The sequence below is a fragment of the Arvicola amphibius genome, chromosome 10 (assembly GCF_903992535.2).
Source record: "Arvicola amphibius chromosome 10, mArvAmp1.2, whole genome shotgun sequence".
NCBI classification, from domain to species: Eukaryota; Metazoa; Chordata; class Mammalia; order Rodentia; family Cricetidae; genus Arvicola; species Arvicola amphibius.
In genome coordinates, this window is record NC_052056.1 from 6,391,631 (window position 1) to 6,630,843 (window position 239,213).

A 239,213-nucleotide genomic window follows, 5' to 3' on the forward strand; every position below is an offset into this window, starting at 1 on the left:
TGTTTTGTTGCTATTCATAGGAGACCCCCCCTTTCCTAAACAGAAATGGAGGAGGACTTGGGGGGCGCAGAGAGGTGCTTGGGGGAGGGGCTGGGAGAAGAGGAGGGAGGGAAAACTGAAGCTGGAATGTAAAATAAACAAAAAATAAAATATAATTCGATGAACAATAGCATTCAGAATCTAAGTAAGCTTGCTCTCTGTTGGGGCCAAAGCAGCGTGGGGAGGACAGGACTGTGATGTCACCAGGACCAAAGCAGCATGGGGAGGACAGGATGTCCGGATCACAGTTCAGCACAAAGAAACGTCACAGAATGAACAAACTGAAGCCCTGAAATCGCTGCTTTCTAGATGGCTGCCCACTCAACCTGCTTTCTTATTCCATCTGAACCACTGGCCCAGGGTGGCCCCGCCTACAAGGGGCTGGGCCTCCCACATTAATATTAATCAAGAAAATGGCCTACAGGCCAATCTTACGGAGACATTTTCTTAATTAAGATTTTTTTTTCTACCCAGATGATCCCAGCTTGTGTCAGGTTGATAAAACACTATCCATCAAACTCTGTGTATATTAAAACTGAATATTTATATAAAGTCTTATAATAACTAATGCCTTTCATTTTTAATATGAATTTTTAATTCATAGCTGTAACATTAAGATATAAAAAGTGTTATCCATCTGTACTTCAAAAAGAGGGTTTGTTCTTGTTTTCATTTGAAGATTTTATCATTTCCAATTTAAACAGAAAATAGCAAAACACCAATAAAACAAAAAAAAGTAATCGTTTTAAAATCAAACTGTCGGTTCCTGCCCTGACCGCATAAAGCCGTCAGATTGGGCTCTGTCTTTAAAATCAAAGGTCTTTAAATTAGATTAAAAGTCATGTCTTTAAAAGCACAGATTTAAGATTAGGGGTGATTAAATCTATTAAAATCAACAGTCTGATCTAAGGCCCACAAATTCTTTGCTAATCTTTTTAAACTGTTCTGCGACATGGCTGTGAAGAAGGACACTAAAAAGTAATCCCACACTAGCTCAGAATTGAGTATAATAAAGGGTTCTTTATTTAGGGGTAGACTCACAGATCACAGTCCTCCGCATGAATGGGGAACAGGAATCAAATCATGCAGCTGGAAGAGAGGGAGACCCCGCGCTTAACATCCGGCGTTTATAACGTAAGAGGCCATGCCCAAGTGGGCGGGTAACTAAAAGGCTACTGGCGATGGGAATTCCAACAGCACCGCTGAATTTGTGTGTACTGTCTGCATGCGGTTATGTTCTTATCTTACACGGTTTATAAGTAAATGGCCAAATTATTATAAATGCTGTGCCTACAAATTCCTTTTAATCCATAATATAACCAAAACTTTAAGCCACAGAAGCCAGAAATGTCTATGTAAGTAAGCGGTCTTTGTCAAATGTCATTTGGTTGGTGACTGGCCCAACCACAATTCTACACATGGCCTAGAGAAATCTCTATTGCCTGAGGGAAATTATGTCATGCTCAGGACATATTGGCTCTTCCTCCAGGGAACAGCCTCACAATCATGGACAGTTATCCCCATCTGGGGCGAGATCCTCAAGGCTCTGCTATCCCTAAAATCTAAGGACTGGAAGCCTGATTTATTTAGCTCTGTGCATTCAGCTCTCCTGAAGTAATTAGTGAGTTTACAGAACAAAGATTTTCTGTTTTATCAAGCTAATTGCTTATAATTTCTACTGAGTATATCAAGCTTCTACCTAAAAACTGAGTCTTAAGAAAGTCTCATTTAAAACCCTCTCTGTCGGGCTTTATCTCCCTGTTCTAGGACAGCTGGACTTTAAGGCACAGTTTCTTCTTTAACGCTGATGGAGCTGACGTGCCGGGTGTTCAGTAATTGTGCTCAGAGGACAAGGCAATGAGGATAGGGGCTGTTCAAGAACAGCCAATCTGGTGGTCCCTGTCCCCAGATTGTCTGGGTCCCAGAGGCTGATGGGACATTTCATACCAGACTGTAGATCCAGTGAGTCACCTGACTTCTTGGACTGAGGGGTCATGGAGACCTCAGGGCATATGCTTCCAAGAGGAGGGTCAAACCTGAGGCAAACGTCCCTAGAGCTCACAAGGGAAGACCTGTGGTCAGCAAGACTTTGTAGCCCATCCCAGCAAAAGGCACAGCTGACAGAGGAAGACCAGAGGAGCCCAGGGGAACCCCAACTGACCTTAGCAAAAGCAACAAGAAAGGCTAAATTCTATCCAAATGACCTTAAACACACAGCACAAAGTATAGCGGTTTAGCAGAGTGGCTGGTAATCCCACTGCCTCTTCAACATTGTTTCTTGTTCTTTTCCTTCTCCCCACATTTACAACCAACCCCCACCCCACAGGGTTTCTCTGTGTAGTCCTGGCTGTCCTGGTACAAGCTCTTGTAGACCAGGTTGGCCTCAAACTCACAGAGATCCACCTGCCTCTGCCTCCTGAGTGCTGGGATTAAAGGTATGCATCACCCTACCACGCAGCCTCTTGCTACATTTTTAATCTAAAATCATCTGTCTTAGTTAGGATTTCTATTGCTGCAACAAAACGGCAAGACCAAACACTAAACAGCAAGCTGGGGAGGAAAGGCTTTATTTGACTGACACTTCAACATCACCGTTCTTCACTGAAGGAAGTCAAGACAGGAACTCAAGCAGGACTGGAACCTGGAGGCAGGAACTGAAGCTGAGGTCTTGAAAGGGAGCTGCTTACTGGCTTCTTTCTCATGGCTTGCTCAGCTGTTTTCCTATGGAACCCAGGACCACCAGCCCCGGGATGGCACCACCCACCATGGATTGGCCCCTTGCCCACTGATCACTAATTGAGAAAATGCCTTACAGCTGGATCTCATGGAGGCATTTCCTCAACTGAGGCTCCTTCCTCTCTGATGACTCTAGCTTGTGTCAAGTTGACATAAAACCAGTCAGTACACCATCAGTGGGTTGTTTTGGTTTTGATTTTGTTTTTTTAACAGTTCAAGGGGCCACACGACTAACAGCAAGCTAACATAGACATGGCCATGGTGCTCTTTGGTTTTGCCCTTTCTGGGGCCACCAGTGAGCATCATCATGTCACCTAGCTTAAATGTTATATTTTTAATCTTGTAAAATTTGTGTCTTCTAGCATAAATGACAACTCCCAACTAGATTTCTTGTTGTGCAGGGATTCCAGTCACCTACTATAACAGGCAAGCTCATAGCACTAAGTGCCTCCATCAAAGAAAAGTGGAGAGATCTCCTGATAGCAACTTAACCACACCTGAAAGCTCTAGGACAAAAGGAAACAAACTCGGGGCTGAAATCAATAAAGTAGAAACAACAGCAACAAAAATATAGTCAATGAAACAAAAAGTTGGTTCTTTGAGAAAAATTATTAAGATTGACAAACCCTTATCTAAATTAACTAAATGGTAGAAAAAATATCAAAATTAATTAGATTAGAGATGAAAGAGATACATAACAACAGACACCAAGGAAATCCAGAGACTCATGAGGACATACTTTAAAAACCTGTGCTCCACCAAATTGGAAAAAAAAATTTTTCTCAATACATAACAGTTGCCAAAGTTAAATCAAGATCAGATAAGCAATTTAAACAGACCTACAACTCCTAGTGAAATAGAAGCAATAATTAAGAGTCTACCAACCAGGACCAGATGGTTTTAGGACAGAAGTCTGCCAGACTTTTCAAGAAGAGTTCATGCCAATACTCCTCAAATTATTCCACAAAACCAAGCAAAAGGAACTTTGCCCAATTTGTTTTACAAAGCAACTGTTACTCTGATACCAAAATGACATAAAGACCCAGCAAAGAAAGATCAACAAATTACAGACCAATTTTCCTTAGGAACATAGATGCAAAAAAATCTCAATAAAATAATTACAAACTGAATACAAGACTATTGTAAAACTACATCAAAAAAGATCATCTACCATGACCAAGTAGGCTTCATCTCAGAGATACAGGGATGATTCAACATGTATGAATTGGCAAATGTACTCTTGAAAGACAAAATCCACATGATCATCTAATTAGATGCAGAAAAGGCCTTTGACTCCCAGCTCCCCTTCATAATAAAAGTCCTGCAGAGATTAGAGATATGAGGGACATACCACAACAGTTCACAGAAAATCTAAGCATCAACTTAAACAGAGAGAAACCCAAAACAATCCAACTAAAATCAGGAACGAGACCAGGCTGTCCACTCTCTCCATACTTTTTCTATAGAGTACCTGAAATCTTAGCTAGAACAATAAGACAATTGAAAGAGATCAAGAGGATTCAAAATGGAAAGGAAGAAGTCAAAGTATCTTTATTTGTAGATGATAGAATACATAAGTGACCCTAATAAGTCCAGTGGGGAAATTCCTCCCTGATAAATATGGTCAACGCTGCACCTGGATACAAAATTAACTCTCAATGAGAGTAGCTCTCACATACGGAAATGACGAATGGTCTGGGGAAGAAATCTGGGAAGCAACACCTTTCAAAATAGCCTCAAGTCATATAAAATATCTTGGGGTAACTCTAACCAAACAAATGAGAGACTTGTATGACAGACACTTTAGACATTGAAGATATTAAAGAAGATACCGGAAAGGAGGGGTGGATCTGGAAGGGAGGGAGGAACTAGGAGAGTGGAGGGCTGTACTCAGGATATACTGTGTGAGGAAATTCTATGTTCAATAAAAGAAAAAACTCAATAGCTAAAATTGAGGGAGTGGCAACTGTTAATTCATAACTATTAGCTTCTAGGCATCTTTTCTTAAAAGGTGTTACTGTATTATATCATGAAGAACTGTGTCCAATACAGAAATGTACTTGTTCATTTTATAAAGAATACCCTTTTTAAACGGTCTCACTTTAAAAAAAAAAGATAATTTATGTAAAACTATAGGCTGGTTCCCTGGACAAATAGAATAACAAGACTATCACATTGAGTTCTAAAGCTTATAAGAGGGTAATTTATGTAAAGCTTTAGGCTCAAGCCTTCTGTGGAGAACATCCTGTTGTATTGCTTTTCCTGGTCTACCTGGGAGTGAGGCCGGGCCAAGCTGAGTCTGGTGAGAATCCTGGCGGTTGTCCCGGCCTCCTCCCCTGCTTGAGTCTCTCAAGCTAGCTCCTCCAAGCGGACTCTCCAGACCACGTGCCTCCAATCACCCCAACAAGTATCTAACTTGTGGCTACCTGAGCCCTGGCGAGTCTACAGAACACTGAAGCTTGAGACGGTCTCCTTTAAACTTGCCTCAGAGGGTGCGAGGTGCCTTTCTCACAGAAAGTGGGGTGTCTAAAGGGCAATGGGAATAGCAGAAGGGACCTAGACCTTGGGATGAGGGGGCTGAGACCGGAACCTGGCCATCCCCTTGCCTCTGGAAGGGAGCAGGTAACACCTCCCTCAGGAGATCACTGCAAAGAGCAAGCAGAATTGTAGAGCCGGGTAGATGTCTTCTTCCGTTTATCACTAAAGTGTGGTGGTTCTAACGTGTTATTGATGTTCCAATGCCAAGAACCTAAATATAGAGTTCCTATTTGATGCTTCCAGAAGACGACCACGTGGGCTGACGATTTCCATAATAAAGGACATCATTCCTGAGCGCTCATCCATCCATTCGTTAATGAGTACTTATTGGATGTCAGTGCTCTGCCAGGCACTGCGCTGGCCGCTAACCAGGGAACAACACGGGCTCGTTTCCTCACCTCTTCCAAAGGGCTCTGAAACACCCAAGGACAAAGAGGGGACAAGGAGAAACTTGAAGTTCTCAAAATTCTGGAGCTATGAGATCACCTTACTGGATCTCAAGAGCCGAGCGGGCCAAAGCCCCTTAGGACTGCGCCGAGGAGCATGGGACTGGAGTGCTGCGGCCACCTCCCACCCCAGGAGTCCGGGAACCTTCCTAGGTTCTGGGAATAGCTCTTGCTTTTCTGTTTTGCCCTTTCCCGAACCAAAAAGGCAAAGAAGCGGAACAAACGTGAAATTACTCGCCGTGTGGGAATGAATCACTCCAAGTCAAAGGTGGCACAATCCTCCCCACCTAACACCGCGCCACAGAAGTTCCATTGCATTTCAAAGGGGGCTACAGAGCAGTGGCGAGCAGGGTCCTTTGTTATAAATAATGTGTGCACCCGGATTACCAAGAGAATGCCCCCTGGGGCCCAGAACTGAGGGAGCCTTTTCTTGTCTTCTTTATACATTCTTGGAACTTTCTTGGAAATTTCTAAATTTATAACGAACAAAGCATGATTTCTCTAAAAAACTAAAAAAAAGGTGATTTCAAAAATAATGTTTGCTTCTCTCTGTCTTGTTCAAAGTCAATGTGTTTTGTAAACCCAATCTCCTGAGAATTTTCTGGAATTGAATTATCCAAAATACACCCAACAGTTAAACCCAGTCTTTGTCTTCCAACAGAAAGCAGAGAACTGTTCTCTTTCCGGAACCCCTCCCGGCACAGCCTAGCTGGAACCCCTGAGGAGAACTAATACTTCCACAGATATTCCTGGGTCCCTGCCTCTCCACAGATATTTCTGGGTCCCCTGCCTCTCCACAGATATTCCTGGGTCCTGGGCCAAGTTCCAAGCCCCTCTCTCTTCTCTGGGACCGGAGGAAGGGCCTATTAGGCAGGACATGACCTTGATCACACCTGTGATTGGCCACCAGCACGGACACATACAAAGCAAAAGCCATGGATGAAAAGGCCATGTAGAGGAGCAGCGTGTGCTTGGCCGCTGCGGAAGGTGTGTTGTAGGAGCCGACCGGCAGCGGAGTTGGGTGGCACGCCTGAAGTTCAGGGTCCAGTGCCATTGGGACAGAGTTCAGCGCTGCATTAAATCTGATACTCTGATTTGCCAGAAGAAAATGTTCATCTTAACTATTTGAATATGAAAAGAATGGGATTTGGAAACGGGTGGGGAGGATGCTGATGTTCCTGGACAGAAGCAATGCTGTCTTCATCTGCACCAGCCGTTGCTGGCATTCTGTCACAGCCAACCTTTCCACAAGTTGTGGGGTACTGTTGGGGTAGCCAAAAATACGGCACTTCCAAAAGAGTGTGTGACTTGAAGTGGAATCTTTGGGGTATCTAAATCTGTTCCAAGGATTAGCAATCTACCAGCAAAGGGGGATTGTGGATTCCCAGGCAGGACCAAGGCCACATCTCAGCCTGCTTTTCAGTCTGTCAACAACCAATTCAAATCACACATAGCCCGGTTTCAACTCTGTTTCTCCTGTTCCCACAGTCTGAGCCATTAATTTCTTTATTGTATTTTTATGAGCTGAAGAAAAATACATTAAATGCCACTGAACTACCATTGTTCACAGCACAATATAATTCAAGATATCCCTTGTCTTTTCCTAAATCAAATTGTTATAAATAAAGCCACTCAACCATCTATCCAGTTGACATAAGTCCTTTAAGGTCAAGGCTTTCTAAACGAAGGAAAGGGATAAAAATTAAAAACCCAGCTGTAGATTTTCATCTTGAACCACTTAATATAATTTTAAAATTGCATTAAAACTGGGGGGGTGGGGGAAGAATGGATTCTGGTTTTTGTTTGTTTTGAGTGCTGGGGGTCAAAGCCAGGGCCTCACATACGTTTTCAAGGGCTCTGCCACTGAACTGCCCAGCTTACCACATCCATCCCTGCCCTCACCCCCCTGGCCTGGAGAAGGAAGGCTTAAGGCTGAGAGCTTTATCACCAAGACAAAAAATTGTCAAGGACCTACTATGTGCCACAAAGAATCTATAGTCTTTCCCATTCCTATTTCCAATGAAGACCAGAGAGACAGCTCAGCAGTTAAGAGCTTGTCTTAGGCCATGTCCTCTTGCTGTGAAGAGACAGAATTACAGCAATTCTCATAAAGGAAAGCATTTAATTGGGACTGGCTTACAGTTTTGGAGGTTTAGGCCATTATCAGCTCAGTGGGAAACATGTTGGCATGGAGGCAAACAAGGTGCTGAAGAAGGAGCTGAGAGTCCTACATCTGGATTTGCAGGAAGCAGGAAGAGAGAACCACTGGTCCTGGTTTGGGCTTCTGAAACTTCAAAGTCCACCCCCAGGGACACAGTTCCTCAACAAGGCCACACCTCCTGATCCTTCTAAGTAGTGCCACCCCCTAAGCATTGAAATGTATGAGCCTACGGGGTATCCTATTCAAACCACCACAGAGCTCCTGCAAGGAGGCCTGAGTTCAGTTCCCAACATCAGAGTAGGATACCTCAACACGTGTGATCTATAGCTCTAGGGATCTGATGTCATTCTGGCTTCCTTGGGTACCTGCCTGCAGTCATGTACACACGAGAGAGAGAGAGAGAGAGAGAGAGAGAGAGAGAGAGAGAGAGAGAGAGAGAGAGAGATAGTTGAAAAAAGCCCACTTCAGAATCTAACATGTGCTTTGGCTTTCTAGGAGTGATACAAATGTTCCAGAATTAGAGAGTAGTCGTATTTGCATAACCTTAAGGATATATATTTTAAGAAGTCAACTGGTGTCAGGCATAGTAGTGCATGCCTTTAATCCAAACATTGGGGAGGCAGAGGCAGGCAGGTCTCTGAGTTTGAGGCCATTCTGGTCTCTATACTTAGACTCCGTCTCATAAAGAAAAAGAAAAGGCCATCTCACAATTCACTTTAGAGTGTATACAAGTGTGGGGCCGTAGGCCTCAGGTAGAGCACTTACCCAACATGCATGAAGCCACTGCAGTCCAGCCCAAGCACTGAAAACAAATTAAAATAAAATACATAAATTTTAGGATACAGGAATTATCTCAATAAAATAGACAAGTTGAAATGATATTAACTTATTAAACATATCAGAATATGTTTAAAAAGCGGCTAAACACACCTGGAGGGGGGTGTGAAGAAGAGGGCTCTTTAAAGAGATAGACACTGCTAAGCAGAACCTGCAGCTGTTTTCCTGTCCTGCCGGCAGAGCCCAGAAGTTCTCCATGACTGATGGCCACCGCCAGACTCAGTCTTCCGAGCCACGGGTTTCCCTCGTTCAATTCAACAGACAGCCCAGACCACAGGGTGGCTCCAACCACTTTGCCCCAAGGATATTTCTCAACAACACTGCCTGGTTTTCCAGAAACGTGCTTTGGAAATACGCTGCTGGCTGTGTTTTATGCGTTCTGGGCAGTGTTTATAACGTTGTGCTAGGCTGGGACCATGAAGGACACGGCTTCAGAAGGTTGAAGTGAAATAACAAGTTGATACCTGAAAATGTGCTGTCGAGCAGCCGAGACACCAGCTGCTTGCCCGGCTCTGGTCAGTGTTTGGGCACCCTAGAGAAAACCACACAGTTGGAGCCCCCATGGTGGCTCCTGGTGGGATCGTGCGCGTGGACCCTGGCCTCTCTAACCCCCATCTCCTCATCTACAAGATAGGCAAGGTTGTCATTGTCGTTACCTACAGCTCTGGGGGGCTGAGATGAGTAGATGAGTCTGAAGTGAAAGCTCTTAGAAAAGGATGGAAGCTTACAGAAGGCTGGGCTGGGCTCTTGCTTGTCACCTATCCTTGGGAAAGAAGGGAGGGAGGGAGAGGAGGAGGAAGAAGGGAAGAAGAAAGGAAGGAGGTATTTGCCACACCTTATCTCCATGGATACTGGCTATAGTATATCATCAACCCGTTCAGGTGCCCCATTCTCAAGCCCAACACTGACCAAAGAACAGGGGTCTAGAGACACTCTAGGGGGATTTGCTTTCATGACAGAACTAGCCAGCCAGGCTACCACAACCTGCCAGTTCTCGAAGCTTGAAGCAAGGTAAACACAAACACAGGGTCCTCACAAGACCTCAAAGAACCACAAGAGGTGTAATGTGTTTAAAACAGGGAGTCTCAGGGCCGACAAGATGGCTCGGTGGATGGAGGGCTTGCAGTGCAAGCATGAGGACCTGAGTTCAGATCCCCAGCACCCACATAAAAAGCCAGATCCAGCTGTACACATCTGTAAAGCCAGACCCAGCTGCACATGCCTTTAAAGCTGGATCCAGATACACACACCTGTAAAGCTGGGCCCAGCTGCACACACCTGTAAAGCCGGGCCCAGATACACACACCTCTAAAGCCGGGCCCAGATACACACGTCTGCAAAGCCGGGCCCAGCTGCACACGCCTGTAAAGCCAGGCCCAGAGGCACACGCCTGTAAAGCCGGACCCAGATGCACACGCCTGTAAAGCCAGGCCCAGAGGCACACGCCTGTAAAGCCGGACCCAGATGCACACGCCTGTAAAGCCAGGCCCAGATGCACACGCCTGTAAAGCCAGGCCCAGCCGTACACACTTACAGTTCTGGTGCCAAAAGGCGTTTGTCTTAGGGTTTCTGCTGCTATGACAAAACACCATGACCAAAGCAGGTTGGGGAAAAAGGGTTTTTTGGCTGACATTTCCAGATCACCAGTCATCACTGATGGAAGTCAGGACAGGAACTAAAGCAAGGCAGGAACCCAGAGACAGGAGCTGCTGCAGAAGCCGTGGAGGAGTGCTGCTTGCCGGCTTGCTCCCCATCCACAATGGACTGGACCCCTTGTCAGTGATCACCAAGATGGTGCCCTACAGACTTGCCCACAGTCCCAGCTTATAGAGGAATTTTCCTTTCTGTTTTTTGAGACAGGCTTTTTCTGTGTACCCCTGACTGTCCTGGATCTCACTCTATAGACCAGGCTGGCCTCAAATTCATAGAGATCGACCTGCCTCTGCCTGGGATTAAAGGTGTGCACCACCACCGCCTGGCAGGAAGCATTTTCTTAATTGAGGGTCCCTCCTGTCAGATGAGTTTAGCTTGTGTCAAACTGAGATAAAACAGCCAGTACAACTGACTCCTTGTCAGCTCAACACACAAACACATCACTGCTAAGCCACGACCTTCCTCTTCTTGTTCTTCTCCAAGATCACACATTAATATAAACATTACAATATAAAAATTCCAAATTTTAAGAGTTCCACATTCTTTAAAAACTCAAACACTGCTCACAACCATATATAATACACCTGATACCTTCTTCTAGCATGCAGGCATACATGTAGACAGAACACTGTATAGATAATAAATAAATCTTTATAAAATTTCAGTGTGGTGATTTAAAAGAAAATGGCCAGCCACCAAAGGGAGTGGCACTACTAGGAGGTGTGGCCTTGTTGGAGTAGGCATGGTCTTATTGGAGGAAGTGTGTCACTTTGGAGGCGGGCTTTGAGGTCTCATATATGCTCAAGCCACACCCAGTGTTTCAGTTTACTTCCTGTTGCCTTTGGCTCAAGATATAGGATTCTCAGCTTCAGTACCACGTCTGCCTGAATGCTGACTTGCTTCCTGTCATGGCAACAATGGAATAAACCTCTGAACTGTAAGCCACCCCAGTTATATGTCCTCCTTTATAAGAGTTGCCACAGTCATGGTGTCTCTTCGCAGCGATAGAAACCCTAACTAAAACATTTAGTCTCTTTAAGATCGGCAGCCTCTTTTAAAATCCAAAGTCCTTTAAACCTCAAAGTCTCTCGACTGTGGGCTCCCGTAAAATCAAAAATAAATTAATTACTTTCTCACTTCAAGAGGGAAGAACCAGGGCATGGTTACAATCTGAACAAAACTGAGAAAAACCAAACTCCAACAGTGTAAATAACTTAATGCCCAACATCTGGGATTCACTCGCCATCTTCTGGGCTTCTCCAGGGCCTTGGGTCTCTTCTCTGCCTCCATCCTCTGCAGCGCACACGGATTGTCTTCCATGCTCAGGCGGGCTCCACTCCACCGCTGCTGCTGTTCTCGGTGGTCTCTCCATGGTACTGGGGTCTCTGCTGCAGCTGGGCTACACTTTTACACCAACAGCCTCTCCTGAGCTCTTTTCAGGGAATCCCAACCCTGCCACATAGTGCCAAACCTCAGCTGCTCGCCATGACCCCTTCATTCCTTTAAGACCAGTACCACCTAGGTGATTGTTGACCATAGGTGTGCTGACCCCGAGGAAACACTTCCCAGAAGCTTTCACCTCCGTGATGCTGGCCCTCCTCTTAATCACTGCTGCTTTCTTAGCTCAGCTGAGCAGCAGCATCGTCCCAGTAATGCAAAGGTTGCACACCAGTGATTCTGGTCTCTCGTTATTCACGGTTGATTCTTCAGCTCCTACTGGTCAGAACCACAGAGTCTCTACTCAAAATAGCAAATAACTCTGATGGTCTTTACACCGACTCCCAAACTTCACTCTGGAACATCACGAGCCAGGCCTCCATCCTCTGCACTGCTTTCAGCGTTCCTATCTTCCAAGCTCCTACAGAGCAGCCCGCTGAGCCCTCAACACTCAATGACTTTTCTAACCCAAAGTCCTTCCACAATCCTCCCCAAAACATGGTCACTTCTGTCACCGCAACAACCCACTATCCTGATACTAACTTCTGTCTTAGAGTTACTATTGCTCTGATCAAACACCATGACCAAAGAAACCTGGGGAGGAAAGGGTTTATTTGGATTTATTTGGCTTACACTTCCACAGCACTGTGCATTGGACACAGTCAGGGTAGGAACTCACACAGGGCAGGAACCTGTGGGAAGGAGCTGACACAGAGGCCATAGAGGGGAGCTGCTTACTGGCTTGCTCCTCTTTGGCTTGTTCAGCCTGCTTTCTTACGGAACCCAGGACCACCGGCCCAGGGATGGCACCACCCACAATGGCCTGGGCCTTCGCCATCAATCACTAATTAAGAAAATGCTCTACATGATTGCCCACAGCCCAATCTTACAGAGGGATTTCGTCAGCTGAGGCTCCCTCCTCTCGGATGACTTTAGCTTCTGTCAGATTGACATGAAACTGTCTAGCACAGCACTGAACTTGAGAAAGTGGATATCCAGAGTCCGGCACTAGAATGGCCAGCATTGAGCCTATGGAGAGACCTTAACACTAGATAAAATGAATGGCAAACTGTAATGGCTTAACAAAAGCCAAGAGTGGATGACACAGTCAGGTACGTTTCCTTTCTTTGCCCCTTCTTAGGGTGTTCCTGAGGGGAGATAGTTAACATCTACTGAGATCTTAAAGCAGAACCAAAGCAACATGAGATCCATGCTCAAAACCCAGGGGACACAGAGAAGCTGAGAGAAAGCCACTGCCACCCTCAGCAGCCTATAGCCTTTTAGGACTTATTTAACTCTGTGTGTGTGTCTGTCTGTCTGTCTGCCTGTCTATCTATCTGCCTGCCCGACTGTGGGCATGCTCACGCATGCATAACCTATAGAGGCTGGAAGAGGATGCCAGAACCCCCAGAACTGGAAATGCCCCATGTGGGTCCTAGAACTCAGTTATTCCCCACTAGTAACAACCATCCTCACTAGTAACCACTTCTTCGGACTTCTTCTGAACTGTGTGATGCACATAAACACCTAATTATCTTTTTCAAATCATCAAATAGCTGAGCAGTAGTGGTCCATGACTTTATTCCCAGCACTCAGGAGGCAGAGGCAGGGGCAGATCTCTGAGAATTTAAGGCCAGCCTGGTCTATAGAGCAAGTTCCAGGACAGACTCCAAAGCTACAGAGAAACCCTGTCTTGAAAAAAAAAAACTTTTTACATGCTGAGTATTTTAATCCTGATATATTTTTGGTTAGCAATGGATTATGAATATTTTCTCAAATCAAAATGGCAGCATAATATTTCATCCTAGATAAACCAAGATTCATCTAACCCATGTCCAGTTCTTAGATATTCAAACTCAATACTTAATTTACAAATGGAGCCTGTGGAGTTGATCCCAATCCATCTGCCTTGGGTAGACAGCTGTCATGTTTCAAGTTCCACGGTATATTTCCAATCAGAAGGCCGGACCGACCGATGCCTACAGTGAAAGATTACTTCCAGAGTGTTCTCAAGAAATCTTCAGGGTTGGAACACAAGTAAGAAAAACACACAGGCTTCAAGAACACCAGCGAATTCATTCCAAGGTGAGCACTGGGGCCACAAATCATGACTGGTGTTCCTGTCAGTGCCACAAGTGGACCCATTTGATTCAGGGCCTGGGAGATTCTGCAGACTTCATTGCTGATGAACAACCTCTTTGAGAATGGCATGGTGATGATCTGCCAGCTGGGATGATTTATTATTCTCGTTTTTTTTTTTCTTTCATGCTTCAATGGGTTGCCAAGATATGACAGGAGTTGCTGTCTGTTTGGGACTCAGGTGTGGGAAGAAGTCCTCCAAATTTAAAGACATATTCAGGAAAACTCAGAGCTAGTAAAATTAGGTGTGGTTCATTTTGATGGCAGTCTATTGTCTATTCTCTCTCTCTCTCTCTCTCTCTCTCTCTCTCTCTCTCTCTCTCTCTCTCTCTCTCTCTCTCCTCTCTCTCTCTCTGTCTCACCAGGTTGGCCTCGACCTTGCAGAGATCCACCTGTCTCTGCCTCCCAAGTGCTGGGGTTAAAGGCAAGCACCACCACTGCCCAGCTTATATAGTATCTTTTAATGGCAGGATAAAGGAAAGCTGTGGGGGGTAATGTACATGTGGGCACATGCACTGTGTGTGCAGGTGCATGTGTATGTACATATGGTAGACAAAGGTCAATGGTAGGTATCCTTTGTCGCTCTCTGTATTTTGAGACAGGGTCCCGCACTGAAACTGGGGTTCGCCCCATGCAAGCCTTGCTGGTCAGTGAGCTCCAGAGGTCCACCTGTCTCTGCCTACGCGGTCCTTAGATTAATTATATGCATGTGACAGCTCACACTCAGGTCGCACAGGGACCTGAAATTGGGTCTTCGTTCTGCCAAGGCAGCCACTTTACCAGCTGTGCCTGCCTCTTAGCACAAGGGAGGGTGATCTTTAAAACTGAAACGGATTCAGAAGAATTTGGTGACAGCTTCCTGAAGGCACGCAGGTCTTGGTTGCCTGCCTGTTCCCTGGACTCTGTCATGGTCTCCTAAAGCACGAAGGTTCTGTGAATTCATGCCAATGCAAAGGCAAGAGGCATTGAGTCGGAGTGGGGTGCTCCTCTATCCCCCTTTCCAACCATGAAGGGCCCAAATTCCTCTGTTTCTTGCAGAGCTGATCTTGGACTTTGAAAACTACCCACTGAAAGTCCTATCATGGCTAAAACTCTCTAACTAGACAGAGCCTTTACCCAGTCAGCCCTTCGGAGGTGTCCCGTGGAGTGCCAGGCACCATCTTCCTACTTCCAGGTCACTCTAACTCACTGGGGTGGCCTTCAAACCCTGGGGTAGCTAAAAGCCCCCTGTATTCTCCCTTCTTCTATCTGGGTCGTTCCCAGCTCTGGTCTCCATGGTTTCAGCAGTGACCATGACACTCACTGTATCCCCTCTGCCAATCACGGCCTCACGCTCCAGCCTCATTCCCCAGACATGGAAACTGTCTACAGAGGACACCTGCTTCTGACCCATGTGGCTTTGGCCCTCCCCACAATCAGGTCCCGTTCCAAATGGGAGCTGTGCCCAACTCTCAGGAGAGCTCGGCCCTCTCTCCCAAGTTCTGCGCTATACAGCCCAGTGAAGAGGAAAGAACACACTGACATTGCATCTTAAATGGTCCTTGTCTGTGTTCCTCTCTCTACAGGAAAACAGCAGCTAGAAAACCCACTGTCTGCAGAGGTGAGAGGAACTCAGGGCGCTCCCCCTGCCTTCCAGGCTGAAAGGATATCTCCAGTCTCCACAGAAGGAACCTGAGGCACAAAATTGATTCAGGCACACAAAGCCTAGGTCACTCCAGCAAGAACAACCAGTAGTGACCAGACTCCAGGGGCAGGGCTCCTCAGGCCTCTCAGTCCATTAGAAAGGCGCCTGCTAGGAAGTTCACGTCCGGGCTCTCCATTTACGATCAGTGTTATGATTCAAACAGGTGTGTCCCAGAATGTTCTGCTCCATACCTCCCCAAAGGTTTAGCGCTTCCCCTGACCTAGCCCCACCCCACCGCCCACCCCAACAAAGGACTATGCTCCTGCCCAGTGAAGCAAGATTTGGGTTGCTATGGGAAGTCTGAAAGCCAAGGATCGGGATAAGATGGTTTCTAGGGTGTTCCATGCCAGGCTTCAGCTGGGGTGGCGAAGACTGTCACTGAAGCTATCTGGATGGTTTGTCCTCTCAATGATTTGATTCTCACTGGCGAATTGTGAGCTGGACACAGCAGTTTAGACGCAGAAAGCGCTAGAAACTGTTTGAAGCATAAGGAGATGGCTCCCCCTAGTGTCGGCAGCATCTTGCAGGAACCTGAGACCAGGCTCTTCATGGTGACCTTGAGAACAGAGCAGGTGGCAGCTTCAAGGTGGGCAAAACCACCACCCCCCCATGCCGCGCGCGCGCGTGCGCGCACGCTAAAAGGTGCGCTAAAGGCCTGAGCCACAGGGTGGTGAAATTCAGGACCTTCCCTTGGCCCCTTTCCAGATCTATGTATGCTGGTGGGGTAGCTGTTGCAGGTCTTTAATCCCAGCATCCAGCATCCAAGACTTCGGTAGAGGCAAGTAAATCTCTGGGTTTGAGGTCAGCCTGGTCTGTATAGAGTGTTCCAGGCCAGACAGGACTATACAGGAAAAAGAAAAAAAGCCAGGCGGTGGCGGTGCACGCCTTTAATCCCAGCACCCTGGAGGCAGAGGCAGGCGGATCTCTGTGAGTTTGAGGCCGGTCTGGTCTACAGAGTGAGTTCCAGGACAGTCAAGGATACACAGAGAAACGCTGTCTCAAAAAAACAGAAACAATAAAGTCTCCCCCTTGTGTACGCAAGCGTGCCTATGTGTGGGTATGTCCGTGTGAGTGTGCAGGCACCAGCAGAGTCCAGAAGAGGAAGTCAGACTCCCAGAGCAGGCGTGACAGGCACTTAACCACCACCTGGGCTCTGAGACCTGAACGGGTGTCCTCTGCGAGAGCACAAAGTCTTAACTGCTGAGCTGAGTCTCCAGTCCCACCACCAAACTCTTAGGAAATTATTTACTGTCCCTTTCCTCTGAGCACGTGTACCAGGTCTTATAAAGAGTTTCAGTTTATGTGGCCATAGTGCCTTCTCTTTCCTGGCCAATGCCTGATCAGTTCCCAAAATACAGTCCCTGTAGCCAGCAAGATTTGTGTAAAATGCCAGGGTTATTTTTTCATTCTGAAGCCTTAAAGAGAAAGGGGTCATGTGTGAAAGATCTGCCCAATGCAGGCCACCACCGTGTCCTCAAGACACACATGGCTCTGGGCTGCAGTAAAGGGCTTATGCACACACAGTTCCTTTCAAGACAGGGTTTCTCTGTGCAGCTTGGGAACCTGTCCTAGTACTCGCTCTGTAGCCCAGGCTGGTCTCAAACCCACAGAGATCCACCTGCCTCTGTCTCATGAGTGCTGGATTGAAGGTGTGCACCACCTCCACCCACATACACAGCGTTCTTAAAACAAAGAGAACATCAGAGAAGAACTTACTCCAACAGGAATCCACAAACAAGGCAAGCACTCCTGAGTCCTGTGGGCGCAGGAAGAGGACTAGAGAAACCCTCTTTGCTCTTTCCCTAGATAGCACACCTGCAATGGGATCTACAGACACATCTCCAGGCCAGGGAATTTGTGTGAAGCCGGTGTAGGAAAGGACCTTGAGCATCCAACTCCTCCACACTTAAGATACTCAACTTGAAGTCGTTGCCACGTGTGCCAGAGTGAAGCGTGATTAGGAACCAGAGCATACATGTCTCCTCATGAAGAGCTAGGCAGTTAGCTAGTTGATGACGGACAGCATCGTCCAGTTTTGTTTTTTCCTGGTTATGGTAAGTACCACATGATCGTTGTAAAAAAAAAAAAATTAGGTTCGCAAATGTTTAAGGTGTTTACGCTAGATCTCTTTTGTATACTAAGGTAATTTTTGTAAATTTACTTGGTTATGGTAAGTACCACATGATCGTTGTAAAAAAAAAATTAGGTTCACAAATGTTCAAGGTGTTTACGCTAGATCTCTTTTGTATACTAAGGTAATTTTTGTAAATTTACTTTACTTATTTAGATTTTTTTAGTCTTGCTCTATAGCCTGATTGGACTAGAGCTTCCTATATAGAACAGGCTGAACTTGAATTTACAGTCATCTGCCTGCCTCTGTCCCCTGAGTGTTGGCATTACAGGGGCACACCACTATGCCTAGCTTGAAAACCTCGTTTTAATGGCCACATAACATACCATTACAAAAAGTCACTCCCCTATGTTGTAGAATATTATTTTAACTGGACAAAGATGTGCTACATTTGTTTATACTGCATTTGTTTAATTGTGTAAAGATGTTTCACCTTGCCTGCCTAACACACCTGATTGGTCTAATAAAAAGCTGAACTTCCAATAGCTAGGCAGTAGAGGCATAGGCAGGACTGATTCACAGAGAGAATAAATAGGAAGAGGAATCTAGGCAAGAAGGAGGAGGAGGAGGAGGAGGAGGAGGAGGAGGAGGAGGAGGAGGAGGAGGAGGAGGAGGAGAAAGAAGAAAATGAGCGAGAAAGAGAAGGACAGGCCTGGGGCCAGAAGCCAGAGTCACCAGCCAGACAGACATGACAAGCAGTGAAAGTAAGATCTACAGAAGGAAAGAAAGGTAAAAAGCCCTGAGGCCAAACATAGATGAAGAGAAACTGGTTAAGTTATAAGAGTTAGCAAGAAACCTATGGCTGAGCATTCACAACTAATAAGTCTCCATGGGAGACTTTATTATTCCATGTTTAAGTGAGTGCAGTGAAGAATTGGGACATTCGGTTTCTGGCAATGAACTAGAGAAATTGTTCCTAAAAGTCTGGCCTTTTCATCTGGGTTTTCTGGATAGCATAATTTCAAAATAGTTCTTTCTGGATTAAAGAGCATGTCACTTAATTTAAAGACAAATCCAGGGGCTAGCAAGATGGCTCTTGCCTTAGAAGCCTGATGAAGGTGGAAGAAGAGAACGAATTGTACAAAGTTGTCCTTTGACATTCGCTTGCACCCTGTGGCAAGGGCATCCCACCCTCCCATACACACACACAAACACACACACACACACAATAACAATAACAATAAATAAAGCACACACGGTACCACTGAAGGGCTTGTGATACCATGCTGCACACACGGTACCACTGAAGGGCTTGTGATACCATGCTGCCACCCTGTGGCAAGGGCATCACACACACACACACACACACACACACACAAACAATAAATAAAACACAGACGTTATCGTTGAAGGGCTCGTGGAGCCAAGCTGCTGTTTTCTGTGTCTGTGCTTTGTGCAGAAGACAAAACAGTGATCAGTGTTTGTCTTGAATTGGAAGCCAACATGAAACAAGACAGATAAGGCTTCTCAAATATCTGGCCTTCACTCCCACTGTGGCCCTGCCCTTGGGCAAGTCTGGTCATTCTATTGGCCTTGACTGTGTGTGATGTAACTAATTTTTTAATAATCTAAGTCTGCTTTGCCACCCACAAAATAGCGACATACCAAGCCCACTTACACCTGCGAGACACCCTGAGGAGACTCAACATGCAAGCAAACTTTGACATTCAATCAACCTTAAACTACCATTTTGGAGTTCTGGCAGGAGCTAGAGTGGAATGAACAACACAAAATAAGTAGAAGGCATCTTTTGCTACAGAGCCAACAATGGTATATTTAAAAAATCCAATGCAGTAGATGGTCTAGAACTTCCCAAGTGCATTAGAGCTCAGAGCTCTTGCTTTCTATTTCACCTACTGATACCCAGATTACATTGTAAAGTCGAATGTGCCTGTACTTCAGGAAATACAATGTTATAGTTTGTTTTACATAGTGCAAGCTTGTCTCCTAATTTGATTTTTTTTCTACTGTAATAAGACACCAAACAAGCTGGGTGGTGATGGTCCTTTGAGTTTGAGGCCAGCCTGGTTTACACAGTGAGTTCTGGGACAGTCAGAACCACACACACACACACACACACACACACACACCAGGGAACAAAAACAACGTGGGGGAAAGAAAGGGTTTGTTTCAGCTCTCATTTCCAGGTAACAGTTAATCACAGAGAAGTCAACAACAGAGTCACTCCAGGAAGAACATGAGGCAGTCACCGATATACTGCTTACTGCTTTGCTTCCCACGGCTTGGTGGCCTGCTTTCTTATACAATCCATATTGGGTGGCACTGCCACCAGTGGGCTGGGCCCTCCCACATCAATCATTAATCCAGAAAATGATCCACAGACTTGCCTACTGACCAGTTTGAGCGAGGCGGTTTCTCAGCTGAGGCGCCTTCTTCCCAGGTGTCTCCAGTTTGTGTCAAGCTAGCCAGCACAGCCTGTTAAGGCAAGCAGGCTGATCTTTTTATACCTTGCTGCAGCTTGAGATATAAAACAGCTGCCTACACATGGGAGGTCTAATAAAATGTGCTCAGTGGTGAATAGGCTTTTCATTAGACTGATTTAAAAATAAACTCTAAAATTAATTTGGAGCAATGTGGTGTAGGAGGTTCTTCTGTCTCTGTGTTGCTTTCATTGGTTGAATAAAAAACTACCTTGGTCTTTTGATAGGGCAGAACTTAGATAGGCAGGGAAGAGAGAACTGAATTCTGGGAGGAAGAAGGGCAGACAGAGAGCCACCATTGATATGCCAGGTCAGACATGCTAACTCATTCCCAGTAAGCCACGACCTCGTGGTGATACACAAATTACTAGAAATGGGTTAAAGCAAGATATGAGAGTTAGCCAATAAGAGGCTAGAGAGAAAATTGGCCAGGCAGTGTTTAAATGAACACAGTTTCTGTGTGATTGTTTCAGGTATAAGCTAGCCAGGCAGCAGGACGCAGCCTGCCGCTCCTCTTACTACAAGTTTGGTGCCTCAATGTGGTTGACTGACTCCATGTAAAATCTGAGAGAGCTTCAAAAAGAATACAGAGTTTAGCAGAGTTTTTGCTGTTTGCTGGCAGTGTGCCGCATAAAGTTTTTCCTGACTCAGTAGCCATACCAAAAAAAAAAAAAAAAAAAAAAAGCCGTACGGTTTTAAAATGGGGCTTCCTGGGCTGTGCCACCAGCACAAACTCCAGCTATGAAGGATTTCAATGGCTTTTGTGGGACCAGATGTTTGTGTGCCCGCTCGGAACCAGGAAGAAAGTACTCTGAGACCATGCCAATGGCTTGGTGGTGAGTGGCAGGATCAGGCTTAGGTAGGCGGGAGAGCATGGCGGATTCCCACCACCATACACAGAGATGTTTCCAGGCTGCACAGTGCTCTACGTGGCAGATTTGGCTGTAACCCAAATAAAACGAGCTTATTGCTGCAAGCTCATTATCAGAGTTAAAGTGCTGATTGCGGCTCCTACCTGGCAGCCCCAGAGCTAGCAGAAATGGTCTGTCCACCATTTTGAAATTGGAGAGAGGTGGAGCCAACATCCAGAGCAGCTGCAACAAAGCTGGTTAGCATTTTAAAAGCTCTTCAAGACAGTAGAGAATTACAGACAATGCAATAAGACAGATTCAGACATAAGCGACCTCTAAATGGGTCACAATGCTGGATAAATGCACGTAGGCTTGGGAGAAAAAAATAAAAAGAGTATATAGAGTCATAAAATAAAGTTAATGCTTTTAAAAATGGGTAAAGTCTTTAAAGAGACAGAGTAAAGTGATACAGTAAAAATAAGCCACGTAAAAATGGAAAATTCACAGAGTCTGGATTCTGTGTATTATTGTATTTTCTTTGAATTTCTTGACTGTGAAGGAGCTAAGTACAAAGAGACATTTCATTGTATGGGCTAAGCTAAACCAGCATGTATATTATAAAGGTATTATGACTTCAGAATTTGGGTCTAAGGATACGATGCTTTGGAAAAGAGGTTCTTTTTTTTTTTTTTTTTTTTTTTTTTTTTTTTTTTTTTTTTTTTTTTACAGAGGATGAGACCCTGTGGATTACTTCTAGACCAATATGGTATGATAGACCATGTCCTCCTGAAAGGTTGCTGTTAACACTCTCAAAAACTTACTTTGCTCAACTGCTGACTGAGATAAACCCAACAAACAGGATACACTGTGAAAGACCTGATTAACAGCGCCTCCATACAGCACGAAGCAGTTTGGAGAGAAAAAACTGCACCCATATCCCCAAATATTGTTTATAAATGTTCTTTTATATTTAAAGGGGAATATGATATAGATATGAATAATTTACATTGGTATAAATTTTGTAAATTTTGCTTTATTGATATAAATTTAAGGTCAATCTTGTTATATGTATATTCTGCTCTTGATTAAGGTATTGTGATTGTGTAGTTCATTTTAAAATGTAATGTATAATTAGGAAAGATAGGTTGTTAATGGATAATCATCGATAATAGTTAAGCTTATAGTCATGTTAGTTAGATTTTCTAGATCTATAGAGATACATTTCAGTTAGGTAGGCATTCTTCATATCTTTCAAAGACTACAGACTATAACATTTAAATGTTTTAATAACTTAGGGCTTTTCATGACAATGAGACACATCTGCTCCTGGCAACACCAAGCTACTTCCTGAGGAAGATGGGCATCGAAGAGGTTCCTTATGGAGTTGGTTAGTCATTTGGGCAAGAAACTGCTCTTTCCTGGACTGCTTCACTGGACATGCACTACCCACAGAGAGAGGACTTCTGAACTTGCCAAAAGGTCAGATGATGCTTCAGGGTTCGGTCTGCAAGACATTCTGCAGGATACAAAAGAAAGTGACTAAACTGTCTTTGAATTTTCTTGCTTCATGGAAATGTCTGCTGGATACTACAGGCCTGTAGGCTGAAGATGGATGCCCCAATGGTACAAAAAAACTTTGGGTGACTGTCCAAGTAGCAAGATGTCTCTGTCATTTTTAGAATTTTGGAAGTTACCTACTTCTTCTTTACTTAGGTAATATTATATCCTTCTGGAGTCTTTGATGAAGTTGAAGAATAGATAGATAGTTATAGTTATAGTTTTCCTTTGTTATGATAAAAGATAAAATAGATATAACTATTATAACTATAGTTCTTATTTGATACCTGTTTTGTTATGTGTAATTTTACTATGTTAAAGTTAAAGCCTTTCTGTTTAAACAGAAAAAGGGAAAATGGTATAGGAGGTTCTTCAGTTTATGTGTTGCTTTCATTGGTTGAATAAAGAAACTGCCTTGGCCTTTTGATAGGGCAGAACTTAGATAGGCCTGGAAGACAGAAATGAATTTTGGGAGGAAGAAGGCAGTGTGCCAGACGCCATGAAGCTCCTGCCTGAGATTGACACTGGTTAGAATCTTTCCTGGTGAGCCATGACCTTGTGGTGTTACACAGACTGGTGGAAATGGGTTAGATCAGGATGTGAGAGTTGGCCAAGAAGAGGCTAGATATAATGGGCCAGGCAGTAATTTAATTAATGCAATTTCTGTGTGGTTATTTCAGGGGTTAATCCAGCCAGGTGTTGGGATGCAGCCCACCGCTCCTCATACAACAGCAATGGAGTAAATCAAAAGTATCCACACCCCGCTAGAGAGAATGTAAACCGAGTAAATCAGAAGTATTCACACCCCGCTAGTGAGAATGTAAACCAGGAAAAGTGGCTTCGTTTCTGTGCCCATCAGCTCGTGCTCATTTGCCAGCTGTGCAATTCTGAAATTCTACTCTGTAAATTGTCCAAAATATGAAGAAAAAAAAAAGTATGTCTAAAGATACCTGGAAGATGTAGAATTTTTAAGTGGACAAAACGTTAGTATTCAGGCATCTGTACTGGCCTACCCTTGGGGTCCTGACAGGATATGTCCTCAGCTGCAGCCACTAAGAGCTATGCGCATTTGCTACAATCCCTTTTTAAAGGTAGGTCTTGCCCACCTCCTTTTCTCTCAGCCTCTCCTGGAGCTCCTGTCCCCAGAAGTGGATCTCCCCTCCCCGCTTTTCATTTCACCCCCCCAAAAAAAACCTCTCCACCTGAGCTCTGTTGCATGGCATCTTTCTCTCATGCACTGCTTTTGGAGAGATGGCTCAGTGGTTAAGAGCATTGCCTGCTCTTCCAAAGGTCCTGAGTTCAATTCCCGGCAACCACATGGTAGCTCACAACCATCTGTAATAAGGTCTGCTGCCCTCTTCTGGCCTGCAGGCATACACACAGACAGAATATTGTATTAAATAAATAAATGAATAAATAAATAAATATAAATAAAATTTCAATACAAAACAAATGTAAACCATGTGAATTATGCTGAAAAGCCATACAACCGTTAAGTTACAGAATAAATATGGATTATTCTGCAGCTGTGGACACATCTCTAAAATATGTCATCACTTAGAAATTTGAGCACCCAAACTGTATTCATGAAGCTGAAGAAATGGCTCAGTGGTTAAGAGCACTGCTCCTGCAGAGGGCCCGTATTCAGTTTCCCGCACCCACAAGGCAGCTCACAACCACCTCTATCTCCAGTTACGAGGAACCCAACATTGTTTTCTGATCTCTCAGGCAATAGACACACACATACATGACATACATGGCACACAAACACACATGCAGGCAAATACTATTACACATAAAATAACTTTATAAAGCTGTATTCACAACTCATATAATTCTGTATCCATTTTTCCCTCACATTAAGGGGAAAGGCAAAATACTAAGTTATATATGGATTGTGACTCTGTGCATAAAAAAACAACAAAAAATAAAGAACTCTGTCAACTATGTACTCAGCATATGTGTTAACATGAATAAATATTCATTTTCCTAAGAGTGTAAGGCGGTACTGCACTACTATAATGACTTTATAGCTAAGAAAATGGAGGCACGAAGAAATTGTGTGATTAACCAACCTCACAAAACTATTAAGATTCAAGCCTGGGCAATCTAAATCTGCAACCTAAAGATATTTTGGTAAACAGTTCACCACGATGTTGACAGCAGAGGCCTCTGAGTGGTAGAAGAGACTGATTTCTCCGACTTCCCGCCATTAAAAAAAAAAAAAAAAAGTAATGAAGAAAATATTATACCCTAAAAGGGGCAAATCAACTAAATGTATTCCTATACTAAATCTAAGCAGAAAGCGTTTTCTTAATTAATTCCTGTATTAGAACCAGGAAACCTGTTGTTGGATGGGACTGTTGACTGTCTTTGCTGTGGAAAAGAAAATTAAGGGCATTGAAAACGTGTCGGTTGTAAGAATGCAGAGAAACCGGCTAAGGCTCATGCGGACTTTTAACTTTCTACGTCACCTTTGATTAAAACCTGATTCTAGTTCTGATCTCATTCTGTCCTATTCTGAAAAGCACACACCGCCGAAATCTAGCAGGTCCAGGCTCTAGTAAGACGAGGAAGGAGGAGGGGGAAGAGAAAACTGTATCCGGCCGAGGAAGCCTCGTCATGTGACCCTGGGAGGTTCACTTGTGCTTTTTGTATTGATTTGTTTAGCAAAGCATGAATCATTAGCACCAAAGCACGCTTTGGCAGACTACGGTTCTAGACGAGGCAAAGGTATTGACGATGAATGTGCAAAGAATCTAAATGTAAACCTTAAACTAAAGGGAACCCATCCACTCTACACTAAGACCCGCTCAGCCAGTAATATAAGATTTAATTTTCAGATCTCGTTCAAGAGTCCAGCCGCACCACGGCTCCTACGGACTACAACTCCCAGCATGCAAGAGGTCTCTACCCATGTACCCTGGAGCCCGATGAGCACATTTCCCAGAAAGCCGAGCGGTTACACTGGCGCGCGCGTGCGCTGTGTCGCCTCTGGGCTCCGTCCCCACTTGGGTTTGACCTACACCCGCCCGGAGAAAGATGGCGGCGCCAGCAGCGTCCGGGCTCTCCCGGCAGGTAGGCGAAGCTGGCGGGAGGTCCCACCCGGGGTGGCCGATCCCCGGCTCCCAGCGCCGCGTGCGAGGCCGTGACTGAGGGGTCAGCTCTCCCACGAGAGCCGTGGGCCTGCGACTGCGGACAGCGTGGGGCGGATGGGGCTTCGGCCCCGCGGGTCGTGGGCGCAGGGTTGCGCTGTCTTGACCTTGACATCCGGGTTCACCGCGCGGAGGAGCAGCCGGCTAGGGTCTGGGAGACGGAAGAACCTTGAATTGGGTGGGGAAAATACACGCCTGGATCATCTGCCGTGATGCTTTTCGTTTGCAACACCGTAGTTTTTAACTCAGCCAGTTCTAATCTGTGCATTCCAGAGTTGGAAGTATAAATGACCTGTGTCCTTGCGAGGTGTTTCCTAAGCTGTCGCTTCCAGGCTTTTCCCGTGACAGACAGTGTCATCTCTTAAGACCTGAAGCCTGGTGCCATATCAAGTATACTCAGTTTTTGGGCTTGGGTAGTGTTTCAGTTCCTAAGCAAGTATATTTGCTTGAATCGTAACTGAAATCCTCCTACTTTCGTTAAAATTTTCTTCAAAGGTGATATAACTATACATATTCCACTTTCATATAAAATTCTTATCGAAGGTGATAGATTTCCTTTTTGGAAAATTAGATTTTGGAAAGTTAGCATTTTCTCTCTCAGCCATCCAGCGGGGAAGATGGTAGGGAGGCTGTTTCCAAAGCAATTGGGATGGTTCAATAGGGAATTTATTCGTAGATAAAGAGCAGTTCCCATTCATATAACCTATGTGGTAAGAGAATCAATGCGCTTATATTATTTTAACACACTGCTAAGTAATGCAGAAATCCTTCACATAACCCTGTTTTATCTCTGTGTTCTAAAGGTACGGAGCTTCAGTACATCAGTGGTCAGGCCCTTTGCCAAGCTTGTGAGGGTATGTTGACCTACGTTCTTTCGTGGTGGGAGTTAAACAGAAATGCAATTACTAACCTTTTCTCAGCAAGATTAGCGGTTTCCAAATGAGTTCGGGGCGGAGGGGGTCAGCTCATCCCTAGCCTCTAATGTTTTAAGAATTGTTTTGGGCCAGCAGGAGAGCTCTGCAGGTAAAGGCTCTTGGTAGCAAGCCTGAGAATCTGAGTTCAATCCCTGGAAGCCATATGGTGGAAAGAAGGGCCATGCAAATTGTCTTCTGTCCTTGGTTCTCCACATGTGTGTGTACACACGCCCACACATGCACACACAAAGAGGGTATATGGGTAAACGGATTTGTTTTCCCAGTAGTCCTCCATAAACAAGCTAGCCATTTGTTTTCTTTCTATGAAGGAACTGTTTCTAACTAAAGAAAATAAAGTGCCCAGATTCTTCTTTTTTTCCCTCCAAAGACAGGGTTTCTCTTGTAACAGCCCTGGCTGTCCCGGAACTCACTCTGTTGACCAGGCTGGCCTTGAACTCACAGAGATTGGAGTGCTGGGAGTAAAGCCGACCACCACCCGGCTGTTGCCCAGATCCTCAGAGTTGTTACAGGAGTTGATACTGTATCGCAACTCCGGGTTACTTCTTGACACTCTGCACCCTTTTTCTCCAAACAAAATCAATACTGATGGGTCCACTCGATTGGCTCCACTAGGCACCAGTAGTCCCACCTTGCAGAGGTCTGCCAGCCCCTTTCTTTTTAAACCAGAAGTCTGACTGATGCAGACAACTCCAACGTGGTTACCCGATACAGACTGAAGTATGGGTGAATGTACATGGATTATTTTGTAACTCTAATTACTAGTTCATGTGTGAAGGATCCATTCAGTTTTCTTAGCTTACAGGTCTAAAGATATTCTGGGTGTCATATGCTCTCCGGTGCCCAGGCCAGTCAACTGTACTTAAACTCATCTTGGGAAATAGCAGAACAGAATGTATTAGGAACGTTGGGGATGCAGTAGGAACTTACAGAAATATATTCCACCTGTCTCAACAGAAGCTAAATCCATGAGACCTCTGAATAGAGGCATTTTATTCATCCTGAGAGCTTCCTCAAACACTGTAACAGTGATTGGGGAGTGTGCACTTGGGGAGTTCCCACACGCTGGTCCCGCTTCGCCTGTCTTCAGAGCTGTGAACTGTTAGTCCTTGAACCCTCCCATGCTTAGAACCTGCCTAGTACTGAGTTCAAGGAAGGGAAAGCTCAGACAGTTGCAGGTGGGTAGAGCCGGAAGAGACTCGGGACAGCGGAAGTGAGATGTTCCTCGTGTGTGAGTCCTCATGTAGGACTGCTCCTTGGTGACGTGCTTAACCGCTGTGGCGATGGGAGCTGTGGTCTCTAAGTCATAAATAGTTGTACTCCTGGCTGAACTCTTCCTCCCCTCCCTCTTTTCCTTCCCAGCCCCCCGTGCAGATATATGGCATCGAAGGTCGCTATGCCACTGCCCTTTATTCTGCTGCTTCTAAACAGAATAAGCTGGACCAAGTGGAAAAGGAGTTGCTGCGGGTGGGGGTGAGTAGCTGTCCTGGTGGTGCCTGTTCTTGTCCTGCCGTTTTGCCTTCAGTTATTTAGCTGTGCGTTCCTAGTGGGATATAACCTGTAAACAGAGCCACTGGAAACTACAAAACATGCTTAAGAACACTCGGCCATGTTAGAAAATCAGGGTTATGTTAATGTCTTTTGAATTTATTTTCACATTACTGAAATTACATTTCTTCATGACAGTTTCTTCAGGAACTTCCCAGATTTTAAAAAAAATTCTTTAATTGTCTTTCCTCATTTTGGGGATTGGGGAGTGTTGGGCATGTCTGGTGCGAGTCCTCTACCCTGCTAGCTCTGGGGAGCAAACTCAGGTCAGCAGCTTGGCAGCCAGTGCTTTGCCCACTGGGCCATCCTGCCCTTCCAGGGCATTTGTAATTACTCTGTCCCCAAGATGTGAAAGAAGAATGGCTGAGCAGAGGCTGCTGGGTAATAAGACAGAACTGATAGGCCCAAGACTGCTCAGGAAAAAAAAAATCTCTCTTTGCTTTTCCCTCTGAAGGCAAAGAAAGGGAAATCACTTTTGAATTAGGAGAAACCAAGTGTCCGCTCTCACTCCATGGCCAGTGTGGTCACCTTGGTTTTTCCAGTTAGATGTTTTAAGAATGGTGTGTGTTTCCTAATCCACATCCCTTAGATGTCCTGTGTGGTAGGACCACTGCACGAGCTGCTCATCTCATTCACTCGGCTTAAGCTTTACTCCGTGTATAAAACAAATTTAGCCACCCTCCCTCCTTGTCTGCAGATAACACTGAGGCACCTGGGCCTGGCTTCCTGCCGGAGACCCTGTAGAGAGGCATTGACTGGAGCAGACAGGCCCTGTGCTGGTCATCACTGTATGTGGTGGTCAGTTAAGCTCTCTGAGCCAAGCAGTCCTGTTCACCGTGAAGGTGATGATTTTGGTGGTGGACATTAGCTTGGGGTATGGACAGATAAGATGTCTCCTCGGGTAAGGGCACGTACCACCAAGCATGGCATCTGAGTTCACTTTCTGAGACCACGTGGTGTATGGCGGAGGAGGGGAACCAAGTTGTTGTTGGACCTGCACACACTCTCCGTGCCATAGTATCTCCCCTCCCCCCCGTGTGTGTGTGTCTGTCTGTCTGTCTGTCTGTCTCTCTTATGTTTCTAATTACTTTGATTTGCTTTTATACAACCCAGAAGTCAGTCCTAGAGAAGAAGGGAGACAGTTATCTGAGGTTTTGAGGGGCTGGGGCAGGGGTGGGATGGTAGGAGGTGTCACCTTAGATGTCTGCTGCATGGTGCTAGCAGAAACATGTGAAGGTGGGTAGCCCAGGTTCCGGGGCCATATCTGTAAAGGCGGAAATCCTAGCGTGAAAATCAGCACTGCTTGACAGTGGACTGAATTCCAGCCAGGAGTCAGTGGAGTGCTGGGGAGCAGCTGGCAGGTGTGGAGATGTGTAACTGGAAGGTACCTGCCCAGGGGGAGCCACTGTGGGTCCTTGAACTCTGGTCTGATGTTGAGGTCAGCGGGTGCTGAAGCTGCAGGTGGTTACTAAGTTCGTGTTTGTGGTTTAGCAAAATGGGGATAAAATGGATTCGCAACATGGTTGTGGTTCTTGTTCTCTTCCCCTCTCAGTCTGGAATCTCATAGTTATGTTTGTCTGGGGCCTCTGAGAGAGAGGCCTCTCAGTGTAGCTGGGGGAATATGTGCTGAGGAAAACGGACTTACCATGTCACATGTGGTAGGATATGCGGTGAGACTGCAGCTGCTTAATTTTGTGTGATTTCTTAACATACATGTAAGGAATTCATAAGGTATTTCTGAAGTTCTTTAAAGTATGTCTGTAACCCCATGTGAAGTCATGAACAAAGTGTGCACCAGCTGACTCGTGTGTGTGCTTACAGCAACTCCTGAAGGACCCCAAGGTGTCTCTTGCGGTTCTGAACCCCTACATCAAGCGCTCCATCAAAGTGAAAAGTCTGGCTAGTATCACAGCCAAGGAAAAGTTTTCTCCGCTGACAGCCAACCTCATGAGTGAGTGTGGCCATGTTCCCAGTTGGGTTTTCTTAGATAATTGTTATAACTGTACAAGGGTTAGGGTTAAGAGGGGGAAGGGACCAGAGGGAGAGAGAAAGAACTTGGTGCCCTAGGAAGTCAAAAGAAGGCATCTGATCCCCTGAAACTGGAGTTGTGGGTGGTCATGAGCCAACATATGGGTGCTGGGAGCTGAGCCTGGGCTCTCTGCAGGAGCAGCTCCCGTGCTCAGAGTCACTGAGCCGTCCCTCCAGCCCCCATTCGCGGTCTCCAAGGACTCTGATTGTGGTGTTTCCCGGCTACAAATTGACTTTGCTCTGAGTGTGACTCAGTGAGTTCCTGTCACTTCCCCAGATTTGCTTGCTGAGAACGGACGGCTAGGCAACACCCAGGCGGTCATCTCTGCCTTTTCCACTATCATGAGTGTCCACCGTGGAGAAGTGCCGTGCACGGTGACCACAGCATCTGTAAGTGGCCCTTGCCGCTCACTGCGGAATGTAACTTGTCACTAGTGAGGTTCCTGTGAGCCTCCACCTGGAAGCCCGCGGTTAGTCATGGGGATCCTGGCTGCATTTAAAGTACATCTAAGTGTTTTATGAAATAACAATTTAGGTCCTGTTGTGGCCTGGACTCTTAGATGCAATGTTAAGTTCCAGACTAGGACTGTTTAACCTATGGCCTGCTGCAATGCAGTGCAGTAACTACCACCATTTATTGGCGCTGCCATCTGCTGGGGACCTTGTCATCTGTTACTATCCTGTGATTGTCCTTATTTTATGGTCAAGAAGGTGAAGCTTGGATGGGCTCAGGATCACTCGGGCCTCTTCTCTCAGAAGTCTGCACTCTGTGTACATTATATTCCCATCCTACAAGTATTTGTATTTTTTCCCTCTCTCTAACTGTGGTCCTGCTGTTGTACTCTGTTTAAAGGGTGATCATTCTTTTTTAGCCTTTAGATGAAGCTGTTCTCTCCGAGTTAAAGACCGTGCTGAAGAGCTTCCTGAGTCAAGGGCAGATATTGAAACTGGAGGTTAAGGTGGGTTTGATCCTTCATTGTCTGACTCAGCCCCGGCTGTGGGCAGTGTTGGTGCCGAGGCAGAGCTGAAGCTGAGTCCTGATCCCAGCAGAGTTCCCGTCTGTGTTGTGGGTGGTCTGCCTTTCTAGAGAGCCTCCTCAGGATTTTGGTTGTTTTTTAATCTACACACCTGATGGGCGAATCCTGTGTTTTCACATTCGCAACCTGTTTTATTTCCTAGACTGATCCATCAATCATGGGTGGCATGATTGTCCGAATTGGGGAGAAATACGTTGACATGTCTGCGAAGACCAAGATTCAGAAGCTCAGCCAGGCCATGCGGGAGATGCTCTGAAGGCCGTCGCCTGTGTGAGCGCTCATCCTGGGAGCAACAATAAACCACTTCCTGAACAGAGGGTGCGGCTTCTTGTCCTTCAAGGGATCTGCAGTGCAAGGTCTTTATCCTCCTGTGGGCTCCTCTAATCTTGAGGTTAGAATGCCCTTGGGCTAGAGGATTTGGTTTGTGTGTTATTCTTAGGGATTCCTTGATTAAATTAACATTGTATCTACATATACAGCCTACCAAAATCTCATGTCTTCGAGGGCTGGCTGAAGGAGGCCTCTCTACTGAAAGGTTTTCTTGATCCTGACATAAAACCCCTACCCGTAGTCAAAAGGTGAAGCTTAGGTGGGCTCAGGGTCTGAACTCTCAAGGGCACTTTGTGCCCCTCATGGGAAATCTAGCAATCTTGTGATACAGTAGAACAGGTACCTCTCATTTTACACATGAGATTTGTTCAGGGTAACATGGCTGAACCACAGAGTCTGGTTTGCAATCCCCATCTCATGCTTGTTCCCCTTGTGACAGATGGCACACTGACCACGGCTGGAGCCAGCCAGTCAGGCTAACACGCAAGTCCCCATTTCCCTTCTCACGGTGCCTCTGAGAATGCTCCCAGTCCACCTGCAGCCAGACAGCTCCCACATGTTCTTCCCAGAGTTTGCCTCTGAGGCCGCTGGAGCTCTCGGGGTCACCAGTAGCCCCTCCTGGGCCATGCCCAAGAGCGGTTGCCTCACAGACAGCTGGTGACTTGTGTTGGCCAGCCTCCTTTGAAGGGCCTTACCCCAGAGCTGAGTCTTAGCAAAGGGGAAAAGAAGAAGTGGGATGTGTCCGGGTACCCTTCACTACCCGCAGCCTGGCAGTCTGCAGGTAGTTTCTTCCAACTGGATACAGATTAGGTGGTGGGATCCAGAGCAGCCAGGCGGGGGGCAAAAGCACTGTCACCCCGGCTTGTATGACAAGGGAGAAACTAACCCCTGTTGCTGAGCACTGCTGGGCTCGTCTCTCCTGCTGAGCATGACCTCACCATTCACCTTCCCAAGATTCACTGCTTGCCTTCAGCTTGCCTCTGAGGACCAGGATAGCCTCGCATGCTCACTGCAAGGCTCACACAAACAGCAGCACTGATGCAGATTATCCCACAAATCCCTGAGAGCAGCACACAGAATAGCACACGAGGTTACCAGAGATGACCCCAGAGCCTTGCCCACGATAATCTTGTGCTATGAAGTACAATATCCTGGAGCTGAGTTGAGGCTGGCCATGGGTCTGAGGCAGTGTTGTACCTCTGAAGTGCTGAGATTCAGTCGTGTGCCACCTCTCCCAGCTTCACAAGGAAGCCCTTCCTAACGCCTTCAAACAGAACAGCCTAGTGTGGTGGCATGTCCCATAATCCCAACATTCATGACTGAGGCAGGAAGATACTGATTTTGAGGTCAACCTGGGATACATATCAAAGCCTTACCTCAAAAAGCAAAAGTCTGATCCAGCACTTGGGATGCAGAGGCAGGCAGATCTGAGTTGAAGGCCAGCCTGGTCTACAGAGTGAGTTCCAGAACAGCCAGGGCTACACAGAGAAATCCTGTCTCGAGGAAACAAAGCAAGCGGAACAAAATATCAAAAACAGTTGGAACAGTGACTCAGTGGTTAAAAGCACATACTGGTCTTCGAGAAGTCCTGAATTCTGATGCAACACATTCATCAGGCAGCTCACAGACACCTGTAACTCCGGGAGAGCAAACACCTGTGGCCAGTGCAGGCCGAGTGCACTCGTGTGTACGTGCCTGCCCCACCACCATATAATTAAAAGGTTTAAGTTATATATATATATAAATAAATGTAGCCATTTGGGTCTTAGAAGAAATTAGGATAAATGAAGGTATAACTAAACAACTCTCAAAACCACACTGGAAGACAAGCTGACGAGAAAAAGCAAACAACGCAAAGGTTTCTTTGAGTTGTGCGATTGAACAGACAGCCCTTGTGCATGGGCATGATGATGTGTGTTAATTATTAAGTAGGATACACGTAACATTCCACGCTGGGTGCACAGAAGACAGCACGTGAAGGACACCCCAAGTTCAGCACTGAAGCCAGTTGTGCATGGGGTGTGAGACAGGATCGGGAGTTCAGGCCGGCCACAGGTGTGACCCTGTCCAAAAAGAAAAGCCCTCTCATGTGGAAGAGTCCAGCAAGTTTTGCTGGGCTTGCTAGGTTTCCTTGGCGCCCCTAACTGTTCTCAGCATTTCTCTTGTTCTCAGGAATACTCAACACAAGGAGTCTGTCTCCAAGCTGACTATCCGAGGACACAGGAGAGTTGGGAAGGTAGAGATTGCCATAGTTCTTAGTTTTATTTTTACATCATTTTTCTTGTACAACTTCAACCTTATCTCTGGGAAATAGCCACAGGAAGAGATTCATATTCAGGGCTGTAGGCGTCCTGTGTCAGCAAAGAAGTGGAGGAAGAAAAAGCTCAGAATAATCTGAGGTAATGAGGATGGCTGTTCTTGTTTTATTTATGAGCTTATGTGATTTAGACCACACAGGCCAAAGTGACCAAAGAATGGGATGCAGGGCCTGGCGATTCCTACTGATGTTGCCACTGTACAAAGAGAGTAGTCAGTACCCTATTGCTGGAAACTGAGCTGGTAAAACATTTCACATGTAATAAGGTGCCAAAGGGTGTTCAGACATGAAAAAACAAACTAAAAACACCTTTTAAACAAATGGAAAAGAAGCTTTATGAGCCTGCTTCGGCAGGCCTTGCACAAATGTAGAAGTCTGTAATTTATAACAATGTCTAATAATCTTTAGAACTCTATTAATGTTATAAAGCAGACACTATAATCCTTTCATGAAAATACTGTTACTTAGCAACAAGTACACATTACAAGAACTGGACATCCATGGGGGAGTGGCTTAGTTCTGCCACTGCCGGCTGTGAAGGAGCTGCATGCTGCCAGCATCGTGGCCCACTACAGAGATCACAAACGCTAACAACCAGTGCCGTGGGGGAGGGCCCCGCGTTCTCTCATTGGCTGGCTGGTGTATCCTCACAACCTGTGGCCACCCCAGCCCAGCACTCATCATTCCAGGAGAGAAGAAGCGGGCTCTACGCAGACAGAGAAGCCAGAGTTTGTTCTGCACGCTGGCCTGACACGGCTTTCCCAGGCTGCATCTGAGCAGAGCTAAGTGGCCCCGTCTTTGAGACTAGAGGCAGCTACAGAATAATCATTTTTAGCCTTAGAGTCCAGAAAGCATCCTGCAGTAAAGCTGCCCACACCTCTGTATGGCTTGACCCCAGCATGCACCAGAGTGGGGTTATTAAGACAAAGAGCTGGCAGTATTAAGAGGCACACAGCTTAGTGAAAGAAGTGCTGGCCCAACACACGCTCGTGCTTGTCCTTTTAATCACTGGACCCTGGACCTCCTGCAGTGATCAGTGCTCACCTGTGTCACCAGAAACTGGCTCTTAATCGAGAGGCATTTCTGATCAGGTGGCAAGGCTGGACTCAGAGTCACCACTAACTAAAGTCATTTGTAGACGCTCTCTTGGGGAGCAGGGGCTGGGGAAAGAGGTTAGACACAGTTTCACCAGCCTCCCTGGGTCACCTGAAGGAACATTCCAGCGATGCTCAGCCTGGGCCTTCAGGAAGCTGCATGGGGTAACTGTTTCCCCTGCCTACAAACAGCTGAGCCTGGAAAACCCAGGCTTGGCCTCCCCCCACCCTCACCCCATCAGCTTCTCAATGTGAGAGAAGCTGAAGCCGGGTGTGGCCTCTCTGAATGCTCCTGAGTTCTCTGACCAGGCCACATTCCTGACTAGAGCCCATGTCATGTGGCACCAGACTGTTGGAAGACGGGCTGTGTGTCTCACTCGAGAATATGACATCTGTGGGAGGCAACCTGTAGTGTAACAAGGTCTCACCCCAGGCCATGGCTACATGGTCCCTCCCATTCTGTCACGCCTCCCCCCACTTCACTAACACCATGTCCCCTGCAAGGCAGAAAAAACAAATTCACACTTTTGAATTCCTAAACATTCAACTTGGATTTGTCTTTTAATAAAATTTAGTTGGGTTGAACCCAAGTGATCCGATCAGGCATCGCTACTCCAGGAGTATGGTTTCAAGTTTCTTCTATAGTTTATGCACTTAAATTAGATTCCTAAAATACTCTCATATACATACAGAAAAATAATCTCTCAATGAGAAATCACATTTTACAATAACAAGTTAAATATTCAGACTAGAGAATCTGTTAAGTTTACGCAACATTGGGCAGCATAGCCTCTTACATACGGTATATACATATAATCGTCATTCCCCAAAAACATACAGCAGAGATTTCATGACGAACCACACACAGAGCACAGTTGTTTCACATTATGCAGTGGATTGCTGTCTTTGTCTTGGTTGGAAACTGCATTAGATGCAGAAACCTAGGAGCTGTGAGCTGTTAGACGCAGGTCATTTGGTGGAGGTTTCTCGCCTCTGTACAGGTGTGTATGTTCCCCATCGGCGTGTGTGAAGAGCTAAGACAGTACAAACAGGTGAATGGCAGCTCACTCCCCTGTACGAGGAGTCGTGCACAGGGGCAAGGACTTGGGCTCCAGCTTGGGCTGTGTGGACCAGATCTGAGGCTGATCTCTCAGTTCCAAGATACTTAGGGCCATTAACAAGTGCTCCTTTAAATGCACGTCTAACCATTGAGAGTTTGGAGAATGCTCAGCAAGTGATGGTTTGAGAATGTTGATTGATGAAGTGTGTTCTAAAACAGCCATTAAAATGGATGCAGATGCCGTAGTGGTCAGGTGCCTCTACGGAGCGTGGCCCATGGAAACAATCTGCTTTCCTTTAAGGTGACTTAAATCCATGACAGGCAGACCTTCTGTCTCTTTTCTCTTCCTGAGTTTTCGTGGTTTTAGTTTTGAGATAGGGTCTCATGAAGCCCAGCCAGCCTTGAACTCCTCTACAGCTGAGGTTGACCCTAAATTCCTGATCCTCCTGTCTCCATCTCTGGAGCTAGGATTACAGGAAGGGAATCAGGAGACTCAAGAAGGATTATTGCTCTGCGTGTGTAGACTTGGGACTACATCTGCAAAAGGCAAACAGAGCCTCCAAGGGTTTAGAGCATTCAGTACAATGAAAGCTATACAACAGAGCGACACACACAGCGGCGAGGGGCAACTCCATGCCTGCTGGTCCTCCTGGAGCCCTGGTCTTCAAGAATCAGGGGCTAACACACAGCAGGCTTTCTCCTTTGCTAACGTCACCCAAGAGCCACTCACAAGCCACAAGGGGATCTAGCGTGTGAAGGCCCTGCCTCTCAGCAGCAAAATCTCAGACTCTTAGCCTCTTGGGCAGAGGTTCCTAGTTCCAACCTCTCCTCCTTTCCAGAGAGTGGTAGTTTAAGGAGCAAGCATCCAGTCACTGTGGGCAGGGAGAGCGGCCCCTAGTGCCTGACTGTGGCTAAGGGAAAGGATTTATTTCAAGGTGGAGAATTCACTTTAGAAGGCTCAACGCCACTTGCTATCTAGTTACACAGCCCGAACTGGGACCTGAAAGCATCAACCATCCATTGACAACCCCCTGTCCATTCAGGGGTGCTTGCGATTGTGAGCCAGGGTTCTGCGCTCTCTAATTATCCCAGACTGTTTGTACTTTCAAGAGATAAAAGAACGGCGTGTTGAAAAATAGATCACTTTCTGAGCATGCATGAGGCCCTAGCTTTGATCCTTAGCACTACAAAGAAGATAAAAGAAAAAAAAAAAAAAAAGGAAGGGAGCCGAGAGGAAAGGAGAGATGGCATTACTACCCCAGCTCTACACAGCCTGCCAAAGGAAAGAGACACAGAGAAGCCCTTCTACATTTACAGTGTAATCAAGGCAGATCCAGGGTGTTGGGCCTAGACAACTGCATGCCCCACACTCAGCAGGACCCAGACAGCTCAGTCTCTGCCGTCACTACTGAAATCCCCAATCATTTAGGATGGGGAAGACACAATTTTTATTTTTGCACCTGGCCCACACTGGTCCTGAATGCAGCATGGGGAAGCGTGGCACAACGCATTACCTATCTCCTTCAGCAGGACAGACAGCCATCCCTATGCCTGGCACACAGCCATATACACTCACTCACAGACACACACCATGCAACCAATGACTACATCTCACCAACGTTTGCCAATTAAAATATCGGAAGTTGAAGTCTTTGGGTAGACACTCTGCTATCCAACTGACTTCTAGAAGTCCTGTGGGGACAGAGGCCTCCTTCGGGCAGCCAGCCCTTTTCTGTGCAGACTGAATAGCAAAGTTCTCCTTGGAAGTAGACACAGAAAAGGTAAGGAAGTCAAGGAGGTACCTCTGGCAAGTCCCAGCCCCAGCAGGCAGGAAAACCACCTCACTGTGCCTAGAAGCTTTGGGTTCATGCCAGCTTTCAACACTCATCGCTGGACTAGGAGGGCTCACTCACCTCGAGGTTCTAGCCTCTTCTCTGCTCTTCTCTCTAGTGACTTCCTTGAGTCACACAGGAGCAATGCTGTAAGGTGGCAGCAGGAGGAGCCAGCACCCCGGGGCCTGCCATAGATCCATCTAGGAGCGGCAGGACCCTGGAGAAACTGCAAAGGGAAAGGCAGCTTCTGCCACGCGAGCCACCACACTGACGTTAGCTCCTATGTTTCTGGGGTCCCCACTCTGTTTTCACCAAGAACAGGATGAAATTAGAAATCCGAGTTTGAGACGAGAACTGCGAGAGTATCGCTGGAGAGGCAGAAAACCACAAGACGGTAGTCTCGCGAATGGTAATTAGAAGAGTGTTCTAGAAGGAAAAAGGCATCTCCATGGCGCAAAAAGGAGCCTTGGTCCCTGATCAGCTCTCCAGAAATCGCAAGGGACGTGGGTATTTTGAAAGCTGACAGAATAAGCCCACTTCTGAATGCAGCTCTCCTCGGTGGCCCTTGAACACTAAGAGATACCCACCACCGTGCTGACAGCGAGCATCCAGGCTGGCCCAGAACATGGAACAGAATCCTATTAAAATATAAAAGCCCTGACAGAGCAAAGGGGCAAGTTACCCTGCAACTGACAACCACACATGGTACTGGAAGAATTATATGCCAAAATATAAATTATTAGCTCCTTTTAAGGAAGGACCCAGTTAGGTCTATGTAGAACTGAAGTAGTTATTTGGAGGTGAGCACTAATGCTTCTATGCGTGCATGCGTGCATGCATGTGTGTGCACGTATGCGCATATGTAAGTTCAGGAGCTCTTGCACACGGACCCCAGGTCCCAGCACTGTCTTCCCCATAGCTCTGCACCTTATCCTTTAAGACAGGGTTTCTCACTATAACTCACCAGCCACTTCGGCTACCCCACTAGGGAGCAAAGCCAAGGCTCCTCTTGTCCCGGCCTTCCCAGCACTGGGATTACCAGTACATATTGCTGCATCTGGCGTTTTTACATGGGTGTGGGGATCAAATTCAGGTTCCCGGGTTTGCACGGCAAGCTCTTTACTGACGGAGCCATCTCCCCATTCACGGAACATGAATTTTATGTTATTGAAATGACTTAAAATTAGATTTACATGTTGACTTGAAAGCCAAAAAGTTGGCTTCTCTCACTCTCATCCCCCAGGGCGTACCCTGGACAGGAAGGGGGACCCCCATGAAGAAACAACACATTTTTAGCATTGCTGACTGCATTAGTGCTCCTGATTGTAGGCTGGGCCGTGCGCTGGCATCTGAGTTTTAATGCTCTCAAGTTAGAGCACCTGAGATCATGGCCATCTTTCTCACGGACAGAACCTTTCCTGGCTCTTACAGAGGTGAAGTTATTACACATCATAGTTGACCCTGGTGACCTACAAACAGGAACCTCATGCGGAGCCTTGGGAGGAAGTGGCCCGGAACTAGGAACTGCTTTCCAGGTATCGGGGAGCAGGACAGAAGAAGCCCTTGGCAACCAGCCAGTGGTTTATTACAAGTCAGAGCTGCCAGGAAGTATTTATTGTTTCCTTGACTAGCCCACCACAGGGCAACGTTCATAAATAGGGGTCGTTCAAAATAGAATAAGATGCCCAAGAGCTCACAGGAACTTGCCGCTCAGAAGGCAGCTACACCAGAGGTATCAGCAGCCTCTATGACGAGGAGAGAGAGCTAAATCACATCTTCAGAAATATAACTGCCTGGCATGTGGGGGTGGCAGGGGTCACGAGTCTCCTCTCCAAAGATGTGGCCCTTTAACTCCTAAAAGGAGCACGTGGCAGTGGGTGAACCATTAACCTCCAAGCAGCTCTCACCTGGCACCATAGCCTGAGAGGCAAAGGTGCTTAAAGAGCCAGAGGAAGCTCGCTCCAAGATCTCTTTTGACTGCTTGTCCCTCTTTTCCTCCTCCTCCCTCCTCCCTCTCTCCCTCCTTCCTTCTTTGACCCCTTGGACCTTGCATCCCTGCCCCCCTGTGGGTAGGGACTCTAGGCGGGTAGGTAATTAATGTAGTTGGAAAAAGTCAAGCACTGGCCCTCCTTAAAGGGAACAGTGAACAAAAGGTGTAGGGGGGCACAGGTTGGCAGCTTCAGTACCCACACCGGATGCCTTGCTGTTGCCTACTAGTCCAGCAAGGTCAGGGCTCTCTTAAGGAAATGTCCATCACTCATAGAAACCAACTTCTGCCGTGAGGTCTATCCCAGTACAGCGTCCCCAGACATGTCATCGTCAATGTGTCTTTGGGGAGAACAATGGAAACAAGAAAAAATACAAGAATTCAGCCCCAGGAGAGAGGAGGAGGAAGCAGGGACACCAGCTCTACAGCAGGCCTGAATGCCGGAAGGAAAGGCAGAGTGAAAGATTCTAACACACTTTCAACCTCTTCTAGGACACAAAACAGGCCGAGCGGCTAGACCACAAGTCCTTGATGTGCAGACTGACTCTCTTCGTCTCTTCATTGTGGTCTCAGCCAGCTCAGGTACTTCAGCTTTCAAACAAAGCCAGAAAGACCCCGTCCGTTTGCCCTGGATTTCAGATGCATGAGATTCTGGAACCCCCGGACGCTCTGAGGTCACTAAGCTCTACTTCTGCCCAGCCAGCTCCTGCAGAGGTCGCTGTTGCATCACCTAGGAAGACCAGCCTGAAATTACCAACGCCCTTGGCCTCCTGGACACACCTCTAGGATTCAGGTTGGCACCAAGTCAAGATAACAAATACAGGGCATGGTGGCGCACACCTTTAATTCCAGCACTCGGGAGGCAGAGGCAGGCAGGTCTCTGGGAGTTTAAGGTTAGCCTTGGCTACAGAGTGAGCTCCAGGACAGCCGGGGTTACCCAGAGAAACCCTGTATTGGAAAACAGGCAAACAAAAGAAAGGTAACAAGCGGTGGTCGTGATCCGCTGATCCGCTTTCTCTTGGGATGTTTGTTTCCAGTGCAGGTCAGTTCTCCCAGGGGAAATCAAGTCCCCTTATATACAGAAGTCATACTTTTGTTTATAAAAATGAAGACAGTTGAGCACAATGGTACACAGTTGTAATTTCAACACATAGGAGGCTAAGGCAGGAGGATCCTAAGTTCAAGGCCGGCTTGGGATATGCAGTGAGGTCCTGTCTCAAAACAAGGAAGAAAAATGCCCATTTCCCATTAGGGGTCTTCTGGAAGAATGGTTTTTGTTTGTTGTCCAAGGACAGGAACATATTATAAAAACAGTTGATGACGGCATCCTCACCCAGTTTCTCCAGAATTCCGGGTGGCTACAGTCTAGAAAGATCTCTCTTGTTCTAGCCAGGGCAGACCTAGACCTGAACAAATCACATATGTCTCCAAACTCTTGTGGACACAGCAAATCTGGTCCCAAGAGATAAAGCTATCTGTCCACCTGCTAGGGGGACAAAATATCAGTCCTGCCTCAGAGGTCAGATTTGACCCCTTGGGACAAGTGGTTCGTGAAGAAAGCCCAGCTTAGGAGCTTTGGTCTCAATGCTCTCAGGAGAGTTCTCAGGGTCAGAGCATAGCCACTTTCCAGGAGAGCCCTTCCTGAGGGAGAGGAGGGCAGAGTGTGGGAGGTACTGGCAGTGTGGCTCACAGAAGGAGAATGCCTGGGGTGGAGGGGGTTTGAAGGGCTAGCATCAGGATGCCAGGAGGCATAGCCTGGGCAAGCACTGCATACAGCTGGGGTTCAGATCCCTTGTTGGCGAGGACATGCCATTTGTAGGAAATGTAGCCTGGCTCTTCTAAAAGGGAGAATCAAGGGTCTGTGGCTCTGTCACCCACAGATCACAGCAGGACTCCCCACAGGACTCTGGAGTCATGGCTGGGTCTGAGGGCCAGCCCACCTCATCCAGAGGCACACTCATGACAAATGACAGTAGCAGATGCAAGGACACTAATCCAGATTTGTCAAGCCCCAGGATCACCCCCAAGGATGCCCAGTAGAGTCACCTGGGGGAAAAGACCCACAGACTGCATTTGCATGCTACAACCAAGGGATTCTGTGCAGAGGGCCCACCATGCACGCCTCATTCTTCCTACAGGAACATGGACGTTCAACATTAACCTGAAAATAAAGTCAATGAAGGGAAAGGGGGCTAAGGGACAGAAGGGAAGGTCAACAGAATGGTGGCTCAACCCTGGGCATATGCACACTGAACACTTGTTTTTCACACTATGGGAACATGTCCTTCATCAATACATCAAGCAAAGCCTCCTGGGTATAGAAACAGGGAAGCATGAGTTATGGATCCATTTACACGTTTCACTTAAAACAGTTTCTTAATAACATAAAAAGCATGAACGTGAAGCGTTTTGAGTGTTTTCTGCTGGGAAGTGGTAAGCCAATACATGCCTGAAGCTAACTAAATCTAGCTCATGTTCGGCTAGCAGGTGCTAACTGAAGAGTTTATTGGTGTGTTTAAAAATAAAATAGGTATGTCTGTTGTTCTTGATACAAAAGTCAAACTATCTCCAATAAATAAATAGTCAGTGTTTCTCGGAAGTATGAAATGTAAACCTTGTTGTCCTTTCTCACATACATTTTCTGAAAAATCACGTGACACACACACACACACACACATGGACAGGGGCCTGTAGGCGTGAGGTCACATGAAGCGTTCAATTTTCAGCAGAGTAGTTATTCTGGCACCGGCACACTATCACTTACAAGAGACTTCTAGAACAATCCTGAGGACCTACCACAGAAAAGAAGACCCCCACCTAGCCTGGGAGAGCCTGCGGCCAGAATCCAGAGACATGCAAAGAACACTCGTGACCACAGACTGGGTCACGAGAACACGACCACGGGAACAAAACTCGGCCCACATTTTCCATCAGCAATGTAAGTCATTATCTACTTAGCCAACCTGTCTCTTAGCATTTAAGGAAAAGAAAACCTGAAGCGCTCAGACGAAAACCTTGGTCTATACACCCTGACTCTGGCAAAAAGCACATGTGTTTCTATTATTAAAAAACTGGTGTGTGCCCAAGAAAGCTCAGGGGAGAGTGTCCCGTCTTCCTACCCCATGTGTGGGGCCCACGTGTTCCCAGGGTCTTTCCCTCTCCCCACACCAAGTAATAGATTTTCTTAGCATCTCCCAACATCTCCCAGTTCCATCTTGAATCCTCTCTGTTTCAAACTTCATCCATGTAAGGCATGACCTCCTGGGGTGAGCAAAACAGTCGGGATCCAGTACACCCATACACAGAATCAGCTCAGGCGGCTCACCAGACAGAACTTCTCACAAAACATCACAGGGGGTCCAAGGCCAAAGAGAATGTCCCAAGAATAGCCAGCAACCAGGACTCAATAATGTCATCGAGCCTTCCAAGTGCCCCACAGTAGATCACGCTCATCAGGGCAGAACTTCGTAGGTAAGGAACTTCCATGTCATCAAGCCTTCCCGGTGACCCAAAGTGGATCTAACTCATCAGGACAGAACTTCATAGATGAGCTTCCAGAACCATTCTCCAAGCACATCTTGAACCATCCCATAGTGCACCAGTGCGTTTTCACTGGTAGACACTAATCGAGGTCTGAACAGCTCTAATGCACACTCGAGAATCTTCCAGTAACAGCCTTTCAGGGAGCCAAGCCAGTGCCTGCCTCAGGAGCCATTATACTGAGCATTCAATCCCGGGCCCGTTTCCCAGTGGAGGTTGGACTCCAAAGCAGCAACAATTCCATCATAATCGGACTAAACGCACCACACACGGGGCTTCATAGGCCAGGGAGTCTGCAAAGGGGCTGCTAGAGGTGGGAAATAGGAGACCTACCCAAGTTCTCCAAAATACATCCCCTGCGTTTATAAATCTACTCTGTAGTAGCCAGACCCACGCCTCCAGCCTGGGGAAGAATCCCGGCTCCCAAGGGAACCTAGTTGAAGGTTGTGGATTTCTGAGACTCTAGAAGCCATGATGGGACCCATAGAGAGGACCAAGGAAAAGAGAATTTGGATTCATAAAATGGGACATGGTTTGAAGGGCAGGATTGTCGAGAACTACTCCTAGTAGCCTTGAGGGACTTTTGTCTTTGCTGTCCCCGTTGCCCCGTGGCTGATCAGCAGACCGCGTGTGGGGCCTTGAGAAGGAAGTCCTCTCTGATCATCCCGGGACTGCTATGGTTCATCAAATAACTGCAAGTCAAGGCGGACCACAATCTCTCCCGTGGGGACCTCATGCAGCAGGAGACACTTTGTAACTGGCCCCTTGGAGCCCTGGTCTTTCTTGATGTCAGCCACTCTGATCTCTGTCCGACCCAAAAAGTCTGAAAGAAGAAAAAGCAAAGCATGCTCAGAAAAAGTTCCCTGTTTCCAAGGTGCACGCTCGGTACACTGGGACGGGTCTATGGCACAGCAGGCCCCGCCTCCTCTAGGACCGCTGAGAAGACCAGCACTAGCCTCTCCCATTTACTTCCTCAATGGAGTCGTCAGTGTGCCATGATAGGTCACTGCTAAAAACCCATAAAACAAGATAATATATATTCAAGGTGATGGGTATACCAACAACTCTGATTTCTTGTTACTCATCACATACTTTTATTGTAATAACCCACAAATAGAATATATTCTGCATCTACTTTAAAATATATTAATAGAGTCAAGGAGATGGATCACTCAGTAAGAATACTTGCCTTGCAGGCACAAGGGCATAAATTCTATCCCCAGGGTCTATACTTAAAAAGAAAGCCAGTGGTGGGCTGGAGCGATAGATAGCTCAGCAGTTAGGAACACATGCTTCTCTTCCGGAAGACCTGATTTTGGTTCCCAGCACCCACGTGGTGGCTCACAATCACTTGTAACTCCAGCTCTAGGGGATCCAACACCTCTGCTGGTTCCCATGGGCTCCTACATGCATGTGGTGCACACAAACTCACGTAGGCAAACACACATACACTGTTTCCAAAGCTGTGCAGGAAGCTAGAGGTGTAGCTCGGTAGAGTACTTGCCCAGTATGCATTAGGCCTGGGATTCAGTTGCCAGCATCATATAAACTGGCTTGATGTGGTTTCATGTAGCCAGCCTGAGCTATATGAAACCCTATCTTTAAAAAAAGTAATCCCAACACCGAGGAGGTAGAGACAGTATGGACAGCCAGACAAGCCAACCAGTGAGCTCCAGGCCAGTAAGACAGTCTATCTCAAAACACAAGGCAGACAGTTCCTTAGTGGTTATATCCAAGTTTTACACACACACACACACACAAACACACACACACACACACACACACGGAAGGGGGCTCAGTGATCAAAAGCACTTGCTGCTCTTCCAGAGGACCTGAGATTCATTTGCCAAGTACCCACGTAGAGTACCTTACATCCTCTACCTCCAGCTCCAAGGGCTATGACACCCTCTTCTGGACTCCACAGGTACCTACACACATGACATACACACATATACATGACATACATTCACACACACATACACATAATATATATGTACTTAATTTTTTTTGAAACATGGTCTCTGTGTTGCCCAGGCTGTCCTGGAACTTGCTCTATAGACCAGGCTGGCCTCAGACTCTCAGAGATCCATCTGCCTCTGCCTCCCAAGTGCTGGGATTCAGTTCAGTGCCAGCATCAGACCCTCACTCAGCCTGGTGCTGGCTCGGCTTATTATCTTCCTCTGATAATGGCTGGGACTTTGAGCTTTAAACTCATTCTCCAGTTTTGATTTGGCTGAGAGAGTGTGGCATCCTGGATTTGCCGGCCAAAAGTCACCACGGAAAGAGAGCCGGTGGAAGGAAGGATGTGCCCAACACCACTGAAGCTTCTTAGGTCTCCTGTGGGATAGCAGCTGATTCCAAGACACCTATGTGGGCTAATATTCCTCTTCCACTGGTCAGCCTATCCCACATCTTCTACATTTTTCACAGGGTCTCCTTATGTAGTCCTGCTTCCAGCGCATAATTCCTGACTCAGCCTCCTGAGTGCTGGGATGATAGGCGTGAACCACCAAGTATGGCTATCTCATTGCTTTGATAAACATTTACTTATCTGTATATATATATATATACACACATATATATGTATATATACATATATATACATACATATATATGTATGTATATATATGTATATATATATATATGTATATATATATATATATATATATAGTGTGTGTGTGTGTTTGCCCACATGCACATGTGTTGAATCAGAGGCCAAAAACAGGAACCCACTATGTCAGCCCCAGGGATCAAAGTCAAGGCTTAGCAGCAGCAAGCGCCTTCACTGACCTAGCCTTGATGATAGCCAAGGACAGAAACACAAACCAAACTCCATCGAGGTCCGTAGGCATGCCCTTCCTCACAATGCTTATGTTGGAAAGCAGACCACTGCCTAGGGAAGTAGCCAGCCCAAGAGCGTCCTTCCACGCCCAACCAGGGGGCTCCAGCAGTTCCTCATACTATGCCACCCTGATCTCTCAGGAAATCCCAAGGAGTGCTGGGTAAGGAAACATGTACCCCTGAAAGACGGTGGGGCAGGACCAGGGGTGCCCTGAGGGCCATTGTCCACTCACCATCCGGTGAGAACTGGTCCCTCTCGAACACAGTGATGCAGAGAACTTCCTGCTCCAGGTCTCTGATGAAGAACTGGCAGTTGGAGTTCCACTTGGGGTTCAGCGTGTCCTGGATCGTCTTAGTGATGTGGCACTGGGAGCCCATGGTCACCTCACAGTACGGGTTGCTCTTTCCTGAAGGAAACAAAAGCCCCTGCCAGGTGGGACACATCTCATTTCCACCCCCTCGACCTTTGAGATTAACAAGTGGGAAATCTGGAGGACACACACATAGTTTGGTATCACATCTAGAAAAACAAATCCATTAACAGGGCTCAAAGTCAGATGGTTCCTATCTGTGCATATATGTCATATGTACTGTATGTCACATGGACTATGAATGAGACCTCTCAGGTCTCCCTGAAAAGCAGGACAATAGAAAAGAATTTAGAAAAATTATGTGTGTGTGTTTGTGTGTGTATAACTCTTTGACAAATGCTAGAAAAACAATGCGTAAGAATATCATAAATGATGTCAAGTTCATTGGGGAGAACACCCCAATACTCTAGAGTGCTTGAGTGGAATTCATGCCCTTACCATGTGACCGACAGGGCTTCAATTCAATGCCTTCTACAACGTTCACCATCAGCCTTCCAATGCCGGTCGCCCGCTGGGAACGGACTAGACCACAAGGAAACAACACAAAATGTTTTGTTTCGCATTTGCTGTGATGCCCTTCTCTCCCCAGCATGCCCACAGTCTGTGCTGTGCGTCTGCCCCCGCTAGAAAGCAAAGTCCCCTCCCTCCTCCCGCTCTTGGCACCTGCCCTTCATCCACCACCCTGTGCCCCACTTTGCTCCCACCACTTCTGCGCATGCACGTGTCCCAGTCCCCGCCCCCCCACCCCCCCTCCCCCGCCGTGTCCACGGGGATGGACTCGGTGACCCTCCCGCCCCAGTCTCTTGGGCCCTGTGCACATTACCCAGGTATGCCTTCTCGCGCTTCTTTTTCTCGGTCTCTATGTAGAGCTCAGAGGCAGCTTTGATTTTCTGCACCCAGGCAGTCCTTGGACGGGAAAAGACAGAATGTTGCCAACAGATCGATCAGCACAGAACTGGCTTGGGGTCTGCTCAAATTCTGTTTTCGGGACTCTTTTTACTTGGTGTATTTGAATCTAACAACAATCTATCAACAATGTCTCAGAAAAGAAAGACTGATTCTGTATTTGACCGTGCTAATATTTATCTGTCATCAGAAAGAAAGACTTTTTTAGCGGGGTGAGGGCTCATAGGTTAGTCGGAGCTGGTAGGAAACTCACTAAGTAATCAAGGGCGACCTTGAACTTCTTTTCCTGCCTCCGCAGTCTGAGTGTTGGGATTGCATGCACACACTTCTGTTACTGGTTTAGGGGGTGCTTGGAATCGAACCTGGGGTTTTGTGCACTTGGGCAAGCCAGCACTTTATTACCCGTGAGCTAAGATCTCCTTCAAGCTCCCTACTCCCATGAAGAAAGTTTGATTAATGCTGGGGGAGGGATAGGCATAGGGCTCCTCTTCCTCCCTCACCACCAAGCATCGCATACTTGGTGAACCCCGGGAGACAGGAGGTCTTTCTTTCAAAAGAAGAACCACATCGCACATAGAAGAGCAAAGACCACACGGCAGGAGGCGCTTTGGCGCGCGGGTTTTCTCTGGTGCCATATGCACAGTATCTTTAGCCAATCTTCTTGCCTGGCAAGAGTGTTCTTGGGAATGTTGTTGGCCTTGTGTCAAGCTCGCCCCTCAGAAAGGGATCTGTTCCATTTGGCTCCAGAAAGGTCTAAGACACGACTGAAGCAAAATACCCGCAATCCAAAGACCCAGAATGCCTGCCCGGGGGCTGGGGGCGGAGTTAGTCCCAAATCACTTTCTATTGGCTTCTACCACCTGAGAAACTTGGGGCGATCTAAGCAGTTCAGGATACCTCAGAGGCTGCTGAACATTTCTAAAAAAGAAAAGAAAAAAAAAAAAGGAGAAAGCCTCGTGCAAAGCTGGTTTCAGTCCATTTTATTTTGAACTAGATGTCCAACTTTTGAGAAGTTCTAAAATATTGTATAATACTTCCCTCCACACAGAGGTGACAGAATCGCGGCTGGGGAACGCTGGGGCAGGCTGACAGGTAGCCCTCAGCCGGCAGTAGGGAGGGCTCGGGCTTACCTTTCATTTATGCTCTCTGCTCGGAGGGTGTAGACTCGGTCAATGTGGGAAATGTGGAAGACGGGCTCGTCTCCAGAAGGGTCGGTGGGCAATTTTACTAGGACCTCATTTAAGAAAATAGGCTGCAAAGTAATAATAAAAGGCGTTGCAGAACAAGGCAGGGCCTCTGTGTGTTCACAAGCTCTGTATGTCTGCAACGTGAGCATATATGTGCGTGCATGCCTGCCTATCGATGTCAATAAGCTACACTGAGCATGCGCATGTGTGTGACCCAGTAATCAAGTGAAGGATGTGTGTTCGAGGGTGTAGTTCGGTACACAGACTATACCAGAATGCAGATTTTATGTTAAAATAATGTATACGGGTGTTTTGCTTGCATGAATGTCTGCGCACCGAGTACGCAATGCCCACAGAGGCTAGAAGTGGGAAGGGGTCAAGTCACCTGGAACCTGGATCCTCTGTAAGAGCAGCAAGCGTTTCTAACCCCTAAGCCGTCTCTCCAGCCCCATTAGCAGTGACGTTTATATAAAGCTTTGGTCACTTAATAGGTACCTTTGAAATCCCGACAAGTAAGCCCTAACTGCTCCGTTTTCCCTGCACTGCAACCTAAACAGCCCGCATCTAAGAGTCTCTCCCATGATTTCATACAAAGGCTCTAACAACACTCCACATAATAACAACACTTTCTCCCAAAATAAAGCTAACTGCTGCTCCCGTGAGAACCCTTGAGGAAAGACACCCCCGCAGAGACGAAGTTAGAAAAATAAAATCTCCCATGGCGTAGCAACACACAGTCCTGCATACACGGGACTTAGCGTTCTGTTCAGAGAAACCTTCCACGCGGAAGGTTTCAAACCACTGTGAGAGTTTGTCGGGCATCTGGGGCGGTATGGGCAGTGGATGCTCGGACTGGCCATGCTGCCTGTTCGCTTGTAAGAAGTGAGCCATGTCTTTGTCACGTGGGAAGTGGGGATTCCCCACGAATTGTGTGTTACTGGGGACAAAGGTGGGGCATGGACAGCCCTCTACTCTGCCAGTTCCTCCCCTTACTGTATCTTGGCTCCTCCTCTTACTTTATCCTAGCTCCTCCCCTTACCCTATCTTAGTTCCTCCCCTAACCCTATACTAGCTCCTTCCCTACTCTGTCGTGGATCCTCCCCTTACTCTATCCTAGCCCCTCCCCTTGTCCTACCTTACCCCTCCCTCACCTATGTTGGCCACGCCCCTTACTCTATCCTAACTCCTCCTCCTAGCCCCTTCCCTTACTCTGTCCTGGTCCATCCTTTACTTTAAGCTCCTCCCCTTTGCTTTCTCCACACTGTTGTACCAAACCCTTCAGAAAAGGACTTCTTTTGGACACTCCCTCCTCTACCTGCGACTTAGCTTGAACCTTACCGTTTTGTACATTTTATACTGCAAGTTAGATTTGGGGCTGAAGACTTTGTCGGTGCCAGAAGAGCCTAAGGGCTTTGTGATTTGGGTCAGCAGAAGGAAGTCGTTGAAGAGGAAGCCGTAGAGCTCCTTGTTGCTCTTGGCCTTGTAGAGCTTCCCGCTGTGCAGAAACTTGCGAGGCCCCAAGCAGTTGGTCACCGAGTTGAACACCAGTTGCTAGAAGAGACAAGCAGACAGGAAGAAGGAGGGATGAAGGGAGTTCCCGCTCTTGTCTTTGTTCCTCTGTCTCAAAGTATGAACGCTGGACCCCAGCAGCCCTGAATCCCCACATACAAATGAAGAAGGGCTCTGAGGAGTTCCGGCAAAAGGCTCTGGGGTTTCAGGTACCCGGATTAGTCTTGGTTAAATTCTCGAGGCCTTTCTGCTGGGGCTTCACTCTGCTATCAGGGTGTGGTGGATGTGCCTCTCCACTTCGTTTATTGAGAAGTGGGACACAAGGAAGAAAGCTGGCTCACTAGGTCCCCTCTTGGCTATCTGCGCCATGTGGGGTGCTACACTGGATTCGCAATAGCAAGAACCAGCTCCAACAGGAAATCCTCGCAGGGCTCAAAGAGTGCCCAGGGCTTCTGGAAAGTGGCAGAACTCATGAAAAAGTTCGTGGACAAAAGCTACTTTCCCACATGGAGAGTCCAGACCCTGGGACTAGAGGAGCTGCAAAATTCGGGCATACCAAGTGACCCCTCGAAGCTCTACATAGCAGTGTGGTGCATGCTGAATCTCACCCCACTTACTAGTTTAGAAACTGTGCAGGGAACGGCTGCCTTCCTCCACTCACAGTTGAGGGGCAACTGTGGATGCTGATGCCCGACCCCAGCATCTCCCTGGAGGCTGCAATCTCCGGCCAGCCTATGGCCCACATGACCTCATGTGAGACAGACTCTTTAACTGCCTTCAAGAGAAAGCTCTCCAGATCATGATGGTAACACACTTCTCTGACAAAAATATCTGGGAAGAGGCTATGGAGCTCACAATAATGTCCCCTAAGAGATGTTGGTGGCTACGCGTCCACTTCCCATGTGGGAGGAAAACCGACAGTGATTTGGTGACCAGAGAGAGACCTAGAGGTGACAAGAAGAGTCCATTCTACTTGACTCTTAGGTCTAAGGATGGAGGACCTCTAATCTCCTGTCTGAGGCTCTGAGGGAGCCTGGAAGGCTGATGGAGACAGCCCAACAGGAGGTCTCTTGATGGGCAGGAAGAATAGATTGATCTCTAGGCTCCTAGCACAAGGCAGATCACAAACTCTCCAGATGGAGGGTCACACTTTCTGTTTTTTAATGTGTATGAGTGCTTTGCCTGAATGCGCATCTGTAAACCACATGCATGCCGGTATCAGTGAAGGTCAGAAGAGGTGTCCTCTCTGCTGGAATTGTAGTTATAGGTAGCTGTGGGTTTTCAAAACTGACCTGTAGGTGTTCAAAACTGACCCAAGGGTCCTCTACTAGAGCAGCCAGTGAGTGCTCTCAACTGCTGAAACCCTATGGGTCCCAATCTTTCTTTCTCTCTCTCAAAATTGCCTTGGGATTGAGTTCAAACAATGGCATGTGAGCAGATAATAAATGGTTCTTCGTGCATATAAATGAGTGAGCCAGCCAATCAAAGATGTCCCTGGGCTCTCAAAGGAGAACCCACAGCCATCTCTTCAGCGTCTGTGGGGCTGCTGATAAGTTGGTGCACACTTACACTGTGGGTCTGGGAGGATAGGGCGAGGGTGGTCTCCATGCAATGAGAAACCACAGGGAAGGGGGGTGAGTGAGACACATTCTCCCTGGGCGTTTTGGGAAATTCTAGAAATCTGTACATATACATGTATGCATGAGTGTACATGTATGTGTCTGCACACCCATGTACTCCGATACAGAGAGAACACAAGCAGAAGGAATGAGAGCAAAGGTTACATGACAGGGAGAGCGTGAAACCCAGCAAAGACGAGTGTGTGGATCCAGATGACTCACCAACACAGGCTTTTTAAAAAGAGCAAAATACAAAACACCTTGAAAATGCAAGCTGGTCAAAAAAAAAAATCGAAAAGAAACGAGCAGATTCTCAAAGCAGAACGGAAACAAGATCATTAGAGGACCAGACTTCAAAGGCAGAGTTAGCCCTGAGCGCCCTTTGGACCTGTTGGCACTGAGGCTCCACTGGGTGGCAGGGTAACAGGAGATGAATCCAAGACTGAGGTGAAGGGCTGGGCAGAGCGACGGCGCCTGAGTCGATGAGTAACTGGCAAACTGAAGTGCAGAAGAAATAGGCAAGGGAACTTTGCTGGTTCCGGCTTTGGTACACGGAGGTGAACATACTGCCTGGACTCTGACTACTGGGCAGCTCTCATACAACACCATGGCTGTAATTCACCTGTTCAATGTGATCCCCAAATTCCATCTACATAACACATAGGGTGGCCTGGGTAGTAATCCACTCAGGGGAAATGCAAGTTCAAGCAGCAAAGATAGGCACAGGGGAAGTTTCAAAAGAACAAATAGTTCACGGTCAAAATTCACAATATAGGAGCCGAGAGTGTGGCTCAGCAAAAGAGCATTTAACTGTCATGCAAGAGACCCTGGGTTTGGCGGCTAGTACAGAAAAAAAAATCACAGAACAAATAGAAAAATAAGGCATGCTGAGTGAGCGCTATCAGAAACAACAGACAAAAGAATATGACCCTTAGATACTGGGATGATCAGATGTTGAAATACACACAAATATGTTTTAAGTATGTTAAGAAACAAACAAGAAACATGAACACTTAAACAAGGAACAAGACACACAAATGAAACTAGAACATTTGAAAAAAATAAATTTTTGGCAGTGGAAAATATAACGGAAATTAAAAATACGCATTGAGAGGAGAAGAGAGGCAGCTGTGATGTGGAAAAGAAAATGGTCCATTTTCTCATCCCTTCTGTGCTTCCTGCCCTCGCTCAGCTGAGAGTGGTCCAGGTCCCACCCGCCCTGCCCCGCCCCACCCCGCCCCGTAGGCACCTACCTCAGAAAGGCCCTCACACTGCACGTGGGCTTGGATCCACTCCAGCCGGTCTGAGTTCTCCTTCTCTCGCACCCCCTCGTTCACCTGGGAACACAGCTCTTCTGCCTTCTCCAGGGCGTGCTTCAAGTGGCTGTGGTCGGGGTGGTTTTCAGGGGTGTTTTCTAGGATCTGTATGGGAGAAGGAAGGACAGCAACAGCCTTGTCAGGCCGCTTTCCACAGTGGACGGACCTGGTTCCATCATTATGGAACCCAGTGCTTTCCTGCATGGTGCCTACCACAGCCATGACTCGAGTGTAAAGACCATTCTGTGTTGGCTCCATTGAGTAGCCTTGGACTCAGCAGGGCCTATACTTGCTGCAGGAAGGTGGTCCTGCCCTCGAGCCTAAAGGCTCAACCTCATACCCTTGAGCAAACTGTGATCTTCCCGGCAGAATGCTGGCCTCCAGCATGAACGTCCAAACCACACACGTAAACACCCCAGATCCATGGTGGCTACAGAACAGTGCAGCTAGAAGGGACTCGGGATTTCTGTTCTAAGAATCTTCACTATAGTTCACAAAGGAAGAAACTCAGCCAGAGACCAGGAATAGAAGCCAGGCTTTCCTGCTGGCACCAGCAGCTGCTCTTCCTCAGCTCCCCCGCCTGAGGGAACCAAGGACGGAATCGTGTGTTGGCACTAAACAGGCTCTCATGAACTCACAAGTATGTAGGGCACCTTACGGTGGGGTGGGGCGATGCCATCACCATACACTCGTGACCCCTAGAGAACATGCATAGCTGTATGTACCTGTGTATCCTGGAATCAATTCGGATGGTTCCCCTGAGCAAATATGTTTATTTTATGTATGTATGGAGACACACGTGCATGTATGTGCATTCGCTAGTGAGTGGAGGCCGGAGGGCACCTCCAGCTGTCATCCCTTAGAAGCCAGCTTCCTCGTTTATGAGATAGCAAATAAAAATCAGTCTGTGAAAGACTCAGTTATCATACTTTTCTGGATCTCTGTGCCGTTGAGGCAGCTTTCGGGTCTTAGATGCTCCGTGGAGCAGCAACAACTGTGTTCTGCTAATGCCAGTGTGTGTTTTCCTGTTAAAAGTTAGTGCCTCTTAGCTCCTGATTTTTAGTTTTCTCCTGGCTGGTGAAAGCCACGTCAAAGGCTTATTTCCAGTATCAGTGCATGGCTACACAGAGAGGGCAAGGAGCAAAGACAGGAAGACACTTCGCAGATGAACGGACTCGGGGAAATGTGCTACTGTGTGGTATAGCCGGAACTGGGTCGGTCTGCGGCTTAGGTGGGAGGGAGATGGGTTACACATGGGAAGCCTGAACAAATGTATGCACTTCGTGTGCGTTTACACGTACACACACGTGGGGAGGGGCACCCATATCCCAGAGTAGCCATGAGCATGCCTGCTCCTACAGTTAGGTTTCTAAATGCTACTCTCAAATAAAGGAAACAAATTTCTACCTCCCTGGGGAGCCAGGCTTCCTTTCCCTCCGGCTCTATGGCTCAGAGGGCGGTCGAGCCTGCTGCTCATTTCCCGGTATGGACACTGAACTACTTCTGTTTTCTCTGGAACTGGCTTTCTCGAAAGACCAGGAGGAAAACAGGTGTCTGGTATTGGGAGGGAACATCAGGGAACGACCTTCCCGAGACAGACGCCAGGAATTGCTTTCTCTCTCTTTGTGGCTCCAAACGCTGTGCCAGCGCTGGGAACGCACTGAGAACAGAGCTCTCATCCTCTGCCTCCGAAGCCACTTGCTTGCCATCTGAGGGCTACGTTTTATTAGTTTTTATCTTTTCCTCCCAGTTACCAAGCAGATGGCTTCAGCACCCTGTGAGCATATGACTTCCACACGCAACCCCCAGGTGCACTGGCTGGGAGATCCACCCTGTCTCCAGCCACCTCTAGCAACCTCCAGCTGCCTCCAGCCTTCCTCCGCCTGCAAAGGCACAAGTGGTGGTACTTACATTTTTAATGATCAGCGGGTATCTCGTGACGCGCTGCATAGGCTTCAGGATAAAACTGGACAGTGGCATCCCTTTGCACCGAGGGTCCATTGCCAGTCTCTAGAAGAGGAGAAATTTTTTTTAAAAATGTGCATTAGAAATCTGCAAAATCTACAGTCAGTCAGTGACATTGCGCCTGTCACTTAGGACTCTCTGGCCATTACCAATCCATCTGGATAGTAACTGAGAAGCCTGGAGCTGGAGCATTGTCCAGCTGTCATGGTCCAGCCTGAAGACATTTGCAGAGGGAGGACATTGTGCTGGTTTTAAAGAAAATGGCCCCCAAAGGGAGTGGCACTGTTAGGAGGTATAACCTTGTTGGTGCTATGGGAGAATGCTCTTGTACACTATAAAGATTTGTCACTCTTATTGGTTTAATAAAATGCTGATTGCCCAGTTGCCAGGCAGGAAGTATAGGCGGGGCGACCAGACTAAGAGAATTCTGGGAAGAGGAAAGGCAGAGACTCAGTCACCAATTGGACAGAGGAAGCAAGATGAGAATGCCTCACTGAGAAAAGGTACCAAGTGACACCGCTAAACATGGACAAGAATTATTGGTTAACTTAAGTTGTAAGAGCTAGTTAATAATAAGTCTGAGCTAATAAGCCAAACAGTTTATAATTAATATAAGCCTCTGTGTGTTTTCTGAGGGGCAGCAGAACTGGGCAAGACAGAAACTTCTGTCTACAAATGGCACCCAATGTGGGGCACAAACATGCGACCCTGAGATTAACAGTCTCATGCTCTACTGAGCTAGTGAAGCCAGCCGCCAAAGCCGCATCTTTAATCCTAGCCATATTGCTTAGCAGATTAAAGACTCATGTGTTCAGAAAAAGATAGAGATATACAGTCAAGACAGATTCAAATTAAAAAAAAAAAAACCTCTAAAAGGTTTACAATGTGCTTAAAAATATACGTAGACTTGGGAGGGAGAAGAAAAAGGATAGAAAAAGTCCTTAAAAATAAAAAAAGGAATAGAGTAGTGAGTAGAGGTGCATGCCTTTAATCCCAGCACTAGAGAGAAATATAAAACAGGAGAATTCATATTTCACACACAGTCTCATTCTGAGGATTCCTGGAGGCAGGATCACCATTTCAGACTAAAGTAGAGGTAAGAGCCAGTGGTTGGTTATTCTGCTTTTCTGACCTCCAGGTTGAACCCCAATATCTGTCTCTTGGTTTTTATTAATCATGCTACATGTTGGAGTAGGTGTGGTCTTGTTGGAGGAAGTATGTCAGTGTGGTGTGGAGGCGGGCTTTAAGGTCTCACATACGCTCAAACCACACCCAGTAGTCAGACCACTTCCTGTTTCCCTCAAGTCAGAGATGCAGGACTTTCAGCTCCTTCTCCAGCACCGTGTCTGCTTGTACACCATCATGTCCCACCACGATGATAAGGAACTAATCCTCTGAAAATGTAAACCACCCCAATTAAATGCTTTCCTTTATAGGAGTTGCTGTAGTCATGGTGTCTCTCCACAGCAACACAAACCCTAACTAAGACAGATGGAGACTCTCAGATGCGGGCTCTCCACACCCGGCCTCCAGACTCAGTATACCTTCTCTGAGAGCAGATTCTAGCTTCCGAATTTCTTCCAGATATCTGAGAACCTTGGCGATATCCCAGGGGCCCAAAAGAGTCAAAACCCCACTGAGTGCTAGGGGAACCAGAAAGACATATAATTGTCTCATTTCAGATGTATATAATTCCCGAGCAGGTTTCAGTGAGTTCCGGGCCGGGCCAGATGGTAGAGTCAAGACCTGAGGACTACCACTCCAGTCTGGGGTGGGCCCCACCACGTGTCTTCACCTCTTGGCGTCTTTCCTCTTACCACTTTATTTTTAAAAAGCATTTATTTATATGTGTGTGCATGTGTGTTTTGTGCATTTATGTGTGCCTGTGTATGTGTGTATGTATGTGTACATGTGTGGGGATGCACATGTGTGTGCCCTTGTGTGTTTATGTGTCTATGTGTGCCTGTGTATGTGTGTATGTATGTGTACGTGTATATAGGTGCACATGTGTGTCCCTGTGTGTTTATGTGTGCCTGTGTATGTATGTGCATGTGTGCACATATGTGTAGGTGGGTGCACACGGAGGTCAGAGGGTGACTTTGAGAGCTGGCTCTTGTCTACTTTTCCGTAGGTTCTGGGGCTGGCACTGCTTTACCCTGGATCACCTTCCCAGCCACCCAACCTCCTGCTACTCCTGCTAACTCTGTCAACCTCTCCAGCGGACAGGAATTCTTCTACCACAAAAAGGTAAAGATGTCTGGGGTCCAGTTTAATTAATGCCTTAGGCATAGACATCTAGAGTTCTGGCACCCGGGCCTGGTATCAGTCACCATCATTTTGGAAGCATAGGAGGCAAAACTCCCATCAAGCGAGCAACAACAGTGAGAAGGGCTGGGGGGAGGGGCGGCAACCCTGCCTGGGCTGCCATCAGCCTGCCCTGAGTTAAGGCAGGATGGACTCATCCAGCCTATGGCTGGGAGCTGAGCTCTTGGCTGAAGTTACAGCGGCCTGTGGTGCTAGCAGCCTGGCATCTACCCTCATCTTCATCTCAACCTTGTCTCACTTCTTAATCTTCTTCCCCGCCGTGGCTGTCCTCAGAATGCCTCATTCTCCAGCTAGCACAGCAAAGTACGTGATGCAGAGAAACACCAGAGCAGAGGACATTGCGTGTGGAGGCTCTGATGACGATGCCTCAGTGACACATCACTGTGACGATTCAGTGACACATCACTGTGACGATTCAGGGAGCATGATTCCCGAGGTGAGGGTGACCCCCCATACACACCAAAAGCCGGGACACAAAGACATGCAGCTCCTTCTGCAAAAGATACTTGTTTCCGGGAAGTCACTAATTCTTCCTGTTTTCTTTCTTTCTCGCTGCTTGAGGGCCTCTGTGACTAGTATGGACCCACTCTGAGGCACACCGAGTACCAGGGCTAATAGCCTAGTGCAGAGACCTCTGGCAGCCTTGGCATCAGCTCCACAAATGTGCCCTGGTGGATGCAGCTCTCTAGACTCTGCTAGCCCTACAGCAGAGCTGTGTGAGTCCCATGGGCTGCCCCAAGCTCAAGTGCTGTGGGATACTGTATACTGTGAATATGTGTTGCTCTCATTGGTTGATAAATAAAGCTGCTTTGACCTATAACAAGGCAGAATAGAGCCAGGTGGAACATCCAAGCAGAGATACAGGAGAAGAAGGATGGAGTCTGGGAGACACCATCCAGCAGTCCAAGGAATAACATGCCAGCAGACCAGTAAGGTGACAACCATGTGGCAATTCGTAGATGAGTAGAAATGGGTGAATTTGAATGTAAGAGCTAGCTAGTAATAAGCCCGAGCCATCGGCCAAACATTTAATATTAAGCCTCTGAGTAGTTATTTGGAAACTAGTGGGTGGGAGAGAAACCTCCGATTCACCCAAGCCCATGACTTTCCAATGGAAAGGAGTGGTGATGGCTGAGCTTGTCATATCTGGGGAAAGGGACCCTCAGTTGAGGAACTGTCTCCATCAGATTGGCCTGTGGGATATTTTTTAAATTGCTAATTGATGTATAAGGGCTCAGTGCACTCTGGACAGCACAACCCCTCAGTAGATGGACCTGGGCTGTTTTTTAAAAGGTAGCTAGATATGAGCCTGAGAGCAAGGCAGGAAGCGGCATTCCTCCAAGATCTTCGGTTTCTGCCTCCAGATCCTTGCTGTGAGCTCCTGCCTGGTTCTCCACAATGACAGACCATTACCTGTAAACCAAAACAACTCTTCCCTTCCCCTTTGGTCAGAGCGTTTTATCCCAGTAACAGGAAGAAAGCCAAAACTGGGACCAAGGTGCTATGGGGACCTGGGTATTCCCTCTGAGCCCGGAAGGCAGAGGCTGGCGGAGAACTAGGAATATTGATGCTAAGTGAAGGGGGCTCCTATCTGCATGAGGCCAGAAAATGAAATAAGGGAACTAGACATGCCTCTTAAAAATGCCACGAACACCTGGAAAACATATCTCTGAAGCTATTTCAAAGCTTCCAAGCCCAAGGAGGACTCTCCTGTCCAAGCACACCCTTTGGGTGTGAACCACACCTGCAAGTTTAATGCCCCCCACGACTTCCACTGATCCTCAGTGGCCTTTGGTGGAAAGCTGCTTGCGGACTTTTGATGAACCCCTTACACATCAATATGGCACTCTGGAGAGGGTCCCCAAGTCTCCCGGTAGCCCCGACTCCCTTACTTTGACGAACTCCTTGAAGTCGGGGCCCTCGTCTGTCTTCTGCTGGATGAGGGCAGCCCCATTGAGCTGGCAGCTGCAGAACCGGATATAGGGCTGCATGTGGGGCAGCTGGGCACTCAGGATGTCGCCGATCATCTTCACTGGCATCTTCTCTCCGGACATCTTCTTACGGACTCTCAGAGCTCTGCACGGAAACATGGGAGATGAGCTGCCCCCCTCACACGGCCTGACACACCCCACACCTCCGGGTTGCAGAGATATGGATGAGCGGGAGGGACACCGATCTGAGACCTACTAACACATCTATTTGGGAGACAAGGGACAGAGAAGGACATGGGCTTAGTACGGTGGAAAGGGATCGCCTGGGTGGTTTTCTTCAGCGTGGTGGCTGTTACATTTTCTTCTTTCCTTAACTCAGAGAGGACCCCTGTGTTGTTGCCCCCCTGCATTATCTATGGTGAACGCCCCAGTCTGAGCACAGAGCCCACTTCTGGGACTCTAATCTTCTGAGGGAAGTGACGTCACCATCGGAAGGAGAGACAAACTTTCAAATCCATTGCCACAATCTCAGTGTGTTTCTCAAAGTTTCCCAAAGTTAGATAAAAATGATCACATGAAATATTTCTCCTGTCCACGGCTTCATTGATGTGTCTAATTTAAAGCTGACCAGGTAAATAATCATGAAAAAACAAACTCAAACAGTTTCCACCCTGAAAGCTGGGAACAGCTGCTAAGGGACAAGGGAGCGTCCATTCCTGGATCTACCTGCTGCATGCAGCATTCAGGGCCACGGCAGCCAGGATGGAGCGTCCTTCCTTCCATCTCTAAAGTGTGCAGTCTTACCACATGGAAGATGCTCAACTTCCACACGGCGAGGGTAGTAAGACACTGCTGGGGCCAGACCACGCGTGAGACTGCGTGTTCAACCGCCCTAAAGACACACGAGGGTGTGGATGGAACAGTATGGGATTTCAACACAAGGCTGGAAGGTATCCCTCTGAATCCTTGTGACTACTTTCATGGTCATAGTGGGGAAACCATGAGGTGTGGGCAAGACTACGCAATTCCAAGGAGGCTCCACCATCCAAGTCTCCAGCTTTAAAAACTGCAGAACATCTGCTTTTCTTTATCCTTCATTTTTTTTTTTCAGCTAAAGAAATTTTCTTCATCTGAGGAAAACCAAGGAAGAAAAGTTGGGACAGCAGGTCACAGAATCAATCAGCAGTTTCTGTTCTGGTGCAGGCTCCCGCAGGTAGGCAGTGGCAGCCTGGGCGTGAGAAGGCCTGGGGTCCTCGGGATGGCCCAAGGACTCTGTTTCACTGGAGGGATGTGGGGAGTATCCCCGAAGAACTTTGCTGCAGCATTAGCCACGGGTAATTTTGGAGGCTGAGAAACGAATGACCACCTCACAACTTGCTAAGAACCCCTCGATCCCTTGTTTCCTCAAAAGCAGCTTTTCTGGGAGGATGATACAGGGATTTCCCTCTTTCTCCTCCTTAATGATGGGGGAAGATGAGAAGGGGGGGGCAAAGCTCATCCGCTCATGGTCACCATCTCAAGGATGTTGTCATCCCTGGGATCTGATAGAATCGAGTTGTCTAACCAGGAAGTCAGCTTGAAATCACGGCCTGGCTTACCACTACTAGGTTCAACTGAGAGTCTCTTCCTAGAATGTTCTGCATGAGTCAGAGGTGAAGTAGAGGGTGAGCCAGTGAGTCAGCTGTTGCAACCACAGTCCTGAGAGTACCGAGACCTCTAGTGAGGGGCTTCCTCATAGAAAGAGCTGCATGTGAGAGGCCATGATCCGCAGTGGGGAGCAGTCAGCTAAGAATGTCCAAGTTACAAAGCATTCACCAGTGGCCGACGATGCATCAGTGGCTCCAGCTAATGTCCACACTGAGTGGGCAGTGACAGTCAGAATCCCAGCATCTGTTAATGCTCCCTCGCACTGAACACTTTCCTTCCAGGCCAGTCATTATCGTAGGTCACAGGGTCCAAGGTCAGATAAGACTGTTGGTAACTCTTCTCCCCCGGTACCATTACACAGAACCTTGTAGCACTATGAAGCTGGCCTGTATTATAGGTACACCCTGATTTCTCTACCCTGTGACTCGGGTGTGTGCTGTCGTCAGTGATAGGGTCTTATCATCAGATTCTGGGGGATGACCATGCTGGACAGTTTTATATCAGCTTGATACAGGCTGAAGACATCCGAGAGGAGGGAACCTCAGTTAAGAAAATGTCTGGCCATTTTCTTAATTAGTGGTTGATTAGGGCAGGCCCAGCTCACTGTGGTTAATGACATCCCTGGGTTGGTGGTCCTGCGTTCTATAAGAAAGCAGGCTGAGCAAGCCATGATGAGCAAGCCAGCAAGCAGCACCCCTCCATGGCCTCAGCATCAGCTCCTGCCTCCAGCTGGCCTCAACAGGACTTCCTCAGTTGGTTTCTGCTACATACTGTGAGCAGCTGCTTTGATGAAGTTCTGTTACCCTCATCTCACATTCTTTCTGAGTACCTACCTGCCTACCTACCCACCTACCAATCTACCCACCTACCTACCTACCTACGAACCTACCTACCTACCAACCTACCTACCCAGCTACCTACCAACCTACCCAGTTACCTACCTACCCACCTACCTCCCTACCTACCAAACTACCTACCAACCTACCTACCTACCAACTTATTTACCTACCTACCAACCTACCTACCTACCAACCTGCCTACCTACTCACCTACCTACTTACCTACCAACCTACCTACCTACCTACCAACCTACCTACGTGCCGCGCACCGTGCCACCCTGTCTGCGCTCTATGCGCTAGAATCCAGTTCGCGAGCTTCGGGCAAGGGTCTGGAGGTTGAGGAAACACACAGAGAGACAGACAGACAGACCTTCCATCACTGGTACAAAGCCCCTCTTTAATAGCGCCATGGAGGCTTAAATACCCAACAGTCAATGGTCAACAGGTGAAAATCCTATCCTCTGATCCTCTAGGCAAAGCACAGCTTTTAGTAACTTCAATTAGAAGGCTCTAGCAAGGAAGAGCAGCTGAAGGCCAGGACTCCAATCAGTCCCAACACCTACCTACCTACCCACCTACCTACCTACCTACCTACCTACCTACCTACCTACCTACCTACCTATCTACCTACCCACCCACCCACCCACCCACCCACCTACCTACCTACCTACCTACCTACCTACCTACCTATCAACCTACCTATCTACCAACCTACCTACCAACCTACATACCTACCCACATACCTACCAACCTACCTACCTACCTACCAACCTACCTACCTCCCTCCCTACCTACCTACCTCCTGCTCTTTATTCATTTACCTTGGCTTGTTACTTAATAGATTCATAATTCGGGACCAAAAGCACAGCTGCGCAGCACCTTTGAAGAGCCTCTTAGGGCCCTGGCTAATTCCTTTCAGAAAAAGCTGTTACAGAAGAACAAGTCAGACCCCAGTCTCTGGTTTCCTGACTTGTCACATGACCTCTCCTTTATTATTGGCCACGAGGCCTTCACCTAAAGGCTGCTGTGCTAAATAAACATTTTTTCTTTATTTATGGAGATAACCTCAGGTTTTTGTTATAGCCACAGAAAAGAGTAAGAAAACTGCCATTTTACAGATGTGGACACAGAGGCCAAGAGATTGACTGTAAAGCCACTCAACCAAAGACATAGAGTCAGAGGATAGCAGCGAGAAGTGAGCCCAAGAGTCGGCCACCCCACCTATGCACAGAGAGCTTCCGCAGTGTGAGCCTAGGCATGGAGGGAGCAGACACCACGCTTATTCCTTCATGCTCGCTTCTCTAAGTCTCCTGGCTCCCTCTCCCCAGCTACTCCAATTACAGACCCAGGAACCTGCCGTTACCTCTCGAGTACACAGGGACTGGGTTCAGGACATGACAGCTTCCACAAGGATGGAGCCAACCAGCAGCCAGAAGCCAAGACTGTCCTAGCTAAGGAAAATCTGCCACTATCGTCAGGGCAGAACCCACACGCACATGCAGTTCATGCCCCACTGTGATGACTCCATACTGTATGTCCAGGAGGGATGAGAGCATAGGAGGGTGATGGCACTTTGAGAGGCAATGAGCTGGGCTGGTATGGGGGCAGAAAGAAGCACAGGGCGGCATGCGTGAGGGACAGACGGACTACACAGAGCTGCGGGTGCACATGCCAGGGAGGCGAGAGGGAAATGCTTACTTCAGCAGTTTGATATTACACATGATCAGCTCCTTCCAGTTAACAAAAATCATAGCGACCTCTTTTTCTGTCAGCAGCTCAGACTCCATCAGAGGTTTCTGAAAGACCTACAGGTGTAGAAAACGAAGCCATTCAGAAAGCAAACAGTTAGCTCAACACACACACACACACGCCACGCACACATGCACACACGAATGAACGCACACACACACGCATGCTTGCTCAGCTTCATTTAGCACGCACAAGGGAGAGGACTCAGAAACTGCACCTTCTCCTGAGAGGACAAGTGTTTGCCAAGGGGAGCCCAGGAGAATCTCCAAGAGGAGACTTGATTCCGCCAATAGGAAGCTAGGAGGTTAGTGGACCAGCATGCATGCAGGTAGGGCTGCCTCACCCCTTCACCGTGAGGACATGGGAGTTTGAGGATGCCTGTGGAGATGTGTGGCCCCTCTTTACACCCAGACAAGCCACGGGCATTGTTAGGAAAGCACGGAGCTGGAAGCAGGTGGTATCGAGAGGACGATGTCAGCCTCTTCCTGGGCTCTGGATGGGTGGGCAGGTAGCTCATAGCTAACCCCAGATCTCGGTGGGACTCCATGTGGTTGAGCCCCTTGCCCACAAGGCAGTCCTTAGCACCTGGGCAGAGAGTCCTCCGAAAGTTCTTGGGTCCCAGAGACAGCTTGTCTTTGTAATGAACTTGGTCTGTTGTGGCTGATCCTTGGGAGACTCATTCTGCATGAGCCATTAATGCGATGGCGAACTGGGTAATATCCACACAGGATGCCACATCTAAATGGGTGACACTCCTACCCTACACACTCTGACCACATATTTAAGAGCAGGCATATGTCTTGAGACAGCACAATTGGGATCCCCTCCTCGGGGGCTCATTGGGAAACCCCTGTGGGCTGGCATTTTAGCCCGAAACTCTGATAACATCCAAGAGCCGAACACGATCCCTCCGGGATGTGTGGGTAACATCACAATTCCGTGCCATTTGCTGGGTTACAGGCTTACAATCCAAGACAGGACTTTTCATGTTGAAGGTGACCCTCGGGTCCAGCTCCGCAAACCTGCTTCCCAACATGGTGATGTTCACTGGGTATGGGTAAAAGGTTACAAACTCCATTGCCTCATCCTTTCAGAGAGCACCAAGACCTTCACTGGCTGCCCACAAGGGCAGCCCATCATCTCAGGCCAGCAGTCTCATGGAACCATGGGAGAACATATCTTCCTGCTCAGCCACAATGGCAGATTTTCTCAGGAGTCTATGGGGGCACGAGAAATAACTCAAGAGACTTCTTGCTAGCCTCTGAGCTCAGGAGCCAACACTGAGGGTCAGGGATGTCATAGGACTTGATGACATCAATCAACTGGTGGCCAAGCTGCAACTTCTCTGATTGGAGCCAAGAGTCCCCCGTCACAGCCCACACACGCTCCTCTATAAGCCATTAGTTTGGGACCTGTGTGCTCCTAGCTTTGGCCCTGGGTCTCTCTGACTCACAGGGTAGCCCCATGGAAAAATGTGACCATCTTGCCTCCTGGGTAAGACCCGTTTCATTTGCTGTTCAGCTATCCCTTGTATACAAGAGATTGCCCCAGGCTCAGAGTCAGGACACAAACCTCCTCAGCAGGGCCTCCATCTCTTTCCCAGCCCCCACTGCAGGGCCACCCCCAGCTACCCCCAGCTTTCCAGGGCTGATGGTACCTCCGTGACCAACTGCAGGTCATTCACGTAGTTCTCCTCTGTGACAATGAGTTCATGGATGTAGCCTTGTCGTTTCCTCTCAGTCGGGGTCAGCATATCTAAGAGATGTAAGTCTGAGCACCCTGGAAGACACAACCATTTAGGAAAAGCTGAGTGCAAGGCTGGGAAGGCCTACAGCTCCACAGTGAAGATGCCCCAGGTCCCTGGGACTGCGGCCGGTGGGTGTCACGGCCTCATCAGCTCCGAGTTGCGTGTTTAGCTGTAGAGACCGGAGTAACACGAGCAGAGATCTCCGCAGGTCGCGGTCAAGTCTAGCAGCGTAAGAGAAAAATGCAGCACAGAGTTTTCCGGAGGAGCCGTCCCACCCACTGACTTCAGACTTTCTGCCCCAGGACTGTAAGAGGGATAAGTTCCACTCGTCTTAAGCCACCCAGTTTGTGGTCACACACATGGGGTGCACACTCACGCTCCATCAGAACCATGGAAAGGGTTAAACGAGCTGCTAACCCCCAGCCAAGTCTTCCATGTCAGGCACTGTGCCAGGAGCTTGGGGCTGACCCCTGCCTTGAGCGGCTCTCTAAAGTTCCAGAGTCAGTTTCGTGGCACAAACAAGGAAACCAAAGCTCAGAGAGATAAACTCTCCCCAGGTCCTTCCCCTCCCCAGTGATAAGGAGCCCGGTCCAAGCCCTTTCCGGTGGGCCCAGAGGCTGTGTGTGCTAAGACTCCATTGTCCACACCAAGCTGAAGGAGGGCGCGCAGTTATCCCGGTTATCCCAAGGCCGGCTTTTGGAGGCTGCGGTAACTGTGCCCAGACTCCTGGTGAACATGAGAACCAGGTAGGTGCATCCAGACAGGACCGGAAGACACTCCAGGCCAGGTCTCGGCAGTGTATCAGTGGAAGGTGAGCAGCAAGCCTCAGGCACGTTGGAAAGCCCTGCCAGCTGCAGATAGCTCTCAGGACAGTTCCACCCTGCCTTTGCAGAGGCCAAGGCTGCCGGAAGGAATGACCCCGAAGCTGCCTCGAGACAGGCCAACCCTCAGCTGTGTTCACTCAGCTTGTTATTTGGAGTTCTGTTCACATGGGGCCTTTGTATCAGTACCGCCCATCCCCGGCCTCGGCAGCACCCACTCTCAGTAGTGAGCCGGGCCCACCTTTTTTTATACATGAAAGTGTTCCCACACATCATATACTTCTTTTTATTAGACGGTCTTTATTTAATCACAGAACTTGAATTGGTAAAATACATACTCTGAGAACTGGGGGTGATGGGTGGGGCTGAGTCCCCCTAACTTTCATTTCCCATCCTTCCTACCACTTGCCACAAGGGGGCGCGATAGAACACTGTGCGTTCCTCGCTCGGAAACCAGCTATGTGTGGTCCCTCCACCACCAACCACTCTGGCAGAACCTGTAAATAAATGATCAGAACTTTGCCAAATAGACTCTCTGGGGGAGCGGACCAGGGCACTTCGATTTAATAAGCCCTCTAGTGAGTCTTCAGGTTTGAGGAGGCTGCTAGGGATTACCAAGGGCTCCTCGGAGATTCCAACTCCCGGCAAGGGGGTTTATTTAGGCTCAGGACTGACAGAGTCTACATGTAGATGCTGGAAGCTTCTGTGAATAGAATCATCCATCTGGGAAAGTGTTATGATGAACTTCTTGGGGAACTGTTTTTCTGCGCCAGACATTACCCCTTAGGGTTACTGTCCTCGATTCTGCTCCCTCCCCTGGCCAATCGCCCTTTCTGACTGCTGTAGTTTCTCATGGGCACAGAACAGCAGGACAGCCAAGGTGGTGCCAGGAAACCAGCAGGAGGAAGCTATCATTACAGAGACACTCTCCACGCCTTTCCATCCTGGACTTTCCCCAACCGCTGTGGGCGGCCGAGCTGGACCTCAGAGCGGCAAGGTGAGTGTGACTCTGAACTTAGTCCTCCTGCTAACCACCCCTGTGACTCAGCTCTTCTGCCTGCCTGGGGTGCTAGCTTCCCAGAGAGTTTCCCCAGCAGCTGGGTGAGCCCTGGATTGTAGGAAGCAGAGAGACTCCTCTTCCCCTAGGTTTCTTTGCTCTATGACTTTTCTTGCGGGAATCACCTAGGGAACACTTTGAACCATGGTGGAGGGGGGGCATATCCAGTCCCTGTCCTATCTTTGCCCACTGTCCTAAGAGTGAATCCAAGGGCCCAGGCCATTTCTTGTTCAATGGCTGAGTGTGGCCCCTTCATTTGGGGCTGGGCTTCTCTTGGACGCAGCCTCCTGGTGCTTCCAGGGCCTTGCTGTCCACAGAGCTGTTGGAATTCTCGCACACACTGTGGTTTAAGCTCACTGTGCACTGTACTGAAGTGTCTGCAGCACAAACATTAGCAGTGGCCAGGCAAGTCTCACAAATGTCCCTTTAGATCACAGTTCCCTTGGTGAGATCTCATGGGCGCTCTGGGCTTGTACCCAGCAAACCACTACGTACCACGTGAAACACACACAACCGCTTTGCACACAGTTTTATTGAGTTCAAAAGCCTGTTTGCAAACTGTCCGTGGTCGTGCATGCCTTTAATCCCAGCATTTAGAGAGCAGAGAAAGATGAATTCCAGGACAACCAGGACTACCTAGTGAAACCCTGTCTCAACAACAAATCAAAATAAACACACACACACACACACACACACACACACACACACACACAAAGGAAAAAAGCCTGTTTGTGGCCATCATTTCTTCATTTGGCAATTTGTGATCTCGACTCTGACTTTGGGACCAGCTATGCTGTATGCTGGGAATTCAGGATGAAAACAATGTGCTTATTTTCCAGACCTTGAGGATTCAGTGGTTCAAAACTGGACATAGTGCTGTTTCCTCCTCTGCTGAACATGGTAATGCCCCCAGGCTGAAGCTGAAGATGGCATTACTGTTCCTCCCCCTTCCCAGGTAGTGCCGGACCCCCAGGTTGAAAGTGGTACTGCCCCCCCAAGGCTGAAGGTGGTACTCCCCCAGGTCAACAATGGTATTGCCCTCTAGGCTCAAAGTGGTACTGCCCCCCCAGGCTGAAGGTGGTATTCCCCCCCTAGGCTCAAGGTGATACTGCCCCCCAGGCTGAAAGTGGTACTGCCCCACCAAGCTGAAGGTGATATTGCCCCCTCCAAGCTAATACCATTCTCCTAGCACACCAGGTCAGGTTACTACGTTCCACCTGGAAGACTGAGTATTCTTGTTCAAACAAGAAAGCAATGGCTGGCATTTGGCAGGCTGGTCCAGGACTAACTAATATAGTAAAACACAGGACAGAGAATACACATCACTTGCCAGTAGATCCCTCTGAGAAACACCAACTACTTTCTACAGCAAGGAAGTGCCATGACCAAAAGACATGAGGATGACCAAGAAACCAAAATGAGGTTCTGTTGGGAGAGATGCCTGCTTCTTTTGGATTCTAGAAGCTCCTCTGGGCACAAGTTTGGGAGAAGAATTGAAGGGGCAGGGACGCCTGGCTTAGTGCCAGCTCTGAGTGCACTTGGGGGCCGTTGTCCACCTTGCTCTGGACAGGCCGGCCTCAGATCTACACATCTACAGCACCCAAGCCAGAGCCGAGAGCCTGGGGATGCTGGGGCAGCCGGGCTGTTACCTGCAGAACCCCACTCCATGCAATCTAACCCCAGCCTTCCTGGAGATGTGGAATGGCCACACTGGCCTCTGGACCCAGATCACAATCAACGGCAAAGAATTTGGGAGGAGGTTTCTCTCCAACATGCAGCAACCACACTGACTGGAGATGGATTTCTGGTCACTAAACTGACCCATGGGATACTGGGAAGGTTGAATTCCAGACCCAGAGAACCATGGAAGACTTGAAAAAGGAATTTTAAACCCAGAAATATCCTCCCTTTGAAAACTTAATATTTAAAAAACAAGGGGTTTAAAAACCTCCATTATACAAAGTCAGACAAGTGGAAAAGCCATTTCAAATTAAAATTTTAGGGGGTAGAGGGTGTGGCCTTCTCTCCCTTGGGTACCAAGATATACACAGTTTGTTGACCCCTGGCTGAGGGAAAGATTAGGGGTGAAAGTATAGTGAATGATTTTCTATGGCCATCGAGTAGGGATGAAGGGTGTCTCAAAACCAAAACTGGTTCACAGCTGAAATAATATTGCGAAAACTCCAAGCAGTTAAAAAACAGCCTTCATTAAACCCACAGGAAATTCCTAACGTAGGCTCCCAAGTTTATATAGTTTTCTTAAAACACTTATGCAAGGGGCAGGGCTGTGACATCCTTTTGGAAGGCTCAGAGACTTGGACCTATGTTGGTCCAAGGGGGATATGATGACCATCATTCCTTTGACCAGTGCAATTGAGATCCTTTCTATTACAGCCAATGACACAAAAGTACTTAGCACAAAAAAGTGGAAGACCCTCCCTCCTCTCTTCAGTATAGTTTTGAAACCCAAATTAGCTCCCACAGCGGGCTAAACATTGAGCTAAGGAAATAAACAGACATGATTTCTGTTATGAAGGAACCAAAAAAATATAGTAATAAGCTGGTCAATAAATATTTATTAAGTTTCCAGGAAGTTGAAGGGACACAGAGGTAAGCAGATACCATCCTTGTCCTCAGGGAAACAGGGGAGTTTAGGGGAGACTCCACAGGAAATGTAAATTTAAAATAGTACTTGTAAGAGTGGGGCATGGCCCCACTGATGAAGTGTTTGCCTTGCTCAGATCTGGGTTCGATCCTTAGAACATACAGTAAAAAGCCAGGCATGAAATCCCAGTACTGGGGGAGGGGGTGGAGCACAGAAATGGGCGGGTTCACGGGGTTCACTGGCCAATCAGCCTGACTCAGCACATGACAAGCCCTGGGTGTACCTAAGATACAGGATCTCAAAACCCAAGTTGGCGGTGACTGCTGGGTGTCACATGTTCATGCGTTCACAGCTGCACACTCACACACACAAAGAACGGGCCAGCCAAACAGCTTGTGTAAAAACAGCAAGGGAAACACAGACACTTGTGGAAGTAGAAAAGGCCATGCGTGGTATAGGGGTAGCTACACCAGAACAGAACCGGAGACACCATGAGGAGAGGCCAGGAGAGTGATGGGGAGGCCCCGATGATGGTGTTCATCTCAAGGGAAAGACAGCACGGTGTGTCTGGAGACATTCAGCCCAGATGCCCTTGCTAAGTAGGTCTGTGTCAGTCACATGTGTGAATTGGATGCCTGAGCTCCTGTCTGTACTGCAGGAGTCTCTAGAGTGGGCTCTGCCAGACTTCAGTCTCTTGCCATTTGAGCAACACCTTTCCGGTCCCCACCAGGCTGCATTTGATGCTCCTAGGATATCGATTCAAATGAACCACTCAACGGCCCAGGCAGAGTGGCAGGTAGGTGGCTTGCCCTGTAAGAAAAGCAGATGAAGCCCTTTCTGCGGTCTCTGGTTTTGTCTCTCTGCACCACAGCTGCTGTGGGAATCCTTCTGCCCGCAGTGAGCTTCCTGCAGCAACTGTGCTTGGAGCTGAGGTCAGCGATGAGTGAGGCATCTGGGTCCTTGTCTTCTGGAGGCCCAGGCAGTCTAGACTGTCCTCTGCCCTTGTTGACTCACAGAAGCCTCTAGAAGGGCATGGCTGTGAGCTGGCATCAGTCGAGTTTCAGATTCTCAGGATTTGATAAGAGAGTAGGAGCGAGTGAGAGGCCTGGGGTGAGCGGTTGAAGATGCCACCAATGGCATCAAAAATCCCTGTGCACTGAGCTCTATTTTAGGGAACCCACTGTGAGTTGTGTAGCAGGGTCCTTCTGGGCATGCCTGTTCAGCCTCCTCACTTGGTTACAAACCCAGAAACAACAACAACAAAAAAAAAAAAACCAAAAAACCACAGATTCTCCAAATCAGCTCCATCGTCTTCCAAGGAGGACCATCTGGTCTACCTGGCTTGCCAAGCAGTTTAATGAGCATGGAGAAGTAGTGGAAATGGAATTCCTTCCAGAGAGAGTCCACCTCCCGCTCTGCAGTGGCCAGGAATGTGGTTAGCAGCAGATCATGCTGGCTTTCTGTCTGATACTGGACTCCTGGCACAGGCACCACAGCCCTTTACAGTCTGCATTTCCCCTTCTCAGCTGCATTCATGTCTCTGTGCGTGCTTTCTAGCTGTCTGGGCACTCACTTTTGTTATGCCCTGTCCTGCAGGATTTTTGGCTTCCTTAGCAATGGCTGTAAATAAACCCTTCAGGTTTGCAAGGCAGATGAAATGTTACAGCCCCACTGTGGGACATGGTTTTTTTTTTGTTGTTGTTGTTTTTGTTTTTTTATTTTGTTTTGTTTTGTTTTTTATTGGGATTTGAGGAAAGCAGCAGTAGCTTTGACCAGAGAGGTCTGGGAAGATTTTGAAGAGGAGGAATTGGAGATGGACTTTGTTATGGTTCACATGTCCCTCAATGTTCACATACCATTCTGTGTGAAGATAGGTTACTTCAGGGGTGACTGGTGGTGATTGATTATCCACATGAATAAAAAATGCTGTTATCTAAGGAGTTGGATCCAGTTATAAACATGAGGCAGACATGCTGCTCCCTTTAGTGTGACCTTTAATCCTTCCACCCTCCTGGAATGGGGTGACGCATTGGGGAGGCTCTACCAGATGCATGCCCTGGATCTTGGACATCTGAGCCTCAAAAACTATGACAATTAAAAGGATTTATAACTTAGCCACCCTGAGGTATTTTGTTACAGTCTCCTGCACTAAGACATCATGGAAAAAGAGGATGGTGGGAGCATGGAGAGTCGGAGTTGGGTGCATGGAGCCAGAGGAATAGGTGTGGAAGAGAGAAGACTTGGGGTGTGGCACATAGCAATGCTAAACTAGACGCTTCAGACACTGCGCATGTGTTGACTCAGTTCCTCGCCAACAACCCTGTGGAGCAGCTACTATGACCCACAACGAGCAGAGGAGGGAACGGAGGCACGGAGACGACAAGTAATTCGGTAAAGCAGTTAAGAAACAGCAAACACCAGAATCCACGTTCTTAACGGTTCTGTCTTCGCCTTGCTGGACAGGGGGTGTTTTTGTGTGACCTGGTGGCTAGGACACACAGCGTAGCTTTAAAAATAGAAGTTTACTCTTGCATAGCTCTGGAGCCTGGAGTCCAAGAGCAGGCCAAGATGTTGGCAGGGTTCGTCTCTCCTGGGCTTACAGCCATGTCTTCTTCCCGTGTCCTACAGAACCTTGCCTCTGTGCCTGGAAAACCACGGTGTCTATCTACGTATGGCTTCTTCTTAAAAGGACACTTGTCATATTAGAGTAGGATCCACTCTGACGACCTCACTGTACTATTTAAATACATCTTTGAAGACACCAACTCCAAATTTAGCCACATCCTGGGATCTCCAAGGTTAGGGCTTTCCCCCATGAACACTGGGAGGCACAGTTCAGACCACGTCAGAAGGGACACACGCCTGGGGGCAGAGCTAGGTTTGGCTGCATTTCAGGAAGATCCTGGTGGCAGGCGATGGAAGGGGGTGGCAGTCCTCGAGTATGACGGCACACTGAAGTCATCCAAGGAGCTTGGAACCTGCCAGTGTCCCCGCTGAACTCAACACCAAGTATGTCTAACTTTCCAGGGGGAGACCCATGTCCATCCCTTGTAAGGCTCTGAGTGATTCTTGTGTCAGGCGGAGAAGACTTCCCACTCTCGAGAGAAAGGATGGTCTGGATGCCCAGTGTGGGAAGGAACAAGAACTGGAAACCACAGCTGTCCCAGTGCATGGGACCCAGGGCTTCCACAGTCGCTCAGCTCCAGCCAGCGCAGGGCTGGCTTCCTGAGCTGTTATCCAGTGCCAGCTCTGAGGAGAGAACACTGTCCCTGAAAGGCCATCTACACCCCAGAGCCCACTGAAGCCCTGGTGTTCTGTTCTCGGGGCCTCCGGAGGTGCATGCGAGACCAGACTATTGGAATAGACTCTCGTTTGATGGATGGGAGCATTGAATCCAGAAAGGCATGGCTACTCCCACTATCGGAAATGCTCTCTGGAAACAGGATGATCAAAGGAACTGCCAGTGTTCCCAGGGAGCCCGCCATCTTTCCTCCTGCACTTCCTGGAAGGTCTACTTGAAGACAAGCCTGGCCTTGGAGCTCAGGCTCTCAGGAGCTGGATGCAGCTGGTCAGGATGGAGAGATGGCTCAGAAGCTGAGCGTTTCCTGCCTAGTCAGTTTGGCTCCCAGCACTCACTCCCATTCGGTGGCTCACAAACACCTGTGACTCCAGCTCCAGGGGATCCAACGCCTTCTTCTGGCCTCCACAGGTACCACCCACACATACATCTCATACGCACATACACATAAATAAAAATAAATCTAAATAAAAGACCCCTGGCTGATGGGCCCACAGGAGACTCTGAAGGCTGTGTGATGAGGAGGTATACTGCACCACCCTAAGCCAATGACTTCAGAAGGACCTGGCAACACCCTGGGCCCTGACAAACTGGCTCCTATGGAACACAAGAGACGCTTCCAACCTAAGATATTTTCTGTCTGTTTGAACGGCTGCAGGTCCTACCCAGGGTTGCTTCTGTGAGGCCATCACACTCATGGGGGAGACTAGATACCAAATATGCATGGGACCAAGTGGTAAGTATGTAGACTAGTTAAGTGATTATGAAGCATGCTTCCTGTTTTGGAGCCTTTCCATAAACAGTAACTTTTTTCAACCACGCCACCGTCCCCAGCGTAGGCTTTGTGCTGGGTTCTCTGCCACACACGGCAAGAGAATGAACAAGATGGTACACAGATGGCCTGGCTGGGGAGGGAGGCCAATGCACGAGGCAAACATGGACCGCCACCAACACCCGACACGTCCTCCACAGTCCCCAAGAGTGAGGGCTGATGGGAGATGTAAGTGTACTAAACGGACTGTAGCTTATAGCCAGCAAGAGATGGGAACCCCACAGTAGGCCAGCTCTACAAGGGGAGCGCCATCGCTCTTGATGGTGTTTGTCCTGTGACGACTCACCCCCTTTTGTGGTTCTGGGGAGAGAATCCAGGGTTCCATCCACGTTAAACATATGTTTTTACCACCGAGCCTCACCCCTAACTCTCTGCTGATTTATTATTATTTAACTTCACTTTCTTTCTTTTAAGATAAAATCTTATGTATCTCAGGCTGGCCTGGGATTCTCTGAGGATGAACTTGACCTTCTCATGCTTCTGCCTCCACCTCCCAAATGCTGAGACTCCAGGTGTGACCACCACACCTGCTTATGTGGTGCTGAGAATGAACCCCAGGGCTGCGTGCACACTGGGGAAACATGCCACCAACTGAGCTACGTTCCCAGCCTAATTTATTTACTTCTGACAGCATTTAATTATGTATCCCAGACTGACCCGCCACCCCATCATAATCCTCCTGTCTCAGCCCTCTGAGGGCTGGGATTACAGGCTTACATCTCAAGACAGACCCTTCGTGGAGTTCTTGATGTGATAAATCTGGAGATGCTAGGCTGGCCCCGCCTTCAAAGGACTCAGGCTAATGAGGAAGATGAGTCTGCCTTACAGTTTGCAGATAACCCCCCCCCACACACACACACACCCCACAGGTTCACGTGTGCCCAGTCGCTGACAGGTGACTGGATCAAGAGGGAACCAGCCATGGCTCAACTCATGGATGTCATCGAGTAGCATTTATAAATGCTGGAGACTTAGGCCGTGGCTTGGTTGGAGAAGGATCACGAGGGGCATGCCTTTGACAGGTATCTGGTCCCTGACCTCTTTCTGTTTCTAAGCCTTGACGAGGTAAGAGACCCAGCCCTGCAAACTGTCCTGCTGCCATGCACCGTGTTTGCTCTCACCAAAGGCCCATAGCCACGGAGCAAGCTGAATTCTCCGTAGATGAGAATGCTAAATCTCTGGCCAAAACAAGACTTTCTTCCTTGTGAGTTCCTCCTTAGGGCTCTGTCACGGTGACAGAACATGTGACTTACCCAGTGTCCACGTGTGTTATGTATCAGCTTCCTGGTCTCCTTGTCATGTATGAAAGAACTTCATGGCAAGGTAACAACGGCGGGGAGGACGGCAGAAGAGCAGGAAAGGGGGAACAAGAGGGAACATGGCATGTGTTACTGGGGTGCACTAATGACTTAAACTTGAAGCCAGAATTCCAGGAAGGGTGTGTGTAGGATATGGGGGCAAAGGAAGATTTGGGGCTGGTTTAGACCAGACAGGTAGGGCAACTGAAGGCTCTATGGACCCATGCACCCTGTGCCAGCTCCTAACTAGAAGGTGCACATGGGAGCCCTAGGGAGGAGATTGTGCCCATGGGTGTTTGAGCTCTCTGAAAATGGCACAGTTCCGCATCCATGCCCCCTGTCAGTTCCCCAATGCATGCCCAGGACACTGCCAGAGGGCACAGATGTGGGTTCTGACTCCTACGTACGCCATAAAGGTTTTCAGGTTGGCCGAGTCTACTACTAGATTAATGTGTATCTAAGACCATGGTCTTCTGACTGCAGCCAGGGATGGAAAGTTAAAAGCCACAGTTGCTTTGGAGAGGACTCCCAGGGTTCCCTGCACTACAGCACTGGCCTTGGGTCACACTATGTCCCGTGAGTTGGACCGACTCTACCGTTCTGTCTGCTGGTGTCTCCTCTCACTCCTACAGGTTCAAAATCAGGCATCACACCTGCCTGTGTTCCAATGTCCACAGCCTTATCACCAGGCAGGAGCCATACTCATGTGTGCGTGTTGGGGGGAGCACCAGGAGAAGGGAAACTGAGGCAGGGCAACCCTCTGAAGCTTTTGTTCCAGCAATAGGAAGGGAAGGGTAGTGGAAGATTTTCTTCTGTCTCTTGAGGATGGGCTGGGGTGAGGGTTCCCACTAGACAGAGCCAGTGGGGGTTGGTTACTGAGGGAGGTATAGCTATTTAGGGCTTCCCATGGGGCTGTGGAATTCCAAGGCAATGCCCCAGAACGCAAAGATCCCTGCTTGGTTTTGCCTGCTCTGCTGCGGCCCGTCCCCCACTCTGGTTCAGCAGAGCAGAGGCTGCCAAGGTCCCCTTCTTGTCTGGGTACACACAGCAGGGTGCAGGGGCAGTGTGTTTCCGGGAGCCCTAAGTGTTCTGGGTACACGCAGCAGGGTGCAGGGGCAGTGTGTTTCTGGGCGCCCTGAGTGTCTAGGTACATGCAGCAGTGCACAGGGGTAGTGTGTTTCCGGGAGCCCTAAGTGTCTAGGTACACGCAGCAGGGCGCAGGGGGAGTGTGTTTCTGGGAGCCCTAAGTGTTCTGGCGCAGCTGCTCTTGGGAGCACACGGCTCTAATGAAACAGTACAGCTACTTCTTAAAAAAAAGTGGCTGGCATGTCTAGCGGGAGCAGGGGGCAAACGTTCCATTCTTTGCAGGCAGGAGACTACAAGGCCACGGAAGGCCGTGATGAGAAATACAGGAGCCAGTGACTCCACACATTTGTCCAGGCTTATTGTGGAACCCTGCACGGGCCTGCCGACCGTCCATGGCTGTGGTATTTAAAAGCCTTGTACATTCCATGGTCCTGGTTGGGCACCCCACTGTCACCAGTGTCGAAGAGGCAGGTGGCACCAGCGGCGTGCGGGGAGACGCTGGCCTGAGATGGTGTCAGCATGGGTCACACCTTTGGGACAGATGCTCCAAAAGGCCTCCATGCAGGTGAGCCCCCTGGGGCGGGAAGGTAGGGACTGTGATTTGTTTGCAAAGTTGCAGGGGGTCGGGGGGGGGGGCTGTCATTCTCTCTGCAATCTCTCATCTAGGAAAGTAGTTGTTGCGTTGGGCGGGGGGAGTTAAAGCAGGAAGCCACAGATTGGCTAGCAGAAGATTCACTGAGCACACAGAAATCATCCGTCCCCCACAAACGACTCCTTTCTTACATACTGGGTGGTCAGTCACTCACTGTTGTTCTTACTACATCCCTACTGGTGAAGTGCAAAGAGCTTAAATAACATTCCCAAGACCACAAAGATGTAAAGTAGCAGAGCTGGGATTCAAACCCATGCTCTAAATGGCCATCCTAGAATACCTTTAATGCTACCAACGTCCAAGGGTACAGCTATACCGATTTCCCCAGAGTCAAATAGCAGATTAAACTGTGTCTGTATTCCGCACCATGGTCTTCAGGCTGCGGCCAGGAATGAAAATTTAGAAGCCCACAGTTGGCCCAGAGTGAGGGCATCTGGGACAGGCCTGTCTTTGGGAAACTGGGCTGTAGTCAAAAAGGGTCTAAGGCTGAGGTTGTCCAGTGTGGAGCATGGGCAATGAAATGTGTGATGATGTGTGGGATTCTCATCATTCCCAGAGGTAGGAAAACCGCAGGAAGGAAAGGGACCAACTCTTATCTTACAAAGTGACAGCCACCAATAATTCTGAGAAGGTGCTGCAGGAGGCAGGGCTCCAGAACAGATAGGGATGAGAAGGGGGTGAACCTGGCACTGGAATGGGCAGATGCTTAGAGAGTACCCCTAGACCCTCAGTATCCTCACTGTCAAAAGAAGGGCTTGTGTCCAAGGTTCTAAGATCTCAGCACTGTCAAATACTCTTCAGGGGACATCTGTCCCTCACTGCCACATCATGTCCTTCTCTGCTTCTCTGGTATGGCCTGGCTTAGTGTGCAAGCATGGCAGGGAGCAGTATGGGCATGGGGAGGGGGAGCAGAGGCCTCAGGAGCACATAACTTCCTCATGACCTCTGGGAGGTCACAAGCATCTCCTGTCCTGGGTCAGGATTTGGAGAACTTGGGAGAAAGGAGTGGTCAGCCTAAGCAGATGTGGCTACGCTGAGGAAGTGTGTGCCCTGCAGGATGATGAGCCAAGCAGATCTGAAAACTGCAGCTGCCAGCCTGCGTGAGAATCTTCTAGACAATTCTATCTGCTTCGAGCTTGACTCTGAAGTTCAGAGTATGTTAGCAAGCCACAGATACTACATTCAAGTCGTTTTTCTCATGCGCACGTCCAGCACACACACAGAGACCAGTGATGGCACAGAAGAGCAGGCAGGTAGCATCTGGTTCCTAGGTAGCGCTCGTACAGAACTGTGTAACATAGCACACATGGATCTTACCAATGATGGTCATGTCTAAGAAACAAAGCCTTGGTTTTAGTAAATCAGGCATTTTTTTTTTTCATGTCTGGGAGCTTTCAGTGCGGAGCACAGAACCTTCAGTGAGAAGCAATGGATTGGCTGAGACAAGCCATCTCAGCTCTTCCCAGGTTTTCATTTAAAAAGGGCCCAAGGAAATGGTGGCTAAGTGAGATCCTTATATAATGGCATTCTATATATTTTTTCTTCTTTTTTCTAAAGCGTTTTATGTGTTAGCATTTTTCCAGTATAAAACATGTCTGTCTGTGCACCACTACACACATGCATGGTGCCTGTATCAGATCCCCTAGGGCTGGAGTTATGGCAGCTATGAGTCCCCATATGGTTGTTGGGGATCAAACTCAGATCCTCTGGGAGAACAGCCAGTGCTCTAAACCACTAAGCCAAATCTCCAGCCCCAAGATAGCAGGTATTCTGTATTTTCCTATGCATTTACTGGGGTGTGTGTGGTGTCACTGAGAGTCAATAGCATCCTGAACAATTTCTCTTGGGTATTTTGGGGGTCAAAAAAAGAATAAACAGATTAATTTGTAATTTTGTCAAAAGGAATAAAATATTTATTGTCTCTCAGAAATAATTTTCCATTTCCAAGAAGTGGGGTTGTTATCTGGGCGGTAAGCTCCCCAGATTGGGCTAGAGTGAAGACCCAAGTCCATGGCCCTGAGCCCCAGAACACACAGGGAAACACCAGGGCAGCACTACTCCTGGGAGCTTGCATTTAAAGGAAGCAGAAACTAGGGTGACATCTTGGCTTCTCCTACAGATGTGTCAAGAACCTGGATTCTGGTGTATTCTAGGGTTGTTTGAGCTGCTCACACAATGGGCGTCTTTGAGTGCTTAAACCCATCATGTGGCAGGAAATAATAAATTATATGGGGTTAAGTCATATGAAATTGCTGTTTTGGGTAGGGCATGGTGGCACACTCAGCAGAGGGATTTTTATACACATACACACTCATCACACACAGAGTAAATATAAAATTAAAAACCCCCAAAACCTAAAAACAAAAATCAAGCACCAAAGTTAGTACTTTTAAACCTCAAGGGACACTTTCTGTTCAATCCAATTAAAAGCAGAGAATATAGGGGGCAATCAAGACGTTTTGAAAAATAAAAGGCAACTGTGGGAGACGTTTTATGCTGCACACACATGATATAAGCTTCAAAATGGGTGCACATATTCAGCAGTAGTTATCAGGGTAACTTCAGTAGCCGTGTGCGGGGTGACCACTTGGGTCAGGACAACCCAGTGAACTTTAGCCAGAGTGGCCAGTAGGGTGAGACCAGGGCTCCTCTGCTCAGCCCTGGTAACATGTGAGACCTGGTCACTCTGCCATGTGAAGTATGCTCTGTGTTGTAGGATGACCCACAGGATGCTAGGGGTGGTCCTCTGCCTAAAACCCACAGGGTCAGGTGGGTTCTTGACAGTCCGTGCTAACAGAAGGGATGGGAAGGAAACCTGTGCCAGTTCCCAAACTCGGGAGAAAGACTAGCAGAACAAACCGTGAGAGGGTGCCGGAGTGAAATGTGAAGACATCACCCACCTTAACAATGGCATCCCACCATCAACCTGAGCACGGGGACGGTGAAGAGCCCTGGGGAGATGAGGATGCAGACCGATCATTGTCACAAGGGGCTGGATGGGAGACAGGAGGGCCTTGCCCACCTCCCACTGAGTCTGCACTGTTCCGGCTCACTGACCTCCACTTCAGTGTTAAGCCCTGCCCCTCCTGGTGGGGGCTGTGTTTGCCCTGTGGCAGCAGCGCCCTCCCCCAAGTACTGGATGGCCTGCGCATGCTACAGTTCACCCACGCTCCGCACACAACGTAACGCACGCCCATAAAGATTTGTACGGACTTGGTTTTCACTGCTTCTCTCGCTAGAACCCAACAGGGCACCCAACACACAGGACATTTGTCACCCCTTCCTCAAAACTTTTTGCCAACTTGAAAAAACTGTGATGGAGTGGGGCAGGGAGGCCCAGTGAGTGAGGTTCAAGAGGATAGCGCCAATCACGTGTCCACCACGGCTAGCGTGTCACCCGTGTGCCGATTTGTCTCTGTAAATGTCACAAGAGTGCATAGCTGATGCGATCCCACGCTAGGGAAATGTGCAAGTCTGCCCCTATCCATGTGTCTTCTGGTACTCACTAGTTCCTTATTATGACATAGTTTTCGACCAGTGTTTTGTGCCCTAAGCCAAGCCACACACCTGTCAATGTGTCAACACCACAAGCTAAAATTCCACTGAGAGAGTTGACAGCCTGGCTGGTGTAGACCTCCGCACTTGGAAACTAGTGTTATATAAGGAGCCACGGTTTACATATTGACGGGACGGGACTGGGAGTATCAAGGAGTATGTATGGATTCACACGCAGCACGCGGGCAGCAGGCCAATGGCTGACACCTGTCTGGGTGGTGCCCTCACCACTGCAAGATCCCAACAGCAAGAACACAGAGACATTCCCATCTAACTTTTATATGAAGAATTTAATTATCTATACACATGACTAATCCAAAAGGTTGTATTACAATTGTTAAAGCCGCAGTTTATATATTTATATATTTTACATTCATATCCACGAAACACTGAAGCGCAAGTAGACAAGGAGGGGCTGCCCTGTCCTTTGCACCATGTGAGGGGAGAAGGACCATGACATGGCCAGCAGGGCGTCTCCCCAGGAGGGAACCCAGAAAGACATCAGTTAGCTGACTCCTAGGACAGCTAGGCGGTGCTTCAGGCTTCCCCAACCCCATTTTCTGGGCTGTCAGCAGTGGTACTTTTCCTTTTCTTTCTTTTGTTTTCTTTCTTTATATTGAGAGCTTCCAACTAATGTCTAAAGACAAACATGGCTACAGCACAGTTAACACAAATGTGGACCAGGAGCGCCATTTCATATTAATCTGTAGAAACTCCACAGTCTAGTTAAAAATGTAAACACTGGAAATTAATTGCAGGGAAACTATACATTCTTTCTTGTCAAGAAAATTACTTGTTCAAAATATTCCATGAAAAGCAACTGGAATAAACTTCCTGTAACAGAGACTGTTGATCGGAACCACCTTGATGGTGGTGTCTTATCCATTTACGGTATGAAAATACGCCAAATGAAAACCTCGAAACAGAACACCAGTCAACTAGATAAATCTGAGACCAAATGGAAACACAGGTACTTTCTCGTGTGGCTACAAGATCACTGTGCAAAATAAAATTAATGCAATAGATGAGAGCATTATACACGGTGGTTTGCCACGGGAAGAGCTACTTCTTCAGTACAGATGTGTTCCATGCAACAGGTACACGTGACATCACAAGCAAGCCTGACGCCTATTTAGGCAGGCGCTCTCTACACATCTTCAAAGCGGTACACCCAACTCCTCTGCACTCTACGGTAGGGGAAAAGCCCCAAACTACACAATTTAGTTGGTAACACTGGACAAAATGGAAGAAAATACATCAAGTCTCAGATTTATGGACATTTGGAACAATTTTTAATAGCACATGCAGCATTCCTTGATAGTGGGTCTTTTTGCAAAACCAAAATAGCAAAGAAGTAATTGATTGACTTTTATTAAAAGGCTAAAATACACATTTAAAAATAATCTCCAAACCACTGAGAGCACCTGTGAAGGCAGGGCAGTCAGCTGAGTGAGTAGGAAAGCCACCAAAGGACCCACCGCCCTGGGCACTTCTGCCAGTTTGCTCCTGTCTCTGCACGTAATGACTCAGACATTGCGATCACATGCAGCTAAGGTAAAATGAGGTAAACTGCTCTGCAGTGAGTTCTTCTACTCGGAAGGCAGTAGGTGATCATGCTGCAAGTCACATGATCAGGGCTGCATCTCCCATCATCCCTCTGGGCAGTGATATGGGACAGTGGGTCTCTTTGAGGACTTTCGAGCCTGAGGGGGTGGACAACATATGATTCCTAGAAAAAGGAGGGAAAACAACACATAAGCCAAACAAAACCATGTGCAAATTCAAGCTAGGAAAATGAGTCAGGCATGTACACAGCATGGTGCCAAAATGATTAAAAAAAAGAAAAGACAAAAGAAAGGGGGGAGGGGAGGGGGCATGCTACAGAGGGAATGAAATTTAAAAACAAAAACAACCCCACGGACTAGCCTTGCATCACAGAAGGTCTTCAAAGAGACTGTTCAAAGGCAGCAGTGGTCTGGCTTCCAGGTCTGCAAGCCAGGCTCGGCAGAATCAGAGCAATGCTGCATGTCTTACGGGAAGAGGCCAGGAGGCCAGGAAGAGAGCCGCCAGGGCACTTACATTGCTGGCTTGGGTCCATGTCCGTGGTCAGCTTCACATAATTGGATGGGAAGAGCCCGACCTGCCCGTTGACTTCTCCTTTCCACCAGTCGGGGTCCTCCTTGTTGAGGACGTTGATGATCTGGCCCTTGCTGAAGGCCAGTTCGTCATCGTTCTGTGCGGTGTAATCGTACATCCCGATCACTTGGCACACTGCAGGAGACAGGGCGGTGTGAGCAGCTGCTCGGCCCAGCGGCACATGCGCAGCAGCAGGTACATTCCCGGGTCAGAGGGGGCGAGTGAGGGCAGCCGGCCTCACTTTACGTGGTGTGGCAATAGAGGAAGATGAAGGACTACATTTTTAAGATTTTACCCTGTCTTAAATGTCATAACGTCTTCCCCTTTCACGGCACTTGTCAGCAGTCAAGGGAACCTTTATTCTGAGCACGGTGGAGGGACTCACAGCGCTGGCTCTGGAGGACTGGCTGGTACTACCCAATTCCCACAGCGGAGGCGCAGCGCAGACTGCCAGGGGCCAGAGCCCATGCCTGTCTGTATTCAACTTCTTTTGTGATGCTGAAGATTGATCCCAGGGCCACAAGCACGCAAGCTAGAAAAGTGCTCTGGCCCTGAGCTTACAGCCCTGGGCCTGGTCATTCTAAAGGTGGAATGTGGCTCTCACCTGGTCTGCAGACACTTCGGAATCTCAGTGAAAAGAGAAACCTGCACTTTAGGAGGTGATTCTGCTGTATGTTAATGTCTCAGAGACGCCCACACCTCAAGAACACCTTTCCTTTCCTTTCAGTCCCACAGTGTGTTGACCCAGTCTCACTCCCTGGCATCTTCAGTCTTAACCAACAACCTATATGCAGCTTCAGGTTCTCAAACTCTCCAGCTAAGAGAAGAGAATCCTTCTGCAGATGGTACAGGGCTTGCAAGCTGATAGGAGCTGATAGGAGAGGGGGCTGCCAAGTCTCTCAGGGGACAGCAGATCCAGATGGTACCCCACCCCACTACTGCCCACACAAGGCCTCAGCTCATGTAAAGAGGACAAGTTGGGGATCAGGGTTCAATCATAACATCTTAGGTCCTGACATTTCTTGCAAGGACAAGTTTAAAGCTAGTTTCACAGGGGACATATGAAACAGGCACCAATCACAAATGATGACTGAGCAAAACGTCCACAATCTCCATGGGGTCACCAAGTCTAGGTGACTCTTCCACAGCTAACTCACTGTCTCAGATCAGAAAACAGACAAGCCAGCTGCAGCCCTCTGCCATTACCTGCCCTCTAGGAAAAGACACAACAACGTCCTGCCCACTCAGTGAGCCCCCTCTCTCCCCAACACATGTCACAAGTTTATTTTAGGGGCCTTTCTGTTGCCTTGCCCAGTGGCCCAAATCCCAGGGTAAAGAGCGGGAAGGAATCAAGAGAGAAATCTGGCTTTAATGTCCCCAAGAGTCCAACAAGGGTTCTGCAGTGCCCAGCACAGAAAGGCTACGGAGATGCTTGGCGCTTTTGAAAAACATACTTCCAGTCACACACTGACTGTGGGTCAGAGTCAGCAAACACAAGAGCTAAGCACATGTGACAATCACACGAGACTTTGGATGAGAAACCTGAATGGAAGCGGAGCGACCCGCAGGCGCCTTACCTGCCGGCAGCGCTGCAGACTTGGGTAGCTCGGTTGGGGTGATTTTGCTTGTTCCAGGGCTTAGAAGTTTGACATAATTTGCTGGGAACCAGCCTATCTGGCGCTTTTTCCCTCGAGCCTAAGAAGAAAATAATAACGTTTTATAGCAATGAAAGCCTATCTTTCTCACACAACCTGCTTTGTAGCAGGACAACACTCACACTGAGCTGAGATACAAAGAGATACAAACTGCTGCAGAAATCAAACATGGCCGTTCCGTTCAAACTGCAGCAGCCATTGATGGGCAGAGCTGGACTATGTAGATCACACATTCAGGATATTATGTCTGTAATGTAGCTAAGACAGAAAGCTAAGGGCTGGAGTGATGGCTTAGGGCTCAGAGTACTGGCTCTTCTGGAGGACCCCACTGGCACCTTACAGTTGTCTGTAACTCCAGTTCTGGGGGATCTGACACCTTCTGGCCTCCATGGGCACCAGGCATGCAAGCGGTGCACAGATATACATTTAGGCAATACTCATACACACAAAGATAAAATTATTTTTAATAGGATAGAAAACTAGTTAGCAATTTACTGCTACATCAGGTAATGCAGACGTTCTGATTAATGCCACGAGTGTTCAAGAAACCTGGCATCTAAGATGCCTTGGTCTACAGGACGGCTCCTGAGGCTACAGTGTTGTTATTCTTGATTTTGAGAAGCCTGAACTGAGCTTGAAAAGAGACACGACAGTCCCAGGGCTACACCCTAGCTGATGTTAAGCCAAGACTCACTACCATGCCTGAATTCTCCACGTAGATGGCAGACAACGCATAGCGTCTACAGAACACAAGTGTTCAACTTGACACTGTTTCAGAGACCATCAGGCTCCCAGATGGCGGCAAGATCTTCCCACTGTCTTAGTTTCCAGCGTCATTCACGTTCCCAACTGGCACCCTTCTCCTGCACTTCACAGCCTGATTCGGCCCAGGAGCCCTCTACTGAGCATCTTTACAGTATCAGAAACGGCACAGGACGTGGAGGTATGAAGACGCAAGAGGCTGTCTTTGTCTATTCCTACTGTCAGGAGAAAGCACCACACAAATGCACTTGCGCGCGTGCGCGCACACACACACACACACACACACACACACACACACACATCTCCAGAAGAAATGTGATAAAAAATACCTGTCAGGGCAGAAGATTCAGTTCAACAGTTAAGAGCACTGGCTCTTTCTTGAGGTCCTGGGTTCAGTTCCCAGCACCCTCGTGGCAACTAACCACTGTCTGCAATTCCAGTTCAAGAGGATCAGGTACTTTCTTCTGGCCTCCATGAACACCAAGCATACATGTGGCACACACACATACATGACTGTGACACCTATTCCCCAAATAGATAAATAAAACCGATACCACCACCTCATAGCTCTACCCTCCAGTCAGCAGGTCATTAAGGAGGAGAGGCTGGGTTAGCTCTAGTGCACAGTTAAGATTTGGTTGGTCAGATAGGAGTCATGTCCTTGGCTCCAGACTGCCTCGCTCTGCATGGTGCACCTGCTGATGAGCGCTGTGTCTGCTTAGCTATCCCTGCTCTACACGGCTGTATGGTGTACTGCTGCACGGCTCCCGGACTCTTCTGCCCCACCTCTAGCTTTACAGGGGCAGGAACTGAACTCCTTCCCCTTCTCTGCTGTGTGTCCATGCTGACAGTCTCTGTAAGGGACATTCCTGGACACACAGCAAGCCTCCTACTTTCCTGTGAGGACCAATGTTATTACCACTGTGTTGATGTGCAAGGGGTGTGAGGGCTAAACTAAAATACACGCTTCTTTAAGGAGTCAAGCCAGAGACAATCCCAAGTGTGGAAACAAAAACAAGCGTGAGTCTAAGTCACGCCCGGCACTGACTGGTGCCCGCATGAGACCAACCCCATGGTCAGAGGAGAGTGCGGTGCTGCTGGTTCTAAAAGCCCTTTGGAGTGGGTGAGGTATGGCTAGCTCTTGAGGAATCAGAGGCCCGTGGGGAGGGCCCGAGGCCCAGGGGTGTGGCTGTCCCAGACAAACTGTCAAATGAGACAGAGTGGGCATGCTGCTGCAAAGGGAAGAAGAGGCAGGTCCACAGGGATGGTGAAGAAAGCGGCAGGAGTCATGACAACGCTCTGAACAGGAGAACGCATGGACCAGAGGCAAGCAGCAGTAAAGACACAGATGCACGGGACGGCTGACTGGACTGAGCAGAATGGGAGCTAGGACTGGGGGCACAAGCCTGCAATCCTAGCATCTGAGGCAGGAACAGGAGACTTGCAAGTCTGAGTCCAGCCTGGGCTACACAGCGAGACCCTGCCTCAAAAGCAAGTCGAGGCTGGGAGTGGTAGTGTATGCCTTCAATCCCAGCACTTGGGAGGCACGGGCCGGCAGGTCTATATGGTGAGCTCCAGGCCAGCCAAGGCTCCACAGTGAGACAGTGTCTACAATGAAAGAGCAAGAAAGAAACACGGCAGCTCCCTACTCCTCACAGAAAGTAGAACGGGTTTCTGGGACCCAGGGTTGGATTCCTCAACAAGTATGGTGCTTCTGGCCAGGATCTCTGGCTGCCCACCAGACAGCTCCCTGTGTAAGCCTACCATCAGTCAAGCTACAGAATATGGCTTGAGAGCATTTCTTTCCTCCTAGGTCCAGCTCAGCACAGTATGGGTCCTCCTTCCTCACTCGGGAAGGGCCTGGACACAGCTGTGAGCATAGAAGCATGCATGGCTGGAGAGCTGCAGCCAGCCCTTCTCCTCCCCAAGGACGCTCACCACCCCACCCAGTCCTCTGAGCTCCATGGCCAACACCCAGCCTCCTGTCTCAGACTTATCTGTCTGTCACACCATCCTGCTCAGAGCCACACGAAAACTGGCTAATGTGATAAGCAGACTGGGGGCACATCACGATGGCAGAGTTATCCTGGGCTCATTCTATAGGGACACAGCGTTCTCACAAGGGCGCTGCTATAAATGACCAGTTCACAAGTGGGGACCTCCTGTGTTATGCAGTAGGCCCCAGTGCTAGACTAAGGAGAAACACTGTATGCATCCCTTGTATACTAACCGGGACAGCTGCTGGGCACTCAGCCCTTTGGCAGGCTACTAAGGAATGCCTATGTGGTGAGCTGTGGCCCATACTTTCCTTCATGAAGGGAGGAGTGCCAATGGAACGAAGCCAGGTGGAGCCTGCAGTCCCAGACTGGTGTTCAGAGTGAGAAGAGGGTGGGTAGGAGCAAGGCATTTCCTGTGTGAGGGCCAGCAGGCCAGCCTCTTATGTGCATCTGCTCCTATGTGCGGACATGCGTGTATGGTGGCTCCAGCCTCTTATGTGCATCTGCTCCTATGTGCGGACATGCGTGTATGGTGGCTCCAGCCTCTTTTGTACACCTGCTCCTATGTGCGGACATGCGTGTATGGTGGCTCCAGCCTCTTATGTGCATCTGCTCCTATGTGCGGACATGAGTGTATGGTGGCTCCAGGGCTTCCAGAGATTTGAAACACAAGGAGTGTCCAGTCTCATCTTCACTAGTAATGGTGGAGCACACTTAACTCCCGATAACAAGGAGATAATGGCAGAGCACAGAACATGCCTGCACTGTTTACGAGGACCCCCTGCTAATGCCTACCCCAGCTGCCCCACCATCTGTGGGTCCTCTCTACGTCCGTATCCGTGTGTCTTCCAGCCTCCTCACCCTCTCTCTTGTCTTGTTCCTGAACCACTTGACTATCAGGTTCTCACATCACAGATCTTAAAAAAAAAAAATCTATTAGTAGTGTGTGTGTGTGTGTGTGTGTGTGTGTGTGTGTGTGTATACCCAAAGAGGCCAGAAGAGGTCATCAGATCCCCTGGAGCTAAAACTCCAGGCTGTTAGCTGCCTGATGTGGTTACCAGAAACCTATTTCAGGTCTTAATCAGAGTCATTTCTTTAGTCCCCAAACCATGGTTCTTTAACCTAACATATTTCAATATGTAATATCAATATTTCAAAATCAGTATTTCAGGCAGGTGTTAAAAAAAATGAATCACATTAGAAAAAACTGAGCTGTAGACTAACTATGCTTCAGGAAAGCCAGCAATGCTGTAGTAATTTGATCTAGCCCGGCCTCTATACTCCTCCCCTGGCTTCCTTTCATGCAGAGTCCAGGGGAGACTGATATTGCCACTATCTCTTTTACCCCTTTCTATAGGTTTAGTCGTTGATGTTTTGAAGCGTGCAGTCCTTCCCTGTGCTATTTGGTTCAATATCCTTCACTCTGTACTTACCTGTTTGCTCAGGGTTAGACTCAGTTGGTGCAATTCTGCTGACACAGAATGGATGCTATGACCTTACGAGGTAGCGTTTTGCATGAATATCGACCATTTGTCCCCACTGGTGATGACCATTTTAATCACCTGACTAGATAGTACCCCAGTTCTCAACTGTGTTACCATTGTATGCTTTCAAATAACAAGCAGTGTGGTATTCTACACCCACCCTAACTCTCTACCACGATACACAATAATAATCCTTTTACAATATCTTTGTGTCTCAAAGTGAGAGTTAGAGGAGTCACCTGGAGCGGTGAGACGAGTAACACGATTTTGATACACACCATCTCAGAAAACAACATGATGAACAGATGTGGTCTGTGTGGAAGGACACCCGCCAATGGCACGTGTTAAACCACTTCTAACGAAGCACTACTTCTGTGCTCCAGGACACATGAGGGCATCTCTGCATTCCCTGCTCTGAGAACCAGACGCAGGAACGCAGGAGCCCATCGGCAGGTGCAGGGCCACACAATGACACTCTTTGTATTTTGCAGTGAAATACCGTTCCTTGAGACTTTGCAAATTTGCGCCTGGACGGAGATTTTTACATAAACAGAGACACTAACCTGCAGCTCTCCTTCCCACCATCCGCCTGGGTTCTTTTTCCGGATCAAAATCAGCTGACCAGGAGCCAGGGTGAGTTGTTCGGGACCAGTAGCGGTGTAGGAAGCAATAACCTGGGCGATTTCTGGAAAACAAGATCAAATGCTGTAGCGCACTGTCAGAGTTGGGGAAGGAGCTCCAGGGCGACACGGCCAGGACCAAAGGCACCGCGTCTTGGCCTCTCCCAGAAGACAGTCCAAACACACCTCTCCACTCAGCTCAGGCTGCCGTGGGCCCCTCAGTCTCCTGACTCAGCAGCTCCCTGCCATGAAGTTCCATCCTGCCTATCCTATGCTTCCTGTCAAATCCCAGTTACTATGAACCCCGAAGAAGGGCCAGGTGCCTGCTCCCCCCAGCTCTGTGAATCTCAAGGATGTTTCCCTTTGCTTGGACACTAGTGGGAGAAATTTACTTTTCCTCAGGAACCTGGCTGCAGCTCACTTACACATGTCCAACAGAGTCAAGTCAGCCACGGCTCATATTCTAGGAGCTCTCCACGCATCACAGAGCCATTAGTTAAACTTCTTTTTGTTACAAGAGAAACAGTGTTATGAGAACTTAACCAAAAACAGTAATTCTGTATAGAAATAAAGCATGCAAATAGTTCTCTAGTTTCCCTGAATCTTAAAGGTCCTATGAGAACACTCCCGGGAGGACCACAGCCGAGACTCTGAGGCTACAGCTCCCTGCATGCGGAAGTGATATGTAACAAACTGTTTACTCTTCTGCACTCACCCCATCTCAATGAACTGAAAGAGTAGAAAGGACAGAAAGGATGGCAGGAAGGAGTAACGAAACACAGAAAGACAGAAAGAGAGGGGGTGGGAGAGGACCCAAGCTCCAATATCTACCATTCCACTTGTCCAGAGCACATTCTGCCCCTTTAACAAGTCATATTACTCTGTCCTGCAGTCTGAGGCTGGCCAACACAGTGGGAGGGGATGCTTGGGGTTTCAGAAAACCCAGGAAGGCAAAAGGCCTGGGGCCCAGCTCATGGCTACTCTGGCTCCAACCAAGAGCTTGAGCGGGGAGTTTGTGGGGTGAGGACACTCCTCTGGCATGCCAAGGACAAGCTCTAGATTCCAAGTTTTTCATTTGGAGACAGTCCCAATTAGCGTCCTATTTGGCACCAGCTGTCTCTGCTCCTCAAAGGACCTGGCATACGGGCCAGCGATCTGCCCTAGCATTTTGAAGAGCCCATATCCCCGAGCAGCTTGCTAGTGTCAGGGTAGAGCGAGGCCCACCTGAGTACTGTATAAAATACTGGACCCTCTGCAAGGATAGATGTTGAAATTGTAGACAATTCCCAGAAAGAGCAGATTCAGCCATGTGCTCTGGCTCCAACAGGAGCTGAGCTTGTCGCTCCTCTGGCACAGCAGTGCCCGTTCAGACCTATAATTTCCTAAGGACCTTGGCTGGGAAGACGGGCCAGACCAGCCATTTCACAGCTGCTTCCTCCCCTTTCATTCCACTATTAATAGAACATGTGATTTTGCTTAAATAAACTACAAATCTAGCTTCTGAGGCACGCCTTTCATTTTGTACCTTCAATGTTTGTCGGGGGAAAACCACCTGATGCTAAATGGATGAAACCCACCATGTGGCGCTGTCTGCTGCAACTCTGCTCACCACTGCTGGTGCCACCGGGGCTTCGTGGGCATCTGCCCCCAGGCAGCTGACCCTGCAGTCTAACGGCTTCCTGCCACTCCCCACTTCACAGCCACATACACTAACTAGCAGGGGAGGGTCACCCAGGCACTGTCAGGGGAGATTCCTTCACTTCTACTTAGATTTCTGGCTGCAGTAAACAAGGTTGGGAGCTACTTCCAAGTGCATTCATTGCTGAAACACAGGCATGGGGGTTTGTAACTTACCAGGTTTTTTTCCTAAACTCCCTGTTTTCCCAGCAGTTCCAGAGCCCTTAAAACAGAGCAGAAGGTCTCATTTGCATGCTGAAGAGGTGATTGCACAACTTAAAAAAAAATAATTAACAACACAATCCACTAGAGCCCTTAAGTCCCTCTTTTCACTCAGGGGGAGCATGGGAACACGTGTATCAGGAGGACGCTGCACACAGGTGGCCTTTACTCTGTGACAGAGCAAGCGTGTAGTCCTGCAGGCCTGGAGGCTCAGGGTCAGGCTACACCCTGGATCCGGCCCCACGACAGGAGGACGACGCTCCCCTCACAGTTCCCGGTACCTATGTCCGCATGGCTAGACAGGAGGCTCCTGCAGACACCAGAGCCCCCACCCAGACTCACACATGAAAGCACTGGTGTCTCTCTCCCTCTATTCACACCAGGATTTAAGGGGCTGAACCAGCGTCGGGAGGAGGGGTCCCACCCTTCCCCCTCACTGCTCCCCTGCACGGTGTTTCTACCCAATTTCACACTGTCTGAGCACCAACATTTCTCTCTCTATGCTGGAAGCACAATTGTAGAAGCAAACCATGTTTTTTCCCAACTACTGAGTGTTCCAGAAACACTCTGGGGTTGAATTCCTCCCGGATAGCCATGGAACTTTAACCCAGCTGAGTCAGCCAGTAGAGACCATGAGAGCCAGGACAGGGGCCAGAATCTAATCTGTGTGACAAAGTGCTTTATTGTCAATTAATGCTCCCCCTTGAGTGCCTACCCTTGTAGTAAATTAAGCATTTCAATGGAAATAAAGCGAAGGATTTAATAAACCAAGGCAGTCACTGTAAAGATAAAAATGTGCATTATGCCAACAAGGAACCCATTTTACCAATGCTGCTATATTTCTGGCCACTGAAATCGAATGACCACTGAACAGGAACAGTTTGAAATGAATTTTTATTCTAACTAGTGAGCTTTAATTAATGAGCACAATTATAAACTATCAATTTTCTTGCTATTTTTATGGCCTAAATATCAAATAAAGAATAGCAATGAAAGAATCAGTTACTTCCCGAATGTGGGTTTATAATAATTCCCACGTTCCACACACAGAGGAAAGCAAGGGACACTGCCTGCCACAAGTCAGGGGCTTCAGCATCTTCCCTTGGAGAAGCCGCAGGGAGGAAGGGATGGAAGGGCAGCTCCTCAGCCTACAGGCCCAGCCTGTTGTCCCCACTGTTTCCTTTTAAGTTTGTAGGAAGCTTTGCTCTCACACCGAACTTCGTATTTTTATTGTCATTTGAATATATTTTATCTAAAAATCTTAACTGGTAGTTATCCCATAGCCAATAATTTAATAACTGACAACCGTGGCAGGAAACTCCTCACAGGTCGGCTGGCCTTTCAAAGCCAGCACAGGTTGTTCCTGTTTAAGGGCTTCAGATGCTTTTAGAAAGAAAGCTGTAATTTATTAAAATATAATGTAAGAAATAGCCTTTATATTTTTCTGTATAACAGCTTATTTTTCTTGTTACTTTAATATGTATCAAGACTATCTTTGTATACACCTATTTATATCTATCTATCTATCTATCTATCTATCTATCTATCTATCTATCTATCTATCTATCAACCTACCTACCTACCTACCTACCTACATACATACATATACAGGAAACTTCAGTAAAATGTCAATGGATAAATTAAAAATAAGTTTGGATGCAAACCAAATGGCTTTTTGTATTCCACCTGTTCCAAAAGGTGACCTCACGGCAGGAACTGTAGCGTCCTATCTCTGAAGTACCAGCTGCATAATCTAAGGCCAACTTGCCCACCCAGGGAAGCGCTGGATTTTCCCTTTCTAGGTCTAGGGAGTCCACAAGCCAGCGGTCTGACAGGGGAAAATGACTCCTCCCCGGCTTCTTCCTGCGGAGCTCCCTGAGGGCGGGCAGACTTACAAACGCCCAAAAGTTAGCAAACTGCTCTCCTACCACAGCAAGCATTGTAGCTCCGTTTTAAAGCACACAGAATCATTCCTGGGGTGGAAAGGCCAGTGGCAAGTGTACTGCAGAAGTCGCTGGGCCCATCCTCACCAAAGCCACTAGGAGCACAAGGGCCTAGAGCAGAAGCCGGTGCACACTCCCGGCCTGGCATTTAAGAGGCAGCGTGTGCCTTTTCCACCTGCTTACTCTCAGTGAAGCAGCTTGCTCCACAGGCCCTGCCAGCTTCTCTCTCAGTGCCGAGGAGATTGTGAGGGGTAAAAGAAAACAGCTACGGATTCACTATCCTTAAAAAAAAACTCAGGTTCATTCCTGCTGGTTTGTCTCTACAGGTCTATTAAAAGGCTATAATCATACCACGAAAATCCCTTACTTGTACTTGGCCACTATAAAACCCTCCAACCCCAACTATTTCATTAAGTTTGCACCAACTCAAGACCACATCCTATGCAATCAGATATCTAAGGATAGTGGCATTGCCCCAAACGTACCAACCTCTTGGAACTTAATGTCTTTGTATATTAAGACAAAGCACAGAGCAGAACCAGAACACCCGCATTTACATCCAAGGGCTGCTGTGCACATCTAAAAGCTAACGGCCATGGAGAGCTAATCAAGCGATCATAAACTGGTCACAGGAAGGAACACCATCAGCTCTGCACACTGGAACAGAGCGATGGAGAGAGCCCCTGGTGCAGTCTCCACTGAACCCTGGAGTTCTGCATGGAGGAAGCCAGAGCTTGCTCCACGGCACCAAAGGACACGGTCACACACTTCAGTTACCATAGCAATCCAGAACTCAGCAGAACCCAACAGTGTTCCACGGTCAAACATCAACTCCCCACCAAGAGAACCACCACACAGAGAGAGGGAGAGGAAACAGTTAATGTGGGTTTACCTCTGAGTCTTTAAGCCTCACATAGTTAGAAGGGAAGACTCCGGACTTGTCGCCCACTGTGCCCGTCCACCAGTCACCATCTTTCTTGGTAACCAAAATCACATCCCCTTGCTGAAAGGTTAAATCTCCTTGCTCAGAACTCTCGTAAGTGTACATGGCAATAAATTCTGGAGAAATATTGAGATACGGAGAGAGCTTGATTGTTTAAAGACATCCCAGACAGCTTTGCAAAAGCAAATTTATGACTCAGGAAGTCAGGGTGAGATCCATTTGAGAAACACTAGCCACAGATTAAAACACAGGGCTGTGCCATTCCTGGGCTCCGCTCCCCCACCGCCCACACACATGCAGTGAAGGCAGAGAGGAACCTCTGCAAGGATCCAGCCGCAGGACACAAACCAAAGGCACTGCACATCCCCTGACCGAGGGTCAAGATCTGTTTACATATATCACCTCTTTAAATAAAAAATGTTTCTCATTTAGCTTTAGCTAACATTGATTGCCTACTTTGTGCTATGTACAGGGTAGGGCGTGCTCACATGCAGGCTCTTGGCGTGCAAATATCTGTATTTCAGACTTTCAGATACACTTCACCCTTTACATCAATCAAATGATACACCTTTCGCTATTTAAGTGCCCGAGTGAATGTCTGAGACATATATTGCTGTGTATATAAATGGTCGGGGACTGTTTAAGAGTTAAACGGTAGGCAGTGGTTACAGCTGGACATCTGCTTGTCACTCAAGTTGCATGAGCAGGTACAGGGATTGATGACAAAAGTAACATTTTCCTAACCCAAGGAAATAGCCAATCGTTTCTAACAAGCTTATTAGCAATTACTCCTCATGTGGTTTTGTCTCAAGGAGTAAGAGCTAGGGACTGGAGCTGCAGAGGTGCGATCCACAGGAACGTCTCCCTGTGACTCTAAGGAGAACTCTGCTTTGCTTTGAACTGACCCTGAGGCTCAGAACAAAGTCATAGTCATTAAGTACAGAAGATTTACAGAAAGAGGCACATGTTTCTTATTTCTATGTTTTATCCACTTTGTCCTAGGCCTTTATACATTTTTAAAAAGTAGTATAAATCAAGTTTTTCATAAAGCTTACTCTCGGGAAAGCCTGTATTGTTACATTGTAACATATCTTACATGAGTCAATACCCTTCAAAGCAGAGTGCAAGGTTGGCTAGCAGCTGGAACGTTGGCATAGAGATATCTCCACTGGCCAATTTCACATTTATTGTGTTTGTGGCTCATCTGGAGGTCAGATGCCAGGGTCAGCAGTCGGGTCTCCCCTCCACTGTAGAGTTGGGATCACACGCAGGCTGTCAGGCACAGCTGCGAGCACTTTACCTACTGAGCCGTCTTGCCAGCTCCTCCCTAACGTGAACATTTTGTCCTAATGAAAACTGAAGTACACAGAAACAAACCCCTAGGGTCTGAGCTAAACAGGCATCCTTAACCACAAAGATCTCCCTCAGAGGACCGGCGACCTGTGCTTGAGCCAGCACGGACTGCTAGATCCACACTGACCACGGTCCCCCAGCTGCCCTTGGGCCTCCCTGGTAACGTGAAGATCCACAGTTAACACTGGGAAACCATAGCACGCCCATGGAGATCGCAGCTCACAGGGCCTTCTCCTTTCACTCTCGCACGTATTTGACTTCTCAGTATTCTGGACACTGACGGTCATGTCTGCTCCCGTTCACCGCTCACTCCCATCCAGCTACTTCTGACATGATTCTGGGCATTCTGTATCTTTCCCAGATTATCCAATATATAAATCACCTTCTTTAAATCCATTTAAAATTGTGGAGTATCTTTCAAAATGTTTAGGAAACTCAGAAGTGGGACCGCTAGCTGAGCGCAACGCTGCAAAACGTAAGGGGCCTGCAAGGACGAAGAGAGTTCGCATGCCCCACCCCATCCTGCACAAGGCTGTGGGACACCAGAGTCCATGAGAGAATTCAGGGGGCTCCCAGCAGGCTCCCCTTTCAGGAGACACTAAAGAGATGGGCACAGGCCAGTTCCAAGCCACTACTTTGACCTATCCAAATGGATAATTGAAATCTACAGTTTAAATGAGATGATGTTTGATGTATTATTAACAAGAGGCTCCTATAAGCTCTCCTTCCACGAGGCCAGCAAGCTTCCCGGCTTTTCTAATGCCACGCAGCCACCACCTAGGTGGGAACTGCCTCTGCTCTGCTGCCTGACTGGAAGAGTGAGTGAGGGTCCGCAGTGACCTACTTCTAAGACCTCATGTGCTGCAGTCTCTGTATGTGTTCCTTCCACACTGCTGTCGGATGAGAACGCTTACTGCTCTGCCTCCCCCAGTAAGCAAGCACACGAGGCAAACAGAAAAGGGGCGGACACTTACTGGCTTTCACTCTAAATGCTGTATACATTTTACCTCATAATCCCTGCAATAATTTCCCCTGAAAAGGGTGATTATTATGCCCGCTTCACAGATGAAGTTGAGGCATGACTGAGATTACATAATTACTATGAGAGAGCCAAAATATGAATTCCCCCTCTAGTGAGACCTGTTGACAGATAATACACAAGATTTCGCTGCTGTTGTTTTGTTTTGAAGAAGAGGTAAAATTTGCTTTTAATTAGGCTGAAGGCATGCTATATCGAAAAAGATTTTTGCCTTTTTCTAATGGTGCTAAAATAATTATTTAGAAAGTATGAATGTACAAAGATGATTATCCTAATAGCGTTAACATAATAATATAGTCATATAGAAATAAAAAATAACAATAGTTATGTGGAAAATGTTGGAATTTTTTTAGTCGTGATGAAGTTTTGTAACGATGCCCACAAACTAAACAATTATTTTAAGAAGTCTTAAGACTGTCCTAGTGTTCCTGGGAGTCAGAACTAGTGGTCACCCTTCATTTGCGCTGCCTCCGCTGAAGCAGTTATTCCAAGAACTTGATTTTCTGCTGGCCACGCTTCTAAGGAACACAGCTTCGCCACAGCGCACGAAGCACATTCTGTTGTCACGTACAGATTCCAGACACCAGTGAACAGATCACCACACACCTCCACGGACACCTCTAACTAAGGAGCCTACTCACTGTCACTCAGACGCTTAGCTCAGGTGGCCCGGTCAGCGGGCACCAGGTGATGACTGCAGTGGGCGTGGAGTGACCGGTGAGGCCTCAGTTATACAGACCTGGGTCATCTCTAAAACTTTAAGAAGTGCCTCCTTCTACAGCCCGGCATATAACAAAGATCAGAAGGGAAAGGCAATCAATTATTTGTGTAGTAGAGACTGAAAACCAATGCTTCAGGCCTAAATAATCCGGCTGGGCCATTCACATAGCACAGAGAAGCGATCTGCCGCTGCTGGGTGTACCCACGGCACTCACGGTGTTCTGAGAGCTTCCGAGGGCTGTGCAGTCAGTTTAAAGTGATACAATTATCCACGCAGATCAGACAAAGGGCTACATGGGAAGCAAAGCCGTGACTGACACACGCTCAGAACTCGACCCTTCATGAATGCAGTGGGTTTCCCTCACTGCCAGGTGTAGTTAGAGAATCCAGTTTTGGATGGTCACTGCCATAATGTGCTCAGCCTCCTACAGAGCTTAACACGCCAGGGCCTCACCTTCTCCAGGAGCAGCTGGCTTGGCTGCCGGGGAAGCCACTCTCTTTAGGCTAGCAGGACTTTCGGTAGGGCCAGTATCGATGCTGTAAGAAGAGAAGGGAAGAACATTTTAAAATCTCACCTGAGAGCGCCAAACAACACTGCTTTTCTCTTTGAAAGCTGTGAAAATCCACAGCTGTAGCAGTCAGCAGTAACTGGGCTAGGACACAAGAAGGGCACTAGAGACACACAAGCCCACACCGCTGCTTCTCCCCCTGACTGAACAGGACACACAAGCCCACACAACTCCTTCTCCCCCTGACTACACAGGACACACAAGCCCACACTGCTGCTCCTCCTATTGTGTTGGACACAAGCTCAATGCCAGTCTCTTCAGCACTAACTAGCAGATGTCATGGGTATTTCTGTTAGTGGTGTCCCCTTAGAACTCCCAGCTGGTTCTGGACACCCTTACGTGTTGGAATAAACAGTAACAACCTTGTGGGTTCTATGACACATGCACACGCTAATGAAGAAAGCCATTCACTCATTCTTCCATTGACGTCCCAAATGCCTTGATCTTAAGTATTTGGATGCATTCAGCACTGTACTGGGTACTAAGCATAAAGAGTCATATTCCGATCAGCTCAGGGATTCTTAGACAGGTCAATGTACAGCATGACACACAGGTTTCTCTGCCAGAAGAAAGCAATGGCTCATGTGAACAGGTCCCTTTCTGTCCTTCATACACACATTCTAACTTTTTAGAGGACAGTCGTCCTGCGGTTCCCACCAATGAATCTTAACTAGTGCAAATAATAATTTCTAATGTGGTTTTCATCAAATAGAAGCAGATAAATAAAGTACCTTGAAGCTTTCCTGACGGGCCCTGAAATGAGTTTCACGTAAGACTTGGGGAACCAACCCTTGTGACCTTGAACTTCTCCAAACCACCACATGTCTTGCTGCTCCAGAACGGTGATGACATCATTTTTGTTAAAATTTAAGTGGTTGTCTTTTTTGGCTCTCCAAGGATACAGGGCTTGTGCTTGCAGCCCTTCCACTTTTTCACCCTGTGTGGAATGACATAAAGACCCGTGTTACACCGCAGCTTCTTACCAACCAAGACAGATGTGCACAGAGTGCACACACAGCCAGAGACACTGCCTCTGCCTGGCACGAGTCTAGGTACCTCGTGGCTTCTCCGTAACTGTGCACTTAAACGTGGAGACAAAACTGCCAGCTGTTCCCAGAGCCCCCATGCAGCCTTCCTTCTTCAGCAGCTCTAGCCGTGTGTCTTTTATATTTCAACGTAATGGGGCAGGCACTTTAGGAGTTGGATGGTATTTCGTGGGTGGACATATGTAAACAGGCCATGCACTGGACTGTACTTGCTTTCCCCCCAGAAGTCTAGACATTGTGGGGTTATAAGGATGAAGAAAACATCACTTCTACTCTCTCCACATAGTTTGGGATAAGCATTTTATTAACCTTAAAGTGCTATAAGAATATCCTCTAGTAAGGAACTTAGTATACAAGGAAGAGATAAAAACAGCTAAATATATCATTTGGAGGAGCAAGATACACTGCACAAAAGGTCTCCTGCTTCGCTGCGGGACCAGAGAGGCAAGGACAGAGCCTGCCTCGGGACCCCAGGGTCAGTTTTACAGGGAAAGAGGCAGGCCTGGAGGGACGAGAAGCGTTCTGAGAGCCAGTGCTGCAGAAGGGCACCCCAGGCCAAAGGCAGAGCACAGGCAAAGGCCTTGAGGTGGCAGGCTGAGCGCACTGCAGGTGGTCCAGGAGAAGAAGCAGGATCCGGGGCTGTGGGCAGTGGGGCAGGAGACAAGGCTGCAAAGGCAGGTGAGGCACTTATTGTCTATTTAAAAATCATGACGATAATTAAAGAAATCAAACAAGTCCCACTTTAACTGTCCACATAAATGGACAAAGAACAACAGTTAACGCGCAAGGAGAGTTGGTCCAGAGTTGTCTGCGCTTGACTGAAGTGATTTTATTTCTGTGTTAAGATCTGACTGGGCAAAACAGGAAACTTAAAACTTGGTCAGTAGAGTCCATGAGTGTGTCCGTGACTCTAACCCTTGCTCTGCACAGATTCTTCCGTCCCTATACCTACACATTTTGACTCTCTTTCACATTAGCCCCAAGACCACTATTCTTTGCCTCCCATTTCCTCCTCGCCCACTGATCCACGGAGCTTCCACCTTGTCTAGTCCGCCCAACTACTTTAGGACTTCCGGGCCAGAACGGAAGGGAAGCCATTTGCTCTGTGCCTTTACAAAAGTCTGGGATGTCTCCCTTGAGACTCTTTCCCTATGTGGGTTTCTGAGGCAGCCCGGGGTCAGACAAGATTGCAATGCGAGGGCTGAACCCCAGATTCAGCTCCCATGACACCTAGGCAATGGACGGACTTCTCGAAGCCCTGGTTTCCACATCTCCCAAGGGGGTGGCACTCTTCCGAGGCGGCCATATGTTCAGAAAGCCCTCTGCAGCACCATGATCCCTAGTCCTGGGCTGGGCAGCATGGCCAGAGAATGGAGAGCAGGGTTATCGGGACCCTGGTCTGCCCTGTCCACTTCCTCTCCACTCCGCAGGCCCCAGGGCTCGCTCACTCGCACTGAGCACTGAGCGTCCTGTCACTCTGTGACCTCTCTGCTCCACCCCTCACAAACCAGCAGAGTCCTCAACTTCCTCTTACCTCACCGCACTCGGGATGGTTTTCCCTGTCCTCCAGTCACCCAGAGACCGACCCTACTTATCCAAGACGGCCTCTTCCTTGCCCTCAGCACCCTTTGATGAGCACACCTCAGTCCTTCACGAGTTTAAATCTCGCTCTTGGCTCCACAGCTCTCGTTCCTGGCTCACCCACAGCACCGCCTTGGTCACTGAGCACCGATGAGATATGCTTAAGTGCCAAATGTGGGCAGAGGCAAAGGCCTGCTGTGCAGCCACCCTTCCCCACGGCTCCCTTTAGGGCACTGGCTGCTTCTCCCCATGTCTGCTTTCCCGGACGGCCTCCAACCCCTTGGATCTCACTATGTGATAGCTCGGCTACCATCTTCCATCTCCTTCCAGACCCACCAGAGGCCAGACAGCGCTAGTCGGACCCCCGCTTCCACCACCTGACACTCACTTCTCACTAGACTCTTCTCTCCTTCCTACCCTGCTGTTTTTCCACTTCTGTGGCTTGGACAGAGAACTCAGCGGGGTCCAGGCTTTCACACTGAGTGCCCTCGTGAGCAGGGCTGCTCAGCAGCTCCAATCTTCTTGCACACCACTTCCCCATGGATCTGCCTGGTGTCTCCTCCAATTTAAGCTTTTCAGGAACAGAAACTCCTTGCGATCTCTTGTGGCCTCCCTGTTTGATTAATTGATCTCATTCCTTCGTCATTATTACATTAGCCTAAAGACAAGCGTCCACAGTAATGACCCCTGTGCTTTCAGAAATACTGTTCTTCAGTGGGTTTCCCATTAGCCTGAAATTGGCCTGCCTTCTCCAGGAAGGACCAAGGGGGTAGCCAAACGGACCAACCCGGAACTTTCTTTATACACGCTGACTCTCCCCATGAGAGTATCGATACCTTTTCAATGGATCAGCATTGCAGCCCTGGTGCGCTCTTTCAAAGCAGCTCAGACAGACAAGGGCAGGACAGTTTAAGCCCTCGGACTCTGAGGTTTCTGAACTAGGTTCAGCGGGCCACACCAGTTTCAGGGGTGGAGACTGCAGAAGTGGCTCTTGTAAATCTCTACTGCAGACCACACTCATTTCGTGCCCTCATCGACTGCCCCTACCTGGCCCAGGACGGGAGATGGGGACGAGCCAGTGGCTGTGGCTGGTGTAAAGGCCGATCTCTGCCTTAACTGTCCAGCGCTGGGTACAGTGAGAGAAGGCTGAGCTGCCCATGCGTCCCAGTTATCCGTTTCCGGCTTTTCACTTGTGCTGGTGGGCCACCTAGAAGGAAAAGCACGTCATGAGCAGTAGGCACTTTCTAGTGCCCTGGCATTACAGGGCACCAGGGGTAATAGAAATCAATCACAGTTCCGTGGGCTTCTCTAGTTGAGAATGGAGAGGACAGGAAAGAATGCTGGGCTCAGGTTTGACTCTGCTGCACACACTACAGCACCCCTCAGGCTGATTAGAAGGCTGTGCTTTCTCTCAATCTGAGTTCTTCTCTAGAACAATGCCAGACACTCTGGGTTACTTGTGAGGGTCCCCTGGATCAGCAGGCAGGAACCGCTCACAAGCACTAAAATACCACGACAGAAGCAGCTGAGTAGGAAGGAAGTGTCCCACAGCAAACACCTGCTCAGAAGCCCAGAGCCACAGCAGCCACAAGGGGCACACCCAGCAGGCTAGGTGTCCTGTCTCAGGACAGCCCCAGGGCTGTGGTTGTATACATGTGCTCGAGGGCAGATCTGAATGTAACATGCTGGTTATATCTCTCTAAGACCTATAAGCAATAGGAAAATCAAAGTAACCCCCCGGGACTGTCCATCTTGACATTTTGGTTTGAAAAGATGCTTTTACGTACATCAGAAGACTTGTACACCACAGAGCTCTTAAGGGAGGGGCAGTGATTTGGTTTACAGAGGAAATAAAACCAATCAATGACAAAAATAAAAGATGACATCAAGGGCTGGACTAGAGTCTGCCTCATGCAGCACCCAACTCCCCAGACTCTGTCACAGCACCACATATGGTAGATGTGGAGGCCTTGGTAAGAAGCTCAAGATCACACGATGAGTTTGCGGTTAGTCTGGGCCATATGAGGCCCTGCCTCAACAAACAACCATGGAACCAACTCTGTATCCCAAATGGAGCTTTGCTTTGGGAAGCCAAGAGCTTTTCAAACAAGCCTCCCCCCCCCCAAAAAAAAAAAAACAGGGCTAGTCTGGTTTAGCACACAGCCAGTGGAAGGCCAATCTTACGCAGAGGTTCGGAGGACATTCTTCAGCACCTTCACCTGTATCTGAAAGTACAGGCACGCCCTTCCCTCGGCTTCTCCCTGTCCCTGGTCACTACTCTCCTTCTCCCCCGTTTGTTTCACCCGAACTTTCTCTAAAATATGCCTGGGCTCCTTGTCTTCAGCACTGCTTCTTCTAAAAGGTTACTCGAAAAGAAATTTAAATCCTTCCTACTCACACCCTTACTGCATCGTAGTTTGAAATATTTTTGGACAGCTGTACATGTAGGTCACGGACCACAAACAGAGGTCTAGGCAGTGGCTTCATCTATCATTTGAAACCGAATGGCATTTCCCACGACAGGGGCATGCACCCTTCTCTACACTGTGCATTTGTTCAAGGTTAGCAACAGCAGAAAGCTTCCACAGAAACCACTTTCTGTCTTATTCCAAACCACATGACTGACTGCAATTTTTGCTCCTTGCTCACAAAACAGCGTCATTTCCCAGCCTGCAGGAAATAACTGAATATTTTGCTGACTGACATAAATGTCAGCAGAGATTATTAGGAAGTTGTACTTCTCCATTTCTTCCTCCAAAATGAAGGGTACAGTCAAATGATGGGACAAAGCATGGATGGCTTTCTTTTGTTCCCTGGTAAACTGCTGTTTGGCAATGGTATTATTAAATCTGGCTTGGAGGCCAAGGACCCCAACTTGTCAGTAGGCCACTCAGAGGAATGAACACATGCCATGCCCTTTCAAAGATGAACAACTCAAGACTCTACAAACTGGAAGAACAAAACGATGACTAAGTTTGGATTTCAAACCTGTCAAAGACAGCATGTGGACACGTACGTGGAACTGAAGTCTGCCCAGTTGTTGGGGGCTGTAGAGGGCTCAGAGGAGGTCACTGGCAAAGGAGCGGGGGTCTCACGCAGAGCCAGTTTGGGGACGGGGGCAGATGTCAGATCAGTCACTGGTTTGGCTGGAGTGGGAACCTCATTTTCTGGAATCTTCTCTGCATAATTTGCAGGGAACCATCCCGTCTTTCCTTTCAGTTCTCCTCCAAGCCACCCTGGCTCTCCAGTTTGGCTTTCATCCACCTGTGGGAAGTCACAATGTTTCACTGAAATGAAAAGTCATTAGCCCTTGAACACATCCGCCACTCCCCACAACACAGCCACAAGGCTCTGCCCAGGACTGACACACAGCACAGACGTCCAGAAAAGTGACAAAGCCTGTTCTACTCTGCACCGCACCCAACACACCCTGAGCTCCTGACCACAGCTCAGATAAAGCGCCTCAGGTCCTTGGACATTCTGCATTGTGAATGGGTCTGATATTTCTCCACTCAGAAGCCACACAATCATTAAAAATAATTTGACTTAGGTTCATTACTTCAAGCAAAGAGTGCAACCAACATAAAGTTAGTATTCTTAAAATCCCCATTAACTAAGCTTTTTTTTTTTTTTTTTGAATAAGGACAAAGAGGGTAGAAAACAACAGCCGTAGCTGGTTTTGCTGGGAAGCAAAGCTGACCCATGTGTTTAGAGGAAATGAAAGTTATTTACAGCCATCATCAGTTTTAGTGAGACTATAATTTTCTTTTGTACAAACTAAATTTTAGGATCCATGAAATCACACAAAGAGTAGGGCCTTTTGTTTAAAATTTTCCGAGGGGGTCATCTACTGTGCCAAATGCTTGTGTTTAACCTCATTTCTGCCCCAAAGGAATTATTCAACATGGCCCAAGCCATCCTACATATCCCTAGTAACTTCAGTGGCTTATGAGCAGTGGGTATGCTCTGGAGGACGCCACGCTCCCGATTAGAAAGTCCAAGGAGTTCTAGTCTCACACCGCACAATGGCCTGGAGCTGACGCCATCCAGAACTTCCCTGGACACTCAGGTGGCTTTTCAGAACACACAGGAATAGAGTAGATCTAAATAGAATAATAGAAACTGAAACAAACTTGGGTCCTCTGAAGGGCAGCATGTGATCTTAACCGTTGAGCCATCTCTCTAGCCTCAAAGGGGAGGACGGACTCTCAGGCCACGTATAGGGTTTCCAACGGCAGTGGGCTGGCTTTACAGTTTGATAACTGCTGCTCACACTCACATGGCACACACACGCTTCCCTTGCTGCTCACACTCACATGGCACACACACTTCCCTAGCTGCTCACACTCACATGACACACACACGCTTCCTTAGCTGCGCACACTCACATGGCACACACGTTTCCCTAGCTGTGCACACTCACATTGCACATACATATGCTTCCCTAGCTGCGCACACACACACTTCCCTAGCTGCGCACACTCACATGGCATACACACGCTTCCCTAGCCCCTCTATGATTCTATCTTCCCCATTTCTGGGCAGCCCCGGTCCTCTCATTTCTCCACAGGAGGATCTGTAAGAACTCTGTTTTCTCTTTGGATTCCCCTTGAGGCTGAACTCCAGTGAGGGGTTGCTCTGCCCTCCTGGGTTTTGCTTCCTGGCAGCATCATCACACACTCCAACTGCTGGGCCCTGGAAACACAGCCGCTCCTCCCTGTGCAGGCTCAACGGTCAAGCTCTTCGACCTCCGGCTCAGGACCGAAGAAAATGTCAAGTAGTAATGAGTTTATATCAGACACAAAAGATGGCGGAGCTGCAGTGATGGAGCGGGCCCTGCATTCAGACAGCCTCAGCTGTGAACCCAGGTTCTGTGGCTACTAAGTGCACATACTGGAGGACTCAGTGTCTTTGTCTAACACTCATTTTAGTGTGGTGCTTTGAGAACTGATATATCTTTGTTGTTGTTCTGGAAACAGTGTTTCTCTGTGTATCCCTGGCTGTCTCTGCAGACCAGGCTAGCCTGGAACTCAGAGATCCGCCTGTTTCTGCCTCCCAAGTGCAGGCATTAAAAGTGTGTGTCACCACTCCTGGCTTCTGATAAATCTTTATAACTCTGCTTGGTACGCATAAAAGTTTAACAACACAGTTTTAAAATCCAACTCTGACTTTATACGATGTTCTCATATCTGGACTTTGGTCCTGCTTTCCGATCTTGGTTCTCTGCTCGAGGCCTGTCTGGAACCCTGGCTCTGGTTAACTTCTTGCCAAGTCATCTCCCACAGGGCCCATTCGACAGCTGACCACTGTCTGTCTGGAACTCTCACTGCCACAAATGCCAACTGCCTTGTCTCACCGTGACGCAGGACCTACTGTCACCGTCTGGGTGGATACAAGGAATGAGATCAGAAGTCCAGAGGCAATGTCCAACCCTAAGGAACCACACCCGGTCTGCCACCTGCAGAAGCCACACCACACCGCTAAACATCCTCAGGAGCTAGAGGAGGGACCTCTGGCTGCTGGATGCGGTTCCAGTTCCCAGCACACACAGGACTGTAGATCGCTACCCTTTCTGTGATAAATTAACCTTTTTATACTCCATTCCTGGCTACTTTGGAACTCCTTTGAACGCCAACAACCCTAACTTTAAAAAAAAAAAAGCTATGAAAAACGAGAAATATTTCTCTTTGGATTTGAAAAACTTTGCCCAATCAGTTTTGAAAAACTGTGAGCCTATGACAGACCGAGAAGTGAAGTAAATAATTTGTGGCATGGTGGACTCAGGACGTGGACTTTTCACAGAGCACACTCACCCGATGGTGGCTCTTTAGAGTGAGTTTCATTCTTAATACAATGTTAGTATAATTTGTCTAACCAGGTCTATCCCACTCACCCCAGTTTCTTTGGAAGTAATTCTGACAGAACATCATGGAATTGAAGCACAGACTCTAGATTCTACTTACATTTCTGGGGTTTGGGCTCAGAGCAATTCTACAATACTAACTATTCATGTATATAACACCTGTTGGGTGTAAAAGTCAATGTGCACAGTAGCCAGTCCAGATTTAAATCAATGTGGTTAATGTTTAAAGTTTAATGGCTATATGCACCCTGGCCTCCATTTCACTAGGTAGCTTTGGTTTTTCTTAAATTTCCAACTTGGCTCCAGAGGAAGTGCTGCTTCTTGGCTGTGTGCCAATAGGATGACACTATTGAGACTGGGGAGAGTCTTCAGGAGATGGAGCCTAGTGAGAGATTGTTAGGTTTGGGGGTTATATGACTTTGTAGGGGGGCTGTGGGACTCTGATCCATTCCTCACCCCTTTTGCCCCGAGATAATTATCCAACTGTCCTTTGAACTCTTAATTTTTTTAACTTAAAAAGTTATTGTGTGTCTATATGCACACAGGCACGTATTCCCACTTGTCCTTGAGGCTAGAAGAGGGCATCAGATCCCTTGCAGATCTGATGGATTAAAGATGGGTAAGAGTTGTCTGTCGGCCAGGCAGTGGAGGCACACACCCCTAATCCCAGCACTCAGGAGGCAGAGGCAGGCAGATCTTTGTGAGTTCAAGGCCAGCCTGGTCTACAGAGTGAGTTCCAGGGCAGCCAGGGCTACACAGTGAAACCCTGTCGAGAGAGAGAGGGGGGGGGGGGAGAAGGAAAAAAGTCTGTCATGGCTGCTGGGAACTGACTTGGGTCTTCTGGAAGAGTAGAGAATGCTCTTAACTACTGAGCAATTTCTCCAACCTCTTAACTTACATTTTTCTAAAAAGTGGCTTACAAACTGTATTTCCATACATCCTTATTTGGGTAACTCTCTCTATGCTGTCCCCTCTGCCATGTCCACCCCTGGATCTTCTCCAGACTATGACCCCCGTCCCTGATTTAACCATTCCACCATCAGCATCCCCTGTGCCACCCCCACAATACTTTTCTGTCACCTGTATCCTACTAGTCTCCTCCCTCAGGACACCCTCCTCTACCCAGTGATCCTTGCTGGATTCTACAGCCACTCCAAGTTAAGCAGACAAAGCTAAAGTTTTCACACTCAGATCCACACATGCAAGAGGAGACACAGCACCTGACCTCTCCCTGAGTTGCCTTACTCAATACAATTTTTCCCAGTTCTACCTGTTTAACTATAATCTTCCTAACTCCATTGTCCATATGTCCCACATTTTCATTAGCTATTCATCCGCTGATGGGCATCTAGGCTGATTCCATGGCTCACATGAATACAGCAATGAACACGGAGCAACCGAGCATCTCTGTGGATCAAGATAGCATCCTGTGTATATACGCCCAGGGTGGTACAGCTAATCATACAGAGCTTCTATTTCTAGCTTTATTATTATTATTAAACTATGGGCATCTTGCCTGCTTATATAAGGAAATCTAATGTCTCTTCTTTTTTCTATGAAATTTAAATTTACTTTATTCGCATTGATGTTAAGGCGCCAGATTCCTCCCCTGGAACTGGAGTTACCATGTGGGACTTGAACCTGCGTCCTCCGAGCCGCTGATGCCCTTAACTACTGAGCCATCTCTCCAGCCCCTCAAATATCTTTTCTAAGGTAGGAGCCTAGAGGACAGGGAATCCTTCCTTTAGAACACTAAGCAAGTCCTCTGTGATGGCACACAAGAGGCTGTGGATGACGTGTGAATATGTGAGCCTGGTGTGTTCCAATAAATCCATCCGAAGCACAGAATTCGTCAGCTCTGGTCTGTGCCTGTAATTGGGTGTGTACATTAGTCTCTCAGTAATGTTCAGACCAACTGTGACGTGAGCTGACCTCAAGTGGTAAGATTTTGGAACTCTTTCAAAGAAAGTAGAAGAAAATGCTTTTTATATTTAGTTTTTTCTCTGCAAGTAGAAAAAGAATGCACACTCTTGTCACACAGGCAAGAGTTTGGATCCCCAGAATCCATATAAAATCAAGGAGTAATGGCTCATGCCTATGATCCCAGTGCTGGGGAAGAGGAGACAGGGCGCAATTTCAGCACCAAATGACCAGGTAGCTGGAAACTGTGAAGCAAGCCCTGGACTTTGAATTGTTTTTTTTTTTTTTTTTTAAATTATTTATTTAACTTTATGTACATTGGTGTGAAGGTGTCAGATCTCGTGGAACTGCATTTTCAGACAGTTGTGAGCTGTCATGTGGGTGCTGGGAATTGAACCCGGGTCCTCTGGAAGAGCAGTCAGTGCTCTTAACCGCTGAGCCATCTCTCCAGCCCCTTGAATTGTTTTCTAGAAATGATTTAGGATTTGCTCTGACAGGACAAAGGGGTGGGGCTAGACCATAGGTTCCTGAAGGTCACCCCCTAATGAAAGGACTAGAGAGAATTCCAAACTGTGGATTGGGATTGAAAGTTGTTAGAACATCTAGGGCTGAGCAAGGCAGAGAGCCAGAGGGAGAGAGGGAGAAAGGGGGAAAGAGGGAGAGAGAGGGAAAGAGGGAGAGAGGGGAAGAGAGGGGAAGAGGGGGGAGAGAGGGAGAAAGAGGGAGAAAAAGAGAGAGAGCAGAGAGAGAGGGAGAGAGGGGAAGAGGGGGGCAGAGAGAGAGGCAGAGAGAGAGGCAGAGAGAGGGAGAGAGGGGAAGAGAGAGAGGCAGAGAGAGAGGGAGAGAGGGACAGAGAGAGGGAGAGAGGGGAAGAGAGGGAGGGAGAGAGAGGCAGAGAGAGAGATGTGTTTCCGTGAGAGCACGGTGTGTGGAGGCGGCACACAGGGCGGGGTGCAGACTGCAGTGAGAGGCAGAGGACAGCCGTAGAGCTGATTCTCTCCTCCTCTCTTCCCATGGCTCCAGGGATCACACGCCAGGCCAGGCTCGCTCCTTCACACACTAAGCCACCCCGACAGCACAGTTACTTTTTTGAAATTCCTTGAGCAAGTCTGACACACCTGATGCTACTCCCATCTTGGCACCAGCATTTGTTCAGCTGGTGTTCATTCCGCAGATAAATCTTAACAGAAAATGGTGGTAAGTTCCTCTCACTGCTTATCCAGGTGTGTGGACAGCACACAACAGTCGCAAACTTCTCACATACGTGCACGCGCGTGCGCGCACACACATGCTGGCATACACCCTGGAAAGGGCGACCTCAGAAAGAAGGCCATTGCTGCTAGAAGAGCACAGCCCTGAGCCCAGCACTGACACTGATTCCTTTCCTCTTTGCGTTGCTAGGCTGCTGGACAGTCACAGGGAACTATACCACAGACACGGTTCTGCTGTTCCCCATGCCTTTCCCAAAAATGACTTAAATATTCGAACGGCAGACATCATCTTATATGTATTTATTTAATCAAACCTTCAGAATATGGCAATACACAAGATGGCACATTAAATTGTTAACAATGAAAAACAGTTTGGGAGCAAACTGGTCTCAAAGCAGAGATTCTAAAAGCAAAGTTCTTAAGGACCCCTCCCTCCCACAACCAAGACTTCCTGTAGTCAAAGGGGGAACATGGAGTGTAACCCTGCTATTCTTCAAGGAAGTCCTGAGAATCTGAGAAATTGATGGTTACAATGCTGACAAAAATAAAAGTGAGCCCTGGCTTATACAAGAGATTGACAAATAACTTGTCAGTCTCTACTATTTCCATGCCCATGTTTCTTAGGGGATGGAGGACAAGTAAGAGTTTGAGGCCAGCCTGAGCTACATGAGACCCAGTGATAGAAAGGAAGGAAGGAAATAAATAAGTGGATTTGTAAGCCAGGAAATCATTCTAATCTCTCTTAGAAAAAGTTTTGAACATGTAATTGTAAGTTTAATCTACCCGGATCTCCTGGCATTAGGCAGAACCTTGACAAATATGGAACCTGCAGATTGAGTCCAGAAAACAGAATCCAGCAAACAAACCCTTACAATTTACACGTTTCTTTTAGGCACAACCCTACGATACGAATTCCAACATGTTTTCACTGCCACAACATCCAAAGATCCGCTCACTTACACAGAATTAAAGCGACTTAAAGAACGAGACAGGAGCGAGGGGCAGACTTCCTGACAGGAGGCACTTACCCTTTCCCTTTTAACCTCCACCAGGAAAGCAAAGGGTTAAAAGCAAGGCAAAGATGTTTAATGAAATGCCGCACCTTATAGCACATCTAAACTCTACTCATTGACTCAAGCTGGGGGTCAGCTAGGCGACCCCAGGCGTCAGTGCCATTGTTAAAGCTGCAGGGTGGTAGGTTTCCCCACCAAAGCAACACAGATCTCTGTTCAGTGCCCTAGGAGGAACAACACGTATGTCTCAATTCTTAACTTTCAGTTACTTGTAAGTGAATGAGGAAACTCAAGTTGACATTTAGAAAATCATTTAGATCAACCACAGTGCTTGTCTTTTAAAATGAGTTCTTATAACGTTTCAGTTCTAAGGCTGTACTGGGTTGTTAATATACCAAAAAGCATAAACTGCGACAAAGCAAAGCTGAACGTTCTGTTAATTTTCTAAATAGTAATGCAGATTCTCTGTATTTAATTCATTACTTAAAAAACCAAACCAAACCATAATTGGCAGCAGCTGTGAATGAAGGAATTCTGCATTTGTAACTATTTCTTAAAGACTCTTAGTCACAGGTAAGCGGTCTAGTCTTAGACACTATCAGGATTACAGGACTGAAAGTAAACATTGTTGCTAATGCCTGCTGTCTAGACACACTTTTGAAACAAAACTTCCTGATAAAGAGAAAGGAAGGTTGAATTGCTGCTTCAAAGACCTCCACCCTGCACCTCTGGATCCTCGACCCTGCACCTCTGGATGTCACACCTGGAGATTTCCCGATTGTGCAACAAAGTGTAAAGAAGAGGCCAGATGCCAAATTCGCCACCTTTGCCATCTGGCTGCCATCTTTCTTACCATGACTACATCACCCGGCTGGATTGTGATTTCATCGTGACTCCTGGATTCAAAGGGGTACAATGCTCGGTAATACACCACTTTGACATTCTCCTGCGCAGAAATTGCAAGCGGGCCTTTCTCTGTTTAGGAAGAGGAGGGACACATTACAGGGATCACTGACATTGTATTGCAAAGATTTCCACCCATTCAAGGAATTTCTGAAACACACACTGAACGCTCATCAGTGGACTCTCCACAAGAGTTCTCAGAACTGAGTGTGGTGTCGAGGCAGCCCAGAGAGCCTTCTCTGCCTCCTGGAGTGGCTCTAGCAACACATCTGAAACTCATCAGGAACTCTGCTCCCCACCCAGCAGGGCTGATGGCTGGAGAGCTTTCTCGCAGGGGAAGAGGAAGAGAAACACAGCTATCCACATAAACAGAGGTTGGTCTTTGGGGTACTTAACAAGATCACATGACCCCAAGTGTTGCCTTCCATAACGTCCTAAGGACCCTGGGGGAATTGAGTATTCTGCACTTCTGGGTGACGATTAAGCCCAAGGGTGAAGACAACTGAAAACAATTTAGACTTTAAATCAAATGAAGAAATTCTGAAATGCATTCAGGCAGAGGACACTCTTGGATTCCGGCTAACAGTTAATTACAGCCCTCTGAATTTTTCTACACACTAGCTTGTAACTTGGCAGCCATCTTGGCTGAAAAGCACTGAAGTAGATAGATTATTATCTTTGTGTGCGGACCAAAGGTTTCTACTGACCTGAGGGGAGAAAGCATCCTCAGGGCATACTGAGAAAAGGCGCAGGGACTTCACTGGCCCCGAGGTTAAAGGAACGTGAACTCCCCTTCAGACCACAGAAAAACCACCAGATAGTAAGATTACTCTTTCCTGACCCTCCTACGTGCCCAAGCCAGTCCTTCTTCCAGTTACGGCACGTTAGGAAGGGACAAGAGGCTCCTGCTCAGTACCACATCTCACACCCATCCCTCACTGTGCAGCCAGGGAGCAAGCAAACGGTCTGAGGTAGTGTTAGGGTATTTGTTCTTATGTGATTATGGATTTTGAAAATACATTTCAGTTTGTACCTGATATTATCTAAGGGATAACTTTTATTAGTTAACTTTCCCTAAACAAGTTTAGGTCAGTCTTTTATTTATTTAATTTTTTAAAGAGGCAAATTGTATTGAAAGAGCAAATAACCAGACTCACTTTGAAATGGCTCAAAATCCAGTGTAGACAAAAAACAAACAATAACAAACAAACAAACAAACAAAAAAACCAGTTGAGACAGCTTAGCAACTTCAGGAAAAAACAACAAACTAGAGAAACAGTGAGTGATTTCTGCAAAATCGGCCAAGCTCAGCATTTGTGACACACATACTAACAGGGTTTGATAACAGGATTCTGGCCACTGGGATCAGGTCTGCAGAGGCTCCTGGATATCAGTGGAGGGAGGCTATTTGAAAGCTCCTGGGGAGGAAAGAGCTACAGTATCCACACACAGACAGACATCTGCCGGTATTAACATAAGCAAGCTGGGAGAGGTGCACGCCTTTAGCCCCAGCGCTTGGCAGAGGCAGGCAGAGCCCTCTGAGTTTGAGGCCAGCCTGGTCTACAGAGTGAGCACCTGTCTCAAAAGCACAGCCATCAAGATAGAGCCTGATTAGCCAGACATTGCTCAGAGGGTCTGGGAGATGACATCGTCTGCTGTACACACGCATACATATATGGGGTGACTCCGATGGGACCTGCGGCACACAGCGCTCCGCCACTGAACAGCCTCCACCCCGTCTGATACCTGTGGTCGGCCAGGGTGCTTGGACAGCTGGCTTAGCCGGGTCTTGGTGCGGGTGGAAAAGCCGACTCAGCTTGTCCTGCGCTTCCGGTTTGGCTCTCTCTTCGCCCTCCTTCTTTCTGACACTGTCCTCCCTTTTCAGTTTGTCCTCCTCATGGGGTTTCCGTGGCCTTGGGTGTTCCTCCTGCTGTACGTGCTCCAGCCACTGCTTGTCCCTGTCCTGAACTCGCCTGCCAACAGAGATGCTTGATTACAGCGAGGAAGCCACTCGGGTCAATGACGGCCGGCGCGTCAACAAAAAGCGCCCCTAGTCAGAGAGCTGCTCTTCACGCAGACAACATGAAATCACATGGTTTAAAAAAAGCACAGAAAGAAAACGATGTATTTCATAAAGTGGCAATAAGACCAAGAAAAAGTACACCTTAATGCTGAAACTGATACTAAACTACAAAAACCAAACCCCAAACAACCACAGAACACAGATGAACATAAACACTATGAAAACAGAAAATATCCACCATACTGTGGACGGGTACTGCCTAAGTGAGCGCATGTCTACGAGATTCTTATAGTTCCCCGCCAGGCGGAGGCACCACACTGATGCGCAGACCTGTTGCTCCCAAACCTGAAGGTCAATCAGAGGTTAACTGACCTCTGGGGCTGGAGAGATGGCACTGGGTGACCTGGGTTGGTCCCAGCAGTCACAGGACAGCTAACACCACCTGTGACTCCAGAACCGCAGGATCCAACGCCCTCTCCTGGCCTCTAAGACACCACACATACACAGTGTCCAGAGATACATTCAGGCCAAAACCCGAATATACATATAATGTCTTTTAAAAAGCACAGAAAGGCCAGGTGTGTGATGCTTGTCTTTAATCCCAGCACTCTGGAGGCAGAAGCGGGAGAATCTCTGTGAATTGTAAGCCCATCTGGTCTACAGAGTGAGTTCCAAGACAGCCAGGCTACACAGAGAAACCCTATCTCAATGCACACCCCCAACATTTCTCCCCCAAAAGCACTTAAATACATTTATTAGAGGGTAAAAGAGAGAGAGAGAGAGAGAGAGAGAGAGACATAGCGAGTTCCATGGATACATAGAGAGAAACTCTGCCTCAGTATCTTCCACCTTCAAAAAGTATCAAAGCACATTCAATAGAGAGTAAAAACATAAGAGATTTATTAGTTAAATTTTGGGTACTATTTACCGATACGGCTAGTTAGAATGTGTATTACATATTCTCATGAACTATAGCAACAACTGGGGGCCAGGGAGACGGCTCAGCTGAGAAAGGCGCTTGCATACATCAAGTCTGACGACGAAAGTGAGACCTGCAGAACATGGCAGAAGAGAACCTACTCTTGCAAGATGTTCTCTGACCTCCACCTACGCATAACCACACAAACCTGTATGAATGCACAGGCACGCACGCACACACACACACACACACACACACACACACGAAACCCCTATAACGTGAAGTTGGGGAAAAAACTGAGTTTGAGTTAACTGACACATACAACGAATCCCACTGTAAGGGGAAACAACAACAACAAAAAGGCCCAGAGTAATAAACTGGAATGAGCTCCCCAGCATTAAAAATAAAAACATACAAACACAAGACAGGCTCAGACGCTCCCATGTGCTTAGAACAAAGCTGGCCTGAAAGACCTTCTGCGGTGTCACCGACCCGATGCCCACCGTCACCGACTCACCCCAAATGTCTAGTGTCCTCTTTCATGGTAATTTCAATAACCCCTTTTTATAATTTGTAGTATCTCGCTAGGACATTTGGTCATTCTTGTTTCCTGGACTCTAAAATTGACTGAATTTCAAACAGTACACACCCATGAACAAAATCAGAGACATGAAAAGGTAACAAACAAATTCACAGAACGTTACTTGGAAAAATACTAGACAACTGGCAGGAACATCTGAACAGAAACAAAGTATGTTTGTGTCCTGAGAAGCAATGGCGAATCTTCTTTTGTACTCAGGCTTAATTTGCAGTTGCAATGAAGAAGAAAGGAGCCTGAGAGGCGCAGTCCTAGCTGGAAAAGCTGTGTGGCGAGCGAGCTCGGGGCTTGGCTTTCAAACCGTGCACTCTGACCATCACTGTTATTAACGGGCTGTGAACTGGAAACCTATTTTGGTCATTGGCATGCAAATGAGCTAACCAAGTGTCCCAATTCCTTGTCTGCTTCCATTATCCACATAGGAGAGCACTGGGAACTAAGAAAAAACTTCAGGGGTACTTACATATGCAAAGATTTATATACGCGTGTCTGTTTGCCCACACACATGAGGAATGAAGGCGCCTTTGAGAAGTGAGACCCAGCAGAGCAAACCCCGGTTTCCCCGAGAGGGTCCAGTCTGACTCACCTTTGAGTTTCTTCCTTTTGCTTTTCTAACTCTAGGCTCTTCCGCTCCTGCTCCTTCTGCCTCAGCCGCTCTGCCTCGATGGACTTCTGCTTCTGCAGCTGCTGCTTGCTGTGTATTTCTCTTAGTTCCTGGGAGGAATCAGGACACGTTATGAAGACCTGGGCAGAAGCACATGAACAGCTGACCAGCAGGCAACGCTTCATAGTGGCAAAGCCCCAGACACTGGCAGGTGACTTCAGGGTTGACAAATGTTCACTTAGAAATTGAAATCACTATGTCTTTGGCCTGGAGAGGGAGGGAGTGGGGGTATGGGTGGAGGGGAGGGGAGGGAAGGGGGAGGAGGAGGGGAGGAGATGGCAATTTTTAATAAAAAATAAATAACTGGAAAAAAAAAAAAAGAAAAGCTGGCCAGAAACAAGCCAAGCTAAGGCCGGGCATTCATAACTTAAAAAAAAAAAAAAAAAAAGAAATTGTAATCACTATATTTTGGCATGACTGATTACCGCTCATCGTCCCAGAGCACATTCCAGCAGGCTACAGCACACTACGTCATTCCTATGACATTTACTTATCTGTGCGGCTGGGGATTGAATCTGGGATTCCACACACTAGGAAGTGTTGTATGGGCTACTAAGTCACACCCTTCCCCTACTCCACCTCCAGGGTCTGTTTGTAAAGGACTTTGCCTGTGAGGGGCAGTGGGGGAGCAACACTGGAAAAGTCTCAACAGAATTAGAGGGCAACTAGTTTTATGCTACTGTGATTTATGAATAAAACTATAGTTATTATGATAACTAATCCATACCAATTTCTCCTAGCTTTGAAAACACACACAGCATTTCACATACAATCACTGTTAAAAATTCTTTAATCCCAGTATTCAGGAGGCAGAGGCAGAGGCAGGCAGCTCTCTTCAAGCCAGCCTGGTCTACAAAGCGAGTTCCAGGACGGCCAGAGCCACACATAGAAACCCTGTCTCAAAATACCAAACCGATGAACAACAACAAAACAAACAACCCTCAGCTCCTTCTTACGAATTTGAGCCCCAAGGATTTGGGGGCTCTCTGCTTTGTGAGCTTCACCCACAACACACACTGTGGGGGCTATTTTTCTTCAAATCACATCTACTGGAGAGCCTTTATCCTCACAAAAGCCACATGTGCAGCACCAACTGTCCCCACCAAAGCAGCAGCTACTTTCAAAGTAAAAAGTTACAATTTGATAGTAATCTTTTGCGATTTGATACCTCAAGAAATAACTGCAATTGCCTGCCAGCCTACTGCAAACCAAACAAATTATGTGATAAAGTACTTAAGCTCAGAAGTGTAAGCACCTATGATAGGACAGGCTTGGCAGGCACAGCGTTTGCCCAGCACACGCAAAGCCCCTGGCTCAGTCCCTCCCAAGAGAGAGGTAACTGACTGGAAACGAGGTGGTAGAGAGTGGGAGGTCTTATAAGGGGGGGGGAGGGGCTCCAGTGGGAGAACTGGACAGGACAAGCGTGGAGAACGTGGCTTGATGCAGCCTGGGCTATCCCTGAGGTGGCAGCCCTAGGTATACAGCCGAGGAACAGGGAAACCCGGGGCAGCACTTAGCTAGGAAGGGGACAGAGGCATCCAAGAATGGCCACTGGGGGACAATGACAGAGCCCCACTCTGAAGCTGTGATGGAAGAGAGAAAGCCAACTTTCAGTGGGAGAAAGAATTCCATTTTCATCACCTTCCTAACTGAACACCATGGGATGTTATGACCTGACAGCATTATGTCAAAACTCAGCCACATAGGCTTCCACAATCATTTTTAAGGAAAATAATTTTTAATAACATGAATGGATAATCTGGTTACTGATTGTCTAAGACAAGCAGAAGAGATCAATTCATCTAAGCATTCTTGGCTAAAGTGCCAGCACACAAAAGAAGCAGCTGTTGGGAGTGACCCTAAATCAAACTCTAGTGTCCTGAGGAGGGGCCAGGACACACAGTCAGAGGTATCTTGTCTATCACCAGCCCAACAGAGTCCCCACAAGAGGACACACACATCTGGAAAGAGACCTCACCAGAGGACACACACATCTGGAAAGAGACCTCACCAGAGGCCATGCACACCTGGAAAGAGACCTCACCAGAGGCCGTGCACATCTGGAAAGAGACCTTACCAGAGGCTGTGCACACTTGGAAAGAGACCTCACCAGAGGCTGTGCACACTTGGAAAGAGACCTTACCAGAGGCCGTGCACACTTGGAAAGAGACCTCACCAGAGGCCGTGCACATCTGGGAAGATTTACATTTTATCCTCCTTTAAAAACGTCATCATCCACAGCACAATCCCCCGGTTTCTGCCATGCTAAGAGTAGGAAGAAAAGGGAAAAACCAGTCTGAGGTTCAGGAACTTGACTGCTGCATTATCTTCTTACTCACTTATTTGTGGTGTACGCACATAAGGTCAGGAGGACATGTGGGCGGGAGTGTGTGGGGGGCTTGTGGAGGCCAGAGTCTGACCTTGGTGTTAGTCCTAGAGAGCTGTACACATGGTCACTAGATAACTTGAGTTGATGAGTATGAGGGTTTTGCCTGCATGTATATCTATCTGTACATCATGTGCATGTCTGGTGTCCATGTGCCTGCATGTATATCTATCTGTACATCATGTGCATGTCTGGTGTCCATGTGCCTGCATGTATATCTATCTGTACATCATGTGCATGTCTGGTGTCCATGTGCCTGCATGTATATCTATCTGTACATCATGTGCATGTCTGGTGTCCATGGAGGCCAGAAGAGTGCAATGGATCCCCAGGAACTGGGTTACAGAGGGTTTTGAGACATCCTGTGAGTGCCAGGTCCTTTGGAAGAACCACTGAGCCATCTCTCCAGCCCTGTCTACCCTGTGTGTTAAGGCAGTGTCTCTCACTGAAAGCCGGCTGACCCACCCATCTCTCTCAGATTTCTATGTGGGTGCCGGGAATTAAACTCAGGCCCTTGGGCTTGTGTGTCTTCATGCTTATGTGGCGAGCATTTCACTGAGTTATCTTTTCATTCCCTAGTTATGCATTTTAAAAATAAAAGTTCATGTCGGTTTTGGTGGCACACGTCTTTAATCCCAGCACTCGGGAGGCAGAGGCAGGTGGATCTCTTGTGAGTTCAAGGTCAGCCTGGTTTACAGAGTGAGTTCCAGGACAGCCAGGGATGTTACACAGAGAAACCCTGGATTGAAAAACTGAACAAGTTATTATATCATTTAGCCTTAGGAGGATAACCTTGAAAACATTTAACGAGAGGTATTGTGAAACCAGGGCAAACACCAGCCATGAAGTCCCAATGGATCCAACAGACACGTGCACAAATCAAGACATTTCATTTCTCCCAAGAATTATGAACATTTCCTGTCTTTGTTGAACTCAAGGAATCAGGCTGTGGCTAGAAGCTGGTGATGAGCAAGCTAGTCGACAGATAGAAGCAGCTAGAGACGGGTTAGCGAGCGGCACAAAACGAAAGAGCAACAAGAGGCGACTGATGGAACCAACGGCAACAATCACACCAATGAAATGGCTATAAAAACAAAGCTCGAAGCATCAACCACACCGACAATTCAGAATCACAGTTCATTTTCCAGACAACAACAGATTCACAGGTCAGTCTGAACTTGTCCTAAGAACAACCAAAAGGCTGCAGCCTCAAGTGCCTCCAAGGAAACGGAGCTTAGGAGCCGTAAAACAGCATCTGTCAAAGAAGGCTAACAGAAGGCTCTTGTGGCTTATGATGTGAACTGGAAAACAGCAAAGATTTTCTGCTATTTATTTCATAATCAGCTTGAAGGAAACTGAGGTGAGCCGAGCAGGCTTGCAGGCATTCTGACCTTTTTCCTTTGGATTCGGGAGTTTCAGATGATACGAAACAATGAAAGTCAGGCATTCCTAAGTCAGTGCTTCTCAAAGTCCTACTGCTGCGACCCTTTAGTGCAGTTCACGTCATGGTGATCTCCAACCAAAAAGTTATTTTCGTTGCTACTTCTTAACTGTAATTCTGCTGCTGTTATGAATCATAACATAAATATCTGATATGCAGGATGGTCTTAGGTGACCCCTGTGAGAGGGCCATTTGACCCCGGGGTTAAGACCCTCAGATTGAGAACCACTGTTCCAATATAATAACTTCTGTACATAGCCAGAATATGCCCTAAACAGTAGTGAAGAGCTTTCTTTCCTCAGCCTGATGAAAACAGTATGGGACAGAGTCCTTCACAGGGCGGACGGAGTTGGCTTCTCTCAGTCGCCTCTCAACACCGCTAAGGCTGGAGCCCGTGCAGTTAGTACAAGGTACCCTTTCCATTCTTTCAGGGGAAAATTAAGATCGCAAACACAGAGTTGAGTTGTTAACTTATCAAATTCTCCTGAAAGGCAACCTAATTGAGGTGACCCTCAAAATCTCTATAAAATATACACACCCCTTAGCACACCTCTCTACTTCAAAGCCAAAAAGAAATTATAAGGCATCAATCAGCAGTAACTTGTCTCTTTTTGTCAAATGAACTTCTTTCTTTCTAAAACTAGTCACTAAAATTACGTACTTTGTGGCTTAACACTTATGACAGTATTGAGTGTGTAAGTTCATTGGTTTCACTCAAGGGTATGAAATGTTTTACCGTAGACATGCAGGCACTATTATCTAATATAGTATGCTGCCCCCACCCGGTGTTGAGGATTGAACCCATGGCTGTGTGCGTGCTACACAAACATCCTACCACATAGCTGTACTTCCAGGGTTTTTTTTTGGAGGGGGGGCGGGGGTGGGAGTGGAGGTGGGTTGAGGCAGGGTCTTATTTGGCTTCAATTCACTATGTACTTGGGGGTGACTTTGAACTCCCAAATGGCAGGAGCATGTCACCACACCTGGTTCCTAGCCCACTTTCTTAATGAATGAGAAATCATTAAATAGGAATTCTGGAACCACTAGATACATTTTTACCACAATAATTATATGACAATCATAAAATTATAAAACATATAGCATGTAAATAAAAATTATGAGATTGAAAAAAACTTTATTACAGGATAAATGACTGCCTATACTGACTGGGCTGTCCCTGAGCTCCTGGTCGAAGAGGTCCTCCAGGCTCAAGCTGATGAGTGTCTGAGAAAAAGGCACATGCCACACATATGGCTTAAAATAAATTTTTTGGTTATTGTTTTTTGTTTTTGAGACAGGGTCTATGTAGCCCTACCTGGCACCAAACCTAGAGATCCATTTGCCTCTATCTCTTAAATGCTATGATTAAAGGCATTTGTCACCATGCGTGGCTAAAATAATATTTTTATTACTAGTAACATGAGCAGAATGCTAAAGACAAATGGCCACACATCTAACCAGAATCCATGAAGGAGCTCTGACCCCGTGAAGGCTGTCAGAGTGCACGGTCCAAGCAGAGAAGGCTCAACATATCTATCAGAGCCTCAGAGCGTCTCTGATCAATCACCAGTTATAAACTGTAACTTAAAAACTGGCAAAGGTCTGTTTTATATTAAAGATAAAATAAAAATCAGCTTGCTTTAATTTTCTTCCCAAGGCCCAAATGAGAAAACTCACTTCTTTTCCCTGAATAAGTGAAGTTTTTGAGTCATAAGACATCTTTGGACATCCTATGGCACGTGGCCAAAGTAATTCAAAAGCAGTATGCTTGACAAATTGAATATCCAAGAAACTCAGCTATTTTTCCAATGACAGATATGGCTCAATTTCAAGTTCACAGAAGATAGCTGTTCTCTGGCTATGCCAAGGACACAGAACTACTTAATCACTATGGCAGTTTCTCCTTTACTTGGTCTTAAGAAGAGTCAAAGTGCTGTATCAAGTCAAGTATTGTTATTTAAAGTATGAAATATTCACCTGAATGGTGTGTGCTTGCACATATGCCCATACTTGGAAAAATGAACTGGTATCAGAGGAGAGGCCAGCACCCAGCCAACCTAGATATCTAACTTTTTAGAATTATGCTGCTTCTTGTTTGTGCCTTAGGCTGTCCTTTAGAGATAAGAGGCAAAAACATGCTTTTAACTACTAACTGGCCATTCCTAAACTTGACATCACATACCTAAAAAGTTTTACTACTCTTAAATTAATCTCAGAGGAAACTAATCTGGGGAGTAAGATGAGGAATTCCAGCTATTTGTTTTACGCATATTTTCAACATCCACCTATCTATCTATCTATCTATCTATCTATCTATCTATCTATCTATCTATCTATCTATCATCTATCTATCTATCTATCTATCTATCTATCTATCACCAATCTATCTTATCTGTCTGTCTGTCTATTGTGTCTGTTGTATATGGCAGTTAAAGGACAACTTTTAGGAGTTGGTTTCCTGCTTCTATCATGTGGGCTACAGGGAGTGAATTATTTTCTTCACTGAGCCACCTTGCTGGCCCTCTTTGGAGTTTTAAGAGACATTAATTATTCCCAATTGAGTAATGAAATGAACAAGGAAAAGAGAAAACAAGCTAATGAGTCCAGAATATACAGAAACTTAAATCTGATGGAAAAATCTCAAAAAGAATTATTTGAAGACAGAAATGTACATGCCCAAGGAAAACAGATATTCCACTCCAAATTATAAAGTTTATTCATTAAAAATGGGAAAAGCATAGAGAATTTTTGTTATATAAATTCTAAGGTCTATATTAATGTTTAAAAACATGTTCAGAACATTCCTTTTAGATTGAATTCCACACTCACCAATAGCAAGTACTACACCTCACACCCAACAACGGGAGGCATCTTATCCTACGCTCTCTGCTACAGAAGAGAAAGCCAGGAGCCTCCCCCAGGAAGCTTGCTATGCTCTGCTGTTTCCAGACAGAGAAAACAGACTTAGTGTGTCCTGAAAACTCTGGTTGCCTTGCCACAACTGTCTCAGCTTCACACGAGGAAATCTGCCATTACAGGAGGTGTGCGCTACGTACTAGAGAATGAAGATGAGGAGGAGAAAAATGTCCAGGAGGCTGTCTCTCTTCCTTTATCTGATAACCTTCTCTTAAATAGTTTACAACCTTATAGAAAAGGCCCACATTTTACCTACAAAATCTCAACTGACCGAATCACTGCTGGTGTGACACAGACTCTAACACTTAATGCCTGCTGCCTTTCTCCACGGTCTTTCCAACCTCTTTCCATCACTGTTCCCCCCCCTGGCCCCCCCGCATGCATCTGTCCTGACTTCTCATTCTGTTCTGGGGTTCTTTCTCCAGCCCTTTTTCTTTTCTCCCCTTGCTGCTAACATTCTGCCTCTCACTGCCTTCACAGAGAATGAGCCTACCATGGAAGGCAGTGTCTGAAACCAAGAGCATAAAGCCGTACTTGAGCCAGCAGCCTTATTTACCACGCCTGGTACTCACTTCAGTATCCACTCAGTTCTTCGCTATCGTTATGGACAGAATCTCTGATGATCCTGCACTCAAAATAAGAAATCAGATTTCCTAAGTATATATGGACCATGATTCTTAGTTCTGAATCGTCCCTAAATACTCAGATTTCACTAAGAAATAAATAAAATACGGTCAACTTTTGTAATAATACACCAATCACAACCTGCCCATACATGATAGAAAAATATTCATAGAACTAATTGCCTTCTTTTACATTTTTATACTGGTAAATTCAATTATCTAAAATGTCTGTTATTAAGAGACTACAATACCTTGTCCTGCCCGTGCCTTAGCGTTCACACCTCCTCACACACAGCTTGCTGGGAGGGAAAAGCAAGTGTCCCCAGCCATTACTATTAGCAAGACATCTCAGGGCTCCCTGCTGACACCACCTCAGAGCCTGGGCACTCATCCGGAGGGCAGACTGAAGGCACAGAGCGGGAGAAGGTCATCACCCTGAGCCTGAGAAAGACTGTTTAAGTAGCGCGTGGAGACCTTTAGAAAGAAGTCTAAGTGGACAATGTGGCCAGGAGACCTGTAAGGCTCCTCCCACTCTGCTTCCTCCATTGCCACTGACTAGAAGTTCAAACGTTTAAATGTTAGGGTGTGCCCGGCAGCACTCAGCCACGAGACAGGACCAACAAGAACTCAACTTCTGAACAGGAAACACAAAGCCTAACCTCTCTGGGTGTTGGAGTCTCTGTATTTGGCACACAGTACAGTTTTATAAACTATAAGCCATGTTTATGCAACTACTCAACATTATGGTTAAAATATGGAATATAATTAGACTGTCGGTGCCAAGGAAAACTGTTTCAATAGCCACCAACATTACCAAAGACAAGGGGGGTAGAGAGCCTCTTCGCAGTGTTATCTGAAGCTTTTCAGAACCATAATTTTGTATTTGTAAGCACTGTAAGTTGAAGAGCCCCCAATAATTATATGCATGTCCCTATATGCCCTTTAGATACCACAAATTGTCTGAAAAAGTTGAAGCTTGATTTCCTGTAACATGAGAAATAGCAACAAAGTTACAGATTAAATAATTTAAAACTGGTATTTTAAGAGCATGAATTTGAGATGTTTGTTGTGTATCAGATACATTTTATTAGTAAAAATTTCTGGTAAATAAATTTGGACACTGAATGAAGATATTAAGTAGTAGTAACACAGCTGGGCATAGTGGCACATGCCTTTAATCCCAGAACTCCTGAGAAAGAGGCAGGATATAGTGAGTTCCAGAACAACCAGAGCTACACAAACAGAGCCTGTCTCAAAAAATAGAGAGGGGGAGAGGAAGGGAGTGGGGAAAGGAGGGAAAGAGGAAGAGGGAGGGAGGGAGGGAGGGAGGAAGGGAGGGAGGGAGGGAGGGAGGAAGGGAGGGAGGGAGGGAGGGAAGGAGAGGAAGAGAGAGGGGGGGGGGAGGGAGGGAGAGAGGAGGGGGCAGTAATTTATGGCAGCAATGCTGGCTACCAACTCTGCCCCTGGGTAGTAGGGTACTGCCTGGATGGTTCATCTGACCGTCCAGAGGCTGACTTAAAAAGTTCCCATCAAATCTTTTGAGTCTGAATTTTAGCCATGTTAATCAAGAATTACCAGCGTAGGATCCCCCAGGTGTCAGGGTGCTAAACTTCTGCCTCCCCCACTCACCTTTATAGACAAAAGCAAGGTCTATGGCTTGGTGGTAATGCAAAACTAAGGTCATTCTGGGACCTTGGTGGGATCAGTGGGTGAACCCCAGCGTTGCTCATGCTACCACTGGGCTCTCTGTCATCTCCACCTCTGGATAGTCTTTGGAATATATCAACACTATACTGATAAGGGATCTCTATAAATGCATGGGAAAGAGCCTTTTGTGAAAGCAGAGGAGGAGCCTGCATTTCCGAGAAGCAGACTAAGATGTAAAGATTGAGCATTTGAGGACTTGTGTTCAACCTGAAGTCACGAGCAGTGTTATCGCTTACCAGGCAGTCATCGGTTTTGCAGTGGGGATGAAGCCCATGGCCTCACGCATGCTATGCAAATGCTCGGTCTCTGAGCTACTGCTCTGCAGTTCTAACACGCCGGTCCCAATACGAAACACAGGCCTGCTGATCTGCCTGCAGCAAGACACTGCTCACTCTTTATTAAAGACTTGAAGCCTGCAGCAGCGGGCTTTAATCCCACGCCTTTAATCCCAGCACTCAGAAAGTGGAAGCAGGCGCATCTTTGTGAGACTGAGGTCAACCTGGTTAACAGAGTGAGTTCTAGGACAGCCAGGGCTACACAGAGAGACCCTGTCTTGAAAAAACTAAAAAAAAAAAAAAAAGAATTAAGAATTTCCACACTTTATCAGCTAGAGAGAATAGATATGTAATTCTTCCTAAAATAAATAAAGAAAATGGGAAAAACCCTCAGAGGAAGAATGAATTTGAAGTAGACATTCTAGACAAAGGGACAAATTAGATTATGTGATTATGTTATTTGCTTATAAAAAATAATAAACATCCTTAGTCTTACTTCTCTACCACAAAACTAGACAATTTATACCCGCACATGCGCAGTCTTACCCCGTACCACAAGTGCTACCAGGGTCTGATTATCCCCTTTGCAGCCTCTGAGTCCAACAAGGTGTGAGCACGCGTGGATGTAGAGCCTCACTTTTGAGACAAGTGCTTCACACGGCCTCAGGGTCCTAGGCAGCTCACTTTAAAGCTCTGTTAGGAGCCCAGCCGGCTAACGCCGTCATCCTGCCTGGGAATGCACAACCTTCAGGAACATTAACTAAATAGGCTAACGCCTAATTTACTGTCGGCTTTCTTTTGAGGAGGAGGGCTGAGAATACAGCAAGCTAGGTGTGTGGGATGACTGAGCACTGGTGGTGCTCCTCTCTGGGCAAGACAGAAGTAAATCTCGCCCCACTTACTCCAGTGGCTCGGAAGCACTGCTGTATGGAGAGGACTCAAACATCAGGGTCAGGTCGGGGCTCCTTTTGGTCTAATCCCTACCAGAAATGATGGTTGCTAATGAACACGTAGTCTCTCCTCAGGGATGGTGCTTTGTATATCTTCCAGGAGACCACAAAGAAACTAAATGCTAACTCAGCCCGGCCCCTCTGTTGTCTCAACAGAATGACAAGTCTTTTGGTTCTGCAACAACGTTTCTGTTTTGGTTTCTACAGGCTCCACAGGAATCTTAGAAGCAACAAACTGCACACAATAAAATACCTTCACCTGACCCTGCAAGAGGATGTTAGGCTACAAATAACACAGCCATGTTTGCAGTTGCCACATGAACTTTACAGTTAATAAAAAGCCAAATAAGAATTAAAACAGAAGAAAGCTTATAATTTTAAAATAAGCATATTTGGGAAAAAGCCAGTGTGTGGGGAAGCTAAAATTAGCCTTTGAGAACCTTTGATACCACCAGTATCGACAATTAAACACTAATTAGTCACAGAGCAATTCAGCCCTTTAAGGGTGTTGTTCTCTTTAGTAATCGCAACAGTGGTGACTGCCAATGGCATTTAATCCACAAATCTGAGCATTGGTTAAGTCTTTGCCTAGAGCTTCTTTCCTAACATCTGAAACTTGTCTTAGAAAAGTCATCAACATTCAGGCAAAAAGCTGTGCTCTTTCCGTGTTCGGGAGAAGCTGAGTAATATGCAGGGAGTTCTTGAAAACATTGTAAAAGTGTTTCAGTGTTAAATTATTTTTGCTTAAAACAGCGGTGAGTTACAATGGGAGCAAATGGGATCGTGTTTACTGTACTTGTGGACAGAGAATGCACAGATGCACCTCCAGTACTGATACGGCACACACATACTTTCATGTGCTCAAATATAGAACACAGGCAGTACACACACACACACACACGCGCGCGCTCAACATGAAAGTAATGTGAAAAAAAAACACTAAGTTGGCTAAATAGAACTCCCAAAGGGCAAGCACTTTCCTGGAATTGTACAATTGAGAAAGTTCATTACCCAATGCTGGAAGAACTGCACAAATATTTTAACTTGGATGTCTAGACAATCTGGCATGGACTCTCAATCGAGAGGGTAACAAAAAAAATCTCAAATATGCTTCCTAATTTAAAAATTCTCTTTTAGCAGGAAAGGAATTTTGCTTCTTAGTATCAGAAGCTAACTGGCTCATACATAGTAAAGTATGAGGAATTTTAACGTAGAAATATAAAGCAAGTTATTTTTTAGAAAATGTAACATCCAATTTTTGATAAGAACATAAAATCTACCTAAATCTAAAACAATATGTATTAATTACTATAAGAAGTGGGTTTTTCTATCCTGCTTTTTTAAAGATTTATTTATTATGTACACAGTGTTCAGCCTCCATGTGTGCCTGCACACCAGAAGAGGGCACCAGATCTCATTATATTATATTATCTTATATTATATTATATTATCTTATCTTATATTATATTATCTTATATTATATTATCTCATGGTAGATCATGGTTGTGATCTACCATGTGGTTGCTGGGAATTGAACTCAGGACCTCTGGAAGAGCAGCCAGTGCTCTTAACCTCTGAGCCATCTCTCCAGCCTCCTCTATCCTGCTTTGAACTCACAGAGAGTCACCTCCCTTAGACCCTGAGTTCTGGGATTAAAGGCGTATATTATCATACCCAGTGTAAGTCTACATTATTTAGACAATAAAACACCAGACTAGAGAGAGGCTTCTGTGGTGTTTCCCTGAGTTATTGTGCAGTGTGACAAAGCCACCGACAGCCATGCTAGACACAATGGCAATGACCCCACTAATAGTAAAGTTAAAATGCATTTAAAAATGAAAGGTGACCAAACAGGTCTATACTTAAGCATGATATTAAAGGAATGGCAGAAAAATCTCAATTTTAAATGAAAGCATCTGAACACATGAAAGAGAGCACATGGGGCCTTACTCTTGCACGTGGTGTGGTAATAACAGGCAAAAACAAAGAAATCGGTAAAACTATAATGTGGAGCAGGGCCAATCCCATAGCCCTAACTTATAAACGGCAAAGAAGGTGGGTACAGCTGAGGGTCACGGTGACATGCGCTGTACGGAAGGCCTGAACCACTGTACACAAACCAGGGCAACAAATCTGCCTGGGATTCAGCGTCACCTCATCGTCACGGGGTAGGGCACACACACAGGAGTCACCTTCAGCTGGTTGTTGAAGACATCGATCTCCTGTAGCTTTGACCTGGTCTCTCTCTCCACCTCGTCCAGCTGTTCTCGGAGCTGCTGCCGGGCCAGCTCTTTGGCTTCCAAGGCTCTTTTGAGGGTAAGAAGCGAATCTCCTATAGCAGAAGAGGGCAGGAGACAGAGCCTTAGCTAGCAGGGAGGAACATGCCGAACCTTCACATCACTGGAGGGAATTCCTGCTGACAAAGGGGCGGGGATGGAGGCTGAGGAACACTACTTAGGGATAAAAACAAACATATGGGCATGGCCTGCATGAAGCCCGAGGAAGGGGCGGTCATATTTAAAAGAAGACACCTTGTAGTGCTCGGGACGCTAAGGAAGGCGCAGCCCTGGCTCTGAGGCAGGCCTGGTCTACACAGAGAAACTGTCTCTAAAGGACAAATAGACAGAGAAGTTAACACCCACTATGCAAACTGTTCTGCTGAACTTGCTTTAATTGGTCATTGAGTATCTGTTTTTCTGGAATAAGTCTTCCAAGCGTTTGCTGAGATTCCTAGGAGAGAGAAAAAAAAACAGCAATGAGTGACTGAACCTCAGAGAAGCCAGCACCAGAGTCCTCATCCCAGACACTCCCCATCTCATCCCAGATATTGTAGGCATTGAACTGCCATTGTCACCGAGGAACTAACTAATGGGCAGATGCTTCTCCCTAGGATGAAGCAGGAAGTTACAGCTCCCTGGTTCTGTTATGAGGCTGCTGACACACTGGGTATGTATAAGACTTAGAGAATGGAATCCCAGGAGGTCTGAGCGACTCAAGCTCCCTGGGTGGCAGCGCTCCAGCACAGGTGCTGGGACTCAGCACACGGCACGGAAGTGGGCCACAGAGCTCAGGAAGACATTTGTCACAGCTAGGATTCTAGATGCCACCCATGTTTCCATCACACAGAAATTTTAAACATAAAAGTCCTGAACCAACCCTTTTCTTCTTTTTTAAACTGGAATAAGAAAAAAGCTAAAGCCACACTGTATAAAGAAGGCTATTTGGAGTTCTGACGGGTAACGTGCCAAGCACAGTATTTGTTTAAGTTCAGCTGAAATGATCTTGTAGTCACTTTAGTGAACTGGCAGCCTTGCTGATTTACTTGGCATTTATTTCTACCTTAGGGAGAAAAATGACTCTTGTTGTGAGAAACAAATGCCTAAGGAAGAATTTCCTGCAGAGGCTTCGAACCAGACTCTTTGGAACCCACCTGCAGACACACACACACCAGTGTCTGCAGGATGAGTGCTGGGCCTGCACGGTAGGAGGTTAACTCAATAGACAGGATTCAGAAGGCTCCCAGGCTATGGGCAACCCACTGCAAGACTTTCACAAAACAAAACACACAGCAATCTTTGTCCCAAGAAGCAAACCCCACATAGCTGTTCCTTTACTTTCTCTGCCTCAGGCGAGGCCTCTTACCAACCCACCCTCCAAAGTTCCTTTCTTGACCCAAGATGAAGAAGCATCAAGAACCCTGCTCCAACCACTGGGATTGTCTCACCCATGCAAACAACATTTTAAAATTCGTAACTCAGGCTGAACATGACTCGGGGGTAAGATGGTCCAGTGCTGTTTTTGCAGAGGACCCAAGTTTGATCCCCAGCTGTCTTTATTAGGGTTTCTATTGCTGTTAAAGGACACCATGACCACGACAACTCTTATAAAGCAAAGACATTTAATTGGGGTGGCTTACAGTTCAATTATGGCAGGAAACCTGGCAGCACACAGGCAGACATGATGCTGGAGTAGGGGTTAAGAGGCAGAAGGAAGACTGTGAGCCAATTTATGGCTAACTGGAGTGTTTGAAACCTCAAAGCCCGCCTCCACTGTGACACACTTCCTCCAACAAGGCCACACCCTCTAATTGTGCCACTTCCTGTGGGCCAAGCCCTTATACATGAGTCTTTGGGGTCATTCCTATTCAAACCACCACACCAGCACTCAGCTCCTAACTGCCTATAACTCCAGCTCTAGGAAGTTTTTCTTTCTCTCACTCTTTCTTATTTATTTATTTGTTTACTTGATTATTTATTATTTATTTATTGAGGCAAGGTTTTTCCTGTGTAGCCTGGCTGTGATGGAACTAGCTCTGTAGACCAGGCTGGCCTTGAACTCAGAGATTCACCTGCCTCTGCCTCCTGACTGCTGGGATTAAAGGCGTGCGCCACCGCCGTCTGGCTGAACTGCAAATCTTAAAGACCTGTACTGAAGACTGAAGACACTCCTGAAATATGTATTGACACAGAAGACTGAGGCCATGTGATCCGATATTGTTAAGAAGACAAATCTTTTCAGATTAATCTATAAATGTGATGAAATTCAAAAAGTCTAGGATTTAAAAAAAAAAACAACAAAAACCTAACAAGCTATTCCTACAGTTTATTTGGAAATGTAAAGAACTAAGAACAGACATAAGAAAAAAAGAGAACCGACAGTGGCACCTTTCATCCCAGCACGCGGGAGGCGGAGGCAGAGGTGGGCGGATCTCTGTGAGTTCAAGGCCAGCCTGGTCTACAGAGCGAGTTCTAGGACAGGCTCCAAAGCTACAGAGAAACCCTGTCTCAAAAAAAGGGGGGTGGGTGGGAAGGATAACAACAGGGAATTCATACTACTTACAGCCATAATTATCAACAGGTTGGGAAAGGACAGGCAGAGAAATCCAAAATAGACCTCTACAAGAATATTCAATTACCTCTCAACAGCTACCAAGGAACGTCAAAGGGAGAGTTCAATAAATGATGCTAAGTATCTATATTTATGGACAACAGATCAATCTTAACCTGTATGTAATAATCAACTTGAAATGGATTTGGATCCAACCACAAGGAAGTTCTCAAAGAAAGCACAGACTTATCTCACTGGTGATGGGGGGAGTCAATGATTTCTTAGAACCAAAGGAAAATTTAGCAGACTGAGCCTTATCAAATGTAAAACATCTGCCCTTTAGAAAAAAACACAAAAATAATAAGCAAGCGGGGCGCGTAGGAAAGAAAGGAGAGACTCCAGTGACTGCCACAGGCATGAAGCATGTGGGAACAAAGCTGGCCTAGTCCACAGAGACTTTCAGACCAGCCATGGACACACGGCACTAACCTGTCTCAAAAACCAAACAAAAGAAGTAAGCGAAGGCTGCGGGTAGAATGGTTGAAAATATATACTACAAAACAAGTTATCTGACAAATAGTTTGCTGGTCAAAAACAACACAAGGAGCTCATAGTTCTTCAAGCCAATAAAAATAGATGAAAGATTTGTTCAAGTGCTTCAGCAACATGCTGACCAGAAAGTAAGCGTGCAAACACCACTAACGGCCGCTCATGAAATTCATGAGGAACAGCAATTCACACTGAAAAGTTTACCCAGGAGCAAAACATTCATCTACATAAGACTTGCAATGAAATTCTCACTGCAGTTTTTCTCCAAAAAAAAAAAAAAAAATCCAAGCTAGGGTCAGCATGACGACTTGGGGGGTAGATGTTCCAAGCCTGACAACCTGAACCCACATGGTAGACATCTACATGCACCGTGCTCCCTCCATGTGCGCGCACACACACACAAAAATGTAGTAAAAAAAAAATTTAAGCTCTACAACTGAATAAATGGTGGAATGCTACCTAGAGACTAAAGAGGGAACCTACTCATTCACTCACGGTGACTAAATCCCCTAGCCAACATGCTGAGAGAAAAGGCCTTACAGACGCGTTTCAAAGGACAGACAACCTACAGATAACATCAGCATTCAGTGATGCCCTTATATTTTTGATAGCAAGGCAAGTGGCAACATCACACATCTGGACGGCAGATGGAGGCAGAAATGTGAACAGCATCCCATCGAATCCCCCCTAGTCATCTACATGGTCATTTCACACAACTACCAAAACGCTTGATCCCAGTAATCACCACAGTAAAACCAACATCCCACGGATGGACAACAGTCCTCTGGGACCTGCCTCCCACCTTCTCTACCCAGCAGCCCAGGTGCTGTCACTCTGAAACTGCCCCCTCCCCCAGCCTGGGGTGACCTCAGGACAGACACTGCTCTTCCCTGCCTTGAGTTCTGAGCTCCTCATCACATTCAGGTCTTCGCTCAAATGCTATCCTCACAGAAGCGCCTGTCGGGAAGACCCGAGTTAAGCTGAAAATTTTCCTAGTACCTAGGTTCCTCCTCTCCCGTTCCCACTCAGCCAGGCTGAGCTTTCCTGATCCGAAACCTTCTGTGCAAACTCTACACCCTGAAATGCTTTTTGAAGATTGGCAAGAAGCCTCAAGTGGAAAATTCAACACCTGGACTGAGAGGTACAATGTAGATGCGCTAAAAAATATCACAAAAATTATTTTCAGGTTCTGCATATAAGGCATATATATGCACCATAAAGTTCATATCTAAATAGACTGGGCTCCCTTCCCTAAGATACTCAGTATACACATGCAAATATTCTAAAGTCAAAAAAAGAAAACCTAGAATCTTAAGCAGCTCCAGCCCTGGCCGCTGTGGGAGAGAGAAACTCAATCTTTACATCTTTACTATGTGGTTAGTGACCTCCACCCTACAGAGTACACCATCTCCGCTGCTCACTGCTGCAGACTCTGGGCCCACACATGTTCAGCAAGAGTTGTTAGTTTACTGGGAAGCCACCCCTCAGGCAAAGACCCAACCTATCTATCTCCTCCTGGCCCCCCCTGATGCCCAATGAATGCTGGGCGGTGAACATTTACTGAATAAGCAAATGAATTAAAATCCAGGCACGGAACTCACCTGTAATTGCTGCTGTAAGTGGGTGATTTCGGCAATTCTCAGCTCTCTCGACTTGTTTGTGCTCTCGATTTCCTGCCTTTGGGTTGTTAGCCGACATCTGATATCCTGAAGTTTTCCTTCTAGTTGATGCTTTTTGTCATTCTTCAACAAATGAAAGACAGCAGGAGTGAGGGCAATGGCTAATGTCCCCTGCGATGGGTTGATGATCCCTGAGCTGGGCTAATGTCCCCTGCGCTGGGCTGATGTCTCCTGCGCTGGGCTGATGCCCCCTGCGCTGGGCTGATGCCCCTGTGCTGGGCTGATGTCCCCTGCACTGGGCTGATGCCCCCTGCGCTGGGCTGATGTCTCCTGGGCTGGGCTGAGGTCCCCTGAGCTGGGCTGAGCCTAAGGATGAGCACTCACCAGAGCTTCTAACTCGAACTCCAGAGTCTTCCTCCTCGCCTTCAGGACAACAATGCCCTCCTGCTCTTTGTTCCTCTGATTCAGGAGTTCTTGTCTCCGGTTCCGCTCCCATTCAAGTTGTCGCTGACGTTCAAGTTCCCGTTTTGCGGCCTGTGGTTACAGCTTATTAGTTTCTTAATCCTAACACTACGCGATGTTTCTTACCAAGAACGTCTAGGAAGCCCCTCCTTCTAAAGGTGAAAATCACACTGTCAGAGTTCACGTAGCACAGGTCTGACTATGAGAGTCTCACGACAGAGGCGGAAGGCAACAGAGCCTTCCACGCTGGAGCCCTTTCTTCTTGCCTCCCAGAAAGCTGATGGACTACGTCAATGTGTCGTCTTTGTTTACAGACTCAAGGAAGAAGGGTATTTTTCTTATCTAGCAAAATCAAACTAAAATCCTCAAGGGCAAAAACAAACTTGATTTTCTCCTATTAAAAGAGAAGTTACTACATATAAGTTGTGGTTCTTGTCCAGATGTTCCTGAGGTGTCTGCATGGACTTCACTGGTTAACCATCCCTAATGTGAAAATCCCAAATCTAACTTTCTGAGTGGACTTTTTAAGCCTAAAAGCTGTAGTTTCAAAGTGTCAACTAGTCTACACTGACTGCTCGGCAGGGCTCTTGTGCTTAGTGTTACGGCCTCTCACTTAGCAAGCTCTCGACTACACGGCAATGCCCTGAGGACACACACACTGAGGGTCATTCTGTTTCTCCAGGAACTATAGATGTCAACATCTGCTTAGCACTGCTGTGTTCAATCCCCAGCACCACATAAACACAAAACCCTGTTAGCATGTGTACATATGTGCTTGAACATAAAGCTGCTAATGACAACATACCTTTTCTAAAGCAATAACTAGAAGATGAAACCAAAACCTATTTTTAATAAGGAAAGACTTTTCTTTACATTGCATTCACTTGGAAGAAGAGCAGCATTGCTTTTGCAGCAATATACTCAAACAAGAAGAACAGAGAAGAAGCCGATTCCCCTATCCGGGTCTAGCACCAAATTCACCACTTCTACAGAAAGGTAAATAAAGACAGCATGTACATAGCCATTCCCAGGCACTGGGAGGTGACTGGCTGGGCCATGGAGTGTTCTGGGATAGACGGTAGCGACTGGACAACTCTAGATACACTGCAACTCACAAGAAGAGAACAGTGCGCCTGAACGTGACCCCAGACGCAGGGAGCTCCTCTGCCCACCTCTCGCCTCTCGATTTCTTTCCTTCTTTCCTCCTCTCTCTGCCGCTCCAGTTCCCGCTGCTTCTCCAGCTGCTTCTCCAGCTCCAGCTGTCTTTTGCGCTCCTGTTCCTGGCGCTCCCGTTCTTTCCTCTCTTGCTCGGCGCGCTCCAGCTGAGCCAAACGCTCCTGCTCTTTGCGCTGCTGCTCCAGGAGGGCTTGCCTGCGCTTCTCCAGCTCCAGATTGCCACGTTCAAAATTCTCCCGCTTCTTATCCTCAAATGTTACTTTAAAACAAAGGAGACATCAATAATGAAAAGAATCGTCACTTTCAAAGAAAACCTCAGAAGCATCCTTTCAGTTCCAACCCAAACCCAGAACTGCCCAAGGTCCTTATGATGATATCCTAAATGGGGGCGGGGGGAGAGTGCAAAGCCAAAATACTCTGCCAAGGTCCTTTCCTATTTTAAGGCCATAAACAAATGTTTACTGCCAACAGAAAGAAACAACTCCAAATCTAAGAATTCTTGTATTTATTTGAGGATGACACTTCATTTCCACGGAATGTGAACCGGTCTCCACACAAGCAGTGACGACTCATGCTATGGAGGTGTGTTCCACTGCTGTTCTCCATCCTGGCCAGCCACAGCCTGGCCTGAGCACGCACACATGCTCTCCACTTGCTTTGGTCACTGGAGTGACACATACCTGAAATCTCAGAACACACAGGACTCAGGAAGGAAGACTGCTGTGAGATCCAGGCCAGCGTGGGCCACATACAAAGATGCTTGTGTCTCACAAGCCCTCACCCTAAAACTAATATAGTATTCCTGAGAGTATAATCATAACAATATTTAAATTTTTCACTGTACTTAACACACAGCCTAGCTCCTAGATCATTTACAACAAGTATTTTAGCATTACACATAATTGAAAAGCAGTTTAATCAGCTGGAAGAGTGAGTGCCTCAGTCAATCAATTAACTAGGGAGCACTGAAAATACAGCCAAGTGACACTAGCAAAGTGGTTATGACAAAGAGACTTATTAATAATTTCAACTGCTTCTTAGTATCATTATCATCTCATTAATAATTCAGAGCCATCTCATTTCAGACTAACTTAATAGCATAATAGATTTGCCATTGAAAATGAGGGTTACTTAAAATCAGTTCACATTAATATTAATATACTTTCCTTCTGTTTCCAAGTCCCCAGTTCTCCTAGACCAGCAAAATAAAATACCAATAGAAGACTCAATTTTCTATTGTGGCATTGTTGATACCAAGAAATTCTCTTAACACCAAAGTTAAGTGCTATGGATTTCATGGGTGACATTTATAGAAGTTTTTGTCTTTTTTCTTTTCTTTCTTTTTTTGTTTTTTGTTTTTCCAGACAGGGTTTCTGTATGTAGCACTAGCTGTCCTGAAAGTTTCTCTGTAGCCCAGGCTGGCCTCAAATTCACAGAGATCCACCTGCCTCTGCCTCCGAGTACTTGGATTAAAGGCGTGTGCACCACCACTGCCCGGCTATTTTTACAGAAGTTTTATTTCATGTCAGGAACAGGTTTCTGTTAGACAATGGGATGAGGTGCATTAGCAGAGTACACAACAATCTCATTGCTCAGCAGTGGTTCCAAAGGTGTCTGTCTCCTGCCTATGGGCAGCTGAAGAAACAGCTAAGTGCCAGAAACTAAGTTCATCACCATTTCTGTAGTGCATCAGCCAATCAGCTATGGGCTGCTCACCAGGTAGCTTCTTCTCTAACTGCTGCTCATCCTCTGAAGCCGGCTCCTCGGGCAACCTCTGATCCACAGATGAAGAGCTTATGACGGACATCCCACTGCCGGAGCGAACCCTTCTGCAGGAAGAAAGGAAGGACAGGAAGGGCTGACCAGAGCATACCCTGGAGCAGGTGTCAGTCAAAGTGAGAAAAAGCAGAGATTTGGTTTTCTCTAACTTATAAAGGTTTTTAAGTGGGTATTTAAATGCCATCAGATTCCAAGTGCCAAACCTGCTCACAATGTCGCTCATCGTTAGAGACGTAGTTCAGTGGTGGCGTGGGCCTGGATGTACAAGATCCTGGGGTTGATCCTAGCACTCTCCAAACCATCGTGGTCCCCAGAACCAATGAAACATTTAGAATTGCCACGACTTAGAACAACCCATGAGGGCTGAATTTGTAACCATGCACTAAGTAAGTGTTGGTGGCTATCACCATTACCCTTGGGAGTACTTCTCAGCTTCCCCAAGGAAGGCAACAGTGCAGCTAACCGGGACTAACACTTTTCCCTTTAGAAACTCTACTTTAGTAACCTACACACAAAATATACTTATGATTCTGAAAACATTTCGACTCATTTATTAATAAATGTCATATTAAACCCTCAACCTTTGTCTTTTAAAACAACCTCTCAGCCAGGTGGTGGCGGCGCAAGCCTTTAATGCCAGCACTCAGAAGGCAGAGGCAGGTGGATCTCTGAGAGTTCAAGGCCAGCCTGGTCTCCAGAGCGAATTCTAGGGTAGCCAAGGCTATAGAGTGAGATCCTGACTAAAAAACCAAAACGAATCTCTCTTCTTTTTAATGCTTTTTTTTAAACATCATCTTGAGATGTTTCTCTCATGGGTTCCTAAAGCTGAGGGGTTTGGATGCCTGCTGCTTTCTCCCTGTGTAGCTCCCTATCTTGCTCCCAGTACGACACAGAAGCAGATAGTGATGGCTCTGTGGCGCTTCATATTAGAGAGACTGTGCCCAAGTCTCTCCTGAGATCTGAGGACTCTGAATATAAGTGTAGACTTTATTTATCTTTTGTTCAGTAAATGGAGCATTCTGGGATGCTGTGTTCACACATGACAGGGGCAAGTGGGGATGACAACCCCAGCAGGCTCCTCCTGACTGCCTCTCGTGGGCACTCCTGACATCTCTACTGAGTATGTTTCAGCCAGGATAATTTTTAAAAATTATCTTCCTGATTATAATTTCTACAGTGCCAACATTTTGTTCCCTCTTGAATGTGCGTGATTGGCAGGTGTGACCTCTCATTTCTGACATGCCTCCCAGTTTGTTCTCTTTCACCGTGTGAGTATAATTTCTGGGGAGTTTCAGTGATAGACGGGCACAAAAACGGATAGCCCTGGACTTTTACTTGATGCTTTTACTAGATGGAATGTGTAAGTGCTTAGGAGAATGGATCAGGACCAGAGCCAGCACTGACCTAAAGGCTCTTTCAGACAGTTCATCTTCAAGCCAGGAAAGGGAAACAGTCAAGTTTGGAATCCATGCAAATTCCTTCAAGAATCAAATGTTACTTACCTAAAGGAAGGAGGAATGTATTCTGGAGGCAGAACAGGTGGCAAGGGTTGGCCAGACATGGCAACATCAATTAGGTGCATAGCCAGGATAAATTCTTCTGCTGTGAGTTTTCCGTCTTGATCAATGTCAGAAAGATTCCTAATTCAAAAAATTCACGCAATCCAGTTCAGGAAAATGCATGCTTCTTACTGTTCACCAATGATCTGCAAATCCTACTCCTTGACTCTAATCCTACGCCAACAGTCCATACAGCTGGAACTGTCTTCAGCATCCAACAAATGCTAACTATGCCTATGACGATCCTCTTTAGTCCTTGAAGGCATTTAAAATACATTATACTCAAGTTCTTGTAATGTTAAAATGCTATGTGCTAGACAAAGGACTGACAAAGGGTAACGCAGCAAATTATTTTCAGGTTTGAAAGCTACACAAGCCCTGTTTACTCGTGATGAGAACCCACTGACAATATGTAAACAAATGGGCATGTCCATATTTACAATAAAACCACCTACAGAGATGGGTGCAGGTCATACTCCGGCACTGGCCATTCACTCATTTATGGATTGATCTTCGTGTCTCCAGTCCCCCTCTAGAACTGGGGCATTTCTCTCTCCTCATTCTAGCACTTCAATTACCATCAGGCCTGTGATGAACTTGCTCAAACAGCTAATCACAGTAAAGAGCGGATTCTTCCAGACAACAGAAGGAGATGAGAGCACACATTAGTTCACAAGGTCAACAGCACAAGTGCCACGCGAGTGTGCCTTCGCTAGTGACAACCTCTTGCTGAAATGTCACGTTTGCTGGCTACGATGGCTAAGGTGTAATCTCCCCAGGTAACAGTGTCCCCTGCAGAGGGCAATCATGCACATCTCTGACACAACGCTCAGTGACGGAGCTGTCACCGTGGTATGGGAAGCCGGGACCACCCGAGTGCCCACATTTCCTGTAGCTCACCTCTTCTCCCTGCCCCGCCCACGGGTCTGTCCCCTGTCCTACTTCTCCCCCCCTCTGGATGATGTACATCCTTTAACTGGAGCAGAGAGCCACAAACCCACCCGTCACCTCCTTTATATGCTGCACTCTCTGCTACTCCAGGGTAAACTGAACTAAAAGGTGTTAAAACTCATCCCCCACCCCATAACTGGCTAAATAAGGGCCACAAAAATGAAAGCATCTTTTTAGTGCAAAGAAGGAAAATTCAGCATTCTAAGAGAGGCCTCCAATGTCCTAGCGTGTAAGTCATCAATGAAAAGCATGAGGGGTAGGAGAGCAGCCAAAGAAATGTCAATCAAGCTCCACAGATGTTACATCTTAGATCTGTTTCAGAGGGTCCTGGGGTGCCAGTTGTACACAGACTTCAAGGCTGAACGTGCTATAGGTGGAAACAACTTCCTAGTCGGTCTATTCTGAGTAGAAGGCAGACTCGACTCAACAGCACAGGGAGGAAGAGAGGGGAGCATTAGTGCACTAGAGCTTCACCCCTGGTTCGACCAGCCATATCAAGACCTGGCAATACTTGCCACATAAGAAGTGGACACCAGGTCTAGTTCCAGGTAGCAACACGCAACTCAAAGAGGCAAGCTGCAGGGAGGGGGGAGGGGGGCTAGAGGGAAGGAGGGAGGGGGGAGGATGGAAGGAAAGGAAAGAAAAAAAGAACAGCTGGGCAACACTCACCAAGAGCTATTAAAAGTCATTATGCACTAACAGGAACATTTTGTAGCTCTCAAAGAAAGGACACAGTGACATCTCTAATGCAGTCTTACCCCAAAGAGCAAACATCAAAGTAGAACCAGGTAAGGTTTATACCCAAGAGTGAGTGGTCTCTCAAGAGGCACATGCTAACATTTGGAGACATCCGGGCTGTCAGAACTGAGGCCAGAGATGTTACAATGCACGGGGAAGCCCCAACTGAAGAAATGCTGCCCCCAAAAGCCACAGTGCTAAAACTGAAGAGCCTTGTTCTAGATGTAATTATCATTTCACAGGAAATACAGAAATAAATTAAGTACCACCAGAGGAACACAGCAAAGTCAAGCCATTAGGGAACTATTCAATAAACTACCTCTTTGTTTTGGGGAGACTTGGGGAGCAAATAGAGAACAAGTAAGGGTAATGTAGAGATTAGAGGTTTTTTGTTTTTTTAAATATATATATATATATATATATATATAATAAAATTAATGAGCTGGAGAGATGGCTCAATGGTTAAGAAAAGCTTGCAGCTCTTGCAGAGGACCCAGGTTTGGTTCCCAGCACCACAGAGTGGGGCTCCCAACCATCTCTAACTCTGCCTTCCAAAGGCACCAGGCACGCACATGGTATAGAGACATATGTGTAGGCAAAACACACAAATACATAAAATAAAATAATCTTTAAAAGAAATTTAAATTGATCAATGAAATATTACATAGATTTGTTTCACTCCATTGCATAAATAAAACTATACAAAGCATTAGCTGATGGAAGGCATTTGAGGATTAGCTCATTAATTTGATATAAATGACTACTTGGTTAGGCAAACTATTGGCATTGTGGCTAAAGTTAAAGAAATAAATTTAAATATTTAAGGGACGTCAGTGAGAGACTTGGCTTAAAGTCATGGGGGAAAAGAAACCTGGCCTCGGGTTAGGAGTTGTTAGGCTGTCTTGAGTTCTTAGGGCTCACTGTGCTAATATCCCTGTCCTTGTAGTAAGAACAGCGATTTTCACAGCTTACTAAAAACTACACATATTCCATCCTCTCTAAATAAGGATGTGAACCAGAATCCCGAGGAAAAAACCACCCTAAGTAAGTTTCTACTTAATACAAACCAAGGAACTTGTACTTCCTTACCATATTGAAGCCAGCTGAGCCTGGGGTAAACTTGATTGCATAAGAATAGTTCTTGCCTGGGGACCTAACCAGAAACCAGAGAAAAGACATAAGGATGAATCATTAAACATTCCCTGCACACAGAGGCCAGAGGCTGCACACGGGTTCTATGCAGTCTCGTGCAATCACCACTGCACCCAGTGTGTGCTCTTATCCACGAGCTTGTAGAAGGAATTAAGCTCCAGCAAAAGGGAAGAAACAGAAAAACACAGGATGACCAGTGAGGAGTGAGGAGTAAAAGACTGGAGCTTCAAATTTAGCCTGCCCTGTTAGCCAGATCATCCTTCCTTTTGCATTGGGATTTTATTTATAAACGGAGACATAATAACTATAAACTGACCATCTTCTGCCACAGCTACCACCTGCTGGTCGCACCATGATCATCATTACATAAATTAAGGGAAAAGACTTAGAGGAAGATGAGGCCCTTCTAATCCCATCACTACATACACCTTACCACACACACACACGCGAAGGATGTGAGTGATTAAAGGTCCCACAAAAGTTACTAGAATCTCAACTTTTCTTTCAAAATCAGTTTTCTGTTGTTCATATAATGATAAATATCTTCATTTCTGGCACAAAATAGCTTTAGTTATGAGATAAAAACCAGCAACTGCAGATTTCAAGCAGTGGCAGGGGGAGGAAATATGTAGTCCCAGGAATACCCATGGACCAAGAAACTGCGAAGATCCCTTACCCATGCATAAACTTCAGATTCCATTATTTAGTTTCCGAAAGTCTCCTACTGTGAAACACAGAAGCGGTGTGTTCTTGCACGGCCAGGAGCAGAGACCATGAGTTCTAGCACAATGACTTCCCAAAACGAAGGGAAAAGTACGAACAGGCAAGCGGCTACAGGCTCTGTTACTGGCTTGGTATATCCTCTGCTGAGGGGAAGCAGCTCCTCATTCAGGGACTTGCTCATTTCCAGGGACTCATGAGTACATTCATGACCCACTGGAAAGAGCCCTAACAATGAGCTTAGCACCCATGATGTACCCAGCAGGTGACAGTTACCATTTCTTTTTTTTTTTTTTTTTTGGTTTTTCGAGACAGGGTTTCTCTGCAGCTTTTTTTTTAGAGCCTGTCCTGGAACTAGCTCTTGTAGACCAGGCTGGCCTCGAACTCACAGAGATCCGCCTGCCTCTGCCTCCCGAGTGCTGGGATTAAAGGCGTGCGCCACCACCGCCCGGCGACAGTTACCATTTCTATTACTGCTAATGTTTTAGCTTTTATTTACATATAACATATTGGCAAAAAGGTATACATTAGTGCACACATGTAAACACATACAATGCATACATTTTCTTAGAATTCATTGTCTTTTTACTTACTGGGGGGAGAGGTTCAAGACAGGGTCTCTCTGTGTAACCCTGGCTGCCCTGGAACTCATTCTGTAGTTCAGGCTGGCCTTACTCACAGACACCTGCCTGCCTCTACCTCTGCCTCCAAGGCCGCAGCCCTACAATGGAGTGCAGTCCCTTTCTCTTTGAAAAGCATGGTATAACATACATATCAAATCACATGAGAAGAAAGGGGCATGTGTTAGCTGGCTGCATCACCAGGATACTCACAGGTAAGTAAGGTCCATTCTAGATGGACCAGCTAGTGTCCCAGCACACTCTTTATGTAGCCAGACTTGAGGGCACACTTTAGAATTTGAAACCAGATTTAGAAAATCAGAATTTGATGACATATTTAATGACTGCACAAGGGTCTTGCTTGAAGATGAAATTTATCCCTGAGAGGCTTGCCGTGAACCTGAGGCAGAGTGCGGCTGGGAATGGCACTAAGCGCGCACATCTGCTGCAGGCTGCGGCATGGGTCAGTTCGGCTGCAGGCTACGTACAGCTCTGGGGAGGGCAAAAGTGGTGACACAGGGAGAGAAGATGATGGCACAGGCGTCATTTGTAGTGAGTCTTTTTCTGTCCCACCAGCCAGCTCCCAAGTAACAACATGGAGACTTATCATTAATTATGAAAGCTTGGCCTATAGCCTTGGCTTGTTCCTAACAGGTTCTGATAAGTTAACCCATTTGTACTAATCTACATTCTGCCATGTGGCATTACCCCTCTTCCACCTTGCACCTCCTGTTTCCTCTCTGCATCTCCTGGTGTCTCTGCCTTTCTTTTTCCCAGAGTCCTCTTTGTCCCTGGAAGTCCCACCTAACCTCTTCCTGCCTGGCTATTGGCCATTCAGCTCTTTATTAAACCAATCACAGTGACGCATCTTCACACAGTGTACAAACATCCCACAGCACAAGCATGACTAGCTTCTCTATGTCACAGAAAAGCACATCACTGCAACCTTTGTGCTTTAACTGGCATGTATAATCAAGGCCATCACAACTGCGAGGCTGACAGCTACTGAACTAGCTAAGAAGCTGTAGGTGAGCAGAGTATGAAACGGCTGCTTTCCTGGGCCTCGGTGCTGGGCTCTCTTGATGTACCTTTTTCTTTCTGCTGAACAGACAGCTGCTTTGGGGATTCCGAGTGCTCAGAACTATCTCCACAATTCTCATCAAGAGGCTGACCTTTTCATGGCTAGCCTGGTCTACAGAGCAAATTCCAGGACAGACAGGGACACACACAGAGAAACCCTGCCTCTAAAAACCAAAACCAGTAACAACAAAAGAGGATGACCTTCCGGTTCTCCAGCTCGCCATCACTCCACTTCCACTAATTGTTTAATTTAACCTAGAAACACCCTAGAGAGCCCTCAGAAATACACACAGGGAACATTTACTGCCATTTTTAAGCATATTACATTACTCTTCATTTCTTATTTTGATGACTGCACAATGGTCTGGCTCATAGATTAAAATTTACACCTTAAATGCTTGCTGAGCAAACTAGAATACTCCAAATCTTACTTTTTGCCCCATATATTAAAGGTTCTAAATTCAAGTTTCTAAGTCATTTCATCGAGATATAAGTACTATATTTATCAATCATAAAAAATTTTCCAACATGAAAGAATTCCTAACCAATTCACAATGAAACACTATTAATTAGCTTACAACAAATACCAACAATTTCTAAAGAAATTCTGAGTGTGTATGGAGTGCTGTATCAAACACACCCACTCAAAATGATACTATGGAATATTTCTTCAGTGTCTGCTAGTGTGGGTCTTTTGGCTCTTTTGTTTGTTTGGTTTTGCTTTGCTTTGTTTTTTGAAGCAAAAATATCTCCTGCCTCTGCCTCCCGAGTACTAGGATTAAAGGTGTGTGTTACCACTGCCTGGAAAGTGTGGTTTTTAAAAATGCTACCAAAAACACTGAGAGCTGCTGCTTTGGAAAAAGTGTGGTATGTGGAATGACAAGCGTTTACTTTTTGCCCCTTGAGGTGAATGATGTGACTGCTGAGGTCTACCATGGAGACAGGGTTCAAGACCAGAGCAGAATGAAGGCCTTCTCCAGTCTTCCCTTTACACAGAGCCCAATTCCTCATCTGGAAGTAAAGTATAACCATAAGCAATAGCAAAGCAACGTGTGAAGAACCAGAACTTTAAAGTGTTCTGCGTTACGATCGAGCCGAGAACTCACACAGGACGAGCTGCATCCCCCCCACACTAGCTGGCCGTCTGTGTAAAGAAGCTGTGTGTGGTAAGGACAGTAATGTCTCACTCATACCAAGAGCTGAACGACACCTTTCTGACTGCCCTCGTGCCAAAGCCTACCACAGCCGTGTCTTAACAAGACGCCAGAGGGCAGGTGTGCCTCGTGTGCCTACAAGCTGCTCGAGTTCTCGGTAAGGGTTTGCCCAGCCAACTCACGCTCGTCCCTTCCACACTGGCCTTCTAAAGACTGCTTTCTCTGTAACATCCTAATTGGTGGCTGTTAGTTCTTAAAGACGTCACAATAAAGGCTTGGGGTGGTACCTGAAATGCTTCTCTACACTTCTGATCTGGATAACAGAATCAACACGCTTCAGAAAAACCACCGAGATCCTAGAAATTAATCCCTCCCCTTCCATGAGCACAAGCCGATCGTGACGGCTCAGAGTCCCTTCATCCCATAGCGCTGCCCTGCGTCCAGCCTCTGCCTGACCTGAACAGGCAGCTAGAAAGGTGCTTGCGCCTCAGAAGCTGAGCGGCTTTGCTCACAGCACTCATGTCCCCCTTCTCTAATGAGTGCCTTTCAACGTGCAAGCGGGCTCCTGGTCTGTGATGCATTTTACCACCAGGCGAGAGGGTGAAGACCAGAGGCGGAGGAGAACAGGGTAAGCATGGACAGAGGTATCGGGAGTTGAAAACACAAGGTAACAAAGACAATGGAAACCCTACTCAGAAATAAGGAAAGAGAGGAGACATCTGGAAAGGGCTTTCCATATTCACAGCAGTGACTGCATTGTGACAACGGATGTAGGTTTGTAAATACCTGTTAAGTGTCCACTCATAGTTTTGTCATGGCTGTTGAACAACTGCCTGTATTTCAGTCTCGAGGATTGAGGCACGGCCCATTCTGCTGCTGGAGGGGCACTGTGGGAAGGGGAAGGAGAGAGTAACACAGCGTGAGGAGCGGCTTGCTGAGGCTCAAGGACTTGTCTAAGCACCGCAGGTTAGCAGTGCTCCCTCGCGGTGCCGCTGGGGTCAACTGTAGCGGCAAAGGCCCCAGCACTCGGCCACACTCAGCACTTCCACAAAAGTTACAGATGTCTGTCAAAAGAGGGGAATTGTGGCTGGAGCAATGGCTCAGCGGAAGAGTGCCTGCTTCCAGAGGTTCTGGGTTCAGTTCCCAGTATCCATGTCATGGAGCTCACAATGCTTGTGACCCAGCTCAGGGGCTCCAACACCCCCTTCTGGCTTCTGACACACATGGCATACACACACACTTAGAAAGAAATCTTTAAAGAACTAAACTAACTGGCTTTTTTAAATATGAAGAAAAACAGATCAAGTGACTATTTCATATTCTACATACAATTTAATAATCTAAACATTCCTGTAATATATGAAAATATACCAGGAACTGAGATATTATATACTGTCCAGATTTTCCAAAGGATTCAGGAATTCCTTCTTTAGTTAAAAAGCAATGCTGGCAACTGCCTTTTAAAAAAGAAAACTACAAAATATCTATCTTTCTACAACAAACATGGACTCATTTCTTTTTTGTTCTTACATTCATTTATTTATTTGAGGTGTGTGTATACATTTATGTGAGAGAGAGAGCGCACACATGCCATGGCGTGTGCAGGAGTTGAACCCAGGTCCTCAGTTTTGGAGGCAAGCACTTTTACCCACTGAGCCATCTTACAGTTCCTAGGCCCACTTCTTAATGAAGGAAATTATTTCCTGCTGGGAGGCTTAAATTCCTAGCAAATGGGAAACCTCCCAGAGAGGAAATAGGATATGTCCAGGGTCCTGGCAAATCAGTGGAGCAGTCATGGACAAAGCTCCACTTTCTTGACTGTAACCCAACACTGGTGTCTCCTTGCCAACGTGCTAGCATGCTGGCCTGAGAAGCCCTGCTAACAGTGAGTCTGGGTAAGATGCTCCTGGCAATATCTTCTGCAGATGCGCGGCCCACACAAGCACCACACAGACACAGTCTGTAAGACCCAGGGTCTGAGTGAGATCACTGAACTACAATGGAGACAGAAAGGGTGGCATTGCGTGTGCAGGGCAGGTGACAAGTAAGGCTCCACATGCAATCTCCTTCCCTTCCTACAGAGATTCACACACACCAAACCAAGATTTTAACCACACACTGAAGATTTAGCTTTTATTTACTAACAAGTGTGGTGTTCATAGACTAACGTACTAGCAAAGGTCTCAAGAGTCAACTACAAACACTTGAGAAGTGACAAATCCGCCTTCTTGAATCCCTCTAAGTCTCTTAATGGAAACACTTACCGCCGGGGGTTCTGCTGTGAGTACGTCTGCAGCACGTCTCTCATTCCGTGTACCAGTTTGCTGACTCCAGCCCCTGCCTATTTAGTAAAGGTAACTATCTTGCTCCTGCACCACAAAGATAAAGGTGCTGCACAGACGCCCGCCCAGATTATACCTATCAGCTTCCTGCTACATTCCTGAGAGTTTAAGCAAACTAACAATTTAAGAAGCATGTTACGTAAAAGGTAGCTCCATCACAAAAAGTTACAACTTCACTGAAAACCAACCATCAAAAAGCACTCATATTTGCTGACCATCAGTAAGAGGCATCCAAATGTTATAAAGCAATTTTAAGGCAGAATTTAAAATCATGTAAGAAAAGTTAAAAACACAAACGTCAGTCTGAGATAGAGAGGAAATTTAATATGAATATGAGGTTAAATCTCAGCCATAGGAAGAAAAGAGGTGGTAAAGAAACAGATACAAGATAATATGAAACTATGGTTGGCCACATGGAAGCAATGAAACTGTGCACTCCCTCAAATCAGCCACATATGTAACTGTCATGAACACTAGTATGAATTACTCATTTTATTAAAATTGGTGTTTACTACTGCTCTACTACTAAGCCAGATAGATTATGACAGTATTAAAAGCAAGCTCAACTTTAGTTCAAATTTCATAAAAAATTAATAAACTTTTAAATAATTAATACAAAATCATTAATTGGCTCTTCTAGCTCCCCAGAGTCTGCTTTAGTCCATCCAATTCTATTTCTGTTCTGGTGCTGGGGGTGAACACTGTTCCTTGGATGTGCTAGGTAAGCTCTCTCTCTACCACGGAGCAGCACATCCAACCTGTACTACTGCATTTTTGTTGAAAAAACAGTTCGGAAAATGGCATGTTCTTGATTATTCATCTCAGTAGCAAACAAATTATAAATTCTAATAGCATTATGCAAAAATTTAAAAGACATTATTAGCATTCTAATTAAACAAGGTAGAGACACTCAGTGGTTTAAAGCCCTTGCTGCTCTGGTAGAGGATGCAGATTTCCAGCACCCATGATGGTCACAGCCCTATGCAACTTCAGTTCCAGAGAATCCAATACTCTCTACTAACCTCTGTGGGCACCAGGCATGTGGTGCACATACATACATACATGTATACACATGCAGGAAAAACATCAGACCCATAAAGTAAATATTTAAAAAATAAGATGAACAAAATTCGTTTAAAGGGAATTAAATAGTGCCTTAACTAACTTTTCCATTAAAAACAAGCACTCTTACCTGGCTACATCGAATGACTGTGCCTTCTGTAGTTTCGTGTTTAACTGAGACCCTGGACCAGATCTGCTGAAGGAAGAACTCTTTGGCAATGTGGCTGCTGTAAATATTATAAATAAAATACTGAGTATTTTAAGTCTATAAAATAAGAAATTTCTCTTATTTAAAACATCTAAAGCAATGGCAATCCTCCTTCTCCAGCGAGGAGCCACACAGCCTCTACTCCATCTTATGCCGAGACACACTCGTCCTAGAGCCCCGACTGAGCTGCGATGCTGACATCCACAGAACTGTGCTCTCTACTGAACATTCAGTATCACATTTTGTAGGTGCTGTTCCAAGTCACTGAAGTAACAACTTAAATATATGTATAAGATGGCACTTTCTTACCATCCAGGGAGTTAAATTATTAGTTCCAGATGTAGCAGCCAAGAAGTCCCAGGCTGCCTAGTCTTGCTCAGAGAACTGTGGGAGGGGCAGATTTGTGTGTGATTCCCATTTGATCTGATGAGACCCTAACAAGCTCCCCCCCCCAGTCTTGCCTAGTGTCTTGGAACACTTGCCAGAGCACACAAGCAAACAAGACAGAGCGTGTGGATTCACGTTCCCACTGCAGCAGGTATCACCGCAGCAGCCACCACGCAAAGGCTGCACAGGACTAAGCTGACAGGCTCAGTAGATGCCACTCTCATCTTCCTAAGTGCAGGTCACCTCAGGTGCAGCAACAGTGACACAGATAAAAAGTCAAAACGTATGCTGCTGACACTACTGAATTTCCTCAGATATCCCCAAACAGCTTTCTATAGGATTCCCAAATTGCTATAAATTCATTACGATTTGTTAGGCCAAGGCTATCTATATCGACACTTCGTGCTTTCTTTTAATTATAGGAAAAGACTTTGAATAATGCCTCAAAATGAAATTAAACCAAGAACAAAAATAACTACATCCTTTCCTTCAGTTAAGTGTTCAATACTGTGAGCTTAATATACTTGGCCATTTAATTGACTTTCTTCCCCATTCTGCCCTGTCCATTCTGCTTGTTCAAAACTCACACTGCTCACTTTTTCTCACCATGGAATTCTAGTCAAAGGACAGGCTGTGTATTAGCTGCTCACAGCAGTTAAAGGAAAGAAGTAACCAATACATGAAAACACAAAATGTTCAGACACTGCTCAGACTCTATTGTCCATGAAAGGAAATTATGTGCTTGGCTTTCACTGTTGGGCTCCCCTTTGTCTACAGAAGTACCCAAGTTCTGCAATGACTTTCCCTTCTTCTACTCTTAGCATGTGCCAATGTCATATACTGGGAGGAATGAGAATCAAATAGAAGAATTACAATCCCTTTCTCTGTAACGAAATATCATTTAGCTATAACTAGAGAGTAACAAGATATCTAACAAGAAAGAAAAGCAAAATATAAGTGGTGGCAACAGGTCTACTGGAGGCACCTACCGGGATGAGCAAATGCAGGCAGAGGCTGGATGACGGGAGGCGTCCCGTTGGCCAGGGGAGGCACTGCTGCTGGAGGAACAGAAGATACTAAGGGTGGAGACATTCCAACAACGGGGATGGAGCCCATTGGCACTGGAGCAACAGCTGTAAGTGGCGGCATGCTACCAATTCCTCCTATACCTAGAAGAAAAAAGCCCACGCGAAACTCAGTCAGTCACGTGCTAACGCTCGGCAACATTTAGCCTGCTACTACCAGGGGAAGGAATCCTGGTCGCAGATGCAATATATCCCTACACAGAACAGTTCCAGGGCTGAGAGGACAGCTTGCGGTACAGTGCTTGCTTGGCTAACACACACACCCTCAGGTTAAACTGCTGGAGAACACAAACATTTATGTCAAGAACCACAGGGCCCTTGGATTCTCTTGCTTGTGTGGCCCAGTCTCGACAGTTCCTCTATGACCCACAACTTTTTTGGGGAACAACACTGAATGGACGATATGCTCAGCTTGTGGACGGTTTATCAGGACGAGGATCGGTAAGAAAAGTGTTAGGGCAGAGGTGTAGCTCAGCTGGTAGAGCCATTTTCTAGTATACAGGAGGTCTGGGGTTCCCCCAGCCTTGTACTCCCAGAACTCCAGAGACCTGGAACCTCTGGTACAGGAGGGTTGTGAATTCAAGGTCACCCTCAGCTACGCAGAGTTTGAGGCTAGCCTGGATTACAGATTGTGTTTAAAACAACAACAAACAGCAATGGCAGTAGATTTAAGGGCAACAAATACTACAGACTTCGGGTCTGATTCACTTTTGTGTGATGTTTTTATTTATTTGCAAGTTCTTATAAAATAATAAAATTTGCCAAAAATTTAGAAAGAACAAAATAAAGGTACCAAAAATAAAGGGGACTAAAAAAAAAAAAAAAAATCAGCCATTTTACCTACATCTCCAATATATACTGTTCACCTAAAAGTAACCAGTTAATGAGAAGTACCTCCTTATAAGTATGTTCTGACCAATAAAAGAGGACTATTGGAACTAAAATGCATGCTCTTATCTGTTTGTCTCTACTTTAACAGCTCCATGACTTTCCTAAGGTCGGCCAGGAGTGGTGGCTCATGCCTGTAATCCCAGCACGTGGCAGAGGCAAGAAGATCGGGGTTCAAGCCCAGCCTGAGCACACGCGACACTGCCCGAAAAATACATTAACTAAGTCTATATCACTAAACTCGGTACTGAAGTTCAAAGGTCCTCCTCTGGTCAATGCAGTCTCTCCAGGTTGGCTCTGTTGCTGCTCCACTGTTCTGACCGCTTCCTAACTGACCGTTATCAAAGAACACACCTTCTAAGTTCATCATGGATAGTTCATACTTCAGGTCTAGAATCAGATATTTTCTTCTTCCCAAGAAATTCTGGTTTCCTATAGCAAAAAATGTTATGTCCGTGATCTGGGGATGCCAATCATTATTGAGACCTTTCCAGAGGAGAGAGGACAGACAAAGGTAGGTAGATGGACAGACTAAAGACTGGATACTCCCAGAGACCTCACAAGCGGGCCAAGGTTTGTCTCTGCTCCTTTGAAAATCCCTTTTTTAGGACATTAAAAATCTTTGGTTCATTCTTTCCCTGAGAATCCTGAATATGTCACTTAGTTTTCTTTTGCAACAATACACTGCTGTCAATGTCTGAAACTAATCTATTTTCCCTTACAAACCACATAGTTTCCTTTTCTGCATGTTCAAAATAGTATAATTTACCTTAGGGTTAGTCCTTTCAGGTTAGTACTATCAGACATACCCTTTCAAATCTATTTCAAGATAATGATCCTGAATTCATTTTACAGTTTGCTTTGTTCCCTGGTGGAAGATTCTTCATGAATTCCTACCCAACTTTTTCAAAATTTTAGTAGCTGTCAATTCTTTTTTATATCTACTGGTTCATTTTCTTCTAATTTTAAAAAAGGTTTTTATTCTCTTTAGAATAGTATCTCTGGGAGCTGGAGAGATAGCTCAGCGGTTAAGAGCACTGACTGCTCTTCCAGAGGACCCGGGTTCAATTCCCAGCACCCACATGGCAGCTCACAACTGTCTAAAAATGCCATTCCACAAGATCTGACACTTTCACACCAATGCACATAAAATAAAAAGTTAAATAAAAAAATAATAAAATAAAAAGAATAGTATCTCTGAAGTTGCCTGCAGCTTTGCCTTTGTTTTTAGAATAAAAGATTGTTGTTCATTCTTTGCTGAATCCTGCCACCTCACTTCTGGGATGTTCAAATCCCTTTAGGCTGGTGTCTGAAGTCCTGTATCAGGTCCACAGCATCCTGTAGTTTGTTTGAACTGATAGTATCACCATCAGCAGGGTGGAGTAACCTCAGCTGTGCCGTGTTTTTCTAATAATAACTTGGTGTAGGATGACCGGGCTCAAACCTTTCTGTCGCTTATTTGTACTGAGTCTGCTTTTTGAAATTTCCGGTCTGTGCCACCTTCACTTTCTTCTGCACCCCCTCCCTTGTCTCTTATTCTCCTCATTTACCTGACCTTGGGATGGGCCTGCTCCAGAAAAGGTCGAGGTGAGCTGGGTTGTTGTTTTGTTTTGTTTTGTTTGTGGTACCAGAGATTAAACCCAGGACCCCAACACAAGCTGAGCCAGTTTGAGTAGGGGGTGTGGAAACCGGACTGCCCAGATCTTTCTGCAGACCCCTGTGTGGGGCACTCAGGGAGTTCAGACACAGCTCTGACTGGCTGGATCTGATTTGTACGAATGCCTAGCAACTACTTTCTTGCTTCTCTTTCTCAACTACAGCAGACAGATGATTTTCTTTCCCCTGCCTCCTGTACTGACAGACTTACGTGGTTCTATTCTGCAAGTATTCCTTTCTTCAGCTTTTGTTGTATGCTGTGTGGCAAGTGTGAGAACATGTGTGTTTGCACATGTGTACAGGCAAAAAGTCGACTTTGAGTGTCCTCGAGAATCATTATCCACTTTCCTGAGGAAGGGTCACTTGCTGCAGCAGGAGCTTGCTTGTCCTTGTAGCTAGCTCCTTTTTCTAATAGTGAACAGGACGTCTGTACCTTTTAAATGGGGCTCTCAGCCCGCAAGAAGCTGGAGCAGGATCAGGAGTTGGATGCCAGTACCGGTGACACAGTATGATCCAGATGAGCCTGGACTACCAACTAAGATCTTTCTCAAAAAATGTGACACGGTTATTGTCCCTAGGTGATAGGACAGTAATTTTCACACTCAATTCTTCCTACATTTATAAATTAGTATCCATTACATAAACATGAGAAAAACTCCTCTCAACCCTCTATATGGGGGGGGGGGTGATATGAATCCAGCTCCCGGAGCAAGCTAACCATATGTTTTATTACTGAGCTACACACCAAGCACAGCTCTTCATTTGGAAAAAAAATACTAACAATGTTTATAGGTATTGAAAGTACAACGAAGGGAAGGAATTTCCAACCTGGGCTTAACTTTATTATTTACAGACACTAAAGGATCGGTTTATAGGCCATACCCGCCATCAACACTTACCACACAGCGCACCTGAAACAGGTAATTTTATGTCGACATATATCAACATGCATCATGCCGATGCCGATGCCTCATGCTTGATGGCTGCATAAATTACGCTAACCATGCTAAAACAGTCTAAGTCTTTCAAGACTTTTGAAAGGTCGATGCAGGCAAACTTCTAAGACACCTTATCTCTAGAACTACAAATTCTTCATCTTAAAGAAAGGAAAGTAACTTTGAAAGTGATGATAAGAAAGAAAATCTTATAATAAATAATATGTCAAACTTGTTACTAAAAAGACTGCACAAAACTAGTTAACAGTAAAAAAAAAAAAAAAAAAAAAAAAACCACCAACTGGAAAGCATCTTCCAAGTCTCTAAACGTTAAGCTCTTCTTACAGCAGAGTTTTCCCAGGCTGGCCTTACATTTGCAATCTTATCTTAGCACCTAGAAGCTGGTATTATAAGTCTGTGCCACCATTTCCAGCTCATTTATTACTTTAGCCCCAATGTAGACCTGAGACAGAACACCTGCCTAGGGCGGCACGACCCAAGCCTGATCCTGAGCCTGACAAGCCAGCAATGCAAAGTAAGCCAACTGCAAAGACTATCCTCCTCTCATCAAGCGATTCATTGTCTGTTGAGACGGGTCTGTCTCTGTGCATCTCTCAATGGCCCGGAACTCACCATATAGGCCAGGCTGGCCTTGACCTCATAGCAGTCCTCCTGCCTCTGCCTCCCAAGTGCTGGGACTGCTGGCTAAGGAGCTATCTTCTACCTAAATATATTTATTGGAGGCTAGGCCTGGAAGCCATTGCTTCCTATGGTGCTTACTCCTAATTCTTGGAATTCTCCTGCACCGCTAGAATTCTCCTCTCTACAGTTCTAGAGCATGCCAGGCGACCGGCCGCCATCTCCTCAGAGTCAAGCCCCATTCTGGTCCCTATGCAGACACTCACAGGGCGAAGGTCACTGAGCAGCCCACGCATCAAGCTCCATCAACACTTTCCTCCCCTTCTCTTGCTTCATCTCAGGAACAACCGCTCATGCGGTTGCTCACTCACTTCTCCCGGAAAGACTTCCCTGGCTACGGTGAGCAATTCCCGCCGTGCTCCTCAGCCTCCATTTGCAGAGCCTTCCCTTTGCCACAGCACTCAATGCTGCACCACACCAAGCTTTGGTTCCATATGCCCACACCACACTTCCCACTAAGACACTGGACCTCCCTAACACTGGCTGCATTCCAAACTCACCTACCTCTCTTGAAGACTCAATGACAGCCAGTTTTATTCCTCTCCAAAAATAAGCACACAAGGCTAATATAAGCAGGCGAGAACCACCATCCAAATCTAAATCGCTCTTCCCATTAAGCTAGGAGTGGAACTAGAAATACCAGTAAAGATTGACTGCGTCAACGTGACGGGCCTCTGTTCTTGCAGCCTTCCTTACACCCTCATGGTTCATTTATTTTCCTGGAATCAGTTAGGGAAAATGTTTATGTTACGAGAAGCAGGTGAGAAGACCCAGGCCGAGGCTGGCAGTGCAAGGTTCCCTCGGTAGCGGTGCAAGCCACTAAATAAACGTATGACACTAAGCAGTGAGCCCAGAAGTACGTCAAATAGAACAGCAGCATTGACAAGTTGAAAATCACGGAGCAGAGAAGGGGAAAACAAGTAACAGGGAAAGAACTGCACATAGTTTAGGGGAAAAGAAATGGGGCATCATTGTTCAACAGATCCTTTCTTCACACTGCAGAGTCTAAAACAAAACCAAACATGCCCTAGCTGTTTTAACACATAAGTCTGAACAAAAGTTAGCAGCAAGCACCTTCAGGGACTCACTGCAAAGCCCACTTGCACGGGCCTGCTAACTGCAAACACAAATCAAGTGGGTCTGTCTGGATGTCACTACGCTGCTCACTTGCACTCCTCATCTTTGCTCATGCATAGCTTTGTGCTTCTTCTCATAGACCCGTGTCCTGATAACCTAAAGATCTCCCCAAGCTCACGCCTTCCTCTTAGAAAAACCAGCTTTGTAGTCAAAGGTCCCCAAAAGAAAGACAATTTACAGTATTATGATTTGAATTTATAATGTCCCTTGTAGGCTGTTTTAAATGCTTATTGGTGCTATGTTGAGAGGTTTTTAAACCTTTAGGTGCCAGAAGGCACTATGCAAGTTTCCAAAGGAGGGAAGCACCAACAGTCCTACCTGACTATGATCCACAAATTACAATAATGATGAGCATTGGCATGATCACTAAGGGTGCATTAGTGGCCCACACACATTGACGGTAACCAACAACTCCCTAGTTGGATTTAAGACTCACTCAATGAAACAGAAATCCTGACTGGTAATAAAAACATAGCCGACTACCTAAGTCTAGTGAAGTCATGGATCTTGGAAAGGACCTGTAACAGTCACTTACCAACTCAGCATAATCCCTAACTACATTCTAAATATTTATACTCTACCCTCAGATGAGTGTAGTCTTCACCCTCATCAAGAAAACTCTCTCGCAACAGAGGGAGACCATTACAGAAAACTACAACCAATCAAAAGGCAGAGCCTTTTGTGGAGCCTGGTCACAAGAGATCCACCTAATACAGCTCCAGCACCTAAGGCTCAGGGACCATTGCGAAAGAGTGAGCAGAAAGATTCTACGAGTCAAAGGATCAGGGAGATTGCCATGAAAGTGTCACAGGAAATATCAGTAGCTACACTCGTGAGGTCTCACCAACACGACTACCTAACCACGAGCTGAACGAGGACACTAACAATAGACATACTAAGTGGAAGGCGGGTGGGGTCAGGAGGCCTCAACCCTACATAAAGAACTACAGGCAACTAAGAAATGCAGAGAAGAAATAGTCTTCCCCAGGGAAGAGTAGACCAATTGGTTATCCAGTGAGTAGTCCTGAAAACATACATACAAGCAACATTACACAGACTGAGCAGGTTACATTTACATATTCAGAAATACACACACATGCACATGCGTGCACACATGTAACAGTTAATGAGAAAAAGAGGCAATGAATCTGGAAGAGAGCAAGGAGAAGTGTATCAGAGGGTGGAAGGAAAGGGAAGGGGAAATGTGATCTCCAAAGAATTTTTAAAAAATTAAAAAGAAAAAAGAAAGATATCACAATCCAAGGGAACTATTTATGTACAAGGAAAAACAAAGACTCTGAAAATCCAAATGAATGTGAAAAGCAAGAGACAGAGCGCCGGCCGGTTCCTTAAACCCAGGGAGACTGAACCTCTCCCATTGTAATAACCTTTACCCTCGGGGTCGACGTGAACAGCATTACTTTCCTGAAAGCTGTCTTTTTCTTTTTTCTTTTTTAAAGATAAAACTACGCAAGAATTTCATTATTTCTGAGAGGAGAAAAGGGAAAATATCCATTTTTAAGACATACAACAAGATATAGGAACCAACTAATTTTCAGACTTACCAAATGCTGGTGCACTAGAAATAGCAACTGGCTGCTGCTTCATGACAGGGGGAAGCGCAGAGGGGAGCTGATATCCTTGGAGCTTCAGTTTGATAAGCTTCATAGCTATGGAAAACTCCACTTGATCCATTCTTCCGTCGTTATTCATGTCAGCTAGTGCCCTGCAAACCAGCAGCACAGACTCAAGACAACTGGACTACAAAAGGATCTTTCTCAACACCACTTCCTCGGGCACAGGCAAAGTAAGTGGCTCCTGTGCTCCTACAGAGAATAACAAAGAGTGAGCCTTCTCCACCAAGCCACAGGGGGCTGGGGGTGGGGCAGGGTAGAAAATCCAGCACATTTTATGTGACTATGTGGTACCTTGTACTCTGTTGAGACACTGAGGAACTTTCAGCCTGAATTTGATGACTTCTTACATTTTAAGAGATTTCATTTTAATAAAAAATGTTCTAAAATCAGATCGGGGTGGAGGTGACACAATTCTGACAATTCTACAAATCACTGAATGTGTCACGTGAATGATGTTGTAATTAAATGTTATTAAAATGGGATCTGGAGAAAGTTATTTCCAGAGACACTAAGTTAAATCCACTTCCTCTGTGGGGCTCTACATCCACAGGAGAAGGCGTGGCATGCGATCCGTTCTGGGAAAGTTCTCCAAGTCAGCTGCTTTAAAGCCCTGCCCTGCACGCTCACTGTAGAAGCTTGTGCTTGGGCGTGCACTCACTGTTTCAAAACGATCCTCAAGCATCCATGGCCCAAGTGGGATTTGTAGTGAGTTTTCAAAGACCACTTTCTCTCATGGAAAAGGAAGCAAAAGGCAAGACATGGCCCAACCCACTGTGCGCATTCATGAGAATATGAAAACCACTTTAGACTTCTTTTACCCACAGATGAAGACTGCAGTGCAGCCAAAGCATGTTTTTATTATCCTGTTTTTATTGTCCTGCAACAAACACCAAAGCTCCCTGAAAATGGCACGGCTGCAGAAGCCGGCAGTCATTCTGGAACATACAGAGCATGGAGCAGGAAGGAACATGACGGCAGCTCAGACAGGAGCTCAGGCAGGAGCTCGGGCCCTCTGCAGCCGTGACCCTCACAAACCACAAGCTTCTCTGCTCCTGTGAGCCTGAGCTCCACTTTCCTGGTGCTTCCTGTGTGCTCAGATTTACTGTTCTGCAAACAGCTTGCTCCCAACCTTTCCCGACTTCCTGCTGAATTATGCTTCTTTTTCCTGTCAGTTTAGAAGCATTCCCTATACACAGCATATTAACTATTTTACTGCAAACAGGTGAGTTTTAGTCTATTGATTTTGTGTGGATCTTTACTGTGTAGAAATTATACACTGTAGACACAAAATATTTATTTCATCAGCTTTTAAGTTTTCAGTCTTTAATTTGTTTTGTTACATTTTATTTGTTTTGTTTTCAAGAAAGGTCTCTCTGTGCATCCTTGGCTGGTCTGGAACTCGCTCTATAGACCAGGCTGGCCTCAAACTCACAGAGATCTGCCTGTCTCTGCCTCCAGAGTGCTGGGATTGAAGGTGTGCGCCACCACATTCGAATCTTTAGGCTAACTGTAATTCAGTGTTATTCAAGATCACAGCACTCCTCCAGACACACCCCACACTGTCAATCAATACTGACAAACCCTGTTCTCCGCTCACTGGACTGAAATACAGGCTGCTATGCTCTCGGAGTTCTTAGACCTCCAGATTAGCTTTCCTGAAACAACCCAGCATGAGCACCTACATAGCAGACCCGCTTGTAAAGGAGGAAGGTCGGGAGGCGCGTACTTGCAGTTCTCTTGCAGGGAGGTGGAGGCAGGCAGCTCCGCCCCTGGGTTTGCTGACCACTGACTGACCTGAGCCTCACCGGTGAGCCCAGACCCCAGTCAAAGACCATGTCTCGTGAACAAAAACAAAATGCAGAAGCTATAGAGATGGCTCAGCTGCTAAGACTGCTGGCTGCTCTTGCAGAGGACTCAGGTTCACTTCTCAGCACCTACATGGCTGGTAACAACTGTCTGTAATTCTAGTTCTTGAGGAAATCTGAAGCCCTTGTCTGGCCTGCTCAAGAATGGCACACACGATACATGATGTACTATATACACGCAGGCAAAACAATCATACAGATAAAAACTTTAACAAAAAGGAAAAAGCTCAGGACACAGGTTAACCTATAACTCCAGTTCCAAGAAAACCAAGAGCACCCCGCCACATGTGGCACATGCTCACACCAACACATACATATATGCATACACATAAATAAGATAAAACACCAAGCCAGGCAGTGATGGCACATGCTGTTAGTTCCAGCACTCAAGAGGCAGAGGCAGACGGATCTCGGTGAGTTTGAGGTCAGCCTGGTCTACAGAGTGAGTTCCAGGATAACCAAAGCTACACAGAGAAACCCTGTCTTAAAAAACCAAAATTGAAAAACAAACAAACAAACAAAAAACCCACCAAGGTGGACAGTTCCTAAGGAACAGCACCCAGAGTTTACCTCTGGCTTCCACACAGACATGCGCACCATGCACCTATGCACCCATGTGTGTGTACACACACACACACACACACACACCCGGGAGACGGGAGACGACAGGCCAGTGGGTTGCTATAGCTTGTTTGCTTCTGCACTAGATAGACACATTAGTTTGCTCAGCAAGAAAAATAATACGTATGTCTTTCAATTTCTTCTATTCCCTTTAATACGACAGACAGTATTTTCTTCCTATATGACACTTTCTTCATGCAACTTGTGAAATTTTATTGACAAAAGTATTTTATGGAATTTTGTCATCTTTACCAGACTTGTAAGTAGCTTATTTCCCTACATGTCTATTTCTTCGGTGTTTATTTTAAGCATGGAGTATTTTAGAGTCAGTGCCGTCACCGGTCTATAACCCCAGGAAACTCAGGAAACAGGGAGAAGGTTAAGAGATCCAGATCATCTTTGCTACATCAAAAATCCAAAACCACCCGAGGCTATATAAGCCCCCGACTCAAACAGACATATGAATTCTTAATAGTTATTTACGCTAGATTTAATTATCTTACTAAATGTCTAAGAATATCACTAACACAATAACCTAAGTGGAGAAGCAAAGGACACGACCTTTCTCTTCCTGCGTTCCTCGCGTCCTCAGCACAGGTTGTTTTGCCTATTAAGACACTTGTTCTGAGTTTGCAGACGCGGATTTAGTGCCTCACTGGTTAGAACAGTTCTCAGTAGTGACTGTTGCTAAACAGTCTAAGACAGAGTTCTGGGTAGCCTGAGCTAGCCTGCAACTCGCTACACAGAGAATGTCCATAAACTCCTGCTCCTCCAGGCGCTGAGATGCCACGGGGCGTGTTTTAAATTCATGAGCTAGTCAAAGGTGTTATCACTGCCTCTTCCACGCTGTACAGGAGCCCTGCCGCTGAGCATAGCCACAGTCACTGGAAGGGAGGCTCCTGTGTTTTGTTTAGTTTGCTTTTCAAGTCTCACCCCACAGCTGCCCAGCAGACAGTGCCTTCCTTTATCTGCTGAGACAAACACCAAGGCTGACAGAACTGCACGCCGCAGTGGATCTCCCGCCTCTGGTCCTGCTGTCAGACACACACTCTGGAAGTCACTTGCTTGGGTTTGCATCTGTGTTCATGCTGGGACCTGGTGGCCACTGAGCTGCTCTATTCTGTAAAAGTTTTCAGATTTAAAGGATACCAATAAGGTGACAATCCTTCCTTCTTCTGCAAAGCATTTTTAACATGCTCAGCTATTTTAAATGCTTTACAGGGGAGAAAGAGTCCGCTCACAGCAACACGCATACTTTATTTACGTTTAAATAAAGAGTCAAGCAGATGCCCACCCTCCACTACTCCTCCTGAAAAGTTGTTGGCGGAGACTAGAAACATTCAATGTGAGATCCATGGGGTAAGGGAGGAGAGACTTTTTTTTTAATTTTTTTTTTTTTTTTTTTTGGTTTTTCAAGACATGGTTTCTCTAGTTTTGGAGCCTGTCCTGGAACTTGCTCTTGTAGATCAGGCTGGCCTCGAACTCACAGAGATCCGCCTGCCTCTGCCTCCCAAGTGCTGGGATTAAAGGCGTGTGCCACCACCACCCAGTGAGAAGAGACTTTTTAAATAAGAGTTTATTAGAATAATTTAGTGCTTCAAAACCTCTTTCCACTCCCTTTGGGTAAGGAGAAAGAAGCCAGTCAGGCTCCTAGCACAGCTCTAACATCTAGCTGAACGCCCAGTCTACAATTCTCAAGGATATTCCCTTAACAACCAAAACTATTAAAAAATCTCCAGTAACAGAGAGCCCAGAGGAAGTTCTGGAAATACAGCAACTCGGCAAAGCTCAGCCCTCTACTCCTTCCCTCTTGGCACCTGACACAGCAGAGCCCAGCTGCCTTTCTACAGCACTGCCCAAGACCTCTGGCAAAAAGAAAATACATTGGCTCTGACATCCTTTTTATAGTCAACTGTAGCTATTTCTCCAATGAACTCTGCACCAGTTCCTCCCAAAGTCAGTAAATCTGGATAATATTAACATCAAATCTAAAAAACTTCAGAAGTAAAAAAGCATGCTAAACCCAGCAAGTAACTGCTGCACACTGAGACTGGAAACTGACTTTGAAATCTGAGATCAGCCATGTATCAGAGGTGGTGCCATATAACAAGAGGCGGGTGAGGAAGGAGCAGAGATGTGAGATGCCAAGTGTGGTGACTGAGTGGTAAATGCTGCCCATAGTCTCTGGCATCTGAAAGTTTGGTCTCCCCCGGCAGCCCTGTTTGCTGGGCCTGGCATCTGAATGTTTGGTCTCCCCCCGCAGCCCTGTTTGCTGGGCCTGGCATCTGAAAGTTTGGTCTCCCCCGGCAGCCCTGTTTGCTGGGCCTGGCATCTGAATGTTTGGTCTCCCCCTGGCAGCCCTGTTTGCTGGGCCTCGGAGGAAGTGTGTCACTGGGGGTGGGCTCTCTGCTTCCTGCTTGTGGTCAGGTGTGAGCCCTCAGCTGTGCCTGATGCCATGCCTGGTGCTGGCTGCCAGTTTCCCAATGTGAAGGTGACGGGCTCTTACTGTCAGCACAAAATACACCCTTCCTCCTCTAAGTTGCCGTATCGTGGTGTTTTATCACAGAAATAGAACTACAAAGTAACTATCCCACCAATGGCATACTTTTCTTATTTTCTTCTACAAACAAATCATACACCACTCTGACACATGGCTGGGAAAATTCCTATAACTCCACATGGAAGGAAACCACATAATCATTTACTTAGAGCCAGCAACCGCATGCTTATGAATTGACTCTGAAGGTACATTTCCAACGACATAAAAACACACAGCTAGGAGCTGCTCATCACAGAATCATCTGTAATCACTACATTATCAGTAAACACAATGCACAGGAAATGACCGGCCTGAGGAAACATGGGACACGGGAGAGAAGCACTACCGCACGCCCGACACCATGAGCTGTGGAAATGAGAAGGAGATGAGAAGGTGGAGCGATAGCTGGTTCCCAGAAGCTACACATAAGCACCAAACAGTCTATGTTCTGTGCCTGCTTTTTACCACGACAATAACCAACCATAACAAGGAACAGCTATGTCAGTGGGGAGATGAAATGAAGAGCGAACAGGGAGGACTTCCCAGAATGCCCCCGTGTACACTGCTGCTTTCAGACCTTGTTAATGAGACCTGCAGAGGTCTTCAGGAGGTCGCTGCTCCACACAGACGTGTCACAGGCTACTCATCTGCCATTTGGTGCCCATTAAGGCCAAGCAATAAGGAAAATTAAAGCAGTTTGGTCACTCATTCAATAAAAATATTAAGTATGAGAGCACTTGCTACGGTGTGAGCGCTAGGAACTAAAGACAGACCAGGTCTCTGTCTTTTCATTTAAAACAAGTCAGATATGGCTAAGGCCAGAGAGAAGGGCTGGGTTTGAGGTTCAGGGCAAGGCCCTTTCTCCAGCATGCTCAAGGCTGTGCTATGGAGACTCACCACTGAGAAGTGGAGCTGGGACTGGGAGAGGGGACAAAGTCATCAAAGAGCATCTCTCCGCAGGGTGACAAGACAGTGAGCAGTTATGTGAGTTCTACAACTCCAAAAAGGAGAAACACCATTACAGTGGTCCCGAGGCAAGGAGAGACCTGCCCTGTGAGGAACACAGGGGTCAGCTTCTGGAGCAGATGCTGTGGGAGAGAGGGAGGGAAGGTAAGAGCTGAGAGGAGGGGAGACAGCAAGAGCAGGACCATGCTGGGCTTGAGCATTCAGTGGCAGCTTTGGAGAGTTTTTTTGGTTGTTTTGTTTGTTTGTTTGTTTTTTGTTTTTTTGGAGAGTTTTAATTAACTGATTATACTGTGTATGAGTATTTGCCTGCATGTATGTATGTATGTATGTATGTATGTATGTATGTATGTATGTATGTATGTGTGCCATGTTGCCCTCAGAGGTCAAAGAGGGCACTGGATTCCCTGGAACTGGAGTAACAAACAGTTATGAGTTTCCCTGTGCATGCTGGGAATTGAGCCTTCTCTCCAGCCCCTTAATGGAGAGTTTTAAATGTCTGTTTCCAGAGGGGCAGGAGTTCATTTTTAAGGCTGATCTCATGCAGCCCAGGTTGGCCTTAAACTCTGGATCCTCCTGCTTTTCTACCTTCAAAGTGCTTTGACTATAAGCAGGCACCATCATGCTCAGTGTGGGTTCACTTTTTAAAAACAGCTGTATTTTGTTTTCGATTGTGTGTATGCATCTGTGAACATGAACACCAGCATCTTTGGAGGCCACAGGGCTCAGATCCCTTGGAGCTAGAATTACAGGCAGTTGTGAGCAGTCCAGTGTTGGTGCTAGGAACTGAACTCAGTCCCTCTGCAGCAGCTCTGGAAAGCAGTTGGAAATTTTATGAAACGAGACCTGCTAAGAAGCTGGGCTAAGAGAAGCAAGCTGCCTTTGAGCCCGGCTCCAACACCCATTTACTCAGTAACTCACAGTGGTACTTAACTCTTCAAGTCCGTTTTAAAACTGTCACAAATGACAGCTTTTCCATTCTCACACCCGTGTGTTTCCCTGGATGGACTCTGCCACAGGCAATCCTTCATGGCTCTGATCTGAGGAGAAAGAGAGTTCTGCATCTGGCCTGCCTCCTGTCTCCTGGTGTTGCGGCTGTAGGGCTAATGAGCAGACTATCTCAGAAGCCGCTGTGGTGTTTTGTAGAAGTGTATTCCAGTTAACTAGTTCCTGGACTCTTGAACTATGACCTACTCAGTCTTGGGAACTGCGTGTCTCCACAGTAGGATTTCCAGGGAAGACTCTGATGAGGAAAACTGAATTCTCTGAAGGAGTTAGGTTAGAGTATGAAATGCCAGATTATAACAATAGCCAACAATGATACAGCTCCTAGAAATCACCCTCCTAGGAAGGAATGGGAAGGAAACTGGCAGATACCGTTTTGGCAACTAAAATATTTAGAATTATTCCCATCTTACCCTGGTGTTAAGAAGAAGAGGGCAGAGAGGACAGACAGAGCCCTGTAATCTTTGCTACTTAGGAGGCTAAGGAAGGAAGACTAAAATTCAAGGCTATGGTGGGCAACTTAAGCAAAACTTTGCATGAAAATAGGGCGGTTTATTTATTTAGGTCTTTCAAGACAGGTTTTTTTTTTCTGTGTGTGGCCCTAGCTGTCTAGAAACTCACTCTGTAGACCAGATTGGCCTCAGACTCAGAGAGATCCGCCTGCCTCTGCCTCTGGAATGCTGGTATTAAAGGCGTGCGCCACCACTGCCCGACCAAAATAAAATTTTAAAAGATGGGGACACAGGGACACAATCCAACATGAGCACTTGGGTGGCACACCTCCAAGGGGCTGGGTTCAATCCTCAGTAACGAAGTTTTTGGTATCTTCTTTGTTCTCGTCCCTGAGATGGGGTCCCATGCTATAGCTCACATTGGTCTGTGTATGAGTCCTCAAGTGCCCTGGGCTAGAGCGCCTGGTGGTAAGATGCTCCATGAATGAAATTTCAGTCGTTGGTTGTATCATCAGACAAGCACAAGTCAGTGCGGGAGCCCTGGAAAGCAGGTTCTAGAGATAGCCTTAATGGAGGGAACAGCACCGCACCAGGCTGCAACCCAAAAGAAGCCTGTGAGGGTCCAAACAGACCCCACACAAGTGCATCTCAATTCTGATACCAAAGTGAGTGGACACAGCTCCTGTGCCCGCTTGACGTGACTTCCTGCACATGCACTTCCTGTTTCTCGGAGCCTTTACTTCTCTAGCTCAAATGGACAGTTAGAACTGGAATAGTGTCATGGAAGCAAGCTCACTAGTGGAAAGAAGGAAAGAGACTGGCTGCCAAAATACTGACAACCAGGAAAAAAGATGGCAGACAACCAAAGACAGCACAGGACTCTGGCGTTATTGCTTTTCTATCCGGATACACCTGATACAACAGTGTGTATGTTATACGACCCAGTAAATAGCTGAAAAGTATAGTAGGGTGGAAGATCCAGTCTCTGATGTAAGACCTACCTTTCTGGGTTTTCTTTTGATGGCCTATGATATGACGTGTCAAGCCACACACTAAATCCATCATGTATAGTTTTTCTGCTAATCCACTCAAGTTTATAAAAGAAAATACAAACATGCCAATTATCTAGATTAAAAACCAAGATCGAAAATGGCAAATAAATGTGCCCAATAGCAGAGACAGAAAGTGCTACACCTAGGACTACAAACTCCTTCTTTATATCAAGTGTTCTCCGTAACACCAGCACACTCAAAGCATGGAGTTACGGTCTAGGTACCGCTCCATCTCCAGGACCTGACAGCCTGTTCTACTCAGGCTCTTCAGCAGAAATCAACGCGCACTTTGCAGTGTACGAAGCACCAGTTATTCTGCTGCTAATTCTCAGAATCCAGAAGGGAAGACGGGAGCACACGAGTGAGTGTGAGTGACATGCACGGAGCCAACACCAATGTGGGAAACTACCCACATCTGGACATCCCAGCACAACTGCATGTTTGTGCACAGTGCACCTCTCAAACGGCAGCCCTTTGCAAAAGCATTCTCTGCGAAGACGCAACAGGATAGTCCAGGCTAGACTTGCATGCTCTTTCTACATAAGAAATTGTATTTCCAAACAAATAGAGAAAGACGGTGTTTTATTTTATATTCTGCTCATACAAAATTTCAGCTTACCATATTTGCGCTAAGACAGGCTGAGGTAACCCAGATTGAAAAAAAAAGTTCCTTGCTTGATCACCTGTAAAAAAAAAAAGTGGGAAAGATTTCAGAAAAAAAAACAGAGGAGCAGCAGCTGACAGGAATCCTCTTATAGCAAAATTCTAAAATTATTGAGGAGGCTGGTTATCCTATGAACACAAATGACCCCTTGGGAAAGGTCCGAGGTCTCTAATAATTAATCCATAACAAACACCTGACTCAATACTTGAAAAGACCTGGGTATTTGCTGGGAAAGACCATCCAATTGAGGCTGTGGTTAAACAAGATGAGCTACCCAAACCGCCCCCAGGCTGGTGCAACTGAGAGTCCTGGAGAGTGCAGAGTGGGGCCTGGTGAAGTCGGAGGCCAGCAACAGAACCTCAGTCCTGACCTGCACCGGTGAGCTAATATGAGCCTTTCTGTTTTAGCACCTGATCTACAGAGCATTTTGTCACAATAAGAGAATCGCATATAAGAAGACACACAGAGGACTCCTTAGTTGACAACACTATGAAAGGATTTTACTATGTTGACACTTGACACTAACAGAACAGGCAACACCAAAAAAAAAAAAAAAAAAAAAACAAAAAAAAAAAAAACAAAAAAAACCCCGAATCCTGCTGATCAGTCAATTGGAGATCTATCATAAAACAAATACAAACACCTCCTAGGAAACCAGAGTTCCTCTTCCTGCAGGGAACTGCTGAATGGTGACCAAAGAGCCAAGGTCACAGAAAGGCAGGGAAAGGACTTTGAGATAGCAATAAAACCCTTAGGAAGTGTTTGATGTCTGTTGTTTTCCCAGGCCAGTCAGGATTAGAACTGCAGCTTCAGGGCACAGACTGGACCCTATTTAAAGAATGCAGTCCTAAGACAAATTCCATCAGAAAGATGTCCCCGCAGGTGGCCTGACAATCATGAAGAACTGTAAAAGGTCTGAAGGTGTTACAAAAGAAGCAGTTGAAAAATATAGGCTTGAGGGCCCAAGAGCACTGTGGGCAAAAGTTCACCCCAGACCTGAGCCCCTGAGCTGGACTGCTGAAAATCACGGGCAGACAGGAGGAGAGAGCTGACTCCACAAAGCTGCCCTCTACCTCCTCCACACACCCATGATGGCCCCAAAACACACGCTGACAGCAACAACAAAAATACAGGGACAAGACGGGGACAGAACGGATTAAATGCCCACTGGTCATATGTGCCCACTTCCACTCTGCCTGACAGATTTTCTACTGCTCAGGGAGAAAGCATAGGTACTGGCTACACACCAGTGATAAATCCAGATATCGGCTTCAGACTATGGAACTGTTGATCATGCTTGGCTCTTTCCTCCACAGTTATGGCCCAGATGTCCAGGCTACCTGCAGTCCAAACACAAGAAGACAATTATTCAACAAGAAGAGTAAGATGTTCAAACACATGATGTCCAAAGTTCTGTCGGTATGCTATAAATGGTGTAATAAACCACTGTCCTTGGAGGACATGTGTTTAAAGTCTAAAATTAAGAAGAAAGCAATTTTTAAAATAGCACAAATACTTTCTAGAAACTTGTCCCATAACTCTACATTTAGGTTTATATGAAGACATAATAAGTCCATATTTTATTTACATAAAACTAAGAAGCCAGGCACTGGTGGCACACGCCTTTAATCCCAGCACTCGGGAGGCAGAGGCAAGGCAGATCTTTGTGAGTTCGAGACCTGCCTGGTCTACAAGAGCTAGTTCCAGGACAGGCTCCAAAGCTACAAGGAAACCCTGTCTCGAAAAACCAAAACCAACCAAACAAACAATAAAACTAAGAAACAGACTAAGGTACCTGAGGCCTATAAAACTCTACCTTCAGGTGCCTAAAATGTCACCAGTAAAAATTATGAAAATCTAAGATGAGTATTAAATAAAAGCAGTGGTGGTGGTAAGGGCAGGTAGTACTGGTGGGGAGGGTGATGGTGGTACTGCCAGTGGTGGTGGTGGTAGAGGAGGAGGAGGAGGTGGTGGTGGTGGTGGAGGAGGAGGAGGAGGAGGTGGTGGTGGTGGTGGAGGAGGAGGTGGGGTGGTGGTGGTGGAGGAGGTGGTGGTGGTGGAGGAGGAGGTGGTGGTGGTGGTGGAGGAGGAGGTGGTGGTGGTGGAGGAGGTGGTGGTGGTGGTGGAGGAGGAGGTGGTGGTGGTGGTGGAGGAGGAGGCGGTGGTGGTGGTGGTGATGGTGGTGATGGTGGAGGAGGAGGAGGCGGTGGTGGTGGAGGAGGAGGCGGTGGTGGTGGTGGTGGTGGAGGTGGCAGCACTCCAACACAACTAAAGTCTTGTGACTCTATGAAAATATGCAAGTATCGGGTAATGGTTGTATGACTCAGAAAATGCACTAATGGTCACCAAACGGCACAGTTAAAAGTAGTCAATTGTATGAAGTTTATATCATGCCTCACGGAAGCTGATTCTGAAAATGGATATTCTGATAAAACTAATGGTCAAACACAGAACACACGTTTTATCAGAGTATTCATTTTCAGAAGCAACTTCAGTGAGGCACAAGTCAAACAAATATGTGTCTTCAGTCCCTGGTCTTCCAAAACAAGCTCACTAAAATAATTCTGGATGATGGACGAGAAACTGTGGGAGCGGACACTGTCCCCAAGCTGGGAACGTACAATGCCGGTGTTTTACACAGTGCTACTGTGCCCAGAACATACTAACTAACACCCTCCTCTCTGCAGGGTAGGGGGCGACAGTGACAGGCAGCCTCCATTCAGATGCTAGGGCTAAGCACTGTGTCATGTGACTCAGAAAAGCTCCTGACATGGATCCCTCTCCCCTCGCAGGCCAGCAGCCCTACAAAGGTGAAGGGACTTCCACAATCCTCTTGAGCTTCATGCTTACAAAATGAAAACCAAAAATAAACAAATAAAATTATATAGTTAATTAAGAAGGCAAAACAAAAAAAAAAAAATCCCTGTAACAAAAAAAAAATTACTGAAGATCTGGAAAAGTCTGCACGTGTCTGTCTGTAATTCCAGAGAATTTCACAGGTGTGCCCAGGTGACACAAGGTGCCCTCTTACTCTCTTGACAACGGACACAGGAAGTCTGCTTTTTACATTTCGTTGGGGTTTTTGGTAACACTGGAACCTGAAAGGGCAGGCCAGCTTTGTGCTCTGTTCACAGCCCTGCCGAGATCACCTGTGAGCATGGCACATTGTTTCGTTACTGGGGTCTGGGCTGAAGGACCACTAGGCGACAGAGTGCTTGCCGAGCATACTCTAGGCCCTAGGTGCAATCTCCACCCTGACAAAGGAAACAAGGCGTGCATGAATATCGTGCTTCAAATGCAGGCTTTGAAAGAGTATGACATGATCCGCTCAGTTCAACAGGTAAAGTGTGCAACAAGACGCTGAGGCGGGCAGGGTCAGAGCAAGGAGGGAAGTGCCAACTACCCACGTACCTTGTTTGGATATCAATTTGAGAAAAAATAATAAAAAAACTGCCTAAAGTTGAAGTGAATACAATGTAAATTTTATAGGTGGAATACATGTATGAATTGGTAATGGTATTATACTCTAGTTTCTATCATTTAGTAAATAAACACACTAAAATCTTCAGGGATTAAAGGTTAAGATGTCTTAGAGTTACTTTAAAACAAACCAACGAAATAAAATGGAGTCCAAATGGATACCTTGAAGCATATCTCAAGGTAGCTACGAGGGTGGACAGTGTAACTTTCTCTATTGAGCTTGTTTGTTGTCGTGGTAATGAAGACTAAACACAGAACTGTATTCCTAAATTACGTCCCAGCCCAACTCAACTCTATTAATTCATCAGAAACACCCCATCACGGCCCCAACCTCTATTGAAATTTGAAACAAATTTTCAAAACTTACCACCAAAAGGTGTTGGAAACTGAGCCATGGTTCTGTTACGTTTACCTTGCTGATTGACGCCTGCAATTAAAATGTAACAGGAAGTTTAGGAAAACTTCAGGTCTGCATATAAACACACTGACATGCTGTCATGTTTTCAGATAGGCACTGTTTACTGGCGGCTCCTTTAAGAGGCTTCCTGACTCAGCATTAGCAGCAAAAACTGCAGCTCCTTTAAGAGACAGCTTCCGGGTTCATGCTGATGGCAGGAATGGCTATGGCTCTTGGAGCGTGCTGCAAGTTACTTGGTGGCAGCATGGGCCAGCTGCTTCCCAGACTTGAGGTGGAGAGCACAGCTCCCACCTGGCGGCCCCAGAGCTGGCAGTGAACTACCTCCACCATGTTAAAAGGCCGAGAGAGCGGAGCCAGTGTCCAGGACTGCCACAATCATGCTGCTTACTGTTTTAAAATACTTCTTGTCAGAAAAGGATTTCAGATACACAATAGGGCGGATTCAGCCATAAAAGACCTCTAAACAAGACACAGGGTTTTTAAAGATGTATGTAGGCTTGGGAGAGAGAGGAAAAAGTATAGACAGTTATAAAAAGAAGTAAATAGTTCTTAAAAAGAAAACAAAGTCTTTAAAGACAGTAAAAGTAATATAAAAGAGTGCAGACAGACGGGTTAAAGGAACAAAAATAATAAAGAAAAGGTCAAAGATGGAAAAGACACAGAGAGTCTGGATTATGTATATTATTGTATTTTCTTTGACTAGTTTGACTGTTAATGAGTTAACTGCTGAAAAAATATTTGATCCTGGGGGCTGATAAGCTTTTTTTTTAAAGGTATCTTGACTTCAAAATTTGAGTCTAAGAATGTTACTTTGGAAAAGAGGTTCTGCTTTTGTTTCCATAGAAGATGAGAACCTGTGGATTCCTTCCAGACTAATGTGGTTTGATGGAACAAGATTCCCCCACCCCAAAAGGTCTCTGTGAACCCTAAAAATACTTCGCCCAACAAATAGCAGAAAATAATTTGGAGAAAACTACACCTAAATTCCCAAAATGATTGTTTATAAATGTTTGTTTTCATTTAAAGGGGGTTGATTGTAAGTGATTAATGGTCACAGTCAATTTCCAAAAAAAGGGGGATGGGTTGATATAGAGGTGAATACTTTGCATTGGTATGGATCTTGGTCTACTGATACAGATTTAAGGTCAATTTTGTTACATTGTGTGTATGTATATCTGTTCTTGTTTAAGGTGTTGTGTTTGTACAGCTCATTTAACATGTAATGTATAATTAAAAATTACTGATTAATAGTCGTTTATATAGTCAAACTTGTAATCATATTAGTTAGGTTAGTCATCACCCCTGAACTCTGCCCGCTTCCGGTTCCAGCCATCACCCCTGCACTCTGCCCGCTTCCGGTTCCAGCCATCACCCCTGAACTCTGCCCGTTTCCGGTTCCAGCCATCACCCCTGCACTCTGCCCGCTTTGGTTCCAGCCATCACCCCTGCACTCTGCCCGCTTCCTGTTCCAGCCATCACCCCTGAACTCTGCCATTATGACTCTCTTCCTTCAGGAACTTGAGTCAAAGTCAACTCCTTCTTCTATATCATCATGTTTTACCAGAACAATAGAAAAGTAACTAGATTAAATTAGAGTACCTAATTTAATCTTGTTACAGTAAATTTCCACAGTCAACAAGAATACAAGGCACTCATTAGAACTCCTCGGTAAATCTAGTCAGATGTGGCAGTCTGTGTCTATGATAATCCCAGCATGCAGGAGGCCAGCTAGAGGCGCCATTCCTGCACAGCGAAGACACCATCCCAACAGCTTAGCAAAAACAAAGTTTACAGAAACACGGGCTTTAAAGTACACTGTTCTCTCTTTAATACACCCGAAATTCCATGATGGTGGAGTCTCTTTCAAGTATCTTCAAGCCTCCGGAAGCCCTTTCCGCCCTACACGCCCGTCCTTCATGCTTTTACAGTGCTCACGGACGCCAGACCTCTGACGGATTCGCATTTTAGTTTTCTTCTTTCTTGAACAGTCTGCTCCTTCTGGTTCCTCCTTTATCGCTGGCTGCCTGACTGCGCTGAGTGCCCCTCTGCTGGCCCCAGATACTCCTTTACACTAACTGTGGGTAGGAGGTTGCTATGTCCCTTTCCTCGGGACACTTCCAAATGTCAGGCTCCTCAAACGTGGGCACTTTCAGCTGGGGAGGGTGAGAAAGGGCCTGCCACCATCCACACGCTGGCTTAGATTACGGTAAGGGCCCTGCACAGAGTATATAGTCACAAGTGGCCGCTTGGCTCTCAGACCCGCTTCATTACTCTATCCATGCAGTTTCTCCCATCCCAGTTTCCTTCTCCCAGGAAGAGGAGACCAAAGCAGCCACCTGTCTGTGGCAGGATGGAGACCTGGACAGGACACTGAAAGAATTCCCAATTTGAGCCACTGTCTGTGGGGACACTGTAGTCTCCAAGCGAGATGGCTGTAGCTCCTCTCTACTCTAAGAACCAATCCTGATCTTGCTTGCGCACTCAGGGCCTGGACTCCATATCCTTCGGTCTGTGGGAGTCGCTGAACTCTTGTGTTGTTGCTACAGGTCTTCTGTACGAGTGACATGCTTCTGATGTAGCAGGAAGACAGAACACACACCTGTGGCCAAGCGGCCACATTACGCAGAGGTCTGACAGTCCAGCTGAGAAGTGGACATGACAATTCTCTGAGGCTGCAGCTGCCACTCATGCCCTTCCCTTTGGCTCACTCAGCACATCTGCAAGTGCCATCATTTCCCAAAAGCATGCTCCTTCACTTAACTTCCAAACAATGCCTTTGTGACTGACAGTGCATGTGCTTTCTCACCCAAAACTGCCCAGCTCCAAATTTGTTTTGTTTTTCAAGTAGCCCTGGCTATGCTGGAAATAGTTTTGTAGACCAGGCTGGCCTCGAACTCAGAGATCCACCTGTCTCTGACTCCTGAGCACTGGGACTAAAGGTGCGTGCCACCATGCCTGGCTGAGTTCCGGATTTTTTTGTTTTGTTTTTTGTTTTTTGAGACAGGGTTTCTCTGTAGCTTTGCAGCCTATCCTGGAACTCACTCTGTAGACCAGGCTGGCCTTGAACTCACAGAGATCACCCTGCCTCTGCCTCCCAGGGGCTGGTATACTCTACTACCATCCAGCAAGCTCTGGATTTTTTTTTTTTAAATATTTATTTATTTATTATGTATACAATATTCTGTCTGTGTGTATGTTTGAAGACCAGTAGGGGGCACCAGATCTCACTACAGATGGTTGTGAGCCACCATGTGGTTGCTGGGAATTGAACTCAGGACCTTTGGAAGAGCAGGCAATGCTCTTAACCTCTGAGCCATCTCTCCAGCCCAAGCTCTGGATTTTTAAAGCAAGTATTTAACACACAGTAGAGAATCTAATGTTCATGCTGACTGACTAACCTCCACCTCCATTCCTTGCCCTAGAATAAAGACAAGTGATTAAATCCTTTGTGCCCAGCCACTCCAGACCCCATCACTTTCCTGCTGAGCCATTCATTTTGCAAATAAGTATCTCAGGTTGGACGTGTCTCACCTACCGTTAGGGCACCTTAATTTGAGTTAGCACCACAAGACTCTAACACTGCTCACAAATTACAGGAAAGAAAAGACACATGGACCACACCACCAATAGCAGCACTTGGGAGGCTAAGGGGGATCGTGTCAAATGTTAAGTAGTTTGGAATACAGGTGAGACCCTGTTTAGAACAAACAAACACTGGTCCTTTATACTGAAAACAACAAAATATTACTAAGAAAAAAATTCAAGAAGATCTAAGCAATGGAAAAATACTATCATAAACTGTAAGGTTCAATTGGTTAGACCAGCGAGTCTCTTCCAACAGACCTGAGCATTTCAAGCAATCTCAATCAAAATCCCAAGACCTGTAATGGGAACTGGAAAGCTGGCATTCATACTACACAGAAATAGAAGGACCACTGAGAATTAAGAAGAGCACAGCGGAGGGGGAGGAGATGGGGCGCTACCCCATCTGATTCCAAGAGTCTCTAGAAGACAACAGTCAAGAACCTCAGAACCGCTGCCTAGAGGTTGGCCACACATGTTTGCCATCTGATTTTTGGCAAAACTGTATAGGCAACTTAAAGGGGAAACAAGCCTTTTCGACAGAGCAAGACCAGCTACATAGCCATGCAGGCACCCTGAAGAATAAATGAAAGAACACTGACCCAAATGTCATCGAACACAAAAATTATCACAGAAAAGCACACAAGCTTTAAATAAAAGATGTTTTAAAGACTGGAAGATATGCTTGTGTGTTAAGTCAGTTTCTTTCAACACAGATAGCAAAGATAAAGAGAATAAATCCAATCACAGTAGACAAACACTTCTAACACATACATCAGGCATGAAGCCCATGTCCAGCAGACACAGAGGACTAACAACTTCAACTCAACAAGCACACAAAATGACGACCCGCAGGTCCGCCACCAGGGGAGCACACGCCATTGCCACTCTCTGCCACAGTCTAATGTGAAAATGTCTGACCGTGCCCTGTGTTGGCACGGACGGCGTAGAGCCACACAGCTGCTCTGGGGTGGAAAGCAGAAGGCTGACACACACTGCTGTAGTCAGCTACACAGCCGGTCACTGATCCCAAGGGCAGCAGTGCTAAGTGAGTGGGACCCTTAGGGGTAAACAATGGTAAACGGTAAACACGCGTGAAATCTCATAATAAAACCAAGTACGTCGTACGATAACTCAGAGATTTTTCTAAAGACAGCATACAAACAGAAGGTGGAACCAGGGTTTTCAGTGTATGTGTGAGTTTGTCTGTGTGGCATGTGCACACACATAAGGAAGCCTGAGCACAACCTGCAGGGCTCCGTTTCTGCCTCCACCCAGCTGCTGGAGAGGACTCACAAGTCAACACCTCCACGCCTGGCCTTTTCACTAGTGTTGCACAGCAGCCCAGATCTACTGTTTCAGTTTGGGTTTTTATCTTTTTATTGAAACTTTTATTGATAACTTTAAGATTATCTTAAAAGCTGGTTTGAAGGTCTTATCTCATTCAAAGGACAACTCAAAGTCCTCTCCTAATCTAGATACTGGTCGAGAATGTCCCAAAGAAACTGAGTTGGCTTAGTTGAGGATTTACTAGCATGACCCTTGCTACAGAAGAGCTGTCAGCGAGTGAGAGTGAATAAGGAATGTGAATAGCATGTGTAGGGATCAGAAAAGAACTAAGGAACAACTGAAGCACATCTGATGTGTACCAGCCAGTTTAGTCCGACGGCGGGCCTGTGAGTCACTGACATGGGGGAACTGCATAGACGGCACAGTGGGTCAGTGATTCCACAGTCTGCGGTTATGACCCTTCAAGAAAAAGAACTTAATCAGAAAGTACTGAGTCCTAGAAAGCAGTGAGGGCGGAGCCGAGAGCGGACAAGGACACTGATAGAGTCCATGAAGACCCTGCTGGAGAACGGAGGAAGAAGATGAAACAGCAGCCCACAGAAGGAACTGAGGGGAGGCAGTATACGGCCATTAGAACACTGAGCTATAAATCAAGTGTTCACTTCTCAGATGGAGGCGCACACTCTGAAATTGTAAGCATCTGTTGTTATACGGAAGCTGGATGTCTTGTTGATTAATTCTTGCTAAAAAAAAAAAAAAATCCTTCTGGCCGGGCACTGGTTGTGTACAACTTTAATCCAGAACTTGGGAGGCAGAGGCAGGATGATCTCTGTGAGTTTGAGCCCAACATGACCTACAGAGCAAGTGCTAGGACAGCTAGGGCTACACAGAGAAACAACAGAACACAAACAAATTCTTCTGAAATATTTACAGCTCACCGCCATGTCTACAGCCCGGCTGCCCACAATTCCTGTCTATCAATGAAAAGGGACAGAAGATAACAGAGTGAATTCGGAAAACTGAGGAGAGAAGGGAAACCCAATTTCCCCAGCCGTAGGCAACCTGCATTGACACCTGGGATTTATATCTCCTTTCTGCCTTTTTCCAAAGAATAAAATTTTATCTTCTTTTGCATGGAGCACAGAGTATGTGCTTTGGGTAAATTCCTAAAACAGCAAACATGCTGCCGGGCTTCAGACTTCTGGATAGAGAGCACTGCTAGGAACGGAGCCAGAACCTTGTACATGCTACACAATTACATATTTAGCCTAGACTTAGGTAGTAGGAGTAAGGCAAAGACTCCTATCTATGAAAGAAAACAGAAAACAAGCTAAATGCTAAGAAATGAAGAACTGGGCAAACGGGGCTTTTCAGTGTGGATGATGTTGAATTTATTAAACCATTGCTAGGATATGTAAGAAGCTTCTCGTCTCTGCTTTAGAAAGGAGGGCTAATCACTGAATGCTTGCAGAACAGACACTGGCCTGTGGGGCTCTGGTGTTCTTACTAAAGTCCCCAATGCTGGGCCCTACTTATAAACACCATCTGTGATGAGAAAAGCATGCTGAGATAGACTTGTCACTGTATTTGAAATGTCTGCCTGTCATAAATACAGATGAACATAAAATATTTAATAATTATTAAAAATTTAAATGTACAATTAGGGATTTGGTTCTAGCACATAAACACTAAATTTGACAATTTAATGTAGGCAAATTTTAATTATGAGGAACAAAATTTCTAGTCAGAATTATTGGCATCATTACAACCTTTAAATCTCATTTATATCAAATAACTGTAACTAGCTTTAAACATACTTGAAGAAGAATCAATAATTATGTAGTTCATATGACTGGCACATTTCTAATATGCCAAACAAGGGCTAATTTGGGCTTAATGATCCAAAGACTAAAAAGTAGACTATGAACATATATTAAGTTTTCATTTAATTATTGAAAGCAAATCCCTCAAATAAATCTCATAATTACATATTCCTTATGAATAACCTTATAAAATAATCCTCTTACAAACACAAGGAAGCTTGTCACAACTATCAGAACAGAAGTCATAGCAGGGAGAGGCGGAAGGTGGCTGTTCAGTGTAAGGAGGCCACTGACCCACTGCTGAACACACACAGATGATGTGGGATTTCCCTCTGTATGTTGTGATTACCATTGATAAATAAAGGAACTGCTTTGGACCTATAGCAAGGCAGAACTTAGGTAGGCAGGAAAACTAAGCTGAATGCTGGGAGAAAGGAGGCAGAGTCAGAGAGAAGTCATGTGGCCCCTCCAGAGACAGACTCCGGAACTTTAACGGGTAAGCCACAGCCACGTGGTGATACAAAGATTAATAGAAATGGGTTAAATTAAGATGTAAGAATTAGCCAATAAGAAGCTAGAACTAATGGGCCAAGCAGTGATTTAAATAATATAGTTTCTGTGTGATTATCTTGGGGGTCTGAGCTGCCAGGCAGCTCCATGCAACACACAGACACGTGGTCTCAACACTATAGGACAAAGCTACTAATGGTGGAGTGTTCTGTAGTGCTGGGACTCCAGGCCTCGGATACAAGGTTTGCACAAGCCAGTTAAGTGCTCGACCACTGAGCTATGTCTCCTGTTCTCAGTATTTAAGACGAGGTCTCTGTGTGTGGCCCAGGCTGTCCGCTAACTGGCAGTCCTGCACCTCGTTTCCCACTGGGACATGCCACTATCATGACAGGACAAGGGATCGATTACAAGTGGCTTCCGTTTATATGCACCCTCCTGCTATTTCAAGTTTACAGTCACCTGGCAACACTGACGACTAAATGAGTGTCCCCTAAAAAAGGAAGGCTGGTTGGCTAGAAGGATGAAGGGTCAGAGGAACCTCTCCATCCCCATATTTAAAGAACACTTCGTGGGCTGGTGAGATGGCTCATCAGGAAAGTCAGTTATGGTATTAGGTAATACAATTACTCATTTCATGAACAGTAAGTGGCTGAGGTTATAGGTCAGTAGCTGAGGTTATAGGTCAATGGTAAAATACACTTGCCTACCATACAAGAGGTCCTGGATTCAATCTGTAGCAGAGGGAGACAGAGAAACTGAGGGACAGAGTAGATAAAAGGGGGAGGAGACAGTTTTTAAACTGTTTCAAAGTTATAAAAATTTTATAATTTTAAGTCAAAAATCTACAAAATAGAATATTGAAATCAATATAAATTTTGTAGTTATGAAACACTGAGCAGAAACAGAAAACAGAAGAATATGTCTTAACACCCTGAATAATAAGAAGACAGGCAAGAAGTGCCCTCTGGTGTGAGGGTGGCATGACTATTAGGCAATATCCAACAGCTCCCGGTGAGATGGGAGGCTCCATCTCTGTGAGTATCCACCCTTAATGCTGTCAAACCTGGCTCAAAACCCACGACTGCAGAGGTCTTAGACCCTGGGGAGAGGAACGTAAGATGGAGTGCTTAGCTGAACTGATACAGTATCAAACCAACCCCTAGATACCCACAGAAAAAGACCCCGGCAGTAAAAAGAAATGCCTCTCTTTGCAGGGAATGGAAGAAAATGCAAAGATCCATGGCTACACAAAATGCTGAGAATAAAGAAGAGCTGAAGGCTAAAACTTAGACAAGAGATTCACACCACCCCTAAGAGCTCAGAACACCGAGGAGAGGGGCAGAAGAATGTAAGAGCCAGAGACTATGGAGAAACAGGGAGAGGGATGGAGAAATACCATCTTCTAAGCAAGGCATGGCCATGGCAACCACGAACTCAAAGCAGCAGTGTATACTGGCACAGAAGTCAGCCTCCTGACAGTCGGCTACGGAGAGCAAAGTGGGTCCTACCACTTGCTCCTGGTGTGTCAGCAAACGGCAGACTCTGGGAGAGGCACAGTTCAGATGCACAGTGATGGCGTGCTCATCAGCCCCTGACGGTTTGTTCCAAATTCAAGATCACATAGACAGGCCTAGTCAAACTCTACGGGACAATAAACAAAACCAAAACTAACAATAGGAAAAAGGTATTTTTAATAAAGACAATAGGGAAACAGGAGTGCAAGGGGGGGATCAGAATAGCGTATGTATGTAAAATTGTAAAGAATAAACAAAAAACGTTGAAAGAAAAGCTCTAATCTTTTTGAGAAAGTCTGCTATGAGCAGAAACAAAAAAAAGGGGGGACTCTACCTACGCAGTAAGTGAGACTCACAAATTCCACTCTTGTGATGGTTATTTGAGCAGATGGGCAAAGAGCAGAATGTCACCCTGTAAGATGACACATAAGGCAGAAGGTACACAAAGCTCCTTAGAAACACAGAGAAAAGATATTGAAAGTCAGACAACTCCCAAACATATAGCAACTTGATCAATGCCGTATTGTCATGCGGCTTCTATATGTGCTGTAAAGGAGCACACAGCTGACTACAAATTAGATCTAAAAACTGAAGAGTGGAGACTTAAAGGGAAAAAGGGCGAGGAGATTTACAGACATTAACACTGTGTCTGGAAAACTAGTGAGTCCCCTTCTAAAAGGGAACAGGATTTCAAACCCAGAATATGTGTGTGTGTGCGTGCGTGTGCGTGTGCGTGTGTGTGCGTGCGTGCACGTGTCTGTCTGTCTGTCTGTCTGTCTGTCTGTGTCTACGTGTCTGGGTTGGGGGAGGAAGAAGGAAGGACCAGTGTCCAGAAATCACTGCCAGGCCAGCTGTCAGCATGTCACTTGGCAACACTCACTAGTTCTTTCTTCCAGCTTACCTCCCACAGAGGAATGCTGGGGTATCTTGCCTAGAGCACTCCCAGAAGCAGATCTGAACTTTAGTTCTCCTAAATTACCCTTATTCTAATATTTAAAGAGGAGAATTCACTAGGCAACAGGACACAGCTGCAATACAAAGGTGACAAATGAGGGATCACCAAAAGGAGACTGAGTTTCTGAGAAAAATGAGTCATGGCGAGTCTCCTCTTGAGCTCTTTACACTCAAGTCACCTGCTACTGTAGAGGGACATTCCAAAGGAATCACCTACTACTGTAAAGTAACATTCCAAAGGAACTATCTAGTTTTTGTTTGTTTGTTTTTGGAAAAGTCAGATCAGCAACCAAGCCTGGCTCAAAGCTGAGCAGCAGAAACAGGAGACCAGGTCCTGGGAGGTCTTAGAGTCTTTATTCAGCTGCTACACAGAAAGCACCCTGCATGCAAGGTGATTCCACAATACTCCAACTTCTTGGATTTTTCGGCTTACTTCAGTAAAACACTCGGCTAGCTGCAACAAGGATGCATTACATAGGCAGAGGAGCATCGTGAAAGGAAATGAAACATGAATGCACTGCTTTTAAAACTAGGTGGTGGTGGCGGCGGCGCACGCCTTTAATCCCAGCACTCAGGGGGCAGAGGTAAGCGGCTCTCTGTGAGTTCAAGGACAGCCTGGTCTACAAGGGCAAGTTTCAGGACAGGCTCTAAAGCAACGGGTGAAATCCTGTCTCAAAAAACAAAAACAAAAAACAAAACAAACAATAACAACAACAAAAACGAGCCAATAGGGGATAGCGAGGGTTCCTCATGATTGAAACCACATACAGTTCTTGTAGAGGACCCAGGTTCAATTCCCAGCATCCCTGTCAGGTGGTTCACAACTGCTCACAACTCCAGTCCATGGATCTGATGACCTCTTCTGACCTCCCTGGGCACCCATGCACAGACGCACACCCATACATGCACATAGAAATGAGCCTATAAAAGAGCCAATCATCATAAACATTTGACACTGGAATTACACTGAGTGTATGCAGTGAATCTGTAACAGACACATGATGGAGAAGCCTGCAAACACTTCACACAGTTGACTTCTCACAGATGCGGCCCCACCATGAGAAGCAACGACAACTAGACTCTCCAGCCAGTTAGAACCCGTGGAAACTCAAGGGAGATGCTTTGTGATCTCTTAAATCTCTCTAGGCTGCTAAACCCTTGTCTAGTCAGGGCAACAAGAAAAGGCGCAAAGAGTCTGATCAGACATAGATGCTGTTGCCTCCTCCGACAGCTGAAGACTATTTACCATGCTGATGAAGGAAGGGGTGAAGTCCAAGAGGGAGTGGGTACACCTGCAATGGAATGCCAGCAAAGGCACTGCTAACCGTGAATGGAGGCCAAGGACAGGGCAGTCATCAGCAGAAAGGGCTGTGCTCTGCTAACGGACACAGAGCACCTCTACACACAAGATTTATTACTACTTGGAAGGTTTAGGACTAAAGGTGTTCAAAGCATTAACATCACTAAAATTCGGCAGAAAACCAGACTACTTCTGCAAGCAACAGACAAAGGTTCCAACATTTCATGCCACTTCACCTGATCAAGACGTACAACAAACGGCCTGGAGCTGAGAAAATGCGGGAAGCCGAAGCGCTGCTGCCGTCAGCGCCACCAGGGACTGTGTTCTTTTGTCTTGGTTTTTAATTTTTGAACAAGGTTTCTCTTTGTAGCCCTGGCTGTCCTGGAACTCGCTCTGTAGACCAGGCTGGCCTTGAACTCACAGAGATCCACCTGCCTCTGCCTCCCAAGGGCTGGGATTAAAGGTGAGCGCCACCATGCCTGACACGTGCTCTTTAAGTGGATCCATTAAAGCTCAGGAAAGAAAATTACGAAGTTTCTGATTAAAAAAAAAAAAAAAAAAGATTCACAAAGACAGTATGACTCAAAATAAAGAAGAGAAAAATATTCAAATTTTCTCAATTTTGTACTTAAGAAAGGTCCAAATTCTTCTAATACCAAATACTTTGTATAAACTGATTTTCTATTTAGGTAAACATGTTTAAATGCTATCTAATACATCTAAAATTCCACTTTTAAGCAGGTTTGTTCTATCAAGAGTTTGCTGTAGCTAATTTCATTATTGCAAAATTCATTCAGATTACTAAGCTTCTGGATTCCAGTTAAGACTGAGAAGATTTTAATTATTGGTATGGAAGGGAAGAAGAGTTCATTCACTAGACACGCAAATCACTAAGTATCATTCCTGTAAGTGTGGACATTATAAAACCAACTCTCACTCCTCTCTGGAAAAGCCTTTTTCTAGAGACAACTCGGTTGACCATATCAAACTTTTGTCGGAGGGAAATTTTACTTAGGAATCTAGTCAACTTTCTTAAAGGCACTGTACCTTGAAAAACTTACCATAAAGCAACAAATGAAGGCCAGAAAAATCAATAAAGATGCCTAGCTGGGCATGGTGACCACACCTTTAATCCCAGCACTTGGGAGGCAGAGGCAGGCAGATTTCTGTGAGTTCAAGGCCAGCCTGGTCTACAAATCAAGTTCTAGGACACAAGGTTACACAAAGAAACCCTGTCTTGGAAAACCTAAATAAATAAATGAATAAATAAATAAATAAATAATAGAAATTCCTGATATTAAGGAGAGCCCTCTCAGCACTGGTGGGAGGGCTAATTACAAAAAATAAGAATATTTTACTTAATTTGCCAAATGTAAATAGACTAAATATTTTTAGCCACTATAATTGTTTGATAACTGTTTTACTATATGTAATTTTACTATGTTAAAGTTAAAACCTTGGTGTAGGAGGTCTTTCTTTCTATGTGTTGCTTGTATTGGTTAATGAATAAAGAAACTACCTTGGACTGATAGGGCAGAACTTAGGTAAGCGGGGAAGACAGAACTGAATTCTGAGAGGAAGAAAGCAGAGTCAGAGAGATGACATGGATCTGCCTGAGACAGACACTGGGAATTTTACCCAGTAAGCTACTGCCACATGGCGATACACAGATTAATAGAAATGGGTTAAATTAAGATATAAGAATTAGCCAATAAGAAACTACAGCTAATGGGCCAAGCAGTGATTTAATTCATAGAGTTTCTGTGTGGTTATTTGGGGGCTAAGCTAACCAGGCAGCTGGGACGAAGAAGTAGTCCCTCTGTGCAAACGAAACCTTCCTTTTTATTTAGACTAAATGGGGAAGATGACGTGGGAAGTCCTTCTGTATATGTGTTTCTCTTACTGGTTAATGAACAAAGCCACTTTGGCCTATAGCAGGGCAGAATATAGCAAGGTTGGAAGAGAGTAGGCAGAGTCAGAGAGACACCACATAGTTGACAAAGGAGAAAGACACCTACTGGTAGGCCACAGCCTCATGGTGATACATAGATTAGTAGAAATGGGTTAATTTAAGATGTAAGAGATAGTTAACAAGAAGCCAGAGCAAACAGACCAAGCACTGCTGTAATTAATAGTTTCTGTGTGATTATTCGGGTCTGGGCAGCTGGGACACAATGAGCATTCTCCTCTTACAGCGCCACTTAAAAGATTTTTTTTGAAATTATTTATTTATCTGTGCCTGTATACATACTTATTAATTTATTTTTGCCTATACGGACACACACTTGTACATGGGTTTCAGCACATGTGTGGAGGTCAGAGGGCAACTTATGGGAGTCAGGTCTCTCCTCCCACCAGGTAGGTCCCAAGGATTGAGTTCAGGCTATCATGCTTGGCGGCAGGCTACTTTATCCACTGAGCCATCGCTAGCTCTTGAACCAGGCACAGTGGCACACACCTGTAACTCAGCACTTGGAAGATAAAGGCAGAGCTGAGAACAATAACGACGCACAACAAAACCCCGTGTGGAAACAGAAAGAGTGATCTCGCTGTGTGCTCAACAGGGCAGAACAGGTTACGACAGTGGCATAACCAAGTGCATGACTGAAAAAGTTCTCACCCAGAACAGAGTTATGTGGTACTTTATTTTAGAAAACAAAGAGGAAAACAAAGCAAAACACTAAAAGCTAGGTAGGTTGTACAATATGCACTAACAATCCAGAGCTTAAACAATGATTTAGTTACTATTTCCATGTGCATTAGATCAAATAAGAGAAACTGGGGACTTCCCCAAGGCTGAAAGCCCAGAGGAAAAACCAGTGTCTCCCACAGAAAAAGTAGGAACTGTCTTTAGGGAATGAAGGGCAGCCAGTAGGACTTAAGCACTGCAACACACACTTGACACCGACATTCTGGGGGAAAAGAAATGAAAGCAACAGAGGAGGGAGTGCAGGGCAGCACTCCACTATTGGTGGAGCACACAGCACAACCTGATTCCAAGCCAAGGAAGCTGTGTCAAGTGCGGCAATCAAGTCCAGAGCAGCCCCAGACCTGACATACAGACATAAGTCAGTGTCTTTAATACCAGCACTGGGGAGACAGAAGCAGAAGGATCTCTTGAGTTTTTGCGCCAGCCTGGTCTATGCAGTGAGTTCCAGGAGAGCCAGCCAGGGCTTGGTAGAAAGCCGGCTCAAAGAAGGGGTGGAGATGAATGGAGGAGGTAGCATGAAAGAATTTAAGACTCATCTTCTTTAATTCATTTATTTTGGTTTTCAAAGATCAAAGGCAGGTGCCACAACACCAGCCTATAAGGAAGTCAAGGAAGGCATCCCAAAGGATGCCACACACGCCCCTCCCTGCCATCAGAGAGAGCTGAGATATGATTGTTCTATGGGATTGTACTTGAGATCCTCCTGCTTCAGTCTCCCACGTGCCAAACAAGCTGGTTTCTTCTCTCAATATACACTACAGAAGCCGCAGAGAACTGGAGCTATAAAAGCCACTCCTTTTATTACTCTCAGAAAACTGAATGAAGTCACTCAAAATTAGTCACAGTCACTATTAAAACAGCTGATTCATAGGGCTTACAGGATTATCCACCCACATTTATGGAATTTTCCATGAAAATAGACTGTCGATTAATGACTTAAATTAACCTTTACATTGAGAACATCTGAAATCCTATTTTTCATTTCCCTCCTATAAGAGGCAACATACAGAAATTTTACAAAAAAAAAAGTTCTTCTGTTGCCTATTTAAAGAAAGCAGAGTCGGAACTAGGCTGGTACAGATTCACCATCTGTGCTCCATTTCAATAAAGTGGCTAACACTTAGATTCCTACTACAGCACAGCCTAAGGAAGCCGCTCCAGGAGGGATCACACCTTTGGGAAGGCACTGGCAGGAACAAGTCTCTCCATTCCCAGGAGGCAGTGACAATGAGCCACCACAGGCAGCAGTCACAAGGGCAACAGTTAACCTTAACCACAGACAAAGCATCCAGCTCCAGCCCACGTGTGCTGCTTAGCTTCCTTCTAAGCCTCAGTAGGCTCATCAAAAAAAAAAAAAAAAAAAAAAAAAAAATGCAGGTATTAAACAGAAGTGGTACTGAACCCAGAGGGTTCCTAACCCTGATTCTTTGGACCAACTTTTAAGCCAGGCCTCTTTGAGCTTTCTCAAATATGCCCCTCCCTCAACTCCCTCTTGTCTTCAGCATGTCTAGGTTGATTTTAGAGAGATTCTGTTAAGTAAGGCAGTTTAGGAAGAATCCCCTCACCTTGACAGTTAATCATGAAACAAGTTCCTCACCCTTCGTTTTGGATGTCTAAGCCTTGGCCTGTCTTCAGCAAGACTACTGTTAACTCAGTGCTATGAACTGGCGTTTGCACCTCCAGTCTCTCTGTCTCTCTCTATCTCTGTCTCTGTCTCTGTCTCTCTCTCTCTCCCTCTCTCTCTCTTTTACACACACACACACACACACACACACACACACACACAGTGGTGGTTGAATAGGTATGGCCCCTTTAGAATGCTTGGCCCATAAGAAATGGCACTATTAAGAGGTGTGGCTTTGTTCAAGTAGCCCCAGAGAGAGTGGTTTCCCTTATGGAACCATGCCCAGGCTCCCTGACTCCCTCCCTTCCTCTGTCCTCTTGAGTCTAGAAAGTTTTTCTCTATTGTGCTCTTTGCAAGCTCTTGGTGTAGACTTTGGCTGCAGACTCCTGCTTACTGACTCTCCTATTCCCTTGAGAGCAAGGTTTGTCCTTGGGATTCCCAGTATCTGTCACATGGCTGGGCCATAGACACTTAGAAGCTGTGTATTGAATGAAATACTGAGAGCCATGTGATCACCCCCTCATCTCCAGCAGCCACTAAGTCATCACCTACATAAATTCAGAATAAGCAAGAGTTTTTCCCTACTGATTCCTCCAAGAGTGAAAAATTACAGTAAGGTTTGGAGCCAGTTCTCATTGCTAAAAGCAACAACTAAACATCAAAGCAAAAAGAAAGGATTTTACAATGTACTTTGATACCAAACATGTTGCAAGGAATAGAACAGAAATGACCTATTAGCTCTTAAACCTTGTATATAAGATCATCCACATGATTTTCACACCATTTACCCATGGTTCCGGGAAAAATACACAATATAAAGTGCAATTAGTAAGACTGAACTTACACCTTTTCAAGAAAATAAAAAAGCAATCAGAACATTCAGCTGAAGATTCTAACGCACAGGAGGCAAGTTGTCTTCCTTCCTCCCTTCCTTAGGAAACTAGGTAGTGCATCCCATAAACATTCTGCTAGAATACCAACAGTCAAAATGTTTGGAAGGTCCCTCGATCTGCACACAATAGCACACACTATTCTCAGAAACAGTTTTCATTTATTTGGCCTGAAAAATCAAAGAAATTCAGCCAACATCAGAGGCTGCCTGTTTGTTTTATGTTCCTATATCAAAGCCTGTGATTACTGGCTTTTAAGGACCTTTAAAAAAAACAAGGTGTTTTAAATAAGATCCAAGTTGTAGATAAAATGAGAGCCATTTTCAAACACTCCAGAAACCACTGGCAACTGTCCACCTGAATGGTGTTTCTATAAGTCATCTCATTTGATCCTAAGTGTTTATCCTACGTGTTTATTTATATCTAAACATAAACATAACAAAGACTAACCATGAATAGGAAAAAAAATAAAAAACCACTTGCAAAAAGAGGAGTTCCACCCCCCCCCCCCCGAGAAGCCACCAGCCCAAATCCTTAGGTCTTCACATCCTGCAACCTGAAGGTGGCAAAATCTACATGTATCAGATTGTCTTACTGTGTGACAAGCTCGTGGCTATGTGCATCTCAGGGAAGGTGGAAAAGAGCTTATCCCTCTTGGAATATAAGAAAAAGGGATGGGCAGGAGAGGAAGAAGCAGACAAACACTGGCACAAGATAGCCAGACAACAGGCAAACTGATTCAGACTGCCCAGTCCCCGTGAAAGGTGTTACTGTAAATAGTAACCCAACCCTGAAAGTGGAGAGGCCAGAGGATGTGCAGGCGAGCACTTAGCACACGCAGTTCAATTACCTTGCAATTAACTTAGCCATACCCAGACTCATCGCTTAGGACTAAAAACGGGACAGAAGGATTTTATAGCATCCCAGCCAAGACCACAAATTCAAAACATTTATTAGAACGTACACGAGGAAATTAGAGAATGCAACATACATTTCTAGTGTCAAAGACAAAAAAAAAATGAGATGCTAACAACACCTTGTTTTTTATATAGCACGCATCTGTGAAAAGCTTAAATACGGTCTACATTTTTAAAATCTAATTATACCGATTCTAACAACACGCCTGCGAACGAGGTAGAATGTAAACATCTTGCATCCGCTTAGCTACTGATTTATTTAATCACGTTGCTAGTTATATTCTGGTTCAGTCAGCGCAGTATCTCAAGCCCCGCAGATGCGAGTCTCTGATTACCCTCCAGAGTGTAGCAAGTAGCAAGTAAGACAAGGTAGACCTCTAGATTTCCATGCCCAGGTACAAATAAGTAGAGCAAAACTGCTTCAGGGTGAGAAATAAAGCCATTTTAAACAATCCAAGGGGTCTACTGTTCTTCAGGAGCAGACTGAGAAACAGTTATGATTGAGACTAAATCCATTGACACTCACCAACAGGAACTGACAGCTCTATCCTTCAATGGACAGAAGGAATTCAGCGTAAAGTGCAAGACTGAAGTATACAGCAAGGCACACTAGCCTGGGAAACCAATAGCTTTAGAAACAAAGGGGTGTCAACCAATACTTCAGATCTCAGATATTCATTTTTTTTCTCTCAACTCTGATTCAACAAGAATGAGTCTGTCAGACAGATGGCTAGGATAAAAGGTAAACTTTAAGTGTCTTATTTGTACCTTTCAAGAGCCATTGTTATAAGGAAACTTTAACAGCTGGTATATGAGTACAGTGCTAGGTTCTTCCTAAACACACCCAATATGTCTAACTCCTCTCAACAGCAACTCTTGGTGAAATAATTCTTTCTCCCCCTCAATACAGTCAGATACGACACAGCCAACGGAATACAGCCGACTAAACCTGGACACACTCAGGAATTTCCAAGCAGGTAATATCTTTGCAAATATGCTCCTATTTCAGACAGGAGAACCTTGACTACATAAAAGCATCTCACAGACACAGGAGCCCCTTTCTCCACAGGTGGTCTCCCCTCTGCTTCCCTTTCAAGCAGCCTGCAGAGTCTGCAATGTCAGGAGGGTGACCAACTCACAGATATCTGCCTGCCTGTGCCTGCAGAGTGTGGGATTAAAGGTGCACACCACCTCCTGTTCATTTCTTATCGTTTACAGGCTGTGATTTCTCTGCTGTTCACAGGCTGGGAAGCTACTACTCTCTTTTAGCCTTGTGCCACTACAAGGAAGCCTGCTTAAAATAAATGTTTATTTCCCTCTTCAACCTCCAGACCAATCAATACTCCTGAGATACTAAGAGGAAATTTTAAGATATCCCGAGGAAACTGTCTGCCTCAATTCTGGCTTTAAATAAAGCTTGGTAAATTCTTAAATATACCAACGCTATTGTATCCCTTGGTAAAACAAAATTTTTAATGTATTACCTTGACTTCCACAGTATCATAAATTATATCGTATTGTTTGAAAATTTTACTCTTTCTAAGAGTTAAATCACAAGAGCTCATTATCTCTCTTTCAAAATATAATGACTCTGATGTGTGACATCAATTAATTTAGACTCCAGATGATGTTGACTATAGGGGCAATGAATGACTAAATAAACCCCAGTCTCAGTGTGGGACACCTCCATAGTCAGGGAGGCCCTGAAGCCCCAAACCATACAGGATCTTTGTCAGTCCTCCTAGCTGTTCTGGTTTGATGAGGAATGCCCCCACAGGCTCGGGTATTTGAATTCTTAGTTCGCGGGTGTGGCTGCTGTTTGGAGAGGTTTGGGTGGTGCAGCCAAGCTAAAGGAATTACAACACTGAGCGTTTATAGTATCCCCTCACTTCCTATTTGTTCTATTTGCTTGCGGTTAAAGATGTGAGCTCCCAGGTTCCCGCTCTTGCTGTCATATCTGCCCCTCTGGAACCATAAGCCAAAATTTAAGCTCTGCTCCATAAGGTCTTCTGGCTGCGGTGCCTTATCATAGCAGCACAGAACTACCTAATTCTATCCATCAGAATTAGAGGATGTGACCCTAGTGCTGAAGCTATCACATGCTTTGCTGGAAGACTTAGCGAAAACAAGCTAGAACAGAGGTGGACATCCCTGCTGTCCAGCTTTCAAAGTTCTAGAAGGTACTGATGTGGAATTCCCCTCTGTATACTGTGATTACCATTAATGAATAAACAAAGTTGGCTTGAGCCTATAGCACGGCTGAACAGAGGTAGGCGGGGAAAACTAAACTGAATGCTGGGAAAAAGAAGGCGGAGTCAGGAGAAGCCATGGAGCCATTGCCAGAGACAGACTTGCCAAAATTTTGTCAGTAAGCCACAGCCACGTGACGATACACAGATTAATAGAAATATGTTAACTTAAGATGTAAAAGTTAGCCAATAAGAAGCTAGAGCTAATGGGCCCAGCAGTGGTTTAACTAATTCAGTTTCTGTGTGGTTATTTTGGGGCTGAGCAACCAGGAACAAACAAGAGGCCTCCTACTACAAGGCGCAATGCAGGTTGCTGCTGGAGAAAAATGCACCATTGCTCTTATCCATCTGTTGTTGCGGATTCCCCTCTGTATGCTGTCAATATGTTTTATTACCATTGGTTAATAAAGAAGCTACTTTGGCCTATGGCAGGGCAGAATATACCTAGGCAGGAAAACTAAACTGAATGCAGGAAGAAAGAAAGCAGAGTCAGACAGTCACCATGTAGCCGCCCATGAAGCAAGATGTAAAGTAACAAACCACAAGCCTCATGATAAAATATAAAACAACAGAAATGGGTTGATTTAAGATGTAAGTTAATAAGAAGCCTGAGCTAATAGGCCAAAGAGTATGTAACTAATATTAAGCCTCAGAGTAGTTATTTTATAAGCAGCTTTGGGAACAGGTGGACAGAGAAAACCTGGTTCAGGGGACCGGCGGGACGGAGAATATTAGTAGCCACAATCTGTGAACCCCATGAACCAAAAACAAACAAACCTCCTGGGCGAGATGCTTCCACCTGTGCAGTAGTGGTGCGAATGCCATGGAGTTAACCAAGTGCTCTCAGACTGGACCAGGTTCCCGCGGAAAGCTCCAAACCCCACCACAGACAACCCTCGTTAAACTCAGTAAATCGCAAAGCAAACAGACACAATGTGGGAAAAGAGGGGGACGGGAGAGGGCGGAGGCTGAGAGAAGTCAGTATACATTTGGTACCTGTGTAAAATAGTCAAGCAACAAATTTAACTAATAAAAAAGAGTACGATTTAGACTCAAGGATGATAGGAAACACTTGACAAGGAAGATGAATGTCTGACCTGTGAGCTAACTTTCATAATGGACACTTCTCAAAGGAGGTTCATGTCAGACTGGATAAGTAGGAGAAAGGAAACAAAGTTATCACTGAATCGCATTTCTCTGAGATCCTTTGAGACAGTATCAGTTCTCAGCACTCAGGTACTGGTTCAAGTGAAATCTTTAATAGAATGGAGGACATGAAAATAAACCTGGGAGGGAACACACAAACTGGTGCAGGATTCACCCTGGTCTCTAGCAGGTGCTGCAGGCGGCTGCATGCAACTCCTCCCACCCATGTCTCTTTGATGTGAATGCTTCAACATCAAACACACATCATTTGAGCTACCATCTGCACACATTCCTAAATGACTGGAGGAAGTGGATGGATCTACAAGTGGAGAGCAACTACAAAGGTGAAATGCAGAAACTGTGAACACCTGACTTTGCAAACTCCATTTTAAAGAAGGGCTTCATCTTAAGCCATATAATGAGCTGGGGGATGGACGATCTCAGCTCCAGAAATGTGCTGCCATAGCAGAAATTTGAACAGATACCCTAAAAAATGGCCAATTAAGAAGATAGGGAGCAGGTCCATAAAATTTAGCAAGGTCCAGATGTTCTTGAGAGGAATCCTGTCCTTGAAGATACCTTGTCAATTATTAATGGCTCTTTGTTAGGTTTTCATGCCCAAAAACTGACCAATGGGTTCAGAAACTACCTTATCCTATGTACTCCTTACCCAATCCCAAGACAACAGGACTCCTCTGACTATGGCGTTAAAAGTTTATCCCTTCCCCGGGTTCAGGGCTGCACTTCCTTCACCCACTGAATTGGTGTGGTGGAGATGGAGTCCAAATTCGAGTTTGAATATTATTAAAACCCTCATGTAATTTGCATCAGAAATCTGACTCCATGAATTCATTGGGGACCAGAAACTTGGGAATAACAAAACCAAGTAACATTGAGTATATACAGGGTATTTAAAAAACATTTAGAAGCGTATTAAGTATGAGTTATGCAGGAATTTTGTAAATTTAGTGTGTCATCCATATGTGATCCGACCCCTTTGTAAGACAGGTACAGAAGGAAGCTTTTGGTGACATACCCACAATGATCCACTGTATGCCTTGCTGGGGATAAGTACATTTCAGATCTAATTGACAAAAAGGTTTCATTTGCAGCAGTAGGATGAGTTTCCAGCACTGGGAAGAGCAGGATGACTCAAGCCATGTTCTTGAGAAGGGGGAATAAAGACGACAAGAGACAGGGCACGGAAAGCTAATAAAGGGGCTCACTTACAAAATAGGAGGATTTGCTAGCTAAAAATGCTACAGCCTTTGACAAACTGGGTCCTCCACAGTCAAGTTCAAGCATGGGTTAGCCGCTGGTGGTTTCTCAGTAAAACAAAGAGTCCAGCTAGGTGGTGGGGGTAAACAACTTTAATCCCAGCACTTGGGAGTTCGAGGCCAGCCTGGTCTACAGAATGAGTTCCAGGACAGCTAGGGCTACACAGAGAAACCCTGTCTCGAAAAGCCAAAGAAGGGAGGGAGGGAGGGAGGGAGGGAGGGAGGGAGGGAGGGAGGCTGGCTAATGGAGACTAACCAGTAGTTGACCCCTCATGCTAAGAATTACACAGGCACCTTATTCTCCATTCCAGCTTTAGCTTCTCAACCTTCTGGTTATTTCTATTCTTACCATGAAAAGGATGTGCCTTTTGGCTGAATGTTCATGTGGAGGGAAAAACTAACCTTCCAACAGCTGTTCATAAAGGCCAGATGTGGGAGGCAGAGACAGCAAAGCTTCTGAGAGTTCTAAGTCTACACACTGGGTCCCTGCCTCAACAAAAAGAAAAAAGTGTGTGTGGGGGATTATTGGCAAAGTACAAAATTAAATAAATGATCACAATGACCGTAGATGTAGACAATGCTCAACCACTTTATGGAGAAGAGAAATAATGGACAATACGTGACAAACCCTAATAGACGTTCTAAGTAGCTAGAAAGAACACAGGCTTTACCATACTTGTATGTGATGCATGCAGGTCTTCCCAGTTTTCTATAACGAGTAAACTTTTAACAAAAAAGGAGAAAGGGAAAAGAAAGCATGCACAAACACATGGGATATACATATACAAATGCAGGCATGTGCACACACCTTTTTTGTCATGCAAAACATTTTATATATTAAAAGATATTTATTACAGAAACTGCTCTGTAAAACGGTCCAAGCCAGGTGGTGGTGGCGCACACCTTTAATCCCAGCACTCAGGAGGCAGAGGCAGGTGGATCTCTGTGATTTCGAGGCCAGCCTGGTCTACAAGAGCTAGCTACAGGACAGGCTCCAAAGCTACACAGAGAAATCCTGTCTTGAAAAACCAAATAAAAAGAAAAAGAAAAAACGGTCACAAGCTAAGCCACACTAGATACCAATCACAAAAATATTCAATTTACTTCCTTGCTATTAGTAGGAATCTTTGTCTAATTCAACAAACTTATTATACAGCTACCATGCACTGGACCCAATGTCTTCAGACACCCCAAAAGTAGTAATAAAGATATAATCAGTTAGCTGGAGAGAGGACTCAGTGTTTAAGATTACAGAAGATCTGAGTTTGGTTTTCTGTTGTAGAATTAAGATGTGTTACATTGTTTATGCTGTGGAACATTTGTTTAATGATGCAAAGATGTGCTGCATTCTTTTATGCTGCATTTGTTTAACTCTGTGAAGCTGTGTTGCTTTGCCTGTCTAAAATACCTGACTGGTCTAATAAAGAGCTGAATGGCCAATAGCAAGGAAGGAGCAAGGATAGGTGGAGCTAGCGGGCAGAGAGAATAAATAGAAGGTGATCAAGGAGCAAAAAGAAGGGGCCAGCCACCAGCCACACAGCCAGACATGAAATAAAAAGGAAAGAAACGGTATACATAAACATAGAAAGGAGAAAGCCAAGAGCAAAAGGTAGATGGGATAATTTAAGAAAAGCTGGCTAGACGTAAGCCAAGCTAAGGCTAGGCACTCATAAGAAATTTACTTAGAAGCTGGGTGGCGGGCCCCCCAAAAAGAAAAAGCAAAAAACAGTAACTGGTACTGGAGTTTCCAGTACCCACGTTGTGGGACCACAACCACCTAGAACCCCAGGATCGTCTAGACACCTGTGGTCTCTGGCACTTGTACTCACATGAATATACATGCACACACACAATTAAAAAATAATAATAAACAAAAAGTTTAGTGACGTTCTTCCTTACAGTGCTGGACAAAGTGAGCTAAAGGCTCAATCTTCCCTTGACCACCCACAGAAATTTGAGGAAGCCTTCTAGAATGTCACTACCTCCAAATACACACCATGACGGACAGTGTTGTTATAACAAATATTTGCTGTTTCTCAGATGTTACCAGCACATTCCTGAAGAACATAAATTCTTGCCTGTGGGGCAAATGGGCGACCGTGTGATTTGCTTTTGACTCAGGAAGTTTGAGTAGAAAAGCACAAGAAGGACAGACCTGTGGGTTAATCAGAGTTTTGCCATGGCTCTTTTCCTTTTCATCGTGTGCTCTGGGATGGTGTCCACAGAAGGCACTGGCACAAGAACAACCTTCTGTAGTAAACTGGAGATCTGAAGGTGGGTGCTGCACACAGCTTAGCAACAGCTGACACCAAGCAATGCATGAAAGGTAGATAAGGTTACCTAAGTCCGCAAATAACGGGGTTACAAACCAGTTTGTTTCTTCTCCAAAAGTCCGGGAAGGCTCCTTTGCTGAACTCTGTTCATTTGGAATCCTCTCAGGGCAGCCATAAGCATGAATGAAATTCAAAGAGCACCCTAGAAACATGGCACCCCTGGAACACTCCAGAGAAGCACAGGGAAGCGCTGCCCAAGAGTGAGACTGCATTATCTACTCTCCCACAAATCCCACAAACAACCTCAGGAAGGAAGGGTTTCTGCTGAATCAGTCTGGGAGTGCTTACTGCGCAGATGAGATGAATTTCAAGTAAACAGTAACCAAACGCTAAAATACCGAAACTGACGTCAGATTCAACTGCTACTGGGTGGCAGCAGCCCTGTGCATGGGTGTCCTGAAGGCAAGGCGAAGACAATAAAGAACAAAACAACACAACAATGTGAACACGCGTGCACACAGTCCAAGGGCAACATGTTTGGACACGCAGAACCAACCAGCCATATAGCTACATAATAAGGCTATGCAGATGCACTGGCTCGGAATTCAGGAAGTAGTCTAAAAATAGTAAAATAACATGATATAATCTCATAAGCTTCCTAATTATAGGATAAAAGTCTAGGCTACAATTCAGAAGTAAAGAAATCATGATCTTGGGCAGGAAATACTTAAAATTATTACGCCATATTTGTGCTTATCCCTTTGGGTTAAAAGAATGTCAGGAACCACATTGCCAATGTATTTATAAGACAAAGCACTGACAGGAGTCATATTAAAATGTTCTCTCTTATATCCTTAGAATAGGCTCCAAGTATAACCTTAAACTTTGGACCTTTGACAACCAAGAAAACTTTCTGGATGGAGAAGCTGGGCCTGAAGACGGAGCTCTGTGGTAGCCCACCTGTCCAGCAGGGAGGGCATAACTAACGCAGGAACGGTCCCCACAGGTACCCTGTGCCACTCTCACACCGTAATAGAAAGGAAGAACTCGTGAGGTCCTGGGGCTTCACAGACTGAGTCTACCTGACGGAGCTTCAACCAGACTAGAAGAGCAATAAAGTAAACGAACATGATCGTGTGATGTACAGAGAGCTAACGCAAAGAACCGGGCAGGATAATCAAGTAGACCCCGACGACCAGTCACCTTCGTGATCTGGAGTCCAGGAAAAGATGAGAAGACATTAGGAGGAGTTTCTGGATCCCAGAGAAGGTCCAGCCAATGTGAAGACCCCAAGAAACTTGTTCAAGGGACAAAGGCAATTTGGCTGCTACACGCAGATTAGACAGGGGAAGGCAGACTAGGAGATGAGGCTAGAGCAGCTCCTTATCTGAAGTGTAAAAGATCTTCTGAAAGGATAAGGAGGGAATACCATCCTCTGATTTACAGTGCGGAAGCTGCTTATGGGACACTCTGTAGCAGGCAAAAGGAGCCGCAGAAATCAAGGACACTACAGCAGATGCCACATAAGGCTGTGGTGGCTAGGGCTAATGTTTTAGAATGGTGAGCTTCAATAGAGAGTTTCCAAGCCTGCATGGTGGCACTGATACAAAGTGGGTGGCAGAGAGAAAAAATAGCCATGAAGACATGTCTATAAACACAGTATTCCAGAAACTGAGGCAGGACGATCAGTGTGGGGGGCTGAGAAATGCAGGCCCCATTTCCCACCTAATCCGATGGTCAGAGAGTTTGGAGAATGACAAGGCTTGGTCACACCTTCTAGCTCAGGAGGTGGCTGCCTGGCCCCTTCAGAAGTTAAGATAGCTCGGAGCCATCCCGACAGGTGGTCGGGATAAGCCAGTGTCCTTTCATCATATCTATGAGGTCACCTGGGGAGAGGCTGTTTTCTGCCTACTGACCAAGTGTAGGTGAATATTCCTGACTTGGGTCAGCTCGCTCCCTAGGCAACAGAATGCTGACGGCGGGAAATCCGGTGCTAGTATCTTAATGAAGCTTTCTGTTAACTTCTCCCCCAGTTTACTTTGGGTAGAGAAAGCTGTGGAAAAATAAACGCGGGTAGATTTCAGGATCTGGATGATCCCTAAAACTCCCTCCTGATACTGTCTTGTGGATTCTGACTTTATTTTCCCATGCCTCTACCCTGGTAAGAAGTATTTTTCCTGAGGCCAGTCCTCAACATATTAGGAGGTCAAAACTATCTTCAGCTACACTTTGAGTTAGAGGCCAGTCTGGACTAGATAACAGCATCTAAGTCACAACGCTGCAACTGGGAAGATAATAAACCATTTCCTAGGATGAGAAAGGTCTGGGGACACAGATTAGGGAAGGGATTACATCACATCAAGCTTGCTTTTTGTCATGTGAATTACAACTGCCTCTTGTTAGGGGCCCAAGAGCTGCTGGGATGTCTACGCTCTTCTCTCCCTTGGCTTTCTCAGGATTCCCAGTACTTGGAGCCGGGTGAGCTGAATAGCTCCGGTCTACCTTTACCTGAATCTGCCTGTTTACAAAGCCTGATAAAAATAAACATAGCCTTTGATCCCAGCACTCGGGGAGGCAGAGGCAGGCGGATCTCTGAGAGTTCAAGGCCAACCTGGTCTACAAGAGCTAGTTCCAGGACAGGACGCAAAACTACAGAGAAACCCTATCTCAAAAAATTAAAAAACAAGAAACAAAAAAACCACTAAGAATACATAAACTATATTTACCCATTTACTTGTTTATACTAAATTATGACCATTAAAAAACAGGTCACTGGAGTGTAATAAAAGTGCAGGTTAATATTTATAAAATCTCAAAGTGAGGGGGCTGGAGAGATGGCTCAGAGGTTAAGAGCATTGCCTGCTCTTCCAAAGGTCCTGAGTTCAATTCCTGGCAACCGCATGGTGGCTCACAACCATCTGTAATGGGGTCTGGTTACAGACTTCTTCTGGCTAACTGCATACATAATAAATAAATAAACAAACAAACATTAAAAAAACAATCTCAGAGTGAGAAAGAATGCCCTCCTTTAGCACCAAGGCTAAAATGGAAAATGATGGGTAAGGGAGGACGAAGACTTTTGCCAGAGTACCCAAACAAGTCGTGTTTTTGTTTTTGCTGAGAAGAGTCTCACTGTGTCACCTAACTGATCTCAAACTCATAAGCTCATGTGAACGTCCTGCATCAGCCTCCTAAACAACTGGGAAAGCAGGCACATGCCATTATGATGGTTCACAGCTTTAAAAACATAAACATTTTTGAATAAATATTTGAAGCATGTAACATAGGAATTAATATTTTAAGTAGGAGGATCACAAGTTTAAAATAAAAAGATTAACCACCCCCAAAACTGTGACAAGAACAGAAATTCAAAAAAATAAAAATAACAAAGGCGTGCAGGGAGCTTCAAAATTACACTTGATATGAAAATATACTGAACAAAAAATGAGGCTCTAAAAATTAGTCGGGGTAGTAGATATCAATGGAGATATCACACAAGGAGATTTCTGCTAGTGAACGCCAAGAGGGCAATGGCGCTACCACTGCTCATACTATTCAACACTGTCCTTGGATAAGCACAACTGCTTTAATAGTAAAAACCTCATTTCTAACATAAAACACGTGGGGTGAAAATCAACCAAAAGGAAATAAAGTATCATCAGGAAATAAAGTGTGTTTAGAGGGACATGTCTCTGTCTTTTCAACTCTGCACACACAGCTCTTCTAATGGAAATGAGGCTTAGAACTCTTTTGAGGGTGAACTGTTTCCAGCACTCTTTGGCACCAGCACCATCAGAACTATCACACTAGGCAGCCGGATCACTGCCAAGAGCAGATTCCTCTTTGCAGATTCCTCCACAAGCACAGAGTCCTCTTCATACGTGACTACCTCTGGTTAGCTTCCACACTGCCCCCAAACACAGTGTGCTCTTCACACAACTACCTCTGGTTAGCTTCCACACTGTCCCCAAACACAGTGTGCTCTTCACACGACTACCTCTGGTTAGCTTCCACACTGGCCCCCCAAACACAGTGTGCTCTTCACACGACTACCTCTGGTTAGCTTCCACACTGGCCCCCCAAACACAGTGTGCTCTTCACACGACTACCTCTTGTTAGCTTCCACACTGGCCCCCCAAACACAGTGTGCTCTTCACACAACTACCTCTGGTTAGCTTCCACACTAAACCTGGTGCCCAGAGCAAAAGCACTAATGTCAATAGAGAACTTGGGTCTCATCACAGGTCTGGTAGCACCTGTTCAGTCCACATGCTTCGCTTGGGCCTTCCCCATCCACAACATCTCCTCAGCAGGCAAATCACATCTGACAGTCTTTTCTCCAAAGCCCGACAGTACGGCATTAAGTTACCCCCAAAGAGGCAGAACCACATGATCTCTGACAGCTGAAGAACTTCTGAAACAGGACTAGATGCACAGAGAATGAGCACCATACCTTAGTGATTCTGGAAAGTTGGAAGCAGAACGTTCTAGAGACATGGCTTCAAGCCTTCAGCCCCTCGGAGGTGTTCAAACACATCTGGCTTCCTCAAGACACAGGCTACAAACTCATGTAATTACAGTCAAAGGCAGGGCTACACAACCAAACATTCAACTAGGTAGATTCCTGACTAATAACACGGCGGCAGCTCTTTCCAGAGAGAAGCCCAACAATCAGGTACGCAAAAAACACTTCAGAAATATTTTCCTAAGTGGCCCCACTTAGGGCTAGATATGCTCATTCATATAGTTCTTTATACAGGGTAGGTTATGATCACAGAAACAAAGTACAGCTATAATAAACACGAAACCAAGTTTATTTGCAGTCCCACACCAATAATGCCACTTGCAAATGTGCCACATTTGTTTGCAAAGGGATGACGGAGCCAGGCGCCAAGCTAGCACTAGTGACAAGCCACGGAGATGCCCTTGCTCCCTCGGGCGCCTGCAGCCCACTTGCAGATAAGCAGAGGTGTGTCAGTGACTGCTGTGTGCTGCGACCAAAACCCCTGACGGAGCGATGAGGGAAGAAGGTTATTCTGGCCCAGTCTGGGTGAGATTTAGTTCGCCATGACCGGGAAGCACAGACGTGGCAGAACCCCTCAGTGTGGCAGCAAGACTGTGAGGCGATGGCTTTCCATTTGTGGCAGATCAGGATCTGGGAACCTGGGGCAGCCATAGCCTCCAAAGGCCCACCTCAACTAAGGGACTCCAAAGTCTTCAACTAGTACCACAGGCTCCCTGACCAGGTATTAAATTATGAGCCTTCAGATTTGAATGCTCGCAAGGGGATAGGCAGGGAGCATCCCACAGCATATATTCATGTGTACATTCTCTAAAACACATGACAGATCACAAAGCTAAGGCTTTGAATGGTTCGGTCACTTGTTCAAAGCCACCCAGCTCCCTCCAAGTGCACAGTCCATCCACACACTTCAATCTAGCATCACGGCTTTCCCTTCGTTTGTTCTACATAATTAAAACATATGCTGGGCCTGGGACACACACTAACTAACTAATCCCAACAATCAGGAGGCAGGCAGATCTCCATGAGTTCAAGGCCAGCCAGGTTACATAGTGAAGCCCTCTCTCATAAATAATATAATACTTTAATATAAAATTGGAGGTTGGGGTTGGTATTATTCCCTAGGTGGTGCTCTCTCTCTCTCTCTCTGTGTGTGTGTGTGTGTGTGTGTGTGTGTGTGTATAAAATCTTCTCATAGTTACCATACATGCTCTTGCCTGTGTATTAAGAGCTTCTGAAATCTACTTCTGCCTATTTCCTATACACAATAAACACTTTCTAAATACAGGTATCATGCTATACATGGATCGGTATCTTTACCTAGATGAGTTACTCTTCATAAATGCACCTCTTGACATCTCTCCCACCTTACTACCCTCTGGACCTCGTGTGTGACATACAGAACACAAGACCATGACAACGCTCTGAGATTTCCATATCCTACAAGGAAGTCTGGGCTGCCAATACAATGCTGTTTTGAACACAACACAGGATTCAGAACAGAGTAGTTCATGAGGTCGGCAAGCACAAAAAAAAAAAAAAAAAAATCTCTGGAGGAAAAAGCTCCTAACACAAAGCATAACTGTGGAGAAAAGAACTCTAATGCCCATTTTAGTCACTAACGGAGTGCTTCGTTCTTGAAAACTGCCTAGATTATTCCTGTGCCCGAGCTGTCACTCTACTTCCCTGCACAGACCTCAGGCCCACAGGGTGGAGGGGTTCAACAGCCTTGCTCTCTTGCCTGGCACCAGCTTTCCAATTTATACAATGTGGTATTTTGATATGAAGGGAATATTTTGGCATTCCTCAGTCTTGGAGAAGATCTCCTAGTCATACCTGACTTACTGCTAGAAGTCTTAGCATATTCTTCAGGACACAATGCTATCAGTGTGATTCCATAGTCATGTGACCCCAAGAAACTTGATCACAACATTGCTATAGTTAGAGTACACAGTGTCCCCCAAGGGCCCTGGTTGTTAAAACCTAAAGTGTGGTAGAGAGGCACCATGAACCTCGAAGGATGGAACTTTATGAAGGACCCTTATAACATTAGGACCACACCCTGAAGGGGGCTATGGGCCTTTGATGTATGTTGGGAGGATGGCCCCGCCACACCCCACAGTGCTGCCCCTGTGGTGTGCTCTTTCATAAGCTGCCTAAACCACTAAGAATCGATCTTAGACCTAAACCTCACAAACTCATTTCGCTGTACTAACATGAAGCTATTCACTTACTAACATCTGTAATTCTTGTTGCTGCTCATTTTTCTATTTTCTTTCATGTGTGTGTGTGATGTGTGCTGTGCATGAACATATGTATAAATATTCACATGTGCACATACATGTAGAGAGGCCAGAGTTTGATGTCAGATGTCTTCCTCAGTGTCTCTCCACTTTTTACTATGACTGAGGTGGGGGCTCTCCTTCAACCTAGAGGGGGCGGTTCCTACTTTCTATTGCAATGATAAACACAGAGTAAAACCAACTTGGAAAGGAAAGGGTTTATTTGACTTACAAGTTATAGTCCATTGTTGTAGGAAGCCAAGGAAGGACTTGAAGGCAAGAAGTGAAGCAGACTATGGAGGGGTGCTGCTTACTGGCTTGCTCCCCATATCGCCTTATATACAGCCCTGTCTGATCTTACTGGCTTGCTCCCCGTATCGCCTTATATACAGCCCGGTCTGATCTGTCTTGGGAAGGCAACACCTACAAGTTGGCTGGGGCCTCCTATATCAATTAGCAGACAAGAAAATGCCCTACAGATAGGCAAATCTCAGCTGGGATGCTGTCTTAGTTAGGGTTTCTATTGCTGTGAAGAGACACCATGACTACAGCAACTCTTATAAAAGAAGACATTTAACTGTGGTGGCTGGCTATAGTTGAGAGGTTCAATACATTATCATCACGGGGGGTGGGGGGAGAGTATGGCGGCATACAGACAGACATGGTGCTGGAGAGGGGGCCGAGAGTCCTACGTCTTGATTCACCAGCAACAGGAAGTGGACTGAGACAGTGGGTGTGACTTGAGCATATATGAGGCCCCAAAGTCAGCCTCCACGGTGGGTGACACACTTCTTCCAAGAAGACCACACCTACTCTAACAAAGCCACACCTCTAACAGTGCCACTCCCTTTGGGGACCCTTTTCTTTCAAAACAACACAGATGCCCCTTCCTGATGGAGGAGTGTCTATGTGTTACTTTCATTGATTAATAAACTGCCTTGGCCCTTTAAGAGGACAAAAAATTAGGTAGGCGGAGTAGACAGAACAGAATTGTGGGAGAAAGGAAGCAGAGTTGGGGAGACGCTTCAGACAGTCGCCATGCCTCTCCTCTCCGAGATGGATACAGGTTAAGATCTCTCCTGGTAAGCGACCACCTCGTGGTGCTATATAGATTACTAAATATGGGTTAAAACAAGATGTGAAAATCAACCAATAAGAGGCTAAAACTAATGGGCCAGACAGTGTTTAAAAGAATACAGTTTCCATGTAATTATTTTGGGTAAAGCTAGCTGGGTGGCAGGACGCAGCCCAACCGCTCCATCTATACCTTCCCAGGTGTGTCGAGAACTGTGTCAGGATGACAAAAGCCAACCACTGTGCCTGACAGGTTTTATCCAGGAGTAGAGACCCCAATTCAGGCTAGGACACCAAGTTTTATCCACTGGGCTCTCCCAGCCTGCTGCTGCTAATGTATTAAAATATACCATTCTGGGAATCACTCATGATAAAATAAAGCAGGGCTTTGAAACCCTTCTTAAAAAGTGGATCTTTCTAATACCACCTCCCTTCAACCTTTTCTCTCCTTTTTGGCTGGCAGCAAAACCCTTAGAAAAGTCAAATGAGATAAATGATTGACCCAAATTTGTACAGTTTGGAGGACATGGTGAAAATGTATCTCATCCCAAAGGGTCACAGGAAAGGTGAGAGGTTCTCTTATGCGCCTGCACCCAGATACTCTCTGGGGAAAGTCCAATCAGCAAACAGGACCAGAAGTGCCAGAACACAAGGCTTGGTTGGCCCCTTATAGCGAGCTCCCCATCCTCAGCCAAGCACCCCCTCGCTGGAGCTCCAGCCTTGAGCAGCCCAGCCCAAGCCCTCTCTGCCTCTCAGTGCAGCACTACAGTGAGGTAAGATGTAGGCACTGCAGGTAGAAATGCCACACATGCATTGCCAGAGAGCTGCATTAGGCAATGTTTGTAAGAGAAAACACCCGCCCTAGTGCTAACAGGATGCTATCAGGAGTCCAAAGGCCATGCGTGCCACTTACCGGCCGTGGCACTGGAGGTGAGTTACTTAACTATGTGATACCCTAGATATAAAATGAAAGTAACAGTACCTAATCTGCTGTTTGGGGGAATATTATCCACAAAATTACCTCGACACAACAAACAATAAATTCTAGTTGTCATTATCATAGTTAAAATACATTATGAACTTTAAAAGCTAACTATGATAAAGTTAATGTAAAAAGAGTTCAAGTTTGAAAGATGGTTTTCCAATAACCAAGATCCTTGCTTAGAGAGGAAACCTATGATGTCCTAAAAAGAACACCTGGGTTCCAAATCTAGTGACTCCTGAACAGTTTAAAAGTTAAGTGCTCAAAAAAAGTCATCTGGGGGCTGGAGAGATGGCTCAGAGGTTAAGAGCATTGCCTGCTCTTCCAAAGGTCCTGAGTTCAATTCCCAGCAACCACATGGTGGCTCACAACCATCTGTAATGAGGTCCGGCACCCTCTTCTGGCCTGCAGGCATACACACAGACAGAATATTGTATATATAATAAATAAACAAATATAAAAAAGTCATCTGGATTTCTATTTTAATATACCGGTGGTCCCACGGCGCTTACCTTAGATAATTCAGTAAAAACAAAGCAAAACAGACACACCCCGGCACTAAAACCATTGGTCACAAAGGGATGGTGTCATCCCGTCAACTGCATATGGAAAACATATTGTGCACTTGGAGAATGAGGGAGGAGCAGCAAGCACTGCTACAAAGCAATGTGAGCTGCAGTCTGCTTCAGGGTCTCGAGGAGCCCCTAGGGCACCACTCTGTATTTCTGTAACTTTGTACTAAGAGGAGATATTAAAACTCTCACAGCATGCTTACTTTCCCCACCTTTTCTGGGGAAAGACAAGAGAAGAACTACAAAATACTTCACTGAACTGAAAATAAGTTCCTAAAATGACCCAAAGTAAAGCTTAAGAAATTACTTTGGGTAAGTCAGTACTAAGGTAAACTAGGAATAAGTGCCTGGCTGGCTAGAACTGGAATGGTCCCAGAGAGGCAAGTGTTTGAGTGTTTGGACCACAGGGAGTGACACTATTAGGAGGTGTGTTGATGGAGGAGGGGCCTCTGTCTATGTGTTACTTTCATTGGTTAATTAATAAAGAATCCGCTTGGCCTGATAGGTCAGAACATAGGTGGGTGGAGTAGACAGACAGAATGCTGGGAGAAAGAAGGCAGTGAGGCAGATGCAAGACTCTCCTCTCCGAGGCAGACGCCATAGCTCTCCTCTCTGAGATGGACGCAGGTGAAGATCTTTCCCGGTAAGCCACCACCTTGTGGTGCTACACACATTAATAGATATGGGTTAATCAAGATGTGAGAATTAGCCAATAAGAGGCTGAAACTAATGGGCCAAGCAGTGTTTAAAAGAATACAATTTGTGTGTTGTTATTTTGGGTGTAAAGCTAGCAGTGCGGGAGCAGGGCAGGAAGGCAGCCCACTGCTCCTTCTATAGTGTGTCATTGTGGAAGCAGGCACTGAGGTCTCAGATGCTCAAGTCATACCCAGCGTGGCTTTCTCTTCCTGCTACCAGCAGGTCTACATACAGAACTCTCAGCTCCTTCTCCAGCACCGGGTCTGCCTGCATGCCACCTACTTCTCACCATGACTAAAACAAGTATCATGTTAAACTCCTGTCCTTTATTGTACCGCTCTAGCTGAAGCACACAGTCAGTGACATTTACTGCACCCCAGTGATGTGCAAGTAACTTCCAGGACTGGGAAGGAGCCCCAACACAGTGCTGCTGTCAATGGTCATTTCCATGTGAACATGGTTTCTAGTCTGTTGGCTGTGTGCACAGGAATAAATTCACAGGGTCATATGATAACTCCATATTTAACAACTGACGAGCAAGCACTTGCTTTCCTCAGCAGAGCACGCAGACACTCCCAGCAGTCCCCAGGATTCTGCTGTTAGCATCTCACATCGTTTGTTGTTAAATAACAGCCATCCGCGTGTGAAGAGGGATCTTGTTCTCATCATGCTGAGCATCTTTCCATGTGTCTGCTGGCCATTTGCTTGTTTTCTTTGGATAAGTGCCTAGTCATACCTTTCCCCACTTTTTACCTGGTTTATCTTGGTAGTGTTGACTTGCGAGCATTATGTCCAGTTGTTTTCTGTGAGTATGTGTGATGGAGGAGGGTCTTCTATCTATCTCTTGATTTCATTGGTTAATTAATAAAGAAAACTGCTTGGCCTGATAGGTCAGAACATAGGTAGGCGGAGTACACCAAACAGAATGCTGGGAGGAAGAAGGCAGTGAGGCAGACGCCTCAGGCAGACACCATGCCTCTCCTCTCTGAGATGGACGCAGGTTAAGATCTTTCCCGGTAAGCCATCACCTCGTGGTGCTACACAGATTACTAAATATGGGTTAAAGCAAGATGTGAGAATTAGCCTATAAGAGGCTGAAACTAACGGGCCAGCCAGTGCTTAAAAGAGTACAATTTGTGTGTTGTTATTTCTGGGGCAAAGCTAGCCGTGCAGGAGCCGGGCGGCGGGAAGCGGCCCGCAGCTCCTTCTACATATGTGGAACACTTTGAGCCTATCATACATCTGGTCCTCTTCCTTCTCAAGCTTAAAGGAATCGGAAACTCTTCCAGATAATCAATGGCTGAAGAGTTAATGAGGTCTGACAATATCTTGCAAGTAAACAACACATAATGCCTCCCACTTTGCCTTAAAGACCGCACTCCGGGCTTGGGTTACAGGTGATGGTAAAATTGTGATTTCTTATGAGTGCTTACTACACACGGAAGCTCTGTGCTCACAACACTCTCACATGACAAGAACTGCCATTGGCCCAGCTGGTGAAGCGCAAGCACAGTGGAGGAGGGCTTTGTGTTGCTTTCATTGGTTAATAAAGAAACTGTTCTGGGCCCTTGATAGGGTAGAACTTAGGTAGGTAGAGAAGACAGAACTGAATTCTGGGAGGAAGAAAGCAGAGTCAGAGATACGCCATGGATCCGCCTGAGACAGACACTAGGAATTTTACCAGGTAAGCCACTGCCACATGGCAATAAACAGATTAATAGAAATAGGTTAAATTAAGATGTAAGAATTAACAAATAAGAAACTGGAGCTAATGGGCCAAGCAGTGATTTAATTAATAGAGTTTCTGTGTGGTTATTTCGGGGCTAAGCTAGCCGGGTGGCTGGGACAATTAAGCGGGCCCACCTGTTACACAGCACAGTGTAGTTAAACAGGTCACGGTCCCCAAGGGGCTGCACCCTCCTGTTACACAGGCACAATGTAGTTAAACATGTCATGGTCTCCAAGGGGCTGCACCCTCCTGTTACACAGGCACAGTGTAGTTAAATATGTCATGGTCCCCCAGGGGCTGCACCCTCCTGTTACACAGGCACAGTGTAGTTAAACATGTCACGGTCCCCAAGGGGCTGCACAGCCTCTTCACTCTGCTGCCTCCCAACCTTGAAACGGTAGCACGCTGTGTCCTGCTGCTTAAAATTACACCTGTTTAGGAAAGTACCGATAGCCATACATTTTGCTGGCAAGTCATTTCTAGGTGCCAACCCTCCCCCACCTCTCACTCCCCCCCCACAAATCTTTTAAGTAACTGTTAGTTTTATAACTAACACCCTGATTTATACCTTTGCTAATATTTCTGAACCAGAAAAGCTTATTCAGGAGAGTCTCAGCAGTATAACCAAGATCTCCTCATCTCTTTCCCAACAGCAATTTTTAAAAGATCCCAGGTGCCAGCCAGAGACAGGACATCTAACAAACCCCCCAAATTTACAAAACAAACTCATACCAGTGATGGTTCTGAAAACGGAATCTAAAGGAAAGTATTCCTCTTAGGATGAAATCTCATGATAAAACCCATAGGAATGACTATAAAGCTAGACTCTAGCTACATCATGTCAGAGCACCCTGCTCTACCACATAGTCCCCAAGAATCAGGGGCCTGAGAATACAAAGGAACTCCTCATCATGAAGGAACTCCTCGCCATCTCTGGAGCTATGGCTTCCAAACATTTCCTGTTGCTTTTTAAACTAAAATGTGGGCTGAAGTCCTGAAATGTAGTTACACTGACAAAAAGTTCATCCATACCAAGTCTTGTTTCATGATATTACACTGTAATTAAGGTAAATAATTTAGGTAAAAAGTTGTGTGTGTGTATGTATGTTTCATTTGAGTTCAGCTACCCAACAGCTTACTTATAAAGTCTATCATAAATTAGGGTTCTAGTTCCTCACCTGCAACATAAGGACCCTACCCTCTGTTTCACACAATGATGGGAATGAGATAGTACCTGTGAGACATCTGGCTGGTGCAGATCACATTCCTGGGTAGCGATGGTCAGTTACCCTGGGATGCCTTCTAAAGCACCCTGCTTAGACGCAGGACAAACTCTCCATCCCTCACCTAAAGGTCACTTATCTGATGGACTCCAGCAGAAAATCCAGAACCTAGAGGATGTCAGGTGTGGAGGTTGGCATAAGGAATCTCTCTCAGTCTCTGGGCATGGTGGCTTAATCCACCTTAATCCACACCTTAATCCCAGCACTTGGGAGGCAGAAACAAGTGGGTGGCTGAGTTCAAGGCCAGCCTGGTCTACAGAGTGAATTCCATTACAAACAGGGCTACAAAGAGAGACCCTGAATCAAAATAAAATGAAATGTGTCTTGGGGCTGGAGAGATGTCTGAGTAGTTACGAGCAGTCGCCACTCTTTCTGAGGACCAGAGTTCAATTCCCAGCTCCCAAGTCAGACAGCTCACAACTGGGTCACTCCAGCTCCGGGGGAGCCAACGCCTCTGGCCTCCACAGGCACCAGCACTCATATGCACGTTACCCACATGCAGGCATACACAGGCAAGCAATTTAAGATAATAAAAATAATAAAGTAAGCATTTTAAAAAAGAAATTTCTCCCCCAGCCAGGCACATGTTCAAGCCTCTGTCCCGGTTTGTCCCCAACTGGCAGTACTATTTTAGGAGACACTGGAAATTTAAAGGAGGAGGGCCACCTGGAAGTCCTGTGTCAGCTATGGGGTGAGCTGCTCTGCTCCACCACTTATTCCATACATGAAGCTCAGCTTTGCCTCACCTACAATAACAGAGACTGAAGCCGTGGGCTGAAACCACCAAAACCACAAAAAGAGATCTTATTTCCTATTCAGCAGTTTCTCTCAGGTGACACACTAGGGATGCTTCTTGAAAAAGAAGATAAGGGCTGGAGAGATGGCTCAGTGGTTGAGAGCACTTGCTGCTCTTCCAGAGAGTCCTGAGTTCAATTCCCAGCAGCCACATGGTGCCTCACAACCACCTGTAATGAGATCTGGTGTCCTCTTCTGGCTGGGAGACATTCATGCAGACAGAAGCAGACAGAATACTGTATAAATAATAAATAAATAAATCTTAAAAGAGGAAAAGCAGTTCTTGGAAAGAATCAGTTTTTTCCCAGATGTTCGCAGACACGCACACGCACATGCACACACACAATGTGGAGTTGAAGAGCAGTCTCAGTGACTAAAGGCACTTGCAGTCCCGTCATATCACACTGTACCTACCAATAAGTCATAGCTGCCTACATCCCTGTTTCCGTGGGATCCAATGCCCTCTTCTATTTGTAGGCAATGCATATATGCTGTACACATACAGACAAGCAGGTACACACATATACATGTAAATAAAAAACAAACCTTTAGAAAAATATAAGAGCTTACTACTTTGTAAGCTAATTTAAAATATAAATTTAAAAAAATAGTTCAAACACAGATTTCCAACATCATTAGACAATGATTCCCTCCCAATATATGGGTTATTAAATGAAAATCTCAGTACCAGGCTTGGGATACATCCCTAGGAGATACTGGTCAGGGAGGCTCTACAGGCGATTTGCCCTTGCTTTTGGTTGCTCAGCAGAACCAGATGGTAACAGCCTACTGCTGAAGACAAACCACACTTTGGCAGAAGGACGAAGAAACCAAGCTGGAAGTGACCTGGAAGCACACCCACCCCATTAGCTTTCCTATGGGGATGGGAAAGTACAACTTAGGCACTGCAGGGAAGAAGACATCAACACTATCCCCGCAGCCAACCCTGCCATACAACACTAACCTGCCAGACAGCATGTGTCCACTGGTGCATGAACTAACTCCATTTGGATTGGATTTGAGGCCTATTCCACAGGAAGGAATTCAGGCCTGGTACTGTAAACCTGGTCAAAAGCCTGTGGTTCAGGGGTCATACGCCCTGGGGAATGCTGAATGACACGTTGTCATGTTTTTACTTTGGTAACTGGAAAGGTAGCTCAGCAGTTAAGAGAACTGGCTGTTCGCTCTTCCAGAGGACCTGAGTTCAATTTCCAGCACCCACATGGTAACTCACAACCATCCAGTTCCAGGGGACTCTCTTCTGGCCTCCAAAGACACCAGGCACACACACAATGCAAGACATTCATGCAAGCAAAACACCCATACATATAAAGTAAATGACTTTAATAAAATATATGTTTATGCTTATCCCATAGATTAGTGCTACCTTCAACCTTGGCCATAGAAGCATCTCTCTACAGTGACTCACAACAGGTCAAAGAACTAAACACAAGTGTCTGTGGAGAGCCCAGCCCTAAATGGGACATCGGTAGGAACTCCAGGTCTAAGGCTCAGAGAACATCACAGAAAAGGGACAGAAAGAGCCATAGGATGGGGGAAATGCTCAGCAATGCTGTCTTTAGGGCATGATATGACACGGAACCCTGAAGTCTCTGCAGCCATTACCTGCACAAGAACAAGTCAACAAGATGGGTGATCAACATTCCAGCAGGCAGCACTAACAGGACTTAGTGGTTTCTTAGCAAAAATGGGAGAGGACATAAAGTAGGGGGGGGTATGTGTTGGGGATGCTTAGGGGAAAAGGGAAGGAGGAGCTGGCGGTACGTATATGATTAAGATTCATTGTTGACATATGAAATGGTCCAAGAATAAATGAGATTTTTTAAGAAGTTTTTTTTTTTTTTTAATGGCATAGGCTCTTGTAGATGTCCTTTAACATACTAAAGAAGCTCTACCAAGTTTGGTGAAGTTTTAGCACAAATGGATGCAGAATTCTCTCACAAGGAATTTTGAAAGAACTGACATAATCATGTAGTTTTCTACATTACAAGCGAAGGTGATACATTGCACCAATTGGTTTTTCCAACATTGAACCAGCCTTACATCCTGGAATAGCCTCATTTAATTGTAAGAGGGATGCTTTCCTGTTGTGATGGAATTACAGGACTGCAGACATAAGCCAGAGACTCCCTGGAACCCTTCCCCAGGAGGTGTCACCGAAAGTTCAGCACTGGGAGTCCTAGGGAAAGGGGCTTGGAGCTGAGGCTCCAAGGGCTTTCTCTTCAGCCCAGGTGATGGACACAGTGGGAGCAGCCAAAGGAAGTGGCTCTAGGAACTTGCTAGAAGAAGCCCAAGGATAGACAGTAGAGTACTTGCCTAGCATGCACAAACCCTGGATTCAATCCCCTACGCTGCCAACAGTAACAACAAGGAGTAAAGAAATAAGAAAAGGGAAGATAGGAAGAAAGGAGAGAGGGAGGTGAGAGGAAAGGAGGGAGCGAGGGAGAGGGAGGCAAACAGACAACAGGGCGTTTGGAGTGCAGGTATTAGGAAGGCGGAACTGAGGAAGAGGCATAGAGAGCTGGAATACAGCTAGCAGGGAGCTTTATGTAGAAAGACAGAGATTCTATGCTAAAGGCAGCAGTTCTCAAAGTGCAGCATGTGGAGTCCAGGGCTTCCCAAGTCCCTCCCAAGGAGTGAAGGCCAAAGTTATTGAGACAAGAGTGCTCAGAACTCAGAACTCAGAAAATCACCGAATCCACCAGAGCAGCCCGCTGGGACAGACGAGACCCACCATTCCACACCTCAGCAATCCATGGTCCAGAGCTCCCCAGGCCTGGCCACCCAGGTCTCCACCTGGAGCCCTACACTGAAGGCATAACTGATCAAGTCACTATGTGACTGAACTCGGCTTCCGTGGCCTCTCCTCGGAGATGGGAGGGCTGGCAATTTCAACCCATCAGCCAATGGCTTTGTGGACAGCCCTAGGTCTGAGGCACTTGGCATCAACTAGTCTTCCAAGAACATTCACACTAAGGAAGACTAGCAATAAGCATCACAGGCAGAATGTCAGGAAGGCACAGGAGACAGGAAGACAAAGAGAAAGAAAGAGAAAATGGGCATCAGACTTAAGCTCACAGAACCACGATGGAGCCCCAGCAGTCAGGCCTTACACCTCCCTTTCTGGTGACAGAGAAGCAGCTCTCATGCTGACTCCTCGAGTGGGCAAACAAGTCCTCCCTCCCCTGAAGAACTCCTCTATGCACCTCAGATGGCAAGCACTGCCTTCCGAGACTCTCCAAGACTCAGGAGGTCCTCCTGAGCACTTGTGTCCAGACCTTGGAACAGCTGGGGACCGTTTATTTATATGTTTGCTTGTTTATCTGCCCCCACTGGAATATAAATAGAGCAAGGACAGGGACCCTGTCAGTGCTGCCGTTGCTTCTGCCACACCACCTGGCACACGGCAGTCAAGCAGGCATGGTTCTGGCTCTGCAGACGGGATGGGCATGAAGCAATGGAACGAAGCCTCCAGAGGAAACGCGCCAAGACAGTGTCCGGCACACGGGGAAGGGAAAGATCAGTTTCCCACCCTCTCTTCTCATCGCCAAGCACAAAACTATGTGCAAGAGAGAAGCGGTCACACAAGCTACTGGAGGAGAGGGCAGAAGGCCCAGGCAGCAGGCAGGATCACACCCTGACAGTGAAGGTCCTTGGGACTTGAGGAAAGGCGCCAAACTTAGTAAGATGGGCTTCAAGAAGGCTTACACAGCTAACTGAAGGGTAAGCCTTGGGTTGTGCGGCTTTCTACAGGAGCCTTTTAGCAGCACAAACACAGAAAACAGAACCCAGATAGTGCAGTAGGTCTAGGGATGAAAATTCAGAGATGAGATGAAATAAAATAATAACTTAAAAAAACAAACAAACAGGGGACAGGGTGGAGCTGAGCTCTGAGGTCCCAGATGTACAAAGAAGGAAATGAAAGTACTAGGAAGCTGACAGCCCACGATAAAGGGAAAGATCAATTCTACATGGGCTTGAAGGTCAGACCCTGACTAGAGAGAATAATATGGAGGACTGATGGGTCACATCCGCATTTGGCCAGGCACATACATGAATGAACACACACACATACACACGCACACCCCACATACACGCTCTCTCTCTCTCTCTCTCTCTCTCACACACACACACACACACACAAAATTTCAAAAAGTTTTAGAGAAAAAAAGGAAGACTAAAGAAAGAAGTAGTTAAAACTGGCGGACTACAGTCCTAAATCTCTCTGTCCAAGAGTTCTCCTGATCTTTATGAAAAGCAGAATGACTGCCTGCAAAAGTGAGTGACCAGAAGCGTCTATCACAAAGGTGACAATATCTCACGACATACTGACTGAACTGGCAACCCTTTATGTACCTGAGAGTACAAACAGGCAATGAACATAGACTCCAGCTCTCGTGTAAATGCGGGCACCAGTGTGCTGCCACAGATAGGGAGAGTTCCTTTAGAGTTATTAATTGGCTTAATAATTGAGAGGCCTGAGGCTGCCCCACTGACAGGCCTGCCTTTGGTGCCCACAACCAACAGGTCATCAGTCTACCACGCTGGCACCAGCATACTGGGCACCTGGGGGACCTTCACTGGGTATCTACCAACAGCACTGGAAGGTGAGACTCTCTACAGGCTTTTGATCTTTTTAAAGCCTTATTTATATTTTCAAAACATTTCTTCAATAAGCATGCACTGCTTTTGTTGTAAGAAAACCATATTATTTTTAAATTACCAAACCCCAACTATAATATCTTTTCAGCTGATGTGATCAAAACAGATACAGAGGGGACTGGAGAGATGGCTCAATGGTTAAGAGCATTGCCTGCTCTTCCAAAGGTCCTGAGTTCAATTCCTGGCAACCACATGGTGGCTCACAACCATCTGTAATGAGGTCTGGTGCCCCCTTCTGGCCTGCAGACATACACACAGACAGAATAGTGTATAAATAATAAATAAATATTTTAAAAAACAGATACAGATAACACATAATGACTGCATTAAAATTAACTGAACCAAAAGGAAAGGCAAGGCTACAATCAGGGCAGGATTACCCTTCCTCTGACACTAATTAACACTACAGACTGGACAGACAACTTCATCTTCACAGAGAGCAGCCTCTATGAACACTCGCTCACAATACAGCGATTTTTAAGGATCCATTTCTGTTAATTTACAGTTTCTTCCACAAATAAGATCTTTCCCCTCAGAAACCACATCCATAACCTCATTTATGGTATAAAATAATTCTTGATCTTCATCTTATATTGCATTTTGTCTGGGTTTGGTTTTTTGGGTAGTTATTTGCTCATTTCAGATTTTTTGGGTTTTTTTTTCATGGCCCTTGCTAACCTGAAATTCACTATGTAGCAGCCTAGGCTAGCCTCCATCCTCCTGCTTTAACCTCCAAAGTGCTGGGACTGTAGTTATAACCACCTTACCCTACCCGTCATCTTAGACTGCTATTTTATTTGACCAACAGTACGTATGTTCCTGAAGAGAGAATGGGGTTATCTCCCAATAGATCCAGCAAAAACTGAAAATATCCGAAGTCACAAATGCAACCATGCTCCTAATTTATCAAATGCCACTGCTTCATAACACAGCACACTGGAAAGTTCTCAGCTGGCCGCCTGTGATCCAGGCACTCACTAGGAGCATCTTACACAAAACTGCCAATCGCCAGCCCAGGAATAATGCAGCCCCCCAATTCCAAGCACGGTGCCTGCTGAACTCAAGCTGCTCTTCCAGCACCGCAGACATCCAACCGGACTTGCACTAAGCCAGGATCGTATGCGATTCTCTTTCTCACAGAACTTCAAACGGCTTATACAACTCATTTATCTCGCACTATCTGAGACCCAAAGAATAAATCACATTATCTGTACCAGAAAGATAAAGTACAAGGCCTAAAGTAACTAAAGTGGAGCTGATTTGGTATTTCTCTTGTTCTCCTCCAGACCACTCACCCTGGAAGCTGAACTCCAAAGGGAGCCTTCACACAGAAGCAAGCCACGTGAACTGTCAATCAGCTTCCTAGCTCCTGGGGAGTCCAGACCAAGCCAGCCCTCTCTTCTCCATCTCGAGTTGCCTTGCAGCCCTTGTCCGGCTGTTCTACGCCACACATCAACACACGGCTGCTAAGAGGCCTCCATGGTCAAAGACACGGAACAATACCGATGACGCCTCTTTGCTCTCCTGCAGCTGGCATCCTAGTAACAAGTCCCCAAAAGCATCTTCATCCCCAGTTTTCTCTGGTCATTAAAAGAGCAGTTATATCTGAACAGATCCAGAGGAAGCACCACTTTCCACTGGGCACTGCTATTTGCAATCTGCTCTCCTTGAGGTCTAAAGTGGAAGTAAGTGGATTTTTATAAACTATTAGATGCACAGTGCATAAACCCTTGTGACAGATAAGTCACAGGGATGGTGTGTGAACGCATTCGATGCCCCTAATTTACTAAACACACGGCCCTCCTAACAGCCAAGAGGTGCAGGAAATGTGTGCTGCAGCCAGGTCTGTAGTTCCAGCACTTGAAAGTCAGAGTGGAGGACAACCACAAGCTCAAAGCCAGGCTGGGACAGCCTGTGATATAGCGAGACTCTTTTTCAAAACAAACACAAAGGAAGGAAAGAAAGAAGGAAAAGAAAAGATGTTTTCACTGAAAATCATTACCCTGAGCACACAGACACACAAAATAGACAGATGTACAGAGAGGGCACCAGGCCATTTTGTTTAAATGGCTTTATTTAAATGACTAAGTCAGTGTTTTCCTTAGCCCAGGGCATTAAGTCAGTGACTCCATAGCATCTATGCATGTCTTACAGAGATGCCATCAAGAAATCAAGACTTAAAAAAAGGCAACCAAGAAAGAGCAACCCCAAAGTTTAGCAGAGGATGAGAAACACTGCCCTACGTTTCTAAGAGGAAGGCAGTTCACTTTATAGCCACCCAAGGATAAAACTGGCCACTTGCTAGGACCTTGTAACTTTCACATTCTAATTCAGTTGAATCCAAAATCTGCCACATCCTTCAGAGTTAAATCCTGGTTCCAGCACTCAGTCAAGGGTGAAAACATACTTGGCACCACTTTCCACATAGCCTCTAGGAAGCCCCATGCTACACAACTGCGAGATGGGATTTGATGGTCAGCTGAAAACTCAACCCTGGCTGTCCTACCTCACTCGGAACGCACAGGTAAACCCCAGGCCAGGGAACAGAGGTTGAGAGAAGATGAATTCACACAAGTTAATTTGTTTCACATTCACTTTGTTAGGTGGCTACAAACTTTGTTTCAGCAACAACACTTTAATGTCGACCCATCCTCACATTTAGTAACATGAGATTTGGCAGTTCGTTTTCTTTAGGCTCTCCAAGTGGACCAGAGCATCTTTCACTCACGCCTGTGAACTTCTCAGCTGGCCAGCATGGAAACTCCTCGTCACAGTTCCCACAGCAAGTCCACCAGGTAAAACTGTGTTTCCAAGGTTGACTCTCCTCTATTGCTCTACTCCTATTTCTCAAGCAAAGCACTCTAGGAAGCTGTGCAAGCTAACTGATGAGGGGACCGCTGCCAGGCAGCTGCTGAGGCTTACCTGGAGCCAGCTGACATGGACTAATCTTCAGGGGAATGTTAAATAGCCCCCACCCCTCCAGCCACCCACCTAATTACCACATATATTATTGCTTGTCAAGAAATCTCTAAGTGCCTAAACAACAAGAATCAGGGATGCAAAAATATTCATATGCCACCAATCAAGCCCAGAGTTTTAGTATTCTGGTTTAAAAAGTTTCCCTAGCACCTTGGCTGGCTAAGCTACTTAACTTCAGTTTCCAAAGCATATTCATAGAAGTTATGGAGGTTACATGGGCTAATGCCCACAATTGCTGCAAAAGAACTAACTTACTGTCAGCTGCTACCATTGCAGGTGCATGAATGTTCTGACGTCACACTGCACCGCAAAGCGTGCCGATGCTAGCAAGCCACTCTTCTTACCACAGTCCGGGGGAAAGGAACTCTCTTCTCAGCGGGGTAGCCACTGCTAAGTTGCCCTAGCTCAGCAGATAACCTCTCCTCCACACTCATCCAAACAATCCTAATTAAATGCAGTGGACCTGTGCTCCTCCCCCACTCCCCCCAAAACACACAGAAAAAGTTGGAGGGAGACTTGTTGGAATAAGAGGGTGAGCGGCAGGGGATAAGAGAGGACAATGGGGGGATATGCTCAGGCATTTTACATTATGTGTCTGAAATAGTTAAAGAATAAGTGAGCCTTAAAAAAATCTTTAAGCGGGGCAGTGGAGGTGCACTCAGGAGGCAGAGGCAGTTGGATCTCCATGAGTTCCAGGCCAAGGTGGTCTAAAGAGTGAGTTCCAGGACAGCCAGGGCTACATAGAGAAACCGTCTTGAAAAAACCAAAACCAAACAAAACTTTAAATTTTAGCATCACCTGAGTCTCCAGCTACGCTTCTAGCATCTAGGCTTTGTAAAGTCTTTGCTGTATGTAGCATATGCACTTGTATGTGAAGACATATTTATCCATGTAGGTGCATGTAGTCGACACTGGGATCTTTTCCTCACTGGCTCTTCCACCTTAATTTCTGGAGACAGTCTGTTGCCGAAACTAGAGCTTGTCATTTGGCTAGTCTAGCCAGCAGGCCCCAGTCATCGTCCCAGCCCCCTGCTCCTGGGGTTGAGGCTGGCTCTAACTTGCAATGATTCTCCACACATCGCAATTCACAGCTTTATGTAGGCTCTGGGGATCAGAACTCCCGGTCCTCATGCTTGAACAGAAAGCATGAGGACCTTGTCCACTCAGCTATCTCCCCAGTCCCTAGAAATACACACAGGGGAATGGAAAGACAGACTGCTCTTCCAGGGGACGCAGAGTACAATCCCCAGCACCCACACGGTGGCTCATAATCATCTGTTACTCTAGCGCCAGGGGATCTGATGCCCTCTCTCTTCTGGTCTCCTCAGGCACCTACCATGTTCATGGTTCCAAAAGTTACATGTAGGTAAAACACTCACATGTATAAATTTTTTAAAAATTAATAAAATTTCAAACAAAATTTAAAAAGAAACTCAAGGAGAACCAGTCATTGCAGAGATCCTGTTAACAAGGGTGAAAAAATGGCACATTAATGTCTAATAAATTGACCAAATTCTCATAGATCCATAGTGGTATATTATGAAGTTATTAAATTGACAAATATAGACACGGAAAGACTTGATTTTCAATGTTGAGAAAACGAGGTTAAAATATAAATCCATGAGCTGGGCATGATGGCTAGTGTGTGCTTGAATTCCAATTACCAGGAGAGCAGAGGCTAGCCTGGTCTACATGGCAAGACACATTCTCCTTCTCTCCCCTCTCTGAGACAGAGAGGAAAAGAAAAAAGAAAAAGAAACAGCTGGGAAACTGGTCCAGAGTAGAGGGCCCTGGGTTCAAGTCCTAGTGTGTGGGAGGGGGAATTTTTTTTTTAGTGCTTTCTTTTAGGCAAGAGTGTAGGAAAGAATCATTGCAAGTTAGAAGCCAGCATGGTCTATATCTATATCTATATCTATAGCCAAGGCTAGCCAGGAACTTGAAGAAGGAAGAAGAAGAGGAGGGAAGGCAGACATGTGCCACCAAGATCCCAGTTTTGCACCAACAGCTGTACATGAGCAGTCATACGCACATGCAAAAATGGATCCGGTATGCATAACTCAGGTCACAGGTTCACAGGTATTCCACAGTTTCCTTGTGTTTACCTTTTGTTTTTTAATTTCTCGAAATGTGATGTTTTTAAACACAAAAGCTATTAGCTATTCACTCTAAATGACTGAGATTTATTCTAAAGTAGTACAATTAAGATGGAAGTGATCAAGAGATTTAGCTTTATTTTATAATCACATGTGTATAATCCTTGGCAGCTTATTAAGTAAGTATACATATTTCTTAGTACCAAGAAATTATCAAGAGACTTTCTTTGCAAACAGGGAGCTTCTATTTGTGACCACAAAGTAAAGCAGTACAGAAATCACATGAATGTTAGTTTCTGAATTTGATATATGATACCTCTGAATTCTTTATCATCAGTGTGAACTACTACTTAGTAACTGCTGTAGTTAAGTATAGAACACAGTGGCACATGCTTGAAACCTCAGCACTTGGAGGCAAGCCTGGGCTACTTACAGGTACATAAAAAGAAAACTGAAGTCTTGAGTGGTTTGATGAAAGTCACTGCCGATATGTGGTAAAGCCCATCCCTCTCCAGAGTTTAGCATCGTAACTGCATAGCCTCCCATGTAAACCTGTAACTTATAGGCCCTGCGGCAGACTCGTAAAGGAGAGCGCAGGTCATATCAGGGAAATGAATATTGGGAATCGTCCCAGTTGCCTGCATTTTCTGGAAATGATTCTTATGAGAATTATCATCATTTATAAAAATGGCATGTGAAATGATTAGCCACTATACTGCATCTTAAATTTTGGAGGCTTAGGTCAACATTTTTGCTAGACTTCTTTTCGGCATCTGACCCAGAAAGACTCTGCGCTGGCTCTCAGCCAAGCCTACAGAAAGGACTAGCATACAGGGCTTGTGGCTCTTTGGGAATGAAACTCACTTGGCAGGTGAAGACGTCAACACCAGGCTCATGGCAATGTGGTTCACACACACACTCAGCCACGGTTGTGAGGGAGTTCCTCCTGGCGCTATTTTTAGTTTTTACGGAGACCACAGTAACGCAACTCTACCAGTCTTCTGAAACGTTTATCATAGCACAATTATTCCTGAAGAGCGTGGTCGTTTACTAGTAGCCTAAATAACATGTAAAACTTACTACCACTTGGAAAACTTGCTATCCGCTCAGAGAGAGTCTTAGGAGACACTCAATAAGAAAAAAGCATGCTGCCAAGGTTCTCCAAATTTTCCTGCCCTGGAGAAATTCCTAGAAAACATATTGAAAACACTGACTACTTCCCATAGTCTGACTCTGAAGTGGAGAGACAGAAACCTGGGACCGTTTATGTAAAGCTATCTATCTGAAGTCCAGACTCCAAGACCGAGCCAGTAAGTGGAGCCGTTCAGGGAGGAGTCACTAAAAAGCGAGAACTCTGACACAAACCCAACCTTCACATAATTAACTTTGTAGAAGTCACAAATTTAGCAAACTAAAGGGATGAGAGACCAGGGTAATAGCACAGCCGCATGGATGCAGCACTTGCCCCGCATCCCGAGGCCCAAGGTTCAAATGCAGCACCACACAGAGGTGAGTATGAGGCTGGGGTGAGAAAGCACAGGCTTGGCACGCTCCCACCCCTGGCTCAATCACCAAAAGAGAGGTTGAGAGGGGAGGACTCTGCCACGGCCTCTCTTTTAATCTCTTCCAAGTGTCTGAAGAATGTGTCTCAATCTAGGTATTTGAGAAAAAGATAAGAAATGCCAGAGAAAAAGGAAATCACTAATCAACAGCAGAAGAAACAACAACAAAAATGCTGAGGGACAAACATTTCAGGGAACTAACTTCAGCACTCATTTCTTCTGCCGATTTCACAATGCTCGGATCTGAGCGAGCTACAGGGTTCCAAAGTACATTAAAATGTGTTCATTTCCTCTCTTACTCAGGCAGAATAATAACAGTTTTGTGGCGGTGCCCCGGTCCTAGCAATTTCAACAGACACCTTTTTTTTTCTTTTTTTTTTTCTTTTTTTAGTAAATACCATTTTTTCAACATGTGCTCTCAGAAAGGCTCCTTACTATGGCTAAAGGTGTTAGAAATGTCTTTAGCCCTGTCACCAAATCAGTGTCCCTCACTTCTTCATTTAAATCCTTTATAGTTCCCTGTGTTCTTTACATATCTCCTACAAAAGATTTTCCTTCTAGAAAGTTATTAACTCACATATACACACAAAACGCTTCATGCAGACAGCAAAAAGAATGTACATAACAGAAACGATAACTACAATGATTGTTTAAATGTCTGCATGGTTCACGTTAACGTCCTATCCCCAACAAAACCCCATTTCTCCTGTTAGCCGCCGTTAGAGAAGTGCCCTATGAAGCAGCTGGCCTGCTGGCTCCTGGCCTCACATCCTGTCCACCACATAATCCATGAGCTAGCCTTCCTCTTCATCAGTTCAGCGGGATTAGTAAACCCCGCTCCCGGAAAATAGAATTGATTATTTTGCAGAGGCATCTGTTCCGATGCCTTCATTATCTTGGGCTATTAATAAGACTCTTTTTTTATTCTGTTTTGGACCACCTAGGTACCAAGAGAAAGATACCAAAGATAGCACAAAAGAACCTCAATCTGGCCAGAGTCCTGCGTCCATTTACATTTCCAGGCTGATTTTCGGAATATCGGTGGACGAGGGCAAAGTTTGGAAACTAACATTCAAGATGCTCCCAAACACCTCTACACCCTCCAGCTGCAGCAAGAAGCCACTATCTAAAGCGAAGCGTCTAGTCTGAATCACAACAATAGATTGCTCATAGGCAAGGGGATCAGCGAAGTTGTCTTCCAAACCAAAGGCAAATAGAAGTGAAGGGCGGTCCAGCCAGCTCCTCCTTGCTTTTCTTTTTCTGGGAATCCGGATTGCATTTCCTGTCCCCCCAAGAAGGGACCGCAATTGTGCCCTGGGTCCAAAGCAGAAAACCCGAGTCTGTGCGTGCGCAAGGGAGGGCGAAGCGGCCAGCCCCGGGGACGCGCTCTCGTTGCAAGGGGAGCCGCTTTCTGTTAAATACCATCAGAGGCAGCCCCGGCCGCATCACTTCGGGCCGCCGAACGGCATTGACCGCCCTTCACTGACAGGGTATTCCAGCAGGCGCCAGAGAAAAAAAAGGATGAGCCGGGGACTCGAGGCCGGGGGGGACCGGCGGCGGCGCGATGCCGCTCCTCAGAGCTCGGGATTCCCGGGAGGCCGGGCCGGCCCGCCACCCTCGGGCGGCCGAGGGCAGATGGGTCAGCTGTGGAAGGACCGCCCGCCGCGATCCCCCCTCGGGAGCACCGGCCGCCGCTGCGGACGCCCATTCAGCCCGAGCCCATCCCGCCGCCGCCGCCGCCGCCGCCGCGGCCCCCGCCCGCCCCGCCGCCCCCCTGGGAGGATGAGAAAGACGAGGCAGCGCGGCGACCGCGGCCGCGGGGACGCGCGCCCGGCCGCAGGACCCGACCCCGGGAGGCCATCGCCGACCCCCGCCCGCGCGCCAGGCCGCCCGCGTCAGCTCCTCACCTCATCTTCCGGGCGGGTGCGCGCGGCCGCCCCTCGCACAAATCAGTGCAGCCCGCACGCCGCGCGGAGGAACGCAGGGGTCCGCAGCCGCGCACCACCATCCCGCCCGCCCGCCTGCTCCCGGCCGTCCCGGAGCTCGCTCGGGATGCTCCCTTGCGAGCCGCCGTACTACGGAGCAACCAAGCTGCGCGCCCTCCCCGCGCCGCTCCAGTCCTCTCGCCCCTCCTTCGCTCCTTGCTCCCTCGCTCCCGCCTATCTCCTTCATCTCCCTCCGCCGCCTCCCCCCCCCACCCCGCCCACTTGCCAGCCCTCCGCCCCGCCCACAGGTGGGCGGGGATAAACACCTGCCAATCGGACGTCTGGGGCCACGCCTCCTATCCCGCCCCTACACGTGGCCACGGCCCACTGGGTGGGCCAAACTAGGAAGAGCCAAGGAAAGAGAGGAGTACAGAGTGGCAGCCAGATAAGCCAATCAAGTGGTTCAGAGAGCCTTTTTTTTTTTCCCCTCTCCCCCTCCCTGGTCTCGTTCCAAAAAGGGTGTAACTAGAAGGTTTCTGGTCCTGTGCGTGTGGAGAATTTTGTTTTCACGATTTGGGTGTTTGCTCTTTTCTGTGCGCTACAGTAGCTAGGATACATTCAAGTAAATTGAAGGTTTTTGCAAAAAGAACGTGGAGACAAGAGGCGAAGCGAGACAAAGAACTGAAGAAAGATGGTAGGGGTACGGTTGGAATGAGGAAGGGTGTGGGCCTTTTACTGTAATTTGCATAAAACGGAACCCTTCTCGGCAACACCCAACTTCTCCCATTTATTGGTAGTCCCTGGGGTGGTGCCTCGCCTCTCTAAGGAGAGGAGCATGCCGGGAGTTGTATTTCGGGTTCGGTTGCTATGGCGTTCGTCACAGCCTTCCCCAGGTCTTTCGTTCTGCGGTGTGACCGGGCAGTCTGGCCAATGGACACTACTGTTTGGGCCTGAGAAGGCGGGGTTCTCTGCAGAAGGGACTGGGAAGGTGGTGGTGGCGGCGAAGGCGCTGGCGGTTGAGGTTGCTCGGAGGCAGGTGAGCTAGGAAAGAGCCGTGTGTGTCTCGGGAAATGGGATTTTTTGGCGAAAGATGGAGAAAGGCCTGAAGGAACTGTCTAACCCTGGGGGTGGGGGGTGGGTTAGTGCTTCGCATCCCAAGCCGGCCTCAGAGCGGCGCTGCTCAGGCCTAGCTTGGCTGAGGCCGCTGGGGTGGGGGGACGGGGGTAGTACTACAGAGTTGACGGACAGTTCCTGACGCTGGCTGGGTTTTTGACTGTAGAGATTGATCTTTGCTTCGACCTCCGCGTTTATGTAGGCAAAGGTCTAGAATTGCCTTTCTCCGGGGCTGAATCCCCCCCCCACCCCGCCCGCATCTTCTTCTGCCTATAACTGTTTTCTGATGCTTTTCTCCGTTACTACTTCCTCTCTCAACCTTTCTCACCCTTCTCTTTGCCTTTCCGGTAAGCAGTTTCCTAAATCAAGGGTGGGTGTTTCGCAGTGATGTGCCTTTGGGTCAGGAATCCGCTTCGCTGAGCTGTCCAGTGGATACTTGACGCGTTTGAAAGATTATCCCAGGGTCGTGAGGAGGTGCAGATACTGATTCTGGATCTAGGCCTGATGGGTTCGCATTTGTTGTTGGTTTTTTAAATTACTTTATTTTGAGTATCTGCAATTTTTTTTTAATTAAGCTCCCAAGTGTTGCTAGTCCACAGTAGCTGTGTTTTGCATTGCCTGTTCAGGACAAATGTTCTAGGCACTTAGGTGCTTTTAGAGTTTCCTATGAGCCACATTGGACAGTGAAATCAACTCGTGTTTCACTTGAACCATTAGTATATCCGGATATCATTTCAATTAAAAGGAAATGTTTAGACGAGATATACTCGGCTTCACAGGCCCGGTGTGCATTTTCTCCCAGCGGACCTTCATCCTAGCTGCACACCACCTGTGGCTGGTAGCGGCTCATTCCACATCCAGACGAGCAAGGAACCGTGGTTGCACTCAACGTGCTGATCATGTGACTGCCAGTGGTCAACCCTTCGCTGCTCTTTCAGGATTTGGTGCTGAGCTTACACAAGTATAGAAGTAATTAATGTTTGTTAAAAGCCAGCTTTTGTAATGTGTGCTTTGCATACCTTACTCGGCCCTGTCAGCATCCTGTTGCTGGTCTCCTAGGAGTTCTAGAGTTATTGCTGCCTTTCTGCCTAATTTCACTTCATCCCTGCTTCTGTTCCAGCACGTATGAGGGGATGAGGTGCTCATAGTTGAAGTGTTCCCCATATAAAACCAAGCTGCCCACGGCTGTACAGCTGGCTCGTGTAAATCCCATGCTATGCTCCGATGACCATAGTTCCCAGCATCTATGTGGTGGCTGACAACGGCCTGTAACTCTAGTTCCAGGAGATCTGAAGCCTCTTCTGGTCGCCAAGGACACAGGGCACACAGGTGATATGCAGGTGTACATGTAGGCAGAACTTCCTACATATAAAACCCATCCACATAAAGTTTTTTAAATTTTTAAATTAAGATCAAGCTGCCTCACCGGGCATGTTGGCACACGCTTTTAATCCAGCACTTGAGAGGAAGGAGCAGACAGATCTATGCAGCCGGTTCAAGAACAAGCAGGACTTCATAGGACACTGTCTCAACAAACACAGATCAAGCTGTCATGAGTACCTATGGTGAAGAGTTTTGGTATTTATATGGTTCTCCACATTCCTCGATTACAGTCGAGGTGGGAACTTGAAGGGGATTCTGGAGTCTCTGGACTGGCACTGTACCCTGGACAAGAAAAAGAATAAGTCTGTGATTCGTTCATATGCCTCGCTGAAGAAGGAAGCTGGGAAAGCTTAGGAACGCATAAAATGGTTCTGTAGTGCGGTCGCAGTGTTTTCTGCTGGTGGTGTAGGCCTGGACTCCCACTTAGGCCTCCAGCTGAGGCAGGAAGATGACACTCAGAGCCAGCCTAGAACTTAGTGAGACTGTCTCAAAAAAGGAAAAAAGTGTCATGGACACAGAATTTCTGTTGTATTTGTGTGACCTCTTCTGTCTCCGTAGCTAGCCAGGCTGGCTGGCCACAGCCTCCCCAGAACTGATGGCTAATTGTACGCCTTCTGTAGACCTACTGCAGCCCTGAGCTGAGGACTCCAAATGCACATGAAAAAATAATTTCTTCCATTTTTATATATTATGATAGACTTCATGAGGTTATTTCCTCTTTCAATTTGTTCTCCCATAGAAAGTTCCAGGACATTTTTATTAGAGTTCAGAGAAAAACATAATATAGCTTAGGTGAAAAGCCTGGCAGCCCCCGGGAGGAGAGATGTAGGGAATTCATGTCTTCTGGCTTAGGTGGAGAGTAGAAATAGAGCTGGCTACCAAGAAAGGAGGCGAGCTGCTGAACTAAGTAAAGAGCACCAAAAACCTCCACTCTCATTTTTAGTAGATCTGAAGTCAAAATTAGAGTTGTATTTCACATCCAAATGTTTCTTGAGGACCCTCTCATGAGCTGACAAGTTAAGTCGTTTACAGGTTGCTGTGACATAATAGGCAAAGATTTTCTTACTGACTGGGGGGGAGAAAGGCTGAGGTTAGGGGAGATCCTCAGTGACCTGTGCCATCCCTCACCTCCCACCTGCCGTGTCGCCGTCACCCTAACGGGAAAACTTCATTCATCACACCATTTTCTCCCTTTGGACCCTAGGAGCACACAGTGTGCTGGCCAGGACACTAATTCAGAAAGCTAAACAAGAGGTTAAGTTTCTGTGTTCTAGGTCATGCCATATTAAATGGCCATACACTGAGACACAGTCCCGGAGATAACGACCTCCTGCCTGTCCAGTCGACCCCCTCCCTCCCACCCCATACTGTATTGACAAGGATGTATCAATGTAGAAATCATAGGCAATTTTTTATTTTATGTGTGTGGATGTTTTGGGTACCACATTTGTGTCTGGTGTCTTCAGATGGCAGAAGAGTGCATCAGATCCCGTGGAACTAGAGTTACAAATAGTTGTGAGCCACCATGTGGGTGCTGGGAATTGAACCTAAATCCTCTGGAAGAGCAGCCAGTGATCTTAACCACTGAGTAACCTCTCCAGCCCTGAAGTTGTACACTCTTAAGTGAAAATCAACTTACTAACTATTGGTCCTCATGGAGGAGGATGGGAGGAGGTATTAACATTTTCGCTTGTGATTTCTCTTGTGAAACAGGCGTTTGACAGGCGCGTCCCTGCTCTGAGGGCCTATACTGAAAACATGTTAAGAAGATAAAGCACCGTTTTTGACATCTCTAAGCACGTACTCTGCTTGCTTAACTTACAACTGTTGCACGAATTCTAGTTGGTCAGATATAGGGGTTAGTGCTGAAAGATCAGAGAAGCAGGGCAGCGGCCACCAGTTCTTACCTCTCTCGGATCCCCAGACCGAGTGACCCAATTAGAAACCGCAATACATAGAACTCTTCTGCCTCTCAAGCTGTCTGTAGTTCTCAGGTCGCCATGTGTAAAGTCCGTCAAGTGTGACTGGATAATATTCATAGACTGTACTTGCCAGCTGGTTGATTGCACGACCCAGGAGAGGAAGGCGTAAGGTACAGGAGTTCAAGGGGCATTTCTTGGCTGTGGAGAAGTTTGGAAGTAGCCTGGGCCCACATGAGACCCCTACTATATCAAAAATTAATAATAATAATAATAGTAGTAATAGAAATTATTGTAATAGAAGAAACCTCAAACACCATCTGACCCACTCACCTGATGCTTAAATCCTTATAACTGTATCCAGTCCAAGAGTTTCTAGGATAAGAGTTACATAACTTCAATTTTTCTTTTTAAATTTAAATTAAAGCCAGGTAGGATGGCTCATGCCGGGTAATCTTAGCACATAGAAGATTTTTGCAAATTAAGTCCACCTGGTCAGCATAGTGAATTCCAGGCCATCTAGGGCTACCCAGCTAGACTTTGTCTTGTAAGTACCTAAAACATACAGTGAAATATTCTTACAGGGGTCTGGAAAGGCAGCTTGGTGGTTAGGTGCAGCGACTGCTCTCCTTTAAGTGGTGGGTTCAATTCCCTGCACCCACATGGCAGCTCACAGTCATGTGTAATTCTAGTTCCAGTGCCGCCTTCTGGTCGCAGACATCCACACGCACGGAAATAAGAATTGTAAAAAGTCAGTCTTGGCAAATGTGGTGGTGGTTACCTTTAATTCCAGCATTCTGGAAGTACAGACAAGTGGATCTCTGTGAGTTTCAGGATAGCCTTCTCTACATGGCAAGTTCCAGACAACCAGGCTGCATACGGAAACTCTGTATCAAAAAAAGTAAACAAAAAACAATCAACAAAAAAAAACTTTTTAAAAAGTACTTACAGCACATTATTTATTTGCTGGACTTGTGACTTGGCTAGGACGCAGCCATTCAGACCGTCCTGTAAGGGACTCCCAGCGGCATGCCTCTTGACTCTGAGGTTGATCAGACACTTGGGGAACACATTTGTCCTGAAAGTGTAGGTACGGGCTAATGTGCAGAGGTTTATTTGCACTTGTTAGCAGATGAGCACCTTGGGGAACAGAGTGTAGCAGGAGGCGACCCAGTGTAGTTCATGTTGCCCTTACAAGGGGAACCATCTGAAATCCCTGCCCTTGGCTCTGCAGACATAATCCCCTGGCACAGTTCCCAACCTTTATTAAGTACTTCTTTAAGTACTTACAGTTGGTTTAGTGTATGCCAAGAGGTGTCTTTTATTTGCATAGCCGGAATCTTAAGCCAATATCCTGTCTAAGTTTCTGCAGATTTAGCATATTAATATATGGCTTTATAAACATTTGAATTAAAAATATTGCTAAAGTAATCCTCAGTTTATAGATTTATTTTCAATTCTGAAATACTTAAAAAATATGCCGGCTCTGTATGCTTCTCGCAGGGCATCTCAATCTACCTACCTTTTTAAAAATTTTTTAAAAATTATTATCACTGTTTTATTTTACGCATCTGGGTGTTTTGCCGGAACGTAGGCCTGTGTCTGTGAAAATCACCGGGACCCCTAGGACTAGTTTCAGACTTCTGTGAGCAGCCATGTGGGTGCTGGGAATTAAGCTGGGTCCTCTGCAAGAGCAGTCGGTGCTTTACTAATGAGTCATCTCTCCAACCCCTGCCATCCTAAGTCTATTTGATATCATTGACAAGCTTTATAAGGCAGATATGGTAGAGGAGGAGTTTAAGGGTAGCTAAGGCTCGATATGTTGGTGCAGTGGCGGCTTGGGCACACAGGAAGACTGTTTCTAAAAGGAAAGCACATCAAAGCTTTAACAATTGTGCTAGGGATACCACACTCATATAACAGGTATGAGGTCCTAGGCTCAGTCCCCAGCATTGTGAATAAATAAATTATGTAGCACTTTTTTGATTTAGCAAAGTTTATATTGGGTCATATAATTTTCAAGTTATACAACGATCTTGGAAATGCCAAGGTACACACTTACCTTTAACTTCTAGTTTTATCACAGGTACAGTTATTTTCTATGTGCAAATATCTTTAAGTTCAGTAAAATTTTATTAGTGAACAAGTCTTTTTGTTAACCTGGGCAGTGCCTAAGAAGCAACGTGGGCCATAAATATCACCCATTCTACAATATTTTTAGTGCTAAAAACTCAATTCCTATTTTTTTTGAGGGGACAGGGAAGTATAGGATTATAAAACAAATAATATTTCCTGATTTTGATTTTCATATGTCTACATTTGAGAAACAAAAAAACAAGCAAACAAAACAACAGGCCACCTTTCTCAGGGCGGGAGGGATGGCTCAGCAGGAAGAGTGGTCCCGCTCCTGTAGCAGACCCACGTTCCATTCCCAGCACAAAGGGGGCTCCACTGCCTGCAGTCCCGCTCCAGAGGACCCAGGAGCCTTTTCTGTCCTCTGTGGCATTTTTACACATATGCACGAACACACGCACACATAATTGTTAAGTCACAATTACTTACTTACTTACTGTGTGTAGGTATGCCACATGTGCATATGCAGGTCAGAGGATAAGTGAGCCAGTCGTTTTATTCCTCCACCCTGGGGACTTAGAACTGAACTGTGTCCTCCACCCTGGGGACTTAGGACTGAACTGTGTCCTCCACCCTGGGGACTTAGGACTGAACTGTGTCCTCCACCCTGGGGACTTAGGACTGAACTGTGTCCTCCACCCTGGGGGACTTAGGACTGAACTGTGTCCTCCACCCTGGGGACTTAGGACTGAACTGTGTCCTCCACCCTGGGGACTTAGGACCTGAACTGTGTCCTCCACTCTGGGGACTTAGGACTGAACTGTGTCCTCCACCCTGGGGACTTAGGACTGAATTGTGTCCTCCACCCTGGGGACTGTAGGAATGAACTGTGTCCTCCACCTTGGACTGTAGGAATGAACTGTGTCCTCCACGCTGGGGATTGTAGGACTGAACTTGTCATGCTTGACCGGCTAAGCCATCTTGCCAGCCCATGTAATCACATAATTTAAAATATTTTTTTAAAAATACCTTTTCCTTTTCTGAGACAGCGGTAGTAAACACTTCTGTTTTCAACACTCAGGAGGCAGAGGTAGGTGGATCTCTGTGATTTTAAGGCCAGCCTGGTCTACAGAACTACACAGAGAAACGGTTGTCTCGAAAAACAAAGAAACACCTTTTTCTTTGCTTTGTAATGTGGAAAATGGTTTGAACCCAGACAGTGCCCCCACATACACATACACACAAGAGTAGAATTATATTGAAATTAGGTCATAGTTTAAGGTTCACATGACTTGCTGACCCAGGTCACACATCAAAGATTCAATAGACAGAGAAAAACAATGGCTTCTAGAACTACAAAGGGAGGTGTTTTGAACTCAGCATGTTAGTTAATACAGAACACCCTGAGTTCCACTTTTGGAAAGGCAACCCTAGTAGGTCCAGGCTAAATGGGAGCAGAGTTTTTGCTGATTTAGTAATGGGCATTCCTGTATATGTGGTACACACCTGTAACCCAGTACACAGGCAGCAGCCAGGAGAATCCAGAGCTCCAGGGCCAGGTTAGGCTACAAACCAAGACCCTGCCTCAAAACAAATAAGCCATGCTGGGCGGTGGGTAGCACATGCCTTTAGTCCCAGCACTTGGGAGGCAGAGGCAAGTGGCCAACCTGTTCTACAGAGTGAGTTCCAGGACAGGCCCCCAAAGCTACAGAGAAACCCTGCCTCGAAAAAACAAAAAGACAAATAGGTCAAAGAGTGGGGAAGGAATTGATGCATCCAAGCAGTAGCTGGGAAAGCTCGCTCATTAGCAAGTAATATACAGTAAAGTGTGGAGCAGACGGGATGTATTAGCCTTTCTAGAGGAGAGCACTGGATTTGGACTTGATTTAGCCAGCAGCATCGGTGGGCTAGTGCAGCATGCTCTCTAGGAACCGGCTGTGCCTAGAAAGCCTCCGCTAGCATAGATGTATGTTAAGTCACTGATGTGATCAGACAAGTTTGTGCTGAACACTGTGGGTGGAATAAGGTAGACTCAGAAGAGCCATCTGCATTTAGAGAGCCTAGAAAGCCAGGCAGAAGCTGAAATAGGTGATGTGGGAAATGCATGCTGTGTTCAGGTTCTTCCTCCCCCTCCACAGTCACCACACACCACTTGTTGGTTGTTTTTGCTATGTACCTTTTTTGGCTTTTTGACGGGCCCTTCCACCCAGCTCCCAAATAAATCACACATGGAGGCTTATTACCCAGCCTTAGCTTGGCTATTTCTAGCCAGCTTTCCTTAGCTTAAATTATCCCCAACTCCATTTTGCCTCTGGGCTTTTTCCTTTACTTCTGTATATCTTACTTTCTCTCTTACTCCACAGGTGGCTGGCTCCTGGCTCCTCCCCTTCTCTCCTAGCACCTGTTCTATTTATTCTCTCTGCCCACCAGCCCCGCCTATCCTTGCTTCTGTCTCGCTATTGGCCATTCAGCTCTTTATTAGACCATCAGGTGTTTTAGACAGGCAAAGAATCACAGCTTCACAGAGGTAAACAAATGTAGCATAAACAAAAGCAACACACACTGATGTTGATAAAGGCCTTCTAGAGCCATGTTTTCCACCGTTTCTGCTACGTAACTTCATGTCTTAAATGTTTGTAGGTAGTTTATGTGTTTGTTGTCTCATTACTCAGCTACTCAATACATCTCTTTTATAGAGATCATTTAGGTCCACAGACATCCTAACATTCAGAGCATGAGATCTGTGCCGGTCCCTGGACCTCTTCTTGTAAGGATCTATGCTTGGCTTGATAGTCTGATATCGCCAACGTGGAAATTCTAGTAACTTCTAGATGAGGTAACCACTTTTTTGTTGTTTGGGGGTTTTGTTTTGTTTAGCTTTGGAACCTGCCGATTAAAACAAGACCTATCAGCAAGCACTGAATAGACAGTACCACAGGATAGTTCACAGGTAGTTCTGGGTGAGAGTAGCTTGTCAGCAGCTCAGGCGAAACCATTAAAGCCTGGGACAGTTCAAAGCAATGACTGACTGTCAAGGCTCCAGCCCAGCTGGTACTGTGAACTCCTGTGTGAATCTTAATCCCTTTAAGATGCCTCCCTAAATGGATGGGGTGAGTTCACTTTCCTCATCCATATAATACGGGCAACAAGTAGATTCAGAAGTGTTCTGACCTTGGCCATTTGTAAGAGCCCAAGCTGGAAACTTTCCCCACCTGGAGCTGGAAGCATCCTCCCAATGAAGTGATATGAAACAGCAAGAAAGCTAGACCACAGCTATCAGCAGCAGTGTGTGTAAGGCCCACAGACATCACGTGGGGAGATTAACTAAATGTAAAGCAATGGGATCTGTGTACTTGAAAAGGAGCTACTTCAAGGCCAACCTGGGCTACCTCGTGGGTTCTCAGCCCACTTGGGATGCAGAGTTCAAACAAAAGAAACAGAGAGAGAGAGGAAAAGAAAGTAAAAAAGACACAAACCTGTGGAACCCTTAGAGACGCTATAGGACACAGACCTGTGGAACCCTTAGAGACGCTACAGGACACAGACCTGTGGAACCCTTAGAGATGCTACAGGACACAGACCTGTGGAACCCTTTGCTGTCCAAGAGTGAGGACTGGACTGTGGGGTCCTAGCACTCACAGAATGCCAGATGGGCACAGCAGCTAACCTGAATCCCAGAGCAAGCTAACTATCTAGGCCAAGTCAGCAGGTGAGCTCTGGATTCTAGTGAGAGACCTGGTCTCAGTATATAAGATAACCATTGAGAAGAAACCCAATGTCAGCCTCTGGCCACACACACACACACACACACACACACACACACACACACTCATGCAAACATACATATACATACACAAACCACAACTGCAGGTGGGGGGGCTCTGTCAGGGGTGAAGTACTGCCTTCACAAATATGAAGACCTGAGTTTGGGTCCACAACACCCGTGTAAACAAGCTAGACATAGCCACCAGACCTGTCCAGCACCAGGGAGATGGAGCCAGGAGGATCTAAGGAGGTGTCTCTGTCAGGGTCACTCTTGCTGTGATAAAACGCCATGACCAAAAGCAAGCTGGGAAGAAAGGGTTTATTTCACTCATAGTTCCATATAAAGCTAATCATCAAAAGCAGTAGTGAGGGCAGGAACTCAAGCAGAACGGGAACCTGAAGGCAGGAACTGATGCAGCGGCCATGGAGGGGTGGTCCTTGCTGATTGCTCAACCTGCTTTCCTACAGATCCCAGGATCACAGCCTAGGAATTGCACCACCCACCATGTGGCTGGTCACATCAATCACTGATTAAGAAAATGCCATAGATTTTGCCTACAGCCCCATATTATGGAAGCAATTCCTTTTTTTTTCTTCTCATATATTATATCCCAACCTCAGTCCCCCTCCTGTTCACTCCCCCATCTTTTCTCCCCCCAGATCTCCTCCTCTGTTCCCCTTCAGAAAAAGGGCAAGCATCCCAGGGACACCAACCAAACATGGCATATCAAGTCCTAATGATACTTTGCTATGCTTGTAGGCCAGAAGCAAGTTGGTTTTTTTTTTTTTTTTTTTTTTTTTCCGGCTTTTCAAGACACGGTTTCTCTGTAGCTTTGGAGCCTGTCCGAGGACTCCCTCTTTCGAACAAGCTGGCTTCAAACTCACAGAGATCCACCTGTCTCTGCCTCCCGAGTGCTGGGATTAAAGGTGGTAGAAGCAATTTCTTATTTGAGATTCCCTCCTCTCCGATGACTTTAGCTGTGTAAGCTGGCATGAAACCATTCAGCATTCGGGTACTTATCGGCCATCCAGTCTAGATGAATCGGGGAGCTCCAGGTCTGATGAAGACCCTGTCTCAAAAGATAAGGTAGCTGGACATGAGAGCTCAAACCTTTAATCCAGTACTCATGAATGGAGAAGCAAGTGGATCTCTGATTTCAAAGCCAGTCAGGTCTACATAGTGAGTTCAAAGCCAGCCAAAGCTTTGTGGTGAGACCCTGTCTCCAAAAGATGGAAAGAGGAGAACACCAGTGTCAGCCTCTGGCCTCCAAGTGCATGCACACCATGTTCATGCCATCCTGACACAGAAATATGTACCACACATATACTGAAACCAAAAAAAAAAAAAAATTATTAAAAGGGGGAACTGTAGAGATGACTCGGCAGTTAAGAGCGCTGGCTGCAGTTTCAGAGGACCCAGTTTGGTAACTCCACTTCCAGGGAATTCCTTTCTAGTCTCCTCAGGCACAAGGCACACACACAGTGCACATACATGTTTGCAACCAAAACGCTCATACACATAAAAGAAATAAATCTTTAAAAACTTAATTAAAAAATAAAAACTAAAAAGGCTTATAGGATTTAGACATGATAGCATACCTCTGTAATCCACACCTTTGGGGGCTAAGTCAGAAGGAGCCTGAGTTTGGGGTCAAGGCTGCCACAGAAGAGTGGAGATGGTGCTTTTGGCTGCGCTGTGCGCGCACTCTATCTTTGTAAATGGCGGAAAGCATCTTACAGTCCCCTTTAAACGTTTCGGGCTGCCTGTCCAGCCATTGCAAAACCTTTTTGTTGGTCTGTTTTAAGTGTGTATAGTATTTGTTATTGAATAGGAAAGTGAAATCCCCCTCCCTACTTTTTTTTTCCTTTTTTAGACAGTCTGACAGTCTAACCCAGGCTAGCTTCAAGCTTGCAGTTCTCCCTGGGCCTTCTGAATGCAGGATCCAGAGTGTGCCGTGCCTGGAACCCATGCCTTCAGAAAGCACCTGTGACACTAGTCCCCCTCGTCCGTGTCTGTCCGTATCTCCCCCCCTGTCTGTGAGGGTAGTGTGTCCCAGGTTGGCCTTTAACTCAGCACCATCCAGCCTCTCCCGCCATAGTGCTGGGATCCCAGGAATGTACCAGCGCTTCTGATGGGGCCTCCTGTTTGTTTTATGGAAGAAGAACCATCTGAACCTACTTGCTTGAGGGTTATATTTATACTTGCTTTTTTCTCCTTATTTGGACAGTTTTTACCATTTATTTTCATTTGATAAATAAACTTTATTCACTTATTTTCATTTTTAAAACTTGCTTAAATTTTTACTTTATGTGTATAGCTGTTTTGCCTGAATATATTTCTGTGTACCAGGTATATGCCTAGTACCCAAGGAGGCCAGAAGAAGGCCTCAGATATCCTGGAGCTAGAGTTAAAGGTGGTTGTGGGCTGCTGTATGGGTGCTGGGAACTGAACCTGGGTCCCCTGGAAGAGCAGTAAGTTCTCCTAACCACTGAGCAGTCTCTAGTACTCAAGAAGACTGGTTTTTTTAACTTATATTTTTGTTTGTTATAGGCAACTATGAAGGGCTTGTATTTTCAACAGAGTTCTACAAATGAAGAAATAACATTTCTATTTCAAGAAAGGGTAAGAATAAATTTTTTAATCAACAAACGGGACAAAATAACGTCTTTCCATTGCCTTTGTTTGGCTTTGGTTGCTATGATAAAATGCTCAGGCAAAAGCAACTTATGGGAGAAAGGACTTATTTAGCTCTCAGGTCCAGATTAGAGTCTACCATAACAGGGAAGTCACAGCAGTGGGGGAGGCAGCTTGTCACATTGTATCCAGAGAGAAGGGATGAATGCATGCTGCTGTCCAGCTCCCTTTCTCGGTCCCAGACAAGGACACAGTCATGAAATGGTGCCACCTACGTGTGTGTTTGGTTTCTCACATCTCTTTCAATGCGTGAACCGGAATAATCTCCACAGGCATACTACAGACGGCCCCGTCTCCCAAGTGATTCTACATGTCATCTAGTTAACACTGTTTGCACTAACCATTACAGTAATAATGCACTTTTAAAGGGGTGGTGGTGTGTGTGTTTGTGTGTGTGGGGTGCTGTGTGGTGTGTGTGTATGTATGTCTGAAAGAGAGATAGGGGAAGGTATGGACAGAAGTTCTGTCCTTTCCTACGTCCCACAGTTTTGTTTCATTTCCCAAGAGAAAGAGACACACAGAGGCTTATATACTATAAACTGTTTGGCCTATTAGCTCAGGCTTATTATTAACTAGCTTTTACAACTTAAATTAACCCATAATTCTTGACTATGTTTAGTCATGTGACTTGGTACCTTTTCTCTGTGAGGCATTCTCGTCTTGCTTCCTCTGTGTCTGACTGGTGGCTGACTCTCTGTCTTTTCTCTTTGTCTGATTGTGCCGCCTATACTTCCTGCCAGTCAACATTTTATTAAACTAATATGAGTGACAAATCTTTACAGTGTACATGAGCATTATCCCATAGCAGGGGGGTGCACATCCCCCAACACATACATGTAAGTCAGAGGATAATTGGTTGGAAAATTCTCTTACCTTCTTACCTATACATGAATTCCAGGAACCAAACTCAGGTCCATCAGGCTTGTAGAGCAAGTACCCTTTGCCTGCTGGAGCCATCTATGGATGCCAGGCTCACTTTTACATGTGTTTCTAGTTAGTAGGAACTAAGTGAGCAAAAGCCTATGCCCACTGCCCTCGTGATCCTTTCCCTGACTTGTGTGACAATGGTGGGCCCGCACTATAGTTAACTGTCGTTTAGAAAGCCGCCACAGGGGCTGGGACGTGCGTCAGCAGTTCCGAGCACAGCCTGGTCCTGCCAGGACCAGGTTTGGCTCCCAGTGCTCATGTCAGTGCAGCGACAACGCCCTGAAGTCCAGTCACAGAGGAGTCAAGGCCCCTCTTGGCTGCATGGCACTGCACTCGTGCACACACACATACTTTTAAAGAGCTGATGTTCTGGTCGTGCTGGGGATGGCCCTGGGAAGACAGAGCAGCGCCAAGCCTGTGTCAGAAAGCGAACCAGCAGAGAGCTCACTGTGGCACTGGGAGAACAAGTGTTCAGACTGCAGCCTCGTGATAGAAAGAGCTGTGTTGTGGGAGAGACAGGAACCTTTGTTCCTACACAGATTTAGGCTTCCTAAACTTAGGTCACTTGTTAAGCTTTTGGTGACTTAGTGGTGACTATCAGAAAGGTTTGCCAGCGAGCCGAAGCATCGCACTGTGGGCTTCAGGGTTAAAGTGGGAGCCCACCCTATTGGCTTTCCTTGGTGATAAGCTTTCTAGATCGGGAGCAGGATGTGTTCTCCTCTCCTTTCTTCCCTTAACTCCAGAGTGGTTTAGATCAGGAGTCTAAGGTCTACCCAACCTGAGTCAGGAAAGACTCTATAGGCTTGAATAGCATCGCAGTAAAACTTGTCTCTAGGTGTAATGAACAATCCATCAATATCACTGTCTTCATTCCGTATCGCTGACAACAGATCCAAGATTTAGTAAAGGGTGCTCCCAGATGTTGTGTGTGGCAACTAAAACAGTGATCCCTGGGATGGGCCACGGAGGTGGTGTGCAGAGCCCGTCCCAGTTCATGGTCCAGAATGCGGGTGTCTGGGAGACTGGAGGGGTTTGTTTCATTTCGTTTGTTTTTGGGTTTTTTGTTTTACTTGTGTTTTTTTTTGTTTGTTTGTTTGTTTTTGAAACATGGTTTTTCTGTGTAGCCCTGGCTGTCCTGAACTCTTCTTTCTGTAGACTAGGCTGGCCTCGAACTCACAGAGATCTGCCTGCTTCTGCATCCCAAGTGCTGGATTAAAGGCGTGCGCCACCACCACCTGCCTAGAAGTAATATTGTATTTAATAGTTGGGTGACTCTGAGTGCTTCAGGTGGGAGTAATTTTTGCCTTTGTCGCTTTATACAGCTAGTGTATAAAAGGTAGTTTAAATTCCATGATGTTAATGCTTTGGTAGCAAAGTACTATGGGCTGTGCTGGGGCTTCTGGAGTAGATGCTAGAAACAGATGGACAAGCACCCTGGCCGGATCTCATGTCTAGCATGAGGGAACTCCAAGCTTTTAGTAAAGGCTGTTTGTCGTGTGTCTGTAAAGATCTGAACAGGTTTTGAATTATTTAGGTTAAAAGACAATCCTTGTCCATCTACGCTGTGAAGCTGGTTGTTTCTGTTTCATCTTGTGGGTCTTTGAGGACTTAAAATAAGGATACAAAAGCTTTTTAAAACTGTACTGCTGGTTTTCTCCTTTTTATCATATACTAGTAGATAATTGTTTTTACCTTTTAAACTTAGGGTAATCATAAGATTTGCCATCAGTTTAATTTTTTTCAGTTACATATAGACATTTTCACAAATGAGCGCTCTCAGGGGAATGGTAACGCATGGTCTTTTTATTTGTTCTAGGGAGAATCTCTCTGTCACAGATGACAACTCTGTGAAAACTCAAGTTAAGGCCTGCGCTCTGAGCCGATAAACACAAAGGATTGGTGTTTTTATTTGTGGCTGGAAGACAAAGCGAATCTCAGAGTATATATAATGTATATTGGAAATTGATTTCTGAGTACAAGAAATTATTTTCCCTAGAAAAACTGAGCTAGAAAAAATAAATATATAGTGTGTGTGCATGCATGTATGTGTGTGCATATATGTATGGTTTTTGTTTCTCAAGACAGTGTTTTTCTGTGTATGGTCCTAACTGTTTCTGGATCCTCTTGTAAACCAAGCTGGTCTTGAATTTACTACTGAAATCTGCCTGCCTCTGCCTCTGCTTCCTGAGTATACTGGGATTAAAGGTGTGCCCCACTTACATATTTTACATTAGGGGTGAATGAATGGTCTGATTTGTGTTTTTACATAATTATGTGGAAATATTTTATAGCATTTATTTTGGAAGAGCCTAAGAACTGTTATTAATTATCAAGTACTATAGGTCAAGGAAGAAATTACTTTTATAAATATAATAAAAATAGAAACTAAAAACAATGTATCAACTACTGAATTGTATGTATTTCTAGTTCACATTTTTAGATAAGATTTATATTCTTGGTATTCTTATTGTCTCATAAGCATATACTCCAGTCCAATGGTGGTGCTCACCTTTATCCAGCACTCAAAGTGGAGAGGCAGGTGGATCTCTGAGTTTTGAGGCCAGCCAGGTCTACAGAGTAAGTTTCAGGACAGCTAGCCCTTCACAGAGAACTCTTATCTCAAAAAGAAAAAAAAAAAAAAGTGCCTTTGGCCCAGGCACAGGACACATAAGCCCAGCACCCAGGAGGCGAGGCCTCTGAGAGTTTGAGGCAGGTCTGGTCCCATAGCTGGTTCCAAGTCAGCCAGGGCCCCACAGTGTCTTAACAACAAACAACAACAGGCTTTTTGTAAATGGTAAATAAATATTAAATTGCCATGATAAGCATTTTCAGATCTTATCGTGAGACAGGTTCTCACTGTGACACCAGGCTGGCCTTACTCTGTAGCTCAGGCTGGCCATGGTCCAATATCTCAGTCTCCCAGGACTGAGGTATGTTCCTCAGGTTCAGGTTTTTCTTCTGGGAGTTTTGTTGATGTTTGTTTGATTGTGGTTTTTTGTTTATCTTTTGACTTGAAACAACCGAAACTTTATCCCAGATTTGAAGGGTAAAAGTCCAAGGAAAGTCAGTGTGCAGCAGGTTGGCCCCTCAGGTCTGTAACTCAGGGTTTTGCAATGACTTCCTTCTCACATGGCTTTTTTCTCTGTGTGCCTGCTCCTGGGTGTCATTGTTGTCCTTGGTCCCAGTCCTGCTGGATTAGGAGTCTTCCCTCACAACTTTCACTTAATGTTATGTGTCATTCCTTAGTTCTCTATCTCCAAACACAAGTCACATTGGGATCAGGGTGGGAAGAGCCAGTTCAGTCTGCAGCAGGAAGGATGCAGACAAGACGACGATTTGGTGCACGTTTTAGATATCCATGCCTACAGTTGGGTGATATCTAAGTGTTCCTGCCTCAGTAGCCCATGCTGTCCAGTCAGTTACTATTAAACTGCATAGGAATTCGCATAGATTCTGGTCGTGGGTGGTGTTGGGGGGTTGAACCCAGGCCTTGTGAATGCTGGCAAGCCCCTCTCAACACTGACGGAAGAAACGACAAATAGTAGTTAAAGGTGGTGGTGGCCACACCTTTAATCCCAGCAGAAGCAGGCAGATCTCCATGAGTTCGAGACCAGCCTGGTCTACAAAGTGAGTTCCAGGATAGCCAAGGCTACACAGAGAAACCTTACGTTGGAAAATGAAAACAAAAATGATTATTAGGTACCATTAAGCATGATGGGTTATGAAGACAGTACATAATGTAAGAAAAATGCATATGTAAATGAAAGATGCAATTGTTAAAGCCACAGTTATAACTAAATGGGCATAAAGGAAAGTAAAGGACAGAGTGCCTCCTGAGCATGCTCAAGGCCCTGGTCAGTCTCCAGGACCACTACACAGACACACATGGGTGGGGGTAAATCCCCAGTGTTTCCATAACAAAGTCATGTGGACATCCTAGGAAAGTGTGAAGTTCCACATTAAAAGGGAAATTTTTGGAAAAGCAGTATACATATAAGAGGGCTTCTCTTTTTTTTTAAGATTTATTTATTATGTATACAGCATTCTGCCTCCATGTATGCCCACATGCCAGGAGAGGGCGCCAGATCTCATTACGAATGGTGTGAGCCACCATGCGGTTGCTGAGCCCCAGGAGGAGCAGCCAGTGCTCTAACCGCTGAGCCAGCTCCCAGCTGAAACATGACAGCAGCCTGGAAAGCTGCTCAGCGGCCTAGAGCATCTGTCGCATTTGCAGAGGATCTGGAAAGCTGGCTCAGCGGCCTAGAGCATCTGTCGCCTTTGCAGAGGATCTGGAAAGCTGGCTCATCGGGCCTAGAGCATCTGTCGCCTTTGCAGAGGATCTGGGTTTCAGTTCCCAGCACCCACATGGCAGCTCCACCATCTGTGACCCCAGTTTCAGGCATCCAACCCCAACCCCGACCTTTGAGGCACCAGGCACTCATGTGGTGCTTTTACCACACACGTGCAGGCAAAACACTCACGCAACCCAAGAAAAGCCTGTACTCACCAAATAAGTCTGAGATCGTTTGACAGTTTTTCTACAAATACCACCACCCTTCCCACTGCTTTCTAACCCAAGACTCGGGTAGAAAATCCAGGTGACTTTTTTTTTAAGACAGAATCTCACTTACATACACCAGACTGACCTACATAAGATTCTGACCCTCCTGCCTCCACCTCTTGAGTGCTAGGATTGCCATTTGTGCTACCATGCCTGATTTTTTGTGTGGTATAGGGTGGAACTCAGGGCTTTCTTCATGCTAGGCAAGCCTTACCCACTAGGCTATATCCCTAGC

General features: G+C 46.2%; 2 protein-coding genes and 1 long non-coding RNA gene across 5 annotated transcripts; 2 read left to right on the forward strand and 1 right to left on the reverse strand.

Moving 5' to 3' along the window:
- The first annotated feature begins 25,598 nt into the window (after window positions 1-25,598).
- On the forward strand, window positions 25,599-31,822 carry Atp5po (ATP synthase peripheral stalk subunit OSCP). Its single transcript, XM_038345263.2, has 7 exons — window positions 25,599-25,728; window positions 26,609-26,659; window positions 28,100-28,210; window positions 30,107-30,236; window positions 30,591-30,703; window positions 31,186-31,272; window positions 31,493-31,822. The coding sequence occupies exons 1-7, from the start codon at window positions 25,693-25,695 to the stop codon at window positions 31,604-31,606; spliced, it is 642 nt and encodes a 213-aa protein (XP_038201191.1). The 5' UTR covers window positions 25,599-25,692; the 3' UTR covers window positions 31,607-31,822.
- A 9,115-nt stretch (window positions 31,823-40,937) lies between these two features.
- On the reverse strand, window positions 40,938-220,754 carry Itsn1 (intersectin 1). Of its 3 annotated transcripts, XM_038345999.1 has the most exons (39): window positions 220,525-220,754; window positions 169,256-169,315; window positions 166,656-166,748; window positions 165,364-165,427; window positions 156,176-156,336; window positions 149,200-149,379; window positions 147,746-147,842; window positions 144,998-145,098; window positions 140,575-140,638; window positions 137,740-137,877; window positions 136,175-136,287; window positions 134,455-134,717; window positions 133,205-133,354; window positions 132,803-132,943; window positions 128,468-128,555; window positions 128,018-128,157; window positions 115,450-115,577; window positions 113,070-113,296; window positions 111,274-111,395; window positions 103,430-103,677; window positions 101,461-101,620; window positions 98,518-98,723; window positions 97,672-97,754; window positions 94,055-94,221; window positions 91,175-91,220; window positions 89,264-89,385; window positions 84,380-84,497; window positions 82,746-82,937; window positions 65,373-65,494; window positions 63,665-63,771; window positions 59,442-59,625; window positions 55,171-55,269; window positions 53,197-53,364; window positions 50,154-50,366; window positions 48,759-48,880; window positions 47,546-47,628; window positions 47,161-47,244; window positions 46,585-46,758; window positions 40,938-44,333 (listed from the first exon to the last, which is right to left on the reverse strand). In XM_038345999.1, the coding sequence occupies exons 2-39, from the start codon at window positions 169,281-169,283 to the stop codon at window positions 44,185-44,187; spliced, it is 5,145 nt and encodes a 1,714-aa protein (XP_038201927.1). In that variant the 5' UTR covers window positions 169,284-169,315; window positions 220,525-220,754; the 3' UTR covers window positions 40,938-44,184. The 3 variants fall into 3 exon arrangements, with proteins under 3 accessions (XP_038201927.1, XP_038201925.1, XP_038201926.1); XM_038345997.1 differs by lacking the exons at window positions 40,938-44,333; window positions 46,585-46,758; window positions 47,161-47,244; ... (6 more) ...; window positions 63,665-63,771; window positions 65,373-65,494 and adding an exon at window positions 80,938-82,395; XM_038345998.1 differs by lacking the exons at window positions 40,938-44,333; window positions 46,585-46,758; window positions 47,161-47,244; ... (8 more) ...; window positions 91,175-91,220; window positions 94,055-94,221 and adding an exon at window positions 80,938-82,395.
- A 654-nt stretch (window positions 220,755-221,408) lies between these two features.
- LOC119825550 lies at window positions 221,409-233,419 on the forward strand. Its single transcript, XR_005287236.1, has 3 exons — window positions 221,409-221,578; window positions 229,727-229,866; window positions 233,347-233,419. It is a non-coding gene; the product is annotated as an uncharacterized LOC119825550 (long non-coding RNA).
- Window positions 233,420-239,213: the final 5,794 nt, after the last annotated feature.

Coding starts and splice junctions, on each gene's coding strand:
- Atp5po (XM_038345263.2), top strand. CDS start 25,693: ATGGCGGCGCCAGCAGCGTCCGGGCTCTCCCGGCAG. Junction 28,211..30,106: donor AGGAGTTGCTGCGGGTGGGG/GTGAGTAGCTGT, acceptor GTGTGCTTACAG/CAACTCCTGAAGGACCCCAA. Junction 30,704..31,185: donor GCACGGTGACCACAGCATCT/GTAAGTGGCCCT, acceptor ATTCTTTTTTAG/CCTTTAGATGAAGCTGTTCT.
- Itsn1 (XM_038345999.1), bottom strand. CDS start 169,283: ATGGCTCAGTTTCCAACACCTTTTGGTG. Junction 145,099..147,745: donor CAGTCATTCGATGTAGCCAG/GTAAGAGTGCTT, acceptor CCCTTCCCACAG/TGCCCCTCCAGCAGCAGAAT. Junction 128,556..132,802: donor ACTTACAGCAGCAATTACAG/GTGAGTTCCGTG, acceptor TCTCTCTCCTAG/GAATCTCAGCAAACGCTTGG.